Source organism: Oncorhynchus clarkii, chromosome 1 (assembly GCF_045791955.1).
Source record: "Oncorhynchus clarkii lewisi isolate Uvic-CL-2024 chromosome 1, UVic_Ocla_1.0, whole genome shotgun sequence".
Taxonomy (NCBI): domain Eukaryota; kingdom Metazoa; phylum Chordata; class Actinopteri; order Salmoniformes; family Salmonidae; genus Oncorhynchus; species Oncorhynchus clarkii.
Window position 1 is genome coordinate 56,461,920 of NC_092147.1, and position 267,617 is coordinate 56,729,536.

Consider the following 267,617-nt stretch of genomic DNA (forward strand, 5'->3'; position numbering starts at 1 on the left):
GTTTTTCCACGTTTTCTTATTTTGTATAGTGTTCACGTTTTCATCTTTCATTAAAACTTCTTGCTCCTACTTGAGACGCAGATGTCTCAAGTAGACACCTGGAAATGCAAATGCGCTACGCTAAATGCTAAATGTTCTCGTTAAAACTCAAACGTTCATCAAAATTCACATGCAGGGTATTGAATTAAAGCTACACTCGTTGTGAACCTAGCCAACAAGTCAGATTTTTAAAATGCTTTTCGGCGAAAGCATGAGAAGCTATTATCTGATAGCATGCAACACCCCAAAATGCCTGAATGCGATGTAAACAAAGATTTAGCTTAGCCGGCGCTACACAAAACGCAGAAATAAAATATAAAACATTCATTACCTTTGACGAGCTTCTTTCTTGGCACTCCTATATGCCCCATAAACATCACTATTGGGTATTTTTTTCGTTTAAATCGGTCCATATATACCCAAAATAGCTTTCTATGGAAGCTGTGTCATTCAGAAAAAAAACATTGTTTTAAAACGCTGCGTCATTTTTTCAAATTAAAAAAGTCGACGATAAACTTTCATAAAACACTTCGAAATACTTTTGTAATCCAACTTTAGGTATTAGTAAACGTTTATAATCTATCAAAATGATTACAGGGCGATGTATATTCAATAGCTCCTCGTCTTCAAATCAATGGCTGCCAATGTGCACATTCAAAACATCCTGGTGGAGACCGGAAGAAATTGAATCCAGTTAGTTGGATTTACCAAGAAAAAAGTCCCTGGAAAATGACGACAATGGCGACATCGTGTGGAATCTGTAGGAATTGCATGCAGGTCGATAATTAATTTTGTGCCCTTTTAACAACCCATGAAAATGACGCATGGAAATAATTTTTAGCTTTCAGAGAGCAGTTTTTCTTGCGCTTTTCGATTAAACACACGATCTGTTATAGTCACAGCCGTGATTTAACCAGTTTTAGAAACTTCAGAGTGTTTTCTATCCACACATACTAATCATATGCATATACTATATTCCTGGCATGAGTAGCAGGACGCTGAAAAGTTGCGCGATTTTTTACAGAATGTTCGAAAAAGGAAGGGGTAGACTTAAGAGGATTTATTAAAGATGTTTATAAATAACCACGCTGCATTTTGGTCCTCCTCTCCTTCCCAGGAAGAAAACCGTTTCACTTCTTGTTAATCCAGCCGCTTTGTCAGATTTTAAAAAGGCTTTACGGCGAAAGCGTACAGTGCGATTATCTGAGGACAGCACCTCGCTTACTAAAGCATACAAACATTTTACAACCAAGTAAAGGAATTACAAAAGTCAGTTATAGCGATATAATTAATCACTTACCTTTGAAGATCTTCATATGGTTGCAGTCACAAGAGTCCCAGCTACACAATAAATGTTTGTTTTGTTCGATAAAGTCCCTGTTTATATCCTACAAACTCTGTTTTGTTGGCGCATTTTGTTCAGTAATCCACTGGCTCAAAGGCTGTCAAAACACGCAGACGAATACATCCTAATAGTACCGGTAAAGTTCGTCGAAAAATGTAATGTTTATAATTAATCCTCAGGTTGTCAATTGTCTAAATAACCGATAATATTTCAACCGGACAATAGCCTATTCAATAGAAAGGAAATAAAACGAGGGCGCACACTCGTTCACTCGCGCAAACCAGCACTGTTTGATTCTACAGTCCACTGACAGAAAGGTCTCATTCTGCTTCATTGTTCAGAAAACAAGCTTGAAACAATGTCTAAAGACTGTTGACATCTGGTGGAAGCCATAGGAACTGCAATCTGGGTCCTAACCCATTAGATACCTCATAGGCATTCAATTGAAACTACCCACATAAAAAAAGTCCCACTTCCACTTCGTAAAGTTTTGGAAACTTTAGAGTGTTTTCTATCCAATATGCATATCCTAGCTTCTGGGCCTGAGTAACAGGCAGTTTACTATGAGCACGCTTCTCATCCAAACATAGAAATACTGCCCCAAAGCCATAAGAAGTTTTTAAAAAATCACAATATATTTTATATTTCAGATTCTTCAAATAGCCACCCTTTGCCTTGATGACAGCTTTGCACACTCTTAGCATTGTCTCAACCAGCTACACCTAGAATGCTTTTCCAACAGTCTTGAAGGAGTTCCCACATATGCTGAGAACTTGTTGGCAGCTTTTCCTTCACTCTGCGGTCTGAATCATCCAAAACCATCTCAATTTGGTTGAGGTTAGGTGATTGTGGAGGACAGGTCATCTGATGCAGCACTCCATCACTCTCCTTCTTCGTAAAATAGCCCTTACACAGCCTGGAGGGGTGTTGGATCATTGTCCCGTTGAAAAACAAATGATAGTCCCACTTAACCCAAACCGGATGGGCTGGTTAAGTGTGCCTTGAATTATAAATAAATCACAGACCGTGTCACCAGCAAAGCACCCCCACACCATCACACCTCCTCCTCCATGCTTTACGGTGGGAAATACACATGCCGAGATCAACCATTCACCCACAACGCGTCTCACAAAGACACAGCAGAACCAAAAATCTCCATTTTGGACTCCAGACTAAAGGACACATTTCTAATGGTCTAATGTCCATTGGTTATGTTTCTTGGCCCAAGTAAGTCTCTTCTTCTTATTGGTGTCCTTTAGTAGTGGTTTCTTTGCAGCAATTCGACCATGAAGTCCAGATTCCCACAGTCTCCTCTGAACAGTTGATGTTGAGATGTGTCTGTTACTTGAACTCTGTGAAGCATTTATTTGGGCTGCAATTTCTGAGGCTGGTAACTCTAATTAACTTATCCTCTGCAGCAAAGGTAACTCTGGGTCTTCCTTTCCAGGGTATGTTCTAGGGTATGACACTGCAAGCGTTACCATTTCTTCCTTTTTCTTTAATTAGCAATTAAATCAGCACTAAAAGTCAAACTCAGTTCATGTTGTTGTTGGATGTGGGGTCAAGCTTCGTCACCAGTGAGATGGTGGTGCTGTGATGTGTTGGTGCAGGTTCCCTGGGTTGGCGAGTGGCTGATTGTGTGTATCATGGTGTTGACACTGTGCCCCACGGTGTATTCCTGTTTTGTGTCCCTCAGTGCGGCATTGGTAGTTCCAGCATTGCTCCATGGTTGCCCCAGTTTCCTCTGGGAATGGTAAAGCACAATAACAAAGATGATTCAAGAAAGAAAGAAACAAAGATAAAGAAAGAAAGAAAGTGATGAACATGTAATGAAAGGGGGAAACTCACCTCATCCACCAAAGTGTGGCCCCCACTTAGATTTCAGAGAGCTGTGTCTGTGCCTTAGTGTGGGAGCCAATTGGAGCAGAGGAGAGAGGGGGTAAAATATGTGAAGGAGCTGAGGGGTCTGAGCTAGGGTCTGAGCTGAGGGTAAGATGGAAAGGTAAGCTTAAGAGCACACAGAAACCAGATCTTATGCTTCTTTATAGGGCATATGGTTAAGTTAAATTAACAATAGCCTGATTGGAGTGCAGCTTTGTTAACTTCACTTCCCTGCCTGCCTTCTCAGTCTCCTGAAAATACCCTGAATTCATACAACCTTGGTTCAAAGAATGCCCTTTCCCATACCAAGCCATGTTTTTGTTGTCTCCATCATAATTCAGCTTTCCGTGTCTTCCCCAGACCAGCACAAACAACTGTTTTCAGTTAGCTCTGTGTGGAAGTCTCTCATTTGATAACAAGCGTTGCCTCAGGAACTTTAGTGAATGAAGGTGAGAGACTTATACTCGAAGCAAGACCTGGGTTCAAATACTATTTGAAATCATTTCAAATACTTTATCTGGGCTTGATTGAGCTTGCCTGATGTAATAGAACAAACATAATAGTCCCAAAGGTGCAAACTCAGCCTATCTGGCATTCCAGGCAGACTAAAGCAAAATTATTATTAAATTATTATGATTCTTTTTTAACAGTATTTGAACACAGGAATGCTCAAAGCCTCATTACTAGCCATGAAATTGTATTGATTCCACAAAACACATGTATCCTTTCTCACATATTCAAGCTGTGATTTATGCCTAAGGGGTCTGTAAGGATCGGCAATTAAATTATTTGATAACAGCATTGTTTATAAGCATGGATAATCTTTAGACTTTCTGCAAATGTGATAACAGCATTGTTTATAAGCATGGATGATCTTTAGACTTTCTGCAAATGTTGTCTTTCATTGTAATGTCCTTTTAGTCTGTTTTAAAACTTTTGACACAAAGCTTTGCATGTTTAGACATGTTTTCTTTATTGTTTGTTGTGCATTTCTTTATGTGGATAAGTTGTGCAATTAACTGTAGTAGCCCTAAGTGGTCAGAGTCAAAATTCCCCAATGCTCTCTCTCTCTGGGTGAAATCCAAAATTTGGGAAATGTGTGTGAACCTTGCATGCATGGATGTCAATGGAGGAGTTCTTGAATTTTTTGGGGGAGTTACACATATACATCTCAAAGATAGGATTTTAGGATTTATCCCTGTGTGACCCTCCAAAAAAAGACAGTACACTTGTGTGTGTGAGAGACAGAGACAAATAGAGAGACAAAGAGAGAGACAGAGAGAGAGAGACAGAGAGAGAGAGGCTAAATGAAAAAAACAAGATAGTTTTCTAGATGATAAATGGTGATCTGTGTTGCTAAACAGTTGGCGCCAGCTGTACTATATTGTCTTGTCTTACGACACTTGAACATTTTGAGAAGAGCTGTATCCTGATCTGATTGGCTGCAGCAAGGAAGCCATAGAGCACATCGCAGAGCATATTGTTTTGGACAACCATTGGACACATTTAACACATAGGCCTACAATACAGTACAGTGCACACTCAGGAACTTAACAATGAAGATACCGAGGTCATGCTAGCAGACACCCATAGACTTCCAGCCATTGCGCTAATGCTAGTTAGTATTGTCTCGCAAAACTACCTCTAACTTACTTTATACTGGGCACAGAGACATACAAATGGTATCCACGAGTTCAACTGACTCTGAGGAAGTAGATAAAGGGCCTCATTGTCAAAATCCCAAAGTATCCCTTTAAGTTTGTTCTGCCTGAGTGAGCCTGACCACAAGTCAAAGACCACTATGATGACACACTAAATGCATTTTGATGGATCACAGGTTAAGAGCAGGAATTGGCTCAGGCTACAGTCTACACTCTAAGCTAATGGAGGCTGGTGGGCAGAGCTATATGAGTACAGGCTTATTGTAATGGTTGGAATTTAATACATGGAATGGTATCAAACACATCAAAGATATGTAAATGGTCTCCAATCCATTTATTTCATTCCAGCCATGAGCCTGTCCTCCTATAGGTCACCCCACCAGCCTCCACTGGTCTAATCTATTTATTCGAATGGTGTGACTGCTGTCGGCATCCAAAGATTATCCAACTTGAATAAACACTTGGAGGTAAGGATAACAGCAGTGGTGTAGCCTACAGACAATCCGGATATCACTTATTATTGAAATCACACTGCGGCAATCTCATTTAGCTATTTGCTACTTACGGATTGTGGTTGTTGTGGATGGCTGTATGTGTGTATTTTGAATGTGTATAAAGTGCATTTGGAAAGTATTCAGATCCCTTTGACTTTTTCCACATTTTGTTACGTTAAAGCCATATTCTAAAATGGATTCAATGGTTATATTCCTTCAACAATCTACACCCAATACCCCATAATGACGAAGCAAAAACAGTAATTTTTTAAATTATACCTAATTTATATAAAAAAAATGATAATTAAATATCACATTTAGAAAGGTATCCAGACCCTTTACTCAGTACTTTGTTGAAGCAACTTTTGCAGCGATTACAGCCTTGAGTGTTCTTGCAAATGATGCTACAAGCTTGGCACACCTGTATTTGTGGAGTTTCAAGTTCTGTCAGGTTGGATGGGGAGCGTCACTGCACAGCTATTTTCAGGTCTCTCCAGAGATGTTAGATCGGGTTCAAGTCTGGGCTCTGGCTGGGCCACTCATTAACATTCAGAGACTTGTCCCGAAGCCACTCCTGCGTTGTCTTGACTGTGTACTTAGGATTGTTGTCCTGTTGGAAGGTCAACCTTCTTTCCCTCGATCCTGAAAAACATCCCCACAGCATGACACTGGTGCCAGGTTTCCTCCAGGCTTGGCATTCACGTCAAAAAGTAAAATCTTGGTTTTTATCAGACCAATATTCCCTTTGGCAAACTCTAAGCGGGCTGTCATGTGCTCTTTACTGAGGAGTGGCTGCCGTCTGGCCACTCTACCACAAAGGCCTTCTTGGTGGAGTGCTGCAGATAGTATTGTCCTTCTGGAAGTTTCCACAAAGGAACTATGGAGTTCTATCAGAGTGACCATCGGGTTCTTGGTCACCTCCCTGCCCAAGGTCATATTCCCCCCGATTGCTCAGTTTGGTTGGGCGGCGAGCTCTAGGAAAAGACCTCATGGTTTGGATTTTGCTCTGACTTGCACTGTCAACTGCGGGACTTTATATAGACAGGTGTGTGCCTTTCCAAATCATGTACAATCAATTCATTTATTGCAGGCGGACTCCATTCAAGTTGTAGAAACATCTCTCAAGGATGATCAATAGAAACAGGATGCACATGAGCTCAGTTTTGAGTCTTATAGCAAAGGGTCTGAATACGTATGTAAATAAGGTATTTCTGTTTTTTTTATTTTATACATTTCCAAAAACTTCTACAAACTCACCCACTTTTGATAGACTTACAAGGGCAAAAGTATTCATCCCCTTGGTGTTTTTCCTATTTTGTTGCATTACAACCTGTAATTTAAATAGATTTTTTATTTTTTATTTCATGTAATGGACATTCACAAAACAGTCCAAATTGGTGAAGTGAAATGAAAAAATTAACTTGTTTCAAAAATAAATAAATAAATAAAACTGAAAAGGGGTGCGTGTATACGTATTCACCCCCTTTGCTAAGAAGACCCTAAAATTATCTGGTGAAACCAATTACCTCCAGAAGTCACAGAATTATTTAGATTGCACACAGGTGGACTTTATTTAAGTGTCACATGATCTCAGTATATATACATCTGTTCTAATAATCCCTAGAGTCTGCAACACCACTATGCAAGGGGCACCACCAAGCAAGTGGCACCATGAAAAGCAATAAGCTCTCCAAACAGGTCAAGGACAACGTTTTGAAGAAGTACAGATCAGGGTTGAGTTATAAAATAATATCTTAAACTTTGAACAATCCACAGAGCACCAATAAATCCATTATTAAAAAACTGAAAGAATATGGCACCACAACAAACCTGTCAAGAGAGGACCGCCCACCAAAGCTTCAGGTAAGGACCAGGCAAGGAGGGCATTATTAAAGAGACAAAGAGACTAAAAGAGACTAAAGATAACCCTGAAGGAGCTGCAAAGCTCCACAGCAGAGATTGGAGTATCTGTCCATAGGACCATATTAAGCCATACACTCCACAGAGCTGGCCTTTACGGAGGAGTGGCCAGAAAAAAGGCATGCTTAAAGGGAAAATAAGCAAACACATTTGGTGTTCGCAAAAAAAACATGTGGGAGACTCACCAAACATATATAAGAAGGTATTCTGGTCAGATGAGACTAAAATTGAGATTTTTGGCCATTAGGGAAAACGTTATGTCTGGTGCAAATTCCAACACCTCTCATCACCTCGAGAACACCATCTCCACAGTGAAGCATGGTGGTAGCTGCATCATGCTGTGAGGATGTTTTTCATCGGCAGGGACTGGGAAACTGGTCAGAATTGAAGGAATGATGGATGGCGCTAAATACATGGAAATTCTTGAGGGAAACCTGTTTCAGTCTTCCAGAGATTTGAGACTAGGACAGTGGTTCACCTTCCAGCAGGACAATGACCCTAAGCATACTGCTAAAGCAATACTCGAGTGGTTTAAAGGAAAACATTTAAATGTCTTGGAATGTCTAGTCAAAGCCCAGACCTCAACCCAATTGAGAATCTGTGGTATGACTTAAAGATTGCTGTACAACAGTGAAACCCATCCAACTTGAAGGAGCTGGTGGAGTTTGAAGAATGGGCAAAAATCCCAGTGGCTCGACGTGTCTAGCTTATAGAGACATACCCCAAGAGACTTGCAGCTGTAATTGCAGCAAAGGGTGGCTCTACAAAGTATTGACTTTTGGGGGGTGAATAGTTATGCACACTCAAATTTTCAGTTTTTGTGTTATTTCTTGTTTGTTTCACAATAACAAATATTTTGAATCTTCAAAGTGGTAGGCATGTTGTGTAAATCAAATGATACAAACCCCCCAAAAATCAATTTTAATTCCAGGTTGTAAGGCAACAAAATAGGAAAAATGCCAAGGGGGGTGAATACTTTCACAAGCCACTTTAATGTAAACAGCTGCAAATGATCTGTATATCAAAGTGTCACCAACAAAAATGCTAACAAAAGGCCTATAGCAAATGTAGCATATGGCATACATTTTGCAGGTGCAAATAGCACTTTGAGCACTCGGTAGTGCTCAAAGCATGCCATTCCATGAGAGCAGGATTTTTTTGTCAACTCGACGCAATGAGCTCAATCAGTCCTCCATGACAACAATATCATAAACTAATGAGTACCTACCCCCTCCCTCCCCCTCCCTTTCAGACCTCACTAAAACTGTACACACTCACATAACTTTGTGATGACATGACAGGTATGTGCATGTATATCCCTCTCTCATCCGCAAAACGCTCAAAAGCTGAGAAAAGGCGTGTAACTTTGATGACATTTCATTGATTTCATGTCTCACATTACCTCATACCTTTCATATGAGTGTTCCTGGGAAGTAATCACAGGACACTCAAAAGTTCAGACCTGAAACAGCTAAAAAGTGCTAAAAACCCAAATAATGTAGCAACAAGAACCATTTTCTTCATCTTATAAATTCAACCTTTGTCTTATTTTGAGCTTCAGTTGGGACATTTTTATCACCTGTCACCTAAAGATGAAGGCTTTAGGTGAATACGAAGGGATTTATTTAATACAGTAAAAATGTGCCTTCAGCCCTTGGCTAAAGAGAAGGATTCCACTGATTACACTAGGAGCAAAAATAATCAAACCCACAGCTGTTTACCACATCTTTACCCCACAAACATACACCTTCCTGAGCTGTTCTGACTTGTTGGAAGGCAGACAGAGGAGATTAGCACTCAATAGGTACTCCCGCACATTAACTCCTGAGAAGGCACAATGACTTTGACAAGTTAGGGCACACTGCTAAGAATAACAACTTGACTGAAGAGTTTTCAACACCGTATTATTTATTATATGTAATTCTGTCCCGGAGCGTATTTCTTTTAGAGAGGATAGAGAAGGAGAGAGAGAAGGGCCGCAGGGCCTTCCAGCGCCTAGGTATGATGGTAACAAGACTCCACATGCTTCAGAAACTGTTGTTTACGAAGCATGTGACAAATTCATTTTATTTCACGCTTAACCAGCCAGTTCACAGAAAGAGAAAGCACAGACACTCTCTTTCCCAATAGCTATGTTTCCATACATTTTTTGTCAAATGATTTTCAAGCAAATATTTTAATATTTGCACAAAAAGATAAGCTCATTATAAAGGCAGAGGTGTGTTTACATCAAACTGGCTTGTTGCGAATAAAACGCTGTGTGTGATGACGTAGTGGACATAAAAAGCACTTTTTCATATTACTTTTCATTCACCGATTATTATTATTTCGGTTTCCATCCTATTTTTATCTTTGCTGATGTTTTTTCCACAAAAAGTACTGCGAAAAAAATATTTAAAAAAGCATCCAAAAATTATCCAAAGTTCGCAAATATTGTCATGGTTCCTCCTGGCACCAGAGACTTTTATTAGAGACTTTCATTGGACTCAGGTGTGTCTTATTATTTCATGATTTGTCCCTGTTAAAAGAGGTGTGTTTTCTGTGGTTCTTTGCAGAAGCTTGAATTGTTTACCGTGTGTGTTCGAGTAAAGTATTATGTTTATCCTTAACCACTGATTCCTCATCTGGTCTCTTCTCTGCACATGGGTCCAACCTTATCACCTCACACATATTTTGTTTAGTTGAAATATAGGAAAGTTTACCGACAATATTTTATTTCCATCAGGCCTGTCTTGAGTTTTTTTTATCTGACAGTTACATTACTTGCATATATTTTTTGGGATGGAAACATTGTTACATTGTTACAGATGCACATGCAACACGTTTCAAATGCTACTGACACCAGTCCGGGAGCAAATCAGCTGGGAATGTCTTATTCAAGCTATAGGTTAGAGCCCCTGCTGTGACTTGGGCAGATGTACGTTTATCATTGTATATCATTTAAATAGTGATACTCTGCAGAGTGCCTTACCGTGTATAATTAAATAACAATGTCAAAACACACTGAGGATGTTGCAGTGTCATTAGCTTAGCTACACTTTTGCCTTCAAAATGGGTATGATAAACAGATGTACCTCTGCCCAAGTTGCAGAAGAAGCTCTACCTTATATCTTGAATAAGACATTGCCAAGCCGATATTCTCCCAGTGTCAGTAACATATGAAACGTGTTGCATGTGCAACATTGTGACTGTGTTTGTTGTGTTGCATGTGGATTACTGTAACTCTGTTTCACATGTTACTGACACCGGGAGCATAATGTCAGCATAATGATGTTCGTACACGTGTGTGTGTGTGTGCGTGTGTGTGTGTGTGTGTGTGTGTGTGTGTATGTGCACTTGCTTCCATGCATTCAGAGGTAATGACCTCAGTGGGACGGCTAGGGTCACTGAAGGACAGCAGGCATCTCCTTTATCACTGTGTGATGACAGCAGCACACGACTGTGGAACCAGGGCAGGTTCCAAAGCACTACTACTACTACTACTACTAAAACACAAGCACACACACAAAAACACACATTAATTTCACACCAATATACCACCATGACATTGTGAGAGACTAGAAACAGAAAGGGACAAACCAGGGGAGAACGCCTGCCGCCTCTCGTTGAAGCCATAAAGTTCAAGGCCGACTGCAGAACTGTAGGAACTGTTTGCAGAAAACAGGATCCCCAATTATAGTATTTTTTCTTCTATTACACCAGATGTATGTCCTTGAACTGATTATTATAAAAACACACATAGAAGAAGTTATAAGGATAATTTAGTAGCTAATGTGACCTGCAGCACCTGGTCGGCCTTCAACTCTAGATACTCAATGAGAGGCGGCAGCACTGAGCTAGCCTGCAACGTCACTTCCTGGAGTAGCTTAAAATGTTTACATATATCTCCCACGAGACGCAATCTTAACCGACTTCCTTGGCTTCAAATGCGCTATTGACTCTTCACATAGTAATGAATGGTGTCACGTGATTGATGGCTTTGCCCATTCATAAATACAGTCATTGGGACAAACCCTGTGAGAGACCCTCCGAGAGAATATTAGATAGACAAATGACATGTCTACAGTGTAACGTTTCATTAGTCTCGCCTGTCTGACCCAACTGTCCCCATTAGTCAGCTGCTTTTGAGAAGTCTCCCCTGTGCTGGCCGTGTTGTGTGTGTGTTGAGAAGTCTCTCCCTATGCTGGTCACTGCTGGAGTTAGAGCTACTTTGTGACTAACGCATGCTCCTTAGAGCTTCCTCTCTTTTCTTTTCCTGCTCTCGGTTTCCTTCTCTCTGCTCTCGCTATCTCTGCTATTCAGTACCTCTTCTCTTTCCTCCTGCTCTGCTCCTCTTTCAGCATGCTTATAGAGAAGGGCACTCAACATGTGCTGCACTGACACAAACGACTGATGATTGGCTGAAACACTCAAACCTGAAAAAGTTACATCACTATCATAACCATAAAATCATACACAACTGCTTGCCCTCGCATTCAGGTGCCACACAAGCAAACCGTGTCACATTCTCCTTTCAATATTTCCTATAACAAAGCCAACAGTTTCTAGAGTAGCCCTAGACTAACCCTAACCCTAACCTAAGTACATTGAAGTTTCACTATTTCTGTTCTGACAATCAGTTTCTTCGATCTGTTTGTGCTATATAGCCAACTCCTATATATAGCCAACTGCTATGGTAACATGGCATGACAACTATCATACATTGACCATGAGGAAGACCTCATGGTCTTCCTCATCCTGCAGGCCTTCCTCAGCGATGACCCTTTAGCACATAGGAAAGGGGATCATGAATGGAAGGGAATTGTGTAGCTAAAAAATATCAACCTGTTTGCAATGTAACAATCTTCCATTTTATAATCCTTACATTGCAGCTTTATTAAATAGGACCCGCAAAACACCAGTCTCAACCTCAATAGTGAAGTGGCAACTCCGGGATGCTGGCCTTCTAGGCAGAGTTTCTCTGTCCAGTGTCTGTGTTCTTTTGCCCATCTTAATGTTTTATTTTTATTAGCCTGTCTGAGATGGCTTTTTCTTTGCAACTCTGCCTAGAAGGCCAGCATCCCGGAGTCGCCTCTTCACTGTTGACGTTGAGACTGGTGTTTTGCAGGTACAATTTAATGAAGCTGCAGTGGAGGACTTGTGAGGTGTCTGTTTCTCAAACTAGACACTTTAATGTACTTGTCCTCTTGCTCAGTTCGGCACCGGGGCCTCCCACTCCTCTTTCTATTCTGGTTAGCGCCAGTTTGCTCTGTTCTGTGAAGGGAGTAGTACACAGCGTTGTACGAGCGTTGTACTTCAGTTTCTTGGCAATTTCTTGAATGGAATAGCCTTAATTTCTCAGAACATGAATAGACTTTCAGAAGAAAGTGCTTTGTTTCTGGTCATGTTGAGCCTGTAATCGAACCCACAAATGCTGATTCTCTAGATACTCAGCTAGTCTAAAGAAGTCCAGTTTTATTGCTTCTTTAATCAGAATAACAGTTTTCAGCTGTGCTAACATAATTGCAAAAGGGTTTTCTTATGATCAATTAGCCTTTTAAAATGATAAACTTGGATTAGCTAACACAACGTGCCATTGGAACACAGGAGTGATGGTTGCTGATAATGGGCCTTTGTACACCTATGTAGATATTCCATAAAAAATCTGCTGTTTTCAGCTACAATAGTAATTTACAACATTAACCATGTCTACACTGTATTTCTGATCAATTTGATGTTATTTTAATGGACAAAAAATGTGTTTTTCTTTCAAGGACATTTCTAAGTTACTCAAAACTTTTGAACGGTAGTGTACATTCGTTATACATGTAAAGTAATCAATAAGTTCTAGTATGGTAACATGAATATGTGTATTTCAAGCTAGAATACAACACTATATTGCAATAGACAAAATCTTCAGCACATAGCTCAGAGAATACATTGATTGAGTACTAGAACGTTCATTCCGTTGATCTCAGTCGAGGAACATTCTACACAATATTGTGAGGAAGCATACAACCCATGAATAGCATGTCCTTTACTTATAATAGAAAACAAAATATCTAGACACTTATTTCATGAAAGGTTGCTGCTGCTGCCGGTTTCAAGATCCATCCAACACAACCTTGATGGGAAATCCACGTGTGTACCTATCCTGATTTGCAATGCAAGACGGACCAACCACCTGTCTACACCCTGGTCAGAGCCTCCCGACTCTGTTTGGTCACCTGGCAACATCAAATCTTCCTCTGTAGCCTGCCTTCATCCTTAAAACCTGTTATGGATGATGCAAATTTTCGCAGCTTTTTGTAAAAAATCGTGCAACATTTCAAAGTCCTGCTACTCATGCCAGGAATATAGTATATGCATATGATATATATGAAGTATGTGTGTATAGAAAACACTCTGAAGTCTCTAAAACTGGTTAAATCGGGTCTGTGGCTATAACAGAACGTGTTTAGGAGTAAAAATCCCTGGTAAAACTGTTTACCAAAAACACAAAAAAAATATTCGTCCGCCATTAAATGTATTGTTTAAGACGACAGAAAATATATGCGAATCCCTTGTAAACGCTTACAGCTTTCACACGATGTCGCCATTGCTGTCAATTTCTGACTCATTTATTCTTGGTTACAACACGAATAAACCCCTCCTTTCTTGAGGCGCACCACAGTATGTTGTGAAACTGAAAAAATGGACGATGATTTCCAGACTTGCTGCTATCGAATACAGATCGCCCCGTGATCAATTTGATACATCATTAACGTTTATTAATACCTAAAGTTGGTTTAGAAAAGTCGTTTGAAGTGATTTGTAAAAGTTTATAGGCGACTTTTGTAATTTTAAAAAGTGACGTTGCGTCTTGTAAATGGGCTTTTTGCAGCATCAGACTGGCCTTCAGCAAATGACATTTTGGGTATACAATGACGGATTTAATCGGGAAAAATACCCAATTGTGATGTTTATGGGACATATAGGAGTGCCAACAAAGAAGCTCGTCCAAGGTAATGAATGTTTTATATTTTATTTCTGCGTTTTGGGTAGCGCCGGCTACCGTAAAATCTGTTGTTTACGTGTCGTGCTGGTATTTTGGGGGGGTGCATGCTGTTAGATAATAGCTTCTCATGCTTTCGCCGAAAAGCATTTTACAAATCTCACTTGGTGGCTAGATTCACAACGAGTGTAGCTTTAATTCAGTACCTTGCATGTGTATTTTTATGAAAGTTTGAGATTTATCGAGTACCATACTCGAGTACTGTAGGTGGCGCTCTGAAATTTTCGCTGAGCTGTCCCTGTGCAGGGACCACCTCCGTAACAAGCCATCTCCAAACTGGCCATGCCCAACAGGAGGACAGAGAGCCAGGTTGTCCAAACATCTCAATGACAGCCTACACAACCTGGGACAACACGGCGTCAGTCTGGGACCTGGCCCAGAATAGGACGGTGTGGAGATCCATATGTCGAGGCCTCACACTCCCAGGAGCTTACATCTTACATCACTTTCCTCGCATGGAATACGTCATCTCTGTCTTCCCTGTTCCCTATCCTTTTTTCTCCCATCTCTTTCCTCTCTTTCTCTCACTCGCTCCATGTCATCCCTCTATCTTTCCAGTAGAGAAGACAGTAAATCGTGGATAGGGTGCGCCCCTATCTGTTGGCAGGTGAAGAACTGTGTATAATTATGTCACTTTATAAAAAAGGAGGACTCCCACTTATAAATAAAGGTCTGACACAACCCAATAAGACATGCCAGAACTGAAATGAAAACACCCTGATCGAGCAAAATTAATTATCTATCATATCACAGAGCTGTGATTCATGATCATGATTTTTTAATAAACGTTCCACCACCACCCCACTTCGGAGGAAAATGGAGTATAAAGATTTAGCTACACAATTATAGCGTAACTCCAAGACAATCAAATTACTCAAACAATCTTGAGGTAAATAAATTAAGGTATCTTCATCCCTATTACGTCAAGTCTTTCTGGGTACTGTTATGGGATTCTTCTGTCCTCTCTTGTCAAAGATTCCCTACCTGTTGTCAAGTTGTCAGGGAAACAGTCATGGGGAGTGTTAAATGGTGGTCCTTGTTAACTTCATCAATCAGTGAGTAGCCTGTCAGAGAGTGTGATAGTTTATAAGGCTTTCCCTGTTGCTGTGTGTGTGTGTGTGTGTGTGTGTGTGTGTGTGTGTGTGTGTGTGCCGATGCACTGTACGTCTCCCATAATCATTGCATCAATAAAAGTTAAATAAGAACTTGGTGAATGAGTGAGTAGGCATGTTGAATCCCAGCCTCAAGTTTTTACTGCCAACATTCAGTCAATTGACTTGATGAAAAGGAGCATTTTGATGTATCAAAAGTAATCCAGTGTTACAGGGAGGTGAGGCCCACAGACGATGCAAATTGGCCAGGATGAATTGATCTAGGATGAGTCTGAAATGGCACCCTACTCTCTATAGTGTACCACTTTTGACCATGGCCCCGGCACCCTATTCCGTATATAGTGCTCTACTTTTGACCAGAGCCCAGGTAAAAAGTAGTATACTATAGGGAACAGGGGGCCATTTTGGTCGCAAGCTACAGTATGTAGAGGAGAGAGGTGTAATGGGATAGCATGTGTATCTGAGCGATGTTTGGTGTTTGGTTGTCTTGGAAAAGCTTAATGTTCGGCAATCTGAGAGTATGTTCCCTGAGCACTTGGAGAGAATGTCCAAGAGGGAAAGCTTCTGATTGGCAAAATAAAATACAAAAAAGTTACTCTACAGCAGGGTACATATTTCATTTTTTACACAGTTGGGTGCACAATAAGTGTTTAAGTGTATGTTCATGTTACTGTGTGCATGTGTGTACATGCAAAAGTGGGGATTTCCAGTGAATTACAAAAGGTATGTGGGAATTAAGGTATATGGTATGTTTGTTATAATTAATGTGTGTGTGTGTGCACGCTTGTTTGTGTGCGTGTGTGTGTGTGTGTGTGTGTGTGTGTGTGTGTGTGTGTGTGTGTGTGTGTGTGTGTGTGTGTGTAAAGGTGCACGTGTATGTGTGTGTGTGTAACTCTGGAGCAGGTTGGTACACCTCTGTTGGGTCCTCAGGTGAGTAGAGCAGGGCAGTATGGGAGAACTGATAAGGGAATTGTGGGCCATTGTGCAGAGGAGAAGGCCCTGCAGTGTGTGTCTGCTGAATAAGAGCCACTTGTGCAATTTTACACAGCACACAATATCACCACAAGGGGATGCACCAATCGAATCAACACGCCATTCTTTACCAGCACTGTTACCTGTGTAAAGAAATCGACAATTAACATCTTTCTACCCCTCCCCTCCCCTATGACCTGCGACATGACACCACACCAATTCAGAAATCAGAAAACTCTGACTGTCCTCCTTTTTTTTTGTTACTTTTCAAAACAATCACACAAAATAGATTTTTTATTTGATTTACTCGACAATTAAAATGCTCCAGCTGCTCATGTACAGTCTCATCTGAAAAAGTTTAGTTTAGTTTAGTTTCAAGGGTTCTTGTTATACTTGTTAAAGGTTTCATGCCATGCAACACAGGTGAGAAACAGTCAAACGTTTTAAACGTTCTACACCAACCAGCTGGGTAGAGCAGGCAGTTGAGGACTTACCTTTCGGAAAAAGGTTATGTCCCAAATGACATCCTTTTTCCCAGTGTCTTTATTTAGCAACTGTTTAATTGTTCTCTCACTCTCTGGCTTACAAACCCAATGACCTGTAGCAGTACTTGGCTGACCTAGTTCACTCAGCAAGGGTTCTGATTCAACCACTGTTAAAGGTTTACGATCAAGAAAGAGAAGAGAACAGGAGAGAAAAAAGGGAACAACAGAGAGAAAGAGAGCGAATGATTGCCTAAAGGTGTGAGGGCTTCCAAAAAAACAACTGTCACTCCTTCTCACGGTGTCACACTGTGGGAAAATAACATAGGGGGGGGGGGGAACAGACAGACACTCTCTCAGCCCTCATCACCAGACCAATCCTGGATTCAGAGCAATTACGTGTCCATGATTCAGACCAGTCAAGAAGGCTGCGAGGGACTACAAGAGAAAAATACCCCCCCCCCCCCCCCAGACAGACCCCGACCCCCACCCTCCCCGCACCTGCACCCAGCACACCTTCGTTTTAAGACGTTCCTGTTGAGAAACGTTCTGTCCCATCCTGCCCCTGACCTCTACTAACAGGGTAGGTGTTGTTCTCCCTCTTTACCTGTATAGAGTGCATGTCACTCATATCCAACACACCAAGATGGAGGGGGAGCGAGAGAGAGAATGATGGAGGGAGAGAAGAATAAGGGAGAGCATTGAAACCGAGAAAGAGAGAGAGAAAGAGAAAAGTAAATAGAGTGAGGTGGAGATTCAACACCAGTTTTAATAACTGTTGTCAATCTCCCCACTGACCTCTCTCTCACATTACTCCCGTCTTTTCTTACTAGCTTTTTTTCTGTTCAGCTCTGCCTGGCTGGGGCTGCATGTCGAGCTGTGTGTTGTTGTACAGGCTATAAGCTGCACAGAAGACCACATGCAACCGTTTGAGAGGTAGCTCTGTACTTGGACAGTATGTGTTACTACATTACACAACCTCACATTTTGACCATATTGAATTGAGGGTAATTACACATCCTTTTTTCCTCAGATTAGTGATACTAGCATAAACATTTATAGCAATCACAATGACACAAAATCAATTGCTTAAACAGATCAATATCATTGGTTTTGTCATATGCGCCTGTCACAACGTCTACCGAAGTCGGTTCCTCTCCTTGTTCGGGCGGTGTTCGGCGGTCGACATCACCGGTCTTCTAGCCATCGCCAATCCATTTTTCATTTTCAATTTGTTTTGTCTTGTTTTCCCACACACCTGGTTTTCATTCCCTCATTACATGTTGTGTATTTAACACTCTGTTCCCCCCATGTCTTTGTGCGAAATTGTTTGTTGTAAGTGCTTGTGCACATTGATGTCTGGTGGGCGACGGGTTATGTACCCATTTGTTGTTAATCAGGATGCCGGTGGTTTTGTATATTAACCTGTCTAGGACTGCGGAACCCCTCGCAAACAGCCAATGCAATTGCAGGGCGCCAAAAACAAATCAACAGAAATCTCATAAATCAAATTTCTCAAACATACAAGTATTAGGCACCATTTTAAAGATACAATTCTCGTTAATCCAGCCACAGTGTCTGATTTCAAAAATGCTTTACAGCGAAAGCTACACAAACGATTATGTTAGGTCACCACCAACTCACAGAAAAACCCAGCCATATAGGGGTTGAGGAGCGCGTCCAGGAACACACAGTGATGCTCCACAATCTCGGTGCGCCATGGACCGCGACGTCCAAGCTATGGACCGCTGGGAGAGACGGGGAGTTCCTACGGCACCTCCACCAGCACAACAGGGGCCTCCACTACTCGCTCTCCCTGCACCCGGTTCCAGTGGGATTCGCCTTGTCCTCTCCGGGGAGTACGATGGGACGGCTGCTTGCTGCCAGGGTTTCCTACTTCAGTGGAAGGAGATGCGGTGCTGGACCACTTTGAGGAGTTCACCCGTCATTTCTGGACAGTCTTCGACCACCTGCCCGAGGGTAGAGCGGCGGGCGAACGTCTTTTCCACCTGCGGCAGGGGACGAGGAGTGCACAGGAGTTCGCTTTTGGACTTTCGGACCCTGGCCGCCGGAGTGGGATGGAACGGCAGGGCCCTGATCGACCACTACCGTTGCAGTTTGCGTGAGGACGTCCGTCGAGAGTTGGCCTGCAGGGACACCACCATCAACTTCGACCAGCTGGTGGACCTGTCCATTCGGCTAGATAACATGCTGGCTACCCACAGACGTCCAGAGCGGGGTCTGTCGGAGCACCACCGCTCCAATGTCCATGGAGTTGGGAGGTGCTGCGCTCAGGGAGACCGCAGGAGGTTCTGTCTCGAGCACCATCTGTGGCCGCAGAGGTCATACTGCCGGTCGGTGCTGGGTTGGTTCCTTCTGGGGTAGAGGCAGCAGGCAGGGCACTCTGGCGTCACCCCAGGTGAGAAGGCACCATTCTCACCCAGAGCCCTCTGTTGCACACATTTTTTTGTTTGTTACTTTTTTTTTTTTAGTTTTCCCCGCATTTCCAGCATACGGCGCTCAACGATTCAGGCGTGGCTGGGAATTTTATAGACAGATCATTTGCATGTAGTTTAGGGATCCCCATCTTCCTGTGGCTATGCCCTTCCCAGTTCACGCTTTAGACAGTCGACCATTAGGGTCGGGCACTTTCCCATTGCATTTCCCGTGGTGCTAGGCCTACCCTGGTTAGCTTGTCATGACCCCACTATTTCATGGCAACGGAGGGCTCTCACGGAGTGGTCGAGAGAGTGCTCGGGGAGGTGATTAGGGGGTCCGTAGGTGCTACTATGGTGGAAAGTCCAGACCAGGTCTCCACCGTGCGCATTCCCCCCGAATATGCCGATTTGGCTCTCGCCTTCTCCAAAAAGAAGGCAACTCAATTACCACCCCATCGACGGGGGGATTGTGCGATAAATCTCCTGGTATACACCGCACTTCCCAGGAGTCATGTGTATCCCCTGTCACAGGCGGAGATGGTGGCTATTGAAACATGTCTCCGAATCCCTGCATTCGGGGTACATTCGGTCCTCCACTTCACCCGCCTCCTCGATTTTATTTTTTGTGAAGAAGAAGGAGGGAGGTCTGCACTACCGAGGCCTAAATCAGATCATGGTGAGGTACAGTTACCCGTTACCTCTTATCGCCACGGCGATTGAGTCAATGCACGGGGTGCGCTTCTTCATCAAACTAGATCTCAGGAGTGCTTACAACCTGTTGCGTATCCGGGAGGGAGACGAGTGGAAGACGGCGTTCAGTACAACCTCAGGGCATTATGAGTACCTTGTCATGCTGTACAGGTTGATGAATGCTCCATCAGTCTTCCAAGCCTTTGTAGACAAGATTTTCATGGACCTGCACGGGCAGGGTGTAGTGGTGTATATTGATGACATTCTGATATACTCCGCTGCACGCGCCGAGCACGTGTCCCTGGTGCACAAGGTGCTTGGTCGACTGTTGGAGCATGACCTGTACGTCAAGACTGAGAAATGCCTGTTCTTCCAATAGTCCGTCTCCTTCCTAGGGTACCGCATTTACACCTCAGGGGTGGAGATGGAGAGTGACTGCATCTCAGCCGTGCGTAATTGGCCGACTCCTACACGGTAAAGGAGGTGCAGCGGTTTCTAGGGTTTGCCAATTACTACCGGAGGTTTATCCGGGGTTTTGGTCAGGTAGTGGCTCCCATTACTTCACTGCTGAAGGGGGGACCGGTATGTTTGCAGTGGTCGGCTGAGGCGGACAGGGCTTTTGGTCCCCTGAGGGCTCTGTTTACCTTGGCACCCGTGCTGGCCCATCCGGATCCCTCTTTGGCATTCATAGTTGAGTTGGACGTGTCTGAGGCTGGGATAGGAGCCATGCTCTCTCAGCGCTCGGGTATGCCACCGAAGCTCCGCCCCTGTACCTTCTTCTCGAGGACACGATACTGGTCATTGTGGACCGTTTTCCTGCGGAGGCCTTGTTTACACACGTCTTCTGGCACTACGGGGTGCCTGAGGACATAGTGTCTGATCGGGGTCCCCAGTTCACTTCGAGGGTCTAGAGGGCGTTCATGGAACGTCTGGGGATCTCGATCAGCCTTACCTCTGGTTTTCACCCCGAGAGTAACGGGCAGGTGGAGAGAGTTAACCAGGATGTGAGTATGTTTCTGAGGTCTTATTGCCAGGACCGGCCGGGGGAGTGGGCAGCGTTCGTGCCCTGGGCAGAGACGGCCCAGAATTCGCTATGCCACTCCTCCACTAACCTCTCCCCCTTCCAGTGCGTACTGGGGTATCAGCCGGTTCTAGCTCCTTGGTGTCAGAGTCAGACCGAGGCTCCTGCGGGGAACAACTTGTTCCGGCGCACAAAGGAAACATGGGTCACCGCCCATGTTCCACCTTCAGCGAGCCGTGCTGCGCCAAAAAGCCGGTGCTTTTGGACCCGAAACCTGCCCCTCCGCCTGCCCTGCCAGAAGCTGGGTCCGCGGTATGTGGGGCCATTTAAAGTTCTGAGGAGACTGAACGAGGTGAGTTACAGCTTCCCCCCGATTCCCGTATTAACCCCTCGTTCCATGTGTCTCTCCTCAGGCCGGTGGTGGCTGGCCCACTCCAGGAGTCAGCAGCCTTTCAAAACTTCCATCTGTCATTCTAGAATTTAAATGACCATCTTCAGCAAATCCTCTTCTAACCATTGATATACAAATTATTCTCAGATTCACTGTGGCCATTGAATAGCGTTAGCTTAAAGAGTGCATACAAAACAAACGCTTGCCCCTGCTCCACTGACTACAAATTGAGATCGATATGAGTGATTAACAAAATAGTGTTGCATTTACCTTTCAGCGCTGGCAACCCACTTGAAACTAAATGCAACAATCCAAAATGTAGCTGGCTGTCTTCTACAAGTTATCCTTTAACCAGTGATACATATTATTCCCAGATTTTGTGTGTTATGTTAGTGTGTTAAATTAGTTTGAACAGGATGTGCTCCCCTCGCTTGTTCTATTGATTTCAAAGTGATATCAATATGAGTGATTGACAAATAAGTCTTGAGTTTCTCTTTCAATTTTGGCATCACTACAAAATATAGCAGCCCTATCTGGTGCAAAACACAAAGACAGGAACAAGGACACTAAGGACAATCACCCATCAACACACAGTGAAACCCAGGCTACCTAAATATGGTTCCCAATCAGAGACAATGACTAAGACCTGCCTCTGATTGAGAACCATATCAGGCCAGACATAGAAATAGACAAACTAGACAATGAAAACGTAGAATGCCCACTCAGCTCACACCCTGACCAACCAAAACATAGAAATATACAAAGTAAACTATGGTCAGGGTGTGACAATAATTCAATCTAGCTCCCCGTATGCAATTCATATGGCTTCCACTGGGTGTCAGCACTCTATGTTCAAGGTTTCAGGCTTGTTTCATTCAAAACGAGTAAGAATAATACGTTTTACTACAGGGACACACCATTGGAAATTCGTGTATGAGCGTGCGATGAAGACAAGACGCACCTGCTAATATCGTTTTTCTATTGAACATATTTCTTTCCATATAACATATTATAGTTTGATTACATTTTAGGGTATCTGAGGAGTCAATAGAAATGTATTTTGACTTGTTTTAACACATTTTAGCGGTAGATGTTTGGATTGCTTTCTCTGCATGTTGAACGAGTGGATTACTAAAATCGATGGCGCCAACTAAACTTTGGGATATAAAGAAGGATTTTATCTAACAAAAAGACACTACATGTTATAGCTGGGACCCTTTGGATGACAAATCAGAGGAAGAGTTTCAAAAAGTAAGTGAATCGCATGGCATGCTTTCGCTGTAATGGCTACTTTAAATCGAACAGTGCAGATAGATTAACAAGAATTGAAGCTTTCAACTGATATAAGGGTTGTTTTACTAGGGTAGACAGACATTTTCAGGTCTTGCCATAGATTTTCAGGCCAAATCTGTAACTAGGCCAATCAGGAACATTCAATGTCGTCTTGGTAAGCAACTCAAGTGTATATTTGCCTTGAGTTTTAGGTTATTGTCCTGCTAATCTCGATTACCCAGAAGTACAATTTTCTCGCAAAAGTTTGTAATTTCCTGTTTTACTTCTGGGTGGAATGCCATTAACAATTGTGATTAAGTTTGTGCATAGGAAGGAAGCGAAGTCTCCTCCCTCACAAATGGAAACCGTATGCCAAACCCCTCCCTTCTTCCAAGTGCACACGTGTTTATCATGGACAAAAAGGAAATGTTTGTTTTCAGGAATTTTTACGATATTGCCAATTTTGACTTTGTGGCTGTGGAATCTAGTGAAAACCGTTTGTTTATCATCCGCACACGGGCTTGAAAATCACTGCACCAGAGTTTGAGCACCAACTTCACCCAAACCTAATTCGTCCAAATAATCAATGATAAAAACCCAAAACTGCACATCACTGCACATCATTCTCTGTTCATCTGTCCATGCGAGATTGTTGTCCTGCTGAAATATGAATTTGTCTCCCAGGGTCTGTTGGAAACCAGACTGAACCAGGTTTTTATCTAGGATTTTGCCTGTGCTTAGCTCTATTCCATTTATTTGTATCCCCTCCAAATAACTCCCTGGTCCTTGCCGATGACGAGCATATCCATAACATGATGCAGCCACCACCATGCGTGAAAATATGAAGAGTGGAACTCAGTGATGTGTTGTGTTGGATTGCCACAAACATAATGCTTTGTATTCAGGATAAAAAGTGAATTTCTTTGCCACATTTGTTTCAGTCAAATAACACTTTAGTGCTATTTTAAAACAGTTACAAAGTTAAATGCTACTATTACAGTTACAAAGTTAAAGCTACTATCTTGTCTCATCGCTACAACTCCCATACGGGCTCGGGAGAGACGAAGGGTGAATGTCCTCCGATACACAACCCAACCAGCCGCACTGCTTCTTAACACAACCCGGAAGCCAGCCGCACCAATGTGTTGGAGGCTACAGCGTGCACCTGGCAACCTTGGCCACAGGAGTCGCTGGTGCACGATGAGACAAGGACATCCCTACCGACCAAGCCCTCCCTAACCCGGACAACACTAGGCCAATTGTGCGTCGCCCCACGGACCTCCCGGTCGCGGCCAGTTACGACAGAGCCTGGGCGCGAACCCAGGGACTCTGATGGCACAGCTGGCGCTGCAGTACAGCGCCCTTAACCACTGCACCATCCGGGAGGCCCTCGACTGAGGGACCTTACAGATAATTGTATGTATTGGGTAGATATATTGGGTAATCACAATAAAATCACATTAACCACTACTATTGCACACAGAGAGAGTTCGTGCAACTTCTTATGTGCCCGTGCAACAATACCTCAGAGAGATGCGCTGTATGTCTCTATTATGGAACAGGGGTGAAAGAGATGGAGGAGGGGTTAGAGAACAGAAGTGTAGAGGATGGAGAGAGTGCTGGACATAGAATATGCCAGAGGAGGCTCTACAAGACAGCAAGAGGAGGATGGTCTACATCATGAATTTGAGGACACAACCAAAACATTCAAACATCATATTCAACATTGCATCACATTGTATTAATAAAACATTCCATAATTCTTTCAAACTTTTAGGTCACCATCCACCACTAGAGATGACACTGTGTCTCTGCCAGGGATTGAGGTGTGTAGTTGGCTAACTACAACGCAATAAAGTAAAAATAAAAGGAATGCTAAAGAGGTAGCACAGTATAGGGATTATAATGGTTTTGACTTATTGACTCATACTTTCAAACATCTTGGCCGGGTCCTAGCCATCCTACACACCACAGGAAAGTACACTATTGTGGACGCCCAGAACAAAGCTATATTTTCTTTTTCTTTTTTGAAAGCTCAGGATTTAGAGCACAGAGAGAGAGAGAAAGTTCACGACACGCTTCCGAACTCTGTGGAAAGATTGACTGATGCCTGCCCTTCAGTAAAAGCCTGGCAGAAGTTTGATTTCTGTGCATGAAATTGTTTCTGGTGTGGTGGGATAGGGAGGGAGGGAGTGGTGGATAGGAGAAAGAGGATACTGTAAAGGAGAGTGGGAAGAGGAGAGTTAAGGTGTTATAAACCAGGGCCCTACACAAAGGGGCCCACTGTGCTGGGGAGGAGAGATTATGTCCTAACCTCTACAATCCTTTGCTGAAGTTGTATTCAGACAAGAGCGCAAAAGATAAAAGGTGGAGGGAGATATCATGAAGGTTGAACACCGATACCGATATCAAAGGAAAATGGAGAACCATTTGGGACCCTTATGTTCGCAATCTGAAAAAGGTGAATGAGACGAGGAGTGGGGCTGCTGCCGCCGGTGTGTGTGTTGCACCTATTGTCCGAAAACTGGGTTGGCTTCGTGTTTATGTGAAACATCGTCAGACAGACACCAACATGCTAGATACAGTATATACTCTGGCAAACAGCTGAGTCCTTTTGTACGGTGTGTGTGTCTGTGATCTTATGTTTCGCAGACCTCGATGGGAGAAATTGTGAGAAATGTGATGTTATGATAATGATTAGTAGTAATTTTGCACGCCCAATTTTTCAGTTTTTGATATGTTAAAAAAGTTTGAAATATCCAATAAATGTCGTTCCACTTCATGATTGTGTCCCACTTGTTGTTGATTCTTCACAAAAAAATACAGTTTTATATCTTTATGTTTGAAGCCTGAAATGTGGCAAAAGGTCGCAAAGTTCAAGGGGGCCGAATACTTTCGCAAGGCACTGTATATGTATGTATGTATGTATATATGTATCGATGTTGATGATTCCACTTGTTCGCAAAGAAGCAGGTGTGATTAGACCTCATCCAGATCAAGCGTTATGAGATTTGTTCAATGCTGGGAGCAATATTATTTTCTTTAAAATCAGGAGTTTGGAAATTGCTCCTAAGGATGAACCAGACTTGTGGAGGTCTACAAATTTTTTCTGAGGTCTTGGCTGATTTCTTTTGATTTTATCATGATGTCAAGCAAAGAGGCACTGAGTTTGAAGGTAGGCCTTGAAATATATCCACAGGTACACCTCCAATTGACTCAAATTATGTCAATTAGCCTATCAGAAGCTTCTAAAGCCATGTCATCATTTTCTGGAATTGTCCAAGCTGTTTAACATCTCTCGCAGGCTTCCGCTAGCGACCCACCTCGACAACATCCGGTGAAATTGCAAAGCGCCAAATTCAAAATACAGAAATAGTCATAATAAACATTCATAAAAAATACAAGTGTTATACATCAGCTTAAAGATTAACTTCTTGATAAATCCAGCCGCTTTGTCAGATTTTAAAAAGGCTTTACGGCGAAAGCATACCATGCGATTATCTGAGGACAGTACCTCGCTTACAAAAGTATACAAACATTTTACATCCAAGTAAAGGAATTACAAAAGTCATAAATAGCAACAAGATTAATCACTTACCTTTGAAGATCTTCATATGGTTGCAGTCACAAGAGTCCCAGCTACACAATAAATGTTTGTTTTCTTCGATAAATTCCCTCTTTATATCCCAAAAACTCTGTTTTGTTGGCGCGTTTTGCTCAGTAATCCACTGGCTCAAGGGAGGTAAAAACATGCAGAGGAATACGTCCTAATAGTACCGCTAAAGGTCATCGAAACTTGTCAAAATATGTTTATAATTAATCCTCGGGTTGTCAATTGTCTAAATAATTGAAAATATTTAGACCGGACAATAGCGTATTCAGTAGAAAGGAAAAACAACGAAGGGCGCGCACTCGGACACACACGCAAACCAGCTCTGCATTCTCCCTCAGTCCACTGACAAAAAGGTCTCATTCTTCTTCATTTTTCAGATAACAAGCCTGAAACAATGTCTAAAGACTCTAGTGGAAAGCCATAGGAACTGCATTCTGGGTCCTAAACTATTAGATACTCTAGAGGCATTCAATTGAAAAGTACCCATATCAAAAAAATCCCACTTGCTGGATGGATTTTCCCCAGGTTCTCGCCTGCCATATCAGTTCTGTTACACTCACAGACATTATTTTAACAGTTTCGGAAACTTTAGAGTGTTTTCTATCCACATCTACCAATTTCATGCATATCCTAGCTTCTGGGCCTCAGTAACAGGGAGTTTACTTTGGGCACGCTTCTCATCCAGATTTTGAAATACTTCCCCCAAGCCATTAGAAGTTTTAAAGGCACAGTCAACTTCGTTTATGTAAATGTCTGACCCACTGAAATTGTGGTACAGTGAATTATAAGTGAAATATTCTGTCTGTAAACAATTGTTGGAAAAATGACAAACTATAGTTAGTTAACAAGAAATTTGTGGAGTGGTTAAATAACGAGTTTTAATGACTCCAACCTGAGTGTATGTAAACTTCCGATTTCAACTGTACTGTATGTGGTTAATGGTGTGTGTATATAGATTGTGTACAGGCTTGTCTTCCATATGAATCTTCTCTTTGTCAGACTGGGTTCAAGTGACTTCTGTTTTTCTGTATTTATTTGTCTGTTTTTGGTATGTATGTATGTATATATACAGTATGTATGTATGTATGTATGTATGTATGTATGTATGTATGTATGTATGTATGTATGTATGTGTGTATGTATGTATGTATGTATGTATGTATGTATGTGTATATATGAAGTGTGTTTGTATGTCAATTATTGTACTGCTCTAGTGATGTAATTATTGTTTGGATAACCTTATTGACTGTTATGTATTGATGTATTTTATGTGATGCACAATTCAGAGAACTCCAGAAGAAGAATGATCATTTAATTACCATAGTGAATTATTGTAATGTTTATTATTATGTCAATTAATCCCATAAGGGATGGGTTGCCAATAGGCGATTTGACACAAAAATACAATTTAATTCATTCATTCAGAGCTGGCAGGAATTTCCATGCACAGGCAGAACAGAGAAGCTACGTCTGGTAGGATGAGGGGTGGTGGGGGGTGTCTATTTGTCAATAACAGTTGGTGCGCAATGTCTAATATTAAAGAAGTCTCAAAGTATTGCCTGCCTGAGGTAGAGTACCTTATGATAAGCCAAAGACCACACTATTTACCAAGAGAGTTCTCATCTATAGTAGTCATGGCCATCTTTTTACCACAACACAACACAACAGCATCGGTCTGATGCTGGCACTAAGATCACACTCAACCTACTCTATAGGGCCATAAGCAAACAAGAAGATGCTCATTCAGAGGCGGTGCTCCTAGAAGCCGGGGACTTTAATGCAGGCAAACTTAAATCAGTTTTACCAAATTTTTACCAGCATGTGCAACCACATGAAAAAGATCTTTAAACCACCTTTACTCCACACACAAAGATGCCTACAAAGCTCTCCCCCGCCCTCCATTTGGCAAATCTGACCATAATTCTATGCTCCTGATTCCGTGTTATAAGCCAAATATAAAGCAGAAAGTACCAGTGACTCACTCAATACGGAAGTGGTCAGATGACTCGGATGCTACGCTAAAGGACTGTTTTGCTAGCACAGACTGGAAAATGTTCCCGGGATTCATCCAATGGCATTGAGGAGTATACCATCTCAGTCATCGGCTTCATCAAAAAATTGCATTGACGACGACGCCCCCACAGTGACCATATATATGTACATTCAGAATCCCAACCAGAAGCCATGGACTACAGGCAACATCCGCATCGAGCTAAAGGCTAGAGCTGCCGCTTTCAAGGAGTGGGACACTAATCCGGACGCTTATCAGAAATCCTGCTATGCCCTCAAACAAACCATCAAACAAGCAAAGCATCAACACAGGATTAAGATTGATTCCTACTACACCGGCTCTGATGCTCGTCGGATGTACCAGGGCTTGAAATGGCATTTTCACAATGGCATTGAGGAGTATACCATCTCAGTCATCGGCTTCATCAAAAAATTGCATTGACGACGACGCCCCCACAGCCCTGAATGTACATATGGTCACTGTGGGGGCGTCGTCGTCAATGCAATTTTTTGATGAAGCCGATGACTGAGATGGTATACTCCTCAATGCCATTGTGACGCGGGTTTTCCTTTGTAGTCCGTAATAGTTTTCAAGCCCTGGTACATCCGAGCCCAGTGACGCGAACCAACCTGACGAGCTAAATGCCTTTTATGCTTGCTTCGAAGCAAGCAACACTGAAGCATGCACAAGAGCACCAGCTGTTCTGGATGACTGTGTGATAACGCTCTACGTAGTTGATGTGGGCAAGACCTTTAACAGGTCAACATTCACAAATCTTCAGGGCCAGACGGATTACCAGGACGTGTACTCAAAGAATGCACAGACCAACTGGCAAGTGTCTTCACTGACATGTTCAACCTCTCCCTGACCGAGTCTGTAATACCTACATGTTTCAAGCAGACCGCCATAGTCCCTGTGCCCAAGGAAGTGAAGGTAACCTGCCTAAATTATTATTGCCCCGTATCATTCATGTCGGTAGCCATGAAGTACTTTGAAAGGCTGGTCATGGCTAAACATCAACAGCAAGGCTACACACATAGGAATATAAGGTTCCACCCATCACACAACATTGACTTGAATGGGAAAGGCCTTTCCATTTTATTTGGCTACACTATCCTCAAAACAGGTATAACACGAGAGCCCTCTCTTCACTTGCAGTGGTACAGGCAGGGGTAGTGGGAGTCATCCCAGTACCATTTTCACACCATTGGCGTCATTAGGCCTGGGCTTCCAGGGCTGCATCCCTGAATGTTTTTGGTCAAGCCCCAGACCTTTTGATGATCGAAGAATTTAGAAATTGCAGGCTGTACTTATGATATGAGTTTCCATAACGGCACTTCACTTACACGCTAGGCAGTATGCCGTAGAGAAACATTTTACTGAAAACCGTGGTCTCTAGCCAAAACCGTTCAAAAGATATGATCCATTTTACCCGATATATGTTTTTTGGAATTTGTGGGAAGCAATTTCTAAATAAACCATGTCCCGGGCTGTTTTAAAACTAGGCTACTCGCGGATCGCTAAAAACTAGCCTACACTGTAATTGCAAACTTTAATTTATATGGTCATTTTGTGTACTATCAAAAGTAAAATACTGGGAAATGTTTTACTGCAGTATACTGTAAATTATGGTGCATTGTGAAAAAATGTTGTGGGCGAGGAAGGAATATTTCAAATGGCACTGTAATTCCATGCCACAGAATACAGTACAGTACCATATTTTTAGATCACCAAAAACCTTTTGACCACTAGAGGGTGCATGGTATTGCTATTTCTGTCTCATTAACATATTTTGAGGCATGCCTTGCAGCAGTCTACATTTGTTGCACCCGTTAGTGAGAGTGCTGTAGCAATGTAACTGGTATGTGGTAGTAGTGCCCATCAATGCAAAAAAATATGGGCACAGTTGACCAACTCCCCTTCCCCGGGCACGCAATCTTCTGGCATCTCTTCATTTTCTTCTTCAGATGGCTTCACAGTTCAAAAGTGGATGGCCATGATAATATCCCAATTTCAATGTCTAAGATTTTGTATCTAAACATGATGTTGTGGGTCATTTTGACCCGGAGGCTTTCATGTGTATAGATATTTGCACAGGTCCAAAATAAACAAGTGTCCTTGATGTGTTTTGTTTTGACTGCTTCTGGTGGCACTTTTATAATTATGTTTGGGTGAAAATGAGCTTCCAAAGCTTATCCTTCTCAGTGCGAGAGCCGCGTATCTCTGACACAGACATTCAAAAATGAGCTCCAAACCAAAAATGCTTGTTTGTGAGACAGGAAATATGTTCAACAACTCAGTAAACATTAGGGGAAAAAAATAATGAAATTATTGCCAGCAGCACAGTTAGTCACCAACACTTTGAATAACATGAAAAAAGCCTAACCAGGGTGAGTAGAATGGTCAGATTAAGGATGTGTTTTTTTTGTTTATGCCTTTAAGTAGCTAGTAAGCTAGGCAACTTTAGACTGCCTTTGTGAGGTCAGAGAGCTTGGATCAAGCATGCTCCTTGGCAGATTTTGGGGTTGAATAATCCTTGTGAGAATCAAGGACAGTGGATAATAGGTAACATATTACATTTGACAGTATATACAAAATGTAGTGAATTTGTTATTGGCGTAAAAAATATGCCAAACATCACCATATTAGTAAACTGGTAGAGCAGGGTCACAAGGCATCATATGGGAAAGTACAACCAGCGAAACAAGAGATAACATGGTGATTAAAGTGGCTTCCTGTGAACAGAAGTTATTATGGGTTTTTTTTACTATAATTGTTATTTGCAGGATTTATTTGTAATTTCAATAGCATTGGGTCTATGTTAGTGACTGAAATCTGAGTTTCTGTTTGTTGATTCAAACATTGCCATGTTTTTCTTAGGTAGATATAGCAGCCAGTGTTTGTTTTTAGACATAAACTGAACATTTTAACAGCTTGCTTGGTTCAAATTGAAAGACTAATTAATTCAATATAAATAGCGAGGCAATTTCCAGGTAATACGTTTTTGTGTTGCCTAAATGGTCTGCTGGAATAACCTACTGAGAATGGAGTCGTATTTGAATCACTGAATCACGAAGTGAATATATGCTTGTAAACAATTGTACGTGTTTGTTTTATTAATAATTGTAGCGTAATCAGAAGAGACAGTTACCTAAATCTAATGAATTCTAATAATAGTGGATAGGAAATTGCGATAGAGTTTAGGTACTGTAAATGTACTTCAGTGTCTTGAAAGGTGTCTGACAAATAGAATGTATAATTATTATTATTGTTATTATTATTATGATGTATTTCCTGGGTTGGGGTACAGTTTATTAAAGCATCAGTAATCTAATAACAGTGCCAGAAAGTGAGATGTTTTGCAAATATTCAACATTCATTTAAGTTTACTCGGGGTAAGTCAACAGCAGTTGAGTAAGTCTACTCTGTTGTTGCAATGGAAAATGTGTCCTGAAAACAACAGCAAATGTGTGTGTTCTAACCTTAGCATTTAGCTATGTAATCAGAGATGTCAGTGCTGTACGTTTTCCAATCTACTTTTTAGAATGTATAGTTGAAGTCGTACGTTTACATACACCTAAGCCAAATACATTTAAACTCCGTTTTTCACCATTTCTGATATTTAATCCTAGTAAAAATTCCCTGTCTTAGTTCAGTTAGTATCACCACTTTATTTAAAGAATGTGAAATGTCAGAATAATAGTAGAAATAATGATTTCTTTCAGCTTTTATTTCTTTCATCACATTCCCAGTGGGTTTACATACACTCAATTAGTATTTGGTAGCATTGCCTTTAAATTGTTTAACTTGGGTCAAACGTTTCGGGTAGCCTTCCACAAGCTTCCCACAATAAGTTGGGTGAATTTTGACCTATTCTTCCTGACAGAGCTGGAGTAACTGAGTCAGGTTTGTAGGCCTCCTTGCTCGCACACGCTTTTTCAGTTCTGCCCACAGATTTTCCATAGGATTGAGGTCAGGGCTTTGTGATGGCCACGCCAATACCTGGACTTTGTTGTCCTTAAGCCATCATCAGACCAGAGGACATTTCTCCAAAACGTGCGATCTTTGTCCCCATGTGCAGTAACAAACCGTAGTCTGGCTTTTTTATGGTGGTTTTGGAGCAGTGGCTTCTTCCTTGCTGAGTGACCGTTCAGGTTATGTGGATAAATGACTCGTTTTATTGTGGATATAGATACTTGTGTACCTGCTCCTCCAGCATCTACACAAGGACCTTTGCTGTACTGTTATTCTGTGATTGATTTGCACTTTTCGCACCAAAGTACGTTCATCTCTAGGAGACAGAATGCGTCTCCTTCCTGAGCAGTAGGACGGCTGCGTGGTCCCATGGTGTTTATACTTGTGTACTATTGTTTGTACAGATGAACGTGGTACCTTCAGGCGTTTGGAAATTGCTTCCAAGGATGAACCAGACTTGTGGATGTTTACAATTTTTTGTCTGAGGTCTTGGCTGATTTCTTTTGATTTTCCCATGATGTCAAGCAAAGAGGCACTGAGTTTGAAGGTAGGCCTTGAAATACATCCACAGGTACACCTCCAATTGAGTCAAATTATATCAATTACCCTATCAGAAGCTTCTAAAGCCATGACATAATTTTCAGGATTTTTTCTTTATCCTCACGATCGTGACAGAATATCCCACCACGCAAGGACCAAGCAGCGTGCCATGGAGGAGAAGGTGTTTTGGACATGGGAGGACAGGAGATCCTTCCTTGGCAGGAATCACCAAGGAGCATGGAAGGACAGCGATAACGCCGGGGACCACGGCCACTGAAACCCCAAGATTGTTTTGGGTGGGGGGAGCACGAGGGGTGGCCGGTCGAGCCGAGGAGAGTGCCAGAGCCCGCCTGGGAGTCGATGGAACAATGTGAGGATGGATACCGGAGAGAGGGAGAGAGCAAGGAGTAGGCTGCAGCACTGGCGGGCTGAAGAGCAGGTCATCAGTCCGGTGCCATCTGTGCCGGCTCCACGCACCAGATCTCCAGTGCGCCTCCCCAGTCCGATATGTCCTGTGCCGGTTCCTCGCACTCGTCATGAGGAGCGTGTCGTCAGTCCGCTGCCAAAGAAACCCAAAGATTATTTTTGGTTAGGGCACATGGAGCTGGCTCGGAAAGATCCAGAGACCGTCAGGGAGGCGATGGAGAAGTTGGAAGAGAGAGAAATGTTATATAAGTGTGTTCTGCACGGCATCCAACCTGAAGAGCCTGTCAGCAGTCTGGTGAGTCCTGTGCCAGCTCCCGTACCCTTCCTGAAGTGTGTGTCACCAGTCCGGTGCAACCTGTGCCGGCTCCATGCATCAGAGCTCCAGTGCGCATACCCAGTCCGGTATGTCCTGTGACGGTTCACAGTCTGGAACCTCCTGAGATGGTCCACAGTCCGGAACCTCCAGCGACGGTCAACGGTCCGGAACCTCCAGCGACGGTCCGGAACCTCCAGTGAGGGTCAACGGTCCGGAGCTTCCAGGCAAGGCGTCCAGTCCTGCTCCAGGGCAGGAGCCATCCTCTGCGCCGGTGCCCAGTCCAGGCATGGGGTCCAGTCCCTCTCCATGGCCAGAGCATTCCTCTGCGCCAGTGGCTAGTCCAGGCACGGCGTCCAGTCCAGCTCCATGGCCTGAATCTTCCTCTGCACCGCTGCCCAGTCCAGGAACGGTGTCCAGTCCCACTCCAGGGCAGGAGCCTTCCTCTGCACTGGCGTCCAGTCCAGCTCCATGGCCGAAGCCTTCCTCTGCACCGGTGCCCAGTCCAGGCACGGCGTCCAGCCCAGCTCCATGGCCGGAGTCCTCCTTTGCGCCAGTGCCCAATCCAGGCACGGTGTCCAACCCAGCTCCATGGCCGGAGCCCTCCTTTGCGCCGATGACCAGTCCAGGCACGGCGTTCAGCCCGGCGCCGTGGCCGGATCCAGGGTCTGGGCGGGCGCTACGACCTACACCGGCCGCCACCAACACTAATCACCCCCCTACCCTCCCCGTTTGGTTTCAGGTTTTGCGGCCGGAGTCCGCACCTTTGGGGGGGGTACTGTCACGCCCTGACCATAGAGAGCCCTTGGTTCTCTATGGTGTAGTAGGTCAGGGCGTGACTAGGGGGTGTTCTAGTATGTCTATTTCTATGTTGGTGCTAATATGGTTCCCAATTAGGCAGCTGTTTATCGTTGCCTCTGATTGGGGATCATATTTAGGTAGCCATTTTCCCACCTGTGTTTTGTGGGATATTGTTTGTGTTTAGTTGCCTGTGTGCATGTCATGACTTCATGTTTCGTTGTTTCTTTATTGTTTTGTTTGTTTCACAGAAAATAAAAATATGTGGAACTAAACTCACGCTGCGCCTTGGGCTGTTTATCCTCACGATCGTGACATCACCACAAGCCAATGTTACATGATGCAATTGGAAATCAAATCTCAGGGAATGTTGTTGGCTCATTGCTCATCCTCCAACCCCAATTAAATGGGATTTCATCTCCCACACTCATATTTACCTTGACTCTGCTGATTTATAGAGATTAAATTTGCCCCAAATGTGTCCATATGACGGCCATCTTCTACTGCACAAAGGGCGTCTGTGTTTCTCCCACTAGGTGCAGCAAATTCAATTATATGTCTGTGGATGCGTGTGAGTGAGAGAGTGTGTGTTTGTAAGGGAAATAGGGTATTCTTTTTTTGTATGTGAGTGCAAGGGAAATAGGGTGTTTTAAAAACAGTGAATGTGCATGGGCACACATATGTGTGTATACAGTTTAGTGAGTGTACAGTAAAAAAAAATCGGTTTAGGTCTTGGATTTGGAGGCATTATGCAGTTACTGAGCTCTTTTGGGATTTTGTGGTTTGATCTTAGTCGTAAACACAATTTTTCCTAGCTTCTCTCAAAACCATGGCTTTGCTTATAGGCATTACAGTGGGACCAATACAATGTGTGTTTGTGTATTCTTCTGTTATGTGAGCCGCTGCTTTGCAAATGTATGCTAATAATATGTGTTCAAATGCATTCAGAGAGGAGAAAAGGGAAACTGTATCCAAAGTGAAGTATATTCTGTTTACTTTAGGTGAGGACATTGATTTTGGGAAGGCTGCAAAGGCAATGGAGTCATCTCACGCAATTCAGTTCATTCATTCTTTGGTTTATTTATCTCACGAAACGACGTACAACTTTGAACGCCACTGATGCCTGAGACGTAGTATTCAATAATAGACAAGTCTTATGGGCAAAAGCATACGGCCAAACAGAGGGGTTACTGAAAGGCTAGGAGAATAACAACACACACACATAAAACCCACCCCTTCTTTCAACGCATGGTACCACCCTAGGGAAGACATCAAAACTCTGAAATAACCCATATGGAATCATGCAGTAAACAATTGTTTTTTAACAAATCAAAATATATGCTATATAAGAGATTCTTTAATTAGCCACCCTTGCCTTGATGACATCGTTTCACACTCTTGGCATTCTCTCAACCAGCTTCACCTGGAATGCTTTTACAACAGTCTTGAAGGAGTTCCTACATTTAATGAGCACTTGTTGGCTGCTTTTCCTTTACTCAGCGGTCTGACCCATCCCAAACCATCTCAATTGGGTTGAGGTCGGGTGATTGTGGAGGCCAGGTCATCTGATGCAGCACCCTCATCACTCTCCTTCTTGTGTTGGGTCATTGTCCTGTTGAAAAACAAATGATAGTCCCTCTAAACACAAACGAGATGGGATGGCGTATCGCTGCAGAATGCTGTGGTAGCCATGCTGGTTAAGTGTGCCTTGAATTCTAAATAGATCACTGACAGTGTCACCAGCAAAGCACCCCCACACCATAACACCTCCTCCATGCGTTACGGTGGCAAATACACATTCGGAGATCATCCATTCACCCACACCGTGTCTCACAAATCTACAATTTGGACTCCTGACCAAATGACAACTTTCCACCAGTCTAATGTTCATTGCTCATGTTTCTTGGCCCAAGCAAGTCTCTTCTTCCTATTGGTGTACTTTATTAGTGGTTTCTTTGCAGCAATTCGACCGTGAAGGCCTGGTTGACATAGTCTCCTCTGAACAGTTGAGATGTGTCTGTTTCTTGAACTCTGTGTAGCATTTATTTTGGCTGGTAATTCTAATGAACTTATCCTCTGCAGCAGAGGTAACATTGGGCCTTCCATTCCTGTTGTGGTCCTCATGAGAGCCAGTTTCATCATAGCTTGATGGTTTTTGTGTTGGCACTTTTCTGTATAGACTGACCATGTCTGAAAGTAATGATGGACTGTTGTTTCCCTTTGCTTATTTGAGCTGTTCTTGCTGTAATATGGGTACAATCCAAGATGGCGTAGCAGTCAGATGTCTTTGTCCTCATCTTGTCGTGTCTATATCTTTTTATATCTTTTGTCTTTGCATATCTTTTTTATATTTTTCTAAACCTAAATTTAAAAATAATCTCCTGCAAACTGCCTCAACCAATGTGGTATGGATCTGCTATTTTCTAAAGCATTTTTCTTTACTTTCGAACCGGAATCCCCCAGCAGAAGCCTGCCAGCTAACTAGCTACTATATAGTAGTCAGCTAACCACTGCTAGCGGTCATCAGCTAACCTCAAGCTCAGAAATCTCTTGCCAGTTTGCACAACGCGATTCAAACCAGAGAATACTGGACTTATTTTTTCTCCATATCCCCGGATTTTACTACACGGAACCCAACTAATCCATCACGGCTGGTCTGCCAACGGAACCACATGCTGAGGCTACAACGCCCAAGCAAGTCTCTTCTTCCTATTGGTGTACTTTATTAGTGGTTTCTTTGCAGCAATTCGACCGTGAAGGCCTGGTTGACATAGTCTCCTCTGAACAGTTGAGATGTGTCTGTTTCTTGAACTCTGTGTAGCATTTATTTTGGCTGGTAATTCTAATGAACTTATCCTCTGCAGCAGAGGTAACATTGGGTCTTCCATTCCTGTTGTGGTCCTCATGAGAGCCAGTTTCATCATAGCTTGATGGTTTTTGTGTTGGCACTTTTCTGTATAGACTGACCATGTCTGAAAGTAATGATGGACTGTTGTTTCCCTTTGCTTATTTGAGCTGTTCTTGCTGTAATATGGGTACAATCCAAGATGGCGTAGCAGTCAGATGTCTTTGTCCTCATCTTGTCGTGTCTATATCTTTTTATATCTTTTGTCTTTGCATATCTTTTTTATATTTTTCTAAACCTAAATTTAAAAATAATCTCCTGCAAACTGCCTCAACCAATGTGGTATGGATCTGCTATTTTCTAAAGCATTTTTCTTTACTTTCGAACCGGAATCCCCCAGCAGAAGCCTGCCAGCTAACTAGCTACTATATAGTAGTCAGCTAACCACTGCTAGCGGTCATCAGCTAACCTCAAGCTCAGAAATCTCTTGCCAGTTTGCACAACGCGATTCAAACCAGAGAATACTGGACTTATTTTTTCTCCATATCCCCGGATTTTACTACACGGAACCCAACTAATCCATCACGGCTGGTCTGCCAACGGAACCACATGCTGAGGCTACAACAGACTTCTTCCGTCACGACGTCCCTCTAAGGCCCTTCTGATTGCTTGCTAGCCTGGCATGCTAGCTGTCTGAATCGCCGTGTCTCCAGCCAGCTTAACAACTCACTCGGCTACGCACGCCTTTCCCTAATGTCAATATGCCTTGCCCATTGCTGTTCTAGTTAGGGATTATTGTCTTATTTCATTGTAGAGCCTCTAGTCCTGCTCAATATGCCTTAGCTAACCTTTCAGTTCCACCTCCCACACATGCGGTGACATCACCTGGTTTAAATTATGTTTCTAGAGACAATATCTCTCTCCTCGTCACTCTATGCCTAGGTTTACCTCCACTGTATTCACATCCTACCATACCTTTGTCTGTACATTATGCCTTGAATCTATTCTATCGTGCTCAGAGACCTGCTCCTTTTACTCTCTGTTCCGAACGTACTAGACGACCAGTTCTTATAGCCTTTAGCTGTACCCTTATCCTACTCCTCCTCTCTTTCTCTGGTGATGTAGCGGTTTTATCCAGGCCCTGCAGTGCCCATTCCCCAGGCGCTCTCATTTGTTGACTTCTGTAATCGTAAAAGCCTTGGTTTCATGCATGTTAACATTTAGAAGCCTCCTTCCTAAGTTTGTTTTATTCACTGCTAAGCCAGTCTGAATCCTGGTTTAAGAAGACCACCAAAAACCTTTACATTTCCATCCCTAAAACATTTTCCGACAAGATAGAACTGCCAAAGGGGGCTGAGTGGCAATATACTGCAGAGCTAGCCTGCAGAGTTCTGTCATACTATCCAGGTCTGTGCCTAAACAATTCAAGCTTCTACTTCTAAAAATCCACCTTTCCAGAAATAAGTCTCTCACCGTTGCCGCTTGCTATAGATCACCCTCTGCCCCAGCTGTGCCCTGGACACCATATGTGAATTGATTGCCCCCCCATCTATCTTCAGAGCTCGTGCTGCTAGGTGACCTAAAGTGGGAAGTGCTTAACACCCAGGCCATCCTACAATCTAAGCTTAATGTCCTCAATCTCACACAAATTATCAATGAACCCACCAGGCACTACCCCAAGTCAATAAACATGGGCACCCTTACAGATATCATCTCAACCAACTTGCCCTCCAAATACACCTCTGCTGTCTTCAACCAAGATCTCAGCGATCACTGCCTCATTGATTGGATCCGTAATGGGTCTGCAGTCAAACGACCAACCTTCATCACTGTCAAATGCTCCCTAAAACACTTCAGGGAGCAGGCCTTTCTAATCTACCTGTCCCGGGTATCCTGGAAGGATATTGACCTCATCCCATCAGTAGAGGATGGTTATTCTTTAAAAGTGCCTTCCTCGCCATCTTAAATAAGCATGCCCCATTCAAAAAATGGAGAACCAGGAACGGATATAGCCCTTGACTGCCCTTGACCAGCATAAAAACATCCTGTGGCATACCTCATTAGCATCAAATAGCCCCCGTGATGTGCAACTGTTCAGGGAAGCTAGGAACCAATATACACAGGCAGTTAGGAAAGCCAAGGCTAGCTTCTTCAAACAGAAATTTGCATCCTGTAGCACAAACTCCAAAAAGTTCTGGGACACTGGAAAGTCCATGGAGAATAAGAGCACCTCCCTCCCAGCTGCCCACTGCACTGAGGCTAGGAAACACTGTCACCACCGATAAATTCACAATAATTGAGAATTTCAACAAGCATTTTTCTACGGATGGCCATGCTTTCCACCTGGCTACCCCTACCCCGGTCAACTGCCCTGCACCAACCACAGCAACTCGCCCAAGCCCCCCCCCCCCCCCCCCCCACATTTCTCCTTCACCCAAATCTAGATAGCTGATGTTCTGAAAGAGCTGCAAAATCTGGACATCTACAAATCTGCCGGGCTAGACAATCTGGACCCTCTCTTTCTAAAATCATCTGCCGAAATTGTTGCAACCCCTATTTCTAGCCTGTTCAACCTCTCTTTCGTATCGCCTGAGATCCCCAAAGATTGGAAAGCTCCTCTTCAAAGGGGGAGACACTCTAGACCCAAACTGCTACAGACCTGAATCTATCCTACCCTGTCTTTCTATGGTCTTCGAAAGTCAGGTTAACAAACAGATCACCGAACATTTAGAATCCCACCATACCTTCTCCGCTAAGCAATCTGGTTTCCGAGCTGGTCATGGGTGCACCTCAGCCACGTCATGGGTGCACCTCCACCTCTACGCAGACGACACCATTCTATATATTTCTGGCCCTTCTTTGGAAACTGTGTTAACTAACCTCCAGACGAGCTTCAATGACATACAACACTCCTTCCGTGGCCTCCAACTGCTCTTAAATGCAAGTAAAACTAAATGCATAGTATTCAATCGATCACTGCCCGCACCTGCCCACCCGTCCAGCATCACTACTCCGGATGGCACTGACTTAGAATACGTGGCCAACTACAAATACCTAGGTATCTGGTTAGGCTGTAAACTCTCCTTCCAGACTCACATTAAGCATCACCAATCCAAAATTAAATCTAGAATTGGCTTCCTATATCGTAACAAAGCATCCTTCACTCACGCTCAAATCAAATCAAATCAAAGTTTGTCACGTGCGCCGAATACAACAGGTGTAGGTAGACCTTACAGTGAAATGCTTACATACAGGCTCTAACCAAAAGTCTGGAGGAAAAAAAGTATGCTAGTATGTGTGTAGGTAAGTAAAGACATATAACAACAGTAAAAATACATTTGAAAATAAGAGTAGCAAGGCTATATACAGACACCGGTTAGTCAGGCTTATTGAGGAAGTATGTACATGTGGGTATGGTTAAAGTGACTATGCATATATGATGAAAAGAGATTATGGTTACCTGTTCAGGAGTCTTAAGGCTTGGGGGTAAAAAATGTTGAGAAGCCTTTATCTCCTAGACTTGGCACTCCGGTACCGCTTGCCATGCGGTAGTAGAGAGAACAGTCTATGGGGTCTTTGACAATTTTCATGGCCTTCCTCTGACACTGCCTGGTGTAGAGGTCCTGGATGTCTGGCAGCTTTGCCCCAGTGATGTGCTGGGCCGTACGCACTACCCTCTGAGGCCGAGCAATTGCAGTACCAGGCAGTGATGCAACCGGTCAGGATGCTCTCGATGTTGCAGCTGTAGCACCTTTTGTGGATCTGAGGACCCATGACAAATCATTTTAGTTTCCTGAGGGGGAATAGGCTTTGGTGTGCCCTCTTTACAACTGTCTTGGTGTGTTTGGACAATTCTAGTTTGTTGTTGATGTGGACACCAAGGAATTTGAAGCCTGTCGATGAGAATGGGGACGTGCTCGGTGCTCCTTTTCCTGTAGTCCACAATCATCTCAGTCAGTCTTGGTTACTTTGAGGGATAGGTTGTTATTCAGGCACCATCCGTCGAGGTCTCTGACCTCCTCCCTATACGCTGTCTCGTCGTTGTCGGTGATCAGACATACCACTGTTTTGTCGTCAGCAAACTTAATGATGGTATTGGAGTCGTGCCTGGCCATGCAGTCGTGGGTGAACAGGGAGTACAGGAGGGGACTGAGCACACACCCCTGGGGAGCTCCAGTGTTGAGGATCAGCGTGGCAGATGTGTTGCTCACCACTTCGGGGCGGCCCAACATTAAGTCCAGGATCCAGTTGCAGAGGGAGGTGTTTAGTCCCAGGTTCCATAGCTTAGTGATGAGCTTTGAGGGTACTATGGTGTTGAACGCTGAGCTGTAGTCAATGAAAAGCATTCTCAAATAGGTGTTCCTTTTGTCCAGGTGGGAAAGGGCAGTGTGGAGTGCAATAGAGATTGCATCATCTGTGGATCTGTTTGGGCGGTATGCAAATTGGAGTGGGTCTAGGGTTTCTGGGATAATAGTGTTGATGTGAGCCATTACCAGCCTTTCAAAGCACTTCATGGCTACGGACGTGAGTGCCACGGGTCTGTAGTCATTTAGGCAGGTTGCCTTAGTGTTCATGGCAACAGGGACTATGGTGGTCTGCTTGAAGCATGTTGGCCTTGTGAATGTTGACCTGTTTAAAGGTCTTACTCACGTCGGATACGGAGAGCGTGATCACACAGTCGTCCGGAACAGCTGATCCTCTCATGCATGTCTCAGAGTTGCTTGCCTCGAAGCGAGCATAGAAGTTATTTAGCTCGTCTGTTAGGCTCGTGTCAGTGGGCAGCTGGCGGCTGTGCTTCCCTTTGTAGTCTGTAATAGTTTGCAAGCCCTGCCACATCCGACGAGCGTTGTAGACGGTGTAGTATGATTCAATCTTAGCCCTGTATTGAAGCTTTGCCTGTTTGATGGTTCGTCGTAGGGCATAGCGGCATTTCTTGTAAGCTTCCGGGTTAGAGTCCCGCACCTTGAAAGCGGCAGCTCTACCATTTAGCTCTGTGCGAATGTTGCCTGTAATCCATGGTTTCTGGTTAGGGGATGTACGTACAGTTACTGTGGGGACGATGTCCTCAATGCACTTATTGACAAAGCCAGTGACTGATGTGGTGTATTCCTCAATGTCATCGGAAGAATCCCGGAACATGTTCCAGTCTGTGACAGCAAAACAGCCCTGTAGTTTAGCATCTGCTTCACCTGACCATTTTTTAAAGACCTAGTCACTGGTGCCTCCTGTTTTAATTTTTGCTTGTAAGCAGTAATCAGGAGGATAGAGTTGTGGTCGGATTTACCAAATGGAGGGCGAGGGAGAGTTCTGTATGTGTGTGGAGTACAGGTGTGTGGAGTACGATCTATCATTTTTTTCCCTCTGGTTGCACATTTAACATGTTGATAGAGACTTGGTAGACTGATTTAAGTTTCCCTGCATTAAAGTCTCCGGCCACTAGGAGCGCCGTCTCTGGGTGAGTGGTTTCCTGTTTTTTTTTTCCTTATACAGCTGGCTGAGTGCGGTCTTCGTCCCGGCATCTGTCTGTGGTGGTAAATAAACAGCCACGAAAAGTACACCTGAGAACTCTCTAGGCAAGTAGTGTGGCCTGCAATTTATCATAATATACTCTATTGCAGGCGAGCAAAATCTAGAGACTTCCTTAGATTTCATGCACCAGCTGTTGTTTACAAATAATCACAGACCGCCCAAAAAAAACAAACAATTGTGTTATTATGTGGGGGTTTTTCACGATATTTGTAAATGATTTTGTACATAATGTTTCTGCAACCGTTTCTTCGTCTCGTTTTGCTGCGCGGAGTCCTTGCTTTAGGGTTTGCACAAAGCGTTCTGCCAACCCATTGGTGGCAGGGTGGTACGGAGCTGAGGTTGAGTGTTTGATTCCATTTACTGACATGAATCTTGTAAACTCGTCACTTACAAAAACTTGCGCGTTGTCACTTACCAGCTGCAGTGGCAAACCGAAGCGTGCAAACGTTGTTCAGAGACACTCTATCGTCTGAGCTGAGGTGGAGGAGTCAGTGCATAACACCTCTGGCCATTTGGAATGGGCATCAACTATAACCAGAAACATGTGCTTTTCAAAGGGACCAGCGTAGTCCACATGAATTCTCTGCCATGGCTCTGCGGGCCATTCCCATGGGTGGACTGGGACAGGAGCAGGCATGTGGAGGGTTTCCAAACATCCGCTACAGTTCTTTGCCATATTTTCTATCTGTTGGTCCAGACCTGGCCACCAGAAGTGGCTCCTTGCGAGCAGCTTCATTTTGACAATTCCAACATGACCTTCATGTAGTTGCTGCAAGACTAGATGTTGGCATTTCTGGGGTATCATGACTCTCATTCCCCACATCAAACATCCTTGGTATGTTGTAATTTCGTTTCTACGCTGGAAATACGGAGTCAGCTCCTTTCTGCCAGTAGCTGGCCATCCTGACATGGTGTAGGTGTACACTTTTGACAAGGTCACATCTTTCCTTGTCTCATGTTTGATAACTGTGCTTGTGACCGATAGTGCCTCGAGCTGAGCGGTATGGTACATGTCCACTGCATCCACCCTCCTTTGTCTTTCTCTTGTACACGGCAGTCTGGATAATCCATCTGCATTTGTGTGGAGGGATGACGGCTTAAACTCAATGTCATACATATGACTGGCAAGGAACAGGGCATATCGCTGTAACCTGGCTGCTGTCATTGCCGGAATGCCTTTCTTTGGACTGAAAATGGAAAGCAACGGCTGGTGATCTGTAACCAGTGTGAAACGCTTGCCATATAGGTATGCGTGGAATTTCTTGACGCCCCACACTAGTGCCAGTGCTTCTTTGTCGATTTGTGAGTACTTTTTCTCTGCATCATTCAATGTTCGTGACGCAAATGCAACTGGCCTCTCTGACCCATCTTTCAGTGTGTGTGTGAAAGGACTGCCCCTAATCCATAAGGGGACGCATCACAAGCCAACTTCACTGGCATTTCAGGGTCGTAATGCATCAGGACCTGTTCAGATGTTATGGGCCGTTTTGCCTCCAGAAATGCATTTTCACACTGCTCTGTCCACCGCCATGTCCTATTCTTTTCCAGGAGCTGATTTAGAGGCTGGAGTACTGCTGAAAGGTTTGGGAGGAATCTTCTGTAGTAATTGATCAGTCCCGTGAAAGATCTAACTTCTGTGATATTTTGTGGTCGTGGTGCCTGTACCACTGCCTAGATTTTGTCCTGTGTTTTGTGCAATCCATTGCAGTCTATCTCATGTCCACAGAAGACAATCTTGTCTTGGAAGAACTCACACTTCTTTAAGTTTGCCTGTAGACCATACTCTTTCAGTCTTTTCAGGACCTCTTCCAGGTTAGCCAGGTGCTCTTTGTCGGTGCGTCCTGTTATGATCATGTCATCCAGGATACACTGGGTTCCTGGGATTCCTTGCAAAATCTGGTCAATAGTTCATTGCCAAATGGCTGGGGCTGATGCAATGCCAAAAACCAGGCGGTTATACCTGTATAGACCTTTGTGTGTGTTTATTGCCAGGTACTTTTTGGAATTCTCTTCAACCGGTAGCTGCAGGTAAGCCTGTTTCAGATCGATTTAACTGAAGTGTTTTCCACCAGCTAGTGCAGCGAAGATGTCATCCAGATGTGGTAGGGGGTATTGGTCCACATGCAACATTGAATTCACTGTTACCTTGAAGTCCCCACACATTCTAACAGACCCATCTTTCTTCACAATAGGAACTATGGGTGTGGCCCATTCGCTTCTGTCCACTTTCGTCAGGATCTCTGTATCCTGCAAGCGATCGATTTCCGCTTCCACCTTTGGTCTCAGGGAGTATGGAACAGATCTGGCTTTGCAGAATTTTGGGGTTGCGTCATCTCTTAGTACAAGTTTCGCTGTGAAGCCTTTTACTGTTCCCATCTGATCACTGAAAACTGTGTTGTATTTCTTTCGCAAGTGTTCCAGTGTTTGGTCTGTGCCTTTCTCTTTGGACTGGAATGTGTGGAGCATTTTCAAGTCACACCAATTCAGCTTTATTTTTGAAAGCCATTCCCTGCCAAATAATGGGGGGCAGTTCCAGGCACCACATACAGCTGTAACTGCTGTGTTTGCCCCCCATAATGCACTCTGACCTGCAATGCCCCCATTGGGCTCAATCTCTCTCCTGAGTATGTCTTCAGCAACACATTTGTGTTCTTCAGCTTGATAGCCTTAAAGTGCTCATTGTAGACGGTAGTGGAAATTATAGACACTGCAGATCCTGTGTCCAGCTCCATTTTGAGGGGTTTGCCTTCGATATCTGGTGTCACCCATATTATGCTACTGCTGGGAGAAGTCACAGTGTTTAACTCCATTGTACCAATGAATCGTTCATCTGAATCACTGCCACTGTTCTCTGCTAGTGCATTCACAGACCCTTTAATTTTCTCAGTTTTCCTGTTGTGACTGAATTTTGCTTTGCATGCTCTTTGAATGTGCCCCCTTCTACTGCATTTGTGACAAATGTTGTCTTTGAAACGGCAGTCCTCTGCTCTGTGACCATCTCTGTCACACCTGTTGCATTTTTCGGCCACACGGGGGCACTGTCGACTGCGTGAAAACTTGTGCAGGGAAATTTGTGACAGGTCAGTACTTCTTTTACTTTGCAACTCAAATGCATCTTTAGTTGCGATTTCCATAGCCACAGCAATTTCAACAGCCTTTGCAAACGTGAGCTCTGATTCTGTGAGCAAACGTTTTTGAATGTGTTCATGTTTCAGTCCACAAACAAATCTATCCCTTAATGTGTCATTTAGGTTCTCTCCAAACTGGCAATGTTCAGACAGTTTCTTCAACACTACATATGTACTAACACCCTCCCCCTCATTCTGATCTCTCTTGTGGAAACGAAAACGTTCCGCGATGAGGAGTGGTTTAGGTGATAGGTGATTTTGCAATATCTCCACAATCTCTGTGAATGTTTTACTTGAGGGCTTCAGAGGGGCAGTCAGATCTCTTAGCAAACTGTATGTTTTTGGGCCAATTAAACTCAACAACGCTGGTACTCTTTTGTTATCAGCAATGTCGTTTGCAATGCAGTACTGTTCCAGTCGTTCAATGTAAGTTGCCCAGTTGTCAAACACATCTATTTTCCCGATGCTAGCCATTCTCTTTACCTCCGGCTCCACGGGTCTCCGCCTCGTTCTCGTCAGCTCTCCCCTCGTCTTCACTGCTTGCTAGCTGTTGTGCTACAGGGTCAAAATCTTCCTCTCTTCCTACGAACTCCATCTGTATTCGTGATGCACACTGCAGGTAATCATCCTCGTCGCCATTGTAGTGTCTTAACACTTAGTACTTATTTATGTAATAAGAAAGACTCTGAATACAAGCAATTGAACTGGAGCTTCACATTTACTCAAACGAGTTAGTATCAGAATAACATAGAACAACACTGCGCATGACCAAGGGTGCTCCATCCTTAAAGGGGACATCAGTAATTAACAGAACATAACACATCTTCTGCTTCAAAGTTGATCCATTCGGTGTCCTCTTCTGCATTTCATCTACCAGGACGTTTGGTGGATCTTCAAGGCTGGAATGATCAAGCCCCACAGAAAAAATGGGTAAGAAGTTGAGCTCACATTTCTTCGCCTTCTTAATGTTCTTGTTTGGTGGTTCTCCCTCAGATGAGTTTCTTTCATGCAGAAACAGAACAGAAACAGAAACATCTTGGTATCCTGCAATAGTTGAAGTTCCTCATTTTGTACTTGAGGCTGTTCTTACATCCACACCAACTCGTGGGTGAACCTCTTTGTTGAAGACAAGGATGTTTTTTTTTACCAGTGCTGAAGTAACATGATCAAAATCTGTGTCTCATGGATACGCCTTAAGGCTGTAAATGCTTTCTGTCTGTTTACAAGGATGTCATGTTTCAGCTCTTTTTCATAACAGGCAGGTTCCATCCTTAAGATGTAGTTGATCCCCTAGTCATAGTCTATATTCAACATCAAAATCTCAAACTTCTGGTCACTGCTTTGACCTTTCCTGAGATTAAGTGTTGGAGAGAATCTCTTGTATCTGCTTCGCGACAGATAGAGTGTGTCATTAAGTATTTCATTTGACGCATAGAGGGGTATCAGGTCAAGCACAGGGATGACTTTTAATGGCCTTTTCAATGTCTGCCATGTTGGTCAAGTTAAAGTTAAAGTGAAGTTGCAATCAAGTCCTAGTGCTCCTTTAATTTGGCTAATCAAATCCTCAACTTCATCAGGCTTCGCGGCCACCTTCCTTATGTCACCCTCTATGAGAATAACTCTCTTGACCATCTTCTGATGAGTAGGCATCTTGGGGATATAAACAGAAAAAAAGTAATGGTTAATGACTCGTTCAATATAACGCTTGTGTAACCATTAATTTACCACCAATTCTGTAAATGTAAAGTGGGAAAACATCATTAAGGTCTGATAGCCGAACCACACACAAAGAGGGAGCAGTATGTCTGCAGAGATCATAAGGTCTAAGATGCTCAAATACCTCCTGCACCTCCCTGTTATGAGTCTCTTTGGTTCGACATTCAAAGACCCCCGAATGTACCTCTTTTCTTGAACTTCACTTCTTGTCGCCATGCAGAACCTACAGAATCAGTCCACTATAAAGCTCTCCTGAAATCCTGCAAGATGATGGGCACCCAAATGATCACCTGCTACATAGAAGACTGTTCCTGTCACACTTGCTCTTTACTGCTCAACACATACACCTTGCTGCTCCAGTGAAATTACACAGGAGAGCAAGCTGATGGAGTAGTGTGGAGTTTGCTGGCACATTAGCAATCAACCAGTAAACTGCACACATTTTGTTATTTTTCCTTGATATTCCCAATGGGTTGGCTACTTTGAAAGTCATCAATGTAAAGGCCAAGAGCAATGCTGAACTTATGAAGGCTATTTTCTTTAAAATTACGGACCATCTAGATAAGTGTTGTACTTATGTATAAGATGTTATTTTACTGACAGAGCTTTGTCCAAAATATCCACCTTGTATAGCATTGTCACGTTCTGACCTTAGTTCCTTTATTATGTCTTTGTGTTAGTTTGGTCAGGGCGTGAGTTGGGGTGGGTAGTCTATGTTCTTTTTTCTATGTTGTATTTCTGTGTTTGGCCTGGTATGGTTCTCAATCAGAGGCAGCTGTCGATCGTTGTCTCTGATTGAGAATCGTACTTAGGTAGCCTGTTTTCCCCATTTTGGTTGTGGGTGATTATTTTCCGTGTCAGTGTTTGCGCCATACTGTGTCGGTTTTCATTTATGCTCTTATTCTTTTGTTTTCTGTGTTCAGTTATGTTTCATTAAAATTATATTATGGACACTTACCACGCTGCGCATTGGTCTGATCCTTCCTACTCCTCAGAAGGGGAGGACAAAAACCGTTACAAACATTTTCTGTAGCATTGTCTGCATTGAAATATATACAGACATCTTGTCTTTATCAATCACATATTCCACTGGAATTACCAAGGGGAATTCTCTCAAGACATGCAATGCTCTCCTTTAAGTGGTAGATAAGGATCCCGTGACACTGGGAGGCACATGCGCATACCGATAGGAGGCATGGGGAGAGAGTAGCTCTGTTTGTATCGACAAGACTGTGGTTATATGAAGAAACCAGACAGCATAGTTTAAATTAAGCCTTTAAAATCAATAGATCAATATACCACCAAGTATCTGGGAGAGAGTGAGTGGTCAGTTATTCAAAACAGCAAACAAATCTGTTAGTAAAGCGACGATGAAACTTGAACCCAACATGCAATGGCTTCCCTTATAGGAAAAGACAATGAACAACTTGGAGATGCAAATGAAAGCAGCGAACAGCTGAAGGATATCTAGGAAAATATAACTAAAATGCTCTCAATATTCACTAAAACAAACAAACTGTTATAAGGTAGTCTATCGAGTCATATATGCATATACAGGGCGGGCAAGTGGATGAACAAGACAACAAAATTGGCCTTCTGAAAACAAAAGAAGAGGAACTGGAGAAAATGTATTGAGACAAAATAACATGAGAATATGTGACCCGATTTTGGAAACTAGGCGTATGTCGCAAGTAACGACTTCACATTAGAGCCGTTTGAATGTAATTTTTTTTAATCATAATGCGTTTTTTGGCGGAAATGCCTTCGCGAACATCTGGACTTTCGTGTGCCTTAATAACAAACTTCTATGCCATGTGTAAATACTAACACGATTATTAAATTACGAGCCTTGTTGGTTAAGCCACAGAAAAAGCAGCAACCTTCCCAATAACCATGATTGGCTGAGATAATGAGTGAGATGGACATGTCGAGAGATGAGTTCGGATTGGTCTGCCATATAGATGGCTTCTGTCGATTTGAGCTTGTCAATCTGTGTTGGTAATCCTGTTGAACGTGGTTTTTTTAATATATTTTGTAGTGGAGCTGCATAAGTATTGCTCTCTACTTTCTGGTGGATCAAGTTTTGAAATCAGTGGAATTAAAGTATGATAGCTAAAGAGGGAAACCGTGGTATGGCATTCCTGACAGGGAGACTCGTCCATCATGTTATTATTCACATCTCAGAGCCATTTGCTTTTTTAGTTAGAGCCTAATGTTAGCTAGCTAACATTGAACCTGGTTGTTTAGCTCCCGGCATTGTGGCATTGTTGGCACTGTGTTCATTGTTATTTAACTGGCTAACGTCAGCTGGCTGGCTCGTTAGCTAACATTACATGTCATGTGTGAACTTACACTTTGTTTACCTAGCTAGGTTAATTGTTTACCTAGCCAGCTAGCTATCTGTCTTAAGACAAAGTGTACTGTTAGCTAGCTAGCTAATGTTAGCTGGCTGGCTCATTAGCTAACGTTACGTGACTTGTGTACAACACCTGTTGAATACGGCTCGTATCAGTAAACATCTGCAAAAAAGCGTAATGAAATTGTTGCCAGCAGAGCTGGTTAGGCTGTTTTCGTGTTTTTCATAGGTAAACAAAACATCGGCCAGAGCGTAAAGTGTGCACTTCGAGAGGAAAACGAGATAGGTGGGGCTGTCACATGTGCTCCCTCTCAAGCCTCTAGGTCACCAGGCTGCTCGTTATGGCGCACACCTGTCACTATCGGTACACACATTATGACACTCACCTGGACTCCATCACCTCCTTGATTAACTGCCCTTTATATGATACTCCTTTTGTTTTTTTCCCCAGTTGTCATTGTTGCTGTTTCATGTCGGTGCGCTGTTCGTGTTTCTTGTTTTGTTCATTTATTTATTAAATCTATTCACTCCCTGAACTTGCTTCTCGACTCTCAGCATGCATCGTTACAGAATGATGACTCATCAAAGGGAAGTATCAGGGAGTGTTTTTTCTTTGTGTGTTTTGGTGTTAGAGGTGATGTCGGGTCCGGGTGTCCAAACCGGAGCTACCTGGGAGGCCTCAGGAGGTTTGTCGGGTTCCCATGCCTCAGCTGGCCCGACGAGTTTCCATACCTCAGATGGCTCGATAGGCTTCCATGCCTACCCGTGCTCGATCAGACTCCCATGCCTCAGCTGGTGAACAGGTTCCCATGCCTCGACCGAGGCAACCGGGGAGGTCTTAGCCGGCTCATCAGGCTCTCACGCCTCAGCCGGTTTGTCAGGTTTCTGCGCCTCAGAGGAGGCGACCGGTCCCCTCCAGACCCCCGGGATCGTCCCTTTGGTTGGCGTCCTTCAGGTGGAGCCGAACGCGCTGGGGAGGGGGTACTGTCACCTATGAAGAGCTCTTCACTAGACACCAAAACATTCAAAGGCCAATTTTGATCAACTTTCAAAGCAGAATTACTTTCCCATTGCTCCTCAAATATAGTGTATAATACACACTTTTGTAGCTAGGAGTCTCTAATTTTAGCCAATGCAAAAACACAATTTTTAATCTTGCTACATAAGACCGAATCCAGGTGGTGAGTCACATATTGTCCTTACCGGAGGACGAGGAAAAATTAGACTCTTCCAGCTATGTGATAAAGCTGAGGAGCTTGGTGTGGATGTGTCGCCGGAAGATCTGGAGCTGTGCCATTTAGTGGGCGTGAAACAGAAGAACGCTAAATACCCTCACATGGTAATCTTTACACTGTGGAACTATCAGACCAAAGTGAACATTCTGAGATCACAAGGGGGAAATGAGATCAAGTTCCAGGGCCAGTCCATTCGATCAGGAATGGTCTGATAGACTGCTAGACTGAAAAGGAATCAACTTCGATTCCCGGCACTACTGAGGGTATGGAACACAGAGAATGGAGTTCACAAGCGCCGATAAAGCTCTGAACAGGCTACTGGAAACCTTTCCAATTGGAAGAGGGCACATTGTCCTGAGGAGAGGCAGAAAAAAACGATAAGCACACTAGGCTACATATTGTGATGCCCAAGACCAGCTTATCACAAGATGAGACAATATTCCATCCCCCTCCCCCCAATACAATTTAGACTCTATTGTCCCCAAGTAACTGTTCTTCTCTAGGAAGTAACGATAGAATTAGCCGATGTCAATGAGATTTAGTTTACTTTATTAATTTGACCATTTTAAAAGACAATTACACATAAAACTTAAAAGCCATACATGCACATGAATAAAATCATTGAGGATAACACACAAAGTTATTTCCATTGTGGTCCTTGAGACAAGATGGCTATACAAGATCGAACACAGTATGGCAGTGAAATAATTTTTAAAAAATGAAATAAGAACATCTATCTCATCATTCCAGTTACATCATAGAGGTTATTCATATGGGCACAGAGGACATTAAATATATTTGTACTTTATTTTTAAAGCTGTCCAGAGAGGACGTTTATAGGCAGAGGCAACTCATTCCATTCTGAGGCTCCAGTATACAAGAAAGTACCTTACCCTGCATTACTCCTGAACCTGTATAAGCACACATCAGCAATACCTGATCTGGTGCTGTGATTGCGTGCATTCCTAACATGAGGAAAGTAATCACTTAAATATCTGGGCGCAGGACCATAAATACATAAACATAAACATATGTAAACATAACCTAGTCTAATCTGGGACACCCTAGCCTCAACAGGCAGCCAGTTTAGTTCCTGAAAGCAGCTCCTGCCTATGTGAGTACGTGGACTCACCTTCAATACTACCCTGATCAATTTATTCTGTGCTGTCTGGAGCTTCCCCTTCATACGTTTAGATAAGCCCCTAAACCAGGAAGTACTAGCATAGTCAATATGGCATTGAATGAGGGCAGTAGCTAGCACTTTCATGGAGTCCTTATCAAGCAGCTTGGACTTTCTAGTCAAAAACTTAATCCTAGCATTAACCTTCCCTAGCACCTTATTGGCCATGCTCACACCTCCCAAGCTTCCATCAAGGATACATCCCAAGTAGCTAACAGAGGTTTTAGTAGTCAGCACCTCACCCCCTAACTCCACTCTGATTTCAGACAACCTACACAATTTAGGTCTGGATCCAAAAATAATTGCTTCAGTTTTACCTAAGTGCAGAGATAGCTTATTATCTCCAAGCCATTTGCTAATGTTAGTAAGCTCTATGCTCTCCAACATAGTTTTACTTTTGTGAGACACCAGAAGTGTAGAGTCATCCGCATAAATAAAAAGACGGTATGAACAAGCATCTTTCATATCATTAATATACAATAAAAACAGCAGAGGCCCAAGCACGCTCCCCTGTGGAACGCCACAACTCACTGGTTTTGCCTGAGACAGCGAACCATTGACCTCTACTACTTGCTCCCTTCCTGATAAATAGGACTTTACCCAGCCTAGAGGGATACTGCTTAACCCCAGTGCCTCCAGTTTGGAGATTAGGAGACAGTGGTTAACTGTATCAAGGGCCTTCTGTAGGTCAAGCAGTACCATTCCACACAGATTTCCCTCGTCAATCTCTTTCCTGATGAAGTCAGTCAAGTAAAGTAGAAATGAATCAGTGGAGTATGTTTTTCTAAAACCCGACTGAAATTCATACATTAGACCCGGTTTGTTAAAACCTCTTGGGGATAGTGAGACGCTAGCGTCTCAAGTGGCCACTAGCCTCGGGAAATGCATAGCGCCAAATTCAAATAAAACGCGATAAAACGCAAACTTTCATTAAATCACACATGTAGGGTACTCAATTAAAGCTACACTCGTTGTGAATCCAGGCAACATGTCAGATTTTTAAAATGCTTTTCGGCGAAAGCATGAGAAGCTATTATCTGATAGCATGCACCCCCCTGAACCAGCTGAACCAGTTGTAAACAAAATAACTAGCGTTAGCAGGCGCTACACAAAACGCTGAAATAAAATATAAAACAAGCATTACCTTTGACGAGCTTCTTTGTTGGCACTCCAATATGTCCCATAAACATCACAATTGGTCCTTTTTTTCAATTAATTCCATCCATGTATACCCAAAATGTCCATTTATAAAGCAGGTTTGATCCGGAAAAAAACAGCTTTCCAAAACACAACGTCACTATAAAACATTTCAAAAGTTGCCTGTAAACTTTGACAAAATATTTCAAACTACTTTTGTAATACAACTTTAGGTATTTTTAAAAGTTAATAATCAATCAAATTGTAGACGGGGGAATCTGTATTCGATAGAGCAAGTAAACAAAACATGCCCCTTTTTCCCTCTTGCGTAACTCTCAACAGTGTAACGTTGTTCCAGGATGTGCCTCTTCTTCATTTCACCAATGATTAACTTCAACCCAATTCCAAAGACTGGTGACATCCTGTGGAAGTCGTAGGAACTGTAAAATGGTCGCTATCTAATTTCCCTTGGCAAAGACAACTGAGGGAACGGTCAGAGGAAAAAAATATAAATAATTCTGAACAGTTTTTCCTCTGGGTTTTGCCTGCTACATAAGTTCTGTTATAGTCACAGACATGATTGAACCTGTTTTAGAAACTTCAGAGTGTTTTCTATCCACAACTACAAATCATATGCATATAATATATTCCTGGCATGAGTAGCAGGAAGTTGAAATTGTGCACGATATTTATCCAAAAGTCGAAATGCTGCCCCCTATTCTTAAAAGGTTTTAACATATTCATACATTTGCTCATGTACAATTCTCTCTCTATCTTTGATGTTACACAGAGTATAGATACAGGCCTATAATTCCCGGGGTCAGACTTTATCCCCTTCTTATACAGAAGTATAACTTTAGCTTATTTCATGTCCCTGGGAAAGGTGCCTTGTTCAAGAGAGAGATTAACAATATGCGTAATACAAGGGCCAATTTGCTCAGCAGAATCTATGAGAAACCTTGCAGGAATATTATCCAGGCCTGTGGCTTTGGGGCATTTAAGCTCTGCCAGCATACTGACTATTTTGGCTGTTGCTACCTTTGCAAAAGAAAAAGAGTTTGGCTGAACCCCTAACTCTACATAATACTTCTTGACTTGGTTGCTTCCAAACAAACCGGAACTGGTGGGCAGCTTGCTAACCAGCTTGCTGGCAACAGAAGTTTAAAAAAAAAGTTGAATTCATTGGCAACCTCTGCTTTTTCATATACCATCTCCCCCTTGATGTTCAGTCCAATACTGTTCAGTTTGTTTTTGGCAGTACTACAACAGCCTAGTTCCTTAAATGATTTCCAAAGCTTTTTAGGGTCATTTTTGTTTTCAATTATTTTCTCAGCAAAGTAACCCCTCTTAGTTTCACCCATCCTGCTCTGTGCTTCATTCCTGGGATGTTTATATAGGACAAAATCATGCTGTGCTTGAGAGTTCTTACATTTCTTGAAGGCCTTATTCCTTGCTTGGATAGATTCTAGAATCTCATGATTAAACCAAGGGCTAGATCTCTGCTTTACCCTTACCCATCTAATGGGAGCCACCACATCAATGAATCTACATTTAAAGGCTTCCGAGGCACTGTCTACCCCAACACTATCTAGCACAGGTAACCAGTCAATTTTACCCACTTCCTCCCTAAACTTTTCTACAGTGTTTTTTGAGTCCTCTGATTCTAACGGTTTTGTGACACTGAAATATATCTTTAAAAATCTCTTGTGTAAAATGTTATAAAATGATCACTGATTCCATAGACTATTACTCCACTCTGCGATATTTTAGATTTATCAGACACCAATATTAAGTCAATTGTACTTTGCATTGTTTCACATATCCTGGTGGGATCTTTTATAATTTGGGTCAGAGCAAGTGATCTACAAAAGTGCATAAATACATTGTGGGTTGGGCTATTATTTTTGCAGACATCAGTATTGAAATCCCCTAACAAAATGATTTCCTTCAACAGCGAATCATTACAGTTTGACAACACAATTTCAAGATCTTCATAGAATGCATTCTGATTGGGTGGCCTATAACACACTCCCAACAAAATCGGACACTGATCCACGGACACTGAAAGGACAATATAAAAGAGGAAATATAGCATGCAAGTCAATAATTGTCAATAATTGTTCTGTGGATGTGTGTTTGGGCGAGAGGGTGTATATGTGTCTGTGCATATAAATGGGAGAGTGAGGGAGGGTGAATGTGGATGTATGTGGGAGGGCAGGCGGGAGGGTGGGTGTGCGGAGGCGTGGGGTGTATGTTGTGTGTGAATGGATGGATGTATAGAGTGGTGTAAGATACAATTGAAGTCGGAAGTTTACATAGACTTCGGATGGTGTCATAACTTGTTTTTCAACCACTCCACACGTCTTGTTAACAAACTATAGTTCTGGCAAGTTGGTTAGGACATTAACTTTGTGCATGACACAAGTCATTTTTCCAAAAATTGTTTACAGACAGATTATTTCACTTCACTGTATCACAATTCCAGTGGGTCAGAAGTTTACATACTCTAAGATGACTGTGCCTTTAAACTGCTTGGAAAATTCCAGAAAATTATGTCATGGCTTTAGAAGCTTCTGATAGGCTAATTGACATCCTTTGAGTCAATTGGAGGTGTACCTGTGGATGCATTTCAAGGCCTACCTTCAAACTCAGTGCCTCTTTGCTTGACATCATGGGAAAATTGAAAAAAATTAGCCAAGACCTAGACATTTTTTGTAGACCTCCACAAGTCTGGTTCATCCTTTGGCAGCAATTTCCAAATGTCTGAAGGTACCACGTTAATCTGTACAAACAATAGTATGCAAGTATAAACAGCATGGGACCACGCAGACGTCAATCCACACAGGAAGGAGACGCGTTCTGTCTCCTAGAGATGAACGTACTTTGGTGCGAAAAGTGCAAATCAATCCCAGAACAACAGAAAAGGACCTTGAGAAGATGCTGGAGGAAACAGGTACAAAAGTATCTATATACACAGAACTAGTTTTACTATATCGACATAACCTGAAAGGCCGCTGAGCAAGGAAGAAGCCACTACTCAAAAACCACCATAAAAAAGCCAGACTACGGTTTGCAACTGCACATGGGGACAAAGATTGTATTTTTTGGAGAAATGTCTTCTGATCAGATGAAACAAAAATTGAACTGTTTGGCCATAATAACCATTATGTTTGGAGGAAAAAGGGGTTAGGCTTGCAAGCCGAAGAACACCATCCCAACCGTGAAGCACGGAGGTGGCAGCATGTTGTGGGGGTGCTTTACTGCAGGTGGGACTGGTGCACATCATGAGGATGGCATTTCATTAGAACTGAAAAAGCGTGTGCGAGCAAGGATCCTACAAACGTGACTCAGTTAGACATGTTCTGTACAGTAGGAATGGGCTGAAATTCCCCCAACTTAAGGATGGGAGGGTGGGACAAGCTTGGCTTGGGTGGGATAAGGGGGAGAACAGGGAGGGTTGGTGGAGAAGGATCAATTTGGTTTGGGAGAGAGAGAAGGAAGGACTTAATTATGCTACAATGTAATTTGTAAACCTCTGGTTAAACAAATAAGAGTTCTGGACAGATTAGGAAACCATTATTATTCAGCCCTGTACCTGGCAACCCATTCAGATTACCAGGTTCACTGCTGTCCATTTGCAATGTCTTACAATGGGCATTTACCAACATGAATTCGACATGCTCTAATATACTGCAGAAATTCCCAATTGACTGGCTCGTTGAACTCGGGATGAACGATCAGTGATAGTGGCTCCTCTCCATCACTCGTTGGTGCAATGAGAGAGAAATGGGACTCGTTTTTTAAATATTTTTTGAAAAATGACCAGGGGCGACCCCCATTGGCAGGACCCGGTTGGCGGGTGCTCCCTACCCAGCCATGGACCCCTAGCACCCCCCTGGAGCCATTTAGAGCCATATTAAAAATACGCTCCTGGTATCTCGTTCAGATTACCAGTTGCACGTCTGTCCATTTGCAATGTCTTACAATGGGCATTTACCATAACAAATTGGACATGGTCTAATATACTGCAAAATGCCCAATTGACTGGCTCGTTGAACTCGGGATGGACTGTAACGGGGTGAGTGACTGGTTGCCGGGAAGTCAGGCGCAGGAGAGCAGAGATGGGTGATAACACGAGAACTTACAGGAGAATATACACCCTGGCGCAAAGGCACAGGCGAGGCAGCACAAAGCACAACCACGGCAACATGAACCAGATTAAACAAAACAAACAAACCTAGGTTTGAAACAAACCTAGCGCAAGCCAGCCTGTAGCGTAACACCCTACACAAAGAACAATTCCACACACAGATATGGGGGAAACAAATAATATACATTTAGTCTGATGAGGGAATGTGAACCAGGTGTGCGGGAAAACAAGACAAAACAAATGGAAAATTAAAGGTGGAGTCGGCGATGGCTAGACAACCGGAGACTTCTACCGCCAAACGCCACCCGAACAAGGAGAGCGACTGACTTCGGTGGAAGTCGTGACATGGAAGAGCAGTGACAGTGGTTCCTCTCCATTGCTTGTTGGTGCAATGAGAGAGAAGTGGGACTATCATTATTTAAAATATTTTTTGAAAAGCATCCAAAATGACCAGGGGCACCCCCCATTGGCAGGACCCGGGTGGGGGGTGCTCCTTACCCGGCCATGGACCCCTAGCACCCCACTGAATCCATTTAGAGCCATACTAAAAATACACTCCTGGTATCCCGTTCAGATTACCAGGTGCATGGCTGTCCATTTGCAATTTTTTACAATGGGAATTTACCATCACGAATTGGACTTGCTCTAATATACTGCAGAAATGCCCAATTGACTGGATCGTCAAACTCGAGATGGCCGAGCAGTGATAGTGGTTCCTCTCCATTGCTCATGGTGTTGATTTCAGCCTGTCCATTTGGTGATGATATATTCCTCATTAAATACATTGCAAATGTACACTATCCATTTGCAATGTCTTCCTAATGGGCATTTACCAACACGAATTGGACATGCACAAATATACTGCAGAAATGCCCAATTGACTGGCTTGTTGAACTCGGAATGGCCGAGCAGTAATAGTGGTTCCTCTTCATTGCTCATGGTGTTGATTTCAGCCTGTCCATTTGGTGATGGTATAACCCTCATTAAAAACATTTGAAATGTACACTGTCCATTTTTAATATGAAATGTACAATGCCAATATATTATACTGCCATCAGGTCAGCCATCAGATATCATACTGACACCAAACTTATACATACTGACCAAACTCACTTTGTCCAACTCTTTTAGAGTTGAGCAGGCCCACAATGCATAGCGCCTTCTGTTAAAACCATTAAAAAAACTTCAAAAACATACATTCGAGCTGCGGGTCCAGTTCCGACATTATGTGTAGGCCTAGCTGAGGTGACCCCAATCCTGAGTTTCGGGTTGATAGGTCATTCGGAGACCAAGCAGCGACCTTAATTAGTGCTGAAAATTCACTTCTTCTGAGCGTTGCTACGGGGTCCCTGAAAGAGCTATCGGACAGAAACTTTAGGGTCTGTCTCTATGGGCCGAGGCGGTTTCAATGCACCTACTCTTGTGATTGTTTCTGGGGCTTTTCTAAATGTCGTCATTTTCGCGATGTTCAAAATGAATTGAAGTCATTGCAAATGGACGAGGCTGTTTCTCGGCCTGAGAACCTTCTAGAGCCACATAACTCACCGTGCACTATCGACTTAAGCTCTAGAACAGGTTTATAAAGTTTCAGAGCTCTAGGTCTGACGTTCTTTGATAGTTTGAACGCAGGTAACTATTGCAGGCTCTGTGTGTCTGTAAGCCGCACACAGTGTCACTCCCCATTGACTGTGTGTGTGTGTGTGTGTGTGTGTGTGTGTGTGAGTTCAGAAAATCACAGAAATCACGTAGAGCTCCAAAACCCACCTTAACAGATTTGTCTGAACATGCCGCAACTGGATCTATAACTTTTAAGGGAAAAAACATGTTTCTTTTACCATCACCGAACGGACATTGTACGATTTCTTGTAAATTCCAATAGATAAATAGCTGGTTCTTTTTTTCCTTACACCATAGGTTTATGTACTTTGACGTGAAGTGGTGAAATTAGCACTGTATCACCGTTTTTGACCTTTAATCAATGAAAATGGGCCCTAACTCAAAAAGCGTTGACTCCTTGACGCCATCTTGTTTCTGGGCTAAAAGCCCATTTGGCCAAACCTGTGCTCACCGAGTGTCGTCTTCGAAGTCTTTTCCGTTTTACGAGAAATTGCCATGTCCGTTTGGTGATATTTTGTCCATTTGAAAAAAGCAGCCATTCGCCATCTGGTGGAATTGTCTAGGTACTGCGGAGGAATGACAAATTTAAGCATTTATAAAATGGAAACCAAATGTCCGAGAGACTTTATTCATTGACTTCCCAGTAGACCGGGCCCTGGGGCACGACCTGCGGCCATCGGCCTATTTTAATAACACTTGTGGATGTCTAGGAAGGGACCATACATTTGCAATATAGAGATCCTCATCAACCATACGGAAAATGCCACTTGCGTCCCATACGGACAATTTGTGGCTTCCCTGTAGTTTCATCACCCACGTCGTGGGACTGTTACACATTTCCAATATGCAATGCATTCTATACTTCCCAAAAAGCCACTCTCCACTGTAATCCAATCAGAGCATTGCAGTGTCACATGTTCAATTCAATGCAGTGCAAACATTTGCAAGTGAATCTTCTTATCCACTTCAATCAAAGCAGAGCATTGCATTGTCCAATTCCATGTCCCACCTTTTATAGACGCCTTTAGTGGCACGGTTCCAATCCATTTCCCCATTGAGAGACTGGAGAGTTGTCAGTTGCAATTAAAATGTATTTTATTACTCACAAAGGTCTAGGATTGTCACACAGATTCCAGTTGATGAATGGTAAAACAAAGCAATAGATTATGGGTGTTCTAAACAGATTCCAAGTGATATTGATGGCAAAAGATGACAAAAATGATATAATTCAGCAAGGTAAAAATGATTAAATAAAACAAAAATGAATGGCAAATTAAATGGTTCAAATGGTTTACAACTGTCATGGAGTATTTTATACAGGCTGTTAACACCTTCAATGGGGTTTTACGGCACACTATCATTTAATGGTGTTCTGCTGCCACATATTGGGTGGGGTGAAAGCTGGAATGCAAAAGGGAAATAGCGAGAAGGGTGGAAAACATACTCATAATATCCTCCCCATTTTAAAATAAAACAAATCAATCTCAGTGGTCAGACGAAACGGATGCTACAGGACTGTTTTGCTAGCACAGACTGTTCCGGGATTCCTGCAATGGCATTGAGGAGTATACCACCTTAGTCACTGGCTTCATCAATAACTGCATCGACAACGCCGTCCCCACAGTGACCGTACGTACAAATCCCAACCAGAAGCAATGGATTACAGGCAACAACCGCACCGAGTTACAGGCTAGAGCTGACACTTTCAAGGAGCGGGACACTAATCTGGACACTTATAAGAAATGCCCTCAGACTAACCATCAAACAGGCAAAGCGTCAATACAGGATTAAGATTTAATCATACTACACCGATTCTGACGCTCGTCGGAAGTGGCAGGGCTTGCAAACTATTACGCACTACAAAGTGAAACCCAGCCGCGAGCTGCCCAGCTCCAGATGGCTAAATGCCTTTTATGCTCGCTTTGAGGCAAGCAACACTGAAGCATTCATGAGAGCAACAACTGTTCAGAATCAACTGTGTGATCACACATGTGAGCAAGATCTTTAAACAGGTCAACATTCACAGGGCCGTGGGGCCAGACGGACTACCAGGACATGAACTCAGAGCATGCGTGGCCAACTGGCAAATGTCTTCCCTGACATTTTTAACTTCTCCCTGACCGATTCTGTAATACCTACATGTTTCAAGCAGATCACTATAGAAAGCGAAGGTAACCTGCCTAAGTGACTACCGCCCCGTAGCACTCACATCAGTAGCCATGAAGTGCATTGAAAGGTTGGTCATGGCTCACATCAACATCATCATCCCAGAAACCATAGACCCCCTCTAATTTGCATACCACCCCAACAGATCCACAGATGACGCAATCTCAATCACACTCCACAATCCCCTTTCCCACCTGGACAAAAGGAACATATGTGAGAATGCTGTTCGTTGATTACAGCTCGTGCCCATAAAGCTCATCACTAAGCTAAGGACCCTGGGGCAAAACGCATCCCTCTGCAACTGGATCCTAGACTTCCAAATGGGCCGCCCCCAGGTGCTAAGGGTAGGCAGCAACACATCTGCCAGACTGATCCTCAACACGGGGGCTCCTCAGGGGTGCGTGCTTAGTCTCCTCCTGTACTCCCTGTTCATCCACAATTGCGTGGCCAAGCATGACTCAAACACCAACATTAAGTTTGCTGACGACACAACAGTGTACCGACAACGATGAGACAGCCTGTAGGGAGGAGGTCAGAGACCTGGCAGTGTGGTGCCAGGACAACAAACTCTCCCTAGACGTGAGCAAGACAAAGGAGCAGATCGTGGACTACAGGAAAAGGAGGGCAGAACACTCCCCCATTCAAAATGACAGAGCTGTAGTGGAGCGGGTCCATATCACCAACAAACTATCATGGTCCAAACACACCAAGACAGTCGTGAAGAGGGCACGACAACGCCTTTTCCCCCTTAGGAGAATGAAAAGATTTGGCATGGGTCCCCAAATCCTCAAAAAGTTCTTAATGCTACACCATCGAGAGCATCCTGAGCGGTTGCATCACCGCCTGGTATGGAAACTGCTACAGAGGGTAGTGTGTAAGCCCCAGCACATCACTGGGGCCAAGCTTCCTGCCATCCAGAACCTATATACTAGACAGTGTCAGAGGAAGGCCCAAAGAATTGTCAAAGACTCCAGTCACCCAAGTCATAGACTATTCTCTCTGCTATCGAAGCGCCAAGTCTAGGTCCAAAGCACTCCTTAACAGCTGCTACCCCCAACCCATAAGACTGCTTAACAATTAATCAAATGACCACCCAGACTATTTGCATTGACACCACTGCTTTGTTTTTACCCTGCTGCTACTCACTGTTTATTGTCTATGCATAGTCACTTTACCCCTACCTACATGTACAAATTACCTTGACTAACCTGTACCCCCACAGCCTCGTTATTGTCATTTTATTGTCTCTTTTTAATTGATTGTGTACTATCTATTTTCTTAAACCTTCATTGATGGTTAAGGGCTTTTAAGTAAGCATTTCACGGTAAGGTACCTGCTGTGTTCGGTACACGTGACAAACATCATTTGATTTTCAAATGTCTACTCAAATCCCTAGGAAAAAAAGTGATGGGTCTGCACTCAAAAAGATGTTGCATAAAGCTTACTTCATTTTTTTATATTTGTTTTTATTTTAAGTGCATCAGGGATAGAGTTTCAGCTTTGCAGCCTTCTTCAGTGCAGAGAATACTGAATGAAGATGTTCCCCCCTCTCAGGCTCCTCTTCATTCAGTATTCTCTGCAATGTTTTGGCTGTGAAGTCCTGGAGATCCAGAAACCTTTTAGCTACATTTAACAATAATTCCCAGTGTCTTAGACTTCTTGTTTGTTTGGCCAGTGCAATTTATCACCTGCGCAATGAAAGCAACACCTTCACAATCAGAGATTCAGGATCTCTCAGCTGGTGAACTATATTCTCAGCAGACTTTGGGGCATCAGCTACCATATCTTCCTCATCTCGACTCGCCCCTTTAGCTATTTCCTCCGTATAGGAGACCTGATGGACATCCCTGTTCCTTGTTACTTCGACCTCCATCACGCTTACAGGTCACTCGAGGAAGTCAGAAACATGATTCCCAATACAATTGCAGCATCGTACAGCCTCCGACTCTTCATCAACATATTTCTTCAGCCTGCAAACACTTGACATGTCCAAACTTTTTGCAATTTTGGCATTGCAGTGGCTTATACAAGAACACTTTCACGGCGAATCTTACATTCCCCAACTTCACATGCGTCAGTAGCTATTCATCAAACATCAGTAAAACTGTTTGGTTTTCCTGCCTTTTCATATCCACCACACCGGGCAAACGACATACATCTACTACTCCTGGAATGTACAGACTGAGATACTTAGCCCCAATTTCCAATGGGACTTCAGAGATAACACTTTTTACCAGTGCCTTGCGCCGAAAGTCCAGGCTCTCAACTTCATATGATGACCATACACATGGTAACCTCAGCATTAACATGTTGAGCCATACTGTATTCTCATTCTGCTCTTCTGACATACAGGAAATCAAAACAAAACCACTCCTGGTCACTGACCGACTCCACCTTTCCTCATGCATCCTTTACCATCTTCATGTCATCAAACAGATCTCCAAAAAATGCATAATTGTTGATGAATTGCAATCCAACAGATTTAAATTTCCAAATTTAGCCCTTCTTTGTCTCTGTCTTCCATGCATTTTCACCAATTCCACTCGACGCGGCACGAAACTCAAACAGGGTGTAACGGGATTCTTCCGTCGAAGGAGAGGAGGACCAAAACGCAGCGTGGTTGAAATTCATGTTTGTTTTTAATAAGAAAACTATACATGAATAAACTACAAAGTGTACCCCCCCCAAGGTGCGGACTCCGGCCGCAAAACCTGAACCTATTGGGGAGGGTCTGGGTGGGCTACTGTCCGCGGCCCCCACTTCACCTTAGTCTTAATCCGCCATATTGTCCGCTTCCGTGGCCTCCTAACCACGGCGACCCTTCTAAATGACCCCACTGGACTGAGGGGCAGCTCGGGACAGAGGGGCAGCTCGGGACAGAGGGGCAGCTCGGGCCAGAGGGGCAGCTCAGTACTGGCTGACGACTTTGGCGGATTCTGGCTGACTGGCGGCTCTGGCGGAACCTGGCTGACTGGCGGTTCTGGCGGATCCTGGCTGACTGGCGGCTCTGGCGGATCCTGGCTGACTGGCAGCTCTGGCGGATCCTGGCTGACTGGCGGCTCTGGCGGATCCTGGCTGACTGGCGGCACTGGCGGATCCTGGCTGATTGGCGGCACTGGCGGATCCTGGCTGACTGGCGGCTCTGGCGGATCCTGGCTGACTGGCGGCTCTGGCGGATCCTGGCTGACTTGGCGGCACTGGCGGATCCTGGCTGATTGGCGGCACTGGGGGATCCTGGCTGACTGGCGGATCCTGGCTGACTAGCGGCACTGGCGGATCCTGGCTGACTGGCGGCACTGGCGGATCCTGGCTGACTGGCGGCACTGGCGGATCCTGGCTGACTGGCGGCTCTGGCGGATCCTGGCTGACTGGCGGATCCTGGCTGACTGGCGGCTCCTGGCTGACTGGCGGCACTGGCGGCTCCTGGCAGACTGGCAGACTGGTGGCTCCTGGCAGACTGGCGGCACTGGTGGCTCCTGGCAGACTGGCGGCACTGGTGGCTCCTGGCAGACTGGCGGCACTGGCGGCTCCCTGCAGACTGGCGGCACTGGCGGCTCCCTGCAGACTGGCGGTACTGGCGGCTCCTTGCAGACTGGCGGCACTGGCGGCTCAGGACAGACGAGAGACTCTGATGGCGCTGGGCAGATGGGTAGCTCAGGCGGCGCTGGGCAGACTGGAGACTCCGGCAGAGCTGGAGAGGAGAAAAGCTCTGGCAGCGCTGGACAGGCGGGAGACTCCGGCAGCGCTGGACAGGCGGGAGGCTCTGGCAGCGCTGGACAGACGAGGCGCACTGTAGGCCTGGTGCGTGGTGCCGGCACTGGTGGCACTGGGCCGAGGACACGCACCTCAGAGCGAGTGCGGGGAGCTGCCACCGGAGGGCTGATGTGTGGAGGTGGTACCAGATAGACCGGACTGTGCAGGCGCACTGGAGCTCTTGAGCACCGAGCCTGCCCAACCTTACCTGGTTGAATGCTCCCGGTCGCCCTGCCAGTGCGGCGAGGTGGAATAGCCCGCACTGGGCTATGCAGGCGAACCGGGGACACCGTGCGCAAGGCTGGTGCCATGTAAGCTGGCCCAAGGAGACGCACTGGAGACCAGATGCGTAGAGCCGGCTTCATGGCACTTGGCTCGATGCTCACTCTAGTCCGGCCGATACGCAGAGCTGGAATGTACCGCACCGGGCTATGCACCCGCACTGGGGACACCGTGCGCTCCACCGCATAACATGGTGCCTGCCCGGTCTCTCTCACCCTCCGGTAAGCACAGGAAGTTGGCGCAGGTCTCCTACCTGGCTTCGCCATACTTCCTGTGTGCCCCCCCAATACATTTTTGGGGCTGCCTCTCGGGCTTCCTTGCCAGCCGTGTTCCCTCATATCGCCGGCTCCTCTCTCCGGCTGCCTCTGCTCTCCTAGCAGCCTCCACCTGTTCCCATGGAAGGCCATCCTTTCCCGCCAGGATCTCCTCCCATGTGTAGCAACCCTTGCCGTCCAATACATCATCCCATGTCCATTCCTCCTTGTGCTGCTCCTGCTTCCGCTGCCTGTCACCACGCCGCTTGGTCCTGTTGTGGTGGGTGATTCTGTAACGGGATTCTTCCGTCGAAGGAGAGGAGGACCAAAATGCAGCGTGGTTGAAATTCATGTTTGTTTTTAATAAGAAAACTATACATGAATAAACTACAAAAACAACAAATGTGTAAACCCGAAACAGTCCCGTGTGGAACAAACACTGACACAGGAGACAATCACCCACAAAACCCAACACCAAACAGACTACCTAAATATGGTTCCCAATCAGAGACAATGACTAACACCTGCCTCTGATTGAGAACCATATCAGGCCAAACACAGAAACAGACACACAACATAGAATGCCCACTCAGATCACACTCTGACTAAACAAAGCATAGAAACATACAAAGCAAACTATGGTCAGGGTGTGACACAGGGCTTCCGCTATTGCTCCAGGATCCCAAAAACCTTGTTAACACCTGTTACAATTAAGCTATAACGCCATCCTTACTCATAACCCCCTTATATGTTACTCTACAGATAGGCCCAAAAGGTGGCCACCAGGTGTCACAATAGCAATAAGGAGTTTCCATGATACATAAACTATAGTAAGACATTTTCAAATCAAATATTATTTGTCGCATTCGCCAAATACGACTGTGAAATGCTTACTTACGAGCCCTTAATCAACAATGCAGTTTTAAAAAAGTAAACAAGAAAAATGTACTAAAACTCAAGGAAAAATAGTAAGAGTAAAATAACAATAACGAGGCTATATACAATAGGTAACGGTACAGACGCAATGTGCAGCGGTAAGGATTAGTCGAGTTAAGTGAGGTAATATGTACTATACATGTAGGTACAGTAGGGGTAAAGTGACTACACATAGCTAATAAACAGAGAGTAGCAGCAGTGTGTGTGTGTGTGTGTGTGTGTGTGTGTGTGTGTGTGTGTGTGTGTGTGTGTGTGTGTGTGTGTGTGTGTGTGTGTGTGTGTGTGTTGGAGTCTCAGTGTAGTATGTGTTTGCAATCGTGTGAACATTTTGGAGAGTTTATGGATGTTGAGAGATAAGACTGAAGTGAGAAGGAAAGGAAGTGAGAGAAAAGGGGAGAGAAAGCAACTGAGACAGAGAAAGAGTGAAAGACGACCACAGGGAGACCAGAGAGAGAGATAGAGAGCTAATGCGAGCGAGAGAGGAAGGAGTTGGATTAAAGAGTTTCACAGTTACCGGGTAGTGCTCTCTGGAGATGCTCTCTTGTCACTTGGAGTAAGCAGGACTTCTAAAGCCCACTGAAAACTCCCAGAACCAACCACTTCACTCTAACAGCCATGAGCCCCAGGAAGACCATAAACCCTTTTTATAATGTGTCATGAAATAAAAAATAAAAAGACGGGTAATATCTAGGCATAAGAAAGATAACTTTTTTCCTCTCTCTCTCTCTCTGTCTCTCTCTCTCACTCACTCACTCACTCACTCACTCACTCACTCACTCACTCACTCACTCTGTCCCCTCCTCCCCCCGGGTTAGGTCTCTACAGTTGGTTGGGGGGGGGGGGGGGGCAGTTGGGGCGGTTGGTTGGTCAGCTGGGCCCTGTCTGCCATCACCCATGTCCACTTACACACACTCTGTGACTCAGAGGGAATGAAGATGGGATTATGGCACTGAGTGATCCTAGAAAGGCACACACTTAACACTATAGTAAAGGGTAGATTGGTTACCACAGCAGCAGGGCCAGGGTAGATTGGTTACCACAACGGTGGCCCTGACCTTCAGAGCAAAGGATTATGGGACGGAGTGGGAGATATAAGCCAAGGGCTATTGTTGATATATTGATGAACCGGCTGGATATAGGGAGAAGAGATACCCTCACACAAAAAAATATGGAAGGATCTAAAGCAGAGGCTCAAGATGTAAACATTATTTCTTTTTTTTAGGACATGAGGTTTTGGTTACTCAACCATGAACTGGCAGTGGGCAATGTTCCCTCAAAAAATATTCCGCACTGAGACAATGTCTGGTCTGCTGAGCGCAAACTTGAATGTGCAACTTCCAGCGCTCGATTACTATAAACACTGAGGCTGTAGCCACTTTAAGTTAAGGTTTTAACAGTGGAAAAGTAGGCAACTGTCACACAAATTATGCTACCCTCTGCCTATTGGCTAGCTTATTCAAGATTGTCTCAAAATACAACACTCCACCTAAGACAAAAAAAAGCTCTTTACCTGATTCACTTTTCAAAGATGGCTAGAAATGCACATAGGCCTACTGCAGATCTGAATGGCGTACCATTCTGTGTAGAGTATGGGCCTGAGTCGTGCCTGTCAATGCAAGAGAATCCTACTCCTATGCGCTCTGCCTACAAGAAAATCTTTTGCACAGTAAGTTTTGCATACTAAAGTCTTGCATAGTTCATTTTGTTTCGGTATGTTACATTGAAAGTGGCTAATATTGCATTGATTCGAGCACAATTCCCACAGTAGAGCAAAACCTTGATAGTGTTAACTAAAGGGGAAAACTATAGAAATGTGAGTGTTCCATCTCCTGCTTCTCTGCTCAGTCCCAGGGGAACTGCTGTAGAGGGAACATTGGCAGTGGGCAATGATATTCATTCTCAATTAGATATGGTTAGCCTGACATAAGTGTATTTTTCTTGTTTGCCTTTAATAAAAGAAAATGCCATAATCATGAATAGATTTTCTGTAATTGGGTATTGGGCGGATTTCTCTCATTCTTTCTGTTTGTTTTCTCCTACCATCTCTCTCTTTCCCCCTGTCAGGGAGGCTTCTAGGATGTATCCCGTGTAACAGAGTCCATTCCAGGAGAAAAGAGAGGAACGGGGCTTAGTGATGTTTTCGTGTGATGGAGGTTCATATAAAAATATTTTGTTAGAAAATTTGTTTGGCTTGTGCGGTCCAGGGAGTTTTATATGGTTGCAGAAGGGGAGGGAGGAGAGAAGGGGGAAACTCCCTCCGCCCCATCACCCTAAACAACCCATCGCAATATGTTTACATTTCTCCCTTCTCTATCATACTAAATGTGGTGATATTTGCCTATTGCACCCTGATTGGCCATATGCTAATGAGGGCCTGTGGGAACTTGGGGTTCACGTAGTCTATGGAAAACTGACCCCAGGCGACAGTGGCTAGGGTCTAGTTTGTATTATGGACCCATTTGGCATAGAGGAACTATGTCACTGCCTACGTAACTACTTTATCTGGTTGAATAAAATACAAAATAGTAGCTAGCAAGATGGAATTCATAGAAGTTATTTTTAATGAGTGCATTTCGCAAGTGGCTGGTTTGCATGAACTACTTTCACTAAAACCACAGCAAAGGTTTTGCCTGCAAAATTTGGTTTTGAATCGCAACATTCTGGCATGTCTGTCTTGTGATTCGTTTGGAGAGTTGTCTGTCTGAAGAGGACGCATCTCAGAATTTTTTTTTTTCTGATCGAAGTTGCCAAAAGAGTCCATCATTGAAACCAGACCCTAGTCACTGTTGCCTAGAGTTGGGTTTTCGAGACTAAGGTACAAGAGGGAAGCATATTCTCCTATAAGTCTTTGCTAGGTAAAGCCCCACCTTATCTCAGCTCACTGGTCACCATAACAACACCCACCCGTAGCACGCGCTCCAGCAGGTACATTGCACTGGTCATCCCCAAAGCCAACACTTCCTTTGGCCGTCTTTCCTTCCAGTTCTCTGCTGCCAATGACTGGAACGAATTGCAAACATTTCTGAAGCTGGAGTCTTATACCTCCCTCTCTAACTTTAAGCATCAGCTGTCTGAGCAGCTTACCGATCACTGTACCTGTACACAGCCAATCTGTAAATAGCACATCCGACTACCTCATCCCCATATTATTACTTACCCTCTTGCTCTTATGCACCCCAGTATCTCTACTTGCACATCATCATCTGCACATCTATCACTCCAGTATTAATGCTAAATTGTAATTATTTTTGCCTCTAGGGCCTATTTATTGCCTACCTCCACACTCTTCTACATTTGCACACACTGTACATAGATTTTTATATTTGTATTTTCTTTTGTGTTATTGACTGTACGTTTGCTTGTGTAACTCTGTGTTGTTGTTTTTGTCGCACTGCTTTGCCTTATCTTGGCCAGGTCGCAGTTGTAAATGAGAACTTGTTTTCAACTGGTTAAATAAAGTTGAAATACATTTAAAAAAATGTAAACATTTAATCTCTCTCGCATGTTGCTTGTAATGTGAAGCAACGTCAAGTTAGCAATAAATATGCCTTTATAAAGACACGCTGTTCATAGTTATTATACTCAAGTATAGACAAGTTAGATTACACAACATGGTATCAGAAGTGGACTAGAGCGAGTGTAGTTAGCAACAGAGTTTAGCTTACCTATTTGAAAAGTCTAGGAAGGAAACTCGAGGAGGCTAATCGGCACAGAAGAAGATGCGGGAGAAGTGTAGCAGCCACTGGCAGCAGCGGGGAGAGGAAGAGTGTTCCCGCCATGCGCTACAATTCATAATGACTGCCAGGGTTGAGAACAGCGGGAGGAAACTAACTGAGCGATTTAAACTGGAACAACCATTTCAGTAATGGGTGCAAAAATACAATTATTGGATTAGTTTAGATTTGTATTTTTTTTTTTTTTATCTTTGTGTAGCATAACATTGAATAATTCAATCATTCAACGGAATTTAGCAGTACAGTGCTTTCAGAAAGAATTCAGACCCCTTCACTTTTTCCACATTTTGTTACGTTATAGCCTTATTCTAAAATGGATTAAATACAAGAATTCCTCAGCAATCACACACAATACCCCATAATGACAAAGTGAAAACAGGTTTTTTATTACAAATTAAAAACAGAAATACCTTATTGACATAAGTATTCAGGCCCTTTGCGATGAGACACGTCATTTCCGGTCACGACTTGCAGACTTGTTTTTGAGTTGCTGTGCGTTTTGTTGCCAACCTGTTTTGCTACCTGACAAATTTACGTTTTTTACTTTTTAATTACCGTTTATATTTTTGTTTTTTCCTACTTTTTCACTCCGGACGCTTTATCTGGATTCGTCAGGACCTCCAACAGCCGAAGCTAAGTAGTAACATTAACATGATGCCTTCTAATTGCAGTCGCTGTACTCGCCTTACGGCGAGGATAGCTGTGCTACAAGCCCAGCTTCCGCAATCGCTAGGCAAGGGTAATTTCAGTGTAGGAAAGGATGAAACCGCGTCTGTGCCACCAGTAAGTACAGATAGTAGTATAAATCCCCTGGCACAGTGCAGCCGGACAACTTTCTCACGGTTTCTGGAAGGAAATGCTGTAGGAACGCTCAACCGGTGTCGCTCATTCAGCCGACAGAAACTTTCAACCGGTTTTCCCCAATAAGCAGCGGGTCGGAGTCAGAGGCCGAGTCCCACGGGGTCTGAGACGCCGAAGCTTGCTCTGACAAATTGAAAACTCTAGTCATTGGCGACTCCATTACCCGCAGTATTAGACTTAAAACGAATCATCCAGCGATCATACACTGTTTACCGGGGGGCAGGGCTACCGACGTTAAGGCTAATCTGAAGATGGTGCTGGCTAAAGCTAAAACTGGCGAGTGTAGAGAGTATAGAGATATTGTTATCCACGTCGGCACCAACGATGTTAGGATGAAACAGTCAGAGATCACCAAGCGCAACATAGCTTCTGCGTGTAAATCAGCTAGAAAGATGTGTCGGCATCGAGTAATTGTCTCTGGCCCCCTCCCAGTTAGGGGGAGTGATGAGCTCTACAGCAGAGTCTCACAACTCAATCGCTGGTTGAAAACTGTTTTCTGCCCCTCCCAAAAGATAGAATTTGTAGATAATTGGCCCTCTTTCTGGGACTCACCCACAAACAGGACCAAGCCTGACCTGCTGAGGAGTGACGGACTCCATCCTAGCTGGAGGGGTGCTCTCATTTTATCTACCAACATAGACAGGGCTCTAACTCCTCTAGCTCCACAATGAAATAGGGTGCAGGCCAGGCAGCAGGCTGTTAGCCAGCCTGCCAGCATAGTGGAGTCTGCCACTAGCACAGTCAGTGTAGTCAGCTCAGCTATCACCATTGAGACCGTGTCTGTGCCTCGACCTGGGTTGGGCAAAACTAAACATGGCGGTGTTCGCCTTAGCAATCTCACTAGGATAAAGACCACCTCCATTCCTGTCATTATTGAAAGAGATCATGATACCTCACATCTCAAAATAGGGCTACTTAATGTTAGATCCCTTACTTCAAAGGCAATTATAGTCAATGAACTAATCACTGATCATAATCTTGATGTGATTGGCCTGACTGAAACATGGCTTAAGCCTGATGAATTTACTGTGTTAAATGAGGCCTCACCTCCTGGCTACACTAGTGACCATATCCCCCGTGCATCCCGCAAAGGCGGAGGTGTTGCTAACATTTACGATAGCAAATTTCAATTTACAAAAAAAAAAATGACGTTTTCGTCTTTTGAGCTTCTAGTCATGAAATCTATGCAGCCTACTCAATCACTTTTTATAGCTACTGTTTACAGGCCTCCTGGGCCATATACAGTGTTCCTCACTGAGTTCCCTGAATTCCTATCGGACCTTGTAGTCATAGCGGATAATATTCTAATCTTTGGTGACTTTAATATTCACATGGAAAAGTCCACAGACCCACTCCAAAAGGCTTTCGGAGCCATCATCGACTCAGTGGGTTTTGTCCAACATGTCTCTGGACCCACTCACTGTCACAGTCATACGCTGGACCTAGTTTTGTCCCATGGAATAAATGTTGTGGATCTTAATGTTTTTCCTCATAATCCTGGACTATCGGACCACCATTTTATTACGTTTGCAATTGCAACAAATAATCTGCTCAGACCCCAACCAAGGATCATCAAAAGTCGTGCTATAAATTCACAGACAACACAAAGATTCCTTGATGTCCTTCCAGATTCCCTCTGTCTACCCAAGGACGCCAGAGGACAAAAATCAGTTAACCACCTAACTGAGGAACTCAACTTAACCTTGCGCAATACCCTTGATGCAGTTGCACCCCTAAAAACTAAAAACATTTCTCATAAGAAACTAGCTCCCTGGTACACAGAAAATACCCGAGCTCTGAAGCAAGCTTCCAGAAAATTGGAACGGAAATGGCGCCACACCAAACTGGAAGTCTTCCGACTAGCTTGGAAAGACAGTACTGTGCAGTACCGAAGAGCCCTTACTGCTGCTCGATCATCCTATTTTTCTAACTTAATTGAGGAAAATAAGAACAATCCGAAATTCCTTTTTGATACTGTCGCAAAGCTAACTAAAAAGCAGCATTCCCCAAGAGAGGATTGAAACTCTCAAATGCATCCTGTTTCCACTGATCATCCTTGAGATGTTTCTACAACTTCATTGGAGTCCACCTGTGGTAAATTCAATTGACTGGACATGATTTGGAAAGTCACACACCTGTTTATATAAGGTCCCACAGTTGACAGTGCATGTCAGAGCAAAAACCAAGCCATGACGTTGAAGGGATTGTCTGTAGAGCTCCGAGACAGGATTGTGTCGAGCCCCAAAAAAATTATGCTGCATTGAAGGTCCCCAATTACACAGTGGCCTCTATGATTCCAAGTTTGGAACCACCAAGACTCTTCCTCGAGCTGGCCGCCTGGCCAAACTGAGCAATCGGGGGCAAGGACCTTGGTCAGAGAGGTGACCAAGAACCCGATTGTCACTCTGCCAGAGCTCCAGAGTTCCTCTGTGGAGATGGGAGAACCTTCCAGGACAAGGACAACCATCTCTACAGCACTCCACCAATCAGGCCTTTATGGTAGAGTGGCCAGACGGAAGCCACTCCTCAGTAAAAGGCACATGACAGCCCGCTTGAAATTTGCCAACAGGCACCTTAAGGACTCTCAGAACATGAGAAACAAGATTCTCCAATATTGAACTCTTTGGCCTAAATACCAAGCGTCAGGTCTGAAGGACACCTGGCACCATCCCTATGGTGATCCATGGTGGTGGCAGCATCATGGTGTGGGGATGTTTTTCAGTGGCAGGGACTGGGAGACTTGATGAAAAACCTGCTCCAGTGGGCTCAGGACCTCCGATTGGGGCTGTACAAGTAATAACACATATTAAAAACAATTATAAAAAATCTACCTACAGTGGAACCTGCTGGGAAAAGGTAATTTGTTATCATATCTTTAAAAATAATTTTGGTGTGACTTCTCATTTAGAGAACAGTCTATGACTGGGGTGGCTGGGGTCTCTGACAATTTTTAGGGCCTTCCTCTGACACCGCCTGGTGTAGAGGTCCTGGATGGCAGGAAACTTAGCCCCAGTGATGCACTGGGCCGTACACACTACCCTCTGTAATGTCTTGCGGTCAAGCAGTTGCCGTACCAGGCAGTGATGCAACCATCGCAAAGGGCCTGAATACTTATGTCAATAAGGTATTTCTGTTTTTAATTTGATCTCGATGTTGCGTAGAACCTTTAGAGGATCTGAGGACCCATGACAAATCGTTTTAGTTTTCTGAGGGGGAATAGGCTTTGTTGTGCCCTCTTCACGACTGTCTTGGAGTGTTTGGACCATTCTAGTTCGTTGGTGATATGGACACCAAGGAACTTGAAGCTCTCAACCTGCTCCAATAAAGCCCCGTCGATGAGAATTGGGGTGTGCTCGGTCGACCTTTTCCTGTAGTCCACAATCATCTCCTTAGTCTTGATCACGTTGAGGGATAGGTTGTTATTCTGGCACCACCCGGCCAGGTCTCTGACCTCCTCCCTATAGGCTGTCTCGTCGTTGTCGGTGATCAGGGCTACCACTGTTGCGTCGTCTGCAAACCAAATGATGGTGTTGGAGTCGTGCCTGACCACTCAGTTGTGGGTGAACAGGGAGTAGAGGAGGGGACTGAGCACGCACCCCTGAGGGGCTCCAGTGTTGAGGATCAGCGTGGCAGATGTGTTGCTACCTACCCTGCCCACCTGGGGGCGGCCCAACAGGAAGTCCAGGAGCCAGTTGCAGAGGGAGGTGTTTAATCCCAGGATCCTTAGCTTAGTGATGAGCTTTGAGGGTACTATGGTGTTAACACTGAGCTGTAGTCAATGAATAGCATTCTCACGTAGGTGTTCCTTTTGTCCAGGTGGGATTTGGCAGTGTGGAGTGCAATAGAGATTGCATCATCTGTGGATCTGTTTGGGCGGTATGCAAATTGGAGTGGGTCTAGAGTTTCTGGGATAATGGTGTTGATGTGATCCATTACCAGCCTTTCAAAGGACTTCATGGCTACAGATGTGAGTGCTAAGAGTCTGTAGTAATTTAGGCAGGTTGCCTTAGTGTTCTTGGGAACTGAGACTATGGTGGTCTGCTTGAAACATGTTTGTATTACAGACTCAATCAGGAACATGTTGAAAATGTCAGTGAAGACACCTGACAGTTGGTCATCACATGCACGGAGCACATGTCCTGGTAATCCGTCTGGCCCTGTGGCCTTGTCTATGTTGACCTGTTTATTAGTCTTACTCATGTCGGCTACGGAGAGCGTGATCACACAATCGCCCGGACAGCTGATGCTCTCATGCATGCCTCAGTGTTGCTTGCCTCGAAGCGAGCATGGAAGTGATTTAGCTCATCTGGTAGGCTCGTGTCACTGGACAGCCAGCGGCTGTGTTTCCCTTTGTAGTCTGGAATAGTTTGCAAGCCCTGCCACATAAGACGAGCATCGGAGCCGGTGTGGTACAATTCAATCTTTGCCCTGTATTGGCGCTTTGCCTGTTTGATGGTTCATTGGAGGGCATAACAGGATATCCTATAAGCTTCCGGGTTAGAGTCCCGCACCTCTGCAGCTCTGCCCTTTAGCTCAGTGCAAATGTTGCATGTAATCCATGGCTTCTAGTTGGGGTATGTACGTACAGTCACTGTGGGGATGACGTCCGCGATGCACTTATTGATAAAGCCAGTGTCTGATGTGTTGTACTCCTCAATGCAATCGGAAGAATCCCGGAACATGTTCCAGTCTGTGATAGCAAAACAGTCCTGTCATTTAGCATCTGCTTCATCTGACCACTTTTTTTTAGACCGAGTCACTGGTGCTTTAATTTTTGCTTGTAAGCAGGAATCAGGAGGATAGAATTGTGGTCAGATTTACCAAATGGAGGGCGAGGGAGAGCTTTGTACGCGTCTCTGTGTGTGGAGTATAGGTGATCTAGAATTTGTTTCCCACTGGTTGCGCATTTAATATGTTGATAGAGATTAGGTCAAATTGAAGTTTCCCTACATTAAAGTCTCCGGCCACTAGGAGCGCCACCTCTGGTTGACCGGTTTCCTGTTTGCTTATTTCCTTATTCAGCTGACCGAGTGCGGCCTTACTGCCAGCATCCGTCTGTGGTGGTAAATAAACAGCCACGAAAAGTAGATAAACTCTCTTGGCAAATAGTGTGGTCTACAGTTTATCATAAGATATTCTACTTCCGGCTCGCAAAATCTAGAGACTGCCTTAGATTTCGTGCACCAGCTGTTGTTTACAAATGTGCACAGACCCCCTCCCCCCCTCGTCTTACCGGAGTGTGCTGTTCTATCTAGCCAGTGCAGCGTATATCCTGCTAGCTGAATATCCATGTCATCATTCAGCCATGATTCCGTGAAACATAAGATGTTACAGTTTTTGATGTCCCATTGGTAGGATATTTGTGATTGTACCTCGTCTAATTTATTGTCCAATTTTTGTACGTTGGCGAGTAATATTGACGGTAACGGCAGCTTTCCCACTCGCCTTCTGCGGATCCTTATGAGGCACCCCGATCTGTGTCCTCTTTACCTGCGTCTCTTTCTCTTGTCAATAACGGGGATGTTGGCCTTGTCGGGTGTTAGCAGTACATCCTATGCGTCCTGCTTGTTGAAAAAAAAATCTTAGACTAATCCGAGGTGAGTGATCGCTGTCCTGATATCCAGAAGCTATTTTTTGCTGTAACATATGGTGGCAGAAACATTATGTGCAAAATAAGTTACAAATAAAGCTGAAAAAACCCATATAATAGCACAATTGGTTAGGCAGCCGTAAAACTGCTGCCATTTCTTCCGCCGCCATTTGGCCATCGACAGGGCTGCAGTGGAAAGGGTCAAGAGCTTCAAGTTTCTCAGTGTCCACATCACTGAGGACTTAACATGGTCCTCACATCAGAACAGAACAGTCGTGAATAAGGCAGAGCAACACCTCTTTTCCCTCTGGCATGGTCTCTCAGATCCTCAGGAATTTTTACAGCTGCACCATTGAGAGCATCCTGATTGGTTGTATCACAACCTCCCTACAGAGGGTGGTGCCGACGGCCCAGCACATCACAGGATGTTCATGCCTATGCGGTGTCTGAGAGAGGCCCCAAAAATTGCCAAAGACTCCAGCCACCCGGGACATGGACTGTTCTCCATGCTTCTGTCCGGTAGGCAGTACCAATGCATCAAGACTGACAAACAGACTCCTAAACAGCGTCTATCCCCTGGCAATAAAACTGTTAAATGGCTAACTACTACTCTCCATTTTCCATAGACTATCCACATTATCTTCTATGTCATCCACAGGTCTCTACCCACTGCTGTTCATTGATTATTGATTCCCATTATCATTAGTATTTATTTATTTATCCTGCTACTGATCACTATTACTCCTGTTTACATGTATGTATTACCATTAGTATATTATCATAAGTATTTATATATTCCTACTACCAGTCATTATTTTATGTATAAACCCACCCCAACCACTCCAGTGCCCCTGTATATTGAATAAGGTACTGGCACTGACCTGTAGATACTTGCATTCTTGTGTTTCTTTAACTCACATTGTTGTTCTTGTGTGTTTTTATTTTATTTGTTTAGATATTATATTTTCTATTATTATCTGTATTATTATTAGCGATACACCGATATGACATTTTTGGCCGATACCGATATCCGATATTTTCCTTGACGAAAAAAACTATACAGATACCGATAACCAATATAAAAAATGTTAGCAGCCTTTTAAGCTTTCTAGTACAGTTAAATAGTTAACACGCACACATGGATGCAGCGGTCTATGGCACTGCATCTCAGTGCAAGAGGCGTTACTACAGTTCCTGGTTTGAATCCAGGCTGTATCACATCCAGCCAAGATTGGGAGTCCCATAGGGCGGTACACAATTGGCCCAGTATCGTCCGGGTTTGGCCAGGGTGGGCCGTCATTGTAAATAAGAATTTGTTCTTAACTGACTTGCCTAGTTAAATAACGGTTACACACACACACTGACCAAAAAGTTATTATGTTGGCATTTACTAATGTCCCCATTACCAGTAAAACATAATCAAAACCTATTTCTTTCACTTACTTGCTGTGCTGTTTCGTTGTTCATTTGTTCAGTCGTTTCATTCTCAACCACTGTCAAGCAGTGAAGTTTCAGCTCTGTCTGTCCGTGTCCTCTGTTCCTCGATGTGCACTGTCATTGTTTCCATCTTGTCCAGCTGTGTATGTAACATTTCACGTCAACCCTGTTTCTTGTCTGCATCGAAGTAGCGGCCCTTGTACACAGCATCGAGCACGGTGGTTACACAGTAAAGAGATAATGCCAGTTGTGTCGCCAGTTGTTGAGCAGGCGTTTCAATGCCATGACAGAGAGTATCACGTCTGCTGCAGGCGCAGTTGATGAGCTTATTTCTCAAGTCAGTTGTTCGAATGGAGCTAGCTAGTGTGTTCATGTTTCCAAGTTTCCAACATGTTCTCAAATGCCATTGAAATGGTAGCAGCGGTATGACAACCAGCACATTCGTGAGCATGCAATACTACTTTCCTCAGAAAGAAATCCTCGACAACCCACTGTACTGTAAGACTCAGCATGCTCATGGGGCTGTTTATCCCTGGTCCAAATGTCAGTCGTGAAGCTAATAGCAGTGACGCTATTACCATGTAACTCCGGTAGGGCAACATCTGAAAAATAGCCCACTTGGTAGTGTTTACCAGTGCTCAATCACCCACGACAGAGAATGGTTGATTGTCAAGGGCAATGAATTCCATTATCTTGGCTTTAATGGATTTCGCCTTTGATTTGTCTCGCTGAAATTGCCTTACTCTTTCAAATGACTGCTTGACTTGTTGACTGATTGATCCACACAGCAGACATTGTGGGCTAGGTTAGGAATGCTGTGTTGCATTTGTAGTGCAACATTTTACGTGGCGTCATTATGTCATGTACCTACGCTATATAGGTATGCACGTCAGCTTTGACATTGGTTTTGCATATCGGCGTTAAACTAAACATCGGGCCGATGCCGATGTTGGCATTTTTAGCTAATATCGCCCAATTCCGATATGTTCACCGATATATCGTGCATCCCTAATTTTTATTCACTGCATTGTTGAGAAATTGCTCTCAGGTTAAGAATTTCACTGTACTGTTTTACACCTATTGTATCCTATAAACTTTGAAACAAGAAACTTTAAACAAGAACAAAAGACTGAGCTCTAAGTAAATGTTATTTGGGAAAAAAAGAGAAAACAACAGTTGTGAATGTGTCACAGTTCTAACTTACCTGTGTGGTAGATTTGTGTTAATTAAAATAAATGAGAAATGCATTTTGATTCAAGTTTATAGAAAATACTTTATGTCCATGACTATGTTGAAATGATCCAGAAGAACTAGTCAGGAACAGACCTTCCGACATAAGGGCAGAATAATCCCTTGCGGTCTGTCGAGACAAAATCAGTCTACCCTTTGTTCTCTGAAAAGTGAAGACATGGTGTTATTTGCATATTTCATCCTGATTGGCCATATGCTAATGAGGGCCTGTCGGAAATTGGGGTTTACGAGGAAAGCGTCGATATCTCACATGTTGCTTGTAATGTGAAGCCACATCAAGTTGTTAGCAATAATGCCTTTATAAAGAGACACCGTTTGTAGTTATTGTACGTACCAGTTTCTTGAACATGGCCTTATTTCTATTACAGCATATTGGATGACTGTCATTCATATTCCATTTACCCATTTCAATGTGACATTGATTGGTTAGGCTACTACATGATAATCACATTTTTAGAGTCTATGCATTTCAAGCTCATTTAATATCATCAGGTTCCCGTGGTATTGGTTACCTTGGCCTATTCTGCCACACCCATTGCCTGAAGTTGGCGTCTTCCTGTGGGCTCGGGAAGGGACGTCTCCCTGTGTGCTCGGAAGAAGCTCAGAACCTCTCTGCCGTTCCCGCGGAGTACCAGGACCTCCGGGATGTTTTCAGCAAGGCCCGGGCCACTTCGCTTCCTCCGCATCGACCCTATGACTGTGGGATCAACCTTCTCCCGGGCTATACCCCACCCCAGGGACGGCTGAATTTGTTGTCGGGTCAGAGACCAAGGCACTGGAGATGTACATCGGACTCCCTGGCTGCAAGGTGTATCCATCCTTCTGCCTCCCCCGCCGGCTCCCGTGCATCAGCTACCAGGGCCTCAATGACACCACTCATCGTCTCGGCTTTCGAGCCGCTCCAGGGGGCCACCATTTTCTCTAAGTTGGACTTGCGAAATGCCTACCATCTGGTGTGGATACGGGAAGGGGACGAGTGGAAGACAGCCTTCAACACTGCTAGCAGACACTACGAATACCTGGTGAGGCAGGGGATTCCAATACCTGCTTGACTTGGAGGGTTATAGTCCAGAGGTTTCGCTTTGCTTATTTGAGCTGTTCTTGCCATAATATGGACTTAGTCTTTTACCAAATAGGGCTAATTTCTTTCATTCTGTGTACCCTACCTTGTCACATCACAACTGATTGGCTCAAATGCATGCCCCGGACTGGGGACCCTCGCCGCAGGCCCCTGACTGGGGACCCTCGTCGCCTGAGGACCTGGACTGGGGACCGTCGCCGGAGGCCCCGGACTGGGGACCGTCGCCGGAGGCCCCGGACTGGAGACCGTTGCCGAAGGCTCCGGACTGACCCGGGGAGCAGGCACAGGATGACCCGGGCTGTGGGGGAGCACTGGAGATCTGGTGCTTATCCTTGGCATCACTCTTCCAGGCTGAATGCCCACGTGCGGAGCACAGGCACAGGACGCACTGAACTGTCACAGCGCACCGGAGACACAGTGTGCAGAACCGGCGCAGTATACCAAGGGCTGAAACAGTGCACCGGAAACCAAGAGCGCTGAGCTGGCACAATCTGCCCTGGCTGGATGCCCACTCTAGCGTGGCACTTGCAGAGAGCTGGCTCCGAGCGCACCGGGCTGTGCACGCGCACTGGATACACTGTGTGCTTTACCGCATAACACAGTGCCCGCCAACCTCCCCGTGTGCCACCCCCCCAAAAAATTTGGGGTGGCTTCTGGGGCTTCCGTTGATGACTTGCCTCCTCATATCGTCGCCGCTCCTCCTTCGCTGCCTATATCTCCTCCTTTGGATGGCTATATTCTCCAGACTGCCTCCAGGGTCCTTTACCGTCCAGGATCTTCTCCCTTGTCCATGAGTCCCTTTCTCCACGCTACTTGGTCCTTTCGTGGTGGGTAGTTCTGTCACGAACTCTGTATGGAATGGACAAAGGTGCAGCGTGGTAAGCGTACATTTTCCTTTATTTGCAAAACAATAATACAACAAAAACGAACGTGAAGCTCCGTAAAGCTATACATGCACAAACGAAGACAACTACCCACAACTACCAAAAGGAAAAAGGCTGCCTAAGTATGATTCCCAATCCGAGACAATGATAGACAGCTGTCCCTGATTGAGAACCATACCCAGCCAAAATATAGAAACAAACAACATAGAATGCCCACCCCAAATCACACCCTGACCTAACCAAATAGAGAAATAAAACAGCTATCGAAGGTCAGGGCGTGACATTAAGAAGGAAAGAAATTTCACAAATGAACTTATAACAAGGCACTCCTGTTTATATGAAAGTCATTCCAGGTGACTACCTAATTAATTCATTATAATTCTGTGTGTAGGGATCAGGTTCTGGTGTGCAGAAGCTCAGCCACATTCTGAGTTCTGTGTGGGGCATTCTGGAAGTCTGGAACTCTGCCGCATGAATGGAGGGTTGGAGGATTGGAGGGTATTTTTCCAGCCCTTTGCGGTGTGGAAGGCCCAGCTTAGCTCAGCCCAGGACAGACCAGCACGGAGTTATTCAGGGAGGGCCAACCCGTCACCTCCTCTGCACAGATGGTAGCTCTGCCGGTGCCAGCGAAGAGGGTCTGAGCATCTGGCCGCTGGCCTAGAAATACAACCTCTGACGGAGCTGAGCTGGTCCAGCCTCTGTCCACTCTAGCCCAGCACAAAGCACGTTTTCAGGGGCCCATTCTCCCTCTCTCTCCCCCTCTCCCCTCAGCCAGGGTCCAGTCACTTCACACAGTGCCAAAAAAAAATTGGTTCAGGCTTTCACATTCATATTTTCCCCCTCCCTCCCAACTCTCTGGCTGACAGGGCCACAGAGACTTAAATGAAATTATGCATATGCTGTACAATGCATGTTTGAAAACTGTACAGCAATGTTTAGAATAGAGATCCAAAGGAGTTGCGGTAATTCATATTACAGTACACCTTCTGTTATCTAAATGAAGTATCAAGGCAAGTACTGTGTAATGACACTCAGTACAATACCGTAGAATTGGCTGTATTATACTGTAAAAAAGTAAATGCTACTGTAATCTTAATGAATTAATTAATTCATGGATGGATGGATGGATGAATTAATTAAATTCATCGAGGGGAGATGGGGGTTTGTATTTCGAAGCATTTTTTCTGTAATTAAATTGGTGCAAGCAGGTTGGCTGCTAGGTAATGTTTTTACACATTTCAGCATATCAATGAATGTTTTGTGTTTTATATCGCATGCTTAACAAAAGCTGGCAGCAACTACAGGTATCTGGTGCAACCAATTACCTTCAGAAGTCACATAATTTATTAAATAAAGTCCACCTGTGTGCAATCTAAGTGTCACATGATCTGTCACGATCTCAGTATATATACACCTGTTCTGAAAGGCCCCAGAGTCTGCAACACCACTAAGCAAGGAGCACCACCAAGCAAGCGGCACCATGAAGACCAAGGAGCTCTCCAAACAGGTCAGGGACAAAGTTGTGGAGAAGTACAGATCAGGGTTGGGTAATAAAAAAGTATCCGAAACTTTGAACATCCCACAGAGCACCATTAAATCCATTATTAAAAAATGGAAAGAACATGGCACCACAACAAACCTGCCAAGAGAGGGCTGCCCATGAAAACTCACGGACCAGGCAAGGAGGGCATTAACGACAGAGGCTACAAAGAGACCAAAGATAACCCTGAAGGAGCTGCAAAGCTCCACAGCGGAGATTGGAGCATCTGTCCATAGGACCAATTTAAGCCGTACACTCCACAAAGCTGGGCTTATTGAAGAGTGGCCAGAAAAAAGCCATAGCTTAAAGAAAAAAATAAGAAAACACATTCGGTGTTTGCCAAAAGGCATGTGGGACACTCCCCAAACATATGGAAGAAGGTACTCTGGTCAGATGAGACTAAAATTGAGCTTTTTAGCCATCAAGGAAAATGCTATGTCTGGGGCAAAAACCCAACACCTCTCATCACCCCGAGAAAACCATCCCCCACATTGAAGCATGGTGGTGGCAGCATCTTGCTGTGTTTTCATCGGAAAGGACTGGGAAACTGGTCAGAATTGAAGGAATGATGGATGGCGCTAAATACAGGGAAATTCTTGAGGGAAACCTGTTTCAGTCTTCCAGAGATTTGAGACTGAGACAGAGGTTCACCTTCCAGCAGGACAATGACCCTAATCATACTGCTAACGCAGTACTCGAGTGGTTTAAGGGGAAACATTTAAATGCCTTGGAATGGCCAAGTCAAAGCCCAGACCTCAATCCAATTGAGAATCTCTGGTATGACTTAAAGATTGCTGTACACCAGCAGGAACCCATCCAACTTGAAGAAGCTGGAGCAGATTTGCCTTGAAGAATGGACAAAAATCCCAGTGGCTCGATGTGCCAAGCTTATAGAGACATATCCCAAGAGACTTGCAGCTGTAATTGCTGCGAAAGGTGGCTCTACAAAGTATTGACTTTGGGGGGATGAATAGTTATGCAAGCTCAAGTTTTCTGTTTTTTTTGTCTTATTTCTTGTTTGTTTCACAATAAAACATATTTTGCATCTTGAAATATATTTTAATTCCAGGAAGGCAACAAAATAGTAAAAATGCCAAGAGGGGTGAATACTTTCGCAAGGCACTGTATAAACAGACCAAAAGGACATGGCAAAATGCTCAAACATTAAAGATTTAAGACGTGCTGCCACTTCCAATCTGGCCCCTAAACATTTTAAATTGATGGGGCATCACTACCACATACCAATTAAATTGGTACAGCACTCTCAGTAAAGGGTGCAACAAATGTAGCCTTTTACAAGTCATGTCTCAAAATATGTTAATGAGACAGAAACAACACTACCAGGCACCCACTCGTGGGCAAAACGTTTTTGGCTTTCCAAAAAAACAGTACAGTACTATATTCTGTGAGGTGGAAATAAAGTACTATTCGAAATACAGATATTCTTTCCCCACCCACAAACGTTTCCCACAATGCACCATAATTTACAGTATGTTGCAGTAAAATGTTTCACAGTATTTTACTGTTGATAATACCCAACATTACTGTATAAATTACAGTTTTCCATTTCAGTGCACTGTATTATTACTACAGTAGCTTTGCTTTACTTTGCATGCAAACACACACACACACACACACACACACACACAGCACACATACAAGCACACACACACGCACACATACCTCACATGCACACACACACACCAAGGTTATTAAAGTTTTGTGTTTTTCTATTAATTTTTAGATTTTAATTTTGAAATTCAGTTTAGTTTCAGCTAGTTTTCAGACCTGATTTGCTAGTTTTTATTTAGTTTGAGTTGTATAAAAATATTTATATTTCGTTATTATGCTGTTTAGTTTTAGTGTTAGGGACAGAAAGCTAGGAGCCATTTGTGTTGTATAATATTTTTGTGTTGCGATTTTTGGGATGTCCCTTCCTGTGATTGGGGGGCAGTAATACATAAGTTGATGGGTCAGGTCATAAATGAGTTTGTTGAAAGTTCAATCTCAATGTAAATTTGATTTAAAGGAATTGCGCTGAGACAGGTGCAAAACATATAGTGGAAGGACACTCTCTCTCGCCCATGTTTATACCAATCCAAAGATGTTTTACTTTAGTAGTACTTGTAAGAGGAATCAAGTTAGCAACATAGACGATTTTAGGGATGGATCGAAATTTACTGAATTTACTGAATGGTTACCTGGAGGGTCATGCTTTTTCAATTTCAGTCAAGGGGGGGGGTTTAGGATTGTTTTTTATCTAGTCTAGGGGAGGATAATTTAATTTGTAATTTATGAAATGTCAATTTTCCCCAGTGTTTTAGAATTAGTTGCTTATTAGGCTATACAGTGCCTTGCGAAAGTATTTGACCCCCTTGAACTTTGCGACCTTTTGCCATATTTCAGGCTTCAAACATAAAGATATAAAACTGTATTTTTTGTGAAGAATCAACAACAAGTGGGACACAATCATGAAGTGGAACGACATTTATTGGATATTTCAAACTTTTTTAACAAATCAAAAACTGAAAAATTGGGCGTGCAAAATTATTCAGCCCCTTTACTTTCAGTGCAGCAAACTCTCTCCAGAAGTTCAGTGAGGATCTCTGAATGATCCAATGTTGACCTAAATGACTAATGATGATAAATACAATCCACCTGTGTGTAATCAAGTCTCCGTATAAATGCACCTGCACTGTGATAGTCTCAGAGGTCCGTTAAAAGCGCAGAGAGCATCATGAAGAACAAGGAACACACCAGGCAGGTCCGAGATACTGTTGTGAAGAAGTTTAAAGCCGGATTTGGATACAAAAAGATTTCCCAAGCTTTAAACATGCCAAGGAGCACTGTGCAAGCGATAATATTGAAATGGAAGGAGTATCAGACCACTGCAAATCTACCAAGACCTGGCCGTCCCTCTAAACTTTCAGCTCATACAAGGAGAAGACTGATCAGAGATGCAGCCAAGAGGCCCATGATCACTCTGGATGAACTGCAGAGATCTACAGCTGAGGTGGGAGACTCTGTCCATAGGACAACAATCAGTCGTATATTGCACAAATCTGGCCTTTATGGAAGAGTGGCAAGAAGAAAGCCATTTCTTAAAGATATCCATAAAAAGTGTAATTTAAAGTTTGCCACAAGCCACCTGGGAGACACACCAAACATGTGGAAGAAGGTGCTCTGGTCAGATGAAACCAAAATTGAACTTTTTGGCAACAATGCAAAACGTTATGTTTGGCGTAAAAGCAACACAGCTGAACACACCATCCCCACTGTCAAACATGGTGGTGGCAGCATCATGGTTTGGGCCTGCTTTTCTTCAGCAGGGACAGGGAAGATGGTTAAAATTGATGGGAAGATGGATGAAGCCAAATACAGGACCATTCTGGAAGAAAACCTGATGGAGTCTGCAAAAGACCTGAGACTGGGACGGAGATTTGTCTTCCAACAAGACAATGATCCAAAACATAAAGCAAAATCTACAATGGAATGGTTCAAAAATAAACATATCCAGGTGTTAGAATGGCCAAGTCAAAGTCCAGACCTGAATCCAATCGAGAATCTGTGGAAAGAACTGAAAACTGCTGTTCACAAATGCTCTCCATCCAACCTCACTGAGCTCGAGCTGTTTTGCAAGGAGGAATGGGAAAAAATGTCAGTCTCTCGATGTGCAAAACTGATAGAGACATACCCCAAGCGACTTACAGCTGTAATCACAGCAAAAGGTGGCGCTACAAAGTATTAACTTAAGGGGGCTGAATAATTTTGCACGCCCAATTTTTCAGTTTTTGATTTGTTCAAAAAGTTTGAAATATCAAATAAATGTCATTCCACTTCATGATTGTGTCCCACTTGTTGTTGATTCTTCACAAAAAAATGCAGTTTTATATCTTTATGTTTGAAGCCTGAAATGTGGCAAAAGGTCGCAAAGTTCAAGGGGGCCGAATACTTTCGCAAGGCACTGTATATCGGTGTACCCGATGCTGCCCCTCATCGCTGATTCTCCGCTGGGCGCCCAATATCAAGTGCGCCTATAGGCTATTTAGTGTGATCTCAATCAAATGAACCATAGTCCATATGCTATGAAGTGCATGCTCGAAGAAGCACAGAGCAAAGTTATATTTCTAAGATAGCTGCTGGGATGGTGTAAATACAATTAGGCTGCATTACACAGTGCAATGGATATTCCAACCCTGAGCCTGCTCTGCTCTTGCTGATCAAAAACGTGTTTGTGTGCTGCCAATGGCTGTGCTCTGTAGGCCTATGGTGGCAGTTCAAGAGGAGAGTCAAAGGCTTCTTCCAAAAATATTTTTGGGGGGACCAGAGGTCAACTTTGATAGCATACTAGTACTATAATTGATTTAATTAAAAAACAATATGTTTCTTGCTCATGATGTATTTATCAGAGTAATTGACCCCACAGTAAGCCAGATTGGAGTAATTTACATTGTGGTGCTTAAACTTGAAGCAGCAGCCATGTTACAATCAATCAGAAATGGACAGCTCATGGTGCTGAAAGTAGGCAAATTAGGTAAGCATAATTAGGCATAGGCATAATTAATTTCAACTGTCATTTTAAGAGGTAGGCCTACATGATTGACAGACGAAATTAGGCTATAGGAAATAGCCTACCTCCTTGTCAGTGAAGGGCTGTTAAATTAAAACTAAGACTCAAATTGAGGGAGTATGAGATGGTATGCCATAGGCCTACCTTTTATTAAAGAAAATTGCAAAAAGCACAGGCCTGCCCCTTGTTAGTTTAAGATTTTGAAGAAAATAAAACAGATACGATCATATAAAGTGATTTAAAACAGTGCTTTGGTCTGCAACGCTTCATGCTAGAAACAAGCTGTAAAAGACCAGAGCAATCCCTTTTCATTTCAAAGAGGTCTGATTTTCTCCATGTAACTCTTATTATAAATAACGTTCACTCCCTTAGCTAGTGAAATCTAGTGACAGTGCTGCTATCGATGCTGACAATCATCAGCATCTATAGCAGCATTTACCAACCAGATTCAGTAGCTTGAAAACTCCCCAAAAGCTTCAAAACCACATTGAAAACCCCATTCGATGTTTATGTAGAAAAATAAACTAAAACTGAACCTACAGTACTTCATGATGGTTTATATTTTATTTTATTTTGTTTTTGAGTTAAAGATAATCGTTTCGGGATTGTTAATAATTTTATTTCAGTATACTAAATATTTTTTTCAAGATTTAGTTTTAGTTTTAGTTACTATAATAACCTTGACACACACACACACACACCTTTGAGAAAAATATGTCAATATGTAGTCATGAGAAGTTGGTTCTTATTAATAACCTAAAAATGAACTTTCAGGCTCTCTAGGCATACAGTAGCTTCCAGCGCCGCTTGCACTGTTTGCTCTTTTACACGATCTCTCACCACCATTTATTGTCTATGATTTTTTTCTAAAGTAACAATCCACAAAGTTACACATCTTGGCTCTTGGCAAAAGAGAAAGAGAAAGAATGAAGAGAGAGAATGAAGAGAAAGAAAGAAAGAAGGAAAATGAATTGGAGGTAAAGAGCTTGAGGGTGAGCGATTAAGTCAGGAACTGTAATTGCACTGCCTTTCCTGGGAAGAACAGAGCAGATTCCTGTTGGAGCAGGGCAGGCAGGGAGGGCAGGTGGGCAGGTACAGAAAGGCGCGCTGAGAGAACAATTTTCTTTAATTACCTCCCTAAAAATCTACTGTAGAGAGCAGGGCTGCATCCCAAATGGCATCCTATTCCCTATATAGTGCATTACTTTTGACCAGGGCCCATAGGTCGAGCCATAGGGCTCTGGTCAAAAGTAGTGCACTATACAAGGAATAGGGTGTGATTTGGAACACAAGTTCAAGACATTCCACAGCACTCAAAGAGGCATTCTCTCTTTACCTGCCTGCCTGCCCTCAAAGAATCAGCAAACACAATTACCCTGGGGGGGAAAAAACTGTACCCAGGCTTTCAGGTTAAATGGAGGGAGGGATGGAGGGAGGGGGTTGAGAGAGGGGAAAAGAGGGAGAAGGAGAGAGGGAAGGAGAAAGAGAAGGAGTAGGAGAATGAAAGACAAACAGAGGGAGAAAGAAGGCAGACAAAACTTAAAAAGCATATTTGAAATTGACAAATTGACTGGGAGAAAGAGCTGGGTGACCTGTTTTGTGCGAAGGCTGACGTGCTCTGTATGTACGCCTGTGTTATCTGGGCTCCTTGTTAGGTTGGAGGAGGAGGGTTATACACTGTGATTTATATCTCACGTCTGTCACCATGCCATTGTCATGGCAATCATCAATCATTTGGATTATATACACCTGTCAGACACCTGACAAAGGTCGGGGCGAACCCACACACAGAATGAAGCATGTGAGCATGTGCAAACACCTCACTAACTGCTGATCCAGTCTTGCTTGTTTCTATAGAATATCTCTGTATCGTTTTGTTCTATTTTAAACTTGCCTTACGTTATTACTTTGTCTTCCTATAGTCCTGTGTTTACATAATCTCACTGTTCACTTCATTTCAAATAATTGGTCATAATCTACACTCAGTTTAACAGGGTATATGTTGACATGAAATAGCTCAACACTAAATGTAAAGATTCAACACAAACGTAAACGCTATTACGAAATTGGAAAGGTGTATTATCAGTGTTTGAATATTACATTTACCCTCCACTGCATTGCTGGGTGTCACACCATTTTGACAAATCCGTTGTACGTTGGTTGTTCAACCCAAGTGTAAACACAGCCATACATAGGTAGCCTAAACTGGGCTTCTAGTGTTGCCAAAGGATAGCCACTGGCTCATGATATTAATTTGTCTTCCTATGAATTATGTCTACATAACTAGGTAACATGTGTTCATTCAAATATTCATGTCATAGTTACAGTGAGAGAAGAAAGAGAAACGTTGACTTTCTTTACATTCACTGCCATTCCTTTCTTCCCCTGTCACAAAACAATGTACGTTTTCGTCATATGTTGGGGAAAAAGGGAGGATATAGACGGGTTCAATTAGTGGACAAAGCAGTGGAACAGAGTTTGATCACCTTTGAATTAGAAGATTCCATTCAGTTACTATTAAATAGGTTTCTCTGAAAATGGCAATGGAACAGCAACCAATTTACTGACACATTTTGTTTTCAAGTCTTCATGATGCTATTTTTCCTCTAGAAAAATGGTAGCTGTCATACAGACATCTCATAACACCGTTTGGTGTGTGTGGCGTATTTAAAGGGAAGTGGCCATGCTGACAGCGTTCCCCAACCCACAACCCAACTCCTTCCAGTTTTTCAACTGGTCGTTTAGTACAGCACCGTTTCTGTTCAAATGAAAGTTCCAGAATGGAAAAACGTACTGAACACAGCCTTGGTGTAACAGGGCATCTCAAGTATGAGGGAATGATGCCACGTTCATTGCAGGTCAGAACTAAGAGACACTGAAATGTCCTACTTGCTAACTGGTTGAACACGGCACGTGTTTAACTACAAGTCAAAAATTAGTTCTGACTACCACGTCAACGTGTCATGAGTCATAGGTCTTCCACCTTTGATGTCACTGCTGACATCATCAGTGAGTAACAAGAGATAGGGAAATAATGTCGCTTTCAAGAAAACTCGGAAACTCTGACATTGCTGACTTGGAAATTCATTGTAGAAAAATGAATTCAGTTTCCCACTTGGAAAATATCAAAATTGACCAATAGGAAGCACTACGCAATAAATTGTTTTTGAGTTGTCTTAAAAGCCCCATAATCTGTGGGTGAAGCGATTGGCATCAGTGGGAAGTGACATGTTTTCTACTGTTTTAAAAAGGGGATTGCAATATATTTCAATAGCTGTCAGATTAAAATAATCTAGGATATACACTATTTAATCACTGACTGACATTCATTTGTATTTTATGTATCAGTTTACCACATCTATGTTATAGTAATCTGGTGCCCGACGGCGCAGTCGATGACGTGGCACCAAAACCTTGAAAACCCCATTAAAACCCCCATTAGATGTTGGGCTCCCGAGTGGAACAGCAGTCTGAGGCACTGCATCTCTGCGCTAGAGGCATTACTACAGACCCTGGTTCAATTCCAGGCTGTATCACAACTGGCCGTGATTGGGAGTCCCATAGGGTGGTACACAATTGGCCCTGCGTCGTTTGTCCAGGGTAGGCTATCATTGTAAATAAGAATTTGTTCTTAACTGACTTAGATTTTTTTTGCCCAAAGTTTAGGATTTTCTTTTATTAATGATGGTTTTTATTTTATTTGTGCTAGTTTTGGAGTCAAAGATAATAGTTTCACTATAGTTTAAGTTTTTCAAACAGGTCTGTTAATAATTTTATTTCAGTTTACCCCAAAAAATGTATGATTAGTTTTTGTATTAGTTTCAGTTTTAGTTTACTATAATAACCTTGACATGCACTCACTCACCCACCCACCCACCCACATACACAAACACTCATTTTGTTTATCCTCGCATGAAGAACCAGACACGGTGCCTTGCAAACCCTTATTTAAATACAAGTAGAGCCCTCCCTCCTATAGCCATTGACCCAGCAATGAACCAGTTGGGGGGGGGGGGGGGGGGGGGGGGGGGGGGGTAGAGTTATGGACAGAGATTAAGTGTAGGGAGGGTAAAAAATATATAAAGTAAGCTGTGTTAAACTTCAAGTCCCCTAAGTTGGTCACCCCCATGGCTCCCTGCCCAGTTCTTGGTTGGTAGGGTCTTATCTTGTGTCCCCAGGGCCCAGTGAATGGGCTTCACACAAAGCCCATGTTGACATTCCAGAGGACCAAGCCTTGTGCAAACACACCAGAACCAGACAGCCCCCTGGCAGATGGCTAGGCTGGGTGGGGTGGGATGGTGGTGGTGATGTCAGCCCAGAACAGAACATGGATGGAATGGAGCAATAGTCCAGGATCGTGTTCATTAGGACAACATTTTGCAACAGAAAATGCACATGAGTGTTTCTTATTGGACAAACACAGGTAGTCCCTTTACGTATCAGTATACCACATCTGTATCATGTTATAGCAAGTCGCTGACGCAGCACGCAACCATTGGTGATTCATGCAACGTCTGGGCAGGGAAATTTATTTTTGCTAATTTTGGAGTCAAAGATAATAGTTTCACTATAGTTTTAGTTTTTCAAACAGGTCTTTTAATTATTTTATTTCTGTTTACGAAAAAAATGTATGATTCGTTTTCGTATTAGTTTCAGTTTTAGTTTACTATAATAACCTTGACAGTGCACTCACTCACTCACCCACCCACCCACACACAAACACCCGTTGTTTATCCTTTCATGAAGAACCAGACACAGTGCCTTGCAAACTTATTCAATTACACAACTTTTACACCCGAGGAAACCATGAGGTCTAGCGAAACTACCGGTTCGAAGTGGAAAAAGCATCTACTTAATTTTTTCCGATAGAAATAATTCCATTTCCTCCATGCACTGTAATTTCCAATTTGATAAGAGATATTGATAAGAGTTAGGTAAATGAGTAATCGGTTTGGATAAGTGAATTGTAAATATAAATGACATTTGTTTGAAATCTATTGTACGTTACAATCGCTGGAGACCAATGTGAAACCAGTCATACAGCAGCAAACTGAAGCATATCAACATATCTGTTTTCCCACAGTAAAGTTTATGAAATGCTGTGTCATTTAAATTGTATGGCCTTTTAACTTGCAGCGATGGGCATATTCGTATGTCTTAATTATAGACAACCCCGACTTTCTCTGTTTCCTATTTCTATCAAGTTAAATATTAGACACTAACACTATCGACCGTCAGTAGGCCTAATAACCACACATATTCAAATGCCAATTCATTTACTGTTCGTTCCCTTCAGTTGGTATAGCCTACATTATCATTCCAACTTAATTAAATTGAATTGTTTCGTTTACCTTCATTTGCTTCCTCTGTGAATGCCGTCACGTCTGTGTGGTTATTGCTGAGGATGATTAGTATCAGTTGATAATATATATTTTTTCAATGACATGTAGGCTAATTACATCATTACGGAGAGGAGTGCAGACCAAGCCGTAACAGTTTGAACCAATAGTTATTGCAGGCAATAGGGGGTATTGCCTACTATTGTACAATATCTTTCTGTAACTAATCTTCCAACATTACCATGTGTTAAATAAATGACTATGGCAACGTTCAGGATGAGGCAAACCACTATTTTTTATTCATCAATATATATCATTGATCCCTAATATTCTGAACCCCTTCTCTTAATATATTATGTAACCAACATTCAAATTAAAAGGTACACCGTATTTAAATAGATGGCTTAGAGATGCACTACGCAGAAATCGCTCCACCATTTACAGGTTGCTAAAATTTGAATAGTTCGCCAATTTTAGTTTCGTGACAAAACAAGCAAGTACAGCATAGATAATCATTGTACCATCAACTATTTGAAGCTGGTGTACATAACCGAAAGTAAAAGATGTAAAAACAAAACGTAAGCACTGGAAGCATAGAAATAGTCCACATAGAACAGATCTACCGCTTCTTGGACTTGCTTTCAATGAGAATGGCAGATCCATAACACATTTCTATGTGCATTTGGAAGGGTCAGTCGAATAGTTACGTATGGCAGCTTTAAAATAAATGTACTGAAAACTCTATTGAATGAAAACTCCATGTGAAAATCTGTTGGCCAGCAAGTGGGGAGTGTTTTCAGCAGGTGGAAGGGTTTTCAGTGGTTTAATGAAATGAATGAAATAAGTGTTAAGTAAAAAATTGAAAAGAAATGTAACAAATAATTCAACAGCAGCAGTAAAATAACAATAGCGAGGCTATATACAAGGGGTACCGGTACAGAGTCAATGTGCGAGGACCCGGTTAGTTGAGGTAATTGAGGTAATATGTAGATGAGGTAGAGTAAAGTGACTATGCATTGATAATAAACAGAGAGTAGCAGCAGCGCAAAAGAGGGGTGTGGGTAGCCCTATGATTAGCTGTTCAGGAGTCTTATTGCTTAGGCGCTCCGGTACCGCATGCCGTGTGGTATCAGAGAGAACAGTCTATGACTAGGGTGACGGGAGTCTTTGACAATTTTTAGGGCCGTCCTCTGACACCGCCTGGTATAGAGGTCCTGGATGGCAGGAAGCTACCCTCTGTAGTGCTTTGCGGTCAGAGGCTGAGCAGTTGCCATACCAGGCAGTGATGCAACCAGTCAGGATGCTCTCGATGGTGCAGCTGTAGAACCTTTTGCGGATCTGAGGACCAAGGCCAAATCTTTTCAGTCTCCTGAGGGGGAATAGGTTTTGTCAGGTACTCTTCACAACCTTCTTAGTGTGTTTCGACCATGATAGTTTGTTGGTAATGTGGACACCAAGGAACTTGAAGCTCTCAACCTGCTCTACTACAGCCTCGTTGATGAGAATGGAGGCATGCTCGGTCCTCCTTTTCCTGTAGTCCACAATCATCTCCTTTGTCTTGATCACATTGAGGGAGAGGTTGTTGTCCTAGTACCACACGGCCAGATCTCTGACCTTCTCCCTATAGGCCGTCTCATCGTTATCGGTGATCGGTCCTACTACTGTTGTGTCATCGGCAAACTTGATGATGGTGTTGGAGTCCTGCCTGGCCATGCAGTCATGAGTGAACAGGGAGTACAGGAGAGGACTAAGCACACACCCCTGAGGGGCCCCCGTGTGGAGGATCAGGGTGGCAGATGTGTTGTTACCTACCCTTACCTACATAAGGAACGTGAGTGGCATTTCCCATATGGTTGATGAGGATCTCCATATTGCAAATGTCCGGTCCCTTACTCGACATCCGCGGGTGTTATTAAAATAGGCTTACGGCCTTAGGTCGTTCCCCAGGGCCCGGTCTTCTGGGAAGTCATCAAATAAAGTCTCTCGGACATTTGGTTTTCACATTATATTATTTTTTACTTTTTGACATTTTTCTGCTGTACCAGAAAATTCCACCAGATGGCAACTGGCTACTTATTGCAAATGGACAAAAAAATCACCAAATGGACATGGCCGTTTCTCGTAAACGGAAAAGACTTCGAAGATGAACCGTGTGGAATTAGCCCTTAACTGTGAAAACAAGGTGTTTTCTTCTAAAAGTTTACGTTACATTTCTCCCCATAGGGATACATTGCCTGCTGCCCTGACTTCAACCGGATGCTTATGTGGATTATGATTGCCATATCAAACTGTCTTCAATGACAATGTATCAGGCCACTATGAGGATTATCTGTGTTTAGTTTAATTTTCCTGGAGCAACCGGAAGTGGTTTAATTACCCTAAAAGTGGTTTTGTTTTCACAACCTACAGTTTGTGAAAAACACCTTATTCATCCCTCTGTAAATCAGTCAGTTCTTAACGTAAAGATTTGAAACTCAGGATTCTGTAAAACCCTGTACCAAGGAGGATATGTTTACGTTCAGCTTCCTGTGACAACCGGAAGTGCCTTACATTGGGGTCATAGGGGCCGTTTCGAAGCGTTAAAAAGGCCACATCTTTCCAAAATGTCATATGTGTGATTAGGCAACCCTCATGAACTGTAAATTTCTCCCATCAGATGTCCATGAAAAAACTCACATACACACAGCCAGGATGGAATGACAGTGTGGGGCTTATAGACACAAAGCCTGCAATAGTTACTGGCGTTCGCACCATCAAAGAACCATCAGACCTAGAGCTGTGAAATGTTATAAACCTATTCTAGAGCTTACGTCGGTAGTACACAGTGAGTTATGTGGCTCTAGAAGGTTCTCAGGCAGAGAAACAAAGCAAAGTTTATTTTCAGCACTAATTAAGGTCGCTGCTCAGGGCTCCCAATGACCTATCGAGACTCGGGATTGAGGGTCACCTCAGATAGAGGGTCACCTCAGATAGAACGTAACTACGCGTTTTAATATTTTTTATGGTTTTGACAGAAGGCGCTGTGAATTTTGGGCCGGCTCTGAAGTATGTGATTGCTGGCTTCTAAACTAAATGGACAATGTGGGTTTGGTGTCAGTACGATATCTTATTGACTGATGGCTGACTTGATGGCAGTATAATATATTGGCATTGTACATTTTATATTGCAAATGTACAGTGTACATTTCCAATGTATTTAATGAGGGATTTTCCATCACCAAATGGACAGGCTGAAATCAACACCAACGAGCGATGAAGAGAAACCACTATCACCGCTCGGCCATCCCAAGTGTAACCTTTTTGGGAGAGGGGGCAGCATTTCACTTTTGGAAGAATAGCGTGCCCAGAGTGAACTGCCTCCTACTCTGTCCCAGATGCTAATATATGCATATTATTATTAGTATTGGATAGAAAACACTCGGAAGTTTCTAAAACTGTTTGAATGATGTCTGTGAGTATAATAGTACTCATATGGCAGGCAAGAACCTGAGAAGAAATCCAAACAGGAAGTGAGAAATCTGAGGTTGGTCGATTTTCAACCCAGTCCCTATTGAAATCATAGTGGGATATGGATGAGGTTGCACTTCCTGCGGCTTCCACTAGATGTCAACCGTCTTTAGAAACTGGTTTGAGGATTCTACGATAAAGGAGGGGCTCATGAGAGCTCTTTGAGTCAGTGGTCTGGCAGGCTTGGTCTCAGGCTTGTGAAGCGCGCTCCCGACAGAGTTTGCTCTCGTTCCAGTGCTTTTCTTCAGACAATGAAATTCTCCACTTGGAACCTTATTGATGATTTATGTTAAAAGCATCCTAACGATTGATTCCATACATTGTTTGACTTTTCAAATTTTTGTCTGGACAAAGTGCTCACGCCTCATGAAGATGGATTACTGGGCTGAACACGCTAACAACAAGTGGCTAAATGATGGACTTTATAGAACTTTATGGAACAAATCAGTCATTTATTGTCAAACTGGGATTCCTGGAGTGCCTTCTGATGAAGATCATCAAAGGTAAGTGAATATTTATAGTGATATTTCTAACTTTTGTTGACTCCAAAATGGCGGATATTTATTTGGCTGGATTGGGCTCTGACCGCCGTTCTCAGATTATGCTTTTTCTGTAAAGTGTTTTTGAAATCTGACACAGCGGTTGCATTAAGGAGAATTCTATCTTTAATTCTGTGAATAACACTTGTATCTTTTATCAATGTTTATTATCAGTATTTCTGCAAAATCACCGGATGTTTTGGAATCAAAACATTACTGCACGTAAGGCGCCAATGTAAACTGAGATTTTTGGATATAAATATGCACATTATTGAACAAAACATACATGTATTGTGTAACATGATGTCCTATGAGTGTCATCTGATGAAGATCATCAAAGGTTAGTGAATCATTTCATCTATATTTCTGCTTTTTGTGACTCCTATCTTTGGCTGTAAAAATGTCTGTTTTTTCGACTTGGCTATGACCTAACATAATCAATCATATGTTGTGCTTTCGCTGTAAAGCATTTTTGAAATTGGATATGATGGGTTAATTAACAAGATGTTTATCTTTCATTTGCTGTATTGGACTTGTTAATGTGTGAAAGTTACATATTTAAAAAAAATATTTTTGAATTTCACTCACTGCCTTTTCAGCGGAATGTTGTCGAGGGGTTCTGCTAGCCTGCCCTAGAAATGTTAACGAGCCAGTCCATTTGGCATTTCTGCAGTATATTAGAGCATGTCCAATTCGTGATGGTAAATGCCCATTGTAAGACATTGCAAATGGACAGTTTACATTTCTCCATTTCCAATGTATTTAATTAGGGATTTTCCATCACCAAATGGACAGGCTGATATCAACACCAACGAGCGATTGGACAGTGTCCATCACACATATGCTATATTGTCAGTTTGAACATGCTCTTCTGCAAGTTGACCGTGTCCATTGCCAATGTATATCCATAAGGACTTCCCATTACAAAATGGACATGCAGAATCAACATCAACGAGAAATTCTTACTTCTTATGACTTCCTATGATCAAACATGACAAATAGACCTTCTAGGTTGATTCAGGGCTTAACATAGTGATATACATCATTTGGTCAGTATATATGCCATTTGGACATGGTTCACTGACATGTGGGTTCGGAAGCCAACTTCCTATGATCATATATGGCAAATGTACATAACATCCTGATTTGGTTCTTTCAGTACTTATATATGCCATTTGGATATGGTGCACTGACTTTTGGGTTCGGAAGCCGACTTCCTATGATCATATATGGCAAATGGACAAAACATAGGCCTTATGGACAAACTCAATAAAATAAGACAAATGTATGTCCATACGGTTACTATATATGTATAATTGACAACAAAAAAAATGAAAACATTTTAAAGAACGATCCAAAAAGCACTTTTTATGAGGTTTTAAAATGTGTACTTTTTTTTATTTTTTAGATTTCCTAAATTTCACCCTTGGGATCTGCCTTTGTGATCATTTCCCATATGAAAATCTACAGTGGGGCACACTCATCCCCTATGGGATTTTTGGTTTACTTGCAATGTTCCGGTTGCAATATGGTTTTGATGAACTGTTGTCCATTTGAGTGGTATTTGCAATTGTGTATATGGTTCACCCAATGCCAATAAATTGCCTTTAATTTTTGTACTTTTCATGGGGGTCTTCCCTTACCACCTGGGGGTGGCCCGTCAGAAGTCCAGGATCTAGTTGCTTGTAAGGATGCTCTCGAGCGGCTAGATGTTCTTTACCATTCGGCCATCAGATTTGCCACCAATGCTCCTTATAGGACACATCACTGCACTCTATACTCCTCTGTAAACTGGTCCTCTCTGTATACCCGTCGCAAGACCCACTGGTTGATGATTATTTATAAAACCCTCTTAGGCCTCACTCCCCCCTATCTGAGATATCTACTGCAGCCCTCATCCTCCACATGCAACACCTGTTCTGCCAGTCACATTCTGTTAAAGGTCCCCAAAGCAAACACATCCCTGGGTCACTCGTCTTTTCAGTTCGCTGCGGCTGTTGCCTGTAATCCATGGCTTCTGGTTGGGGTATGTACGTACGGTCACTGTGGGGATGACGTCATCGATGCACTTATTGATGAAGCCAGTGACTAATGTGCTGTACTCCTCAATGTCATCAGAAGAATCCCAGAACATATTCCAGTCTGTGCTAGCAAAACAGTCCTGTACCTTAGCATTTTCTTCATCTGACAACTATCTTATTGAACAAGGTTTACAACATCTCTAAGTCCTATCATGCAATAATCCCTGGGGTGCAGTTTAATAAAACAATATATGAATACCTCAGCAAGATAATACATATATATATAAATTCACTGAATGAATGTTCGGTGAGAGTGATTAGCAGAAATTATTTTAGAAATACAAAACTATAACTTCGTAGTTTATATGATGAAAGGAATCTCAGGAGAATGAAGCAGAATATATTGGGCATGTCTGTATGTGCTGTATCAGTATTTGTGACCTAAAATAACAACTTCGTTAAAACCTCTTCATACTACCCCCTCCTTTTTCGAACATTCTGTTAAAAATCGCGCAACTTTTCAGCGTCCTGCTACTCATGCCAGGAATATAGTATATGCATATGATTAGTATGTGTGGATAGAAAACACTCTGAAGTTTCTAAAACTGGTTAAATCACAGCTGTGACTATAACAGATCGTGTGTTTCATCGAAAAGCGCAAGAAAAACTGCTCTCTGAAAGCTAAAAATAATTTCCATGCGTCACTTTCATGGGTTGTTAAAAGGGCACAAAATTAATTATGGACCTGCCTGCAATTCCTACAGATTCCACACGATGTCGCCATTGTCGTCATTTTCCAGGGGGTTTTTTGTTGGTAAATCCAACTAACTGGATTCAATTTCTTCCGGTCTCCGCCAGGATGTTGTGAAGTGCACATTTTCAGCCATTGATTTGAAGACGAGGAGCTATTGAATACACATCGCCCTGTAATCATTTTGATAGATTATAAACGTTTACTAATACCTAAAGTTGGATTACAAAAGTATTTCGAAGTGTTTTGTGAAAGTTTATCGTCGACTTTTTTAATTTTAAAAAATGACGCAGCGTTTTAAAACAATGTTTTTTTCTGAATTACACAGCTTCCATAGAAAGCTATTTTGGGTATATATGGACCGATTTAAACGAAAAAAATACCCAATAGTGATGTTTATGGGGCATATAGGAGTGCCAAGAAAGAAGCTCGTCAAAGGTAATGAATGTTTTATATTTTATTTCTGCGTTTTGTGTAGCGCCGGCTACGGTAAATCTTTGTTTACGTCGCATTCAGGCATTTTGGGGTGTTGCATGCTATCAGATAATAGCTTCTCATGCTTTCGCCGAAAAGCATTTTAAAAATCTGACTTGTTGGCTAGGTTCACAACGAGTGTAGCTTTAATTCAATACCCTGCATGTGCATTTTGATGAACGTTTGAGTTTTAACGAGTACATTTAGCATTTAGCGTATCGCATTTGCATTTCCAGGTGTCTACTTGAGACATCTGCGTCTCAAGTAGGAGCAAGAAGTTAAATCTGTCACTCTTTTCTTGAAATGTTTTTTTCATTGCATTAGTGGTTGCTGCGAACTTGTCATAATCAGTGACTGTTTGCCTAAACTTGCCTCAGCATTGGAGGAAAACATAGCATATACAGTGTTGAGAACAAGTATTTGATAAACTGCCGATTTTGCAGGTTTTCCTACTTACAAAGCATGTAGAGGTCTGTAATTTTTATCACAGGTACACTTCAACTGTGAGAGACAAAAATCCAGAAAATCACATTGAATGATTTTTAAGTAATTAATTTGCATTTTATTGCATGACATAAGTATTTGATCACCAAACCAGTAAGAATTCCGGCTCTCACAGACCTTAGTTTTTCTTTAAGAAGCCCTGCTGTTCTCCACTCATTACCTGTATTAACTGCAACTGTTTGAACTCGTTACCTGTATAAAAGACACCTGTCCACACACTCAATCAAACAGACTCCAACCTCTCCACAATGGCCAAGACCAGAGGGCTGTGTAAGGACATCAGGGTTAAAATTGTAGACCTGCACAAGGCTGGGATGATCTACAGGACAATAGGCAAACAGCTTGGTGAGAAAGGTGACAACTGTTGGCGCAATTATTAGAAAATGGAAGAAGTTCAAGATGACGGTCAATCACCCTCGGTCTGTGGCTCCATGCAAGATCTCACCTCATGGGGCATCAATGATCATGAGGAAGGTGAGGGATCAGCCCAGAACTACACGGCAGGACCTGGTCAATGACCTGAAGAAAGCTGGGACCACATACTCAAAGAAAACCATTAGCGCATGTCCAGGCCTGCATGTCCAGGCCCGTCTGAAGTTTGCCATGTGGTCTGATGAGTCAAAAATAGAGCTTTTTGGTCTAAACTCCACTCGCCGTGTTTGGAGGAAGAAGGATGAGTACAACCCCAAGAACACCATTCCAACCGTGAAGCATGGAGGTGGAAACATCATTCTTTGGGGATGCTTTTCTGCAAAGGGGACAGGACGACTGCACCGTATTGAGGGGAGGATGGATGGGGCCATGTATCGCGAGATCTTGGCTAACAACCTCCTTCCCTCAGTAAGAGCATTGAAGATGGGTCGTGGCTGGGTCTTCCAGCATGACAACGACCCGAAACACACAGCCAGGGCAACTAAGGAGTGGCTCCGTAAGAAGCATCTCAAGGTCCCGGAGTGGCCTAGCCAGTCTCCAGACCTGAACCCAATAGAAAATCTTTGGAGGGAGCTGAAAGTCCGTATTGCCCAGCGACAGCCCCAAAACTTGAAGGATCTGGAGAAGGTCTGTATGGAGGAGTGGGCCAAAATCCCTGCTGCATTGTGTGCAAACCTGGTCAAGAACTACAGGAAACGTATGATCTCTGTAATTGCAAACAAAGGTTTCTGTACCAAATATTAAGTTCTGCTTTTCTGGTGTATCAAATACTTATGTCATGCAATAAAATGCAAATTAATTACTTAAAAATCATAATGTGATTTTCTGGATGTTTGTTTTAGATTCCGTCTCTCACAGTTGAGGTGTACCTATGATAAAAAGACCTCTAAAGGCTTTGTAGGTAGGAAAACCTGCAAAATTGGCAGTGTATCAAACACTTGTTCTCCCCACTGTAGATCAAGACGGAGCACCTTATACCCTCTCCAGTCTCCATACGCAACCTCCAGGAGTGTGTATAGACAGCCCACAGGTACTGATTACAGTGAGCTATAGCCAGTGTGGATTTCTGGCCTCCAAGACCACCATCTCTCCTCCCTACAATAATGGGTGTATGTGGTTAAACTCTGCCACTTTTTCTGTTCTCAAATCCTCCAGGGCTCTTCTTGGCGTTTTCAGTGGAAAAATATACATGTTTTCCCCTACATTTCACTCTGCCCTCTCAGGGAGCATGGCAGAACACGTTGAGCGACATCGAGTCACAGGAGTGGGGCACTGCACTCTGGGATTCTCAGAGCAAGACAGGTCAACGCCTGGTAATTGAGGGTGAGGAATCAAGATTTACTCAAAAAAATGGAACTGTAAATGTCTGCTCTTAACATCACCGGCCTTAAAACTTGACTGATTTGACTTATGGCTCTATTCAATCTCTAATGCTGAAGTATGACAGATTGTGCTATAGAAATAAAGGTAATTTCCGATTGAGCAGACATACGCAGCATTTACTGTGAATGCAGTCTCCGCTAACGTGGGAAAATTGTCTTTAAATTGAATAGAGCCCTTATTATTTTTAGCTCCTACTGGAGCAAAAGGCCTCAACAGTGCATCTCCAGCGTACCCTGTTCTGGTCAGTTTTCCTAACTTTATTCCAGGCCCTAAAACTAGACACATCATTCCCCCACCTTCCTATAGACTGACTGGCAAATACAACATGCATTTAAAGCTCTAACCCATGCTATCATCTGGTACAATTATTTTGGCTAAACTTTCATCAACTCTAATGTATTTTTTATGAAATGCCAGTGTCTTGCTGTATGTTGCTATTAACGTTATTGCTTTGCTTATATGAATAAAGCACCATTAACCTCTAACACAGCCTTTATCAATCACAGTTGATGATAAACACTGATTACCTACATGTTTACATAAATCAATATTTCACTCTGCTAAACTAATTCGGATCTGAACAAAATCCATCAACGAATCAGCCAACACCAAAACAAAACGGATAATAGTCTGATATTCTAATATAGCCAGTCTCAGACCTCTCTCAAGGACATGAACATATTTTTGAGTGAATAGTCAACAGACACTTGTTTTTCTATCTTTTATTTTTCAAATGTGACAAGAACACTTGCACAAAAAAAACATCTTAAACTTGGTCCACTAGAAGAAAAAAACCACAAATGATTTAATACTTTTGTTTGAATCCTCTAGTGTTAATCTTTAAGCCTAAATGAAGTAACAGATTGCTAGTGGGTAGTTTTCAATCATATACAGTGCATTCGGAAAGTATTCAGACCTTCACTTTTTACACATTTTAGTACGTTAGACTTATTTTTAAATGGATTAAATCGCCCCCCATCAATCTACACATAATACCCCATAATTACAAAGCAAAAACAGGTTTTGAATTTTTTTTGCAAATGTATTAACAATTTAAAATGGAAGTATCTCATTTACATAAGTATCCAGACCCTTTACTTGGTACTTTGTTGAAGCCCCTTTGGCAGCAATTACAGCCTTGAGTCTTTTTGGGTATGACGCCACAAGCTTGGCACATCTGTATTTGGGGAGTTTCTCCCATTCTTCTCTGCAGATCCTCTTAAGCTCTGTCAGGTTGGATTGGGGAGCATCGGTGCACAGATATTTTCAGCTCTCTCCAGAGACGTTCGATCGGGTTCAAGGCTGGGCTCTGGCTGGGCCACTAAAGGACATTCAGAGACTTGTCCCGAAGCCACTCCTGCATTGTCTTGGCTGTGTGCTTAGGGTCGTTGTCCTGTTAGAAAGAGAACCTTCGCCCCAGTCTGAGGTCCTGAGCATTCTGGAGCAGGTTGTCATCTGTACTTTGCTCCGTTCATCTTTGCCTCGATCCTGAATAGTCTCCCAGTCCATGACGCTGAAAAAAATCCCCACTGCATGATGCTGCCACCACCATGCTTCACTGTAAGGAGGTGTCAGGTTTCCTCCAGACGTGACGCTTGGCATTCAGGCCAAAGAGTTCAATCTTGGTTTCATCAGACCAGAGAATCTTGTTTCTCATGGTCTGAGAGTCCTTTAGGTGCTTCTTGGCAAACTCAAAGCGGGCTGTCATGTGTCTTTTACTGAGGAGTGGCTTCTGTCTGGCCACTCTACCATAAAGGCCTGATTGGTAGAGTGCTGCAGAGATGGTTGTCCTTCTGGAAGGTTCTCCCATCTCCTCAGGGACTCTAGAGCTCTTTCAGAGTGACCATTGAGTTCTTGGTCACCACCATGACCAAGGCCCTTCTCTCCTGATTGCTCAGTTTGGCAGGGCGGCCAGTTCTAGGAAGAGTCTTGGTGGTTTCAAACCTCTTCCATTTAAGAATGATGGAGGCCACTGTGTTCTTGGGGACCTTCAATGCTGCAGAATTTTTTATACCCTTCACCAGATCTGTGCTTGACACAATCCTGTCTCGGAGCTCTACGGACAATTGCATCAACCTCATGGCTTGGTTTGTGCTCTGACATGCACTGTTCACTGTGGGACCTTATATAGACAGGTGTATGCCTTTACAAATCATGTCCAATCAATTAAATGCACCACAGGTGGACTCCAATCAAGTTGTAGAAACATCAAGGATGATCAATGGAAACAGGATGCACCTGAGCTCAATTTCGAGTCTCATTTGCAAAGGGTTTGAATACTTATGTAAAAAGTTATTTCTATTTTATTTTTTTATATACATTTGCAAAAATGTCCAAAAACCTGTTTTAACTTTGTCATTATCGGGTATTGTGTGTAGATTGATGAGGATAATGATTTATTTAATACATTTTAGAATAAGGCTGTAACGTAACAAAATGTGAAAAAAGTGAAGGGGTCTGAAGACTTTCTGAATGTACTGTAAATATCCAGAAATCTCATTCCATTTGCAAACCTAAGAAAGAGTCAAATGACTGGATAGAAACTGCATCATCTACATAAGAAAGGGATTAGCAAACTATAAAATGTACAGTATTTAAATTGTAACTTAATATTCACATTTATATATAAAATGTACGAAACCAGGATCTTTTTAACACCCACTACCAAAAATAGCTTTATTTCTGTTACCTCTGAAAGATACTTTTAAATGACCATAATAAAAATAATGAATTATTTATTCTTTGTTATCAGCATCATTAATAGCATTAATTCTTTCTAACTATTTTTGTTCTTTTTTCAACTTTTTGATTTCATAAAAAAAGTAAATAAATTAACATGCTATCTCTTTCCCTGAAAGCCAATAATACTCCACTGTGTCATTGAGTGAGAGCGAGACAGGTGTTTGTGTGTGTGTGTGTGTGTGTGTGTACGTGTGCATACTTGTGTTTGTGTCTTTAAAAGAACACAAGAGAACAGAAACATAACCTGGGTGATGACACACCTGTCTCAAACCCAAAGAGGGAGGACGGGAGAGGGGGAAATTATTCTGGAGTCAATACAAAAAATAATTAACTGTAAATATATACTATTTATATATTTATACATATTTGAATATATTTACAATTTTACTCAGCACTATATTTATGCATTATTTTTTCGCCATAATAATAATATGTGTGTGGGATTATCAAGAGAAGGTAAAAAGAAACAAGACAATATTACAAAATATAAACAAGAGGCCGTGTCTGTAAGCGCTCTTCTCCTATTTAACCGTTTTTGTTAGTTGATGCCTTCTTTCACTCCCCTTCCTATTTTGCTGTCCTCTTTTTGAGTTCCTTGTTTTTTCAGTTCATTAAGGTCCATATTTTCCCTCTGGGCACAAACTAAAGTCTTAGAATGGCAGTCAGCGGAATGGAATCATGGAAGGCACAAGTTGTAAATTCCAAACTCTTGTGGAAGACAACCGAACAAATAACAAAACGGGCAAGAAAGGGGGTCCCTGTCCTCTCCTTAAGACCTTGAACATGGGTATGAACGTGGGTGAATGTGTTCAGTTCTAACAGCAGCGCTGCCACCGGCCCAGTCTCATCCAGTCCGTTAGTCCTTTGCACACTCTGTCTTTGCACACACTGTACATAGATTTTTTTCTACTGTGTTATTGACTGTACGTTTGTTTATGTGTAACTCTGTGTTGTTTGTTTTTTGTCGCACTGCTTTGCTTCATCTTGGCCAGGTCGCAGTTGTAAATGAGAACTTGTTCTCAACTGGCCTACCTGGTTGAATAAAGGTGAAATAAAAAAATAAAAAATAAAGTCCATTGGGAGCCAGAGGGGGGTTGGGGGGGCAGGAGGTTTGTGGTTTGAGGGGGTTAGTTGTGGGGGAATATCTCAGTTTCTCTCTATGGAAGATGTCTCTTTTTTTGGGGGGGGGTTAGGGTGAGGGGCAGGTCAGGCTCGATGGAGGGATTGAGGAGGGGATGCCTCATGTTTTGACGCCCCCATTGATGTGCTGGTACTTTGAGAGGCAGGGCTCTTCTGGTAAGGGGTCATGGGAGAACACAGAGTCGTCACCGGAGGAACAGGAACTGCGTGTGTCCTGGAAGCTGGGAGAATACTGCTCCGCTGGGGCACACAGGTCCAGATACTCCTACAGGACACATAGAGAGGGTAAGAGGGAAGAAGGGGGTAAGACAACTATAGCACTCACAGGTTTAGAGAGGAGAGATAGAGAGAAAGATAAGAGAAAGTGAGAGAACTATAAACTATTATGTAAACTATAAACTATTCCTAAATCACGTTGGACAGATTCATAAAAAATGTTTGCGGCACCAGGAGAGAAAATAATCTTAAATCGGATCCGTATAAGAATATTTGCACAAATAATACTTAATAAATGGTGCGTGCTGGAGCGAGGGGAACTTTCCAGCACGGTTCACATCGAACAATGCTGACCCGGTTGCTGCTAGTCTCAGTATAAAGTGGTTCAACGTGTCTGGGCGGGCAAGGCAGAGCACCCAGAGAGAGAGAGAAGGAACAAAAGAGTGAGAGAGAACAAGAGAGAGAGGGAGGGAGGGAAAGAGCGAGAGGGGGAGACCAGTGAGAGAGAGAAACCAAAGAGAGGGAGAGAGAGAAAGAGACCAGAGAGAGAGTTCAAACTAAGAGAGGAGGGGCAAGAAATAGAGAGAGAGAGAGAGAGAGAGAGACCGATCAAACTAAAAGAGAGGGCTACATTTATACCGCTCCGCTTAACGTCACACCCCAGCACAATCCAAACAAACCTGACATCTGAAATTGGAATGTGGCTGAACGTAGTCTGGCAACCTTCAGCGCTCACCCCAAAAACGAGGAAAATATAAAAAACAAAAATATTTTTTCTGTATTCATTTTGGGGCTTTTTCGACTTAAACCAGTCATTTTGTCTTTAGCCCTGCACCCTCCTCTCTCCTTAGAAGTGTTCTTGGGGTTTGAGCTTTCTTCATAAAAAGAGTGCTGGCTTCTATTTTCTCAGCTCAACACAAGGCATCTCACATTACTAAAGAGCTCCACATATGCCAGTGGTTTGGGGAGGGGAAAAAGGGGCGCTTTATTACATTTCAAAAGTTCAAACTGAAACCTTGAAGTTGGGGCTTTTGGCATTATCTATGGAGTCCCGGTCTGAGGCCAGATGAGCCCTGACAGATTTCCATCCACAGCCCCTTTTCAGACCAGTGTACGGATATCACACACGACAAGAGGGGAACGGAGAGAAACACAAACCATTATTCCGAGGCGAGGAATAGCTCGGAGTAGCTCTCTATGATTGGGCAACATCAGTGGGCCATGGCCTGGTTTGCATCAACCAGCCATTTTCTGGTCACTGTAAAGGTCATGTGTCAGCCAACGCAGGTTCCTTCTAATGCTTTTTGAACATTCTTGTTAAAAAAAAGTGTTGTTCAACTTTGCTTGCCCCCAATTGGAGTGTCTGTGCGCCTGTATCGTGTTCATCTTTTTCCAAACTTTTGGAGAAGCCTGACATGCTTTTACGTCATACTTCTCAGTGCCTGAGCACTTCCAAGGATACGAGGTCAGCAGGGTTGGGGTCAATTCCATTTAAATTCTGTCAATTCAGGAAGTAAACTTAAAATCCAATTCCATTTTTTCCTCAATGCTAATTATATTTATTGGAATTTCTGTTTACTTCCTGAATTGAAAGGGAATTGACCCCAACCCTGTACGTACATTGCCTTCGGAAAGTATTCCAACTTTTTGTTATGTTACAGCCTTATCCTAAAATGGATTAAATTGTTTTTCCCTCTCATCAATCTACGCACAATAGCCCATAATGACAAAGAAAAACAAACGGTAGTATCACATTTACATAAGTCTTCAAGAGGTTGGGCCATCCTATAAATGTTTTAATATTTATAAGGCCTTTATTAAGCGGTGCTAATACCACCCTTTATAAAGCACAGGTTTATGTCATACAGTGCAATCGGGAAAGTATTCTGACCCGTGCACTTTTTCCACATTTTATTACGTTACAGCCTTATTCAAAAATGTATTACATTTGTTTTTCTCCTCATCAATCTACACATAATACCCCAATGACAAAGCATAAACATTTTTTTTTGACATTTTTGCAAATGTAGAAAACTGATAATATCACATAAGTATTCAGACCCTTTACTTCTGTCTGGCCACTCTACCATAAAGGCCTGATTGTTGGAGTGCTACAGAGATGGTTGTCCTTCTGGAAGGTTCTCCCATCTCCACAGAGGAACTCTAGAGCTCTGTCAGTGTGACCATCGGGTTCTTGGTCACCTCCCTGACCAAGGCCCTTCCACCACGATTGCTTAGTTTGTTTTAGAGAAGATAGTTATAGGAAGAGTCTTGGTGGTTCCAAACTTCCATTTAAGAATGATGGATGCCACTGTGTTCTTGGGGACATTCAATGTTGCAGACATTTTTTGATACGCTTCCCTAGATCTGTTCCTCAACACAATCCTGTCTCAGAGCTCTACGGGCAATTCCTTTGACCTCATGGCTTGGGTTTTGCTCTGACATGCACTGTAAACTGTGTAATATAGACCTTATATAGACAGGTGTGTGCCGTTCCAAATCATATCCAATCAATTGAATTTTCCACAGGTGCACTCCAATCAAGTTGTAGAAACATCTCAAGGATGATCAATGGAAACATGATGCACTTTAGCTCATAGCAAAGGGTCTGAATACTTATGTAAATAAAGTATCTGTTTTTTTATACATTTGCAAAAATGTATAAAAACCTGTTTTCGCTTGATCATTATGTGGTAGATTATGTGTAGATTAAAAATAAATGTTTGAATAAGGCTGTAACGTAACAAAATGTGGAAAAAGCCTGAATACTTTCTGAAGGCACTGCAAGTGAATTTCTCAGACTTCAGATTGTAGGTGACTGTGAACTCGGGCTGTTACGGTGACCGCATTACCGCCACACCGGCAGTCACTTGTCATGACAGCAGTCAAATTCCACTTGACAGTCACGGTAACTAGACTTCTCAAAAACTGCTCTCTGATGCCGCTGATGGTCATTAGTAGCCTATCAAATTTGCTAAGGGTCAGTCGCTTATGGTCAGTACTCAGCGCTCTATTGTTCCACTAATCATTCTAACATCAATGCAAATGCAATAGAAAATCAAATAAAACACTTATGAGAGCTCTGGCATTCAGAATTAGAGCAAAATAGGAGAGCCAGCTTCTCATAGCTGGTTGATGCATGGAATTAAATAAGTGTTCCTATAAGCCCATGTTGCGCAACATTTCTATAGGCTATGCAACAGTTGTGATGGCCTCTATTAAAAAGACGAGGCTCCCATCAGGTTTCCATAGATTAGGCCTACTATATTGTTTTCTCAACTTTTCTAATATTAAGCACCTTGCGTCGCTTTAAAACTGGAGTAGCCTACCTGGCTGGTATGAAAATGAATCGCAGCAAAAGAGTCCTCCATCCGCTATTCAAGTACATAGAATTTACCCTACCCCGAAAGCAGTACGATAGCCGGAGATGCTAAATGTGTTCATGTTCATTAACTTCTTATCGCTGCAGGGGCACTATTGAGTAGCTTGGATGAAAGGTGCCCAGAGATGCCCAAAGTAAACGGCCTGCTCCTCAGTCTCAGTTGCTAATATATGCATATTACTATTAGTATTGGATAGAAGTGTTTGAATGATGTCTGTGAGTATAACAGAACTCATATGGCAGGCAAAAACCTGAGAAGAAATCCAAACAGGAAGTGAGAAATCTGAGGTTGGTATATTTTCAACCCATTCTCTATTGAAATCACATTGGGATATGAATGAAGATTCACTTCCTAGGGCTTCCACTAGATGTCAACCGTCTATAGAAATTTGAATGAGGCTTCTACTGTGTTGTGGGACTGAATAAGAGGGGAATGAGTCAGCTTACTGGCAGAGAGACATTTCCCGGAGAATTCCTCTGTGTCTTGAGGAGCAACGGAACGCAGGAAGATATCATGTGGTATACCGGTTGGAACTTCATTGAAGATTTATGATAAAAACATCCTAATGATTGATTCTGTACTTAGTTTGAAATGTTTCTTCGACCTGTAATATACATTTTAGAAGTTTTTGTCCGAAGAAATGGTCGACCAGCACTAGCGTTTGGATAGGTGTACCAAACGCGAGAACAAAAGTAGCTAATTGGACATAAATAACAGACATTATCGAACAAATTAAGCATTTCTTGTGGACCTGGGATTCCTGGGAGTGCATTCTGATGAAGATCATCAAATGTAAGGGAATATTTATCATGTAATTTCTGTTGACTCCAAAATGGCGGCTAATTGTATTATATTTCTGAGCGACATCACAGATTATTGCATGGTTTGCTTTTTCCGTAAAGTTTTTAAAAAATCTGACACAGCGGTTGCATATCTATAATTCCATGTGTATAACTTGTATTATAATCTACATTTATGATGAGTGTTTCTGTTGAATCAATGTGTCTATGCAAAATCACTGGATGTTTTTGGAACTAGTGAACGTAACGCGCCAATGTAAACTCAGATTTTTTATATATAAATATGAATGTTATCAAACAGAACACACATGTATTGTGTAACATGAAGTCCTATGAGTGTCATCTGATGAAGATCATCAAAGGTTAGTGATTAATTTTCTCTCTATTTGTGCTTTTTGTGACTCCTCTTTTTGTCTGGAAAAATGGCTGTATTTATTGTGGCTTGGTGGTGACCTAACATAATCGTTTGTGGTGCTTTCGCTGAAGAGCATATTTGAAATTGGACATTGTGGTGGGATTAACAACAAGATTACCTTTAAAACGGTATAAGATACATGTATGTTTGAGGAATTTTAATTATGAGATGTTTTGAATTTGGCTGTTCACTGGCTGTTGTCATATCATCCCGGGATTGCAGCCCAAAGAGGTTTAACAGTCAATTACCATGAGACTGGCTGACAAAATTTCATGACCGCCACAGCCCTAGTGTGAACAGGTGTGATGGTTAAGCGGAATGACTCTGGTTTGTGCCCTCACCTCATTGGTGACCAGGGTCAGGATACGGTCTAGATCCTCCACCAACTGCTTGAAGGTGGGCCGATGGGAGGAAATGGCATGCCAACAGTCTTTCATCATCATGTACCTGAGAGAGAGAGAGGGGGGTTAACAAAAGTTCTGTATTATATATTTCCAAAGTACATTCCTTGTCACCCATTAAACAGACTGCTGTTCTTCTCTAAAATACTGTCAAAGTGGGTGAGATGATTAAGACTGATTTCTCTGAGCCTAAGTGTCCAGGTATGAACCAGACAATCCAAACAGAGCTATGCAGGTTCTATTTCTCTGTACTCTTTAACGTTCAAGACTGATGGACGCCAATGCCAATCCTATCCTATCCTAGGTCTGTCTGTCTGTCTCCACTGTGGACTTCACTGTTTCCAGTACAGTGTGAGAACATTAGGCCCTACAGTACCGGTGTAGGCCGCAACATTGTTTTCTGTGTGACTGGACAGGCCCCATTGTGAATGAGGACATTGATACAGACCCAGGCCAGATGTGTAGGGTCATTGATCTGATGGAGATGGGGTGAGGGTGGGGACTCCAATAAGTTTATGTGTGTTTGTGTGCGTGTGTGCCTGCCTGCGTGAATGCACACATTTGTGCTTGTGCTCCTGCCTGCGTGCATGCATATGTGTGTGTTTGAGATTTTAAAAAATATAAAGATGGTAGCATACAGCTCGTTGGTGCAGTTGCCAGGCTTGTCCATGCGATGGCCCTCTTTCAGCAGCTTGAAGAGCTCTTCTACGGGGATGCCGGGGTACGGAGAACCCCCCAGGGTGAAGATCTCCCACATTAGCACCCCAAATGACCAGCTGGGAAGAAAAACACATACACACCAGAGTTCTCAATTTCAGCCTGAACCTGATGGGGCCCGACGGGTTCAGGCCGGGGCCTGTGTTTTCAATATTTTTTTCATGGCCTATATATATATATTTTTTTTAAAGTGCGTGCCTGTGTGAATGGCACACCCTCTCTCTCTCTCTCTCTCCTCCGTCAGCTGCAGGAGAAAGTACAAGATGTATTGTGCTATCCGTTGGGCTGAAGCTGCTATCTAATTAGTTATTCATTTGTTTCTTGCTTGTTTCTCTGACTGAAAAGTTATGTTACCAAAATCCCTCATTTGTTGAGACTGCAAAAACATTCCCTATTCGCTAAATGTGCCTTCCCTGCTATGCTGTTAGGCCAATAGCTAATAATATCCAGAACATTTATTTATTTATTATTTAATTATTGTTGTCTTAATACACAGGCCATAGCCTAATTATCCAGAACATTTCATTTTAAAAATAAAAAGCTTGAGTGTATTTAAAGGCATGACTGAATGACTCATACTTATATAGGCTACTATAGTACTTAATAATAATAACAATTATAATAATCTTAAGAAGAAGACGAAGAAGGAGAAAGTGGGTAAACCGAGCGCTGTGTGTGCCACTGCCAAACAGGTGTTAGATTAAAAAGTTTGTGTTTTCTGACTGTTTGGAACAGTGTAAACAGCACCTAACAAATGATAAGAAATCCCAGAGTCTGTTCTAATGAAAAAAAGGTTTTATTAGACTACAAAGATTAAACACAGTCGCATTCCTACAATTGCTGACGTTGCAGTTTACCTGTTGAATTATTCAAGGCTCCCTTTGTTATTTCATTTTAAAACTAAGCCTACTGATGATGATATTAGCATACGTATTATTATAATGATGATGATAATAATAAGAAAAAAGCGATCAAGAAGACAGAGAGCGGTGAGCACTGCGTGACCCATGTGTGTAAAAGCCTATTATAAAAACAAAAAAATATGTTTGTTTGGAACAGCGTAAAACAATGCTGAATAATTTTTTGTTTTTAAATCACAGAATCTATTCTAATGAAAACAATTACTAAAATCTTTACTACAGCATGGCAAAGAGTAAAAACAGTGGAATTCGTGAAATTGCTTTATTCAACATACATTTTATTCAAACATCTCATTCCAAAATCATGGGCATTAATATGGAGTTGGTCCCTCCTTTGCTTCTATAACAGCTTCCACTCTTCTGGGAAAGCTTTCCACTACACGTTGCTGTGGGGACTTGCTGTGTGGACTTGCTTCCATTCAACCACAAAAGCATTAGTGAGGTTGGGTGATTAGGCCTGGCTCACAGTCAGCGTTCCAATTCATCCCAAATTCATCCCATTGTCATGCTGAAACAGGAAAGGGCCTTCTCCAAACTGTTTCCACAAAGTTGGAAGCACAGAAACGTCTAGAATGTCATTGTATGTGGTAGTGTTTTGAATTCCCTTCATTGGAACTAAACGGCCTAGGCCCAAATCATGAAAAACAGCCACAGACCATTATTCCTCATCCACCAAACTTTACAGGTGGCACTACGCATTCGGGCAGGTAGCGTTCTCCTGGCATCCACCAAACTCAGATTCCTCCGCTGGACAGCCAGATGGTGAAGCGTGATTCACCACTTTAGAGAACGCATTTCCACTGCTCCAGAGTCCAATGGCAGGGAGCTTTACACCACTCCAGCCATCACTTGGCATTGCACATAGTGATCTAAGGCTTGTGTGCGGCTGCTCGGCCATGGAAATCCATTACATGACGCTCCCGACGAACGGTTCTTTGATGACGTTGCTTGTGCTGACGTGTCCACATGCGTTTGTATATATAGTGTAGCTTACATGTTGTGGTTGTCTGAGGCAGTTGGAGCTCACGGAATCAAGCAAACACTTAACCAGGCAACAGAAGCAGCATCTGTCTAATTTCTGAAAATATATATGGATGTTTTATAAACTCTGAGTCTACATATAACAGTTGATTATACTCAATTTGGGTTTCCCCCTCTCCTAACTTTTCTTAGACAAGGCAAGGGCTTTTCCCCCTCTCCTCACTCCGCTTGATGATGTCTCTGCCACATTGTTGTCAACACCAGTGTAAGTGAATAACCTTCTGGTTAACTTTAGCAAAATAGCAACTTGGTCTATAAATCTGGCATTACATTTCTTGCCTGGGCTCGGGCTTCAGCTCATCGGGTCTGGGTCAGACCAGGCTTCAATTTTCAGGCCAGATGAGAACTCTAATACACACATTCAACATGGTTGATTTCATCACTATTATCTTGTTATACATCCATTGATACATATATACATATATACATACATACATACATACATACAAGTGATAAATTGATAGCGATGAAAGTATGAGACGTATTATTATAATATATTTTTTCCTCACAAGATTTCCACAAGTACTGCTAAGAGAACCAAAGGGTTGAAGGGTAACTGTTTAAAGAACCCACAGCTGCTGTCATTCCATTGATTCCATTAATTAAAATGCTAAACATCATCTATTAAAGTTCTCCCCTAGCATTAATTTAATTTAGGTACTCAGTTTGACAAACGGATGTTTTGTGTAGAGGTGGTGGGGAACAAATCAAATGTAATTGTATTGGACACATGCACCGAATACAACTTTACTGTGAAATGCTTGCTTACGAGCCCTTCACAATGATGCAGACTTAAAAATAAGAAAATAGGAAACATACAAATAGTATCACAAGAGGAACTATATACAGGGAGTAACAGTACCGTATCACTGTGCAGGGATACAAGATATTTGAGGTAGATATGTACATAAAGCCAGGGTTATGTGACTAGGCATCAGGATAGATAATAATAAGAGAAGAATAAAGAACAGAGTAGCAGCAGCATATGATGATTGTGAATGTATGTGTGTGTGTGACATTGGTATATATGCGTGTTATGTTTGTGCATATATGCGTGTTATGTTTGTGCGTATGTAGTGTATGTGAATGTGTTATGGGTTTGTGTGAGAGTGTCAATGTAATGTGTGTGAGTGAGTGTATATAAAGTGTATACAGTGCATTCGGAAAGTAGTCACTCCCTTGACTTTTTCCACATTTTGTTACGTTTCAGCCTTATTCTAAAATGTATTAAAGTGTTATTTTCCCCTCATCAATCTACACACAATACCCCATAACGACAAAGCAAAAACATTTTGGGGGAAATTTCTGCTAATGTATATACAGTTCCAGTCAAACGTTTGGACACACCTACACATGCATGGGATTTTCTTTATTTTTACTATTTTCTACATTGTATAATAATAGTGAAGACATCAAAACTATGGAATAACACATATGGAATCATGTAGTAACCAAAAAATTGTTAACTTCTTGACGCTACCCAGCCCGGTACAGGGATAATTGTCATCAGCAACCGCTGAATAGCATAGCGCAACAGTCAAATAATATTACTAAAAAATATTCATATTCATGAAATCACAAGTGCAATATTGCAAAACACAGTTTAGCCTTTTGTTAATCCACCTGTCGTCTCAGATTTTGAAATTATGCTTTACAGCGAAAGCAATCCAAGCGTTTGTGTAAGTTTATCGATAGCATAACATAACATTATGTACACTAAGCATTAAGTAGCTAGGTCACGAAAATCAGAAAAGCAATCAAAAAAATAATTTACCTTTGATGATCTTCGGATGTTTTCACTCACGAGACTCCCAGTTACACAACAAATGTTCCTTTTGTTCCATAAAGATTATTTTTATACCCAAAATACAGACGTTTGTTTGTCGCGTTATGTTCAGAAATCCACAGGAAAGAGCGGTCACGACAACGCAGACGTATATTCCAAATAATATCCATAATGTCCACAGAAACATGTCAAACGTTTATAATCAATCCTCAAGTTGTTTTTAAAATATATATTAGATAATTTATCAACCGAGTGTGTAGCGTGTTTTCAATAACAGCGGGAGAAAAAATGTCCGCTTTACGCAGTTGCGCAAAACTCACTCTGAGAGCCCCTACCTATCCACTTACGCAATGTGATCCTTCACGCTCATTTTTCAAACAAAAGCCTGAAACTATGTCTAAAGTCTGACATCTTAGGGAAGCCATAGAAAAAGGAATCTGGTTGATATCCCTTTAAATGGAAGATAGGCATGCATAGGAACACAGAGGTTTCAAAAGGCTTTCGCCTGCAATATCAGTTCTGTTATACTCAAAGACAATATTTTTACAGTTTTGGAAACTTTAGAGTGTTTTCCATCCTAATCTGACAAGTATATGCATATTCTAGTTTCTGGGGCAGTTTCAAATACTGCCCCCTACACGCAAAAGGTTAAACAAATCAAAATATATGTTATCTTTGAGATTCTTCAAAGTAGCCACCCTTTGCCTTGATGACAGCTTTGCACACTCGTGGCATTCTCTCAAACAGCTTCAAATTCAAAAACATTACAATACATTCACAGATTTCACAACACACTGTGCGCCCTCAAGTCCCTACTCCACCACTACCACATATCTACAATACAACATTTGAATTTGTACTTGCGTATGTTATCGTGTTTGTGTGTATGGATGTGTCTGTGCCTATCTGTGTTGCTTCAAAGTCCCGCTCTTCCATAAGCTGTATTTTTATCAGTTTTTTTAATCAAATTTTACTGCATGCATCAGTTACTTGATGTGGAATATAGTTCCACGTAGACATGGCTCTATGTAGTACTGTGCTGCTCCCATAGTCTGTTCTGGACTTGGGGAATGTGAAGAGACCTCTTGTGGCATGTCTTCTGGGGTACGCATGGGTGTCCGAGCTGTGCGCCAGTAGTTCAAACAGATAGCTCGGTGAATTCAACATACCTCTCATAAATACAAGTAGTGATGAAGTAAATATCTCCTCTACTTTAAGCCAGGAGAGATTGACATGCATATTATTAATGTTAGCTCTCTGTGTGCATCCAAGGGCTAGCCGTGCTGGCCTGTTCTGAGCCAATTGCAATTTTCCTAAGTCCCTTTTTGTGGCAACTGACCACACGACTGAACAGTAGTCCGGGTGCGACAAATCTAGGGCCTGTAGGGGAAGATGAGGAGCGGCGCCAAGTGAGGACGTACTTTTCTGAGCTCCTCATCAGAACATTTAAATATTTGATTAGTTTGTTCCAACACATATGGGCAGATTGTAATGTTGATCAAAATACCACTCTACAATCTGAGACTCAATTTTAAGGCTTACTGTCATGTTTTTGTCATTTTTGTCAACGATGCCAGGCACCAACCGCAAGAATCAGCCTAAGGCTAATGCTAACAGACCAGCTAGCCTAGCCAAGGACCATGAGACTACCCCAACGGCTGAACAATGCACAGTCGAGGCGACTGGACAAGAAGCTATTCTACAGGCAATAACTGAAATGAAGCAGAAATGAATTGACAAAATGGACGAAAAAGGCAGAGATGCAGTCGGCAGAGCTACGAAACCAGGTTAGCCAGCTGAGAGAGGAGCTGAAAACTGCCCTTAGAACTGGCTAGATCCAACCACGAGGCACTGGACATCCGCATGACCAGCCTGGAGACCGCGGCTAATGGCCACTCTGACTCAATCACCACACTGGAAAGAAATGTTCTCCAAATGAAAAAGGAAATCATGGAACTTAAAGAGAAAAACTCAAATTTGGAGGCTAGATCCCGTCATTCGAATTTACGTGTCACGGGTGTGAGAGTAAGACAAGAGGATGGCAAGTGCCCTTACAGAGTTCATGGCAGAGATGCTATAACAGGCACTCGGCCTGGGCAAACCCACACTGCTTGACAGCGCACATCGCACTTTACGAGATAGACGAGAGGATAACCAGCCACCACGAGCATTCATGATAAGATGCCACTACTGCCAAGAGAAATAAGCAATCCTCCGCAAAGCAGCCGAGGTCAAACAAGTGATATTCACACTTGGAGACCAGATCCGAATCTATCCTGACTACACTCAGGCGGTTACCAAGCAGAGGACTGCCTTCAGGGAGGTGAGGGCTATGCTCAGGGGCTGTGAGGGAATCCGTTATGGCCTGTGATATCCTGCAAATTTGAGGATAGCAACCCCAGACGGCTTTGGAAAAGCTTCTCAGAACCAGCGCTAGCTAAGGATTTCATTCTGAAGAATTTGACACGCAAGTGAAGATCAAACACAACAGTAATTAGTTCTCTCTTTCCAACTTTGGGTGAAATTCTAGCCTAACAAACCAAGCTAGGAAGCAACAGGCTATTTAGCTATATGGGGGCAAGTTATACTAGCCAGTATAAGGACTGAACCGGGCAATCCAGCTGCATGGGTCGTTACTGTTATTGATCTGTTAACGGACTGGTTACCTGTGCTGCAAGGGACTGTAATTCCACCTGGAGAAGATGGGTATAACGTTATGTGAATTTCTCCAGTAATCAGCATTTTTGATTATGATGGCACATGTTAATGCCAGATTAGCTAGTTAGCTAACATTTACATTACAGATCGGACCTCTTTAGCTAACATTAGCTGACATCACTTGTTATCAATCTCAGCTAATTTGGACTAGAGCATTAATATTCATGATGCTTAGACCAATACTAAAGTATTATTTAAGTTATCTTGTTATTTTGCTTAGATGGCTACCTTGAAAAACATATATTGCAAGGATTTCACTAGTTTGTTTAGCTCTCATATTTTGAGGCAACCATCAGTTTACTTATGATGTTGGTTTAATGCTCCTCTTTTGCTTCTGTTTGAGCTAACCTTGTAGCTAACCCATGTTGCTAATCCATGCTTCCATAGTTTGGAATTTTCCATCTAAGCTATCATTATAGATCGTGGGTTCGTCTCTACTTTCATTGGTTTAGTTCGAGTTCGTAATTCCCCTCCGTTATTACATAGCTCATAGCCGGGATCCATGAAACATTAATAAAAATGTACAAATTACATGTCATACCAACTAAATCCACTAGAGGGCATGCAAGTTAACGGTATGATTATTTACCTGCATAGCCCTGCTATTTTAGCAATAAGAGCGGGTTGAACTGGGTGATTTGAAAGGGAATATTATGTTGCGGCACATTACAATACACAAAAAATCTGTTTGTTATTGTTATATTTTTAAGGGAGTTTTGCTTCCTCTCCTTTTGATAGCCTGCTGACTGAGTAATTTGAGGTCATCTTAAATTAACAAACATAATTGAAGTTTTACAGAACACAAAAGTAACAGGGTAACCACACTGATATATTTACTCTCAGACTCAGATACTATAAGTTACAAAAATATGTACATTGAAAGTTTGCATGTGATGCCATATGGCAAGGAATTCCCGGAGTCACATATTTAATGAAGCTGCCAGTTGAGGACTTGTGCGGTGTCTGTTTCTCAAACTAGACACTAATGTATGTGTCCTCTTGCTCAGTTGTGTACCGGGGCCTCCCACTTCTCTTTCTGTTCTGGTTAGGGCCAGTTTGAGCTGTTCTGTGAAGGGAGTAGTACACAGCGCTGTACGAGATCTTCAGTTTCTTGGCAATTTCTCGCATGGAATAGCCTTAATTTCTCCGAACAGGAATAGACTTACGAGTTTCAGAAAAAAGGTATTTGTTTCTGGCCATTTTGAGCCTGTAATCAAACCCAACAAATGCTGATGCTCCAGATACTCAACTAGTCCAAAGAAGGCCAGTTTTATTGCTTCTTTAAATCAGAACAACAGTTTTCAGCTGTGCTAACGTAATTGCAAAAGGGTTTTCTAATGATCAATTAGCCTTTTAAAATTATAAATTTGGATTAGCTAACACAACGTGCCATTGGAACACAGGAGTGATGGTTGCTAATAATGAGCCTCTGTACACCTATGTAGATATTCCATAAAAAAATCTGCAGTTTCCAGCTACAATAGTCATTTACAACATTAACAATGTCTACACTGATCAATTTGATATTATTTTAATGGACATTTTTTTTTGCTTTTCTTTAAAAAACAAGAACATTTCTAAGTGACCCCAAACTTTTGAACGGCAGTGTACATTTTTCCAGCAGCAGACTATGATCGATTATGTCAAAAGCCGAACTGAAGTCTAACAAAACAGCCCAAAATCTTTTTATCATCAATTTCTCTCAGCCAATCACCAGTCAGTTTGTCTAAGTTCTATGCTTGTTGAATGTCCTTTCCTATAAGCGTGCTGAAAGTCTGTTGTCAATTTGTTAACTGTACAATAGCATTGTATCTTGTCAAACACGATTTTTTCCAAAAGTTTACTAAGGGTTGGTAACAGGCTGATTGGTTGGCTTTTTGAGCCAGTAAAGAGGGCTTTGCTATTCTTAGGTAGCATAATTACTTTTGCTTCCCTCCAGGCCTGTAGGCACACACTTTCTAGTAGGCTCAAATGTAAAAAAATACAAATAGGAGTGGCAACATCATCCGCTATCATCCTCAGTAATTTTCCATCCAAGTTGTCAGACCACGGTGGCTTGTCATTGTTGATAGACAACAATAATTACAGTGCCTTGCGAAAGTATTCGGCCCCCTTGAACCTTGCGACCTTTTGCCACATTTCAGGCTTCAAACATAAAGATATAAAACTGTATTTTTTTGTGAAGAATCAACAACAAGAGGGACACAATCATGAGGTGGAACGACATTTATTGGATATTTCAAACTTTTTTAACAAATCAAAAACTGAAAAATTGGGCGTGCAAAATTATTCAGCCCCCTTAAGTTAATACTTTGTAGCGCCACCTTTTGCTGCGATTACAGCTGTAAGTCGCTTGGGGTATGTCTCTATCAGTTTTGCACATCGAGAGACTGACATTTTTTTCCCATTCCTCCTTGCAAAACAGCTCGAGCTCAGTGAGGTTGGATGGAGAGCATTTGTGAACAGCAGTTTTCAGTTCTTTCCACAGATTCTCGATTGGATTCAGGTCTGACTTGGCCATTCTACCACCTGGATATGTTTATTTTTGAACCATTCCATTGTAGATTTTGCTTTATGTTTTGGATCATTGTCTTGTTGGAAGACAAATCTCCGTCCCAGTCTCAGGTCTTTTGCAGACTCCATCAGGTTTTCTTCCAGAATGGTCCTGTATTTGGCTCCATCCATCTTCCCATCAATTTTAACCATCTTCCCTGTCCCTGCTGAAGAAAAGCAGGCCCAAACCATGATGCTGCCACCATCATGTTTGACAGTGGGGATGGTGTGTTCAGGGTGATGAGCTGTGTTGCTTTTACGCCAAACATAACGTTTTGCATTGTTGCCAAAAAGTTCAATTTTGGTTTCATCTGACCAGAGCACCTTCTTCCACATGTTTGGTGTGTCTCCCAGGTGGCTTGTGGCAAACTTTAAACAACACTTTTTATGGATATCTTTAAGAAATGGCTTTCTTCTCGCCACTCTTCCATAAAGGCCAGATTTGTGCAATATACGACTGATTGTTGTCCTATGGACAGAGTCTCCCACCTCAGCTGTAGATCTCTGCAGTTCATCCAGAGTGATCATGGGCCTCTTGGCTGCATCTCTGATCAGTCTTCTCCTTGTATGAGCTGAAAGTTTAGAGGGACGGCCAGGTCTTGGTAGATTTGCAGTGGTCTGATACTCCTTCCATTTCAATATTATCGCTTGCACAGTGCTCCTTGGGATGTTTAAAGCGTGGGAAATATTTTTGTATCCAAATCCGGCTTTAAACTTCTTCACAACAGTATCTCGGACCTGCCTGGTGTGTTCCTTGTTCTTCATGATGCTCTCTGCGCTTTTAACGGACCTCTGAGACTATCACAGTGCAGGTGCATTTATACGGAGACTTGATTACACACAGGTGGATTTTATTTATCATCATTAGTCATTTAGGTCAACATTGGATCATTCAGAGATCCTCACTGAACTTCTGGAGAGTGTTTGCTGCACTGAAAGTAAAGGGGCTGAATAATTTTGCACGCCCAATTTTTCAGTTTTTGATTTGTTAAAACCGTTTGAAATATCCAATAAATGTCGTTCCACTTCATGATTGTGTCCCACTTGTTGTTGATTCTTCACAAAAAAATACAGTTTTATATCTTTATGTTTGAAGCCTGAAATGTGGCAAAAGGTCGCAAAGTTCAAGGGGGCCGAATACTTTCGCAAGGCACTGTATTTCACCTCTTCCACACTCACTTTACAGAATTCAAAATTACAATGCTTGTCTTTCATAATTTGGTGAGATATATTTGGATGTGTAGTGTCAGCATTTGTTGCTGGCACGTCATGCCTATGTTTGATAATCTTGACAATGAACAAATTATTAAAATAGTTGGCAATATCAGTGGGTTTGTGATAAATGAGCCATCTGATTCAATGAATGATGGAGCCGAGTTTGCCTTTTTTCCCAAAATGTAATTTAAGGTCCACCAAAGCCTTTTACGATCATTCTTTATGTCACTTAACTTTGTTTCATCGTGTAGTCTCTTCTTCTTTTTATTGAGTTTAGTCACATGATTTCTTTATTTGCAATACGTTTGCCAATCGGTTGTGCAGCTTGACTTATTTGCCATTCCTTTTGCCTCATCCTTCTCAACCATACAATTTTTACAATTCCTCATCACTCCACAGGGATTTAACAGTTTTTACAGTCATTTTCTTAATGGGTGCATGTTTATTAGTAACTGGAATAAGCAATTTCATAAATGTGTCAAGTGCGGCATCTGTTTGCTCCTCATTACACACCATGGACCAAATATTATTTACATCAACAACATAGGAATAACTACAAACCTTCTTGTATGACCTCTTATACACTATATTAGGACCAGCCTTTGGAACTTTGGTTTTCCTAGATATGGCTACTATATTGTGATCACTATATCCGATGGATCTGGATACTGGTTTCAAGCTAATTTCTGCAACATTAGTAAAGATGTGATCAATACATGTTGATGATTTCATTCCTGTGCTGTTTGTAACTAACCTGACTGATAACATGAACCAGGTTGCAGGCACAGGTTACAGTTTGAAGCTTTTTATTGAGTAGACAGCTTGATGAAAGCCAGTCAATATTTAAATCACCCAGAAAATATACCTCTCTGTTGATATCACATACATTTTCAAGCATTTCACACGTATTATCCAGATACTGACTGTTAGCACATGGTGGTCTATAGCAGCTTCCCACAAGAATGGGTTTTAGGTGAGGCAGATGAACCTGTAGCCATATTACTTCAACAGTATTTAACATGATATCCTCTCTAAGCTTTACAGGAATGTGGTTCTGAATATAAAACAGCAACACATCCACCATTGGCATTTCTGCCTTTTCTGTAAATGTTATAACCTTGTATTGCTACCACTGTATCATCAACAGTATTATCTAAGTGACTTTCAGAGATATGAATGTCATCAGTTACTAGCAAATCATTGATTTCATGAACCTTGTTTCTTAAGATACATATGTTAATGTGGGCTCCCGAGTGGCGCAGTGGTCTAAGGCACTGCATCTCAGTGCTAGAGGCGTCACTACAGACCCTGGTTTGATTCCAGGCTGTATCAAAACTGGCCGTGATTGGGAGCCCCATAGGGCGCAATTTGGGTGGATCCTATCCTCCTTATAAAACGTGTTTGTTTCAAAAAGGTATCGAAATTGTCAACAAAAGTTACACAAATTGAGCTGCAATCACGTAGCCAGTTGTGAAGAAAAATAAAAGTGATGAAGGTGCAGCAAAATCAGGATCCAAGACGGCAAAACTATTCGTTGTTTGTATACGCTCCAGGCCTCTCGTTGGGAGTGTAGACTGCTTTGCGGTTGGCTACTGTCTTCAGCTTCCACGGCTCGTGACATGCGACCATCGTTGATTGCCATGCTCCTCTTGGTGTGCTCCTTCGACTCCGCTATCAGATGGGGATCTCCGGGCAACAACGGCCAGTCGGATAACGACAAACGACAAGGCGGAGATTCATCCAACAAGCGCGAACGCCGTCCAGCCACCGGCGTAGAAGAGGTTAACATTCCACTCTGTGCTTTCTCCAGTTTCTTACGTAGGCTTGCGATCTGAGTAATCAAGGAAGCCACCTCAAGCCTATAATCCTCGGCAAGCAAACAACTCCGAGTGATCCGGTTTGTACCGAAACAAAGCGTAGTAGATACAGCTCCTACAGTGCTGGAACCGTTAATTTATTTCTCCAGACAAAAGGGCTCCATTGCAAAACTCATCTGGGACTAACTTTGTTAGCTTGATGGCTAGCAGCTCTGTCAAACAGGCTATTAAGTGGGATTCCGGGACAAGAAATAGCAGGACTAGCTGTTAAAAGCAAACAGCATCGTGGAATCCATGCAAAAACAAGTTCAGTATTTATATTGAACAAATATTGGTTAACAAATTGAGTGTTTCCAGCATGTAGTGTTCAGCTGCGCACATTGAATATTTCACTGTGTGATGACGTGGCCAAGCAAGCTGTCATGTGCCTTTTACTGAGGAGTGGCTTCCGTCTGGCCACTCTACCATAAAGGCCTGATTGGTGGAGTGCTGCAGAGATGGTTGTCCTTCTGAAAGATTCTCCCATCTCGACAGACAAACTCTGGAGCTCAGTCAGGATGACCATAGCGTTCTTCGTCACCTCCCTGACCAAGGCCCCTGTGTGCTTGGGGACCTTCAATGCTGCATAAATGTTTTGGTACCCCTTCACCAGATCTGTGCCTTGACACAATCCTGTCTCCGAGCTCTACTGACAATTCCTTTGACCTCATGGCTTGGTTTTTGCTCTAACATGCACTGTTATCTGTGGGACCTTATATAAACAGGTGTGTGCCTTTCCAAATCTTGTCCAATCAATTGAATTTACCAAAGGTGGACTCCAATCAAGCTGTAGCAACATCTCAAGAATGACCAATGGAAACAGGATGCACCTGAGCTCAAGTTCAAGTCTCATAGTAAAGGGTCTGAATAATGTTTTTAAATTTTAATACATTTACAAACATTTCGAAAAAACTGTTTTTGTTTTGCCATTATGGGGTATTGTGTGTAGATTGATGAGGAAAAAATGTAATTTAATACATAAAAAATATGGAAAAAGGGAATGGGACTGAATACTTTCTGAATGCACTGTATATAGTCTTGTGAGTGTGCAGAGAGTCAGTGCAAGATATGGCCAATGCAGATAGTCCGGGTAACCATTTAATTAACTATTTATCAGTGTTATGGCTTGGCGGTAGAAGCTGTCTCGGAGCCTGTTGGTCCGAGAACTGATGCTCCTCTGGTACCGCTTGCCGGACGGTAGCAGAGTGAACAATCTATGGCTTGGTTGGCTGGTGACATTTTTTGGGCCTTCCTCTGACATCGCCTGATATAGAGGTCCTGGGTGGCAGGGTGCTCGGCCACAGTGATGTACTGGGACGTCCGCACCACCCTCTGTAGAGCATTGCGGTCGAGAGCGGTTCATTTGTCATACCAAGCTGTGATGCAGCCAGTCAAGATGCTCTCAATGGTGCAGCTGTAGAACTTTCTGAGAATCGGGAGGGCCCATACCAAACGTTTTCAGCCTCTTGAGGGGTAAGACGCGCTGTCGTGCCCTCTTCACGACTGTGCGGGTGTGTGTGGAGCATGTGATGTAGATGCCAAGGAACTTGAAGCTCTTGACCCGCTCCACTACAGCCCTGTCAATGTGGATGGGGACGTGCTTTCCCCTCTTTTTCTTGTAGTTCACGATTAGCTCCTTGGTCTTACTGACGTTGAGGGACTGTTGTCCTGGCACCACACCACGTAAATGATTTTATTTGAATGCTTTTCTTGTTTTTGTGAAAATGTTGCATGCTGAATGCCAGGCTTAATGGTATGCTAGCTATCAATACCCTTACACAAATGCTTGTTTAGCTATGGTTCAAAAGCATATTTTGAAAATCTGAGATGACAGTGTTGTTAACAAAAGGCTAAGCTTGAGAGCTAATATATTTATTTCATTTAATTAGCGATTTTCATGAATAGTTAACGTTGCGTTATGCTAATGAGCTTGCAGGGATAATTACACTCCTGGATACAGGTTTTTTTCGTAGCCAAACGTGACGAACAAAACGGAGCGATTTGTCCTACACAAATAATATTTTTGGAAAAACTGAACATTTGCTATCTAACTGAGAGTCTCCTCATTGAAAACATCCGAAGTTCTTTAAAGGTAAATGATTTTATTTGAATGCTTTTCTTGTTTTTGTGAAAATGTTGCACGCTGAATGCTACGCTAAATGCTACGCTAGGTATCAAAACTCTTACACAAATTCTTGTTTTGCTATGGTTGAAAGGCATATTTTGAAAATCTGAGATGACAGTGTTGTTAACAAAAGGCTTAGCTTGAGAGCTAGCATATTTATTTCATTTCATTTGCGATTTTCATGAATAGTTAACGCTGCGTTATGGTAATGAGCTTGAGGCTATAAATAGGATCCCGGATCCGGGTTTGCTCGTCGCAACTGGTTAAAATACCTTTGGTCGAACAACAAGAAAAACGCGGCATTAGTACGGTTTGTCTATTTTGAGATGCCGTAGCCAATATACACTTCCTCAAAATAGTCAGAATTAATCTAAGATCATTAATTTAGACATTTTTGCAGAGGAGATCTTAGTTGCGCAATTTTACATTTAAATAAGATGTTTGGTGCAGTATTTCTCAATGAAAAAATGTGCATGAAAACAAGTTGTCTCTTGTTGAATGACAACAAAGACGTTATTGAAAAAGATCTACTGTTGACCAATTACCAACGAAGGGGCTTAGACTTTGGCTCCGAGCTTCGGCTTGCCACCAATAAAAAGATGTGCGTGATCAAACAGCCCAAAAAATTCCTCACCGAATTCCAAGACAAACAAAATGTTGTCATAATATATGCACAAACTCTTCTGAACTGCACACACCCTTGAGGGGCTCCCGTGTTGATGGTCACCGTGGCAGAGGTGTTGTTACATACCCACACCAACTGGGGCAGCACATCAGGAAGTCCAGGATCCAGTTGCAGAGAGGTTTTGGTGATGAGCTTGGATGAGCTGTAGCAGGGTGTAGCTATCAATGCCCTCTTTCTGACCTCCCTCCGGTAGCCCGCACCACCCCGCGGCACCGACCCGCTCCTACAGCTGGTGGGTAGTGCCATGCTGGCATCAAAGATGCCCTTTGTCCCAATACTGGACAGTCACAATGTCACACTGGCCCCCATTGTCCAGGCACTAGTCAGAGTGACACACCAAAACAAACAGTGAACTGGACCACCCACTCAGAGATAACAAGGCTAACAGTATAGATTACTATTTATGTAATGGATGACTGTGTTAATAGCTAGCTCACTTCTACTGTACATTGTCACTGTACTGTACAGTGTCCGGTCATTATTACAACACTCATTTAAAGCATCAATAATACCCTGATATTGACATTCATCAATAGCATGCTGTATCTACATACAGTGATACACAAGATCAATGTTTCCCCTAAATTAATTTAACAGCGGGAAAGATCCTAGGGGAAATATTCAATGGAAGTGTTGTCTGTTTTCAGTGTATGGCATATCTCAACAAAACAATCATTCATCATGGCAGTGTGTGTGTTTGGAGCAACAAAGAGTGTATTATAGCACACGCAAGGAAATGCGGAACACACACACACATACATACACAGAGCTACAAGCCTACGTTAATGACCCAAAGAGGACATGACATGACACAGACACACCTTTCTTTTATTTAGTCCTGCGGGTATTTCTCCATCCATCTGTTAACATAACTGGCCCTGAATTTGTTCTCTCCTATCTCCCACCATATCTTTCTGTTTGTTTACATACTCCTCTGCTCCATTCAATGGCACTTTGTATCCATCGCTCACCTCTCATCATTCCATTGGCCCATGTAGGTATACACACAAGCTCTCTCTCGGTCTCTCTCACACACACACTAAGGTAGCATACAACAGGGGAATGGGGGGTGAGACTGGTCTGCTAACTAGCCTAAATAAATTAAGCTTATGCAGAAAAGCATACTTCTGTGGCTCAAATCAGTCCACACTGTTAGCTGGTTGGGCATTTCACTCTAACATTTTCCTTGACAAACAACAACATGTATATGAATTGTAAAAAGCAGATCAAAACACATACATCAGACCATGGGGGTATGCGGGTATTACTTAATCCAAAAGAGACATCATATACTAATTTCATCTGATGTCATGCTATGGATCAGTTTTTGCCTAAAGTGTGATTCAGATGGGGACTTGGCTACTCTTTTGTTCTTCGGTTTCCTTTTTTTAGAGCAAGTAGTCCTTGAAAGAGATGAGGAAAGGAGGAAAGACGGGTCTGCTGCCATTCACTTTCGAGATGAATGAAAATAAAAACAGAGGGGGGAAAATAGGGATTATTTTGTTCATGGAAAAGGCCGCCGAAAAAGATGAGCCACATGTTCAAAGAATGAAGACTCAAGACTGAGAGACGAGTGTGTGCAGAATGGGTAGAGAGAGGTGAGAGAGGAGGCCTAATTTGAAGGTTGGGGGCGAGGTGGTATTGTTGCATTCAGTTATGTGTGAAAGACTTGAAGGGGGTCTACGGGAGACTTCCGAGCAGGGCAGGGCAGGGCAGGGGGTGGGCTCTGGCCCCTTCCAGAGGCTTTGAAGACAGGCAGATTAGTAACACAGCATTGGCTGCAAGTCTAGCGTGAAACTTTCACTTTTGCCACAGACCGGCCGGTACACAACCCACACCCCAAAAAATACCACCCCCTACCCACTAACTCCACCACAATCAAAACACCTCACTGACCTCCTGTACCCGAGCCCCCACCACCATCCCACCCTCTTACCCCCTCGGTCTTGCTGCAAAACAATTTGCATCACAGAGCTACAGCCAGTGAGTGTATAGGCCAGGGTTGTGTTAATTAGGGCACACAATGACAAATGTTTTAAAGTGTTTTGCAACTGAAAACGAATATAAACGTTTTTTTATTGTACAGGTCTAGCTAGTCCCTCCCTGTTTTAATTGTTTTTCTTGCCTTAATGAACACAGTCTAGGCTGAGTTCCTGCTTTTAATAAAATTATGTTAACCCAATGTGGAATAGACGTTGAATTGACATCTGTGCCCAGTGGACTGCATGGGTGTGAGAGAGAGTAAAAACAAGTTACAGTACTTACACATCGCTCTGGTGAGTGTACACACGGTCGAAGAGAGCCTCAGGAGCCATCCACTTCACCGGGAGACGACCCTGAGGACAAACCCACACAGGTGAGAGGTCAATAGGTCACAGGGAAAAGTTATCTATGCGCAAATAGACATCCTCTGGGGTATTTTATGACCAATATTTATTCACCAATCATGCAGTTCTTCCAGGTTCTTGGTATTCCCAGGAATATCATTAGATCTGGGAATTTTATTTTTATTTAGGATCCCCATTAGCTGACGCTATAACGTCAGATAATCTTCCTGGGGTTCAACACTATAAAGACATTAGAAACAATTACCTTTTACCTTAAGACATTACAAACACTTAACAAGTAGACATTAAAGAGCATTAAAATACCTTAGAGGTAATACATCTAACATTCAGTGGGATTAGTATCTGTCCAGTCATGTGGTCGATCGCAGTAGATGTTCTTTAATTGTTTTCTTGAAGTTGGATTTACTTTTTGCCTGAGAAATGTGACTTTGTAAAGAATTCCATTCGGTGATGGCTCTGAATATTACTCTAGATTTGAGATTTGTCCTTGGTCTGGGGGGTATAAGGTTAACTTGCCCGTCTGGTTTGGTGGTGGTTATGTTCGTTACTTGTATACACTAGTTGGGCAGAAAAAAATGTTGGTTTCTTGAATATTACTACACCCCCCTTCCCAAAAAAAACAGGAAGCCATGAGAGATTAAGATGCATTCGGTAGACATTCATACGGTTAGCGCAATGAAGAGCTAATTAGGCAGCACTGTTTTGAGCTAGTTTTTTTGCAGCAGATGACCATATGACTGGACAGTACTCTAGGTGTGATAGAACCAAAGCTAGAATTCCCTGATTAAGAGTGCTGGATGTTACATACTCAGAACCTTTTCTTGTTATAGCAATGCCCCTACCTATTTCGATTACAAGGTTAACTATATGTTCAAACCAGGATAAAGCTGCGTCCAATGTGACACCAAGTAGTTTGGTCTTATGACCTGGTTCCACAGGCTACCCATCCATCAACAAGTTTAATTGAGGGTCACCAGCAAGCATTTATCTTGTACCAAATAAAACACATTTTGTTTTAGAAATAGTCAACACCAATTTGTTAACGTTAACCCACTCAGACACTGTCCTTAGTTCTTTGTTCAGTACATTAGTGAACTCATTATACGCTGATGCAGCGCTATACATTGTAGAGTCATCAGGATACATAACCACTCTTGCTTTATTCATTACTGAGGGTACAGTAAATCATTAGTAAAGAAGTGGGTCTAGGCAGCTAACTTGAGGAACACCACAGCGTAAATCTTTACTGTTCGAAGCTACCACTAAATAATACTTTTTGCCTTCTCCTGGATAGATAGCTTACCATCCAGAATAGAGCATCATCATATTTGAGTTTACCTAGCAACAGTTCATGATCCATTACATCAAAAGCAGCACTAAAGTCTAACAACACTGCACCCACAAACTTCCTGTCATCCATACTTTTTAGCAAATCTGTCAGAGCCCTCCCACTCACTGCAGCGCTATATAGAACTTTGTAGAATAACACCCATCTACGAAAAATATAACAGCAAAAATACTCAATTCTATGTGATCAATTTGGGTCGCGAGTTCACAATTTGACCTTTTCTGAGATTTCTGCCAAGCAAGGAGGAAAGGAGCCGACCTAATCCCACATCCCAGTCCCACTTTTACCTTGCAACCCCGTTGGACATAATTTCACCTGCCAATCAACAGTGTCCATCTTCCCCCTCTGACTGTAGGCTACATCCCTTGTTGCATGTTGCCAGATGATTACGGCAAAATATATCTACTAAAATGAGAGGGACAGACTAGTGAGTGCGCAACATAACGTCCACTTCATAGGATGACACATATGGGCTGAAAGGATCCTGTTTAATGTAACAAATGTTTCATTAGATTGTAACTGCCACGTGTGCTCCCTCTCCGGCCTCTAGGTACCAGGCAGCTCGTTATGGCGTACACCTCTTGCCATCGTTACGCGCACCTGTGCATCAGCGGGGGTGACCGGTCCGCATCAGTGGGGGTGACCGGTCTGCTCCTGATCCCTGGGATCGTCCCTTGGGTTGGCGTCCTGCGGCTGGAGCCGACAGCGCTGGGGAGAGGGTATCGTCAGATATGCTCTCTCTCCAGCGCTCTAGGTCGCCATGCTCCTGCGTCTCAGCCGGATTGGCTGCGCCTCTGCAGAGGTGACCGGTCCGCTCCTGTTCCCTGGGATCGTCATTTTTGTCGGCGTCCTGCAGCTGGAGCCACGCGTCAGGGAAGGGGGTGCAGTCACGTGTGCTCCCTCTCTGGCCTCTAGGTAACCAGGCTGCTCGTTATGGTGCACACCTGTTACCATCGTTACGCGCACCTGCGCGTCGTCAGACTCACCTGGACTCACCTGCCCTATATATATATATATGTCACTCCCTTTGGTTCCTTCCCCAGGTGTCATTGTTTCTGTTTCATGTCTATGCATTGTTTGAGGTTCTTGGTTTGTATTATGTTCATTTTATTAAAACACTCACTCCCTGAACTTGCTTCTTTGCTCTCAGCGCACATCGCTACAATAACTTTCCTACAGTAGCCAGCTGCCAGTGAACATATCCTTGTAAATACATTTCTGCTGCTGATATCATCAGCCTAGGTACTGATGCATGCATCTATCGAAATGGTAACTGTGGTAAATACTTCCCAAAGTTGTGTCAAGTTGGCTGGATGTCCTTTGGGAAGTGGACCATTCTCGATACCGGTCCATCTGGCACCTCCTAAAATGTACCATACCCAGCTCAAAGGAAATAAATATTTTGTCTTGCCCATTCAATACATGTCTCACTTGTCTCTAGACAACAAAACAAATCCTTTCACCTCTCTCATCTCCTCCATCTACATTGCAGTGGATTTAACAAGTGAAATCAATAAAGGATCATAGCTTTCACCTGGATTCCCCTGGTCAGTCTGTTATGGAAAGAGCAGGTGTTCTTAATGTTTTGTACACTCAGTGTATAATCCATGTATTGAGATTTTTGCATCCTCAAATGAGTCTCTGATATTGCTAATACATAAATGGTATGACTACACATTTTATTAATCTTATTCCTTAAACTAAAAATAAGAATTTGTTCTTAACTGACTTGCCTAGTTAAATAAAGCTAAAAATAAAACATTTTTAAAAAAATGCATTTATTCATAAAGGTATGAGCAATCAACAAAACTTTCTTTGCTTCAGAGTATTTGATTGGACGAGCATGAACCAGCAGATACTCAGTCAGTGTGTGTGTGTGTGGGGGGGGCTGAGGGGGGGGGGGGCTGAGATTACTAACCCAAAGGTGTATTTCTGTCACTCCTCATAGGCCCTTGGGAGAAGGGTGAACAATCAGTTTGTCATAGGCTATGTCCCCACATTCTCCCGCAGCATTCATAGCTGGCATGAGTTATTCTCTTCTTTGGTGGACTGCCTCAGAGAAATCCTCATTGATGAAGATGCTGGACCCTTTAAGGGTTTTCGCTCTTTCAAGAACCTCAAGCTTGTCCTTGAACCTGAAGGACTTCACTACAATCGTGCTTCATTCTATAGACAGATGACTCCTGATATCTCCAGGAGTGATATGTATATATTTTTGTTTCTTTATCTGTTGTGGTCTAGTTTTTTCTAGCTAGTAGTATTTTTGCTAGCGAGGGCCATCTACTTTAAGTGCTGCCTGTCTTTCCAGTGGCCTACTTGGTGTGTGAACTGCTGACTGATCATCATTTTCAGATAGTTGTTGACACATCAACCAGGATCAAGGGGCAGGAACTGTGTGACTTTCTTTGGTAATCAGTGGCTGTATAGGTGGGGGAGTGGTTTCACTTCTCCTAGACAATCAGTGTTAGCGCTTCAGTCGCCCCTGGTTTCTCAGTCGCAGCTGTAAGCGGCGGTCAGGTCAGTTTTGTCACAAAACAAAGACAGTCGGCAAAACAAAAACAGTTCTGCCGAGTTGTTCGAGGAAGGCACCACACAACTCTCACTTGAGTATCTTACCTAGATGTTCTAATGTTGCTCTTTTGTAGCTTTGTCAACTATGTGTGTGTTTTCTATACCTGTTTTGCACCTCTCTCGGCAGGCTTTACAGACACTCCCCACCCCCTGGCTGCAAACCCTTCTAATTTAGTGTACCCTGCATGCACAACCCATGTGCAATTCCGGGTCTCTGTTAGCATTTGGACAGCCAATTTGCAGTCAAGAACGCAGAGTTCATCTCAGGCTATACTTTTCTAGAGGCTGCTGGACCTACTAATCTCACTGCAACCCCCCCACCCCTTCCAGGACTCTGATCACTACTTAGTTTCCTGTTCTATCTCCCTTTCCACCAACCCTAACCACTCAGCTCCTACCCAGATGGTCATGTGCCGTCACAATCTTTGCTCTCTCTCGCCCACTACACTCTCCTCTTCTATCCTATCGCTCCCTTCTGCTACATCCTTCTCCCTCTTGTCTCCTGATTCTGCCTCTTCGACCCTACTCTCCTCCATTCCCGCATCCTATGACTCGCCCTGTCTCCTTTCCGCTCGGCCCTCACCTCCTACTCCGTGGCTGAGTGACTCATTGCAAGCTTACAGAACAGGGCTACGGGCAGCTGAGCGAAAATGAAACTTCCGGAGGACCTATCGTCCTTTCACTCCCTCCTTTCTACCTTCTCTTACTATATCTGCTGCTAAAGCCACTTTCTACCACTCTAAATTTCAAAGCTTTACCTCTAACCCTAGGAAACTCTCCCCCTCGTCCCTCTGTGGACGACTTTGTCAACCACTGACAAAAAGGTTGATGATATCCGCTACTCATTCACTAAGCCTATTGAGTCCACTAGTCTCAAACACACAGAACTACCCTACGTCTTGACCTCTTTCTCCCCTCTCTCACCAGATGACATCCTGCAACTAGTGAGGTCTGGCCACCCAGCCCCATCCCCTCCTCCCTTCTCCAGACCATCTCTGGAGACCTTCTCCCATTCCTCCCTTCCCTCATCAACTCATCCCTGACCACCGGCTGCATCCCCTCTGGCCCGAGTTTCTCCCCTTTTCAAGAAACCAACACTCAACTCATCTCACATCTTTTCTTTCCAAAAAACTTGAGTGTGCTGTCTCTAATCAACTTTCTCATTATCGCTCTCAGAATGATCTTCTTGACCCTAACCAGTCATGCTTAAAGACTGGTCACTGAACCGAGACTGCTCTTCTCTGTGTCATGGAGACTCTCCGCACGGCTAAAGCTGACTCTCTCCTCTGTTCTCATCCTCCTAGAGCTAACCGCTAGATCTAACACTCAGATCATTTTCTCCACCCTCTCAGTGGTGGAGAAGTCTATGCACCTACCAGGTGACGTGAGGAGGATCTGTGTTTGCACCACGTACTCTCACTACTGGTGTCCCCCAGGGCTCGGTTCTAGGGCCTCTCCTCTTCTGTCTATACAACCAGTCACTCGGCTCCATCATATCCTCACATGGTCTCTCCTATCTCTGCTATCACCCCCCTCCCTCTCCCCCAGATATCTCAACTTGGATTTTGGCCCACCCCCTCAAGCTCAACAAGATGGAACTGCTCTTCCTTCTGGTGAAGGCCTGTCCGCTCAAAGCTCTCCATCACGGCTGACAACTACAGTGTTGCCCTCCCAAAGTGCAAAGAACCTTAGCGTGACCCAGGACAAAACCCTGTCATTCTCTACAAACATCAAAGCAGTGACTCACTCCTGCAGGTTCATGCTGTACAACATCCGTAGAGTGCGGCCCTACCTCACACAGGACGCGGAGCAGGTCCTAATACAGGCACTTGTCCCCTCTCGTCTGGACATCTGCAACTTGCCGTTGGCTGGGCTCCCTGCTTGTGCCATCAAACCCCTGCAACTTATTTTCAACCTTCCCAAGTCCTCTCATGTCACCCCGCTCCTCCGCACACTGCACTGGTTTCCAGTCGAAGCTCGCATCCACTACAAGGCCATGGCGCTTACCTACGGAACAGCAAGAGGAACTGCCCATCCCTACCTTCATGCGATGCTCAAACCCAACTCAAGGACTCAGTTCTGCCACCTCAGGTCTCTTGGCCCTCCAAAGCTCTACTGTCCTGGCAGCCCAATGGTGGAACCAGCTTTCCCCTGAAGCTAGGACAGCAGAGTCCCTGCCCATCTTCCGAAAACTTCTGAAACGCTACCTCTTCAAACAGTATTTTAAATAATCCTCCTCTTCACCTCGCAAGTTATGAACTTTGTCTCTGATTCTGGCCATATTTCACTTTGACTTTCCTGGATACCATCTATTACAATATTATTTTGCCTTGATTGAACCGCCAGGTAATCAGCTTTCCCAGATAGGGTTAGGAGGCCCTCATAGATGGTGATGATATCCGTCCTCATAGAGGAACCGTCATGATGATTAACATTATATCTGCCCCTACCTTTTTAATACACCTTCTGAAATAAGTCTCTTTTCTCCTAGACTACATCTTCACTATCACTCACTGTCTATGGCCCATGCTGTTGTGGGTGGTTGTTTTCAACTAGGCTAGGTTCTCTGCATTATAGTATGTGTAATGAAAAAGCAGCGGGCTGTGCTATGCTCTACAGTGGGAATGGGATGAATGCTACTGGGGGTCTACTATGAAGATGACAAGCACTCTGCTCTCCATCTCTTTCAGTATCTGTCTCTCTCTCTCTCTCGGGCTGTTTGGACAAGTGGCTATGGAAGTGAAGGAACAAGAGAGGCACAGAGCCACTCTATAAGCACTGCATTTACTGATGGTCTGGGAACCTCCAATCTCTGCCAAGACTGAGAAGGGAGGGAGGGAAGTGTTAACTCGAAATGACACAACTGGGTTCCAGTTTAACAACGTTTACTTTGGTGTTGCATGGTACACCGACCCTTCGGTACTTATTAAATACTAGAACACGAATAACGGTTCGGAACTAGACGTTCTGTTACTTTCGGTACTTCAGTCAAATCTGTCTCACGTCATAGACTCGATCCATCAATCTGTATGTCTAGTAATTTGTCTGAATCTTAAGGGGGCCGTAGTAAGCCAGCCATGCTTGCACTTGCAGCTGACAGTGCAAGCCACTTTTGAGGAGCAAGCGAGAGGAGAGAGAATGCAGACAACATGGCTTCTTCTAAAGAAGATATCATACCTCCATGCCCACAGCTTGTTAACAAAACTGTCTCCAGAAGCGAACTATGGGAATAATTTGCTTACAGAGCAGATGAGGGCCAGCCCACTGAAACAACTGAGCAAAAGGTGTTACAAAGCAGTGCAGTGCAAGGGAGGTTTAGTTCTAAAACAATGTATAAAATATATATTTTTTTTACATGACATTCGCATTGTAACATTCTACTAGCAACTACATTTTAATTATTTGTAAGTGTCAATGACATGAATATATGAATACAAAAATATTTAACACCATGCATTTACAAAAATGTCTAAACCTGTTTTTGCTTTGTCATTATGGGGTATTGTGTGTAGATTGAGGGGGAAAAAACTATTTAATCCATTTTAGAATATGTGGAAAATGTGGAAAAAGTCAAGGTCTGAATAGTTTCCAAATGCACTATATATAATAAATGCGCTTAGTCCAATTTGTCATACCCCATCAGAACCCTAAAAATATGCTTGTTCTACTCAATTGTTTCTAAACAATGTAATTTTAAACAGATACCGTTTAACCTCTGAATATGGATAACATTTAAATTTTGTATCCATAGCTCACCGATTTTTTAAATTTTTTAAATTATTATTATTATTATTTTTTTTTTTGAGTGGTTACATTTCTCCACATCCAATTCCTCAGCTTTTGAACAAAACAGTGGTTCCGTTCTAAATCTTCATCATGCTTCATATTTCGTAGGACTTGCGATGCAAAAGTCCCGGGTTTAACTCGTCATCATACCTCTGACTTTTTATTATTTAGCACGTAACTCTTACACTGTTTAAGCTAGAAATGCTGTTGCAACTTTAAGGTACAGTGGGGCAAAAAAGTATTTAGTCAGCAACCAATTGTGCAAGTTCTCCCACTTAAAAAGATCAGAGATTCCTGTAATTTTCATCATAGGTATACGTCAACTATGACAGACAAAATGAGAAGAAAAAAATACAGAAAATCACATTGTAGGATTTTTAATGAATTTATTTGCAAATTATGGTGGAAAATAAGTATTTGGTCAATAACAAAAGTTTATCTCAATACTTTGTTGTATACCCTTTGTTGGCAATGACAGAGGTCAAACGTTTTCTGTAACTCTTCACAAGGTTTTCACACACTGTTGCTGGTATTTTGGTTCATTCCTCCATGCAGATCTCCTCTAGAGCAGTGATGTTTTGGGGCTGTTGCTGGGCAACACGGACTTTCAACTCCCTCCAAAGATTTTCTATGGGGTTGAGATCTGGAGACTGGCTAGACCACTCCAGGACCTTGAAATGCTTCTTACGAAGCCACTCCTTCGTTGCCCGAGTGGTGTGTTTGGGATCATTGTCATGCTGAAAGACCCAGCCATGTTTCATCTTCAATGCCCTTGCTGATGGAAGGAGGTTTTCACTCAAAATCTCACGATACATGGCCCCATTCATTCTTTCCTTTACACGGATCAGTCGTCCTGGTCCCTTTGCAGAAAAACAGCCACAGTAGTAGGTATGGTGTTCTTTGGATGCAACTCAGCATTCTTTGTCCTCCAAACACGACGAGTTGAGTTTTTACCAAAAAGTTATATTTCGGTTTCATCTGACCATATGACATTCTCCCAATCTTTTTCAGGATCATCCAAATGCTCTCTAGCAAACTTCAGACGGGCCTGGACATGTACTGGCTTAAGCAGGGGGACACGTCTGGCACTGCAGGATTTGAGTCCCTGGCGGCGTAGTGTGTTACTGATGGTAGGCTTTGTTACTTTGGTCCCAGCTCTCTGCAGGCCATTCACTAGGTCCCCCTGTGTGGTTCTGGGATTTTTGCTCACAGTTCTTGCGATCATTTTGACCCCACGGGGAGAGATCTTGCGTGGAGCCCCAGATCGGGGGAGATTATCAGTGGTCTTGTATGTCTTCCATTTCCTAATAATTGCTCCCACAGTTGATTTCTTCAAACCAAGCTGCTTACCTATTGCAGATTCAGTCTTCCCAGCCTGGTGCTACAATTTTGTTTCTGGTGTCCTTTGACAGCTCTTTGGTCTTGGCCATAGTGGAGTTTGGAGTGTGACTGTTTGAGGTTGTGGACAGGTGTCTTTTATACTGATAACAAGTTCAAACAGGTGCCATTAATACAGGTAACGAGTGGAGGACAGAGGAGCCTCTTAAAGAAGAAGTTACAGGTCTGTGAGAGCCAGAAATCTTGCTTGTTTGTAGGGGACCAAATACTTATTTTCCACCATAATTTGCAAATAAATTCATAAAAAAATCCTACAATGTGATTTTCTGGATTTTTTCCCCTCATTTTGTCTGTCATAGTTGAAGTGTACCAATGATGAAAATGACAGGCCTCTCATCTTTTTAAGTGGGAGAACTTGCACAATTGGTGGCTGACTAAATACTTTTTTTGCCCCACTGTATGTAGACTAGCCATGACCAGTGTGATTACATAACTTTTTATATAATGTATACATTTTAATTCATAAGTCTAAGCCAGGGTAGTTTAGCTATTTGATTTTAAATTGTAAGACCCCTTGAAGTATAAAAATATATATTGTATGGAGAAAAGAAATTGGCCTTACTGCTATTAGCCCAAACAAACATATTGAATAACAAATTCACTGAGATTTAAGAAAGATCAGGAAACACATTTGTATGTATTTAACCCTTTTTTTTAAACAAATCTTATTTAGATAAAGTTACAGCTGTTTTTGCAACCACAACATTTTCTGTAACTTTCAAAAAACAGCTGAAATTTTGAACACTTCCAACGTTTTGTCTAACTTGTTGGAGAGGGTGCGACACCTTCACCTCCTTCTCCGCTATTCAAATCTGTTCACGGAACAAAAATATCCCCTACGGATCTCATGAAACAGCAGTTTCAGTAACTGCATTAACACATTTTTCCCCCATCTGTTTCCAAACAACTGTCGTTTTGACCACTCCCCCCGAACAAGTCAGACAAAAACAGTGTATAAAATCTTTCTCTGCTTTTCAAAACTGAAAAAAATATTAGGAATAGCTTCGACCAATCAATAGATAATGCTGTTTTAGTAACACACCAACTGATCTCTCTCTAGATGCAGTAGGTCATGTCAGAAGCTAGCAGATTCATTATTTACCAACAACAGCTGCTAATTCCAATAAAATGACATCAGGTTTTGAAGTTCACTTTCCTTGCTTTGTCTAACAACACTATCATGAATCTAGCAAATACGTTTTGTTGGTCAGATTTTAAAAAGTATAATAAATCCATTTATTTTAGGCACATCTAAAGAAACATGATATGTATTTCAGAAGAACAGTATGCGTTGGCCTACTGTATGTTATCTGACTATGTGCCATGGCATAAGCTGTTGGCTTGTTCATTTAGCAGACAAGATATGCTTAAGTCCAATGCCATTATTTTACATGATATGATTTTATAGTAAGAAGAATATAATTGAACTTGAAGCTGAATAAAATAGAAAGGATATTTTTTACATTCTGGAGCGAGTGGGCATATGAAGTGGCTATGTTGAGTGTAAAAGTGATCATTTGAAACAGGTCCTATACGCTAGATTTAGAGTTATTTGGCAACTTTGGTTGCGAATGACACAAACCTTAATGTCTTTTAGAAATCAAAACATATATGGGCTGCATGATGCGACCATAGACTATCGATGATTTGAGAAAGTCGCAAAAAGTTGTGCGCTCTGTTCCTTGCCTCAGGTTGCGCACGCTGTTCTCTCATCAAGTGTTATATATTTTCCCCAACAGACTTCTGTTTCGATTTAGAATGGCCCATTATCAAATGGGCAGGGGGTAAAGCCATGTCATCCGTGTGTACTCAAATAGCGACTAGAGCCCTCTTTTCAATCATGCGGGTAGGCTACTCTGGTTATTTCACTCCATGCATCAACCACTGTTTGAGGAGCATGCAGCCTCTCGCTGCGCGACAAGTGACGTTACGCCCAAACTCTGTATGCCATGGGCTCTCCAACCCTGTTCCTGCAACTACCCAGTCCCTAATTTGGGAAACCAAGTGAAATCTGTTTGGGATTTTTTTATAATGTATTTTTAATTTGAACCTTTATCTATCTAGGCAAGTCAATTAAGAAAAAATGATTTACAATGACTGCCTACCACGGACAACGCTGGGCCAATTGTGCGCCGCCCTATGGGACTCCCAATCACGGCTGGATGTGATGCAGTGAAGTCAAATAAAATGTTTTCACAACAAAACATATTTAATTTAACTGTTGACAGCCCCATCACTGTGCACTCAGGAAAGGAATGGAGGAAAGAGAGGAGATGGAAATGTTGGTGAGATATTCTGTAGCTAAAGGTAATGTGTCAAATAAACATGTAGGCTAGCTCCGTAAACTGCCCTGCACACTCAATGAACCAACAGCATCACCTAGGCCTTGTTCTCTCCCAGACTCATGGATATTAAGTTTGGAGCACAGCATAAGGAAACCAGTCCATCCAGTATGCATAATAATACACACTCAAATGCGATTACTATAATTAATAAAACCAATTATGACCCAAAGACTCCTTAAATCAGTTTTTTTTTCTGCTGTGTGTAACATGCGGTAGGCTATGTATTGTATAACAGCACAATCATTTTAATTCAGGGTATTTTTTGGGCTTGGGCTATAATATGTGTATGGGTGTTGAATGAATCACCTTAGAAAGCGCTGTCCATTTCGTTCAGCTTTGAAACAACATCCAAAGGCCATGTTTCCACTCAGTTTCGACCTGTTGTTGAACTTCTTTCTTCAAATTGATAAATCACCATGAGGCGAGTCAACATAAAAAAAGCAAGATCGCTGCAACTCCCCAATGGGCTTGGGAGGCGAAGGTCGAGTCATGCGTCCTCCGAAACATGATCCGCCAAATCGTGCTTCTTAACACCCGCCTGCTTAACCCAGAAGCACCAATGTGTCGGAGTAAACACCGTTCATCTGACGATCGAGGTCAGCCTGCAGGCGCCCGGCCTGCAACAAGGAGTCGCTAGAGCGCGATTAGCCAAGTAAAGCCCCTCCGGCCAAACCCTCACCAAACTCGGACGATGCTGGGCCAGTTGTGCGCCAACCTATAGGACTCCCGATCATGGCCGGTTGTGATACATTGCATTAAAGTCAGAGTGGTTAGAGACAAGAGCCCTGTGTGACCTGATGGTCGTTAGCCATGTCCAGAGTGCGGTCACGTGGAATTTGACTGCGGTCATGACTGCCGGTGTGGCGGTAATAAGGTCACCGCAACAGCCCTAGTTAAAGTGCAGTACTTATTTAGTTTAAAAGCACAAATGTACTGTATATGTTAGCATGTCTTTTACACTGGCTTTAGCCATAGAGGGAGCAGGCCAGCCAAGGCAACTGTTGCGTAGCAACAACTACTGACCACAAACCCACAACTACTGACCAAAACCCCACAATTACTTACTACAACTACTGGCCAAAACCACACAACTACTGGTCACAACCACTGACCACAACAACTCCTGAGCAGAACTACTGAACACAACTCCTGACCACAACTACTGACCACACCTACAGAACCACACAACTACTGACCACATCCACACAACTACTGACCACATCCACACAACTACTGACCACAATCAGGTGCGGCAGGTAGCCTAGTGGTTAAAGTGTTGGGCCAGAAACCGAAAGGCTGCTGGATCGAATCCCTGAGCTGACAAGGTAAAAATCTGTAGTTTCGCCCCTGAACAAGGCAGTTAACCTATTGTTCCCTGGTAGGCCGTCATTGTAAATAAGAATTTGTTCCTAACTGACTTGCCTAGTTAAATAAATAATAAAACAGACAACTACTGAACAACACAACTAATGACCAACCACACAAATACTAACCAGTTTAAGAAGACTAGGGATCTCCCCGACAAAAAAAATCTTGGTCGACCTAAAGCCGTTTGTTCTTTAGACATATCAATTGGTCCCATTATTTAAAAGTGTATTTTTTAAAATATAGATACACCCTAAGTGCATTGTGCCGTCATTGTAAATAAGAATGTGTTCTTAATTGACTTGCCTAGTTAAATAAAGGATAAATAAAAAATAAAACATTTGGGAGGAGCATGGCGATGTGGTACAGAGCTCGCTTTGGCCTCTGCATGCCTCTGGAGGATCTGACCACATTTTCAGAGCAAGCATAAATTGGCTTTTAGCCTAGGCCTCCGCAATGGATTTGTTTACTGAGATGGGCACAAATATATATATTTGTTCCTGCTCAACTAAAACATTCAAGGTCGACCAACAGCCTAACGACCAAACAATAGAACAGTTGACTAATTGGGGTCAGAATACATTAGCATACATTAGCATAACATCACCAAACCCACTTTCTCATGTTCAGGCTATCCTAAATAAAAAATATTTTAACATTTTAGGAACTGTAATAATACACATTTCCATTGAATAACTCCACAACATTAACTATTGAACCGTTCAAGCTAGAGGCACCAAACCAACTCTCACATGTTTAAGCTATTCTAACTTCAAATTCGTTAACTTTTATGAACTACAATTATATACATTTGCATAACAAATACAATTAAAACAATTTTAATCCCACTTTATAACACAACAAAATTTGGAAAAAGTCAAGGGTGTGAAAATTTCCTGAAGTCACGTTAGCTAAATAAATTAGCTAGATTTTGTTTGTGTATTGCCATATGTTAATAACATAGCTATGTTTGTCACTGGTATGGGCCATTAAATATCCTAAAACAAGCTAAAACCCGGGGAGAAGGAAGAGAGAATTCCATTTCTGTTCCATCTGCTGCTTGCTTGCTAATGTTCACTCATATGTATTTCCACATGTAATTACATTTGTATTCTATAAAGATTGTTGTGACTATTGTAGAAAAATCATCACATTTGTTGTTTATAGTAAAAGGTGAAGTGCCATTTACAGCTTACTGTGTACAGTAGGCTACAGGCAATACATGTATGTTCCTCCACCATGTGAGTTTACAAAAATTACAATCGTTCGGGGCTTTCCGGCAGTCTTCGTGGATTTTATATGCAGGGAGCATAGATTGTACAATATATTAGTTCATATACAGCACCAACTACATACATATCTGTTACGGTCCATTATCGACTACCTGGACTTTTAACAGAATTTACATGGAATTGACCCCAAACTCTGTCACATACACCCCCTCACAACACCACAGAACACTAACTTACACACAGAATAGCATGTGCCCCCCCCCAAAATACTCACGTTAGTTGTCTTTTTATAGTAATCAATGTTGTGGACGTCTCTGGCCAGGCCAAAGTCTGCAATCTTCATAAAGTTGCTTTCTGTGACCAGGACATTCCTCGCTGCTAGATCTCTATGTATACACTGGATGGAGAGAAGGAGATAAAATAGGAGAAGGGGAGAAAAGATAACAGTGGTAATTGTGAAAGGGCAGGGGTGGATGGAGAGGAGAGAAAAAGGTTAGAAAAGCAGAAGAGGGTAGAAGAGAGGAAAACCAGTGGAAAGATTGGGAAAAGGAGAAGAGAACATTATACAGTTACTTCATTGTGCAAATAAATACATATGCAAATGCTAAAATACAAACAAGCGATGCTAATAAATGCTTTTATACTTTATACGTGTAGTAACCCAAAAACACACATTCAACTAACCACATGCTACCTAATATACCATGACGACATTGCACATGCATGAGAAACAAGCCTGAATCTGAAAACTATTTTTGACATACATAAGTTGTTTTGTGTGCCTAGGTGTGCATGTGTGTCTCTGTGCATGACTGCGTGCCAGAGCGTGTGTGTATGTATGTGTGTGTCTTAACATACTCTGTGATTGTATGCTCTAGCCTCTGACAGATTCCTCTAGTGAGAGGGAGCGTGATGGAGTGTTGGGCTATGTGCCCATTCCCTGTTGTGAAAAATATATTCTTCAGTTGTCTGCACAGAAAGGCTTTGTGTGATAGCGAGAGACAATGCTGGGATTTGGACAGAGGGCTAGAGATGTGTTTTTAGGAGACAATATTCCCACAATGATAAACACACACTTTTTACACAACCACCTTTAGCTATAAAGCCCTATCACAAAGGCCCAGTGCAATGTCATGGAAGTCTGTCTACCAAGCAGAATGGTGAGAATGAACATGGTGTGTTTGTGTGTGGTGTGTGCACCTTCTGCGAGGCCAGATATTCCATGCCCCGTGCCACCTGGTAGGTACAGGAGACCAGGTCCTTGAAGGCGAGCTGTTCGTCTGAGCAGCGGTTAATATCGTAGGAGTACTCCATGCCAGGGGGCCTGCGGGCACGTAGGTACTCCCTCAGGTTCCCTTTAGAGGCATACTCCACTATCACATACAGAGGGCCTGACACACACACACACAGAGAGAGAGAGAAAGAGAGACACACTCATTTAGGACTCAACCACACTGACTGACCACTGCTTTCCAAAGTGGGGAGGAGAGAAGTAACCGAGTCAAGCAGGGATTTTGGGCATCAGGATTTAAATGTTGACTGAAACAATTTGTGGGGGACAGTGGCAAACATGGACTAATGACAAATATATGGGAGGGTAGAGTTCTGTTCAACACTATATTCATTGTAGGTGTGTGGGAGAGAACTTGGCAACTCTACTCTAGCAATACATTTCGGTGTGTGAGCATGCGCGTGCTTTCTTGTTTCTCATTTCACCACAATGGAACCAAAGGACGTATTTGGGTGTTTTGGGAGCATTGTTCATGTTTATTAATGGCCACCAAATGATTTGATATTGAGATAAAAAAAATGGCTGCATTGGACCATTAAAGGAGTAGTTCACTTCCTTATTGTAATTGATGCAATTGCAAACTTTATCCACAGCGTTATATTTCATTTTGTTGGACTCAAACGATACATTTTCTTGTAAGAGCATGTACGTGCTTTCTCGTTCTAATTGTGGTGATATGAGAACCCGGAGAACGAGGAATGAGGAAGTCTATTGCGGGTGGGGTCATTTTTTCAAAACCAAGTGAAATCGTCCCCCAAAAAGTCTGTAACCTTCTATAACATGCCCTTTACATCAAAAAAGTGAACCAGTCCTTTAACCTTTTTGGGATAAGGGGCAGCATTTTCACTTTTGGATGAATAGCATGCCCAGAGTGAACTGTCTCCTACTCTATCCCAGATGCTAATATTTGCATATTATTATTAGTATTGGATAGAAAACACTCTGAAATTTCTAAAACTGTTTGAATGATGTCTGTGAGTATAACATAACTCATATGGCAGGCGAAAACCTGAGATAAATCCAACTAGGAAGTGGGAAATCTGAGGTTTGTAGTTTTTCAACTCGGCCCCCATTGAAGATACAGGGTGAAATTAGATATGTTTCACTTCCCAAGGCTTCCACTAGATGTCAACAGTATTTAGAACCTGTTTTGAGGATTATACTCTAAAGGAGGGGCTCATAAGGGCTCTTTGAGTGAGTGGTCTGGCAGAGTGCCACAGCCTCGGTCTGGCGCGCTCACGTGAAAGGTAGCTACGTTCCACTTCATTTGTACAGACAAAGGAATTGTCCGGTTGGAACATTAATGTTAAAAACATCCTAAAGATTGATTCCATACTAAGGTTGGCATGTTTCTACGGGCTGTAACGGAACTTTTTGAACTTTTTGTCCGACATTCGGCACGACCTGAACGCGCTTTTGGATTTGTTTACCAAACGCCCTAACAAAAGAAGATATTCGGACATAACTGATGGACATTATCAAACAAATCAAAACATTTATGGTGGAACTGGGATTCCTGGGAGTGCATTCAAAGATCATTAAAGGTAAGTGAATATTTAAAATGCTATTTCTGAGTAATGTTGACTACCCAATATGGCGGGTATCTTTTTGGCTGCTTTGTTGTCTAAAGGCTGTACTCAGATTATTGCATGGTTTGCTTTCTCCGTAAAGTTTTTTTGAAATGTGGTTGCATTAAGGAGAAGTTTATCTAAAGTTCCATGTATAATAGTCATATCATTATCAATGTTTATTATGAGTATTTCTGTAAATTGATATGGCTCTCTGCAATATCACCGCATGTTTTAGAACTACTGAACGTAACGCGCCAATGTAAACTCAGATTTTTTTATATTAACTTTATCAAACAAAACATACATGTATTGTGTAACATGAAGTCCTATGAGTGTCATCTGATGAAGATCATCAAAGGTTAGAATAAATCACTATCTCTATTTCTGATTTTTGTGACTCCTCTCTTTGGCCGGAAAAAATGGCTGTGTTTTTCTGTGGCTTGGCGGTGACCTAACATAATCGTTTGTGGTGCTTTCGCTGTACATCCTTTTTGAAATCAGACACTGTGGCTGGATTAATGAGAATTTTACATTTAAAATTGTGTAAAATACTTGTATGCTTGAGGAATTTTAATTATGTGATTTTTGTTGTTTTGAATTTGGCGCCCTTCACTTTCACTGGCTGTGGTTCCGACTAGACAGGTTAAAGGGATAATCCACCTCAGAAATACATTTAATTCATTGCCATTTACTCAGCTGGGCCAGGGGCGCTTTAATTAGGTCAGGTGGAAATGTCAGACAGATCTCAACTCCATAAAAGGAGGAAATTGCCATCGCCTGATCTCGCTGCTTTCTCTTCCTTAACTCCATCTGATCCAGAAGTTCTGTGGGTCCATGAATCCACGTAAGTCCACCGACTATGTTACCTTTCATCTGAATTATCTGTGGCGATCGGGAGAGTGGGCCATTCAGTTACTGTTAATAGTTATTACCGCGGAGCGCGGCTTGGAGCGCAGCTTCAAACATATTGTGTAATGTGAATTGTCAATGATAACGGCCCTACAGATCCTCATAGGCCAATTATGCAATCGATATGGTTCATGTGTATTGAAATTAATTATATGTACACATGAAGACAATTGAAAGAGTGAAATGAGAAAAGTCATTGTTGCTAACTGATTGACTTTGATAATGGGGATTATAGATTGTATTGTATTCACTGTTTGTATTCTTTCATAATTTATGATAAATAGTTACGAGCCTAAATGACTCGCGGATGATACTATTGACTTCTTAATGAACTGGACTGTTGAATTCCCTAAATTATGTTAATAATGAATGTTATGATTTGATCTTTGATTATGAATTTGATTGGATACATGTTATTTGTTTCCTTTGTGATGCAGCACAGACTACTCAGTAAATATGCCACTTTATGGTTAAAGGAATTCCTGCCTCAGTCTCATCCATTCCTCTGTCACCTGACACGTGACCACCTGTTCACCTTCACTGTCAGTCATCCTACCTGTCCAGCTACCCACACAGATTCCACTAATCATCATGAAACGTATGATTTGGTGAAAGCCTATGTTCTATCAGTGGTTAAAATAACAATTTCCCCCATGATTTAACTTCTAAGTGGTCGGTCTATGAAATCAGGAAATTGTGTAGGAACGCGTCATAGCTACATGGTTCTTGTCAGTGGAGATAGGGATAACACACTATCACATTTCATAATACTTTTAAAACAGTCCAGTCCAGATTGCCAATAGACAGTAAGGGCATACTTGTCTTGAATACGTGCATCTGTTTATTATCATAACAAAGTATATATTTCACTTATATGTGCTCAGTCTAAACAGTGTACCTAATTTTCCCAACTCAGTTTCTCCTTAAAGTTACATCTTGCAATGCACCCTGTGTGTTTGTGGGAAATGCGGGACAGGGCCATTGTTGACATAGCAACATACTCTGCACTCGCTCTGGGGCAGAGACAAACTGCAAGTTGAACTCGTTGAGAGACTCCTACACTTACAAAAATGTACCATGGTAGTACAATGAAAAAAATTAAAATGGCATGGTACTATAATGTTTTTTTGGTCACTACCATGGCAGGAAAATACCATGGTACTGTTGCAATGCAATGGTATTTTGCTGCCTGGTAGTGAACCAAAAAACATTATAGTATCATGCTATTTTATTCATTGTAATACCATGGCAGGAAAATATCATGGTATTTGTACCAATACCACTGTATTTTCCTGCCATGGTAGTGACCACAAAAACATTCTATATTTTTCCAAAAATACCAATGTTTTGTACTAGCAGCATGTAGTGAAACACGGAAGCATGGTAGTTGTTTACAATGCATTATGATGGTCTGTGTCCCAACGTTTTTCAGGTAAAGTGACCAAAAACATAGTAATTTATGGTACTCACAAAATGCAACATTTACTACTCACTCTGCAATGGCAAAGCGTAGGCCTAGTACCCTCTTAAAGCCCTTTAGCTCAATGTGAAAAACCACAACATATTGTCTGGTAGTGTAGTGTACCCTCTTAAACCTTGGGACCTGAATAAGGTATGGTGAGAAGAATGAATGGAGTCTGAAACCTTAGATTTTTTCGATAGTTAATCTGGTGCTTCTCTCTTCAATACAGTTTTCAGTTGGCTCTCCATCATTCAACTGACTTGACTACTCTTATACAGTTCTAAATAGCCAATATACTAAACAAATATTTGTAAAAAGGTATTATCACCTTATCACATAGATACATTTTCCAAATCTAAATCTCAACATATCCCTAAAAACAGTAAGTTACAATGTTTCCCTTTGATTACACGTTTGTTGGTCCTGTTGACATGACTACGACAGGCTAGCTTGACTGGCGCTAACTTTACCATCTATGCTAATGAGTTTTATAAATTAATTAAACCATGAAAACATCATCCAAAAATAACAACTTATCATTTCACTCGCTTAATTACACAGGATTTGAAACGTCAAGTTAATCACATGCTTTATAACTCGCTAACTATAATGATAACGTTTAAAATATTTAGTTTATATGGTGCTTCTCTCTTCAGTTGGCTCTCTCGTTCAACTGACTTACTAACTAGGCATATACAGAAAGTACTACCCCTTTTTCACGCTAACTATTTCCCTTTTTCTTTTGATGTTACAGACAAACTAGGACCAACAATAGTAGCCTGACTTTATCAGAAACTTGTCCACACTGGTATATAAATTAATCAATATAATACCAAACAACCTCTTTTTACCTTGGGAGGTTTGTTTATTTAATGCATTATACTGCCACAATTAATAAAGATGGTACCTTATGATAATTATTGTTACCATTTATCATAATTGTGCGTTATGGTATAATGTATAATGCAGGTTAAAACCATGGTATTTCAATGATCCATATTTACCATGGTATAAATTATGCAATACCATGGTATTACTTAGGTGCATGGCAGTACCATAATACTTCAAATCTAAAACCGTGGTACATTTCCATGATTCAGATTTATACCATGGTACTATTTAGGTACAATGGCAATACCATAGTAGTACCATCATACTTCAAAGCCAAAACCATGGTACATTTCCATGATTCAGACTATGGGATGGTATAAGTGAAAGTATCATAGTAGTACCAGGATATGAATGAAAGTATCCATAGTAGTATCATAGAAAAATATACCAAGGGTAAATTGATCGTCCAGTTTGTTGATGCCATTTTACAGCTAGCTAGCTCCACATGCTGATATTGACTTTGGTATTATTGTGTGTAGCTATGTTTGCTAGCTAGCTAGCTAGCCAGCCGGCCCAGAGAGAGCATTGCATTGTGGGTTTTGTAGTCGACTTGAGCTGGAACAGATTTACACAATGATTTTCACATTTTTCTAACAACGTTGTTATAACGGCAAAAGGAAAGATTAGTTCACAAAAAATATTTGTTTTCGCACTGTTAATCATACGAATTTGTGGTTTTGGGTGGATTGTCCCTTTAAGGTAAAGCCCCTCATACTCACCATCTTGTGTACAGGCCCCTAGTAGGTTGATGATGTTCTTGTGTTTCCCAATCATCTTCATCATCTCCATCTCTGACACAAGGTCAGACAGGTCTTTCTCTGTAGCATCGTCTGGAGGGGGAAACAAGGCATCAATATACTGTATAGGACAAAACAGACACACATTAAAAAAAGATCACACACACACAAATGTATTCATGCATAGAGACAAGTGCACGCACACACACTACCCACATCTCTTTCCCCATAACCCAGGACGCCCCAGCCCGTCTGTCCTACAGTCCAAGCAGACAAGCTTAATCTGTGCCGTTATTAAGCATGCTTCACTGACAGCGGTGGTCTAGATTACATTATAGCAGTTTGACCACTAAACACAGGCCTCTATTCTTTCAGCAGCCAGGGAATTAAAAGACATTCAGTCAATCTGAAGTTATTGTCTCCAGCAGCACATGAGTCTCTGTTTCGTGGGTCTGATCGAGGTGACCAGTCAGTCAGACACAATGGCATTGTATTTATTCCGCTGTCAGCACCATTACCTGGGCCCCCAAGCCCCACCTCGACAACCCCTACATACAGGTACACACACACGTATGCACATATATCCAGTGTATGTAGTGTACATAAGACATAAATAAGTAAACACACCCATGTACACACCCCAGCCACAACATACACCCCAACCCACACACTCACACGTACCTTTCAGCATCTTCACGGCCACTGTGATGGCCTCCTTCGGCTTGTCCTTATCGATGCCTAACGCTTCAGCCATCACCACCTGGCCAAAGCAGCCCTCGCCCAACGGCTTGCCCAGAGTCAACCTGTAGAGGAGAAAAGGGGAAACGTTAGAGAAACAGTTCATGTTCAAACACCTGAGTCATATTCGAGAGAGAAAAGAGAGTGAAGGAGAGAGAACAAGAGAGCGAGATTGAGAAAGCAATTGCAAGACGGAGATAAGGAGAACGAGAAAGAGAGGTAAACAGAGAGCAAACAGGCACTAGGCCAGCGTTTTCCACGCTCTCTCTGCCACTTCCTCTCCATTTCAATCAGGTTGTGTGAGTGCTTAATTGGCTCGATGTGGTGGCAGTGGACTGTGCCAGGGTGGTAGGGACATAATGCCCTGATACAGGATTGATCTGATAACATCAGATTCATTAATAAGTGCATCGATGACCACATCTTCATAGTGACCGTACGTATCCCAAGCAGAAGCCATGGATTACTCACAACATCCATACTGAGCTAAAGGCTAGAGCTGCCGCTTTCAAGGAGGGACATTAATCCGGACGTCTATGTGAACCCCACTACGACCTCTGACGAAACATCAAACAGGCAAAGCATCAATACTAGACTAAGAACAAATCCTACTACGCCGGTTCTGACACTCAACGGATGTGGCATTGCATGCAAACTATCACGGATTACAAAGGGAAACCCAGCGGCGAGATGCCCAGTGACACGAGCCTACCAGACTTCTATTGAGTTTATTTACATTTTTTTAGAGGGACAGTGCATATTTATCAATGTTTCAGTAAAAGTGCTGGTTTTAGCCAGCCAACAGATTTTCAACCCCAGTCCCTGGGCAGGTTATTAAAAACAATTACAATAACAATCCAGACAATCAGCAGTGAGCACATTCAGAGCAACATAGGACAAGCGACACGTAGCATGCAGACAGAGCAATAGCACAAAATGCAACAAAACAAAATACATAAAAGCAACAGTGTGATCGCTTTGAGGTAAGCAATACTGAACCATGTACAGTGCCTTGCGAAAGTATTCGGCCCCCTTGAACTTTGCGACCTTTTGCCACATTTCAGGCTTCAAACATAAAGATATAAAACTGTAATTTTTTGTGAAGAATCAACAACAAGTGGGACACAATCATGAAGTGGAACGACATTTATTGGATATTTCAAACTTTTTTAACAAATCAAAAACTGAAAAATTGGGCGTGCAAAATTATTCAGCCCCTTTACTTTCAGTGCAGCAAACTCTCTCCAGAAGTTCAGTGGGGATCTCTGAATGATCCAATGTTGACCTAAATGACTAATGATGATAAATACAATCCACCTGTGTGTAATCAAGTCTCCGTATAAATGCACCTGCACTGTGATAGTCTCAGAGGTCCGTTAAAAGCGCAGAGAGCATCATGAAGAACAAGGAACACACCAGGCAGGTCCGAGATACTGTTGTGAAGAAGTTTAAAGCCGGATTTGGATACAAAAATATTTCCCAAGCTTTAAACATCCCAAGGAGCACTGTGCAAGCGATAATATTGAAATGGAAGGAGTATCAGACCACTGCAAATCTACCAAGACCTGGCCGTCCCTCTAAACTTTCAGCTCATACAAGGAGAAGACTGATCAGAGATGCAGCCAAGAGGCCCATGATCACTCTGGATGAACTGCAGAGATCTACAGCTGAGGTGGGAGACTCTGTCCATAGGACAATAACCAGTCGTATATTGCACAAATCTGGCCTTTATGGAAGAGTGGCAAGAAGAAAGCCATTTCTTAAAGATATAAATAAAAAGTGTCGTTTAAAGTTTGCCACAAGCCACCTGGGAGACACACCAAACATGTGGAAGAAGGTGCTCTGGTCAGATGAAACCAAAATTGAACTTTTTGGCAACAATGCAAAACGTTATGTTTGGCGTAAAAGCAACACAGCTGAACACACCATCCCCACTGTCAAACATGGTGGTGGCAACATCATGGTTTGGGCCTGCTTTTCTTCAGCAGGGACAGGGAAGATGGTTAAAATTGATGGGAAGATGGATGGAGCCAAATACAGGACCATTCTGGAAGAAAACCTGATGGAGTCTGCAAAAGACCTGAGACTGGGACGAAGATTTGTCTTCCAACAAGACAATGATCCAAAACATAAAGCAAAATCTACAATGGAATGGTTCAAAAATAAACATATCCAGGTGTTAGAATGGCCAAGTCAAAGTCCAGACCTGAATCCAATCGAGAATCTGTGGAAAGAACTGAAAACTGCTGTTCACAAATGCTCTCCATCCAACCTCACTGAGCTCAAGCTGTTTTGCAAGGAGGAATGGGAAAAAATGTCAGTCTCTCGATGTGCAAAACTGATAGAGACATACCCCAAGCGACTTACAGCTGTAATCGCAGCAAAAGGTGGCGCTACAAAGTATTAACTTAAGGGGGCTGAATAATTTTGCACGCCCAATTTTTCAGTTTTTGATTTGTTAAAAAAGTTTGAAATATCCAATAAATGGCGTTCCACTTCATGATTGTGTCCCACTTGTTGTTGATTCTTCACAAAAAAATACAGTTTTATATCTTTATGTTTGAAGCCTGAAATGTGGCAAAAGGTCGCAAAGTTCAAGGGGGCCGAATACTTTCGCAAGGCACTGTATGAGAGCACCAGCTGCTCCGGATGACAGTGTGAGCTCGCTTTCCTATGTAATACCTTTAAACAGGTTAACAATCACAAGGTTAACAACCTCTCTCTGACCCAGTCGGTAATACCAACTTGTTTCATGCATACCACCATAGTCCACGTGCCCAAGAACGCCAAGGTAACCTGCCTAAATGACTAGCACTAACATCTACAGCCAAGGATTTTGCTGAAAGACTGGTCATGGCTCACATCAACACCATCCTCCCAGACACCCACTCCAATTCGAAAACCGCCCCAACAGATCCACAGATGACGCAATCTCTATTTCACTCCACACTGCCCTCTCCCACCTGGACAAAAGGAATACCTATGTGAGAATGCTGTTCATTGACTACAGCTCATTCAACACCATAGTCCCTTTCAAACTCATCACCAAGCTCAGGTTCCTGGGACCAAACACCTCCCTCTACAACTGAATCCTGGACTTCCTGACAGGCCTCCCCAGGTGGTGAGGGTAGGCAACAGCCTATCCGACATGCTGACCATCAACATGGAGGCCCCTCAGGGGTGGGTGTTTAGCCCCGTCCTCTACTCCCTGTTCACCCATGACTGCGTTGCCACGCACGACTCCAACACCATCAAGTTTTCTGACGACTTGACGGTGGTAGGACTAATCACCAATGACAATGAGGCAGCCTATAGGTAGGAGGTCAGAGACCTGACAGTGTGCCAGGACAACAATCTCTCCCTCAATGTGAGCAAGACAAAGGAGCTAATCGTGGACTACAGGAAAAGAGGTGCGACAATGCCTCTATCCACATCGATGGGGCTGTAGTGGAGCGGATCAAGAGCTTCAAGTTCCGCCATGTCCACATCACTAAGGAATTAACATGTTTCACACTAGGGCTGTGACAATCATGGAATTACAGGTGTCAGTGACTGGCGTGGCATATGTACACAGTCATTGACCTAACTGACAGCCAACAGGGGGCACACAACATTAGTGCATATAGACAATGGAAAAACATTAGCGCATATAGGCCTAACTGTCTTGCTCATAGACTCAGGTTTTGGGAAGCAAGTTTTCACCATAAAAAATATAAAGCATTCCATGCATCATCACATTTGCAGGCTTATGTAAGATCACACTAGAAATAGTCAGCTGAGTAAATTGGATAGTCATAACTTAGGCTAATAACTCAATCGCGAAAAATTCAATCACCAATCAATACTGTTCGCTCAATTAAGTTGAGAATTTAGATAATGAAAAGACTAGTGTTTTAATTGTCTTCTCCTTACATCAATAGCCAATTGCTATCCAAACTAATTTTCCCCGCGATTGTATTTTGAAATATTGCGATATGCCTGGCTGTGCCTGTCATTCACTGACATTTGCAACTTAACAATCATCTATTTGATTTAAAACAATCCACAGCTTTTTTAAAGAAGCTAAGGATCCTCTGATCCTCCAAACAATGGTTTCTTGTGTAGTACCCTATTTTAATGTGATTTTATAGACAGTTGAAGTCGGAAGTTTACATACACTTAGGTTGGAGTCATTAAAACTCGTTTTTCAACCACTCAACAAATTTCTAGTTTACAAACGATAGTTTTTGGAAAGTCTGTTAGGACATCTACTTCGTGCATGACACAAGTCATTTTTCCAAAAATTGTTTACAGACAGATTATTTCACTTATAATTCACTGTGTCACAATACCAGGTGGTCAGAAGGTTACATACACTAAGTTGACTGTGCCTTTAAACAGCTTGGAAAATTCCAGAAAATGATGCCATGGATTTATAAGCTTCTGATAGGCTAATTGACATCATTTGAGTCAATTGGAGGTGTACCTGTGGATGTATTTCAAGGCCTACCTTCAAACTCACTGCCTGTCATGCACAAAGTAGATGTCCTAACCAACTTGCCAAAACTATAGCTTGTTAACAAGAAATTTGTGGAGTGGTTGAAAAACGAGTTTTAATTTCTCCAATTTCTCTATGTAAACTTCCGACTTCAACTGTAAATCTAAGTAAGTCACTCACTCAGTTTGCATAAAATTCTGAAAAACTTTGTAAGAGAAAGGTCTGAATAGCTACACATAGAATTTCTAATAGCGCTCCTTTATACACACTCACACAGGCACACACACACACACACACACACACACAAACACACACACACACACCCCTAGACCAAGCCCCACACACTCCACACCACTATTACTCATGGTCACAACACCTCCCTGACCTCTTTGGTCATAGATTGACCCTCTGATCTTAGTTTGATTGAAAGGTGGTGGCCCCGCCCCTGCAGCCCAGTCTTGCGGCGGTCTAAACATTCACACTGGCTCAGGGGCCTGAGGCCAGCACCCCATCACAGAAACACAATCCCTATTCTGTCCACATACATGCTTCCCAACTACCCCACCCCTAGCTCAATGGCACCCATTCTGCACTGGCCCACCACACATAATCGTTATAATAATGTTATTTTTCCTTTCACGCCACCACAAATGTTAGCATTCCTGAATGTTGTGCACTTGGGAATGACAGAGGAGGAGCGGAGGGGGACAGAGATGAATGAAAGAGAGAGAGAGAGAGAGAGAGAGAGAGAGAGAGAGAGAGAGAGAGAGAGAGAGAGAGAGAGAGAGCTCAACTGAGCATGCTAAGGAGAACATTTTACATTTTCGCAAAACGTTTGCATTCCATCCATAACTCACACAGCACAAACAGTTCCTTTCATTGGCACATCAATTACATTTGCTAGAACTGACTTGGTCACTTTTATTGCCATGCAACTTCAATTCTACTAGCGCGCAAACAGACAATCCCGAGTACAGAAAAGAACACATGAGAAATGCTTTTCAGAGATAAGGGAATTCTTCTGGGAATGCTTTTGATCCTCTGCTGTTAAATATTCACACTAACATGGCTTGGCCTTACACCACATGCGAAGGCATGTTAATAACCAAAGAGCCAGAGTGTGCTTTACGGCCTGGGTTTTCATTATTGCTTAACAACAAAAGACCTCACCACAGCTAAATCACTACAGTGCATTCGGAAGTATTCAGACCCCTTTTTCCTCATTTTTTTACGTTACAGCCTTAGTTTAAAATGGATTCACACATTTTGTTTTATCAATCTACACACAATACCCCATAATGACAAAGCGAAAACAGGTTTGTTGAAGTTTTTGCAAATATATAAAGAAATACCTTATTTACATTTGTATTCAGACCCTTTGCTATAAGACGCAAAATTGAGCTCAGTTGCATCCTGTTTCCATTGATCATCCTTGAGATGTTTCTACAACTTGATTGGAGTCCACCTGTGGTAAATTCAATTGATTGGGCATGATTTGGAAAGGCATAGACACATGTCTATATAAGGTCCCACAGTTGACAGTGCATGTCAGAACAAAAACCAAGCCATGAGGTCGAAAGAATTGTGGAAAAAAACAAGATTGTGTCGAGGCACAGACCTGGGGAAAAGTACCAAAACATTTATGCAGCATTTAAGGTCCCCAAGAACACAGCGGCCTCCATCATTCTTAAGTGGAAGAAGTTTGGAACCACCAAGGCTCTTCCTAGAGCTGGCCGTCTGGCCAAATTGAGCAATCGGGGGAGGGCCTTGATGAGGGAGGTGACCAAGAACCCAATGGTCACCCTGACAGAGCTCCAGAGTTCCTCTGTGGAGATGGGGGGACCTTCCAGAAGGATAACCATCTCTGCAGCTCTCTACCAATCAGACCTTTATGGTAAAGTGACCAGATGGAAGCCACTCCTCAGTAAAAGGCACATGACAGCCCACTTGAAATTTGCCAAAAGACACCTAAAGGACTCTGAGACCATGAGAAACAAGATTCTCTGGTCTGATGACACCAAGATTGAACTCCTTGGCCTGAATGCCAAGTGTCACGTTTGGAGGAAACCAGGCACCATCCCTACGGTGAAGCATGGTGGTGGCAGCAAAATGTGTGAATCCATTTTTGAATGAGGTTGTAACGTAACAAAATGTTGAAACGGTCAAGGGGTCTGAATACTTTTCCGAATGCACTGCATGTATAAGTGTTGTGTCCCTAAGCCTGACACTTTCCACTGAAGCTGACTGAGGACATTAGTTCAACTCGTAGGGACTAACTGTTCTGGTATGAGGCAAAGCAAACAGTCACAGCACAAACAGACAGACTATAGCCATGACACACACACACTAGGGATGTGATACATGGAAACATTTTGTTAATGTGTAAACAGTAATGTTTTATCGGCTTTCCGTTAAAACAATGAGACAAATGCATAAAACTCCATGTGAATTTACAAACCTGACGATCTACATCGCGTTTCCCGAGGAGAGAAAGAGAAAATTGTATCATTTATGGTGTTGCTGCTCTTGCTTTTCAGCTAGCGTCTCTCGGTTTGATGCAGTCAAGACAGGTACTATGTATTCAGATGAGATGATAAATACCAAGCAATTAGTAAGTCTACCAGCGCGAGTCCACTTGGTTGCTATCTCTCTCCCCCTTCCTGCTCCCCTCGTCACTCACAGATGCACACCGCACGGCCCCTCCCTCGCTCCCTGCTTGAGCTTCTCTTTCCTTCCTGCATTACATCTCTGGTTAATAAACTAGCTAAAATAATAAAATGGATCCTCCTAATATTACAGCATTGTTGTTTGGGGTATTTGTTTGTTTTTGTATTTTCCCCTTTATGATGAGGACCTGTTAGTGGTAGTTTTGTGATAACTGCAACAACTAACATTGTTTTTATAGGCAAAAAAAAATGTACAATCCCAATTTTGTTTAAACTTTTTCAACACGGGGTCCTGATCATTAGGCTCAACATTTGAAAACATTTTGCAATGGAAAACAAAAATTAGGGTTGCATATTGGACAAGTCCAGGTTGTCCCTTCCTCTTTCAGTCCCTCCTTCGTCTGTTTTGTGCCTAATGAACACTACCCTGGTACAGTGTAGTACTCAGAAATGACTCATTGTTCTTTATCACAGTCATAGCCATTACTCACTGGTTAATCATTACAGATAATAAACCATGTTCAATGGTGCTTAATGCTATATTACACCAGACAACAATAGTGCCTCATGTAACAGCCTGCCGATACAATCAGTTAGCTAAATGTTTGCATAAGTTGCCATCATTATACCGTGATGGGGGGGGGGGGGGGTAATCTGCTACTATAATGCATATAGTTAAGAGACAATTAAGCAAGGAGCAACTTTCACTTTAAATTGCGAAAAACACTGCCTCATGCTCTTCCAAATGGGTCCCTGCACTGAATTCATTTCTGGGGGTGTTTGAAGTTAGGTAGAAATACTGTCCATTCCAACTGAGCAAAAACCTCACTGACTGCAGCTTACAACAGTATGCAGCCAGCCTTGGGCCTCACCGATTCTCAGAGAAATACCTGAGGGTAAAGCCACTGTAGGCCACATTCCAGGGGGTCTGTGAAGCAGTTAAGCAACACAAATTAACCAATGATTGAAAGACAAAATGTCCTATATTGCAGTCTCGCATTGAGTCAGGCAGTGATGTAGTTACTGACGTGGCAAGCACGTATCTAGGCGTTGCGGGAGTTTGCCGAGCGCCTGCTATGTAGGAAGCCTGAAATTCAGCCATACCGATGAGGTGCCACACCCTATACCCCCCCCCCCCCCCCCCCCCCTATTCCTACTTCGGTTCCTGTCTCTGTCCCTCACCTGTCTCTGGAGAACTCCCAGCGTGGGTCCTCAGGGAGGTCATACTCTGGGATGGGGTCGTCGTGGCCAGCCGAGCTGCGTCGTGTGGTGATGCGGACCAAAGGAGTGCTGGAGTTCATCGAGGAGCTGGAGTCATTTGACACCTGTAGGAGACGGATTGGCTGATTACCGGTCTCGATACACGGGTCATATTAAAAAAAGGAGTGTAGGTGTGTGTGTGCACATGTCTCCATAACTAAAGATCAAATGATACCGATATGGATTGTTATTGTGCAAATCAACATATTTTCCTTTCCATTTAAAAAAGAGTGAATTGCATGTCAGTAATCATTAGAGTTGAGCAACAACTCAGTGCTAGAGAGTAACGTTCAATCTGATGAATGTGTCCATTTATCATGCTGTTGTCATTGTCCTCAGGGCTCCTATCTCCTTTCGTCCTAACCTTACCTTGACACAGGAACCACCCGTCTCTCGCAGGAATGTAATCCAACACTTTTTGTACCTCTTGGAGTTTGTGTTTTTCCCCTTGAGGGAAAAGCATCACTCACAGAGAAGTAGAAGAGCTAGAGCAGGACCTAGAGGTGATGGATAACAGTGCTAACATGCTCAGATGCCATGCACTGTAGCTAGTTGTCTTTCAGTAGAGTTAACTGGGGCTTAGCACCTCAAGCAGTGCGATGTATTAGTTACAGTATTGTTATGAAAATCCACTTCCCATGAACAGCTACATTTCGTGGGCTCTCAAATTAGAGTACCAATAACCCAATTGAGTAAGATCTATGTCAGGAGTACAAATTTGGTGGAACCTTTTTTGTGTTTTCCGCTCTTGGTGGGTAAACTTTGGACTATTTTCTGTAATTTGCATAGAAATCTGAGTATATAGGGCTTTTCACACTGCTATATCCGAAACCGAGCCGAGCCAAACCAAGCTGTGCTGAGCCGGCCTGGTTACACATCCACCATAGTAGCTGAAACCATGAAATTATAATATCCTAGTCAGTACAGTTTCGTCCGGGTCAGAACGACAGTGTGAAAACATAATTATGTATGAATGCATGTGTGTGTGGAGTTTGTGTTTCTACAGGTGTTAAAGGCCTTGGTAACCCCTTATCTACTTTCTGTTACCTGGCGGCGCAGAGGTATCTGCTTGCTGAGTTTGTGGACCGCTGGCTGGTTCCCAAAGTCAGGCTTCTTAGCCGTATTCCTCATCCGGCACACCACCACGATGACCACCATACAGGCGATCAAGAACACCCCGATGCAGTAGATGGCTATCTCCACGTAGTCAGGTGACATCAGACCCGTCACCGTCTCGTCGTTACTGGCTGATTGGGGAGGGGAGAGGGTCAGGGAGGAATAAAAAAAAGTGGAACGTAGAGGCACATGCTGACTCTTGACATATGTACACACACACTGAGAGACACACGGACACGTAAACAAACAGACACGGACACACTACATCTGATAGACGCCCATGTATAAACAGAACACACGCCATGGAAACAACATACACACACACTCACACGTCATCGCTAGATAGACAAACAAAATGTAAATAATGACAAAGACGCACACGCAACATTTTTTTTCTCTCCCTCCTCCTCCTCCTCCTCTTCATCAAACAACCATATACTTACTGCCCATCTAGGACAGACAGGAAATGGAATTGATCTGAGAAGAGGGGGTAAACCAGATCAAAGTGGGAAAACACAGTCTGTTGGAGAGTACATCTTGACTGAGCTCAAACAGTAGGCTGTACGTACTATGCGCCTACATTCAGGGCTACTTGACAACCACACATGCAGGGTGCAGACACACATTCTCTTTCTCTCAAATACACACACATGCACACACACACGCTACGCTTACTCTCGCTCTCTCCCTTTCACACACACACAGACACTCACTTCAGATGGCAAACAAGTGAGTGATGCCCTTTGTGGTTGTATATGGCCTGAGCTTCCTGTCTGAAAGAAACGGGTCTGCGTCTGTCTCTGAGTGGCTATAGGACCACAGCCTGTTCCATAATGCATGCCATCCACCCACAGCTACAAACAAGGCCCTTGTGATGTGCAGTCAGGGGAAATAATAACATGTTGGAACTTTTCTCCTGTCAGCATTGTATCCCCTGGTCCAAAAATCACAGCAAACAGCCGCAACACAGACAGCAGGCAGCGCCATACAGGCGCCACCAGAGCAGATACGTGGAACTAGGGCAATAAATCAAAGATATTATTCCCCAAGGAATTATTATTCGGCTGCCTGTGATAATTTGATTTTGTTTAGAGACAAAACAAAGCTATTTTCTGCGAGTACATAAAGGCAGTGTTTTCAAGAAGCACCGTCGGCTGTCAGCTAAACAACCAATAACAGACATTGTCACTCGGCTACTTTTTCCACTTCATAAATTAACTAGGCTTCTTTTCATTTAAAAGTTTAAAGTCACTAGTCAGTAAAGTCCATATATCTATCTCCAGCTAGAATGAACGATATGCATATTCTAGTGATCTACCGTCAGTCACAAAGCGAGGGATGACAGGGAAACACTGCTGGTTTGTCAGTCTGCTGTCTGTCCCGCGTCTTGGTATCCATGTTACTTTTGTGTGATGTGGTTGGCTGCAGTCTAATTTCTTTACACAGAGGGAGAGCATGATGCTTCTTCATCATCTCCTGCGAGTGAATTTACAACCTCCGATAGTTCATTCGGGAAGTATTCAGAACCTTTTACTTTTTCCACATTTTGTTACAGTACGTTACAGCTTTATTCTAAAATTAATTTAATAGTTTTTTACCTAATCAATCTAAACACAATACCCCATAAAGACCAATCAAAAACTTTTTAAAAATTGTTGCAAAATTACTACAAATAAAAAACTGATATCACATCTACATAAGTATATAGACCCTTTATTCAGTACTTTTTTGAAGCACCTTTGGCAGTGATTACAGCCTTCCAAGTCTTCTTGGGTATGGCACTACAAGCTTGGCACACCTGTATCTGTGGAGTTTCTCCCATTCTTCTCTGCAGATCCTCTCAAGCTCTGTCAGGTTGGATGGGGAGTGTCTCTGCACAGCTATCTTCAGGTCTCTCCAGAGATCGGGTTCAAGTCTGGGATCTGGCTGGGCCACTCAAGGACATTCAGAGACTTGTCCTGAAGCCACTCCTGCATTGTCTTGGCTGTGTGCTTAGGGTCACTGTCCTGTTGGAAGGTGAACCTATGCCCCAGTTTGAGGTATTTATCTTTCCCTCAATTCTTACTAGTCTCCCAGGCCCTGCCACAACCATGCTTCACCGCTTCACTTGGTTTCCTCCAGACGTGACGCTTGGCATTCAGGCTAAAGAGTTCAATCTTTGTTTCGTCAGGGCAGAGTATCTGGTACCTTTTGGCAAACTCCAAGCAGGCTTTTACTAAGGAGTGGCTTCCGTCTGGACACTCTACCATAAAGGCCTGATTGGTGGAGTTCTGCAGGGATGGTTGTCCTTCTGGAAGGTTCTCCCATCTCCACAGAGGAACTCTTGGTCATCTCCCTGACCAAGGCTCTTCTCCCCAGATTGCTCAGTTTGGCCGGGCGGACAGCTTTAGGAAGAGGCTTGGTGGTTCCAAACTTCTTCCACTTAAGAATGATGGAGGCCACTGTGTTCTTGGGGACCTCCAGATCTGTGCCTCTAAACAATCCTGTCTCGGAGCTCTACGGACAATTCCTTTGACCTCATGGCTTGGTTTTTGCTCTGACAGGCGCTGTCAACTGTGGGACCTTATAGACAGGTCGGTGCCTTTCCAAATCATGTCCAATCAATTGAATGTACCACAAGTGGAGTCCAATCAAGATGTAGAAACATCAAGGATGATCAATCGAAACAGGATGCACCTGAGCTCAATTTCGAGTCTCATAGCAAAGGGCCTAAGTACTTATGTAAATAAGGTCATTATTATTACTTATTTTTTAATAAATGTGCAAACATTTCTAAAAACCTGTTATCGCTTTTTCATTATGGGGTATTATGTGTAGATTCATGAGCAAAATTATGTATTTAATCCATTTTAGAATAAGGCTGTAAAAAAATGTGTAAGAAGTCAAGGGGTCTGAATACATTCAGAATGCACTGTAAATGTAAAAAATTATGTTTTAACCATATATATATATATATATATATATATATATATATATATATATATATATATATATATAGATAGAGATAGAGATAGATATATATATATATATATATATATATATATATATATATATATATATATATAGAGAGATAGAGATATATATATATATATATATATATATATATAGAGATATAGAGATATAGAGATATAGAGATATATATATATATATAGAGATAGAGATAGAGATAGAGAGAGAGAGAGAGAGAGAGAGAGAGAGAGAGAGAGAGAGAGAGAGAGAGAGAGAGAGAGAGAGAGAGAGAGAGAGAGAGAGAGAGAGAGAGAGAGAGAGAGAGAGAGAGAGAGAGAGAGAGAGAGAGAGAGAGAGAGAGAGAGAGAGAGACCTGACCTTTCTTTTATCTCTGATACAGGAGAGGCAAATATTGAAAATACTATTTTGGTATTTAGAGTCCTGTTTAGTGCAGAATTAGATACGTTCTATTTTGGTGCAGTTTCCTCTCTCTAAAGCTTCTAAACACTATTATGATGTTTTGAATCCTGTCTAGGATTCAAAACTTATTCTGAAGGGTCTTGATGTTTTACTTTATTTTCTGTATTTAATCGTTTGCCATTTTATACCGTTTTGGAAGGCAATGTAAAGCAGTGTTCAAACGAACAGCACTAACTGGAGGTTAAACTGCAAGAATTGAGGATTCTGCACATGCCTTTTCAATTGACAATCACAAATGTGAGTTTAATACTAACATAGAAATATGCGTTTCCTTCTTCAAACATGCATACAACATTGTGTGAAAATCATAAAATCAAAACTTTTTGAATTACCCACAATCCTCTAAAAGCAGAGTCACATGGCAAGATAAGAAATGCAAGGTTATTAAAACCAGACTTCCAATGAGTTAAACCACTCAATTTTCTCTCTCGTTGGTTATCCTGATGAAAAAGCATTCCACATGAGGCTGAATGGGAGAATGCCAAGTGTGCAAAGCTGTCATCAAGGCCTTTGAAGAATGGCTACTTTGAAGAATCTCAAATATAAAATATATTTTGATTTGTTTAACACTTTTTGGTTACTACATGATTCCATATGTGTTATTTCATAGTTGTGATGTCTTCACTATTATTACACAATGTAGAAAATAGTGAAAATAAAGTAAAACCTTTGAATGAGTAGGTGTTCTAAAACTTTTGACCGGTAGTGAAAGAGACACACACAAACTCGCGCCGACACAAAGAGACACATAGACATTTAAACACACACACCCACTCGCGCAGACACAGGGAGACACGCATACATTTAAACACACACACGCAGCCACACACACTATATCAAATACATTGAATACATTGAAGGGAAAAAAAATGATATTCAAGATAGTCAAGCCGTAAGTATTGAGGCTGTGACTTTTTTTTTCTTTTGTATTATCTCAAGGATAAATAATAAAAAGGAAATAAATTATTAGACCCAGGAAAGAAGCCATGAGGGAATTGGCATCCAATCTCAGGGCACCCATTAACACCGACAGACAGACAATATCATCAAGACAGACAGACACCCTGCTTTTATAAAACCATGCAGTCCGAGCCAACATTTCCCAACTTTCCCCGAGAACCAGAAGAGAGAAAGTGATTCGATGTGAAAAAGAGAAAGAAACGAGGGAGGAAGGGGAGGAGAGAGCGACAAAACCCCTCGAGTAAGGAGATACAGTGCATTTATAAAGTATTCAGACCCCTTGAATTGTCCCACACTTTTTCCACAATTCTTTCGACCTCATGGCTTAGTTTTTGTTCTGACGTGCACTGTCAACTGTGGGACCTTATATTGCCAGGTGTGTGCCTTTTCAAATCATGTCCAATCAATTGAATTTACCACAGCTGGACTCCAATTAAGTTTAAAATACATCTCAAGGATGATCAATGGAAACAGGATGTACCGGAGCTCAATTTCGAGTCTCATAGCAAAGGGTCTGAATACTTCTGTTTTTAATTTTTAATATATTTGCTAAAACTTTTAAAAACCTGTTTTCTCTTTGTCATTATCGGGCATTGTGTGTAGATTGATGAGGGAAAAAAATATGTGATACATTTTAGAATTGCTGTCACGTAACAAAATGTGAAAAAAGTCAAGGGGTGTGAATACTTTCCGAATGCACTGTATATATAAATTATATATATTTTTTAAATATACTTTCCTTTATTATTTTCCCCTAACCCTACCATCCCTCCACTAATTGGAATAAACTAATGAACAACAACCCTTAGGCTTCTACTTCCAACTTATACATACTATATCCATTTTACAGTAGTTATCTTTTGTTTGATTTTGTCCCATCCTTCAGCTCCGCTCAACACCTACAATCTATCTCTGAACACCATCCAGTTTTGATTTATATTTTCCATATATTTTTAACTCTGTTGTGATGTTTCACAAAAATTCTGAACCTTTCGATTCTCATAGATTCTACTGATTGTAAATTAAAGACAAAATTGTTTGCTAAGAGTATTATTATATTATTGCTCGACTGACTATAGCTGTGTTCGAATACCCATACTAACATTCTGTATACTACATACTTAATGAGTATATATGTCGCACTATGTACTATTAGTTCATTTTAGTATACTGTAAACAAACGGTATCCTTTCAGTTGAGCGTTCATGGCGCTTGTCTACCGGAATTTGATGCTGTTGCTATTCAACCTCTTACTATCTTGTTAGCATAACATATTACTAGCTAGACATTTTATGACTTCGGGTGTGTTGGTAAATTCAATCTGGAGTGCCAGAGTGCACTCAGAGTGCGCTCTGGGCGTTAGTAAGTTCAGAGCATTTTACTCTCGGAGCTTTCAGAGCATGCACTGGATGCCAGTCAAGCACCCAAGCTAATTGGCAAACATTGGCTAGCTACTTCCAGACACAAATGAGAGAACACCTCACTCTTACCATTTTACTCGCCCTAGCAGAGCTTGTTAAGCTCTTTTCGTGTTATCCAGAGAGTTGGTGACTGTAACTGTGCAGCTGGCAACAACTGAATTATGCTTTTTTTGCCAACTTTGACTGACACCGGCCATATTCAACAGATGACGAGCGTTAGTAAATGATTCAGTTATTCTGCGCTCTGGTACACTCAGACGAGTGCTCTGGAATCGGAGTAGATAGCCAGAAGGAATTTACGAACGCACCCGAATTAACAATGTCCATTGAGAACGCACACAACTAGGAATGAGTTGAATAATCAAGCTAATAAACATTGGGTAGTTAGTTAGATAGAATCTAGTTAATATACTGGCAAGTTCGATGTATTAGTAACCAACTAACGTTACGTAGCTAGCTAACATACCAGTACATACTGCTGAAATGATATGCTATGCAGTTATTAAGGATAGCGTAGCCAACATAATGTGTAAAGTAACTTATTTGAAAAGTCATCACTTTATTACATTGCTCAACATTTTCTTAACATTTGTCATAATCAGTTAAAAGTTATTCAGGATCGGTGGGTCCCCTGCGGGACGTTGAGCTAACATAGGCTAATGCGATTAGCATGAGGTTGTACGTAACAAGAACATTTCCCAGGACATAGACATTTCTGATATTGGCAGAAAGCTTAAATTCTTGTTAATCTAACTGCACTGTCCAATTTACAGTAGCTATTACAGTGAAGTAATACCACGCTATTGTTTGAGGAGAGTGCACAATTTTGAACATGAAAAGTTATTAATAAACTAATTAGGCACATTTGGGCAGTCTTCATACAAAATTTTGAACAGAAACGCAATGGTTCATTCGATCAGTGTAAAACTTATCAAAATCTAAATTGCACCTGGGCTGGAATAATACATTATGGCCTTTCTCTTGTAATCTGAATAAAGGGAAAAAGGACATTCTTGAACATGGGGTGAGACATTCTTACTAATCTGCGAGAGAACCAGTTCAGATTTAAGTATAACTTTTGTATGACTGAAGCCTTTAGTGAGAGGTCTAATTATTTTATATTAAATTAGTTCTGCCCCCCGAATTAATATTCATATAAATAGGCAAGTTTAATTTTGTTTGGCTGGGGAAAAAAAATTGAATATTTTTGCTCATATAATTTTAAAAATAATTTGCTAGGTGTAGGCAATGCCATACGCAAATTAGTAAACTGAGATATGACTAAAGAATTCAATCAGGGTGATTTTTACACAAATAGACATATCATATCTATTTTTGACAACTTTCTATTAAAATGTATTGTAGCGAGATCATTTATTTAGTTCGGGATGTGAACACAGAGTATATTGCACTTCACCGTCAGACCATTTTATTGGTAACCTACACAGTAATGTAAAAGTTATGTTTTTTTGTGATCCAATACGTCATAATTTGGTTGTAATCCAGTGAGTTTAGAAAAGTATCTGGAAAAAGTCAAGGGGTCTGAATACTTTCTCGAATGCACTGTACTTGAGCCATTCGGGGAAGTCGACTTCCGCTCTGGAGTTATAATAAGCCTTGAGCAAATGTCCCTCTATTAGGCCCCTAGCTTTCAAAGCGTTGCCAATCAAGATAACAGAATATATGGAATACATATTCCTGCTCTAGTATAGAGCCTTTTCCAGTACACGACACACTGACGTCACGTATAGATGTGTGCGACTCTTGGCAGCAGTAAGAAAGTAATCACCATCTGCGCCCATTAAACATAACCTCGACTTGCGATGATGACAAACATTATATTACGCAGGACATTCATACGAGCCTTAAAATCCAATTGTAATCAAAAAGTAGTGTGAAATGTACTCATAAGCAACGTGTAAATAAGAACTCCCCCTTGTTCTGCCGACAACTTGCGCGCATCGCCCTCTGTGCAGCCATGTTAAACACGGAAAGGGGTCTATTACACGGAGTTAGATGTTGAGTTGTTGACTATGTAAGCTCATCATAGTAATCTGATATTTAAATTTTTATTTTACCCGTTTTTCTCTCCAATTTCGTGGTATCCAATTGGTAGTTAGAGTCTTGTCCCATCGCCGCAACTCCCGTACGGACTCAGGAGAGACGAAAGTCGAGAGCCATGCGTCCCCTGAAACACAACCCAGCCAAGCCGCACTGCATCTTGACACAATGCCCGCTTAACCCGGAAGCTAGCCTTACAATATGTTGGAGGAAACACCGTACACCTGGCGACCGTGTCAGCGTGCATGTGCCCGGCACGCCACAGGAGTCACTAGAGCGCAGCATCTTTAGTGGCACAGCTGCGCCACTCGGGAGCACTATGATATTTTGTTATTTCGTTGAGTTAGGTTGTTTTCACTCCAGAGGGACTTTTCACTTCTCTGTTCGTCCTCCCATAGAAATGATCAAAATAACTTTATTGACTGAACATTGAACCATTAGTGGACAACATTGATAGAGAAAGGGGGAAAGGGAGCGCAGTATAGTTGAGTGTATATACCTGGAAGCACCGTCAACCAAGCAGTGTGATAGGAGATCCCAATAGAATTGCCCGCCAAGCACGTATACTCCCCAGCATCCTCGTAAGTGACATTGGGGAGGTAGAGGACTTCAATCTCCTTGTCCGTGGTGTTAACACCTGCGGTCTGGGAGAGGGAGAGGAGGAAGGGTGGAGGACGATGAAAAGGAGGAAAGGAAGAGAAAGGAAGGGGGGAGGAGAATGGGACAGGAGGGGTGGAAGAAGAAGGAGGAAGACAAAGGGAGGGAGGATGCAGGAAAAGAAGGGAAGATGAAGGATTAGAGTAGAGGATGGATGGATATTTGAGGATAGAGGGGGTTGAAGTGGAAGAAAGTAAGATAAAGGGAAAGGAGTCAGAGTAAGAATAGAGGGGAGGGAAGAAGAGAGCAGGAGGAAGCAGATGTAACAGTTAAATCCACAACACCAGGAGAGAGGAGAAGCTGGATGGCGTCCATCACTGGGAGGAGAACTGGTGACCCATATATAGAGATAGAGTAGATGGGAGGAGCTTTCAAAACAAACAAGAAGAGCACCTCGTACCACAGGGAAAAATAGGAAACACAATACACAAAAACACTGTAAAAAAAATCCCTTCACCCACAACACCAGAGCCCAATAGTAAGTCCACACCAGGCCTGTGTATGCATAGTGCACACAACCACAGAAGGAGAAGATATGGAGATCACCCCACTGCAGCACCCAACACTAGCCTGTACAATGACACATCACACCTTTCAACTGAGAGAGCGAGAGCAAGCGAGATGAGGCACGTGATGGACATGGCAGGTTAGTGCATGGGCGTGCAGGTCCAGTGGGCATTTCCATGGCTGTACAGTCACAGTCAGACACAGCACAGTAGAGCAGCTGGGAGTAAAACAGTAGAACACTGGGAGAGAGTAGGTCAGTCCACAACCCAGCAGGAACGAAGACCAGCACACCACCAAACCACACTGAACCGGGTCAGTAACAGGCCCAAAGAGACCATAAGGGAGGGGGTCAACAGAGGTCAAGGGTCAGGCGTCAGTGGTTACCTGGGATGACGGTCAGCCAGCCCGACTGGTTGACCGCCCCTATATAATTGGAGACTTTACAGGTATACTCTCCGGCATCCTCCTCGGTCACGTTGGTGAGCGTGAGCACCTCCACGTCCGAGCTATTGATGCCCGAGCGCTGGAGTGTGTGAGCCACACACATACAAAAACACGCATGTGCACACACACACACGGCAGCAAGGGGATAAAACACAGAAAAGCCTGTTAACTGTCACATCTGCAATCTAAGTGCAGGGAGAGGAGAGTAAAGGAGCCGCCACCCAGACAGGAACACAGCTAGAGTGCTCCAGTAGTATAGTATAGAAGGAAAATTTGTATTTATTACTCTTCGTAAAGGGGGAAAATGTAGTTTTCTTTCAGTTTCACTCTCTTATAGGAAGACAAATTGGACACTAACAAAAAGTTTTTACAAATGGCAAAAAGGTAACCTGAAAACATAATCATTATTAGCCTACACTTTGAAAAAAAAATATTTAAAGGAATATGTCACAGGAAGGAGGAGCCAGCAATTTTCACCGCTCAGGTCAGAACAGCCAATGAGGGGCCATGGAGGGCTGGAAAGTACCTTTAGGACGCGGACGTAGGAGTGTCCGTCTGGGCCAGTGCGACTACCATTCTTCTGGATGTGCTGCAGCCACTGAATGTGGGGCTGAGCGTCGCTGTACACCTTACACACGAAGCGTGCGTCTTCCCCCACTTGCACACTGGTGTTGGCTGGCAGCCCTGCTTGGAGAATCGGCCGATGGGGGGACCGTTCTAAGATGGACAGAGAAAAGGGGAAGATGTGATATGATGAGTTATGTTAGTTTGTGCATTGAGACTTCTCCATGGCCATTTCAAACTCCAACCTTGCTCTGTACACCCTTAAGGAATAGACAGGTTCGTATTACTAATGTCAATGACAGTCAATTAATCAACTAAGCTCGATCACCACTGGGTACCTTGAGACTAAGCATTAAGACACAGACACTTTATGTGTAAGGAACTGAAAACGAGCACAGAATACTAGCCAAAAGCCTGATGCAAAGGCTTGGGACAGTATGGTAAAAAATAACTCTTCTTACTATATGCTTTTGTTTTTTAAGTTTTGAGGCTGTGAAGGGGGCCTGGTCTAGATGTTTAGGAGAACAGTGGACATGTGTGAATATCCCACAACCGGGAGACAAGCAGAGTCAAGACAAGAGAACTGCCTGTCTCTTTTCACCACACCACTTAGATCATTCACACAAAACAAAGAGGAGTTATCTCTACTGATAAGGACTAAACACACCTGTAGTAGGAGTTGAATCTAAAAACTCACTTCAGTCACTTTCTGAGCCGATGCTATTTCAAAATGCCTTTTATTGCAAAATGTTGGCAACTTTGGCGACTATTTGAAGTACTGTAAGTAAACATTAGCAGACACTGTGGCCTGGTAAGGGTTAAATTATACAGCCACGCTCCGACTCAAATATCAAATCAAATTTTATTTGTCACATACACATGGTTAGCAGATGTTAATGCGAGTGTAGCGAAATGCTTGTGCTTCTAGTATGCACCAGTCTTGGAGAAACACCTTCATTTTCCTTCACTAAAAACTATCTGCATTATTTTGCAAGCAAACATTTGGCCTGCAAATCCAAACAGAGCAAGACCTGCCGAACAATGCCCCCTTTCACACCCTACCACTGCCCCCCCCCCCCAGGGCACTGGATGGGTTAAAGAAGGAGGGCTTTTAGGTGGGGAGAGGTGACAGAGAAAGGAGAGGAGGGGGAAGGGGTGGAAAAATAATAAGAGTGAATAAATGGAGCTTAACAGATGGAGATTGAAAAGAGAAAGCGAGAGGGGTGAAGAGAATGAATAAGAAAAGGAAGGTAGAGAGAATACCCACTGGGCACACACTGGTTGAATCAACATTGTTTCCACATCATTTCAATGAAATTGAACCAACGTGGAATAGATATTGAATTGACGTCTGTATCCAGTGGCTACTTCCATGTCTGTCTGTCTGTCTGTCTGTCTGTCTGTCTGTCTGTCTGTCTGTCTGTCTGTCTGTCTGTCTGTCAGGGTTTTGCCAATAGTCCTCTGCTCTCTGTCTGTCAGTCAGTAGGCCAAAGTGCTACTCTCGCTCTCTCTGTCAGATCAGATGATTCCCACCCCTCCCTTGTCTCTCTCTTTTTCCCTCCTCCCTACGCATTCCTTTGGCTCAGCGTGCTTATTGTCCCCGCCCCTCCTCCTTCCATCCCTCTCGTTCACATGCACACCTCTCTCTGTCTCTCATACACACACACAAACACACACACGCATATTAACATGGAGAGAATGAGGTACCCTACACCACAAACAGATGCAAACACCTTACTCCCTCTCTGTGCCCACTTCTCCCTTTACACACAAACAACTCAAGAGCATGATAGCTAGCAAGCTGTCCAATACAATATATTTCTTTACAGCTAGTCAAGACCACACAAAATTATATTTATTTGATTTCCCTGCAGTCAAATGACCAAATCGCCCTCTAGGGGCCTCATGGGTGGAACATTATTAAAATGTTTCATAATTTCATAAACATTCTTATTTTTAAACCACCGAAAATCCAGTGTTTTTATGTCAAACGGTTTTGTTATACTTCCGTCTTCTGTGATGTATATAAAGTGTAATATTGGGATGCAAACTCAAAATTGAATACATTTCAACTCTATATCTGACATGGAACAGGTGTCTTTTTCTTAAGACTATAGCCATATGTGTGAGGTGTATACTTTTGTTTCAAAATAGATTTGTTTAAGACTACCAAGAAACACTCTACGTGAACCTGATTCAGCCTACTGTAGTAAAAGGTTAACAACCATCAAACATCAGTCAGTAAATCATAATAATTATTTTGACTACTAATTAAAGTAAGTACATCTTCACATATTCAAATACACAAACACACATACATCTACAATGCATCTAGTTGTGCCACAGCTTATGCTCACAAAACTTTTCAGAGAATTCTTAGATCCTCTTTTAGTGTGTTACAGAAAAAAAACATTGTTAAATGAAAGGTGTTGGGGTAGAGGCTAAAAGAAGACACGCCTCGGTCAAGTCCTGTTGAACCTGACCGGGTTCATCATGTAGTCGTGGTGGCTGCTTAGCGCTGCTACGTTTGAATTATAACCAGTCTTCTCTCGGACCACACTGTGGCTCTAGTGCTTCTGTGAAACGTACAGTATGTTCGTGACTTGAGTGTTTCTGTGAAATATATGCTTGTTTGCATGTATGGTATGTGTCGGGAGTAGGTCTCTCCATAAATGCATGGATAGCATGGTGACTATGACACACACACACACATACACACACACACACACACACACACACACACTCTCTTGCTTGCTCCAAAGGTCAGCGCAAAGGGGTTGAGTGAGTTGGGTTTGAACTTGCTGTGCCCCCTTGTAATACTGATAACCGATTGGTTCTGTTTGCCCCCAGAGAGAAGCACAGCAGCATGCCACTCCCACTGTCCCTCTCCAGCTACTCTGACGGTCACATCCCTGGTCCTTATGTCCACTTGACAGTTGCCTGATTCACACTGTAGGGCCAACCCCAAACCGTACTCTCTTGGCTTGGATATTTCCTTTCCGGCAAAGTTCCAGTAAATGTGGTTGATACGTAACCAGGAAATCCCAGTTTAGTTTGACTTGGTTTGGTGTGAATCAGGCTATTGTGACCAAGGAGCAATGACCAGGGCCCTGCCTACATACAGTACATGCATCAATACTGCCCTTAGAAACAGACCTGGCACACCTAGGCAGCATTCCCTCTCTGCACCTGCATAGAGTATAGTAGCGTGCACCTGGGGGATCAAAACAGCCAGTATTAACCCCCCCATTAGAACCCCTAATGCTGGCCCAAACAGATAACGTTTAGGTAGGGGTGGCAGGTAGTCTTGAGGTTAGCTCATTTGGCCAGTAACCAAAAGGTTCGAATCCCAGAGCCAACAGGATGAAAAATATGTCCGTGTGCCCCAAATTCTCCAGGGACACTTGTAAATAGCTGACCCTGGCTCTGACACCAACTCCCCACGGATGTCTTGCAGATAATATTATTAACCCCCAATCCCTCCATCCCCTCATCCCTACCTCCATCCCAGGGCAAGCCCAGTACAGTACTCACCCACTACATCCAGGGTGTAGGTGTGATTGATGGCGCCGTATGCGTTCTCCACCAGGCAAGTGTAGTTGCCCTTGTCTGACGGCACCACACTCTCCATAATCAGGGTCCAGTGCTGGTGACGCACCTGAGAGGGAAAACAATGAGTACTATATAAGATTGAGAGTGAGTGAGGAGGCACGGTGAGTGACGGGCGGTCAGGTCTGTTCTCACTAGTGCATCATGGTGAAAAACAATATTACGGGTGGTGACAGACTGGTCCAAAGGTGAGCTTCTACACCTTACCAAGGAAGTTCACTGTTTTGCTGGGACTGTGGAATGGAAAGCTCCTAAAGCTACCACTTACCCTTCTACTTCTTAGAACAGTGGTTCCCAAATGTTTTACTCTAGCCCCCCTCCCATTATTTTCACTAGCGGCCCCGTACCTGCCTCGTCTATTTCTATGGGCACAAGCACTGTCGATGACACAAACTGTTCACACCCCTCTTGTTGGTGGAGAGGACATTGAGCAGATCTAAAAGCTTATTTCCTACAATTCTATACATTTTGCCATGTCTTATGTGTGTTCATGTGATATCTGAGTGACAAACAATACAACAAAATCAATGGGCTAAAAAACTTTATCTAACATGGGCTAGTTGATATGGACAATTCCATATCCAAAAAGTTATAAATTGCACTCTAAGGTATGAAATGACTGACGAGAGGAAAACTAATGATACACTACCCAATTTCGAAATTCTACTATTACAATTGTCAAAAGAAAGTTGAAGGCCCGACTGAGTCCCCCCCCATTAAAAAAAATATATAACCTTGGTAAAGGTTTTATAATAAGTTTGGGAACCACTGTCTTAGAAAACACCAAAGATTCCAAATATTTGACTTTTTACTACTTATAGAAAATCAAACAGTCGTTACACTGCACTGTACATTCTGTTTTGTATATTAAGGCACTTGTTTTCTCCGTTAACAATCACCTGGTACTGTATAAGCCCACATGTGGTCATTTGGTCATTGTGGCTGTGGCCTGCACTGGTGACTACACACAGACAAGCAAGGATCTCAGCCCCGTTCACTGACCATGGTCCTCTATTGTAGCAGGGGCCAGTCAAGTGTGATGTGTATGTGTGTTTACTGAAGTGTCACTGTTGTTTTACCCAGTTTATCAATAGAGATTTACCATTCAAATAAGTGATTACCATTATGTTGTTTTGTAGCTAATAAAAACAAAGTAAAATTGATTGTATAATTGATTAATGAATGCATACATGGCTGGATCAAGTGCCATTCTTTGGCTAATACACATTCTTTTTTTGTTGTGGTATCGTTTTGATATGAAGTATCGTGATGGTATCAAGTATTGTGATACTAAACCTGGTATCGGTATTAAAGTCATTCTGGTATCGTGACACCACTATTTACTAGAATTAAAGACAAGGGGAAACATATTAGCTAGCTTGTGGCTACATCAACATATTCTCCGGAAATTCCCATGAAGAGATGGCTGTGTTTTCTCGTAAACGATCACCCATTAACTATTTTGTTCCTTCCCTATCACATCCAAGCACACTGGATAACTTGCAAATGAATCTATCACTGTAATGTGTGATGTGAGTTTTGATTCGATTTTGATCAAATACAGTTCATTAGGGCAATTAGAATTGGATGATTCCCCAATCTTATTCAGCTTAAGTATCTACATATATTTGAGGCTATTGTGAAGCTTGAAAAAAGTGACAGAGGGTTCTCTCTGACCCAAACACAAATGTTGAACTCCAACCCAAATAGACTATGACAGATGGGAGGAATTCAGGTTTTTCAGACGAAATGTAGCTCTTAACATCCATTTAATGCTGAGAGGAAATAAAACATTACTGGCCAGGGCCCGGTTTCTCAAAAGCATCTTAAGGCAAAGTTCATCGTTGGAACCTTCGTAGGAGCATCTTTAAATCTCTGAGCTGTTTCCAAAACCGTTGTTATTAACGCTGCACTTGAAAATGCTCGTCATGTATGCCAGCCTCAGGCCACTTGTAGAGCAGCTAAGTGTGTTGTTAGATGCTTTTTTTGCCCTCTCGTGTCACTTTATACACAGAATATCTCTACTAAACATAGAATCTCATGGTTATAATGGTTATAATGGTTATAATGGTTAGAATAAAGTTGATTACAAATACAAAGTTGCCAATGTCTTTGCAATTGATACAAACAAGCAACGTGTAAAAATATGCTTCAAATGACTGAATTAAAATATGACTGAATTAAAATATAAATACAGTAGGCTATAGGCCTATTTTAATCATATTGAAATACATTTAATGTTCAATAAATGCAGTTATATTTTGATACCGTCTGTAATTTGTCTCAATATATTTAATGGTGTAGCTTAACATGCACAATTTTTGGGGGGTAAGAATTAGAATAAGCTGGTAATATCTCTCTAGGAGCTGATTCGTCATCAGAAGTGTGAAATATTTATAATGTTAAGGTAAGATATGAATTGAGAAAGCTGATACAAGAACAGCACTAACTTTCTTCCGATCCTATCCGTATCGACACATGCTCCAACAACGCACTTAGCATGGTGTTTTGGGAAATGCATGTTACATCTTTGGCCGTTGTAGGAAAGATGCATTGTTAAAACACTCGTAAGCCAAAGTTCCATTGCTGTCAGTAAACCGGGCCCAGTTTGACTTTCCCTGTTTCCCATTACATCTGGCCTCAGGTATTTTCAGGACAAATAAATCAACTCACTAACTGTTATCTTATAAGTACCACAGAGGCTGTAGTGAAATGATTATGAAACTTTCTCTCCAGACTTCCTCTGTTGGAACAAAAAATGTCCATTTGGAATATATATTTAAAAATACGTGAAGTGCAATTGTATCAAGTCTCCTGGCCTTTTTTTTAAAGACATTTTTAAAATATATTTAGAATATTGAATAGAAATAGAATACATATAGATATCGAATTGAAAAATATTGAAATCAAAAGTCTTGAGAAAAAACCTTCAGGACTACATTTGCATTTACAGTTGAATCCTAGGTCACCTCTTGGGTGTGTTTAATGCTTGGGCGGTTTTCAGATTGTCATGCCTTCATACCGACCTTCTGCCATCCTGGGATATTCGGTAAGGCTCATGTCTCTCGTCGTTGTGTGCTTGTAAACAAACTGTGACTGGGAACTACCGGTAAGCTTTATAATGTAAAATAATGTGACAGGTGCAGATATTTACTTAAAAAGTAGATACAGGGCAATAAATACATCGCAGTGCTTGAGGCGTCACTACAGATCAAGGTTTGATCCCAGGCTGTCACAAACGGCCATGACAGGGAGTCCCATAGGGCGGCGCACAATTGGCCCAGTCCGGGTTAGGGGAGGGTTTGGCCGAGGGGGCTTTACTTGGCTCATCGCACTCTAGCGACTCCTTGTGGCGGGCCGGCGCTTTATTTAAGCAAGTAAAATATAAAGTTTCAACAATATTGGTGGTATTGAAAAACCATCCCGTGGCTATTTCTGCAGATCTAAAATGCTTCTTATTATAATTTCTGTTCGGCATCAGACAAATTTTTTGCTTCAGTTGCATTTCTCCAATTGGACGAGAACTCATGAATGGGCATTCTATCAGCAGACAGCACTCTGACTGATGTGTAGCTACTTTTCTCCGGTACTTTTCTCAGTGTAGCCAACTTTTCTCCGGTAAAATGATAGATTAACTTCAAACAAACATTAGGAACTTTCTACATTCTTTCTATGATAAATATGAAGGCCGCGAGTTACACTTCTGTTGTCATCTGATGAAAATGAAGCTATTTTCTACCGAATGTGTTGCACTATAGTTGCATGCCCCTGCTCACTCTATTGAAGAAGAAAACACTTGACTTTATATAAAACACGGGAAACTGAGATTTCTTGAAGATCTGCATTCTGAAAATGCACATTTTGGAACTCTAACATGAACCCTGATTGTACCAATTGTTGTTCTCTTAATTTGTGTCACTTTCTACTTGCTTACTGTCTATGTGACCTAAAGTTTTACTGTATGTTTGGGTTTTCTAATTGTGGGAGTTGAGAGACATTTAAAGCTGGGGGAGAGAGAGTGAGTAAAATGTCCCATCGAGAGCACACACACGGATGTCTGAGTCCAATTTCACACCAGCAACCCTGCCCTCCTCTTCTCTGTCTCCAGTGATGGTGTAGAGGGGTTGGGTGACAGAGAAATGTGATTAGCGGATTTTAAGAGCCAAACGGGAAGGGCAACAGTCTGCATCAAGATCAAGAAGCAGAAAATAGCATTGGAAGAGTAAATCCTTTCTAAACAACAGTTCACAAGCATTTCGCTACACCCGCAATAACATCTGCTGAACACGTGTAAGTGACAAATAAAATTTGATTGATTGAAATGTAAACTCGAATTGAAACATTTAACAACATAGACTCATTCCAAGACACTAGTCGTGAGAAACTCCGTGCATGGTGCAACGCAGGGTTCTCACGTACCTTATACCCGCCCATGCGGTCCTCCTGTCGGAATGGTCGGCTGTTCTTCAGCCAGCGCATCTTAGGACGTGGGTTGCCCCCGGCAGCACAGCGGAACTTGACTGTGTTGGCAGCAGGCACCGCGTGCAGCCTCTTCTCCATCTTCTCCAACATCGTCCAATAGGGCGCCCCTAAAGAAAAGACACGACCAATCAAGTCATATTCTGTCCATTCTAAACCCAATAACCGAATTATAGCAAAACAGGAACATGTAACATATTATATTTGGTAAGTATCCATTGTTACCACATAGTGAATTAGTTATTACCATGTAAATAGCAGCTTAAAACCGGATTGTAAAATAAAACTTTACTGATATTTGTCCCCAAGAACACAGTGGCCTCCATCATTCTTAAATGGAAGAAGTTTGGAACCACCAAGACTCTTCCTAGAGCTGACCGCCCGGCCAAACTGAGCAATCAGAGGAGAAGGGCTTTGGTCAGAGAGGTGACCAAGAACCCAATCGTCACTCTAATAGAGCTCTAGAGTTCCTCTGTGGAGAAAGGAAGAACCTTCCAGAAGGACAACAATCTCTGCAGCACTCCACCAATCAGACCTTGATTGTAGTGGCCAGACGGAAGCCACTCCTCAGTAAAAGGCACATGACAGCCCGCTTGGAGTTTGCCAAAAGGCACCCAAAGACACTCACCATGAAAAACAACATTCTCTGGTCTGATGAAACTAAGATTGAGCTCTTTGGCCTGAATTCCGAGCGTTACGCCTGGAGGAAACCTGGCAACATCCCTACAGTGAAGCATGGTGGTGGCAGCATCATGCTGTGGGGATGTTTTTCAGCGGCTGGGCCTGGGAGACGAGTCAGGATTGAGGGAAAGATGAACAGAGCAAAGTACAGAGAGTTTCTTGATGAAAACCGGCTCCAGAGTGCTCAGGACCTCAGACTGGGGTGAAGGTTCATCTTCCAAAAGAACAACGACCCTAAGCACACAGCCAAGACAACGCAGGAGCGGCTTCGGGACAAATCTCTGAATATCCTAGAGTGGTCCAGCCATAGCCCGGACTTGAACTCGATCGAACATCTCTGGAGAGACCTGAAAATAGCTGTGCAGAGACACTCCCCATCCAACCTGACAGAGCTTGAGAGGATCTGCAGATTACAATGGGAGAAACTCCCCAAATACAGGTATGCCATGCTTGTAGCTTCAAACCCAAGAAGACTCGAGGCTGTAATCGCTGCCAAAGGTGCTTCAACAAAGAATTGCATAAAAGGTCTGAATACTTATGTAAATGTGATATTTGAGTTTTATATTTTACACCCAAACTATGTTAGAAATATTTATTTCTTGCACAGAATAGAAAAGGTCAACTTTTGTACCATGGGAGATAGTAGATTGACATAGGATAATGCTTTTGCTGTTCGTTAGGTCTACTCATCTTGTTGGCTGATGAAAAGTAAATGTGTACAGTTCTTCCAATATCTTCAATATCAGAATTGGATAACAACTTGCGCAGTTGTCCCCGATTTTCCGTGTTCACTTATAGCCTGTGAGAAAGACCCGATCACGTGACAGAGAGCCATTGAAAGGCAGAGGTGCTTTGAAGCGCCCAGCTGGGATAAGGGAATAATAATTATTATATTTGGCCCTAGGGCACAACAGAAAAAGGCTGTAACTACCAATTGAGGAGAAAAAAATGGGTAAAAAAAAATGGGTAAAAAAAATGGGATATTAAAAGCTAAATCTAAACATATAGCCCAGAGTTTGTATCACAACTAAAGTTACATAAATAACTCTAAATTAAGCATATAGGAGTACCAGTTTCTTTGTTAGCCTATCAACACAGAATAACTGTATGTGCGAACCCCCCCCCCCCAAATTGTTTGGAGAAAATATCCTTTCTATTTTATTCAGCTATGTTCAATTGTAATCTTCATAATATAAAATCATGCCATTTAATTCTAATCAAATCTTGTCTGCTAAATGAACTAGTGTATCCCACAGCCATAAAGCACAGCCAGATCAGGGCCTAACATAACGACAACTCAGAGCATGCTATTCTGTTCTTCTGAAAATGACTACATGCTGTATTACATGGATTTATTAGACGTTTTAAAATGTAGATGTTCCATCGGTCTGCATCAGTGGCTTGTAGGCTACGCATGGAAGCCAATAGAAGCTAAATGTGTTTGTTAATTAACGGGTAATTACCGTGAGATTGGCAGTTATTTGCATATCTGAACAATCCAAAACATTGCCACCTGCTGAACGCACCCCAGGTTGTTAGCTATGGCGAGTTAATAAGATAGCATGACTGAACAAGGTGTAGCCTAAACAAATGGTTAATGGTCCAGTCCGAAAGTAGCCTAGTTTAGAACGGCCCGCGATATGCTTTGTGAACGTAAAATGCGGCCCGCCAATGCACGATAGACAGAAAAAAACATAGCGCTAGTATTATGGGTCATGTCTTTTGAACGGTAGCCTAAGGGCTAGAATCAAGCTGTTTTCTCTGAGGAAAAGTGGGAGGGTTGGGCAAGACTACAAATTAAAAAACATACTTTCCTATAGACTACTCATTGGAGAGAAATAGCTTGACTGTTGTTTTACTATTAATCTCAATGCTGCTATTGTTTTTATTTCATAAAGCAGCTTGTGTTTCTTAACCAGGCAAAGGGTAGCTGACTAGAAAGCTGATGGTTAGCTAAGGTGAAGCAAGAAAGTAGCCTGCGCGATGTGTATAATCGGAAGCGGAGCCGGAGCGGAGCTTGTCTGCCCACACTCATCACTTGTCTCCAGCAGCTCAACAGCTGATAAAATCAAATCCAATTTGATTGGTCACATACATGTGTTTAGCAGATGTTATTGCAGGTGTAGCGAAATGCGTGTGTTTCTAGCTCCGACAGTGCAGTAATATCTAACCATTTCACAACATATACCCAATACACACAAATCTAAGTAAAGGAATGGAATTAAGAATATATAAATATATGGACGAGCAATGTCAGAGCGGCATAGACTAATATACAGTAGAATATAATACAGTATATACATATGAGATGAGTAATGCAAAATATGTCAACATTATTAAAGTGACTAGTGTTCGATTTATTAAAGTGGCCAGTGATTTCAAGTCTATGTATATAGGCAGCAGTCTCTAATGTGCTAATGATGGCTATTTAATGTAGGCTGTGCCAGGTGTGAGGCGTCCTTCCCACTTCTGAACAGAACTGTGCTGCTAATATTGTGCTTATCACCGAAAGCTCTTCATCTCTCCAAAAACTCATGTCCAGTACACTTAATAGTCATATTTTAGTCACAGAGATAATTTTGTCTCGTCTCGTTTTAGTCAACTGAAATGAAAAATATTTTTTGTTTCGTTATATTTTTTTCTGGTCTATTTAGTCAGTTATAGTCTCATCAATTGCCACTGAAAAATAGGTGTGTGACTAAAATTTTTGTCACTAAACCCCTCCTGTCTCAGCCTCCAGTATTTATGTTGCAGTAGTTTATGTGTCGGGAGGCTAGGGTCAGTTTGTTATATCTGGAGTACTTCTCCTGTCCTATTCGGTGTCCTGTATGAATCTAAGTGTGCGTTCTCTAATTCTCTCCTTCTCCCTTTCTTTCTCTCTCTCGGAGGACCTGAGCCCTAGGACCATGCCCCAGGACTACCTGACATGATGACTCCTTGCTGTCCCCAGTCCACCTGGCCGTGCTGCTGCTCCAGTTTCAACTGACCTGAGCCCTAGGACCATGCCCCAGGACTACCTGACATGATGACTCCTTGCTGTCCTCAGTCCACCTGACCGTGCTGCTGCTCCAGTTTCAACTGTTCTGCCTTATTATTATTCGACCATGCTGGTCATTTATGAACATTTGAACATCTTGGCCATGTTCTGTTATAATCTCCACCCGGCACAGCCAGAAGAGGACTGGCCACCCCAAATAGCCTGGTTCCTCTCTAGGTTTCTTCCTAGGTTTTGGCCTTTCTAGGGAGTTTTTCCTAGCCACCGTGCTTCTACACCTGCATTGCTTGCTGTTTGGGGTTTTAGGCTGGGTTTCTGTACAGCACTTTGAGATATCAGCTGATTTACGAAGGGCTATATAAATAAATTTGATTTGATTTGATTTGATTTAAAAGCAAAACAAATTAAATGGTTGATGGAAATATAATTGGCTATTCTAAGCACTGAGGTTAATAGAGTATTTGAACATTGTTTCCAGAGAAAAGTGATATATTATTTGGTATCTGGAAGTGTGAACTGTCAGATTCAATAAAACTCTAATGTTCTAAGACTGAGTGGAATTTATTTTAATTGCATTGAATCACATTTTTCTTCCTGTCCCTCAAACTCAAATTCTACATCATGTCGGCCAATTCAATTCTAATTTTAACTCTTGAATTGAATGGGAGTCAATTCAACATTTCTGAAATGAGCCCAACCCTGCTCAAATTACAATTTTCATCCTCCTATCATCGGAGAAGATATGTATGTTGGGGAGAAGGAATATTTATCACCCGTAAATAATCATTATGTTCAGGAAGGGAAAAAAAATGTCATGTTTGTTGTGAGTGAGCAATGTTTGGTTTGTAGAGGGTAAGTTACCTACACACTGATCACGGTCCATCATTCAAAGACACCCCCATTGGGACATATGTGACTCGTTTCAGGAAACTAGGCTTTTGTAGCGCGTCACAACTTCACAGGAGAGCAATTTGAACATAAAATGTGTTTTTGGCCAGAAATGCCTCCTGGAACATGTGAACATTTATGTGCCTTAATAACAAACTTGTAAGCCATCTGTAACTTATACAACTTATACAATTGTTAAATTATGAGCCTAGTTGATTAAGCCATGGAAAACGTCAGCTACCTTCCCGCCAGCCATGATTGGCTGAGACAATGAGTGGGCCGGACATGCCGAGAGATAAGTTTGGATTGGTCTGCCATGTAACACACTTCTGTCTATAACATGAGTGGGTCAGTATATGTAGGTAATCCTTTCTAATGCAGCTTTTTTTTTAATAGATATCACGTAGTAGAACTGCATAAGTGTTACTCTCCACTTTCTGAAGGACCGAGTTTTAAAATCAGTGGAATTAGAGTATGATAGCTAAGGAGATAAAGAAAATTCAAATATGCAAATATGCAGACAGAGTCGAAAAGAGAACACACAGAAGGTTGTTGTATAAAACACCTGTCTCCGGATTACATCTTCAAACTAAGGGCAACCATGGCATCTGTGACAGAGAGAGAGAGATGCGTCCATCCATGTATACAGTTAAGAGAGTCTAGCTAGCAACATTTTCAGATATTACACGTTTCTAATTTTGTCAGAAAGTCATTTTCATTTCAAGTGTTCTGTTAGCTAGCAAGCTAACATTATCTGGCTGGCTCGCTAGCTAACGTTACATGTATGATCTGTGTAGTAATATTATTCGTATCTCAGAGCCATTTGCATTGCTAGTTATTGCCTAATGTTAGCTAGCTAACATTGAACCTGCTTGGTTAGCTACCTGCAGATACAACAAGCACAGTAGTAAAGTTATGAGTTGGGATTATGGTTCATTGTTTAGCTAGCTAGCTACATGTCTAAACAAAAGACAGCACTATGCAAGTAACCATTTCAGTAGAATGTTAATGATGTCACTGCAAAAACTGTCGCTTTCAGAGCACTCTCGTTTGAGTGTGCCAGAGCGCAGAATAACTGACAAATTTACGAACACTCAACACCCGTTGAATATGGCCGGTGTCAGTAAGCATTGGCAAAAAAGCTTAATTAAATTGTTGCCAGCAGCACAGTTGCAGTCACCAACACTCTGGATGACATAAAAACAGCCTAACCACCTCTGCTGGGGCAAGTAAAATGGTCAGAGTGAGCTGTTCTATCAATTGTGTCTGGAAGTAGCTAGCAAGCTAGCCAACATTAGCCAGTTAGCCTGGGTGCTTGACTGCTGATGTTAGGTCAGAACGCTCTAATCAACCCTACTCCTCGGCCAGAGCGTCCAGTGTGCACTCCAAACGCGCCAAGAGCGAAACACTCTGAATTTACGAACGGAAAATCTGACAACACTCGAACGCCCAGAAAACCCTCTGGCACTCCAGATTAAATTTACGAACACACCGTAGTAAACCAGCCTTTAGTCTTTAAACCTTTGGTTGTTTACTACATAGCCTCACGTGAGTCCTTAAAGAGATGGGTGGGACTAAAGCTTAAGAGGGTGTGAACGAGGCTGAATGGGTGTAGACAAAGAAGAGCAGTATCTGTACAAAAACATTGGAGGGTCATTTTCTCAAAGGTGATTTTACAAGTTTATCAACTTTCAAAGCATAATTACTTTCCCATTGTTCCTCAACTGTAGTGTATGATATACCAGTTTGTAGCTGTGTCTATGCTTTTATCCAATTTAAAAAACACTATTTCAAATTTTGCTACGTAAGACCGAATTGAGCCGGTCGATCACATATAGAAAATTAAGAACACCACTCTTCTGTTTGGCCTACATAACTGGAGCTCATTAACCCCATAGCTCTCCACCCCTCCCTCCCTTTCTTCCCCCCCCCCCCCCCCCCCCCCCCCCCGCCCCTCGGTCTCTCAGTCAGCTGTAGTTCACTAAAGACCCTTCTCTTTATCTCCCTCTCACGCTCTCTCTCTTAAAACGACTCAGTTTCTCTCTTTTTCTCTCTGCACCTGGGAGAGTGATTGCATAAGCAGATGAACTCACTGAGGAAGAGAAACTTGGAGCAAAACAACAAGACAACCAATGGCCACCCCACCATCACTTCCTATATCTCTTCGACAGGAGCAGGGAGAACATGGGGAACACTCCAGGGTTACACTGGCTTTGAGACACTCCTGACCTTGCTTCAATCAGATTGACCACTGAGGGAATGGACAGGAGTTTAGCCTTCTTGTTCTTGGGCCTCTGTGCTTCCCTTTCCACCCCTCTCTCTCTTCCCACTCCTCTCTCCCTTTCCCGCCCACCAGTGCAATCAGAATACTATCGGAGTCAGTCACCTCCCATAATTTTCTCTGGCATGCAAACTGAGCAGTACACATACTTTGATACAGAAGTAAACCATGCTCTTCCTTCCGGGATGAACTAACACACTATAATTAGGCTAGTTAGCTTCTCTTCAGCCCCTTTCCTTCACTCTCACTATCTCCACCTCCTCTTTCCATTTCTTCCCATAATCTCTATCTTTCAACTCATATTTTCTGTACAGACATTCAGTATTCTCTCACTTTCATCATCTTTCCCTCTCTATCTTCTTCTCTTTTTCAACACTCCGCCATACAGACAGATTAAGGTGGTGTATGCCCCCGTCGGGAGCTCGTCTCTCTCGGGTGAACTATGACCCTTAAGCCCTCTGGATCCGGACAGCTCATCTCACTGTTTACTCTGTGGCATTCTGGGGTAAGCCCATGTTATTCTAGAACAAGAACGTACTGTATATTCAAAATGAGAAGTGAGGCACAACCATAAGTGGCAAATCATAGTACTAATTGCTTAAAGTTGTAACACGAGGGCATGAAATCCACACATTTGCACAATACTGTAGACATTAATTTAGTAGTACAATACTAGAGCTACATATATATAGTACATAGGTCAAACATAACAAAACAGCAAATTATATTAGATTTTATAAAATTGAGGCATCATATCCAGTAATTCTACATCAACTGCCCGGTCTACGTACCCTACAGATGTGTCAAACGAAAACAAATGGGAGCAATTAAGGTTGATCTCCTTAACAGACCAGAGAACAACAGAACCAACGGGACTGGAACCCCACATCCACTCTGATCTTGTACTGACGTCAATGCTCCCCCGAAAAACAAAGCCTTCAACATGATCCTTCCGCTGGGCCTTGTTTGTTTCCTCCAATCACACCCAACCTCCTGATGCTGGGCAGTGGGTACAACTTAGCTCGTAACTTTTTCTCCTTGTATTTTGGGGGGGCCGGGTTGTGATTGTGTTGTGTTGTTGTTCAATGTCTTTTTTAGAAAGTGGAATAAAAGTGTTCAGAGTAGAAGCTGAGGCAGACACTAAAACCTAATCCCCACCCCCCTATGTCCTTCCTTTTTCACCCTCCCATACCTCCACATCCCCCCTCCAGAAGTGGGCCAGGGAACAGAGCTCCACAGCGTACACAGAGAAGTGCTGGTGCTGATCCAAACCAGAACGCTGTAGTTAAAGGCTCCAACCTTCCCCTTTTTTTCCCTTTTCATTTTCCCCCACTCTTCCCTCTTTCTTTCTTTTTTATATTCCGGGTTTTGAAATCATAGAAAAAACAGCAGGAGAAAATTGGACAGAGCTGCCAAAACAGCTGTTACTTTGTTTTCAAACAGCTTATTACCACCAGAATTATAGATTCTTCCTCTCCATTTTCCTCTCCTTGCAGAGTTCCTATCCATCGTATTAAATGGATTTCAGGTAATTACAGTCGGCCCTAAAGGGGGGTTCAGCCGCCCAGGCAGGATGCCTGTGGAAAATTTTAAGAAGATGTGGAAGCTCTCATCTTCACTTCAGCCCTGTGACACACACACACATTCATTGCACTCGAAAAGTATTCAGAAACCTTCCCTTTTTCCACATTTTGTTACGTTACAGCCAAATTAATAAAATTGATTTTTCCCCTCATCAATCTACAAACAATACCCCATAATGACAAAGCAAATATTATTATTATTTTTTTTAAATGCAAATATATATATATTTTTTAAACGGAAATATCACATTTACATAAGTATTCAGACCGTTTACTCAGTACTGTTTTGACGCACCCTTGGCAGCGACATCAGCCTCTAGTCTTTTTGGGTATGATGCTACAATCTTGGCACAGCTGTATTTGGCAGCAGGGTAGCCTAGTGGTTAGAGCGTTGGACTAGTAACCGAAAGGTTGCAAGTTCGAATCCGAATCTTGGGGACCTTCAATGCTGCAGACATTTTTTGTACCCTTCCCCAGATCTGTGCCTCGACACAATCCTGTATCGGAGCTGTACAGACAATTCCTTCAACTGCATGGCTTGGTTTTTGCTCTGATAGGCACTGTCAACTGCGGGACCTTATATAGACAGGTGTGTGCCTTTCCAAATCATGTCGAATCAATTAAATTTACCACAGATGGACTCCAATCAAGTTGTAGAAACATCTCAAGGTTGATCAACATAACAACAAAATGTGGAAAAAGTGAAGGGGTCAGAATACTTTCTGAATGCACTATACACTCTCACACACACACTACACAAAGCCCATCCCCCATCAGGTCCCTAACCCAGTCCAGATGAGAGTTTACATAATGGATGAGTCCAGCTGACTGGCTCCTTCGGGCCTGACAACCTGAGAGATTCCGGCTACAGCAGGAATGCTAGAAATTCTTCTTCCCTAGAGTGCCTAGAAGGTCTGATAGAGATATGGCCTGACTACCCCAGGTGCTCCCGACATTAAAAAAATACAATAGTATACGATGGTATAAATACAATAGTAATAACTGCAGTGTTTTGCTGACTGTAGTTTTTACTGTAGTATAATGTAGCTTCTGAGTGGCGCAGCAACCTAAGGCACTGCATCTCAGTGCTAGAGGCGTCACTACAGTGACTGGGAGTCCCATTGTGCGGCACACAATTAGCCCAGCGTCATCCGGGTTTGTCCGGTGTAGGCCGTCATTGTAAATAAGAATTTGTTCTTAACTGACTTGCTTAGTAAAATAAAATAATGAAGAAAAAAAAGTATACTGTAGTATTTACAGTTAACTATAGTATAAATACTGTAGTAAAAGAAAACTCTAGTATATACTATAGTAATTCAGGTAGTGTTTTTTCAGATTGTAGTATACTTTAGTACTTACTGGTGTTTTTGCAGACTGTACTATACTGTAGTATTTACTGTAGTGTTTTTGCGGACATTAATGTAGTACTTACTATACGGTCTTTCTTATATTATCTTTAAAATAGATGTGGAGGCTTTTTCCTTTAGGAAACGTACTGGAGAAATACGGAAAATAACACACATTTTCCATAACCTGTAGGTACAGTGCCTTCAGAAAGCATTCATACCCCTTGACTTATTCCACATTTTGCGGAATGGGTTAAGTCAACAACAAAAAAATCTCGCCCATCTACACACAATACAAAGTGAAAACATGTTTTTAGAAATGTTTGCGAATTTTTAGAAAAATTAAATACACTAACATTTAATTTACATAAGTATTCACACCCCTTAGTCAATACGTTGTAGAAGCACCTTGGCAGTGATTACAGTGTTGAGTCTTTCCGGGTAAGTCTCTAAGAGCTTTCCAAACCTGGATTGTGCAACAATTGCCCATTATACTTCCAAAATGTTTGAACTCTGTCAAATTTGTTGTTGATCATGGCTAGACAACCATTTTCAGGTCTTGTCATAGCTTTTCAAGTAGAATTTGCAAATAAATTCATAAAAAATCCTACAATGTGATTTTCTGGATTTTTTTTCCTAATTTTGTCTGTCATAGTTTAAGTGTACCTATGATGACAATTACAGGCCTCTCTCATCTTTTTAAGTGGGAGAACTTGCACAATTGGTGGCTGACTAAACACTTTTTTGCCCCACTGTATTTAAAGTCACCATTGGCCTCATGGTGAAATCCCTGAGTGTTGGTGTAACCTTAATTGGGGAGGATGGGCTAGTGGTAATGGCTAGAGCAGAATTTCTGGAATGGTGTCAAATACCCCAAACACATGGTTTGATGCCATTCCATTGGCACCTTTCCAGCCATTAGTATGAGCAGTCCTCCCCTCAGGATCCTCCATTGGTGTCTGAAGATACATTGATACACCATCCAAAGTGTAATGAATAATTTCACCATACTCAAAGGGATATTCAACATCTGCTTTTTTTTTTTTTACCCATCTACAAATAGGTGCCCTTCGCGGGGTATTGGAAAACCTTTCTGGTCTTTGTGGTTGAATCTGTGTTTGAAATTCACTGCTTGATTAAGGGATCTTACAGATTGTATAGTGTGCGGTACAGAGATGAGGTAGTAATGTTAAACACTATTATTGCACAAAGAGTGAATCCATGCAACTTGTTTTGTGGCTTGTTAAGCAAATTTCTGCTCCTGAACTTATTTAGGCTTGCCATAATAAAGGGGTCAATTTGTAAAAATTTGAAAAACATTATTCCAATTTGACATTATAGGATATTGTGTGTAGGCCTGTGAAAAAAATCTAAGTATATACAGTCGTATTTACTATATAAAAATGTATTTTTTGCGGACTGTAGTGTTTTTGCGGACAGTACTGTAGTATTTACTACAGTGTTTTATTTCAGGATAATACAATAATATGTACTATATTACAACATTATATAGTAAGTACTACACATGATCGAGAGATACTACAGTATGTAGTATAGTATTCCACAGTATACTACATTTTATTATAGAATTCTAAACTGTAGTCTTTTTGAATGTGGGTCACAAACACCCTCAGAACAAACATACATTCACAGCACAAACAGACTTCCAGACTCAGTACATACAGAGGAACACAACGGTATAGCTGATACCTCGCAAGAGATTTTAAATAATATAAAATAACCAGAGTAGGTAATATACATACAACACAACTGTCTTCTCTGTTTCCCGTAGAATTTTAAAAAGTAACTTTAGTCATGATGACATTTGATCTCATGGTCGATAGTCCAAGCGTTTGCCCTCAGTTCCACAACAGTGTTATCATATAACAAGGAGGGTAAAAACAACCAAAAAAACAAAACTTTTTGCTGAGTTCACATATTGCCCACAGGCCCCCACTACAGAAGACAATATTCATGGCCTCTGATGCCCACACTGTCCCCACAATACAATGCCCATACTCACTTATCTGCTCTCCGTCCGCCCCCACGTCCTCCGATCGCTCTGTGTCGTCCTCATCGTCCCCAGACGAGATGGCATCTGTAGAGATGACCACGGTTACTTACTGCCATCTCTGGCACCCTCAGGACAGCTGCAGCCAAACATATACACTCACACTGCTAGGCAGGCACACACACGCGCACGCATGCACACTACTACAGTACACACACGCTCACTGCAGCACATGCTCATACGTGCACTGATGTGTTGAGGATCAGGTGATGTAATATTGACATTTACATGAGTCACTAACCTATGTAAGAAAAGCTAAATAACTATAAATGAACTACATGAACCAAAAAAATAAACACCCAGTCCACAGCCCTTCCATGGCCATTCCCCAACTACACCATTGCAAAGGCAGCACCACCTCCCAAGAACAGGGATGTAGCAACTCGAACCCTCACAGGTAAAGTAGCTGAAGCCACATTGCAGTTCAGCGACTATCCACTCTGCCTACACTGACTGTCCTTTTCATGACACGGCGTATGTGTATACCAGAGCAATATAAAAGCATAGTGTAAGACCTACACCATGCCCTTGTCCTGCCCTGACAAGCTGGCCGGCTGACTGGCTGGTTACTCTCTGTCCTGCCTCCTTCATGGCACCCTGACTCACCTGTGACGTTCACTATGAAGCAGAGCGTGTCGCTGCCCTGAGGGCCCACAGTGCTGCACGCGTACAGCCCAGAGTCCTTGGGCGTGGCGTCGCGGATCTGCAGAACCTCCTGTTCTATCAGGGTGCGGTTGTTGGCCCCCAGAGTGGAACCATCCTTAGTCCAGGTGATGGCCCCGGGCTCCCCGGCCAGAAGGCAGCTGAGCTTCAGCAGTTCCCCCGGGTGCACCGAGCACACGGTGGGCTTAGAGATTTGGTATTTGGTCGGAGGCTCTGCAGAGCGAAGGAAGGGGAGGAGGAAAGTGAGGAGGGTTGTGCACAGAAAGGAGGAAGGAAACTCAGGGGAAAAGGTGGGAGAATAAGAAATAAGCAATAGTGTAAAAAAAAACATATAACCCCATGGATGCACTTAAATCAACATCATGCCAAGAGGAGCGATACAGAAGAGGCCCAAACACTTTAATCTTAAAACCATAAATTAGGACAACAACCCAATAACCCCTTGTGGATCCATCAGTCAGCCACACTCTAAACATTATCTTGTGTTGGGTTGTACTTTCATGAGTAGAGCATGCAGTTATGGCCCAAAGCAGAAGGTGGAGAGTGGAAAGTGGTGTGGAGGTGGAGCCTGTAAGAATAACAACCAATAATTGTGCCCAGACAGATAGACAGATAGACCTCCCTTTCAGAAGAAATACCAGGCAGCCAGTGTGAAACAGCAGGGAAAGCCAGATACCTCCAAAATGAAAATATATACAGTACCAGTCAAAAGTTTGGACACACCTACTCATTCAAGGGGTTTTCTTTATTTTTACTATTTTCTACAATGTAGAATAATAGTGAAGACATCAAAACTATTAAATAACACATATGGAATCATGTAGTAACCAAAAAAGTGTTAAACAAATCAAAATATATTTATTTTTTTGCCTTGGTGAAAGCTTTCCCCACTCTTGGCATTCTCTCAACCAGCTTCACCTGGAATGATTTTCCAACAGTCTTGAAGGAGTTCCCATATATGCTGAGCACTTGTTGGCTGATTTTCCTTCGCTCTGTGGTCCAACCATCTCAATGGGGTTGAGGTCAGGTGATTGTGGAGGCCAGGTCATCTAATGCAGCACTCCATCACTCTCCTTTTTGGTCATATAGCCCTTACACAGCCTGGAGGTGTGTTTTGGGTCATTGTCTTAAAAAACAAATGATAGTGACACTAAGCGCAAACCAGATGGGATGGCGTATCGCTGCAGAGTGCTATGGTAGCCATGCCGGGTAAGTGTGCCTTGAATTCTAAATAAATCACTGACAGTGTCACCAGCAAAGCACCCTCGCACCATCACACCTCCTTCTCCATTCTTCACGGTGGAACCACACATGCGGAGATCATCCGTTCACCTACTCTGCGTCTCACATGGCGGTTGGAACCCAACATCTCAAATTTGGACTCATCAGACCAAAGAGCAGATTTCCACTGGTCTAATGTCCATTGCTCATGTTTCTTGGCCCAAGCAAGTCTCTTCTTATTATTTGTGTCCTTTAGTAGTGGTTTCTTTACAGCAATTCGACCATGAAGGCCTGATTCACACAGTCTGCTCTGAACAGTTGATGTTGAGATGTGTCTGTTACTTGAACTCTGTGAAGCATTGATTTGGGCTGCAATTTCTGAGGCTGGTAATTCTAATGAACTTATCCTCTGCAGCAGAGGTAACTCTGGGTCTTCCTTTACTGTGGCGGTCCTCATGAGAGCCAGTTTCATCATAGCGCTTGATGGTTTTTGCGACTGCACTGTGAAAGTTCTTGACAATTTCTGGATTGACTGGCCTTCTTGTCTTAAAGTAATGATGGACTGTCATTTAACTTTGCTTATTTGAGCTGTTCTTGCCATAATATGGACTTGGTCTTTTACAAATAGGGCTATCTTCTGTATACCACCCCTACCTTGTCACAAGATAACTGATTGGCTCAGACGCATTAAGAAGAAAGAAATTCCACAAATTAACTTCTAACAAGGCACACCTGTTAATTGAAATGTATTCCAGGTGACTGCCTCATGAAGCGGGTTGAGAGAATGCCAAGAGTGTGCAAAGCTGTCATCAAGGCAAAAGGTGGCTACTTTGAAGAATGTCAAATATAAAATACATTTTGATTTGTTTAACACCGTTTTGGTTACTACATGATTCCATAGGTGTTATTTCGTAGTTTTGATGTCTTCACTATTATTCTACAATGTAGAAAATAGTAAACAGAAAAACCCTTGAATGAGTAGGTGTCCAAACAATTGACTGGTACTGCAGTGCATTACTTTTGACTAGAGCCATATGGGACCAGAGCCTTACTTTGGAACTATGTGCCCTGGTCAAAATTGATGCACTATATAGGAAATAGTGTGCCTTTTGAGATGCTACCTATACGTTGACACTGGAGTGAAAATTAATTCCTGTCCCGTCTTGTCAAATTTTTCCGGGTACTGTGCTGATCCTGCAACAGTTATAAAACCCCGGGTACTTCCCTATCCTATCCTGATCAAAATTCACTCCCATCCTGTCCCGTGCTAATTTTTCCACACATAAAAAAGGAATAACTTCCTGCTTCAGCTACTCGTCTGTCTGTCCCCTGCTCTGCATGTGTGTAGCCATAGCAACTGCTCCGTTTGGCTGCTGCATAGCGCTCATAAGACACTTGCCTGCACACACAGCTGATAACAACCACATTACGTGATTTTGGCAATGAAGGCAGCCCTTCTACTTACCCAGAGTCGGATGAACTCATGGATATGGAACGTTGGGTCACGATTTCGAAACATTTGGCCTCAACAAGATTAAATGCCGCACATATCTGCCACCCTACTCTTTACCTCAGATGGCATGGGTTTAGTTAAATACGCATACAATTGGGCTTGACCGGTAACGTTGTTGGTACTACAGCAGCTATGCCGCTTCAGGCCGCTTGTCCCACTCTCCGGTTGGTATTTGATTAAACCGCTGCATTTTTTTACAAGCCGTGTAATCCGTTTCTTCATTGTCAAAGACATCTATCAACTTTAGCAAAAACATCACTCTTTCCTTTTAATGACTCTAATGTTAGTGATGGGTCCTAGGCTGCAACGAGACGTTGCAATTCCTCTCTTGAAGGCTTCATCATTCCCTGACGTACGTTGGCATCTGAGATAAAGTAGTGACTGGCAGTGGCTACAACTATATTCGTTTTTTATTTATGAAATGCATGACATATTGTTAACCCCCCACCCCCTGTACTGCCCATTCCTGTGGACTGTCGATCCTGACCCAAACTAACCTTTAGAACTTCACTCCCATTCCTGTTCCCATGTCTCTCTGTGATGCCACAGCTGCATGGATACAATCCACCTTTCTGAACGCATTACGAGTGAGCATGGAAAACCATTAGGCTAATGGTTTAGACAGTGATATGATGCCAATGTAAATTGCATATTGCAATGTATATTGAATCCAGGCCCAGTCACCCCCAGGCTCTCCCACACATTCTGACATAACACCTACACACAAGTGTTTCCCTTAGGAATAAGTTAGCTGGGGGGAGTGGGTAAATGCAGGGTCTTCCTGCGGGTGGCAGAAGATGGGGTCTTTCTGGGGCATACATCTTTCCACCCCCCCCCCCACAAAACAATGTTTTGTTTGCAGTGGCAGCCACGATTTAGCACCGGCGTGACCCCACACACACAGAGAGAGAGAGAGAGAGAGAGAGAGAGAGAGAGGATTCTCTGGATCAACTCAGTCTACAGATCTCAACACTCAGTAAAACCCTTTTATTATAAAAAAAATATAAAAACTTGGCAGAGGTGCAAGATTTTTGGATGTTTAATGATGAGCAAAACACTGTGTTTGTGTGCGTGCATGTCTGTGCATGTGTGTTCTTTCTCAGGAAAGGGGCTGAGCTGGGAAAGATAAAAAGGATTTAAGGGGAAAATAAACTCCCAACAACAAGGAAAACATTTATTAAAATCTCCAGTTCTGTATGTGTCTAAAGTGTCTTTTGGCTGACTGTCTACATTTGGCTAATTGTACACTAATATTTACAGGCATAGTTGATGAAGATTACTTTATTGGTCAGTCGCATACAAACTGACATTTTTGTTCCCACGTTTAAACCCAACCCCTCCGCAAGACACACATTACATACAGTATACAGCTTTTGGGAGATGTACAGGGGCTGACACACTGGGCGCCCGAGGAGCTGTTGTTGTGGGAGGTTAAGTGCCTTGCTCAAGGGCACAATGGCAGGAAATGGCATATAGGACTTGATACCCTTCGGTTGCCAGCTAATTTCCTTCCAGATTTTTCCAGCCGGACCCAGGATTCAATGCAGAAACCCTCCGGTTGCTGGCTTTCCTCTCTAACCGCTAGGCTACCTGCAACCCCAGGTATAGAAGCATTCCCAACCATTCCTGTGCCTCAGCACAACTTTTTCTCTTTCCTTTACTCCTGAAATAATGAACCTTTCCCTCTCTACCCAACACCACCACCCAGTGTGTTTGGTCTGGAGAGGAGTGTGTGTTGTTTGATGGGGGCTATATTCAGCATCTTTGTTTTCCCTAGTAGCGGGGGCCACTCTGTAATTTAATTTAATAGTTATTGAATCTGCATTTCCCTCCATTGTGTAATCAAAGACTTTGGAAAGAGCTGTTGTGTTAGCCTGTTGCCTGATTCAGGCCTTGGCCTCAGTTAGGGAGCTAGCCCTCTCTCTCTCTGTCTGTTAACACAGAAGAGAGAAGAGAGAGAACGGGTGTACAGAAAGCCGATATGCACAGAACTGAGAGGGGATGGTCATATACTATGACAGGGACCATGCATTGCACACACCCAGAATGGGTGGGGTGGGGCAAGTCATGGTAAAAAAAAAGACATGTTGGGAAAATGAAAGCAGAGATGGAGGGTAAACTAAGAAACAGAACTGGGAGGGGCTCCCTCACTCCAAATGGTGGCACTTCGAAAGGCATGCTTAAGTGTTACTTTTAGGTGTTCTATATCAATTCAATTTCAATTTAAGGGCTTTAGTGGCCCTTAAATTGATATTAGTTGATAATAAACAAAAGTGAAATAACCAATACAAATTAACAGTAAACATTACACTCACAGAAGTTCCAAAGACATTTCAAATGTCATATTATGTCTACAGTGCCTTGCGAAAGTATTCGGCCCCCTTGAACTTTGCGACCTTTTGCCACATTTCAGGCTTCAAACATAAAGATATAAAACTGTATTTTTTTGTGAAGAATCAACAACAAGTGGGACACAATCATGAAGTGGAACAACATTTATTGGATATTTCAAACTTTTTTAACAAATCAAAAACTGAAAAATTGGGCGTGCAAAATTATTCAGCCCCCTTAAGTTAATACTTTGTAACGCCACCTTTTGCTGCGATTACAGCTGTAAGTCGCTTGGGGTATGTCTCTATCAGTTTTGCACATCGAGAGACTGACATTTTTTCCCATTCCTCCTTGCAAAACAGCTCGAGCTCAGTGAGGTTGGATGGAGAGCATTTGTGAACAGCAGTTTTCAGTTCTTTCCACAGATTCTCGATTGGATTCAGGTCTGGACTTTGACTTGGCCATTCTAACACCTGGATATGTTTATTTTTGAACCATTCCATTGTAGATTTTGCTTTATGTTTTGGATCATTGTCTTGTTGGAAGACAAATCTTCGTCCCAGTCTCAGGTCTTTTGCAGACTCCATCAGGTTTTCTTCCAGAATGGTCCTGTATTTGGCTCCATCCATCTTCCCATCAATTTTAACCATCTTCCCTGTCCCTGCTGAAGAAAAGCAGGCCCAAACCATGATGCTGCCACCACCATGTTTGACAGTGGGGATGGTGTGTTCAGCTGTGTTGCTTTTACGCCAAACATAACGTTTTGCATTGTTGCCAAAAAGTTCAATTTTGGTTTCATCTGACCAGAGCACCTTCTTCCACATGTTTGGTGTGTCTCCCAGGTGGCTTGTGGCAAACTTTAAACGACACTTTTTATGGATATCTTTAAGAAATGGCTTTCTTCTTGCCACTCTTCCATAAAGGCCAGATTTGTGCAATATGCGACTGATTGTTGTCCTATGGACAGAGTCTCCCACCTCAGCTGTAGATCTCTGCAGTTCATCCAGAGTGATCCTGGGCCTCTTGGCTGCATCTCTGATCAGTCTTCTCCTTGTATGAGCTGAAAGTTTAGAGGGACGGCCAGGTCTTGGTAGATTTGCAGTGGTCTGATACTCCTTCCATTTCAATATTATCACTTGCACAGTGCTCCTTGGGATGTTTAAAGCTTGGGAAATCTTTTTGTATCCAAATCCGGCTTTAAACTTTTTCACAACAGTATCTCGGACCTGCCTGGTGTGTTCCTTGTTCTTCATGATGCTGCTCTCTGCGTGCAGGTGCATTTATACGGAGACTTGAACGGACCTCTGATACACATCACAGACTATCACAGTGCAGGTGCATTTATACAAACTTCTACAGATGCACAATCGACATCCTGGCGGGCTGTATCACCGCCTACACACCGCCCTCAGGTGGAGTGAGGTCTGTATTTATCATCATTAGTCATTTAGGTCAACATTGGATCATTCATCTCAAGGCCATCAGATCCTCACTGAACTTCTGCCACTTTAATAATGGGAATTGAGAGTTTGCTGCACTTATATAAATGTTACTTACCCTACATTATTCATCTCATACGCATACGTAAGGGGCTGTAATAATTTTAGCACACCCAATTTTTCAGTTTTTGATTTGTTAAAAAAGTTTGAAATATCCAATAAATGTCGTTCCACTTCATGATTGTGTCCCACTTGTTGTTGATTCTTCACAAAAAAATACAGTTTTATATCTTTATGTTTGAAGCCTGAAATGTGGCAAAAGGTTGCAAAGTTCAAGGGGGCCGAATACTTTCGCAAGGCACTGTATATACAGTGTTGTAACGATGTGCAAATAGTTAACGTACAAAACCGCTTTGTGTGCATTTGTCCCTCTCCATGAAGGCCTCCCCTCCCTCATTCCGCTCTTTCACGTCCTCTTCCCCTCCTCCTGTCCTTTTCCTCCCCCCATGACACTGTTGACCTGACCCTGATCCCATCGCTAAACCTGTTGACACCTTCAGGATTCCCAACTATTCATGTGAACCATGGGGACCACCACAATCACACCTTGAAACACACACACACCAACTAGGGTTTCTGCCAGGAAAATTTGGCGCCGTCCAAATGACTGGTAAGATTTTCATTTATCGAACATTTGAGAAATGTACCGTACGTCCATATGCATTGGGTGCGTAACCCAAGCAGCCAGCGCCATCAATAACCAAGGGATATTTGCTAGATGAGCCGCATTTACAGTATGTGTCCTTAAAAACAGCCTATAACTTAATAACAAAAACACTATTCCTTGTGTTTCAATGTCTAGCAAATGCAAAACTTTAAAGCCAATTGTTTTATTGGTTTTTACTTACCTAAAACAATAATTGTCCACCTAATGGTTCAGCTGTCGGAGATTTGAGCCATAAATGCATCAGGGTATTGCATGCATAGGCCTATGGGCGTAGGCGTCCACTGTATGATTTTAATATTGAAAAATATGTTTAAAGGAAAAGAAGCCTAGGTCTAGCCCCAGAGAGAGAGAGAGATGCTGGCTACATGCTATGACACCGACATGCATTTCTTTATCCTTGTCAGATACAGTGATTCTTCCTTTAAAAGTTACGAGCTTATGTTGCGACCGTTAGTGGTAGATGGTGGCATTCTGTCATTGCACCACACTATCACAAGGGGCAGTTAGAGCGCTGATCTATCGATAGTCTAAACTGTGGCAATTAATGGAGGCGTTTTTAGTATAATAGTCTCTCCTCTGGCACTAGAGTCCTGCATCAGGCAACAACAACAAACTGTTGGTGGTCCTGGAGTTAAAAGAGAACTTGGGTATATACAAATGGGGGATTTTCACTTGACATGTGGAATGAGGAATTTCGAAAAATACGCACAGTGGGCTTTTGGTTTCTCTCCCTCTAAAAACAGAAACAAATAATTCTAAATAACAAATAGGCTTTATTTGCATATAAGTAAGAAAGTCTCACCCCATTTTCAAGAATGGCCGTTTCCCCATTATTTACATTACAATCGCTCACTTTTGGTTATTTGAAACAAAATCATTTCCAAAATATCGTTATTTTTTATAACAAGCCACAGAAAGTTGGTTGCAATTTCAGTAAAAAAAAAACATTAAAAGTAAGGAACTTGTCTGTCGGCCCTGGATTAAAGACCAAAATTGTGATAAATGAAAATATGTACCAGTTTCATTTAAGGACCACGGGTAACAAGTCTAATAAATAAGTTGAGGTATTGCTCACCTGAGGTAGAGTACCTTACGATAAGCTGTAGACCACTCTATATACCAAGAGAGTTCCTATCTATATTATTCGTAGCCGTCTATTTACCACCACAGACCGATGCTGGCACTAAGACAGCACTCAGCGAGCTGTATAAGGCCATAAGCAAACAAGAAAATGCTCATCCAGAAGCGGCGCTCCTAGTTAACTTTAATGCAGGCAAACTTAATTCAGTTTTAACACATTTTTACCAGCATGCCACATGTACAACCAGAGGGAAAGCAAACTCTAGACCACCTTTACTCTACACAGACGCATACAAAGCTCTCCCCCACCCTCCATTTGGCAAATCTGACCATAATTCTATCCCCCTGATTCCTGCTTACAAGCTAAAACTAAAGCAGGAAGTACCAGTGACTGGCTCAATACGGAAGTGGTCAAATGATGTGAATGCTACGCTACAGGACTGTTTTGTTGGTACAGACTGGAATATTATCCAGGATTCATCCAATGACATTGAGGTGTATACCACCTCAGTCATCGGCTTCATCAATAAGTGCATCGAAGACGTCCCCCCCACAGTGACAGTACGTACATACCCCAACCAGAAGCCATGGATTACAGGCCACATCCGCATCGGGCTAAAGGCTAGAGCTGTCGCTTTCAAGGAGCGGGACACTAATCCGGACGCCTATAAGAAATCCCGCTATGCCCTCAGATGAACCATCAAACAAGCAAAGCGTTAATTCAGGATTAAGATTGAATCCTACTACACCTGCTCTGACGCTCATCGAACGTGGCAGAGCTTGAAAACTATTACGGACTACAAAGGGAAACCCAGACACAAACTGCCCAGTGACGCAAGCCAACCAGACGAGCTAAATGCCTTTTATGCTTGCTTCGAGGCAAGCAACACTGAAGCATGCACGAGAGCACCAGCTGTTCTGGATGACTGTGTGATAATTATCTTCGTAGCCGATGTGAGCAAGACCTTTTAACAGGTCAACATTCACAAAGCTGCGGGGCCAGACGGATTACCAGGATGTGCACTCAAAGCATCTAGGGACCAACTGGCAAGTGTCTTCACTGACATTTTCAACCTCTCCCTGACCGTGCCTGTAATACCGACATGTTTAAAGCAGACCATCATAGTCCCTGTGCTCAAGGAAGTGAAGGTAACCTGCCGAAACGTCGGTAGCCATGAAGTGCTTTGAAAGGCTGGTCATGGCTCACATCAACAGCATCCTCCCAGACACCTTAGATCCAATTCGCATATCGCCGCAACAGATCCACAGACTACGTAATCGCACTCCACACTGCCCTTTCCCACCTGGACAAAAGGAACACCTATGTGAGAATGCTGTTCACTGACTACAGAGCAGCGTTCAAGACCATAGTGCCTACGAAGCTCATCACTAAGCTAAGGAACCCTGGGACTAAACACCTCCCTCTGCAACTGGTTCCTGGACTTCCTGACGGGCGGCCCCCAGTTGGTAAGGGTAGGCAACAACACGTCTGCCACGCTGATCCTCAACACTGGGGCCCCTCAGGGGTGTGTACTTAGTCCCTTCCTGTACTCCCTGCTCATCCACGACTGCGTGGCCAAACAAGACTCCATTACCATCATTAAGTTTGCTGACACAACAGTGGTAGGGCCGATCACCAACAATAATGAGAGAGGTCAGAGAACTGGCAGTGTGGTGCCAGGACAACAACCACTCCCTCAATGTGAGTAAGACAAAGTAGCTGATGGTGGACTACTGGAAAAGGCGGGCCAAACAGGCCACCATTAACTTCGATGGGGATGTAGTGGCGCGGGATGAGAGTTTCAAGTTCCTTGGTGTCCATATCATGGTCCAAACACACTAAGATGGTCGTGAAGGGGGCACAACAAAACCTTTTCCCCCCCTGAAGACTGAAAAGATTTTGCATGGGTCCCCAGGTCCTCAAACAGTTCTACAGCTGCACCATCGAGAGCATCCTGACCGGTTGCATCACCGCCTGCTATGGCTACTGCTCGGCATCTGACCGTAAGGCGCTACTGAGGGTAGTGCGTACGGCCCAGTACATCACTGGGGCCAAGCTTCCTGCCATCCAGGACCTATATAATAGGCGGTGTCAGAGGTAAATCCATAAAATTGTCAGAGACTCCAGTCATCGAAGTCATAGACTGTTCTCTCTGCTATCGCATGGCAAACGGTACCGGAGCACCAAGTCTCAGACCAAAAGGCTCCTTGACAGCTTCTACCCCCAACCCATAAGACTGCTGAACAATTAATCAACTGGCCACCGGACTATTTACATTGACACCCCCCCACCCCTGCTGCTACTCGCTGTTTATTATCTATGCATAGTCACTTCACCCCTACCATGTACAAATTACCTCAACTAACCTGTACCCCTGCACACTGACTCGGTACCAACACTCCCTGTATATAGCCTCGTTATTGTTCTTTTATTGTGTTACTTTTTATTATTTTTTACTTTAGTTTATTTGGTAAATATTTTCTTAACTCTTCTTGAACTGCACTGTTGGTTAAGGGCTTGTAAGTAAGCATTTCACGGTAAGGTCTACACTTGTTGTATTCGGCACATGTGACAGTCTAATTTGATTTGATTTACAATGGTGTTTGTGTTCCATTTGTTGCTGTTCTCTTGGGGCAACAGGTCACAATTCTTGTTGCTGTAGTAGCACACTGTTATTTCACCTGATATGGGAGTTTATCAATATTGGATTTGTTTTCAAATTCTTTGTGGGTCTGTGTAATCTGAGGGAAATATGTGTCTCTAATATGGTCATAAAAGTGCATCCCAGTTTCCACCTCATTTTGTGGGCAGTGGGCACATAGAGAGAAAGAGAAGACAGGCTCTCTCACTCTCCCCCCCCCTTGGTGACAGTTATTATTAGCATTTCTATCAAGTGTGACAGACTGGCGCTGTCGCACTCCTCTCCTCTCTTCATTCACACCATCCTGACAAGAAGTAATCATGCTCCCTGAGAGACTACGGCAAAAGTGCTGCAACCAATTCGCACACCAGAATACACTCGTCTATCTGTCTTTCTCACTCCATCTGTCCAACTGTCTGTCATATCTGTGAGCAGACTAAGCACCAACAATACAAGTATCAAAGGAGCATGAGATACATACATAGAGAGCAGTTTGATTTTCTAAAAGGTGTGTGATCATAAAACAAGACACTGCTGTAAACCAGCTAGCTCTTCCCGCCCATCTCTCTCGCCTTTAGTTTAGTGGATAATGGGATGGTAGGACTGAAAGTCATTACAAAGTGTACACACACACACATGCATAAGCATGCACGCGTGTAACAGTTGTTAAAGTACTTTGTGAATTTCACCAGGTTGATATATTAATCGCATGTTGACTTGTTATTATGCATTCCTGCATCCTGGGAATAGGGGAGTGTGTACTTACGTTTTGCCCTGCGTGCTTGTGCTCAAATCATTTTGATGCACTATGAGAGAGGAGGCAAGCTTTTTCCGTCGTCAGAAAAGTTGTATTATTTTAAGCACAAAGCAAAAACAGTGTTTTGTTCATAAATAATGTTGTATATTTAGAGGTTACTCATAAGTGGATGGTATTGTTAAGATGCACTTGTGATTGTACTTTTTAGGATTACATTCTGATTTCAACATGTGGTTAATAGCTAGCTAAGGTAATAGCAGGCTATTGTATGTGTGAACGATGGATAGCTCATCGAATGATCAGTCCCTTGTATTGTGCATCTGTTGTAGAAAGAGGCAACGATTCGCAGAACATATGTGGCTCTACAAATGTTTTATTTTTGGGGGGATGCAGGTATGTGGTTTTATCTATGTAAAATATATGTTATGTGTTGATGCATAATAAGGAGAGGCCGTACTCATTTTGATGCACTATGAGAGAAAGGGGCGACGATTCGTAGAACATATGTGCTCTACAAATGTTTTCTTTTCTTTTGGATGCAGGATGCAGAGAGTGAATTCTGATGAATTAAAACAACCTGATCTCCAGTCGACGTCTATAGTCTCAATCAACCACACACACAACGCAGAATTACAGCGGTGCAGCACAGCACCGGTTACACACGCACACACTGACACACACGCCTCAAACTATGCTATAGGCTGCCTATCTCCCCTTTTTCAGTGTTCTCTCTCTGTCCTTTGACTTAAATCTCAGGACTATTATTTTTTCCTTCTCTTCACTCTAATTAGGGGCTGTCAATGGGTATATAAAAGTAATACCTCTCAGATTGCAGTTCCTAGGGCTTCCACTAGATGTCAAAAGTCTTTAGAAAGAGTTTAAGGCTTGTTTTTTGAAAAATTAGCTAGAATTTGTAGTTTTTGTAAGTGGCTCCCATTTTGTCTGTAGTGTTTGTAGCGCGTTCCGGTGAGGGCGCGCACTTTGTTATTTATCTCCGGTAATGACAATACTATAGTCCATCTTAAATTGTATCGTTTGTTTACATATTAGGGTACCTGAGGATTGATTATAAATGTTGTTTGACATGTTTGGAAGAAGTTTATTGGTAACTTACGGGATTCATTTGTATGCATTTTGAACGAGGGAAACCGGTTAAGCGCGCCAACTAAACTGACTTTTTTGGGGATATAAAGGAGGACTTTATCGAACAACAGGACCATTTGTTATGTAGCTGGGAACCTTGTGATTGCAACCAGATGAAGATCTTCAAAGGTAAGTGATTTATTTTATTGCTATTTCTGACTTTCGTGACGCCTCTGCTTTGTAAGAAATGTATGTAATGCTTTTGTGTGTGGGGCGCTGTCCTCAGATAATCTCATGGTGCGCTTTCTCTGTAAAGCCTTTTTGAAATCTGACAAAGTGGCTGGATTAACAAGAATAAGCTTATTTTTTCCCCCCGCTAGCGGGATCCGAGCCGTAATAATCGATAAGAAAAAAATCATAAAACTCCTTCAATTTACAATTCAGAATAATGGTCCTATTACATAGGGCCGGGGAATGAAGCTACCGCAACCATTTACAGACAGAGAACGTAGCTACAGTAACATGTCAATAGTGTCAGGATTTGATTTACAGTTCTGGTTGCCTAGTAATGGACTTTAGTCCCTTCAGAAGAGGCATTAGTTTTTACAGACAAGTGAAATGTCCGTTCATATCACCAGAGAAGGTTTTGTGTCTGCATTTTTTTTTAAACGTAGTGTACCCTAACAGAAAAACAAACAGGCCGCAGCCGAGGCACTTTCGAGGGGCCACATTTCATTATGTATGTAATTTAATATTAGGTAAAAACTAAGAGTAGGCAACCCTGTGCTTGCAAGACTGGCCCGAAGACATCGGTGCCATGAATAGGCTAGGATATTCTGCACGCAACAGACCGAAGACTGAACACACACTTGCATCATTAGACAGAGCAGGCAAGCGTTGCTCATATGTTTTGGTAATCTGTATCTCAGGTCTTGTCTTGCATGCCTTGCAAATTCACCAAGTATCCTAAAGTTTGCTTCTTCCTCTCTGGTGTTATTTTAATTACACAACTTCCCCAGGCCTTCATAGCCTATCGGCTATAACACGGAAAATAGTATATATGTTTTGTGATAACTTTATAAAGTTGGGGGAAAAATTAAATAAAAAATGTTTAACGTTAAGGATCACAACATTTTAACGTTTAACTGTTCACACCCCTTGTATGTACTATGCAGGCACCGGAGCTGAGCCATAAGGGAGACTAGCCATCTACCACCCCACTACCACTATCAGATTAGGCTATGTTTTTTGTCCCCCCACACTTTGGTTTTGACATCACCATCACCCACTAATTAACCTGCCGTTTTTCCTGACTAAGTGTGTGAGCTAGTAATGTATCAATATTTATAATTTATATATTAGCTATGAAATAGCCAATGAATATATTATATTCTCTTCTCCTCCCTCTCCTCTCAAAAGTGATTGCTGTCCTTGTTATACAGGGCAAAGTTGATCATTTCGTTATAAAAAAATGACACTGCTTGTTTTAAAGAAAAACTACCAAAACTATTCCTGATGGAGAACCTGAAAAATCGCAATAATAAATTTTGTAAGCCCATTCAGCAGGTATAGCCAGATGAGAATTGTGCCTCCAGCATCTTATTTGTATTCCGGTAAAACACAATTTTCAACCAAGCAGATAACAATAATCTAGCAAATGATATACATTTGAAGTTGAAAGTTTACATACACTTAGGTTGGAGTCATTAAAACTTGTTTTTCAACCACTCCACAAATTTCTTGTTAAAAAAACTATAGTTTTGGAAAGTCATTTAGGACATCTACTTTGTGCATGTCACAAATAATTTTTACAACAATTGTTTACAGACAGATTATTTCACTTATAATTAATATTATATATAATTATATAATTATAATATTATTATAATCACTGTATCACAATTCCAGTGGGTCAGAAGTTCAGATACACTAAATTGACTGTGCCTTTTAAACAGCTTGTAAAATTCCAGAAAATGATGTCATGGCTTTAGAAGCTTTTGATAGGCTTATTGACATAATTTGAGTCAATTGGAGGTGTACCTGTGGATGTATTTCAAGGTCTACCTTCAAACGCAGTGCCTCTTTGCTTGACATCATGGGAAAATGAAAAGAAATCAGCCCAAAAAATTGTAGACCTCCACAAGTCTGGTTCATCCCTGGGAGCAATTATCAAAGGTACCACGTCCATCTGTACAAACAATAGTACGCAAGTATAAACATGGGACCACACAGCCGTCATACCGCTCAGGAAGGAGACGCGTTCTGTCAACTAGAGACGAATGTACTTTGGTGCAAAAAGTGCAAATCAATCTCAGAACAACAGCAAAGGACCTTATGAAGATGCTGGAGGAAACGGGTACAAAAGTATCTATACCCACAGTAAAACGAGTCCTATATCGACATAACCTGAAAGGTCGCTCAGCAAGGAAGAAGCCACTGCTCCAAAACCACCATAAAAAAGCCAGACTATGGTTTGCAACTGCACATGGGGACAAAGATCATACTTTTTGGAGAGATGCCCTCTGGTCTGATGAAACAAAAATAGAACTGTTTGGCCATAATGACCATCATCATGTTTGGAGGAAAAAGGGGGAGGCTTGCAAGCCGAAGAACACCATCCCAACCGTGAAGCACGGGGTGGCATCATCGTGTTGTTGGGGCTGCAGGAGAGACTGGTGCACTTCACAAAATAGATGGCTTCATGAGGAAGGAAAATTAGGTGGATATATTGAAGCAACATCTCAAGACATCAGTCAGGAAGTTAAAGCTTGGATGCAAATTAACTTCCAAATGGATAATGACCCCAGGCATACTTCCAAAGTTGTGGCAAAATGGCTTAAGGACTTAAGAAAATGTGTGGGCAGAACTGAAAAAGCGTGTGCAAGCAAGGAGGCCTACAAACCTGACTCAGTTACACCAAGCTCTGTCAGGAGGAATGGGCCAAAATTCATTCAACTTATTGTGGGAAGCTTGTGGAAGGCTACCCAAAACATTTGACCCAAGTTAAACAATGTAAAGGCAATGCTACCAAGTACTAATTGAGTGTATGTAAACTTCTGACCCACTGGGAATGTGATGAAAGAAATGAAAGCTGAAATAAATCATTCTCTCTACTATTATTCTGACATTTCACATTTTTAAAATAAAGTGGTGATCCTAACTGACCTAAGACAGGGAATTTTAACTAGGATTAAATGTCAGGAATTGTGAAAAACTGAGTTTAAATGTATTTGGCTAAGGTGTTTGTAAACTTCTGACTTCAACTGTAGATGGTCACTCAACTATTAAAGCCTAATATCAGGCATGCCATTTTAGTATTTGAATGCTGAAGATTCCTTGCAGATGAGCAAGAACAGGGACAGGTCGCCTACCTCCAGTTGGTCAGCATGGTACTTTCGGAAGGTAAACACAAAAAAACATTTAACCGGTGATTCATAACATTTCAATACATTTTCTGACCGGTGAATGCGTTTTGGGGTCAGTGGACCAATGCACTTGTATCTTAAACATTTGAATCAGAGACTGATGCATATCGGTGAATTGTTACAGCCCTACAATAGTCCCTAAAGAGTTTGATAAAATAATATTGATGCACTCGAACATTGCCACACTATACCAGTAAATGCATATTAGCACATGCTAATATGATAAAATATGATAAAACTACTTCTCATGAACCATAGAACCAAATGACACCAAATGTTTAATGTAGGCCTATGGTACATGTCTTAACTTACTTTGGGAATAGGTAAGTGTAGGGCTGCACGATTTGGGAAAAACATTTTACAAAATATTGTGATTGCAAATTTACTTGCGATTATAGATCAAAACATTTTGGTAAACTGCTGGAATAATAGAAAAAGAATGATCATTAAAACATTTTTGTTGGAATACAGAGGGCACTTGGAATGCAGTTTTGTTTGGCATGACAATGAAAGAAAATGTAAGGGAGGCGATTGTTGTGACAGAGTAGCAACCAAAGTGTTGATCAGTGTTTCCCATATGACCCTAATTAGATTTAAATAGATAGATACATTCAGACAAAGATTTTAAGAACAAGCTGTTGCACAAACAATGCTGATATACTCCACCACTGGTACCGGCATGTATTAGAGCAAAAGTTTACTAGCAAGATTTGCCTTATCTCAGTGGATTTAGCTTGCCAGCTAGCTAGCGATTAGCATTAGGGGCTAACACAAAAACTTTTGACAGGTGCATGCTGTTTCCACTGACATTGCATGTTAGAGCAAAAACCAAGCCATGAGGTCGAAGGAATTGTCCGTAGCGCTCCGAGACAGGATTGTGTCGAGGCACAGATCTGGGGAAGGGTACAAAAGCATTTATGCAGCATTAAAGGGTACCAAGAACACAGTGGCCTCCATCATTCTTAAATGGAAGAAGTTCGGAACCACCAAGACTCTTCCTAGAGCTAGCGGCTCGGCCAAACTGAGCAATCGGGGGAGAAGGGTCTTAGTCTGGGAGGTGACCAAGAACCCGATAGTCACCCTGACAGAACTCCAGAGTTCCTCTGTGGAAATGGGAGAATCTTCCAGAAAGACAACCATCTCTGCAGCACTCCACCAATCAGGCCTTTATGGTAGAGTGGCCAGACGGAAGCCACTCCTCAGTAAATGGCACATGACAGCCCGCTTGGAGTTTGCCAAAAGGCACCTAAACGACTGACCATGAAAAACAAGATTCTCTGGTCTGATGAATCCAAGATTGAACTCTTTGGCCTGAATGCCAACCGTCACGCATGGAGGAAACCTGGCACCAAAGTGTGAATACTTTCCGAAATGCACTGTATATGTCCTTAGAAGCTGTGTGAATATAAAGTCACTGTATCTCTCTCATCGTCACTCAATTCCTAGGTTTACCTCCACTGTATTCACATCCTACCATACATTTGTCTGTACATTATGACTTGAATCTATTCTATCGCACCCAGAAACCTGCTCCTTTTACTCTCTGTTCCGAACGTACTAGACGACCAGTTCTTATAGCCTTTGGCCTTATCCTACTCCTCCTCTGGTGATGTAGAGGTTAATCCAGGCCCTGCCGTGCCTAGCTCCACTCCCATTCCCCAGGCGCTCTCATTTGTTGACTTCTGTAACCGTAAAAGCCTTAGTTTCATGCATGTTAACATTAGAAGCCTCCTCTCCAAGTTTGTTTTATTCACTGCCACCAAAACCCCTGAAATTTCCATCGCTAACTATAACATTTTCCAACAAGATAGAACTGCCAAAGGGGGCGGAGTTACAATCTACTGCAGAGAGAGCCTGCAGAATTCTGTCTTACTATCCAGGTCTGTGCCCAAACAATTCAAGCTTCTACTTTTAAAAATCCACCTTTCCAGAAACAAGTCTCTCACCGTTGCCGCTTGCTATAGACCACCTTTTTCCCCCAGCTGTGCCCTGGACACCATATGTGAATTGATTGCCGCCCATCTATCTTCAGAGCTCGTGCTGTTAGGTGACCTAAACTGGGACATGCCACCCAGGCGATCCTGCAATCTAAACTTGATGCCCTCAATCTCACACAAATTATCAATTAACCACCAGGTACAACCCCAAATCCGTAAACACGGGAACCCTCATAGATATCATCCTAACCAACCTGCCCTCCAAATACACCTCTGCTGTCTTCAACCAGGATCTCAGCGATCACTGCCTCGTTGTCTGCATCCATAATGGGTCTGCGGTCAAACGACCATTCACTGCCAAACGCTCCCTAAAACACTTCACCGAGCAGGCTTTTCTAATCGACCTGGCCCGGGTATCCTGGAAGGATATTAACCTCCTTCCATCAGTAGAGGATGCCTGGTTATTCTTTAAAACTGCTTACCTCACCATCTTAACCTTTTTGGGATAGGGGGCAGAATTTTCACTTTTGGATGAATAGCGTGCCCAGAGTGAACTGCCTCCTACTCTGTCCCAGATGCTAATATATGCATATTAGTATTAGTATTGGATAGAAAACACTCTGACATTTCTGAAACTCATATGGCAGTAAGAAAACCTGAGAAAAATCCAACCAGAAAGTGGGACATCTGAGGTTTGTAGTTTTTCAAAGCTTGTCCTACCGAATACACATTGAGATATGGATAAAGTGGCACTTCCTACGGCTTCCACTAGATGTCAACCGTCTTTAAAAAAACGAATGAGGATTCTACTATAAAGGAGGGGCTCATGAGACCTCTTTGAGTCAGTGGTCTGGCAGAGAGCCTTGGTCTCATGACGCGCTCCAGACAGAGTTACCTCTCGTTCCAGTGCTTTTCTGAAGACAAAGGAATTCTCCGGTTGGAACATTATTGATGTGTTATGTTAAAAACATCCTAAAGATTGATTCCATACATCGTGTAACCTTTTTCTAAAGGACTGTAACCAATTTTTTCGAGTTTTTGTCTGGATGAAGTGCCTGCGCCTCATGAAGATGGATTACTGGGCTGAACACGCTAACAACAAGTGGCTATTTGGACATAAATGATGGAACTTTATGGAACAAATCAGTCATTTATTGTCGAACTGGGATTCCTGGGAGGGCATTCTGATGAAGATCATCAAAGGTAAGTGAATATTTATGGTGTTGTTTCTAACTTTGCTGATTCCAAAATGGCAGATATTCCTCTGGCTGTTTTGGGTTCTGAGCTCCGTTCTCAGATTATGCTTTTTCCGTAAAGTTTATTTGAAATCTGACACAGCGGTTGCATTAAGGAGAAGTTTATCTTTAATTCCGTGAATAACATTTCCATCTTTTATCAATGTTTTTATGAGTATTTCTGCAGAATCACCGGATGTATTGGAATCAAAACATTACTGCACGTAAGGCACCAATATAAACTGAGATTTTTGGATATAAATATGCACATTATCGAACAAAACATACATGTATTGTGTAACATGATGTCCTATGAGTGTCATGTGATGAAGATCATCAAAGGTTAGTGATTTAATTGTATCTATATTTCTGCTTTTTGTGACTCCTATCTTTGGCTGGAAAAATGGCTGTGTGTTTTTTCGACTTGGCTATGACCTAACATAATCAATCATATGTTGTGCTTTAGCTGTAAAGCCTTTTTGAAATCGGACACGATGGGTAGATTAATAAGATGTTTATTTTTCATTTGCTGGTTTGGACTTGTTAATGTGTGAAAGTTACATATTTCAAAAAATATTTTTGAATTTCGCGTGCTGCCTTTTCAGAGGAATGTTGTCGAGGGGTTCCGCTAGAAAGGTGAAATAATCATGCCCTTTCAAAAAATGTAGAACCAGGAACAGATATAATCCTTGGGTCACTCCAGACCTGACTGCCCTTGACCAACACAAAAACATCCTGTGGCGTACTGCATTAGCATCGAATAGCCCCCACGATATGCAACTTTTCAGGGAAGTTAGGAAGCAATATACACAGGCAGTTAGGAAAACAAAGGCTAGCTTTTTCAAACAGAAATTTGCATCCTGTAGCACAAACTCCATAAAGTTCTGGGACACTGTAAAGTCCATGGAGAATAAGAGCACCTCCTCCCAGCTGCCCACTGCACTGAGGCTAGGAAACACTGTCACCACCGATAAATCCACGATAATTGAGAATTTCAATAAGCATTTTTCTACGGCTGGTCATGCTTTCCACCTGGCTACCCCTACCCCGGACAACAGCCAGGCACCCCCCACAGCAACTTGCCCAAGACTCTCAATTTCTACTTTACCCAAATCCAGCTAGCTGATGTTCTGAAAGAGCTGCAAAATCTGGACCCCTACAAATCAGCCGGGCTAGACAATCTGGACCCTCTCTTTCTAAAATTATCCCCCGCAAATGTTGCAACCCCTATTACTAGCCTGTTCAACCTCTCTTTCGTATCGTCTGAGATCCCCAAAGATTGGAAATCTGCCACGGTCACCCCCCTCTTCAAAGGGGGAGACACTCTAGACCCAAACTGGTACAGACCTATATCTTTCCACCCTGCCTTTCTAAGGCCTTCGAAAGTCAAGTTAACAAACAGATCACCGACCATTTCGAATCCCACCGTACCTTCTCGCTGGGCAATCTGGTTTCCGAGCTAGTCATGGGTGCACCTAAGCCACGCTCAAGGTCCTAAACGATATCATAACTGCCATCGATAAGAGACAATACTGTGCAGCAGTATTCATCGACCTGGCCAAGGCTTCGACTCTGTCAATCACCACATTCTTATCGGCAGACTCAACAGCCTTGGTTTCTCAAATGACTGCCTTGCCTGGTTCACCAACTACTTCTGAGACAGAGTTCAGTGTGTCAAATCGAATGGCCTGTTGCCCGGACCACTGGCAGTCTCTATGGGGGTGCCACAGGGTTCAATTCTCTGGCCGACTCTTTTCTCTGTATACATCAATGATGTGGCTCTTGCTGCTGGTGATTCTCTGATCCACATCTACGCAGATGACACCATTCTGTTACAGTCCTTTAGAAAAAGGTTTCAATGCCATACAACTCTCCTTCCGTGGCCTCCAACTGCTCTTAAATGCAAGTAAAACTAAATGCATGCTCTTCAACCGATCGCTGCCCGCACCTGCCCGCCCATCCAGCATCACTACTCTGGACGGTTCTGACTTGGAATATGTGGACAACTAAAAATATCTAGGTGTCTGGTTAGACTGTAAAATCTCCTTCCAGACTCACATTAAGCATCTCTAATCCACAATTAAATCTAGAATTGGCTTCCTACTTTGCAACAAAGCATCCTTCACTCATGCTGCCTAACATACCCTCGTAGAACTGACTATCCAGCCGATTCTTGAGACTTTGGCGGTCATTTACAAAATAGCCTCCAACACTCTACTCAGCAAATTGGATGTAGTCTGTCACAGTGCCATCCGTTTTGTCACCACAGCCCCATATACCACCCACCACTGCGACCTGTATGTTCTCGTTGGCTGGCCCTTGCTTCATATTCGTCGCCATACCCACTGGCTCCAGGTCATCTACAAATCTTTGCTAGGTAAAGCCCAGCATTATCTCAGCTCACTGGTCACCATAGCAGCACCCACCCGTAGCACACAGTCCAGCAGGTATATTTCACTGGTCACCCCCAAAGCCAATTCCTCCTTCGGCTGCCTTTCCTTCCAGTTCTCTGCTGCCAATGACTGGAACGAACTGCAAAAATCACTGAAGCTGGAGACTCATATCTCCCTCACTAACTTTAAGCACCATCTTTCAGAGCAGCTCACAGATCACTGCACCGGTACATAGCCAATCTGTAAATAGCCCATCCAACTACCTCATCCCCATTCTGTAATTTATTTATTTTGCACCACAGTATCTCTACTTGCACATTCATCTTCTGAACATCTATCACTCCAGTGTTTAATTGCTAAATTGTAATTATTTCGCCACTATGGCCTATTTATTGCCTTACCTCCTTTATCTTACCTCATTTGCACACACTGTATATATACTTTTTCTATTGTGTTATTGACTGTATATTTGTTTATTCTATGTGTAACTCTGTGTTGTTTGTGTCGCACTGCTTTGCTTTATCTTGGCCAGGTCGCAGTTGTAAATGAAAACTTGTTCTCAACTAGCCTACTTGGTTAAATAAAGGTGAAATAAATAAAAACATTAAATATATAATTAGCATCGCTAACGGCTACACAAAGTGGTATACATATAGGCCCTATAGAACCGCACACAGCAGGTCACGACATTCAGGTAAATTTGCCAGGAAAGCGAATTATGTATAATTTCAATAGCAGGATTCATAGAGACATTGGCAAGTCAAATTCAAGGACTTTCAATTATTTTTCAAGGATTAAATTGCCATTTTCAAGGACCTACATTTTATATTTAATTGTTGTAATAGCCAATAGAAAAACAAACTCCCAAAATGTATGCCAAAAAAGTATGCATTACCACATTACCATACATTACCATTATGCATTTTTCAATAGGCCTACCCAATGGAATTATACATTTACATTCTAAAATATGTCTGAATAATGTGAGCATTTCCTGACTAAATAGACAGCATGCTCCCGACACAAACACATTAATGAAGTCTGTCCATGTGGTAGCTAGTCATTCTCGCCATTTGAGATGTTGAAGAGTTATTGAGGGGTTACTGTATCTTGTTTTACAACGAGAAAGTGACAAGTTGAATAATAATATTGGAGCAAATCAATTCAAAGTTTATTGGTTGCGTACACAGATTTGCAGATATTATCGTAGGTGCAGCGAAATGCTTGCAGAACTTCTAAAATCGACTACCATAACTTCAATTACTTTTCAAAGACCAAAGAGCCTTGAGGAAATTATTTTCAAGGTAGGCTATTCCATGATGACGGAGTTGTGCATCGCAAATATTCAACCAAGACTTTGAACTTTTTAAATACTTGGTTTGCGTACCCATTCTTGCCTTAGCATTTACAGGTAGAATTCAAAACTTGGAACTGCTACCGCTGTCGGTCATCAGTGCAAGCAAAAACTAGCTGTTTGAGAGCTGTGTGCTCTCTCTGCCCAACAGATTATCTATAGGCTATATGTGTGTAGCGAGCAGGTGATAAATAATCGAAACAGCAAACGACCAGCTTCAGGAATCCATCGTTTTTTTTAAATAAATGACATAGCCTAGATTAAAAATTGCATTATTGAAATATTCACTACAGACGGGGATGAACGACTGGCCCGGGGGTTTCCCAAAACCATCCCTCTAAGTTGAGCCCTGACACACAGACGGGCATTCCCGCGCCGTTGTTGCCTGTTCAGGAAGTTGGTTTATTTTTGGTCATTTGCACAGTACTGATGAATAAATCATAATGAAAACATGTTTACAAATTGCGAAGCAAAAACTAACGTGACCAGGTAAAAGAAATGCACTGGTACCCACCCTTGCGACCAATTCAAAATGTGTGTCGCACTGCCAAGTCAAACCCTCGCAAATGCGACTGTTTTGGTCACCGCATCGAACCCTGCCCCCGCTCTTTCATGGGGGCTCAGGATGCAATTTCCAGTCACTATCAACCAGACCCTGCTCTGGAGTTCATTCCTACCCAAGTCATGCCTAGACTGGGCCCAGATATGTTTTGAGCTGATCATTGCCCATGGCAAACACACAAGGAAGGCAGACTGTGTTGTGGTCAACTTGTAGCATCCCTTGGTCACAGCCTGGAACAGGCACTCTCAGTTCTACCACCCTCTTATCAGACAGGTGTGAGGTAGTGGTGGAGTGACAACAAGGCGTTTTCTGCTGCATCGGCCAAGGCAAACAACAGTCCATATAACACCGATTCACCTCCACACTAACTAGGCCTAACGGCAGGCAAGTAGGGGCCTATAAAAGTCCATTGTATAGAAGAGGCTATACGGGTAACTGCCTGGCCACATTGACAGCAGGACTCAGGATAGTTTGTTTAGTTAGAGAGTTCAGCTCCACTGCCACTGGGGCATACACACACACAATAAGCACGCTCACCCACACACACATCATTAACAGGCCAGGTGCAGGCAGACAGGATGACACTTTTACACTTTTACAACCTGGATCCTACTGTTGTTTAGATATCACTGTGTTTGAGGTAAGTCATATGGCCACAATCTTTTCTCCACCACCCACTTTTATGAAAATGAACATGCAATAAAATTGGGTTCTTCTTATTAAAATTGAACTGGCTATAACTATGCATGTATCATGTTATGAAAACCTGAACAGAGATTTTAAAGTAACATAATTAAAGAAATAAAGACAAGAAATATAATTACTAGATTGTAGGGCTGAGACGAACAATACCAGCATCGCAATATGTTTCCCATGGCAAAAATGAAAACACGAAGCAGACCAAACTCTTTGGTCCTTTAAAAACCTGCTGTATATAAAATAGTGTGTGCTATAACTTGGAAAATAAATAAATTTGATTCTGGATGACAACATAATGTTTGTTTCTAACATTAGGAAGCTAAATCTGCTTCGTGTTTTGTTTCTTGGCCATGATACTAACGAGTACCGCGATACTGGTATCGTCCCAGCCCTACTAAATTGTGTTTTAATGTCAGTAGCAGCCTCTTCCTGATCCACACAAGATGAGGGACAGAAGTGTAGCACAGTACGTTTCAGCATGTTCCTCCCAGCTATACTAGCCTTGCAGGTAGGAGTCCTACAGTATATCACTAGCTGACAAGATGTTTTGCTCACATAATGAGTAGCAATCAATCAAAACGAATCACAATTTACGTGTTTTCCATGACAATGGGTTGTCACGCCCATGCATATTTACATTGATTTAGCCTGACTATCATTCAGTCCACTTAACTACTACCACAAGTATAGTAAGAGTGAGGACCATAGAAATTGAATGAATAGATTGTATTTTTATGGTGAAGATAGCTAGGTTTACCTTCTAGAACACCTGTACTTTGTCAGTTCCATCGGCACGCAAGTTTCAACGTACAGACTACACACACACACAGTGCCACATTCGTTCATTCAACACAAGTATCTAAACAGGCCCCGGAGCCAAGCAGCATAAATGCCATTGTAAAGGGACACATACCAGCGTTTGTAACCCGTTTCCATATCATTGTTACTCCGCTCCACTTTCCCAGTTCATTTCACGGTGCAAATCCAGCCTAGCTTCTGGACAAGGCAAAGAGTTCCATAAATACAGAACGTTCGGGGTGACTGACGACAACAACAATACCAGTAATGTATAGCCTTTTCACAACCATGCTCGCTCTACTTCTTAAGTTTATGGGTCTGCACACAAAAATATGTTGCATAAAGAGTGAGATTGAGAAAATGCGCCAACAGCCCATGCTTAAGTGAAACTAAGTCAAGGGATGGCGTGCACATACATTTCAGTTTAACAACCTTCTTCAGTGGGTAGGAAAAAAGACTAGCAACAGAGCTATCATGGGTTCCTTCCTTGTTCAAAGCAAGCAGTAACACTGATATGCACTCTATGACAATATCCCTCCCTTTCCAGAGAGGTATATAGAGACAGTGGTGCATGCACTTGTGGCACTTGTGGCCCCGGGCGCTCTAGTGTTCAGAGGGGGTGGGGCCAAAGGCCATTACTGTCAAGACAACCTCTGGGGGGTAATTAAGAGAGGGACAGACAGTCTAGTCTGTCTCTTTTCACGTTCCTCTGTTTCTGTCAGTACAGATGGGACACCACAACCACAACCAATCAGAGTGAGAGAGATGAAATATTCATTCTCATATGAGCCAAATGGAAATAAATTGTAAAACTGTTTGGTGCATCTTTGGTGGTTTAAAATGCAGTGTATACACTTGTGTGTGGCTGGTATGGATTGTGTTTTTAAATACCCAAATAAATCCAATGAAAACGCTGGTTCAAACACAAAACACACACAAACTTCACTGCCGTGGAATACTATGTGCTTGACCAGGGTCAGCTAACAAAAACTGATCTGACATCAGATAACGGGGCTTTCTAAATAAGCCTCAGAAACCTGCCCTGTTGATCCGTCATCATGTGAGCCCCAGGTTCAGCCCACTTAATCCCCGTCACATGACTTCCCAACTTTTCCTCCTTCTCCGTAATCTCCCCTATTTGAAGGAAAAGTCAGGAAAAGTCAACTATGCACAAATCCTCTTAAAACATTTTGCTATTTGCAAATATTGGATTACAAGGGGAAAATTGCAGGCTCTTACAACAAAGGCATGTCCAATAAATCTGTTTTTCAAATGGAGCTGATTGGAGCTAAGAGGACTCTCTTTCTGTAAACAACAAAAACAAGAGTGAAAACCTGAGGTAGTGAGGTAACCCTTGTCTGGGCAAGTGTGGGCAACTCCCGACCCCTAGGCCAAAGGGCAAGAGAGCAGGGGCTGAGTATGTGTGTAAACTGTGAAGGGGGATTCAAAAGTCATGCCGTGTTGGCCCAACTTATCAAAACTTACTGCCTGACTAGCCAACACAACAGCTCTAATTAGGGTATGCCTACTTCTCTGAATCTCCAGGCTCCTTGGAGGCTAGCGACAAAATACATAGTACCCACAAACACTGCCTGTATTACAAAGCATCTTTCAAAATGTATTTCAAGAAGTGACCGTTTCTAAAATAAAACGCGACCATCTCAGGGTTCAGCAGCCCAAAAAGATGTTAAAAAAAATGGCCATGGAAGGTAATTTAGCTGGAGACAAGCTGGAGCGACTTTAGGCATGGGGTTGTTTTTAAAAGACAAACCACATACCCTGGTCTAAGGAACCAAAAAAACTGTGTAAAGTTAATGAAAGTATATCATTTCGCATTCACACTGTTAACCAAAAACAAACAAAAGGCTGCTTGGTGGAAAATAGGCTACACATAGACTAACAGGCTAAAGTGTCTGGTCCTCACTCCTCCCCTCAGAAGAAGCAGAGAGAGAGACTGGCAGAGAAGAAAAAAAGAGCAAAAAACACTGTCCCACTCACCTTCCCACTCATCCTATCATTCCAGGTCCCGGACCAGTATTTCACACATGCTAGGCTTTGTCCATGGCAATTTAAAGCACCATCGCCTGATAAGCTTTTCTTGACAGTTTTTAACTTTAGATGACACAAATAGTGTCCTGAGATTGAAAATTCACAACAACAGGCAAAGAAAAAGTGACTATGGGAAAGAAGTAAGAACCAAAGCTATGTGCCATGGTAGTAAGTATCTCATGGTGTGGCAAACATCACACATGCCAAGGTTAGTTAGTTTCCACATTTTATAGTTTTCCTTTTTATGTGACCCAATTTCTCAATTCCACGTGTTTTATTTCTAATGAATCCATAATGCTGTGGAGATTTGTTAATATGAGGCTGAGGGCATATTTTAGGGAAAAGAAATAGGAGTACAACTCAAAAGTGCCAGCTCTCCTCCTCCCCAACTCAAACCACAATAACCACCCTTACAGTGTACAATGAGGGGTGCAAGACAATAACTAAGGAGCCAAGTTGAGTCTTACAACAACATTACCTCCTTCTCTCTATCCCACCATTGCCCTTAGGCACAGGTGCCTATTGCCCTTAGGCACAGACCTAGGATCAGCTTATCTTTCCCAAATCCTAACCTTAAACACTGAAGGGGGAAACCTTTAAACTGACCTTAGATAAGTATCTAGGGGCAACAATGTATATAATACCGTCAATGAGGAGCCAGTATCTTACCTTCAGGTTCTAGCGTAGCCTCCTCTTCCTCAGCGGCAGTGTACGGCGGCCTTGCCAAAGTAGCCGTTGCTAGGGACAGCAGGATGGTGGCGAGCAGCCAGGCCCACGAGGCCATCCCGTTAGTGGAGGGTGAGTCCGTCCCCCATCCCCCCCTCCTCAGGCTCTGCCTCCCCCTGGACACTGATCCCATCTGAGGGGCTCCACCCAACCATCAACTGCAGGCTGCCCAGCCTGTCACTCACTGTGAATTCCCCCAATCACCTGGGCTGAGGAAAGGCTGTTGGGAGGAGCAATAAAGTTGGAAAAATGGTGGTAAATAGGTGAAGATGGAGAGAAAAAGGTAGGTAGTGATGAACATTTTAAATAATGTGGGGAGAAAGGATGAGAGAGGGAGAAATAGGGAGAAAACCAAAAGAGAAAAATACTATAGTTATATTCTCACCTATTCTAATTTGTTTACTGACTTTTTACATTCATTTCAGTTACAATAACACCAATAGAAAGAGTAGAGAGAGTAAGAGCGAGAGAGTGACACAAAATGCTGTCAAACAAGACATACCGAAACTCTGATGCACCTCAGCTCAGCACACAACCACACTACAGCTACCTTTACACCAGACCCATTGTCACAAATCCTCATGTTCCCTATTACTATACTACCGTCTGAGCACGTAGCATTTCATTTAAGTGGACTTGGCGCTTGCATTTCTAGGCTAAAATCACCTTTATAAAAGACATACATTTATAAAAAAATTAAAAATTGAAACTGCATAGAATAGGCATTGTTAGTTGTGAAAAACATAACTTTATTACAAGGCTATCTATACCTATGTATTGTATTATACCGTTTCACTAATGAAATTATTAGCCTATTGTTATTATTACTGAAATTGTGGAATATCAAATTCCATCAAACATCACCCTCTTCTGATCAGAGAGTAGGTTACAATTAATATGTAAATCATCCAATACTGAATAGCCTATTTGAGTTTTATCCTAGATGCTCCAAACCTGTTGCTTTCCATTTGAGGTTAGTATTAGTTTAGTGAATATGCATACTTTTCTGTTGCAAAATAAATTCACTTAATTCATTGTAGCCCTAGGGTTATGCGACTTGTAATTTAAATGGAATACACTAGGACACATCAATCTATTTGGCCATTGCCAAACATCTGAGGTGCAATCCGTTTTAGAAATCTATGGGGGTTTGGAGCGGCTGCAAAGAGCCCATAGTCATGCTTCCTCAAGCGCCTTCTGCTCCAGCTGCGATGTATTGATTGGTTTACCCAGGAAGATGCATGTCATTTGACATGTAGGCGTAAACAGCAACTTTGAAATGTGTTGAGAGATTCTGGTTCATATATATTGACTGGAGAGGGAAGAGCACGCGCGGATTGCAAGCAAACGTTTATGTCCACCGCGCGCACTACATCATGGGATGCTGCCTGGATGCATCCCGCACGTACAACGTAACTAGAGTGGGCAGACTACCTTGGTTTAGGACTATGGTTTATTTAAAAAAACAAAATTCGTCTATCAATGTGACATAGAAAATTAAGCAACGTAATAAATAACCAGAATAGTTTTGTTAATGAACATGCATGGGTGCTGCATCCACTGCTTAGATATGTTTTCCTAATTGAGGGGAAAACATAGTAATAGGCTGTTGTTGTTTAATGAAAAACAGTATTTCCCCAAAATAAGAAAACAAGAGCTCTTGCTTCGTAGTATAAAAGGGGTAGGCTACATTATATGGCAATTTATTATAATTTGACTGTCAGATCAACGTAGCATTTTAATTAGCCTATGGATAAGATGAGTCCTTTCAAAACTCCTTAGAATAACAAATATGGCTAAAACAACAGTTCTTACCAGCATTCAAAATTAGCTATTCTATTTCAGATGCGTATAGCGGGAACACTTTTGCTAAGCAAAATGGACACTTCAGACCGGCACTGCAAGGTAACCGACAATCCATGGACAATTCTTTAGGCTCGACAATTCACCTAAGTCTAGCCATCTTTTGAGGATTTTGCTGTGGTAAATCTAACTACCACATGTATAGCCTACAGCTTTGAAAACCCATTTATGAGTTGCTGCTGTCAACAACATGACATCCAATAAGTTCAGACACCAGGGCTTTAACACATATGCATGTCCACAGGTTTCCCTGGCCCCCATTTAAACCAAATCTTCAGAATGAAATTTCTTAGCGCTGATTTTAATCCTATTGATATTCAAATCAGTTGGCTTTTGGACTCAGTGCTCAGTGAGTCCATGCAGTAAAAACACAAAGTGCGGTCACGGGGTAGTTGGCACCATTAATGCGATGTAGAAAATTAAGCAAAGTAATAAATAACCAGAAGAGTGTTGTTAATGAACATGCATGGGTGCTGCATCCACTGCTTAGATATGTTTTCCTAATTGAGGGGAAAACATAGTAAACATCGCCTTATAGGCTGTTGTTGTTGAATGAAAAACAGTATTTCCCCAAAATAAGAAAACAAGAGCTCTTGCTTCGTAGTATAAAAGGGGTAGGCTACATTATATGGCAATTTATTATAATTTGACTGTCAGATCAACGTAGTATTTTAATTAGCCTATGGATAAGATTAGTCCTTTCAAAACTGCTTAGAATAACAAATATGGCTAAAACAGGTCTTACAAACTTCACTGCCGTGGAATACTACCCCTATGTGCTTGACCAGGCTATTCTATTTCAGATGCGTAAAGCCCACATCAGGATTCTATTCAATTATATTCTCGTTGGTCCGAGGACGAATAGAACAATAACCATTTGAGATCTATGCACACAATTTGCCAAAATACGGCCAAAATACTTACAACGAATAACTACCTAAAGTCTGGAAGAACTCCGATTCGCATGCATGGACAAGGCAGGAGGCGAGTGCCTGTGCCGAATCGAGAGGAATGTGTAGCCTAGTCCCGATGGAGCAAATTCACCCCACTGCACAAAAAATGCCAACCAGCGATTTTTTTTACTTTCCCCAAATTGGACGAGCAACAAAAGAAAATCACTGAAAATGTATTATTAAATCACGAAGTCATTGTTGTTCCATGGCACTTTAAAAAATCAGAATTTAAATCCATATCCTTGAAAAATAACTAGAAAAACATAGCTACGTCCCTGAAACTTCTTCACCAAGTTGCTAGTCAACTCAAATGTCAGTGTACCAGAGCGAGCGCACTCTTCATCCAAACGAAAGGTCTGCAATTTATGATGAACTAATGGGTAAAAAAAGAACTTAAACTCTCCAAAAACATAGAATCCATCAATATATGATCCCTCGCGGCAGAGCGTCTTCTTCCCAGACAATCCTAGTACTGTTCTCAGACGCTTTGTCAGGTTTACTAGATTTTTTCTCCTCCTTACGTCCCCCGAAATTCGAGCCGTTTCCTGGCCACAGTGTTTTTGGCTCTGCCTTCCTCAGCCAATCAAATCTCAGTGGCCCCCTCTCTTTCTATGCTTTTGCCTCGAAAGAAACGACGAGCCTTTCTTGCTCCGTGCGCCCGAGGAGAGAGTGCTCAATTTACGGAGCTCACTACAAACTTGGTCCCGTACAGGGGTCCTCCGCCCTTCGTTGGCTAGGCTCAACTCGCAATAACTACGCCCCCGTGCGGACAAAACACCCGATGCGCACGAATCATATACATTGTATTTGGAAAGTAATTCAGACCCGTTGACTTTTTCCACATTGTTATGTTACAGACTTATTATAAAATTGATTAAATACAAATATTTCCTCACTCAGGGCTCCCGAGTGGGGCAGCGGTCTAAGGCACTGCATCTCAGTACAAGAGGCGTCGCTACAGTCACTGGTTCAAACCCAGGCTGTATCACATCTGGCCTTGATTGGGAGTCCCATAGGGCGTACACAATTGGCCCAGCGTTGTCCAGGGTAGGCTGTCATAGTAAATAAGAATATGTTCTTAACTGACTTGCCTAGTTAAATAATGATATACATTTTTAAATCAATCTACACACAATACCCCATCATGACAAAGCAAAAACAGGTTTTTAAAATATAAAAAAAACAGAAATACCTTATTTACATAAGTATTCAGACCCATTGCTTTGAGACTTACAATTTAGCTCAGGTGCATCCTGTTTCCATTGATCATCCTTGATGTTTCTACAACTTGATTGGAGTCCACCTGTGGTAAATTAAATTTATTGGACATGATTTGGAAAGGCACACACCTGTCTCACAGTTGACAGTGCATGCTAGAGCAAAAACCAAGCCATGAGGTAGAAGGATGTGTCCGGAGAGCTCAGAAACAGGATTGTGTCGAGACAAAGAGTAAAGGGTCTGAATACTTATGTAAATGTAATATTTCAGTAGATTTCTTTTAATGGATTTGCATATATTTCTAAATAGCTGTTTTTGCTTTGTCATTATGGGGTGTTGTGTGTAGATTGATGAGGAAAAAATACAATTTAATCTATTTTAGAATAAGACTAATGTAACAAAATGTGGAAAAAGTCAAGTGGTCTGAATACTTTCCGAATGCACAGTACATAATAGCAATAGGGCATTTACATTGAAAAGGACCCATGAGCACCAACAAATAAAGTTCATAGGAGTATATCAAATTGAGTGTCAAATGAGAGCTAAGAGTCTATATTTTTGGGAAATTAAGGCATAGATAAATGTTTAAACCATTTTCCATCTAAGAAATTTGGCATAAGTAAAGGATTTGATTTCTGTATAAACAAATGGAAAAGGGGTCTTCGAAAACATCTACCAGAAAAAGTTGTATAAGGTATAAAAAATAAATCAAAACACAATAATGTTGATAAAAAGACCCCTGCCAACTAATATCCACACTGATATTTAGTTTTACCTTGTAATTCCGTTTCCAAAAACCCACGTCTTTTCTAATGTCTCTCCCTGATGAGGAGGAAGGATAATAAAAGTTCACAGAAGTAACAAGTAATGGTAGACATACCAATTAGTTATATAAATTGTGTTTATGAATTATCAAGTGATTAAAACTCGTAATCCCTTTACCAAAAAAATCTGTAACAGATTTACTGCAATTAAATTTGCTACAATGGGAAATCATAATAGTCACAAACCACAGTTGGGTCACCTGCTACTGTCTTTCCTTTCCTTTCAAATCAAATCAATCAACGTTTATTTGTCACGTGCGCCGAATACAACAGGTGTAGGTAGACCTTACAGTGAAATGCTTACTTACAGGTTCTAACCAATAGTGCAAAAAAGGTATTAGGTGAACAATAGGTAGGTAAAGAAATAAAACAACAGTAAAAAGACAGGTTCAGTAGCGAGGCGACATACAGACACCGGTTAGTCAGTCTGATTGAGGGAGTATGTACATGTAGATATGGTTCAAGTGACTATGCATACATGATGAACAGAGAGTAGCAGTAGCGTAAAAGAGGGGGTTGGCGGGTGGGACACAATGCAGATAGCCCGCTTAGCCAATGTGCGGGAGCACTGGTTGGTCGGCCCAATTGAGATAGTATGTACATGAATGTATAGTTAAAGTGACTATGCATATATGATAAACAGAGAGTAGCAGCAGCGTAAAAAGAGAGGTGGGGGGGGCACACAATGCAAATAGTCGAGGTAGCCATTTGATTACCTGTTCAGGAGTTTTATGGCTTGGGGGTAAAAACTGTTGAGAAGCCTTTTTGTCTTAGACTTGGCACTCCGGTGCATCTTGCCATGCGGTAGTAGAGAGAACAGTCTATGACTGGGGTGGCTGGGGTGGCTGACAATTTTTTATAACTTCTGGGCATCAGAACTGCGATTACTCACCATGGACTAGCAGAATCCTTTTTTTCCTTTAACGAGCCGATGAGCCTGACGTGAATGATATACTGCTCTCCCGGGAACAGGCCCGTTATTTGCGTGAAGATAATGCAGTGAAAAAGGCGGGCTGCCTCCTAAGAATTTGTGGGCAATCGAATAAACCCTCACCTCCTTCCATTCTGCTGGTAAACGTGCAATCTTTGGAAAATAAAATCATCAACCTATGCGGAAGATTAAACTACCAACGGGACATTCAAAACTGCAATATCTTATGCTTCACGGAGTCGTGGCTGAACGACAACATTATCAATATACAGTTGGATGGCTATACGCTGTAGCGACAGGACAGAACAGCGGCGTCTGGTAAGACAAGGGGCGGCGGACTATGTATTTCTGTAAATAACAGCTGGTGCACGATATCTAAGGAAGTCTCAAGGTTTTGCTCGCCTAAGGTAGAGTATCTCATGATAAGCTTTAGACCACACTACCTACCTAGAGAGTTTTCATCACAAATTTTCGTAACTGTCTATAAACCACCACAGACTGATGCTGGCACTAAGACCGCACTGAATGAGCTGTATTCCGCAAACAGGAAAACGCTCACCCAGAGGTGTCGCTCCTAGTAACCAAATTTCTGTCAGCATGTTAAATGTGCAACCAGAGGGGAAAAAACTGGACCACATTTACTCCACACACAGAGATGCATACAAAGCTCTCCCTCACCCTCCATTTGGCAAATCTGACCATAATTATATCCTCCTGATTCCTGCTTACAAGCAAAATTTAAAGCAAGAAGCACCAGTGACTCGATGAATAAAAAAATGGTCAGATGAAGCAAATACTAAGCTACAGGACTGTTTTGCTAGCACAGACTGGAAAATGTTCCAGGATTCCTCTGATGGCATTGAGGAATACACCACATCAGTCATTGGCTTCATCAATAAGTGCATTGATGACGTCGCCCCCACAGTGATCGTACTTACTGTACATACCCCAAACAGAAGCCATGGATTACAGGTGTAACAGTATACTGTAGCTTCTGTCCCTCTCCTCGCCCCTACCTGGGCTTGAACAAGGGACCCTCTGCACACATAGACAACAGCCACCCTCAAAGCATCGCTACCCATCGCTCCACAAAAGCCGCGGCCCTTGCAGAGCAAGGGGAACAACTACTTCAAGGTCTCAGAGTGAGTGACGTCACCGATTGAAACGGTATTAGCGTGCACCCCGCTAAGTAGCTAGCCATTTCACATCGGTTACACAGGAATAATCTGCACTGATCTAAAGGCTAGAGCTTCCGCTTTCAAGGAGCGGGACTCTAACTCCGAAGCTTATAAGAAATCCCACTATGCCCTCAGACGAACAATCAAACAGGCAAAGCATCAATACAAGACTAAGATCGAATCGTACTACACCGGCTCTGATGCTCTTTGGACGTGGCAGGGCTTGCAAACCATTACAGACTACAAAGGGAAGCAAAGCCGAGAGTTACCCATTGACACAAGCCTACCAGACGAGCTAAACTACTTCTATGCTCGCTTCGAGGCAAATAACACTGAAACATGCATGAGAGCACCAGCTGTTCCGAAGACTGTGTGATCACGCTCCCCGCAGCCGATGTGAGTAAGACCTTTAAAAAGGTCAACATTCACAAGGCCGCAGGGCCTGACAGATTACCAGGATGTGAACTATGAGCATGTGCTGACCAACTGGCAAATGTCTTCACTGACATTTTCAACCGCTCCCTGTCCGAGTCTGTAATACCAACATATTTTAAGCAGACCACCATAGTGCCTCTGCCCAAGAACACTAAGGCAACCTGCCTAAATAACTACCGACCCGAAGCACTCACTTCTGTAGCCATGAAGTGCTATGAAAGGCTAGTCATGGCTCGCATCAACACCATTATCCTAGAAACTCTAGACCCACTCCAATGTGCATACCATCCTAACAGATCCACAGATGATGCAATCTCTATTGCACTCCACACTGCCCTTTCCCACCTGGACAAAAGGAACACCTATTTGAGAATGCTATTCATTGGCTACCGCTCAGCGTTCTACATCATAGTGCGCTTAAATCTCATCAGTAAGCTAAGGACCCTGGGAGTAAACACCCCCCTCTGCAACTGGATCCTGGACTTCCTGACGGGCAGCCCCCAGGTGATAAGAGTAGGCAACAACACATCCGCCACGCTGATCCTCAACACAGGGGCCCCTCAGGGGTGCGTGCTCAGTCCCCTCCTGTACTCCTTGTTCATTCATGACTGCACGGCCAGGCACGACTCCAACGCCATCATTAAGTTTGCCGATGACACAACAGTGGTAGGCGTGATCAACGACGAGACAGCCAATAAGGATGTCAGAGACCTGGCCGTGTGGTGCCAGGACAACAACCTCTGACTCAGCGTGATCAACATAAAGGAGATGAGTGTGGACTACAGATCCTCAAAAGGTTCTACAGCTGCATCATCGAGAGCATCCTGACTGGTTGCATCACTGCCGGGTATGGAAACTGCTCGGCCATACAGACCGAGGGTAAAGCGTACAGCCCAGTACATCACTGGGGCCAAGCTTCCTGCCATCCAGGACCTCTATACCAGGTGGTGTCATAGGAAGGCCCTTAAAATTGTCAAGGACTCCAGCCACCCTAGTCATAGCCTGTTCTCTCTGCTACAGCACGGCAAGCTGTAACCGGACCGCCAGGTCTAGGTCCAAGAGGCTTCTAAACAGCTTCCTGAACATCTAAACAAATGGCCACCCAGAATATTTGCATTTCCCCCCCTTTTACGCCACTGCTACTCTCTGTTGTTATCATCCATGCATAGTCACTTTAATAACTGTACCTACATGTACATATTACCTCAACTAACCGGTGCACCGCACATTGACTCTGTACCAGTACCCTCCTGCATATAGTCTCGCTACTGTTATTTTATTGATTCTCTTTAATTACTTGTTACTTTTATTTCTTATTCTTTTTATTTTTAAACTGCGTTGTGGGTTAGGGGCTCGTAAGTAAGCATTTCACTGTAAGGTTGTATTCAGCGCATGTGACTAATACAATCAAATTTGATTTGAGTGTGCAAGGCGGTATTGAATATGTCACTGTCTGTCCATGTGTCACCTCACATTCTTCTCTCGACCTGTGTGCACCTACAGTATGTTGTAAACTTTCATTCATAGGCAAGGTTGTAGCAACCTCATGATGGGTATAGGGAAAATTAGAGTATCATAGTAGCCTAAACCTATCAATGTTACATTGAACTGGGTGAATGGAATATGAATGACAGTCATCCAATATGTTGTTACAGAAATAAGGCCATGCCAACGAAGAAAAAAAATCATCCTCCCTCATTTTAAATGGGACAGACCGCCACTGACGTGATTGTATACAAATGTGTGCAAGGTTTGAAATGATTATGTTTTAGAAAAATTTATCTATTTGAGTTTCTTGTGGTCAATTTGCAGTCTACTATATTTTTGGAATTAGGTTCCGGCCCCCTGATCATCCACTCAATAAAAAATCGGCCCGCGGCGGAATCTATTTTATGATACCTGTTATATGGGACCAACACTTTACATGTTGCGTTTATATTTTTTTTCAGTGTATATCTTCCCAGAAGCCCCTCACACACATCCTAGGCTCACCTCATCAACTACCTCTGAGACACAGGATAGGCCCACCCTGTAGCTCCCCTCTCACTCTGCCTCAAGCAGTCTCCCTCATTAGTTCAGGCCTTTACAATGGCTCTGAAAGAGAGAGTGGAGTGGAACAGAGGGAGGAAAGGAGGGAGGCAGAGGACTAGCTCTGTTTATAGAGGGAAAAACCTCGCATTCAGGATGAATAGAGCAGCTAATAAGGCTGTTACCAAAAGCGAGGGTCTGTACTGTGAATGGAGGGTTCTCTCTCTCTCCCCCATCTCTCACTCTTGCAGTAAAGCCATGAGAGAGGTGAAGATGACAGCTTCGTTTTGAAACAAAGATTGGGTGAGGGGAGAGGGAGAGTTCTGCTGCAGTTTTCTCCTAATACAAGCGTCAAGGCAGTCATTCAAGCAAACTCCCCGTTCCTTCACCTTACGCTATTTACCGCTTTCCATTTTCTCCACCTTTTGAACATCATTTATTTTGGAAAGAAACCTCATCAAGTTATGTTTCTTTAAGCTATTGACTTGGATGGACCCAATTCCCAAGAACTGTGCTCGCTCTAAACATTACACTCACAAAAGTTCCAAAAGAACAAAGACATGTCAAATGTCATATTATGTCTATATACATTGTTGTACAATGTACAAAAGGAAAATATCATCCCTCCCCTCTCCCATTTCCTCCCCCATTTCTTCTGCCCCAACACCCGTAGCAATGGAAGAGAATAAACTAGTGGGACATAGACAGACACACTGTCACGCCCTGGTCGAAGTATTTTGTGTTTATCTTTATTTATTTGGTCAGGCCAGGGTGTGGCATGGGTTTTTGTATGTGGTGTGTATGAATGGGGATTGTAGCTAGTGGGGTGTTCTAGTTAAGTCTATGGCTGTCTGAAGTAGTTCTCAATCAGAGGCAGGTGTTTATCGTTGTCTCTGATTGGGAACCATATTTAGGCAGCCATATTCTTTGAGTTTGTCGTGGGTGATTGTCCTATGTGTCGTTGTTCCTGGCGCTGTGTTAGTTTACACAAGTATAGGCTGTTTCGGTTTTCGTTAAGTTCTTTGTTTTGTAGTGTTTGTTATTGATTCGTGTTTTACGTTCGTTCATTAAACATGGATCGCAATCTACACGCTGCATTTTGGTCCGACTCTCCTTCTCACCTAGAATACCGTTACACACACACACTGTATAAGCACTATCCTCTAAGCCAGAACTAATACCAGATAGAAAGTGTAAATACATGATAATGAACCTACTTAAAAAAATATATATATTTCTCTAAAAAAAAAAATATTCAGTCACAGTATTTAGATATTAGCAGCACTATTTAGCAGCTTTGGTTGATTTTGTGTTCTCAAACAAGTGAGCCTGCCAACATCAAGAACATGAGCAAAATGGAATTACTGACAATGAGAAAGGTGGGAATGTTACTGTCAATATAGCATTAAAATAGTTTTCCAGATTGGATTTCGACAACAACAAAAAAGAGATGTGAGTATTGGGTTGCGTCAGAGACAACCAGGCTAAATTTGAGTCCTGAGGCAAAACCAGTTGAGAACCATTGCTCTAAGTGATGTTCATCAGCAACCTAGTACTTTGAAACAGCAATGCAATCTTTACAACTTCGGAAATACTATAACTTCAAAAAGCCCTTGTTTAACCCCTGACCAACCAGAACATGAGCTAGTTCAGGCCTGGGCAAAGGTCGGCCCAGGGCCCATATGCGACCCGCGACCTGATACGGTCCGCGGAATCATGCTCAGATCAAATAATTTGCAATAGTAAAGTTTTGAAAAACTTATTCGTTATGAGTTTTTCAAAGAAAAGGAAAGTAGACAATGAATGTAGGGTGTTCCAGCAAGAGTGGACATCGAAATATTTCTTTATTGAGGTATCAGAGAGCATCGCTGTCTTGAAAGACTACAACTTGTCCCGACAATTCCAGACGAAGCGAGCAGAGAAATATAGGAATATGTCTCATGAGCAGACGGCAAGTGCATTGAAAGAGTTGCCTTCTCGGGTGGAAAACAGCAAGGACTTTTCACAAAACTGCGTTCAGCAAACAACAGAATTGCGAGAGCTAGCTATGTTCTGTACCACAAAATAACTAAATATAGCAAGCCATTCACTGTGGGCGAATTCATTAAATAATGTTTAATTGACTGCACCAATACTGCCCCGAAAAAAAAGAGCTGTTTGAAAATGTTTCCCTGTCAAGACGAACAGTGACACGGCGTGTTGAGGACATTGCAGAGAATATGGAACAACAGTTGAAAGACAAGGTAAATGATTTCTCCTTGGCCCTGGATGAGAGTAGTGATGAACGTGAAACGGCACAATTGTAGATATTCTTACGAGGCATAACCCCAGACTTTGAAATGACAGAGGACCTTGCTTCAGTGCAGTCAGTGAAGAGCACAACCACAGGGAAATATTTATTGGAGGAGGTTAATAAGTGTGTGGCAAAGCTGGGACTGAATTTTGAAAAGTTATCCAGTGTGACCACTGATGGGTGCCCAAACTTGACAGGAAAAAACGTTGCCTTTTGAAAAGGATACAAGATCTAGTAGCTGAGCTAAATCCAGATCATAAAATGATTTTCCTGCATTGCATTATTCATCAGGAGGTGTTCTGTAAATGTGTTCTGAAAATGAGCCATGTTGTGGATACAGTCACTAAAGTGGTAAACTTCATAAGAGCAAAATCTTTAAACCACAGGCAGTTTGTCTCACTCTTGGAAGAGACAGAGTTGTGTCGTGCAGATCTCCCCTACCACACAAACGTGAGATGGCACCTTTGGGGAAGGTGCTTAAAAAGGGTGTGGGACCTGAAGTTGGAGATTGCTGTGTTTTTGCAAATGGAAGGAAAATATGTGGATTTCCGTCAACTGCAGGATAAAGAATGGTTGGCTGATTTTGCCTTTAACGTGGACATCATGGCCCTCATGAATGAACTGAATTCCAAACTACAAGGGAAGAGCCTTTTTGCACATCAGATGTACAGCTTTGTCAAAGCCTTCAAGGGAAAATGACTCCTCCTGACACGCCAAGTAGAAGTCATTAATCTCACCCACCTTCCGACACTACTAGTCTGTTCCCTATCAGATAACCAGCGGGAGAAGTATACAACGCTGCTGCATGCTTTGAACAGTGAGTTTTCTCATCGTTTTGAGGATTTCAAAGTGTTGGAAAATGACATGCTATTTGTTTCCTCTCCTGTCACCTTCAATGTGGATAACGCTCCCACTGACCTGCAACTTGAGTTTATCGATCTTCAGTCTGATGCAGTAATTTGAGAACTATTCAAAACAATGTCACTGACGAGGTTCTATGCATCTCTCGATTAACAAACTTTCCAAAGATTAGGAGTCATGCTCAGAAGATGTTTGTACTGTTTGGGTCAACCTATATATGTGAACAGACATTTTCAGTGATGAAATATAACAAGTCAAGGCACAGATTATCTCTTACTGACTCTCACCTCTCAGCAATCCTGCACATAGTAACTTCAGAAACTACACCTGATTTCACTGCTCTAGTCCATGCCCATCAGTGACTCTGGCCCTCTGCCAGAAATATGTTCTAATGTGGCCCTCCATGGAAAATAAGGTATAATAAACTAGCATAAGGAATTGTTTTCAGATGGTCATGCCAAGGATCATTTAGCTCAGGCCTGGGCAATTCTTTTCTACGGAGGGCCACATTAGAATATATTTTTGTCATCGCGGGCCAGAATCATATTACAGGATTATACATCATGTGTATGACTGGGTTGACAGATTTATCTACTGTAAATCACATCCAGATATGCTACTTATTTTACTTTGAATGAACTGAATGCACCGGGCTACCTTCAGATGAGTCTAGTGTGCTTCCTTGAGCAAAACAACCGACATGTACAGTACCAGTCAAAGTTTGGACACACCTACTCATTCAAGGGTTTTGCTTTATTTTTTACTATTTTCTACATTGTAGAATAATTGTGAAGACATCAAAACTATGATATGACACATATGGAATCATGTAGTAACCAAAAACGGGTTAAACAAATCAAAATAGATTTTAGATTTTAGATTCTTCAAAGTAGCTAACCTTTGCCTTGTTGACAGCTTTGCACAGTCTTGGGATTCTCTCAACCAGCTTCACCTGAATGGTTTCCCAAAAGTCTTGAAGAAGTTCCCACATATGCTGAGCACTTGTTGGCTGCTTTTCCTTTACTCTGCGGTCCAACTCATCCCAAACCATCTCAATTGGGTTGAGGTCGGGTGATTGTGGAGGCCAGGTCATCTGATGCAACACTCCAACCCTCTCCTTCTTGGTCAAATAGCCCTTACACAGCCTGGAGGTGTGTTGGGTCATTGTCCTGTTGAAAAGCAAATGATAGTCCCGCTAAGCACAAACCAGATGGGATGGCGTATCGCTGCAGAATGCTGTGGTAGCAATGCTGGTTAAGTGTGCCTTGAATTCTAAATAAATCACTGACAGTGTTACCAGAAAAGCACCATCACACCTCCTCCTCCATGCTTCACGGTGGGAACTAAACATGCAGAGATCATCCGTTCACAAAAACAGTGGTTGGAACCAAAAATCTCAAATTTGGACTCATCAGACCAAAGGACATATTTCCAACAGTCTAATGTCCATTGCTCGTGTTTCTTGGCCCAAGCAAGTCTCTTCTTATTATTTGTGTCCTTCAGTAGTGGTTTCTTTGCATCCATTTGACCATGAAGGCCTGATTTACGCAATCTCCTCTGAACAGTTGTTGAGATGTGTCTGTTACGTGAACTCTGCAAAGCATTTATTTGGGACGCAATTTCTGAGTCTGGTAACTCTAATGAACGTATCCTCTTTGCAATGTAAAGAATTTATATAATTTTTGGAGGTAAACCCATAGGGTGACACATTAGTTGGACTGTGATTTAGGTTTGGATTCCATGTCTCACCAAAATATAAACTTTGTTTCCCTTCCCTAGTGATATGAATGAAAGGTATGTATAACTTTACTACTTCCAAAAGCCCTGGGGCCCCTCCTCTCTTCTTATTCTCCCAGATTTTTCTCTTGATATTTTTGTCACGTTATAATTAAAAGATCAAAAGTGGGTGAGTCATATCCTGTATAGAACCTGAAACAAGTGTGTATGTGTGTGGAGGAGGGGGGACAAAGAGAGAAGGAAAAGTATGCCCCAGGGTTTAATTTGAACCATATAACTTTGACTTTGCAGCCATGTGGGGATGGAAGGGGGAGGAGTCACTGCAGGAGGGATAGTGTTGGTGTAAGGGAAACAGTTAGTAGCCTACACAAATCAAGAGCTGATATAATTGCATGTTAAATTGAAGGAGACCAGTCTATTGGACATTCCGTAGAAGGTGTGAGAGATAAATGTTATCGTATTGGGGTGGAGGGAAGGAGAGACGGAGGGGAAGAGAGGTATAGTATTGATACCATACTGCACCCATGACCAATATCACAGCCCTCCAGATAGGGTCAGCCAAGAGGTCAGATCTCTTCCCTTCCCTGATATCCCAAGGAATGTGGATTAGCAGGGGTTCTCTGCTTTCAGTACTGTAGACTCCAGAACCCAGCCTCTACTACATATCCTGGCATGTGTTCATTAGGGCACACCGTAACAAAACATTTTAAAATGTGCAATTTAAAACGATAACTACTGTTTATTGTAGGGGAAAAAAGAAGGGAATCGCTGCTAGGGTACACAATCTTGTAGATAGAGGTTGCTCTTTGGCAAAGGGGTTAAGTAGTCATAAAACAAATGAGGACCAAGACATATAGTGTAACTAAAATGCCTTTATTCTTGGATAAATGGATAAAAGTCTTAAAAAGTCTGACGTGTTTCGGCAGTATGGCCTTCGTCAGTGAGTAACCATAAAAAACAAATAGGAATAAGGCACTCTTCATATAATTAAAATGCCTTTATTTTTACGGCATGCTCAATTGAACATGGAAGTTACTCCCTGACGAAGGCCATGCTGCCGAAACACATTTTAATCATATGAAGAGTGCCTTGGTCCTTGTTTTTTTGATAACTAGTGTTTCTTATTGGACAAATTCAGATAGTACATCTTTGTTTCACTCCATTTATAAAAAAATGTAATCCGTTTCATGCCTACTGAACACGACCATGGATAGGATACAGAAGTACAGGTAGCTACCCCCTCTCAGCATCCCCAATATCTCTTAACAACCCAATTAGGTCACTTAAGACCCTCTACTGCCCAAACCCTCCTTACTCCCCTAACCATCAGTCAGGTAAGAGACAGAGCAGGGATTCAGTGAGGGGGTAGAGGGTCAGTCATCCATATTCCTCATGTTTCCGCCACAGTTCTTGGTAGTGTTTGGAATAGCTGGGATGCCTGGATGCTTGGCTTACATTGGGGTGTGAACAAAAGGGAGAGAGTCTCCAAAGTTGGTTTTACAATATGAGACTTGGAGTCCAGGCCTTTTGAGAAGAACCAATTTGATTTTTACCTTTGTTTAACTAGGCAAGTCAGTTAAGAACAAATTCTTATTTTCAATGACGGCCTACGAAAAGTGGGGTTAACTGCTTTGTTCAGAGGCAGAATGACATATTTTAACCTTGTCAGCTCGGGGATTCATTCTTGCAACCTTTCGCAACCTGCCGCCCGAATATATCAATGTTTTTCTGTTTTAAGGTAAAGGAGATGGACATTCATTTGTCTTGTTGCAAATTAACTCAAACCTATTTCAGTTTCTATACAGGATATGACTCACCCAATTTTGAGTTATAGGATTTACATCAAACATGCTTGGATAGCCTGCAAACACACACACCCACACCTGACATTCGTACCTTCTGTAGGACACACACACACACACACACACACACTCTCTATGCGCGTTTCAGATTCCATACAGGATATGACTCACCCAATTTTGAGCTATTGGGTTTACATCAAACATGCTTGGCCAGACTGCAAACACACACACCCACACCTGACATTCGTACCCACACACACACACACACACACACACACACACACACACACACACACACACACACACACACACACACACACACACACACACACACACACACACACACACACACACACACACACACACACTCTCTCTCTCTCTCTCTCTCTCTCTCTCTCTCTCTCTCTCTATGCCTACTGCTCATTACCAGACATTGACACAGGCCTCCATAGTAATAGTGACTGTAAGAGCTCATTCTTGTTTGCGCCATGGTGGAGGGAGTTAGGCATTAGCGCTGATGCTGGTGATCCATGATCTTGCTCTGTCTGGATCAACAGGAAGAAGGGTTAAACATTACTGTCTGGATGAGTCCCAGAAGGCACTCAATTCCCTTTATAGTGTTCTACTTTTGACCAGGGTCCATAGGGCTCTGGTCAAAAGTAGTGCACTATATAGAGATTAGTGTGCCATTTGCGACCGATATTCAGTACGTATAGGCTCCTAACAGCTCCTGAAACCCAGCACGGCTCTCTTTGAATGATGAGTCTTAGAATGTTCTCTTCACCTATTCACTAGCAGGACACATCTCCTCTCTGTCTGTGAAGAGATAGAGAGGTGCTGCTCTCCTCCGATAGGTAAGACTTCCTGGCCTGCAGCATTTGCGCTCACTTAACTGAATAGGTAAAGGTCAGGGGGAGTAATTAACTTTTAGCGCGATTATAAGTTAGTTCTTGGAATAGATTCCATGTGTCAAAAACATTGTTGTCTGAAACATTGTTGTCTGATTTGCCACTAATATTATACAGGGAATATCAGTTTAGTTGATTTCTGGTATATTGTCAAAATCAATCAATCACAGCACGTTTTTTAAATCATTCAGCAGTTTTTACCTGATTAGGTAAAATACCATTGGAAATTAATGATGAAAGTTCAAGTTATATTCCTAAATATAGCGGGGATATGCGCTGTTGAAACTACCACAACTCAAAAACACATGGAAACTAGATATATCACTGGTTAGAGGACAACCTGCAGAACACAGTCAGATACATTTTGGAATGTTGCATTTTGATACGGGGGTTCACCCGTATATCACCAAACTCAAATCAAATTTGATTTGTCACATGCGCCGAATACAACCGATGTAAGCCTTACAGTGAAATGCTTACTTAAAAGCCCAGTTTAAGAAATAGAGTTAAGAAAATATGTCTCATCATTGTCGGTGATTAGGCCTACCACTGTTGTGTTGTCAGCAAACATAATGATGGTGTTGGAGTCGTGCTTGGCCACGCAGTCGTGGGTGAACAGAGGACTAAGCACACACCCCTGAGGGGCCTCAGTGTTGATGATCAGCGTGGCAGATGTGTTGTTGCCTACCCTTACCACCTGGGGGCGGCCCATCAGGAAGTCCAGGATCCAGTTGCAGAGGGAGGTGTTTAGTCCCAGGGTCCTTAGCTTAGTTGATGAGCTTTGTGGGACTATGGTGTTGAACGCTGAGCTGTAGTCAATGAACAGCATTCTCACATAGGTGTTTCTTTTGTCCAGGTGGGGAAGGGCTGTGTGGAGTGCGATTGAGATTGCGTCATCTGTGGATCTTTTGGGGTGGTATGTGAATTGGAGTGGGTCTAGGGTGTCCGGGATGATGCTGTTGTTGTGAGCCATGACCAACCTTTCAAAGCATGGCTACCGACGTGAGTGCTACGGGCGTTAGTCATTTAGGCAGGTTACCTTCACATTTTTGGGCACAGGGACTATGGTGGTCTGCTTGACACATGTTGGTATTACAGGCACGGTCAGGGAGAGGTTGATGTCAGTGAAGACACTTGCCAGTTGGTCCGTGAGTACACTCCCATGTAATCCGTCTGGCCCCGTGGCCTTGTGAATGTTGACCTGTTTAAAGGTCTTACTCACATCGACTACGGAGAGCGTGATCACACGGTCATCTGGAACACTGTTTGTTTGTATATCAGTATTGCTTGTTTGTATATCGCAACGTGAAATACTATTCTGGCTCTACCTTCCACCTACACCAAATGACTTGGATGGAGATCTTCACTTTCATATTGTGAACTTCAGCCATGAACAATTTTACCGGCACTTGATATCACCTTTCCTACGGGAACAGCTGAACCGCTTGGGGAAGGTACATAGGAAACGCTGCAGCGCCGTTGAGACCGGTGTTAACTTCAACAAGCTGCTTGTTACCTTCAGCCTGCTACTCTGTGGCAATGTACAACCCTGTCCTGGCCCAAACACCACAAAGCAATCAACGCAACTCTGCCCAAACTCTGCCTCAAAAGCTGTGGTTTTCTCACATAAAGTGTGGAGCTATCAACCCCTTGCCATATGATGAAGCTGTAAAATCTCAAAGTAACATTTCTCTTGTTTGCAATGTATGCTGTTTAAATGTGGTGCAAAAACAGGGATGAGTGCAATCTAGATGAGATAGTATATGTATCAGCAGTGAGCACAGAAAATAACATGTTTGACTGTTTCAATCAAAGAGGACTTCATTTTATCCATGTGAACGCACAGAGCCTGCTGCCGAAATTAGAGGAATTAAAACTCCTTGCTTCTAACACACGGGCTGCAGTAGTTGCTGTAGTAGTTGCTGTGACTGAGACGTGGCTCGATGGGTCTATTGTGGACGATGAGGTTGAGTTACCAGGTTCTAGCATTCATAGAATTGATCAAAACTGAAACGGTGGCGGCGTGTGTGTTTTTACTAGGATTGATTTGCATTTTAAACCTCGTTCAGATCTGAAAATGTTTGGTCTTGAGGTTGCATGGGTAGATATACTTCTTCCTAAATGTCGTCCTGTACTTGTTGGTGTGTGCTATTGGCCTCCTAAGCAGAATGATTTCTATGATTTACTTGAATCAAATTGCTGTGATCACAAAATATTTGCTGACAGAGAATGTATTCTGCTTGGCGATTTCAATACATAAGTGCAGTTATCACCCAAGAAAAGTACACTAGTAATGTCCTGTATAACTTTAATCAGTTATTTGGACTAAATCGACTGATTGTTCAGCCAACCCGGGTGTGTATTGACAATAAATCAACTTTGGATTTGATTATTGTATCAGATCAAGAGAACGTCTGTTAATCAGGCGTCTTAAATATTGGTTTTAGTGATCATCACCTACTGTACCTTTAAGAAATCTAAAATGCTACTAGATCCAGGTAATAAATACATTAAGGTACGGTCTATGAAACAATACTCAAAGGAACGTTTTGCAGAAGTACTTGTAATTTTGGATTGGTCTAAACTGTGATGTTGATCATGCTTGGTATCTTTTTAAAGATCTGTTTCTGTCTGTACTCGACTCTCTGGCTCAGATGAAACAAATTTGAATCAAACAGCGGTCAGGGAAATGGATCACTTCCCGAGATCTTAAAAGGGATCGCTACCTGGCCAGATTCAAAAGGACACAAGATTATGACGGTTATATTAACTGTAGAAACCAGGCAAGATACAAAATGGATAAGACCAGATCCCAACATTATATAGACGCCGTTAATAACAACTTCCACCAGTCTCGAAAACTGTAGATCATTTTAAAGGACATTGGCTCAAAAACTCCCCATAAGGTAAAATCCTGTAATATGGGCCTGAATATTGATGATGGTTTATGTTATGACCAGGCCAAGGTTGCAAATTATTTTAACACTATAGCCTCATCTCTGGTTAAGAAGTTAACCACCTGCTCTGGACACTATGACCAGTCTTTCATTAACAACTTTTACCACAGCAAAGGATCACTAATGATTTGTTTGAGCTGTGCATGATAACAGAGGACAACGTTTGCAATCTACTATGCTTAATGAGCATAAACAAAGCAACTGGGCTGGATAACCTTCCTGCAATATTCATAAAGGATAGTGCTTGTGTCACTGCTAAAATGATAACACATATTGTAAACCTTACTATTAGTAGTGGTACATTTCCCAAGGATCTCAAAACAGCCCGGGTGGTCCCACTCTCCACAAGAAGATCAGTAAAACAAAGTTTTTCATTTGGACAAGGTTGTCTACGTAAGGGAAACCACCCCACTGCCCCTTGTGCCGCTGGTCAGGTGTATTTATTTGAAGGATTGGTATGATGTGAAATTAATAGATTGTGCAGTGAATAGTGCCACTTTTTTGGATGTCAATATAAATTAATATATTTATGGTTGTTTTGTAATTTTGTCTTGTCTTTTAATCATTATATGTGTTATTGGTTTTTACAATCGAGGACCACTTTGGAAACAAGCGTTTTAATTAATACTTTCTAGTGGTATCCTCTGGGTCCACATTGTGCATTTTAAATTCAACAGCTGGTGCTCTCATGCATGCTTCAGTGTTGCTTGCCTCGAAGCGAGCATAAAGGGCATTTAGCTCGTCTGATAGGCTTGCGTCACTGGGCAGCTCGAGGCTAAGTTTCCCTTTGTAGTCTATAATAGTTTGCAAGCCCTGACACATCTGTCGAGCATCAGAGCCAGTGTAGTAGGATTCAATCTTAGTCCTGTATTGATGCTTTGCCTGTTTGATGGTTCATCTGAGGGCATAGTGGGATTTCTTTTAAGCGTCAGGATTGGTGTCCTGCTCCTTGAAAGCTGCAGCTCTAACCTTTAGCTCAGTGCGGATGATGCCTGTAGTCCATAGCTTCTGGTTGGGATATGTACGTACGGTCACTGTATGTGGAGTAAAGGTGGTCTAGAGGTATTTTCCTCTGGTTGCACATATGACATGCTGGTTGAAATTAGGTAATTAAAGTCCTGCATTAAAGTCCCCGACCACTAGGAGCGCCACTTCTGGATGAGCATTTTCTTGTTTGCTTATGGCCTTATACAGCTTGTTGAGTCTGGCCTTAGTGTTGGAATCAGTTTGTGGTGGTAAATCGATGGCTACGAATAATATAGATGTGAACTCTCTTGGTACCAATCTTAGGTAAAAAGGATGCATAATTCCCCCCAATTCGATGTGGTCAAAACGTCAGCTTGTGTAATGTAGTAACACATACTGTCTACATCATGGAAAGTAGCATAACATAACATACATTAATTATATATAGCAAAATAATTAAATAATTAAATATACATTTTGTCCATTCTGTTTGTCCATTTTGAGAAGCCGTAGCTTCCTCAAAAAAGTTAGAATTAATCTAGGATAACTCAAGAAATCTGCTGTTTTTGCTGAGGAGATATTAGTCCCTAAATTTTACATCTAACTAAAGATGTTTGGGTCAGTGAAAATAGCTCATGAAAACAAGTCATCTCCTGTTGAATGACAACAAAGACTTTAATGAAGAACTCCTACTGTTGACCAATCACCAACAAAGGGGCGGAGACTTCGGCTACCGACTTCGGCTTGCCTTGAATATATGGACAAACTCTTCCAAACTGTTTTGGCTGGGAAGCATGTCGAAACAGTTTGGAAGGACGCCTTAAGGTGTACATTACTTCCAAGGATACTCCTGATAGAGGCATACTACATTCCCAACATACACTGTTTCATCCTGTTTACAGTGAGATAGAGGCCCAGTGATATAAATCAGAGGGTCAGTAAATGGGCTGCCTGACCTTTGACCCCCTTCCCCCCCAGGGCAAGGAAAGACTCTGCTTTCTGTCCTGCAACAGCAACTCATTAACTTCTTGACCATACTTGAGACGCAGACGTCTCAAGTATGCCCCTGGAAATGCAAATGCGCTACGCTAAATGCTAAATGTACTCGTTACAACTCAATCTTTGATCAAAATTCACAAGCAGGGTATTGAATTAAAGCTACACTCGTTGTGAACCTAGCCAGCAAGTCAGATTTTTAAAATGCTTTTCGGCGAAAGCATGAGAAGCTATTATCTGATAGCATGCACCCCCCAAAATGCCAGCACGACACGTAAACAACAGATTTTGCGGTAGCCGGCGCTACCCAAAACGCAGAAATAAAATATAAAACATTCATTACCTTTGACGAGCTTCTTTCTTGGCACTCCTATATGCCCCATAAACATCACTATTGGGTCTTTTTTTCGTTTAAATCGGTCCATATATACCCAAAATAGCTTTGTATGGAAGCTGTGTCATTCAGAAAAAAACATTGTTTTTAAACGCTGCGTAATTTTTTTAAATTAAAAAAGTCGACGATAAACTTTCACAAAACACTTCGAAATCCTTTTGTAATCCAACTTTAGGTATTAGTAAACGTTTATAATCTATCAAAATGATTACAGGGCGATGTATTTTCAATAGGTCTTCGCTTGAAAATCAATGTCTTCATCAACTACATCCGGGTGAAGACTGGGAAAATGGATGCCAGATAGATGGATTTTCCAACAATTAATTCAATTGAAAATGAGGACAATGGATGGAATGGAATGAATGGAATTTGTATGAATTGCAGGCAGGTCGAAATTAAATTCTGTTCTCTTTTAACAACTCGTGGAAGTGACTTATGGAAATTATTTTTAGCTTTCAGAGAGCAGTTTTTCTTGCGTTTTTCAATGAAACACACGATCTGTTATAGTCACAGCCGTGATTTAACCAGTTTTATAAACTTCAGAGTGTTTTCTATCCACACATACTAATCATATGCATATACTATATTCCTGGCATGAGTAGCAGGACGCTGAAAAGTTGCGCGATTTTTAACAGAATTTTCGAAAAAGGAGGGGGTAGAAGTAAGAGGTTTTAACACCCAAGCCCTCAGCACATCTACCCCCAACCTCCTCCCTCAACCGTCCATCCCCAACTATGAAATAACACACATGAAATCATGTAGTAACCCAAAAATTGTTAAACAAATAAAAATATATTTTCCATTTGAGATTCTTCAATGTAGCCACCCTTTGCATTAATGATAGCTTTGCACAGTCTTGGCATTCTCTCAACCAGCATCACCTGGAATGTTTTTCCAACAGTCTTGAAGGAGTTCCCACATATAATGTAATATATAAAGTAATATATACTTGTTGGCTGTTTTTCCTTTACTCTGCGGTCCAACCCAAACCATCTCAATTGGGTTGAGGTCGGGTGACTGTGGAGGCCAGGTCATCTGATGCAGCACTTCATCACTCTCCTTCTTGGTCAAATAGCACTTACACAGCCTGGAGGTGTGTTTTGGGTCATTGTTCTGTTGAAAAACTAATTATAGTCCCACTAAGCAGATGGGATGGCGTATTGCTGCAGAATGCTGTGGTAGCCATGCTGGTTAAGTGTGCCTTCAATTCTAAATAAATCACTGAGAGTATCACCAGCAAAACACCTCCACTCCATCACATCTCCTCCTCCATGCTTCATGGTGGGAACCACACATGCGGAGATCATCCATTCACCTACTCTACGTCTCACAAAGACATGGCGATTGGAACCAAAAATCTCAAATTTGGACTCATTAGACCAAAGAACATATTTCCACCGGTCTAATGTCCATTACTCGTGTTTCTTGGCTTCAACCATGAAGGCCTGATTCACACAGTCTCCTCTGAATAGACAACCCCATATTTCCCTATTTTCCCTGCAGTCTGCTCTTGTATTGATGGACTGTGGTGCCATAAACTCTCTTGTGCCTCTCAAATGGTCCAGAATAATTCATGTCCCTGAATTTATTTAATTAGGCAAGTCAGTTAAGAACAAATTCTTATTTTCAATGACGGCCTAGGAACAATAGGTTAACTGCCTGTTCAGGGGAAGTACCTTGTCAGCTCGGTTACTAGTCCAACGCTCTAACCACTAGGCTACCCTGCCGCTCGAGGAAATAATTGAAAGTAAAAATAATAAAAAGTAACACAATAAAATAACGAGGCTATACAGTATACAGGGCGTACTGGTACCGAGCCAATGTGAGGGGGTACAGGTTAGTCGAGGTCATTTGTACATACAGGTAGGGGTAAAGTGACTATGTATAGACAATAAACAGCGAGTAACAGCAGTGTAAAAACAAATGGGGGGGGGGTCAATATAAATAGTCCGGGTGGCCATTTGATTAATTGTTCAGCAGTCTTATAGCTTGGGGGTAGAAGCTGTTAAGGAGACTTTTGGTCCTAGCTCCGCTCCGGTACCGCGGTAGGAGAGAGAACAGTCTATGACTTGGGTGACTTGAGTCTTTGACAATTTTATGGGCTTTCCTCTGACTCCACCTAGTATATATGTCCTGGATGGCAGGAAGCTTGGCCCGAGTAATGTACTGGGCTGTACACACTATTTATCACACTAGTATCCTGGAAGGATATTGACCTCATTCCGTCAGTAGAGGATGCCTGGTTACTCTTTAAAAGTGCTTTCCTCACCATCTTAAATAATCATGCCCCATTCAGAAAATGTAGAACTAAGAACAGATATAGCCCTTGGTTCACTCCAGACTTGACTGCCCTTGACAAGCACAAAAACATTCTGTGGCGTACTGCATTAACATCGAATAGCCCCCGCAAAATGCAACTTTTCAGGGAAGTTAAGATCCTTGCATCCTGTAGCACAAACTCCAAAAAGTTCTGGGACACTGTAAAGTCCATGGAGAATAAGAGCACCTCCTCCCAGCTGTCCACTGCACTGAGGCTAGGAAACACTGTCACCACCGATAAACCTACGATAATCGAGAATTTCAATTTTTCTACGGCTGGCCATGCTTTCCACCTGGCTACCCCTACCCCAATCAACAGCCAGGCACCCCCCACAGCAACTTGCCCAAGTCTCCCCCACTTCTCCTTCACCCAAATCCAGATAGCTGATGCTCTGAAAGAGCTGCAAAATCTGGACCCTTACAAATTAGCTGAGCTAGACAATCTGGACCCTTTCTTTCTAAAATTATCCACCGCAATTTTTGCAACCACTATTACTAGCCTTTTCAACCTCTCATTCGTATCGTCTGAGATCCCTAAAGATTGGAAAGTTGCCACGGTCACCCCCCTATTCAAAGGGGGAGACACTCTAGGCCCAAACTGGTACCTATATCTATCCACCCTGCCTTTCTAAGGTCTTCGAAAGTCAAGTTAACAAACAGATCACTGACCATTTCGAATCCTATCGTACTTTCTCCGCTAGGCAATCTGGTTTCCGAGCTGGTCATGGGTGCACCACAGCCACGCTCAAGGTCCTAAATGATATCATAACCGCCATCGATAAGAGACAATACTGTGCAGCAGTTTTCATCAACCTGGCCAAGGCTTTCTCGACTCTGTCAATCACCACATTCTTATCGGCAGACTCAACAGCCTTGGTTTCTCAATTGACTCCCTTGCCTGGTTCACCAACTACTTCTCAGATAGAGATCAGTGTGTCAAATCGGAAGGCCTGTTGTCCGGACCTCTGGCAGTCTCTATGGGGGTGCCACAGGGTTCAATTCTCGGGCAGACTCTTTTCTCTGTATACATCAATGATGTCGCTCTTGCTGCTGGTGATTCTCTGATCCACATCTATGCAGACAACATAATTCTGTATACTTCTGGCCCTTCTTTGGACACGGTGTTAACTAACCTCCAGGCGAGCTTCAATGCCATACAACTCTCCTTCTGTGGCCTCCAACTGCTCTTAAATGCAAGTACAACTAAATGCATGCTCTTCAACCGATCGTTGCTCGCACCCGCTCATCCATCTAGCATCACTACTCTGGACGGTTCTGACTTAGAATATGTGGACAGCTACAAATACCTAGGTGTCTGGTTAGACTGTAAACTCTCATTCCAGACTCACATTAAGTATCTCCAATCTATTATTAAATCTAGAATCGGCGTCCTATTTCGCAACAAGACCTCCTTCACTCATGCTGCCAAATATACCCTCTTAAAACTGACTATCCTACCGATCATTGACTTCAGCGATATAATTTACAAAATAGCCTCCAACACTCTACGCAACAAATTGGATGTAGTCCATCACAGTGCCATCCATTTTGGCACCAAAACCCCATATACCACCCACCACTGCGACCTGTATGCTCTTGTTGGCTGGCCCTCGCTTCATATTCGTCACTGACTCCAGGTCACCTATAAGGCTTTTGCTAGGTAAAGCCCCTCCTTATCTCAGCTCACTGGTCACCATAGCAGCACCTACCCGTAGCACGCGCTCTAGCAGGTATATTTCACTAGTCATTCCCAAAGCCAACTCCTCCTTTGGCCGCCTTTCCTTCCAGTTCTTTGCTGCCAATGACTGGAACGAATTGCAAAAATCACTGAAGCTGGAGTCTTATATCTCCCTCACTAACTTTAAGCACCAGCTGTCAGAGCAGCTTACCGATCATTGCACCTGTACTGTCCACAGCCCATCTGTAAATTGCCCACCCAACTACCTCATCCCCATATTGTTATTTCAAATTGTAATTATTTCCCCACTATGGCCTTTTAATTTCCTTACCTCTCTAATCTTACTACATTTGCACACACTGTACATAGATTTTTCTATTGTGTTATTGACTGTATGTTTGTTTATCCCATGTGTTGTTTGTGTCGCACTGCTTTTCTTTATCTTGGCCAGGTCGCAGTTCTAAATGAGATATTGTTCTCAACTGGCCTACCTGGTTAAATAAAGGTTAAATAAAAAAATTGCATTTTCTTGTTTGCTTATGTCCTTATACAGCTCGTTGAGTGCGGTCTCAGTGCCGGCATCGATTTGTGGTGGTAAATAGACGGCTACGAATAATATAAATGAGAACTCTCTTGGTAGATAGAGTACCTTATGATAAACTGTAGACCACACTATCTCAGGTGAGCAATACCTCGAGACTTCTTTTATATTAGACATCGTGCACCAGCTGTTATTGAGAAATAGACACACACTACCACCCCTAGTCTTACCAGATGTAGCTTCTCTGTCCTGCCAATGCATGGAAAATGCCACCAGCTCTATATTACCCGTGTCGTTGTTCAGCCACGATTCGGTGAAACATAAGATACTACAGTTTTTAATGTCCTGTTGGTAGGATCGTCTTGATCGTATATCATCCATTTTGTTTTCCAGTGATTGCACGTTGACCAATAGAAAGGATGGTAGTGGAGGTTTACTCACTCGCCTATGACTTCTCAGAAGGCAGCAAGACCACCGCCCCCTTTTTCTCCGCCCCTTCACGAGAAAGCAGTATATCCTCTGTGTCGGACTCGTTAAAGAAAAAAATCTTCGTCCAGTTCGAGGTAAGTAATCGCTGTTCTGATGTCCAGAAGTTATTTCGGTTACAAGAGACGGTAGCAGCAACATTATGTACAAAATAAGTTTAAAAAAAAGTTACAAACAATGCAAAAAAACAAACAGAATAGCACAGTTGGTGAGGAGCCCATAAAGCAGCAGCCATCCTCTCCGGCGCAAGTCTGGTCTAGAGGGGGTAGGAGAACATTGGCAGGTTATTTTCCTGAGAGATCAATGGAGGCCGAGAGCTCAGAGGGGTCCCCTGCAATGGTTCAATGAGATCAAGACAACAATGAGAGGAGGAGACAATGAATTGATTAAGTTCTGAGGGTAAATAATGAGAAAATACAATAATAAAAAATAAAAAATCATGCACACTGGATCAATAAATTGATAGATAAATAATTGAACAAGTAAATAATAAAGTAATGATTGAAAATTCACGCCAAGAGATAAAGGGATTTGGGGATTAAGAGTAGCAAAAATTAGTGCTCTGTTAAGGTGCTTTATATAAGAAATAATCTATATAAAGGACAAAACAAGACGGCACAAATAAAAAACAAACCTGAACTTTCTCCTCGTGTTGGTGACCTCTCTGGCTCTAGGGAGTTTTGGGTTAAGGTTAGAATTAGTGTAAATCTTAGAATTTAAGGTTTTGGGTTAGGATAAGGTTAGGTTTAAGAGGGTTTCTGTTTGTGCAAGTATCAAACCTTGTGTTTCATGGGCCTATTGCAACTTCCTGCTCTGTCTGCATGTTACAAGTCAGTCTGGTCTGGAGAGGGTGGGAGAACATTGGACGGTTATTTGCCCAAGGGATCAATGGGGGCCAAGAGCTCAGTGGGGTTAGGAAGACAACAATGAGAGGAAGACAAGAGATTGATTCAATTATGAGGGTAAGCAATTAGAAAATATAATAATAATCAATAAAGCATGCAAGCTGGATCAATAAATTAATAGATAAATAAGTATATAATATAGTAAATAATTAAAAATCACAACAACGGATAAAGGGATTAAGAGCTGCAAAAATAAGTGCTATGTTAAAGTGCTTAATAAAAGAAAACATTTAATAAAACAAGACAGAGAATTATTATTAATTTTTTTCTTAACTTCCTCCTGTTGGTGGCTCCTCTGGCTCTCACAATTGGGTCTATATACTATTCTTTACATTCAAGACAAGTGGAGCCAAGGTCTTATGTTTGGCTATCCACCTGGATTCAGCCGCTCTTCTCTGGGATATGGTCCAGGAGGCTTTCATCTCCAGAACGGTGATGCGGAGAGAGGTTGTGGCGTGTATTTGTAGTGTGTTTTTATTTTTTTTATTGTGCAGAGGTGTTGTTTACGGAGTGTCAATATGGTGTGGCTGGTTTCTCCTATATAAATGTTGTCACATAGTATTCATGTTATGGCATAGACAATGTTGGTTCTCTAAATGGCCATACGTTGTGGGATAGGACTGGAGGTATGTGCATGTGGATTTTGATTGTGGGAGTTGTCTATAGTGCTGATGTTCATTGGGGGGTTTGGGTTAGGGTTTAGGATTTTGAATGGGAATCAATTGTGTGTGTCCACAAGGTCAGTTAAACAAGACACTAGTATGTCTGTGTTTCTCTCTAACTTCATGAGTCTAAATTAAAGTGTATACTGTATGTATTAGGCTTGTTGTTTGTTAAATCCAGCATTAAGAGACAGACTTTGTGTGTGTGTGTGTGTGTGTGTGTGTGCGTGTGTGTGCTTTTGTACCTCTGTTTATACGGTCTCCAGCTCTCAACACCACTCAGTAACAAAAGGGTGTCTGTGTGTAAGGTAGGTCAGGTTGCTGCGGGGCTTCACGTTGCAGCATGCATACCTCCAGAGCACAGACTGACAGATTTACATTGTTGTCTGCCCCAGCGTTCTGCACTTGCTTGTCTTAATTACCCTGCTGTTGAGCAATGGCAGCTCTTGAAAAGACAATCTCGCAGCAGTTTGTGTGTGTACCATCCTCTCTGTCTCCAGTCATGCCCATGGCCATGGTACACAAGCTGAGAATCGTTGAATAAAACTCAGACTATTAAGTCACTGTGTTATGGAGCAACTGGAGTCAAGTACTTAGTAAGGCATTTATCACGTGGGTTGGGGAAACATTGGGTGCTGCAATACCAAACACACTTGTAGACTAAAGAAGTATTGACTGATTGGATATACAATGGAATATCCCTCCCGCCTGTAGTCTCCCCAGGGAAATCACTCCTCTGGCACGATTTTCTTCATGTGAAGCCTAAACGTGTGAAGGTACAATCCAGTCATCCCTTTTTGAAAAACTGTGCTAGATAAATACATTAAGCAAGTTAAGAACTACAAGCTGCCATTTTAGGGAATATTCCATCAATCATGGAGGAATCACGTTGGAAACACAGAACCTGGCCAATACACTGAACTTGATCTTTCCGGCTGCATAAACATTGTTTCCAGACTTCACAGTATTTTAGTCCTTGACTATTTTATAAACAGTGGTAGGTAAACGCTGAAGCTCTTGAGTCAGAGGTGTATGGTAGATGGATGAGTTGGCTGTTGTGTATTTCAACTGTTCTCTTCTCAAAATGGGTCAGGAGATTGCATGAGACTCACCTAATAACTGGGTGGACAATAAAGTGATATTAAATCTACTCACTTGAGGAAAGACAAGGATTTGGACCCACATTCACTCACTCAAACTCTCCTGCTTTGGCTAACCAATGCTGAACTAAGAGTGTGCCACTAGCAACACCACGATTGTGTGTTCAATTCCTGCAGGGATCACTTATTAAATTGTAAGCGCTCATTGTCACTTTGGATAAAAGCACCTGCATATTTGTACATCATATTATTATTGCTACTGAAAACAGAATAAAAGAAGGCCATATAAAGCGTTACATTTTGTCATACATTCGGAATGTCTATTTCTATGGATAACATACATCTTACAGCTGACATACAGTGTGATTATGGTATATCTATAACTTTCATTAATATGATGTCACCTAATCCTTACTGTAATGAATACACATAAATCCTATAGGAGTCATTCTACCAATGTGGGAAAAGTACAGGGTTTACACTAGTAATTACAGTAGGCAGTGAAAGTCAAGGAGACACACCTTGTAAATGAGTCCCTGAGAACAGTGATGTTCACATTGACAGACTCTCTCTCCCTTCCCCCTCCCCGCTGGCCTCCCTGCAGTTAATGTCTCGAAAGCACCACTCCCCCTCGCTCATCCCAACACCCATCTTCCCCTGGCCAAGACCCACCCAGCGAGAGCTGTCACTCCTCCAGTGTGTCACCGTAATTTACTGTGACAACAAACAACTGCCCACGCCAGTGTGTGTATTTGTGTGTTACACGCCCACAGCAGAAGAAGCCACTTTTTTTGAGCTGAAAGACGATCGCCAGAGCTTACCCATGATGTTGCACGTTGAAGTCATCGTTTTAGTCAGAGTATGATATATTTGGCTTGAAGTGAAACAAACTGCCGATTCGTGCAAATTCATGCCAAAGACGTGTCTTTTCCTATGAAATGATGTGTAAATTTTTTTTCACTTACGTTTTGTTTCATGGCTGGGTTTTATTTGAATGGTACCATCCACCAGTATGGTATTATTTATTAATGAGAAAGACCTGCAAAGTTTGCGAGTCACGACTGAGTCAAACAATATAATATACTGAAAAAAAGATATCAGTCAATTGACATAAATGTGGCCCTAATCTATGCATTTCACATGACTGGGCAAGGGCGCAGCCATGGGTGGGCCTGGGAAGGCATAGGCCCACCCATTTGGGAGCCAGGCCCACCCACTGGGGAGCCAGGCCCAGCCAACCAGAATGAGTTTTTCCCCACATAACAACTTTATACTCCTCAGTTTCATCTGATATCTGGGTGGCTTGTCTCAGACAATCCTGCAGGTGAAGAAGCCGGATGTGGAGGTCCTTGGCTGGTGTGGTTACACATGGTCTGCAGTTGTGAGGCCGGTTAGACGTACTGCTCAATTCACTGGCAACAGCTCTGGTGGACATTCCTGCAGTTAGCATGCCAATTGCGCGCTCCCTCAAAACTTGAGACATCTTTGGCATATTGTTTCATGACAAATCGGCACATTTTAGAGTGGCCTCTTATTGTCCGCAGCACAAGGTACACCTGTATAATTATCATGCTGCTTAATCAGTTTCTTGATATGCCACACCTGTCATGTGGACGGATTATCTTGGCAAAGGAGAAACGCTCACTAACGGATGTAAACAAATTTGTGCACAAAATTGGAGAGAAATACGTTTTATGTGCACATGGAACATTTCTGGGATCTTTTATTTCACACTTTACATGTTGTATTTATATTTTTGTTCAGTATAGATCATCATTGGCAGCAAATATGGGGGATAAATGAAGATAGTTCACTAAGGCTGTTTACCATTGAAAAAACATTTAAGTGCTGGTCTATTTAACGCGGTTGGTCTCCCATAGACACCAATGCAAAAGCAGCAGGGTCTGTTCTACTTAGTTCATTGAAACAGAAAATAACAGTGCCTCCTCTTCCATCTCTGGCTACAGCTTTTTGCAGTAGCCTACACTTAGCTGAGCAATTAAAAATAGGGGTTTCAAATTTATGTTTTTGGAACTCCCTTTTTTTTTTACCAGCAAATAATCTCAATCCTTCTGAAAATGTTTGTGACAATGTAAAATGCAAACAACTATTCAGAGACTATTTCAAAATGAAGGTAATCTCTCAATAAGATTTAGAACTTAAAGAAAAAAATGTTTACCTCCCTGCAGTTAATGTCTCAAAAGCACCACTCCCCCTCGCTCATCCCAACACCCATCTTCCCCTGGCCACGACCATGACATAGACTGACCAGGTAAATCCAGGTGAAAGCTACGATCCCTTATTGATGTCACATGTTAAATCCACTTCAAATCAGTGTAGATGAAGGGGAGGAGACAGGTTAAAGAAGGATTTTAAAGCTTTGAGACAATTAAGACATGGGTTGTATATGTGTGCCATTCAGAGGGTGAATGGGCAAGACAAAAGATTTAAGTGCCTTTGAAAGGGGTACGGTAGTAGGTGCCAGGTGCACTGGTTTGAGTGTGTCAAGAAGTGCAACGCTGCTGGGTTTTTCACACTCAACAGCTTCCTGTGTGTATCAAGAATGGTCCACCACCCAAGGATATCCAGCCAACTTGACACAACTGTGGGAAGCATTGGCGTCCACATGGGCCAGCATCCCTGTGGAACGCTTTTGACACCTTGCAGAGTCCATGCTCCAACAAATTGAGGCTGTTCTGAAGGAAAAAGGGGGTGCAACTCAATATTAGGAAGGTGTTCCCACTCAGTGTATAGCTAGCTTGCTGAAATGATCGAGAGCACAAAGAATATAGCTATCATGTCCATTGTACATGTACAAATGTTAATGACATCTGCAATCCAACACAATTTCACTGTAATTATCAAAAGTCATGTCAACAGCTTGTATTGACACCTTTTAGCCGAGACTCATCTTTTGACAGGTAGGATGGTAGTCTTTTTCTAAAATAATAATTTTCCCACTTGATTTACAGTATACCTGTATTAACTGAAATGGTGCTCACCTAACTGTACTTAGCTAGCTAAGGTTAGCATTCTAGCGAATTACACTGACAGCTGTCAGTCAGTGACTTATTTGTATTTACTTCTCTACTTCCACTCTAGAACAGGAATTACCAGTGGTAGAAAAAGTACTCAATTGTCATACTTGAGTAAAAGTAAAGATACCTTAACCGAAAATGTCTCAAGTAAAAGTGAGAGTCACCCAGTAAAATAGTACTTGAGTAAAAGTATAAAAGTAACTACTTGAGTAAAACTAAAAAGTAAGAGGAGATGCTATACATCAAATTCCTTATATTTAGCAAACCAGACGGCACAATTTTTTATTTTTTATTCACGGACAGACGGGAACACTCCAACACTCAGACATAATTTACAAACACAGTATTTGTGTTAAGTGAGTCCACCAGACCAGAGGCAGTAGGGATGACAACATGTTCAATTGATAGGTGCGTGAATTGGACCATTTTTCTGTCCTGCTTGTTTTTGTAAAAGTGTCCATCCCTCGGAGAGAAATTACTGAAAGTAGACGCCCAAAAAGTTCAGGGGGGAAAAGGGTGAATCCACACTTCAAGAGAAGCCAAGAAAGTTAAAACATTTTTTAAAATTATTTAACCTGTATTTAACTAGGCAAGTCAGTTAAGAACAAATTCTTATTTACAATGATGGCCTACTTTGGCCAAACCCGGATGACGCTGGGCCAATTCGAACCTGGGTGTCTATAGTGACGCCTCAAGCACTGAGATGCAGTGCCTTAGACCGCTGTGCCACAAGTTACTAAAAGGAGAATCATTTTAATGAGAAAGGAAGGGAAAGAGAGAAAGCTAGAGGAACGTGACATCAGGTTTAACCGGAGAGAGGCGACATACTGTAAATCAAAGATGGCGTGAAACATGGCACCTTCAGGTTCCCTTTTGTGTTTTAAAATTGAAGTGGACAAATGATTCTCTCACGAGGCAGGGGGACTTTCAATGTTTGATGTGCTAATGATATTGATCTGTTGTTTGTCTAACATTACACCGAAGAGCCCAAATCAATAAACCTGTAAACATTAACCAGGTTGAAGTGTGGATTCACTCACACTTGGCATGGGCGGCCAGGCAGGGAATGTTTTTTTAATCTACCATGAAAGCATAAGCAACAGCTAGCTAGAACTGCAGTGCATAACATGTGGTGAGTAGTTGACTCAAATAGAGAGAAAGACAATAGTTGAACAAACAGTTAACAAATTAATTTCTTCAAAATTAAGCAAAAGAAAGAGAGAGCTAGCTCTATTTCATTGTATTTTTTCACATTCACTTAGCTAACGAATGCAGCTAGCTAGTTTAGCCTACTCAAACACCCAGCTCAAACAGAGAGAGATGTTATGTTAGCTAGCTGGCTATGGCTATCCAACATTGGAACCCTTCCAAGTCAAGGTAAGTTCTTTGTTTTATTAATTTACTGTCACAGGGCCTGCTGGTGGAACTGATGAACTTCTTGCTGACTGTACACTGTACTGCATGATTGTAGTCAGGTTTACTAACACATTAGTTCTAGTAGCTATGTTGACTATGACGTTAGCTAATAATGGTGACAATGATGTAGGTTGTGTGTAGCGGTTAGTGGTTATGATATGAAGGATTGGCTTGGAAAGGTTTTTTCGCATGGTCACAGACAGCTGATGTGTTGTGCACTGAAGTCCACAAGCAAAGGGAGAAGGTAAGAGGAGGGAAAGCACATAGATGCAAGAAGGAATTATAGCTACAATGATCAAAGTGATCACGCTGTTTGTATGTGGCTGCAATAAAAGTTAACCATGTTTGTGTGTGAAAAACATTCTAAACGGAACCAAACGAAACAAAACAGGGATAAACATACCTGAATTTGCCCAAAATAAACTCTAGTTTGCAACAGTTGGACTAATGACAACACCATAGATCAGCTAGATGTATTGAATGTGTCACTGTCTGTCACATTGATTACTGAAATTTCTCTCAAGCTGTGCACCTATGTTGTATACTTTCATTCACGGGCTAGGTTGTGGCAATCTGATGATGGGTATAGGGAAAATTTGAATATCATGTCTAAACCTATCGATGTTACATTGATCTGGGTGAATGGAATATGAATGACAGTCATCCAATATGCTATAATAGAAATAAGGCCATGCTCATTAAAAAAATGATCATCCTCCCTCATCTTAAACGGCACCGACCGCCACTGGACCAAACACTGACCAAAAGTGGAGGTGGTGATCACAGGACACATAGTCGTCCTCTGATTGTACTTATTGTCATTGTTTTAGTGAAATAGAATGTGTATAATGTGCACTGTGTGTTTTCACTGTCAACAGAAATCCTATACAACTGCTCTGGAGTTAAAGAAAACAAGGTTGTTCTGGGACTGATTAATGATACTGCATTCTGCATGTCAGCTAATTCCTCAGTGACCATGGTGAATAGAATGAACGTCAATAGAATCAACTAGGCTCACAATATTTTGACTAGTGTTTTGCAATGTGTCCATTGATTACCGATAAGTAGTGCTGACTTTATTATCCCCATGGGAAATGTTGTTTTATGTTGGTAAAGTGATTTAGTAATAGGATGGATATGTTTTTGGCTTTTTTGGCTATTGTGTGTGTGTGTGTGTGTGTGTGTGTGTGTGTGTGTGTGTGTGTGTGTGTGTGTGTGTGTGTGTGTGTGTGTGTGTGTGTGTGTGCATGCGCGTGTGTGAGCAGCTTCCATCTGGGTGTCAGGCAGGCTGGCTGATGGGTAAGGTAACCCTGTGGTGTGGAGATCTGTCGGGAGGTGTGGGGCCATGTGTCTCCACCAAGGGGGTCTTGGTGGGCTCTGCAGTCCGTGACCATGAGGACTGTTACCCTCAACCTCCCATTCCAGACACTTGATCTCACACACACACACACACACACACACACACACACACACACACACACACACACACACCTCATGTGTTATTAATTGATACTCATGCTATGATCTACAGTGCAGAAAATCATTTGTAACCATGAGCCTTTATTGAATTACATACTTACTCAATTACTCATTGTTATGTTTGTTCCTTATATAATGACAAACCGGGGCGTGGGTTTAACTACTTTTAATGAACATATACAGTACTTCCCCCCCGCATAGCCTGCTGGGTAACGTAGTCTAAATGTTATTAACACATAACAACACACCCATGATGTTAACAAATACATTAAGTGTACAAAACATTAGGAACACCTGCTCTTTCCATGACCTAAACTGATCAGGTGAATCCATGTGAAAGCTATGATCCCTGTGTGTGTGATCCCCTGATGTCAATTGTTAAATCCCCTTCAATCAGTGTAGATGAAGTGGAGGAGACAGTTAAGAAGGATTTTTAAGCGCTGAGACAATTGAGACGTGGGTTGTGTATGTGTGCAATTCGGAGGGTGAATGGGCAAGACCAAAGAACTGCAACGCTGCTGGGTTTTTGACGCTCAACAGTTTCCTGTGTGTATCAAGAATGGTCCACCACCCAAAGGACATCCAGACAACTTTTAATTTATTTTATATTTAATTTAACCTTTATTTGAACAGGGAAGACATATTGAGACCTAGGTCTCATTTACAAATGCGCCCTGTATAGGCAACATAAATATATATACACATTATACCCAAACTATATACAGGTATATACAGTGCCCTGCGAAAGTATTTGGCCCCCTTGAACTTTGCGACCTTTTGCCACATTTCAGGCTTCAAACATAAAGATATAAAACTGTATTTTTTTGTGAAGAATCAACAACAAGTGGGACACAATCATGAAGTGGAACGACATTTATTGGATATTTCAAACTTTTTTAACAAATCAAAAACTGAAAAATTGGGCATGCAAAATTATTCAGCCCCTTTACTTTCAGTGCAGCAAACTACAGACCAAAGGACAGATTTCCACCGGTGTTAAGATAACACTCAAACAGTTTGAGCTACTAAATTTAAAAATGAATCTCTCCAGAAATAAGTCGCTCACTGTTGCCACCTGTTATATACCCCCCTCAGCTCCCAGCTGTGCCCTGGACACCATATGTGAATTGATTCCCCCCCATCTATCTTCAGAGTTCGTTTTGTTAGGTGACTAAACTGGGATATGCTTAACACCCCGGCAGTCCTACAATCTAAGATTGATGACCTCAATCTCACACAAATTATCAAGGAACCCACCAGGTTCAACCCTAAATCCGTAAACATGGGCACCTCATAGATATTATCCTGACCAACTTGCCCTCCAAATATACCTCTGCTGTTTTCAATCAGGATCTCAGCAATCACTTCCTAATTGCCTGCATCCACGGTTAAACACTTCTGCGAGCAGGCCTTTCTAATAAACCTGGCCCGTGTGTGCATTATCGAAAACCTTTGGTTCCCTAGCCCATTATAGGAGTGACATTTGAGCGGGTGGCAATGGATCCGTTGGTGAAGACTGCGAGGGGACACCAATACATCCTGGTAATCGTGGATTACGCCACCCGGGATCCTGAGGCAATCCCGCTACGCATGGCGGCAGCAAAAGGTATCGCACGGGAGCTCTTCCATTTATTTAGTCGGGTGGGTATTCTGCAGAAAATCCTGATGGACCAGGGCACCGCGTTCATGTCTCGTGTGATGAAAGATGTCTGCAATCTGTTACGAATAAAACAGGTGAGGACCAGTGTGTACCATCCACAAACGGATGGGCTGGTGGAACGCTTCAATAAGACCCTAAGACAGATGCTGGAGAAGGTCATCGAGGGAGACGCGAGGAACTGGGACCAGCTGCTGCCCCACCTGATGTTTTCAGTGCGTGAGGTATCCCAAGCATCCACAGGGTTCTCCTCCTTTGAGCTCCTGTATGACTGTCGGCCCCGCGGGCTGCTGGACCTTGCCAAGGAGGTCTGAGAACAGCAGCCGACCCCCCTTCACAGCATAGTAGAACATGTGGAGGAGATGAGGGAGAGGATGATGACGATTTGGCCAGTGGTGAGAGAGCACATGGCCCAGGCGCAACGTGCCCAGGAGCGTGTCTACAACCGGGGGGCCCAACCACGACAGTTCCAACCAGGTTAGAAGGTCTTAGTGCTGATTCCTACAACGGAGAGTCAATTCCTGGCTATGTGGCCTGGGCCCTACGACATTGTTGAGTGGGTAGGCAACGTCAACCAGAAGGTCCGCCAACTGGGGCGGAGACAACCCCTCCAGCTTTACCATGTGAACTTACTGAAGAAATGTCAAGCACACAAGGTGCTGTGTGTAACGTGGACCCGGCCACAGCAGGGCCCGCCCTTGGTCGAAGTTGCAATGGGGGAAGACTTCAGCCCGACCCAACGACAAGAGCTCAGAGAGTTGGTCCAGCGGAATACGGACATGTTCAATAAATTGCAATGTCCGTACTGTGAGACGCCTAAGACAGCGCTACAGGGAGACAGGACGGACAGCTGATCTTCCTCGCAGTGGCAGACCATGTGCAACAACACCTGCACAGGATCGGTACATCCAAACATCACACCTGCGGGACAGGTACAGCATGGCAACAACAACTACCCGAGTTACACCAGGAACGCACAATCCCTCCATCAGTGCTGACTGTCCGTGAGAGGCTGGAGTGAGGGCTTGTAGGCCTGTTGTAAGGCAGGTCCTCACCAGACATCACTGGCAACAACGTTGCCTATGGGCACAAATCCACCGTCGCTGGACTGGCAAAAAGTGCTCTTCACTGACGAGTCGCGGTTTTGTCTCACCAGGGGTGATCGTCGGATTCGCGTTTATCATCGAAGGAATGAGCGTTACACCGAGGCCTGAACTCTGGAGCGGGATCGATTTGGAAGTGGAGGGTCCGTCATGGTCTGGGGCAGTGTGTACTTAATGCAGCTCGTGGCCACAGCAGATACTGACTGTTACTTTTGATTTGGACCCCCCCTTTGTTCAGGGATACATTATTCAATTTCTGTTAGTCACATGTCTGTGGAACTTGTTCAGTTTGTCTCAATTGTTGAATCTTGTTATGTTCATACAAATATTTACACATGTTAAGTTTGCGGGGTCGAGACTCAAGCGGGGTCGAGAGTCTCAAGCTTATAGACTCATTTGGAGGGTACTTTGGTGTTAAATTCTGAGCTGTAGTCAATGAACTTAATTCTTACATAGGTATTCTTCTTGTCCAGATGGGATAGGGCAGTGTGCAGTGTGATGGCGATTGCATCGTCTGTGGACCTATTGGGGCGGTAAGCAAATTGGAGTGAGTCTAGGGTATCAGGTAGGGTGGAGGTGATATGATCCTTGACTAGTCTCTCAAAGCACTTCATGATGACACAAGTGAGTCATTTAGATCAGTTACCTCAGCTTTCTTGGGAACAGGACAATAGTGGCCATCTTGAAGCATGTGGGGACAGCAGGCTTGGATAAGGATTGATTGAGTATGTCCGTAAACACAACAGCCAGTTGGTCTGTGCATGCTCTGAAGAAGCGGCTAGGGATGCAATCTGCCTTGCGAGGGTTAACACGTTTAAATGTTTTACTCAAGTTGGCCACGGAGAAGGAGAGCCCACAGGCTTCGGTAGCGGGCAGTGTCAGTGGCTGCATTGTCCTCGAAGTGAGCAAAGAAGTTGTTTAACCTCTCTGGGGTTAGTGGGACGCTTGCATCCCACATGGCCAATAGCCAGGGAAAATGCAGAGCACCAAATTCAAATACAATTCTATAAAAATCTAACTTTCATTAAATTACACATGCAAGATAGCAAATTAAAGCTACACTCGTTGTGAATCCAGCCAACATGTCAGATTTCAAAAAGGCTTTTCGGCGAAAGCATAATATGCTATTATCTGATGATAGCACAACAGTAAACAATGAGAGAGTAGCATATTTCAACTCTGCAGGTGCTACACAAAACATAGAAATAAAATATAAATCATGCCTTACCTTTGACAAGCTTCTTTTGTTGGCACTCGTATATGTCCCATAAACATCGCAAATGGTCCTTTTGTTCGATTAATTCCGTCAATATACATCCAAAATGTCCATTTATTTGACGCGTTTGATCCAGAAAAACACAGCTTCCAACTTACGCAACGTCGCTACAAAATATCTCAAAAGTAACCTGTAAACTTTGCCAAAACATTTCAAACTACTTTTGTAATACAACTTAAGGTATTTCTAAACGTATATAATCAATCAAATTGAAGACGGGATGATCTGTGTTCAATACAGGAGCAAAACAAACTGATGCTACTTTTCTGGTTCCGCGCCTCTATCAAAAGGTACACATGAAGTGACGTTCGTTCTGAGCTATGGTACTTCTTCATTACTCAAAGGAAAAACCCCAACCAATTTCTACAAACTGGTGACATCCAGTGGAAGTGGTAGGAACTGCAGGAAAGTTGATTAGAATTCTAGATTCCCCATGAAAACATATTGAAAAGACAGTGACTTAAAAAAATATATTTTCTGAATGGTTTGTCCTCGGGGTTTCGCCAAATAAGTTATGTTATACTCACAGACATGATTCAAACAGTTGTAGAAACTTCAGAGTGTTTTCTATCCAATAATAATAATAATATGCATATATTAGGATCTGGGACAGAGTAGGAGGCAGTTCAGTTTGGGCACGCTATTTATCCAAAAGTGAAAATGTTGCACCCTACCTCAAACAGGTTCATTTGTCTGGAAGCAAGATGTTGATGTCCGTGACAGGGCTGGTTTTCTTATTGTAATCCGTGATTGACTGTAGACCCTGCCACATACGTCTCGTGTTTGAGCCGTTGAATTGCGACTCTACTTTGTCTCTATACTAACGCTTTGCTTGTTTGATTGCCTTGTGGAGGGAATAGCTGCACCGTTTGTATTCGGTCATGTTTCCAGTCGCCTTGCCATGACTAAAAGCGGTGGTTCGCGCTTTCAATTTTGCGCAAATGCTGCCATCAATCTATGGTAGCTGGCAGAGTCAGGGAGGGCTTTGTATGCATCGTGGAAGTTAGATTAGGAGTGATCCAGAATGCTACCAGCTCGTGTTGCGAATTCGACATGCTGATAGAATTTAGGAAGTCTCGTTCTCAGGTTAGCTTTGTTAAAATCCCCAGCTACAATAAATGCAGCCTCAGGATGTATGGTTTCCAAAAAAAGTGTTTTACATAGAGTCCAGTGAAGTTCTTTCAGGGCCGATGTTTGTAGAGGATATACACGGCTGTGACTATAATCAAAGAGAATTCTCTTGGTAGAGCGGTCGGCATTTGATTTCAGGAATTTTAGGTCAGGTGAACAAAAGGACTTGAGTTCCTGAATGTTGTTGTGATTACACCATGAGTTGTTAATCATAAGGCATACACCCCCGCCCTTCTTCTTACCAGAGAGATGTTTGTTTCTGTCTGCGCGATGCATGAAGAAACTGGGTGGCTGTACCGACTTTGACAACATATCCGAGTGAGCCATGTTTCCGTGAAACAGAATGTTACAATCTTAGATGTCTTTCTGGTAGGCAACTCGTGCCCTAATTTCGTCCACCTTGTTATCTAGAGATTGGACATTGGCAAGTAATATGCTCGGAAGTGGTGGATGGCGTGATCACCTTCTGATTCTGACCAGTAGGCTGCTCCGTCTGCCTCTCCTGCGGCGACCGGGTTGTTTTGGATCGGCCTCTAGGATAAGATCCCATGTCCGGGTGGAGATCCAAACAAAGGATCCACTTCGGGAAAGACGTATTCCTGGTCGTAATGTTGGTAAGTTGACATAGCTTTTATATCCAATAGTTCTTCCCGGCTGTATGTAATAACACGCAGGATTTTAGCTACCTTGAAATTAAAAACAAATCCCAAAACTTTATTTTCAAGAATCTAATTTCTTCTTCACTTGTTGCTTAAGGAGAAACATAAGAAATAGTGCAAGAAAATTTCCAATAACCTTTTTGAGGAATAGCAACTTTGCTTAACTTTCTTCATAAGTATATAGTCAAGGAAAAAATGGCATTTAAGGATTACATTTATTTTTAAGACGGTTTTGTGAATCTGGGCCTTGAAGTGCAAAAGTGTCAGAATTCATGTCTGAAATGTACAACAGCATACATAAATAGGAAAACGTGCAACTATTAATGAAATACACACACACACTGATAATTGAGTCTGTAAGGCGAGTTTGTGAGTACCAGTCCATATGCCCCTGATAGTTGGGCGCTGGATTTGTGGCCTGTGATGTGAGTGCTCCTGGTGCGGTGTGTGAATAGCAAGTGGCTGAGCTAAAAGTCATTGGTGCGTGTGTGTGTTTGTGAATGTGTGCATTTGTGCTTCTATATACGTCTATGTTCGCAGGCCCATGTGTGTGTTTGCTCATGGGCTCCCCTGCTAATCTGATAATGTATTCCAGAGGTCAGGAGGTTCTCCCCCCAAATCAATGGAGGGATTTACACAGCTTTCCCAAGGAATGTGCTTCATCTGCACTCCGCTCCATTCCGGGGAAAACATCCACCTCGATTATGCCTAGCCATCCAATTTTCCACGGAATTTAACCACAAAAAAAGGGGGTCAAATGACTGAATGAAAAGCGAGGTGCAACAGTGGCCTCCCGTCCCTATTACTCATCCCCTTCTCTTTAACATGTCCGAAAAGGCCAATGTTTAAAAGGTAAAAAGATTGCACTCACTTTCTCGCACTCCAACTGTTGTTGTGATGCTTTGGCCTGGCTGACACAGTGGAGGCACTGAGGCAGGCATATGGGCCTTTTTGTCACTAGCATAGAGCCACAATGGTATTTGAGCAGTGGTGGGCCGTCAGGGCCAGCAAGGCCTTCTCTGCTGGCCTAAACATCATCAGAATATAATTAAAAAATATATATATTTTCCCACAAATATGTATTAAATTATTCCCCAGAGTAAGAGTTATACTCTTAATTTCATAGCTTTCCTCTTGGTTGCACTGCTTCCAGCCCCAGGTTGAGATTTGGAGGGCTGGAATCATATTCAGCCATCATGTGTTGCCAGGGGTCTAAAATCTGCCCTCAGGCCTTCAGAATCAACAGTGCGGGCACTTGTAGCTTAAAGTGAATGGAAATGAAAATTGAGTGTCAACCAATCAGCTTTAGAGTTGGCTATTGTACGCCTGCTGGCTGGCTCCAGTGTTACACAGGAGCCAGCTAGCAGGCGTAGTGCGTGCACGTCTTTTGATTGGATTACCAATATTGAGAGGCAGGTCCTATATGCGCAGGTCTATGCAGAACCTCAGAACTAGGAAACTGAATTTGATAAACAAATTAATTTGCGTACTACTAAGCTGTTTTTTCAACCCACAATGGCGGAAGGAGGAGAAGATATCGATTTGGTCGAGGATATAATTATAACACCATTCTCAAGACAAACTTTTCAAGAAAAATTAGACATCGTCAGGAGAGGTCGCCCGACGCCGACGCTACAAAGCCTGTCACAGGCGGGAAAGGGGTCCGTTCGCCACTTTCAAAGTTCCAACTACGAACGCTATCAATGGCTCACAGGCTCTGAGAAGCACTGCAAACTGTACTGCTGGGAATCCCTATTATTTGCAAGTGATCGATTTGGTGTTTGGAGCCACACTGGCTTTGCAAACTTGAGTTGTCTAACCAAGGCAGCAACGAGATACCAAAGTACTGCTGGGCACTTACAAGCAATGGAGCTTTTGAAAACTTTTGGGGACACCCGAGTGGATCTACAGCTCAACGAACAAGCGCGCAGGGCAACAGGAGCTGTACAATGAAAAGGTATTGTACTCTTCCCCTGCAATTCTCTGAATAAAAATGTAAATTTCAAGGTGACTCAACGCCTGGTTATACTGCGTTTCTGTCTAAATGTATAGTGTCTAGAGCCATGGCATCATAATGATGGTAATAAGAGGTGGATTAATTCGGGTGGGACTGTGTAGGACCTCACTGAAGGCCCAGGCCCCAGGCACGCCACTGTATTTGAGAATTCACATGCATAACTGATTAACTGGCCTACTAATATTGTTGCACTTGCTAAGTCTAGGGTGTTGTAGGCCTAGTTAACTGGTGTATGTAACCTGATTTAAGACATGCATCTACTGTATGTGAGAAATCGGCTTATGCGCCTAGGTGTTGAATGTACATGTGCCCAGGGAGACAGCAACCTTACCTTGGTACAGGGCTAGCTACATGTATGTCTATCTTGACCTCTTGGTCGGATAGTCCAAGCACCTGATGTGCTTATCCATCAGGCTCAGCACCTGGACAAGGTTGCTGCTGCCCCCTGGGGGAATGGAGTGTGGAATTGGTAGTGTGCTGTCTAAACTACCTACTGTAACCTATTCCCTAGCAATACAGAGATAAATGAACAGTGATGTAAGAAGATAGATAGGACTTTCCATCTCCATATGTGAAGAAAGATGAAAAGACACGCACACACACACTCCACAATCACACATGACTACACTCAACAAACAGCATCCCCTTTGAAGCCACACCATGTCATGGAAGCAAGCGCCAGCGTCCCCTATTTCAGATAAGGATCGCTGACATCATATGATATTCTCTATAACTCTTTAACTTCCTGTATGATTGACAGCGTATGATTCCTCAGTTCTACGCAGGGGTCGGTCATAGAGGTTTAGGGGCAGAGTTATTATGGAAATAAAAGAGGGATTTTCAGTCATAAAAGAAGGGTCTTATATAACAGAGAGCTGTAATAAGCCTGTTACAGAAGGCTAGGGTTACAGCGCTGGAGAGAGAGAGAGAGAGAGAGAGAGAATGAGGGAGAGAGAAGGAGAGAGCAAGATGAGTAGCGAGTAGCAGTCAGGGGGTAATGACGCAGCCTACGCTCAAGCATGGACTTGTGATATGAGATCACGAGAGATCTTTCCATCTCTGCCTTATCAGCAGCATGTGTGTGAGTGTGTAGGTAATACACTAGACGGGTATGTACTATCCATCTCTCCTCCATCTCTCCCTCTTCTTGGACTGGGCCTGTTCAGGTCGTAAATAAGCCTGGTCCCAGATAGGGGAGGGCACCTAACCCAGATGGGCCCCTGGCCTCCCTCTCCACTGGCTAGACTCCAGACTCCCAACCCTTCATTCCCCTTTCCGCCTTCACCCCAAAGCAATGCTGTACCCCCATCCTTTCCATCCACCCTTCTACACCCCTGCTTACCCCTCCTCCCTCTGCCAGTGTGCTTCCTGTCTATGGGGCGGATGAGGTCGGCAGTTTGATAAACACATAAAGCAGCCACGTTACACCAAGGATGCCCCTCATGGCCCCTGTCACTGGTTCCCACAGCCCGCCTGTCTGTCACTCTTACTAACTGACAACAGTCACCCTTTCCCTGACCCCTCTAAACACCCCTCTCATGCATGCACGCAGGCAGGCAAAAGCATCCGCAAGCAAGAAAGTGTGCACGCACGCACACACTAATCAGCCCACCCTCACACTGCCCTGTCATTCTCTTCTTGACTGACAAAACCTCCAACCCCAAACCCTGTAGTTCCCCCACCCTGCCCCCCCACCCTGCACAGTTGACAGGCTGTCAGTGGAGGGAGAGGGGATGGGCGTGGAGCCCAGTGATCCCACCCTGTCTGTCCCATCAGAACCAGGGTCTCTCCCTCTCTCTCTCTCTCTCTGTGCAGACACTCTTTGAAACAGAAGAATGCACCATGCAAAATCTGCCCATAGAGGCTGGCAGACAGTCTGAAAGGGGCAACACTGATGCCACCCGGATGTCACCCTCCCCCTGGCACAATAACACAGATGCTCCTGGCAAGCCTGGCAAGGTCCACCCAGTATTATGGACCATTGAAAACTCTGTTTGGGTGACATCCTGGGTATAGAAAAACAATTCATGTATCTCTCTCAAACTATCTGTCAACCCTCTGTGTGTCACTCACTTCACAGCAGAAGGGAAACGTATTTAGTCACACAAGGTCAGGGGCTGTTTCTCAATTTATCTTTCTGCAATTCTTCACATCCTATCTCCTCGCCTCCTTATCAGAAGGTTCAAGGAGGCGAGGACAGAGGATACAAGGAATTCAGTGGCAGTTGTGCCGTTTAAGATGAGGGAGGACACATTTTTATTTTCATGAGCATGGCCTTATTTCTATTATAGCATATTGGATGACTGTCATTCATATTCCATTCACCCAGTTCAATGTAACACCGATAGGTTTAGGCTACTACATGATACTGTAATTTCCCCTATACCCATCATGAGGTTGCCACAACCTTGCCTATGAATGAAAGTTTACAACATAGGTGCACACGGGTCAAGAGAAAACTGTGAGGTGACAGACAGTGATACACTCTTGCCTGCATCTAGCTGACCTAAGGTGTAATCATTAGTCCAACAGTTGCAAAAAAGAGTTGCTATTGGAAAAATTCAGGTATGTTTATCCCTGTTTCGTTCCGCTTCCGTTTAAGAAACCTTTTTCAACAGAATCGGCAGAATGAATACACACCTTATCACGCGTAAACACAGTTTACTCTCATAGCAGCCACGTCATATTCCTTCTCGCATCTATGTTCTCTCCCCTTTTCCCTTCGTTTGTGGACAATCATGCAGTAACGTTACAGTGTATCGTCAGTAAGCAGTTTAGCAGTTACACCGGCTGGCCCCAGTGGCAATAAATTAGTTAAACCAAAAGCTTACCTTGTAAGTGGCTCCCGAGTGGCGCAGCGGTCTAAGGCACTGCATCTCAGTGCTAGAGGCGTCACAACAGACCCTCGTTCGATACCAAGCTGTATCACAATCGGCCGTGATTGGGAGTCCGATAGGGTGGCGCACAATAGGCCCAGCTTCGTCCAGGTTAGTGGAGGGTTTGGCTGGGGTAGGCCGTCATTGTAAAATAAGAATTTGTTCTTAACTGACTTGTTAAATAAAGGTTAAATAAAAAAATATATATTGGAAGTTCCAGTGTTGTGTTGGATAGTCATAGCCAGCTACTGTAGCTAACATAGCATCCCTCTATTTGAGCACAGTGTTTGAGTAGGCTAAACTAGCTAGCTTCATTTGCTAGTGAAACAGATTTTTTTTAACAAAATCTCTCTCTCTCCCATTTTTGTTCTCATAATTACTGTGTAAGTCTATGGAAGGGGGTGAGAACCATGAGCCTCCTAAATAAATGTTTATTGGTCACATACATGTGTTTAGCATTTGTTATTGCGGGTGTATGATTGGTTTTGTATTGAAGTCAATGTACCCAGAGGAGGACGGAAGCTAGCTGTCCTCTGGCTACACCATGGTCCTACGCTATAGAGTTCTGTTGAAGCTACTGTAGACTTCCATTGCAAAACAGCGTGTTTTAAATCAATTATTTGGTATTGTGAATATATTTAGTATATTTTTGTCTAAAAAGGATAACTTTTTTACTGTTTTACAATTTACATTTTTATGAAATTCACTGTGGGGGATGGGTCTCCCCTTCCTCCTCTGAGGAGCCTCCAGGAATTGAGTAATGATTAGTTGAGAAACAGCCATTGTTCAAGCTTCACATCTCCTTCCTCTTCGAGGTTGAAGGTTATTATACCCTTATGGAGAAACCACATCACATTTGATCATGTTTTTCAAGTGATCTTAAGTTAATGTAACTTGACAACATGTAAGGGGACATCCTAAACGACCCATTTTTGTTTGCAGGGCATCACCTGTGAAATCTCATGTGAAAGATATTCACATGTGAAAATGTGAAATATCATCACGTGAAGACTTCCAAAACCACATGGTTTCACATGTGAAACGTCATGTGAAATATCATCAGATTGAAGTGTTTCAAAAGCACATGGTTATAAATACTTTGTTGTGTGAAATTTCACATGAAATACAATTTTACATGTGCAAAACGTGATTTTGCACGTGAAATCATGTGCTTTTTCCGTAAGAGTAGCACTACTCATCAAGGCCATTTCCAACACCTCCCTACTTCCTATCCTCACTTCCAGGCCCATGGCACCACAACCGCGGCTCTCATCCCTAAGATGAGGTCTGGTCCTGGGCCTCACAGCTAGAAGAGGCAGGGTCTGGCTCCAGACACCAATCCCCACCTCCAGGCCAATGGCTTTTCAGCCCAATCTCCCAGCACAAAGAACAGGCCTAGTTCTGGGCCTCCCAGCAAGCTGAGGCAGGGCCCGGCTCCAGACAGCCATCAAGGTGATGGTCTGATGCTACAGCAGAGGCCAGAACCT

General features: G+C 42.5%; 1 protein-coding gene and 1 pseudogene across 2 annotated transcripts; one reads left to right on the forward strand and one right to left on the reverse strand.

The window, feature by feature from the left end:
- Positions 1–105,761: 105,761 nt before the first annotated feature.
- On the reverse strand, positions 105,762–222,751 carry LOC139409074 (fibroblast growth factor receptor 2-like). Of its 2 annotated transcripts, none has more exons than XM_071153758.1 (18): positions 222,231–222,751; positions 219,387–219,663; positions 191,416–191,685; positions 190,762–190,836; positions 178,905–179,074; positions 174,411–174,534; positions 170,839–171,029; positions 169,204–169,348; positions 160,765–160,964; positions 159,640–159,782; positions 151,258–151,379; positions 150,559–150,669; positions 144,916–145,106; positions 143,990–144,112; positions 129,588–129,658; positions 112,345–112,482; positions 111,647–111,752; positions 105,762–106,756 (listed from the first exon to the last, which is right to left on the reverse strand). In XM_071153758.1, exons 2-18 carry the CDS (start codon positions 219,574–219,576, stop codon positions 106,592–106,594), a joined length of 2,535 nt encoding a protein of 844 aa, XP_071009859.1. In that variant the 5' UTR covers positions 219,577–219,663; positions 222,231–222,751; the 3' UTR covers positions 105,762–106,591. The 2 variants fall into 2 exon arrangements, with proteins under 2 accessions (XP_071009859.1, XP_071009867.1); XM_071153766.1 differs by lacking the exon at positions 169,204–169,348 and adding an exon at positions 170,253–170,391 and having other exon boundaries at positions 222,231–222,742.
- A 4,466-nt stretch (positions 222,752–227,217) lies between these two features.
- On the forward strand, positions 227,218–232,129 carry LOC139407003 (general transcription factor II-I repeat domain-containing protein 2A-like; annotated as a pseudogene).
- Positions 232,130–267,617: the final 35,488 nt, after the last annotated feature.

Excerpts from the sequence above, each read along its gene's own strand:
- LOC139409074 (XM_071153758.1), bottom strand. The coding sequence starts at position 219,576 with ATGGGATCAGTGTCCAGGGGGAGGCAGAGCCTGAGGAGGGGGGGATGG. Across the intron at positions 179,075-190,761 it reads GGCGGACGGAGAGCAGATAA|GGGCGCCCTATTGGACGATG; the intron begins GTGAGTATGGGC and ends TCTTTTCTTTAG. Across the intron at positions 174,535-178,904 it reads ACCGCATGGGCGGGTATAAG|GTGCGTCACCAGCACTGGAC; the intron begins GTACGTGAGAAC and ends TTTCCCTCTCAG.